The 288,358-nt window shown below is 46.2% G+C and overlaps 1 protein-coding gene across 4 annotated transcripts; it reads right to left on the bottom strand.

The window, feature by feature from the left end:
• Nucleotides 1-8,718: 8,718 nt before the first annotated feature.
• SNTG2 (syntrophin gamma 2) lies at nucleotides 8,719-218,717 on the bottom strand. 4 transcript variants are annotated; one of them, XM_036872349.1, is made up of 17 exons: nucleotides 218,546-218,717; nucleotides 147,289-147,426; nucleotides 133,900-133,956; nucleotides 133,755-133,812; nucleotides 124,031-124,074; nucleotides 123,877-123,918; nucleotides 113,352-113,439; nucleotides 107,836-107,927; nucleotides 75,274-75,401; nucleotides 59,848-59,977; nucleotides 58,169-58,207; nucleotides 50,470-50,586; nucleotides 38,845-38,916; nucleotides 33,061-33,267; nucleotides 23,457-23,549; nucleotides 15,904-16,014; nucleotides 8,719-8,902 (listed from the first exon to the last, which is right to left on the bottom strand). In XM_036872349.1, exons 1-17 carry the CDS (start codon nucleotides 218,615-218,617, stop codon nucleotides 8,771-8,773), a joined length of 1,620 nt encoding a protein of 539 aa, XP_036728244.1. In that variant the 5' UTR covers nucleotides 218,618-218,717; the 3' UTR covers nucleotides 8,719-8,770. The 4 variants fall into 4 exon arrangements, with proteins under 4 accessions (XP_036728244.1, XP_036728246.1, XP_036728245.1 ...); XM_036872351.1 differs by lacking the exon at nucleotides 50,470-50,586 and having other exon boundaries at nucleotides 147,349-147,426; XM_036872350.1 differs by lacking the exon at nucleotides 50,470-50,586.
• Nucleotides 218,718-288,358: the final 69,641 nt, after the last annotated feature.

Raw genomic sequence — 288,358 nt, forward strand, 5'->3', positions numbered from 1 at the left:
ATTTTCACTTAGACTGCTGGGCGAATTCGCACATTATAATGGAGCGGTTCTTCTTCTCAGACACTTGCAAAGTCAAGTCACAAATATTTCTGGTTTTCAGGTACATCTGCACGTGTTTTCTTTAACCCAGGAGTCCCCCTACCGATTTTTAATAACTTTGCGAAATGAGTTTTCTGAATGTAAGAAGCTTGCTAACAAGGACAGAAGGTCAAGTGCTGTATGAAGCATGGAAATTAAAGTCCACGGTGTCCAGGCTGAAAAGGGCTCTCCAGCCAGAAGCCCCGCGTTTCAGGTTGTGTTTTCTCGTGGCAAAAGGGGGTAACTTCCCTGGTAAGCAATAATAATCACCTAATTCAGAGAAGGTACAGAGACAACATGCTGTAGCAAACATGGAAGCACTGGTTTTCCAGGCAAGGCACTTGGATAAAGGACGTGACGCTGCACGTGTATGACCGTGTGCAGCCCCTGTAGCATCCTTACGAGGCACCTGCCATCGTTTCTATTTTCAGATGAGGAAACTGAGGCTCGGAGATGCGGAAGTTCCCGCCAACGGTCAGACACCCAGTCGCTGCTGGGTCTGAACGAAAGGAGCACGAGTAGGGCGGCTGTCTGCTGCCCTGGGCTCCGCCCCCTCCGGCTGCCTTCCGTCTCACCCAGAGCAACGCGGGTGTCCCGACCCCGACCGTGGCCTGCGGGCGGGGCCGCTCTCACAGCCGCGTCCTTTCTGAGCTCCCCTTCCCGGCTCCCGAGGCATCTTCACCCTGCCCCCGGGGGGTCTTCCCGGCCCCAGTGACACCACACCGCACGGCCTGGCCTGACCACGTGGCAGCTCCCACCTCTTCAGGACGCGTTTGTGTCAGCGTGATTCTCCGAGTGATCGTCATCACCTGACACGGTGAGCATCTGCCTCTTTTCCGTTTCTCGTGGTGGAATAACAAGGCCCCCGTTCCTTGCGTCAGCGGGCTGGAGGTGGGCTAAAGGGTGATTTTTATTTACCTCTGCCGATTTAACCCATGGATTATTTAATAATGAACAATAGAATAGTGAGTCAAAATATGCATTCCCTTTTATTCAATGTGATGGCAAATACCTGATATTTTGTGTGCTAGAAGTATCTGTATATAAAATAAACTCACAATTTTCAGTGTATAAGGGAAAAGTGAATTTTACTAGCACAGGTGGACAAAGCATTTGTCTTCTCACATTTGTGAATGTAGTTGAGACAGTACAGCTGGTAAAGATTACTGCAGTGAACTAAATAAACAGGGTTATTTTCTGAGGTCTTCTGAAGCTGGGCTCTTCCCTCCCAGGACGGGAGACAAGGCTTATTCCTTGACCTCACAGTTCAGAGATGTTTCCAGGCCCTTGAGAAAGATGTTCCTGGGCTGTAAAGCTGGCAAGAAGGCTTATTTAGCTTTAAAAGGAAATTATCTACATTTCAAAGAGAAGGAGAAAGAACTTACAGTTCCAAGTTTTCCAACGAAAAAGGAGGAGGGGGCAGTCTCTCCCCGCGTTACCGCAGGAGAATCAAGCCTCTTAGTTTGTATTTGCTCGCTCGAAACACGGGTGAGACACAGCCCACGAGATGAACTCACGGTCAGAGGGAAGAGGTTAACAGAGCCCTTGATCCGTCCGAGGGCGCGGCCCTAGGGCCCACCTCCATCCCCTGCGTCACGGGAAGCCCATCCTCTGGGACGGCGCAGAGCCTAGGAGCCCTCCCGCACCCGCCACGGGCTCCAGTGGGCACTTTCCAGGGTGCAGTCCCTTCCCCAAAGTCTGAGCGTCCCCAAGGGGCCCTCAGCCCCATGGCACGCTTTGGGACGTACGTGCCTGTCTGAGTCCATTGCTGGCCCCGTGTCCCCAGAGGTCCTCCCGTGTGACGTGGCGACCAAGGCTCCCCACGTGTGTGCTCAAGCCCCACAGGCTGACCCCCGGGTCCCGTCCTGCCTTCGGTGGAGCCGGCCGGGCGGGTCTAGGAGAGGCGGCTGAACTTGGCCTCGAGGAGGGCTGGGGACCCAAAGTCACAGCACGGGGGGAGGAACCTCCGGCCAGGGGTGGGCGGGAATGCTGTTCTCACGCTCCTGTATCAGAGAAGCTCTCATTTATTAATTTTAAGATTTATTTTGTCAAGCTCTCTTCTTACCATCGCAGAACCTAATTCCCCGAGGGAAGCCCCTCCCCGTCGTCCTGCTGGGGTCCCTGCCCCCGCCGCCCCTGAGGACAGGCCCTAGATCATTCCACCCTCATCCTCCAGGACGGGCCAGTGCACAGGGAGCGCCGGACACCTGCTGCTTCAGGGTCCTCCCAGAGCCTCCTCCGGGGCCGGAGCCCAGGGTGGTGGGCGTGGGAGCGCCAGGGCACCTGCTCTGCCTCGGGGAGCGGGGAGGGCTCGGCCTCCACCCAGGCCCAGCAAGGACGGCCGCGACGGGGAAGCGGGGTCACACGCCCGCCTCACCCCTGCAGGGCCAGCCCCGACCCTCGGCGCTGACAGGGCTCACCCTCCACGTGGCCACTGCTGGCCCTGGTCACTGTCACCGCTGACTTCCGTCCCTGTCAGCGCTGACCTTTGTCACTGTCACTGCTGGCCCTGGTCACTGTCACCGCTGACCTCTGTCCCTGTCAGCGCTGACCTTTGTCACTGTCACTGCTGACCCTGGTCACTGTCAGTGCTGACCTTGTCACTGTCACTGCTGACCCTGGTCACTGTCAGTGCTGACCTCCGTCCCTGTCAGTGCTGACCTTGTCTCTGTCACTGCTGACCCTGGTCACTGTCACCGCTGACCCTGGTCACTGTCACCGCTGACCTCCGTCCCTGTCAGTGCTGACCTTTGTCACTGTCAGTGCTGACCTTGCCACTGTCACTGCTGACCCTCGTCACTGTCACCGCTGACCTCCATCACTGTCAGTGCTGACCTTGTCTCTGTCACTGCTGACCCTGGTCACTGTCAGCAATGACCTAAGGCCGTTCCAGTGCTGACAGCGTCTGCTGACCCAGGAGAGGCCCGACCTCCCAGAATAAAAGCCCGAGGAAGCAGCAGCTGAGCCTCCGGCCTCAGGAGTGGGACGCCCACGCCCCGGGCCGCAGGGGTCAAAGGTTCGGGCCGAGCGAGCCTCGGGGCACCGGATCCCAGCCCTGCCGTGGGGGTCCCGGAAGCTCAGAGGAAGAAGCCAGGCTCCCCCGGGGTCAGCGTCCAGGCACTGAGGCAGGAGGGGCCCCGGAGCCCGACTCCCGCTCTCCCCAGCCTCTCCCGTCACCTGCTTGTCACCGTACCTGGAGGGTGCACCCGGCCCCACGGATCAGGGACGGCTCTGTGACTGTGAGCCCCTTGGTGTCCGAGCCGCTCCACGTCACCCGACCCGATGGCGACGTTTGTTTTCGGTTCTCAGTTAGAAGATCCTCCAATGGAGAGTCCGCCCCGGGGAAGGGGTGGGGCTGGTAGATGTTTGCTGTGTCCTCACTTCTCCAGGTTCCAGGTTCTGGAGACAGAATCCATGTTTATTTCTGAAATTGCCTTCCTCCTGTTCCATACACACACGTGCACACACTTACACACACACACACGTGTACACACACACTCACACATGTACACACGTACACACACTCACACACGTACACACACATACACACACACGTAGGCTCCCATGAAGGAACACACATATGCACACATACATGCACACGTACACATGCTCACACATTTACACACACACACATGTAGGCCCCCATGCGGGCACACACAGGCAGGAACACGCACACACAGGCAGGAACACGCACACACAGGCAGGAACACACACGTACACACACGTACACACACGTGTACACACACACACACGTAGGCCCCCATGCAGGCACACACAGGCAGGAACACACACATCTGTGCACACACATACCTATGGTACACACACGTGCAGGCACATATTATTCTTGTGGAGCTCATGAATCTCCCACCGAATCCGAGACAAAGACTGTGTTCAGGGCTAGCAGGCTTTTCTCTCTGTGTGTGAGTCAAGGTGAAAAATAACGTCTACCTGGAGGAAATCGGGAATATTGATTTCCCTGAAGGAAATATGCGGATATTCCTTTTGTTTTGCATTCACTTTGAATTCCAGTTTTAAAGGAACAGTTTATTCTAGGAGAAAATTTTTTCTCAGGAAAAATATATATTATTTAATATTCTTGTCTCTTACTGTGGTGTAAATTTACTGTTAGGTACCAATAAAGCATATATCTTTTTTCCAACCAAATTCTGTATTATCTATTTTGTCATTGCCAGAATATAAACCACTTTTCAGGAAAGCTGTGCTCGTGTTTTTGTACCGCTGTCTGTCATGCTGCCACGGCCCTCGGGAAGTTTTTTAGAAACGTGCATTTGGTTTTCTTTCATCGCCAGAAGCATTTACGTTTGCTCAGTTCTGAAATACCATTAAATTGATCTCGGAGTGTTACCTGTGGTTAAATGTCTTTATTCTCAATTCTGGGGAGAAAGGGGGAGTGGGGAGGAGGGCTCGGGCCTGGGTTTGGCTCGGAAGGCGCGGCCTCTGCTCATTTACGGCCTGGGCCTTGGCCGCGCCGTAGGGCTGTGCCCCTGGCCAACTCTGGGCCCCCCTGGCAGGAGCAGTGTCACCTGGCCGCGACCCCTGGCCCTTCTGGGCTGAGAGTGCCCGGTGCCCTGCGGGCGACAGGGAGACGGGGCTCTAATTTTACCTCACGCTGCGTTTTGGAACTGAGGCTATTTATCAAAACAAGGGAATATAGCAGAATCGTGGTTAGTATGCAGCTTCAACAAAAAACAGAAATAGAATTTAGAATCCGAAGCCTGAGGGATCTGTAGGGTTGGAAATACTGAGTAATTCCTGCCTCTGAATACATATGCCTGTGATGGTGTAGATGCTGTAAACCAAAAGAGAGCCTCTCTTCCATTATGAAGACGAGTTTTTAATTCACCACTTTACTCTGCTAACGTAGACCCAAGTTAAGAGTGTGATTTTTTTCTATCTTCTACATGTTCTATCAGCAATTTGTGATGGAAGTAATTTGATGCAATTTACTTCATGATAATTTTTTCTTTTTAAAATTTGAAAATGAGAAAAAAAAAGAATGAAAAAACTCACTAATCAATCTTTTTGTTTAGATGTTTAAAATTCACAGGCATCTATTTAAAAGATAAATCTACCAATTAAAGGGCTCACCTTTTCAGGTGTGCTGTTCTTTCCAAAGAATTCCTCTGTCAACAATGTTGCATAAATGTTTTCAGATATTCTCTGCTGAAAGTTAGACCCCTAAAGGGCCAACATTTGGTTCTACTAGATAGGAAAAGCCCAACACAGCAGGGATTGTTTCCCTGAGAGGTCGTGGGTTGGTAAGTCTGTAACACACTTGGAAAATTCTTTATCCACGACTAATAACAAAAGATGAACTCAGCCAAAAGTTCAGCCGGGTCAGTGAAAACAAAAAGGAACACACACTCAAAAGCCTGGGGCTGGCCGGGGTTGTCCCGGGGCCGGAGGGGCAGGAGGGTTTCTGGTGGAGGTGACCAGAGGTCCCCGCCATGGAGGAGCCGGTGACGCGGCTGCGGCACAGGAACTGGACTCGAGGGGGTTTCCGGTTCCTCGCATTCCAGCAGTTTGGGCGTAAAGAACGTCTCTGTCCAGACTGGATCCTCGTGACCTTGTGAAGCAGACAGCGTCCAAAGCCTTGACCCCCGAGAGCAGTTTGTCCGAGGAGGCCTGTTGCTGATTCCGCGTCCTGGACTCCTCGCTCCCTTGTTTCAGATCATCCAGAATACGTCTTCTGGATTCCCGGTCGGAACTGTGGCTCCAGTTTGGGGAACACGGCAAAGATTTTTGTCTGCTTGGCTCACCGCTGCTGTCCTGGTTCTCGAATACTCTTTGGTTAGGGGCAGAAATCCATTTGAGAGCGGTTCACCCCCGACCCTGTGAGCTGAAGCCCTGGACGGCTCCGAAATCCTGAGCAGGGCGAAGACTGCTGATTCAGCAGCTGATTTTCTCAGCGTTATTCTACCTGCGTCCCGAAAGCACGCAATGGGCAGGTAAAGGGAAAGCGTGAGGGAAGCAGAGAGGCCGGGTGGTGACGGTGGAGCTGCTTTGTCCGTTAGGCTGAAGAGTCTTCAAAGGTGGTTTTTCTTCCCAAGGGGAGAAAAGAGTTCTAAACCAACACAGGCATTTCTATACCTATCAGCATAAAAACGATGCTAATTTATCACACTCAGCCTATTACTTATGAATTTGAAATGGATGCTGTAGACATACTGTAGGTAGCAGCTTACTTTATCTTTTAGAACGCCGTTTATATTTTCCTTGCATGTTCTGAAGCTATATATGTTCCTCTCACCATTGTTTGGGGTTTTATTCATCACCAACGATTGTATGTCAGTGCACATGTTGGAATACATTCAGGCTTGGGAACTTCAACTATCCATTGACCTTTGAAATTAATGACACCAAAAAAACTGAGAAAAACAAAATTAAAAAAAAAAAAAGAAATTAATGACATGGGGAATGACAGTGAGACTGAAGTCTGGGCAGGGAGTTCCTACAACTGTGAACACATGACCCTGAACTCTCTGTGTCTGAATTACCTACAACAGTTAATGGTTAATGGCCCTGAGCATAGTAGGGATTTATCAGTGCTTTTTGAACAAATAAAAGAATGTCCTCTAGGACAGAACTGTGAGTCACCTGCATTTCAAAAAGTCAGGAAATTCTGTCCAGACTCTCAGCACTTTGAGAAAAAAAATACAAGAGCTGCATAAAGCCAGTTAAATTTGTGTTCTTCCTTATTGCTATGACTGTTTCTGCCCCCCCAAATTCATGCATGGAAGCCAAGCCCCCAGGGTGCTGGTGTCTGGAAGCAGCACCTCTGGGAGCTGACGAGGCCACACGGGTGGATCCTCATGATGGGTGACCTTATAGCACCCCTTCCTGCGGGTGAGGACACAGCGAGAAGACGCCATCTGAACCAGGAAGAGGGTTCGGAGTCTGCAGACGCCTTGATCTCAGACTTCGGCCTCCAGAACTGGGAGAAACGAATGTCTGTGGTTTATAAACCCCCAGTCTGTGGTTTCTGTTACAGCAGCCCGAACGGAATAAGACACTCACTCTTATCCAAATGTCCAAGTATGCACTGTTTTATCAAGAGTGTGGAAATTCTAAGTCATGTGGGTATTGCCTTTGAGTTTTAAAATTAAAACACACAAAAAAGAACACTATAAGCCAGATTATGGAAATCCTGCTAACGTGATACAATTACCATCACATTTATGAATGGTCCAGGGCTTTAAAGTAAACCAGCTTCCTAATTACTATACAAAAATCTAGAATTTTTAACCTGTGGTGGACAGTCATAGTTTATACAAAACGTGTTATATTACAAAATGATGTCTATTTGGAACCAATATGCCAACGTTCTTCTGGAAGCATGAAGGCCACATCCCACGTCTGAACTGACCCACGAGGGTGGATCTCGGCTGCTACCTCGGCTGCCGTCACCTGTCACGTTGGCCTCCTGAGGCCACCTGGCCTCATCCGAGCCCACAGGCTGCACCGGGTCCTAGCCTCCTCTTGCTGTGGCGGTAGGACCAGCCACAGTGCCTGCCCCGAAGAACCTTAAACAAGTGTTTGTTTAATAAATAAACCTACCATCAGCTGTTCACCTCAGACCTCCAGGTTTTTCTCACACTAGCTCGGTTGACTCTGTCTCCCTGGATTTAGAGTCTTTTAACTTCAGTGTAGTGCTATCTTCTAGAACATATGCTGTGCTAGTTTTATCCCAGGGTTAGCCAGTTGGGAGCTTTACAAAGTTTCTAGGGTGCGTTTTCACCAATTCCGTCTCTCTTTCTGACTTAGCTGTGCTTCTGATGGGTGGCCTGTGTCCCTTTCCCCCCAACTGCAAGTCTGTAGGGCTGCCAAGTGGCCCAGTGTTCACTTGTCCAAGGTGGCCATGGTGGGCAGAAAGGCCTCCTGAGATGGGAATCCTGTGTCCACAGCCCTGTGTCCAGCAGGGTCTTGGCCACTGAGAGGAAAAGGCTTTTCTGAGTGAAATCAAGTTGGCTGTCAATGACCACTGCATCTTTTTATCTTTCTCTTTATATATATATATATAGTAGTGTGTATCTGTTAATCCCGAACTCCCAATTTATCCCTCCCACCCACCTTTTCGCCTTTGGTAACCATAAGTTTGTTTTCTACGTCTGTGGGTCTATTTTTGTTTGTAAATAAGTTCGTTTGTATCATTTTTAAGATTCCACATATAAGTGACATCATATGATATTTGTCTTTCTCTGTCTGACTTACTTCACTTAGTATGATCATCCCTAGTTGCTGTATAGCACAGAGAACTATATCCCATGTCCTGGGATAAACCATGATGGAAATCCAAAGGAAAACTTTCCATTCTTGGGGAAAATAAAAGTGGTGAGCTCTTGGGATTTTCGATTGTAAGGAAATAGAAATGGAAGTGAAACGTGGGTCTTAGCAGCGTGTGCTGCTGGCACCTTCACGTGATCTGGAGGACTGTGGTGACGGCTTATTTCACAGGGAAGCCAAGTTTTCTCAGCCACAGCTTTGCCTGAGCGGAGGCTGTGTTCCTTGTCAGATGGAACAAGTCTGACCCATCTCTGGAAACTAGTGACATGTTTTATTGGTATCACAACCATAGGATCATTATAAAATCACACAAAGTCGCAATATTGTGCAGGAAATATTCGTTTCTTAAGAAAATAATTTGGATTTCAGCACTCAACAGAAGCACTGTTCAGCTGCTGTGCACGTATCTTCTGGCAATACTCTGACTGTCTATAAACACCGGATCCACCGAGGCCACCCTCGCTGCTATGAAGGAGTGCATGCAGTGCAGGACAGCCGTCAGATCCTGAAACTCCAGTTCCTGCAAGGAAAAACAGCGTGTACTTACACACTATAAATGTCAGAAAAACACACGACAGAAAATGTAACAGATTCTATGTTCTCAGAACCGCAAGGAAGTTGCTCAAGTACAAACACACACGAACTAAGAAAGGTGGCTGTAACATGAACACACTGGTCCTCTGGGATTTTTGCATCCATATCCTGACAATTGGGTTTAATTCTTGATTTTCTTGTAACTAACATAGGTTAGCACTCAGGTCCTCTGTTCGGCACCCTGACTGCATCTGTGCTGGGTTTTCAGTCACCTGACCAGCAGCATCAGGTCAGGACTTCGGCCTCCACTGAAGCCTGTCAGAGCGCTCACACGGCAGGGCTCACCGTGTTCCCAATTTAGCAGAACGAATCGTGCTAGACCCTGCGTGTGTGCACGTGCGCCTGTGCACATGTGTGAACGTATGTGCACACATGTGCCGCGTACTTATGTGCCCATGAGTGTACGCTCTGCATGCATGTGTGCCCGTGTGCATGCACGCACACGTGTGTTGTAAGTGTTCGTGCACATGGATGTGTGTGTCCGCGTGCTCGGCAGGTCAGAGAGCTGCTAGCGTGGAGCTAGAGGCTGGGGCACATGGTCAGCAAGTTCTGTCTCATGTTCTGTGAGTTTCGCCCACTGAACCCTGTCACCCGGTTACTTTCCTCTGCAATTTATTTGTCCCAATGACCTCGATTTTTATAAAGTCTTTTAAGATTTCATGGTGGCTGAAACACTGATTTTAAATATGATCTACGGCTTGGCATAATTATCAAATTTTAAGTGTTTTAATACCTTGATCTTTTCCGTAATTAGCTAAACCTCTCAGGAAGCCATGAGGGTCTATACTGGGCTCGTCAAACTATGAGGACTGAGGTCACCCAAACTTGAGAAAACATTTCTTCTTTTATGATCCTTACTCTCAGGAATGTTCCATCTATCACAAGGGTGACACTTGCAATGAACGTGTAAGTGTTAACATTCCCCGGATGTCCTCAATACCTCTCCTCACGCAGAAATCACGTTTCCTTATGGCACTACCCCTATTTCCATCTTGCTGCGCAAACCGCAGACATGTGTCAAAAACTGTCTGTGAGATGACAGACAGCCCTTCCGAGGAGTGGTAGCCCTCCTGGGCTTTTAGTTTTCCCTATTTGTCATCTAATGGCCCAGTGCACGAGGGGGAAATTTTAAAGTCTGTAACCGTTTAAGAGACCAGTTTCCACTCAGCTGTAGCAATTCAGACACAGACTGTATTTCAAAGGGAGCCTTAACCACTGTCCTTCCCAAAGAATTCAACATGGAAGCTGATCAAAGCTATACTTGCAAGAGAGGATTGTTAAATAAATGAACGAGTCTCTAGAATAAGTGAATACACGCTGTAATTTCCCTTAGAAAATGCCCCAAACGAGTATAACTGAATGTGACAATTAGCAGGGATAATCACGCACAGAACACAGTTTACCATGTGTTATTCTACAGGGAACTCAGATCGGGGCCCAGCCGCTGAGTGTGGACACAGGTCCACTGCGGGGATCGGATACGGGTCTCCCACTCGTGGACTCTGCGGTCCAGGCAGTGCTCTGCCGGGGCCTCTGAGCTGCAGCATTTGCTGATGGCTGTGGTATTTGTAGATACTCCCCACGGACCGATGACAGGCTGGCAAAGTTCCTGAAACTTCACCGAGTGGCTCCCCATGGGGTGTGACCCACACGGCCCAGGACGGAGCCGGGCCAGGCGGAGGGGACAGTGGTTCCCTGCACGGCCAGCGCAGGAGGCCGTGGAGGGAAAACATGGCTTCCGGTACAACGTCGGTACCCAGCCAACGCCGGTCCTCTTCAAGCTATCTGTTAATAGAGCATCAAAGGTCAGCCTCAAAGGTCAAAAGTGAAGCAGGACACCCCGAGTAAGGCGCCAAGTTCATTTTCCAGAGGTGGAAATGGAAGTTTTAGGGTTTTAGGTAACTTCTGCGAGGTGACAGGCTGACTAGTCACAGAACTGGCACCGAAATCCAGGACAAACTTTGGTCCAATGGGCCCTCGCCGTTTCCTGACAAAACATCCAGAAGAAATCTAGTGCACTAGCTCTTACACCGAGCGGTCCTGAGGCGTCAGCACATCCTGGGAGCGTCCTGGAAAAGCAGATTCTCAGGCCGCATCCCCCTTGGTGCCTGGTGGTCTGTGTGCCCCTCGGAGACGGAGGCTCTGCGGAGGGGATGTCGGCCTGCAGGAGCTCAGGGAGCAGGGTGGCACCTCACACACCTCACAGAGGCACCCGGGCCTCCTCCACCCTGGAGGAGAGCCGTCCAGTGGGCGCGGCTGGGGCCCGAGAGCGGGTGGAGGGGAGGGGATGGCTGGGGGCTGAGCTGCCCTGGAGGCGTCCAGCAGGCATGCAGCGGGTGGAGCTGGGCAGGGAGAAGGGTTCAAGTGCAAGGTGAAGCAGCAATCGCTGACGTAGAAGCTGCAGCAAGTTATCCAGGAGATCCAGAGAAGGTAATTCATAGTGCGGCTACAGTGAACCACTGATCTTCCATGTAGACAGAACCGCCTTGCATTGGAAGCACTGCCACCTAGGGCTCGCATAGCTGGAGAGGAGAAGGCAATTCCTGGCTTCGAAGCTTCAAAGGACAGGCTGACTCTCTTGGTGGAAGAAACATTCACAAGTTGAGGTCTGGGGAAGTCGTTCTGGCTTCTACGTGAGTTAACGTAAACTTTATGCCGACTTGAACAATCTGTTTTGTGCCATATTAAACATATATCGTGATGCCAGCGCTTCTCTCCTGGGCTGGTTGTGGGGATGAGGCAGTCGTGCTTACGAAGGACTGAGCACAGTGGCGGCTTGTAATGTAACGGGTGCGATAAAAGATCCACCCACCCACCGGGCCGCGGTAAAGGCCCGACAGCCCAGGAAGGCTTGGAGGGAGGGGTGGGTCCCCAGGCAGGTGTCGTAACCAAGACGAGCCTTGCACAGAGACCCTCGGACACAGCAAACCTTTGACCGATGTTTTCCAAGCAAATGTCTACGGGAAGCACAACGTCCAGGAAGAAAGCTGAGAAGCGGAGTCAAAGGCCAGCAGGTGAGAAATGGCGAGGTGGCCAGGTGATGCTGGGCTCTAACCTGGACGCAGGTGGGACGCGGCTGATGCACCTTCCCTGTCCCCACGCGGACGAGAGGCACCTTACAGACCGACCGTGCAGGGGACCTGGGAGGAAGGAAGGAAGGAGGGAAGAAAGGGAGGGAGGAAGGGAAAAGGAGAGCAAAGAAAGGAAAGCTCTGTTCCGTTCCAGCTTCCGGGAGAACAGATTAAGGACAATTTCAGACCCATATTTGGAAGGGGCTGCACTCGCGTGTCTCCTGTTCTGTCGAGGCCCCGCTTCACTCCATCTTCAGGAGGAACCTGGCCTTGTCTCCCTCCACCGTCTCTCCACAATCCGACGCCGCCACGGTTACTCGCTGAAGCCGGCAGCGGCGTGATGTACCCCTGCTCAGCCCCCGCCGTCCACGTCTGACCGTCTGCGCGACTCATGACGCCGAGGAATAGTTTCCAGTGGAGTTCATCCTCCCGGGTCATCACAGAGTGAAAAACACCCGCCTCTGTTCCTCCTGAAGACATAATTCTTCTTCATCACACAGTGTGCTGCCTTCAAGGACCAACGTCTGCCCCGTGGATTCTCAACTGGGCTCGCCAGAAACCTCCGTGTGCAGAGGTCTGTAGTCGTCAGGGATTTTCACGATAATTGGAACAATTTTTTCCTTGGAAACTGATAAAAATTTTTGTGAGTGTATCTGGTAGTTCTTTCAATACTAACTTGCTCTTTCTTTCTTCGTTAATTTATTCATTTAAAACACATCTACTGGGGCTTCCCTGGTGGCGCAGTGGTTGAGAATCTGCCTGCTAATGCAGGGGACACGGGTTCGAGCCCTGGTCTGGGAAGATCCCACATGCCACGGAGCAGCTGGACCCGTGAGCCACAATTACTGAGCCTGCGCGTCTGGAGCTTGTGCCCCGCAACGGGAGGGGCCGCGATAGTGAAAGGCCCGCGCACCGCGATGAAGAGCGGTCCCCGCACCGCGATGAAGAGTGGCCCCCACTTGCCGCAACTGGAGAAAGCCCTCACGCGAACCGAAGACCCAGCACAGCCAAAAAATAAATAAATAAATAAAAATAAAAGTAGCTATAAAAAAAAAAAAAACAAAAACACATCTACTAAGTGCTGAAGATAAAAAGCTAAAGAAAAGCTGCCCTTGACGGCTCAGTCTAGAGGCAGACATGAAATCATAGAGAAACGCGTAAAATACAAACAACGGGCATAGGAAAGGGGTCGGGGGGGAGAAGTGCACCGTCCTTCCCTGCAGTGGACCCCAAATTCAGTCCTTGTGACTTAACTATAATTCGCTTATAACCTATTAAGCAGATCAGTAGGCAAGTAAATCCTTCATTCCAGAAAGCTAGTTTATGCTACACTCTTTTTTTAGGAGAAAGATGTAGAAAACATGAAAACAAATACTTTCTTTAAAAAAGACTGCAACCCCAAAGCTCCAGCCATTGGCGTCACTATGGGGTCCGCCCAAGTCCCGGAACTGCATGATGTTTTTGTAAATAATGGATAGAAAAAATAACTTCCCCTCCGTGCTCCCAGAGCCCCAGAATCTTCCCTCGGATTCCAGCGCAACTCGGCATTTTCTCTTTACGCCATTCCTGAGGCAGCGATCGGTTAAACATCCCAGCAAGATTCTCAATAAACACTCAAAGGTTAACTGCTCCCCGACTACCACTCCCGTAACTAAAAGCTCAGTTAATAGGAACAGTTTTCTCCGAAACTCTTGGTTCACTGATGACATCACGCTGCTCTCCCTTCCACTGGCCATAGCCCTGGTTCCTATTCAGAATACAGGGCCCGGCTCTTGGTTTAAATCCAGCGGTAGCTACAGGTGCTCTCACGGGTTCTAGATTCCCGACTGGCGTTTCCAACCTTCCCTCTGTCTCACAAGCTGTAATAAAGGCAGAACATCAGCCTGAAGCAGTTTCTTCAAACCGCCACCCGTGTTTATTGGAGGCTCTCCACGTGCATGTTTCCTGCTCCGTGTGACAGCGTGGAAACTACTTTTGTCCCCAGTTTTATCCCCACTTGCAAGGCCCTGGGAGGGGCCTGAGCAAGGGGTCCCTGGTCCTTGTGTTACCTGCTGAGGCCCCGGCCCCCCTCTGCCCTACTCTCTCGCACCCCACGGCCCCAGAGGGGAGGCACAGGGGGGCTGCCGGAGGTCCTGGGATCTGGGGGGAGGGTTCACGTGAACATGGGTTCAGTTTGGGTATCCTGGGAGGTTTGATGTGTCTCACACTCATTTCTGTGTCTAGTTAGCTTATTGCATTTGCAATTTTGTATATTTTTTCATAAAGAGACACCTGCAGACTGTTTAAGCTTCAATTCTGCAAATCCTGTATCCGCCCCTGTGGCCTCCACAACTTTCTAGGACTTTCTCTTTGCTGAAAATGGAAACTGAAGTTGCCTAAACCGAGGGCCACAAAGAAGCCGAGTCTGCTTCAATACGCATGCCCCAAAGTTTATGTCATCTGTTTCAGACTGTCTGGTTTAGATCATCCAATGCCTCTACTCCCTTTATCAACACAGATAGCCAACCAAGAGTTGACTAAACATTAAAAAATAAAAATAAATACTTTTAAATCGAATGAAACAGGAGTCCCTGTGAAAAGGGAATCCAGGTGTCATGTGAGCGTGTCCTGGGACATCAGGTGCTCTGGCGAAGCCCCTGGAACCTGTGAGCACAGGATCCCAAGGCGCACTGGGGGGCTGGCTTCCTAAGCGTCCCCCCGGCTCACACGGACGACACAGGACCTGAGCCTGGAAGGGGTCCCGGGGCCCCTCCTGGCCGCAGTCCCTAGGGCGAAGGGCAAATCAATGCATCAGCAGAGGAGGAACTGCTGCGCTAGCCGCATCCATGCAGATCAAGTACCCAACACACGGTACAATCACTTCCGGCCTCCCTCCCTCTCCCCGCTCTCCTCTGACCCCCCTCTGCTGGTGGCAATGTCCACTGGACTCCGCTCAGGGCGGCGTGACTGAGCGTGGCTGCCTCTCCATCACAGCCCAGGGATCCGTGCCCCTGCCGGCATCACTGCCCCATTGGCTGCCCTGTGGTACCCCTCCAGACCCAAAAGCCTGGACAGCGGTTACGGTCTGATTTTGGTTGTATCCACTCCCTACGTACAAGAATGTCAAGCGTTTCTGCACAATCTCAGTTGTACTTAAACAGTAGATGTGGTGCATTACCTCATTAACCGCAGTGAAGAGATGTTAAAAATTGACACAATATTCGGATATAACAATGTCACATGAGATGTGTGTCCCTCTGATGAATTTCATCAAAAAGTGCATGCAAAGTGCTGACAATCAGTTTCCAAACAATATGTGTCTGTAGGTTTTGCATTTTTGTTTTCTCTTTCTTTTGGTTTTGTGTATGGAACTTATCCTTCAGTTTGTCTTTAGTTTATATTAAAACTGGGTTGTTGACAACACAGTTATACATGAAGTATGGAAAAAATCAACAGTTGCTGATAGTAAAATGACAGCTCAATGCAATGAATTTGTAAGCTATGTCAAGATCCTTTGAATTAACAGAGTGGTTTGTTCCTAATACCACAGACAATCCATCACTTAATGCAGTTTGTAAAACTCTTCCTTTGAATATTGACTTCCCCTGTATTTTTAAATGTTGTTTTCCTGCTAATACTGACTAAGCAAATTGTGATTTTCAGTGGAATCAAATAATGTTTCGATGATTACAATTTTAGGATATTAAAGCCTCTAACAGGAGACATACTATGGGCTCTTGTGACATCCTTGCTGATTTCTGAGGAGCGTTCACACTCCAATTCTGATTGTTTTCCCTAGGCCGGTGGAAAGGCACATCCACCCTCGGACACTCGGGCTTACTTGGGTGGGGCTGGGCTCAGGTGGATGAGTTCCTACCTTCATCTCAATCTGCTTGGTGTCCAGATTCTGAAACAGCAGCTTCACACGAGCTTTCCCATCATCTGAAGATCCTTTCAGCTGAGAGAATTTAAATCTCCAGAGCACATTCTGTAAAGGAAGGCAATTATCTAGTGGTTTAGACACAAGAGCTCACTTCTTTAATTAACATCTGCCAATATGTTAAATAATCTATTTAAATAAATGCAAACATTTTCTCGGTTATCTTATGTACACTGAGCACGTGGTGACTTAGAATCTCCACCTTCTCTTTCCGAGTCTAAGAGGCTGACCCCCTCAAGCCACCAGACTTCCTGGGGGTCCCTTCTGTCAAGGTCCAAGGAGTCTGTCCTGGTGCCCGAGCGCCCAGGCCCCCATGGTCTCCTCTTCAATCCCATGCTACCCGCACCGCCTTTCTCCTGGGTTTTCCTTATGTTTAAAAGCATCATAAGCGCTTTGCTCCCTTTTCTTCTTGTAAAACTTTAAAAAATCCACTCCAAGGCCCAGGTCTTGCTACATAGAGTATATGAGACACGGTCAGCAGTGCAGAGAAAATGAAAACCTTTCTCCCGCCCCCTCCCCAGGTTAAGTTCAAATCACTCAATGTTGGTTTCTCCTGAACCAAGCTGGAAAACGTAGGTGCTATTACCTCTTAATACTAGTGCAACAATTGCTTAATGTTTGCTAAGGTACTTTAGAGATGATGTGTACTCTATAAACGCTTACTCTTCAATTAAAAAAAAGGGCTGCAGCAAATAAAGACTTAATGGCTGCCTTTTATAAAAGATAGTCTTTAATTATAGACTCTTTATGATAATAAATCTTTATCTTCCCAGAAAAAATCCCAATAGAGAACAGCAATTATTTTATAGCAAGCTATAAGTTTGTATTAAAAGCATTTATTTTGAAATAATGAACATACGTTTCTCTAAGTATCACAAAAGGCCAAGAGGCTGGGACGTGGGGAGAATTTCAGAGGCGCTGTTATCCCATCGGCTCCTTGGCCCATCTGTTCACACCCGCACTGGCCTCGAGGCTCCTGGCACATCGTTCTCTTATATTGAATCTTGCAGCCGAACAGAGGCTCTGCAGCTCACGGTCAAGTGTCCCCACGCATGTTCCTTCTCGATGCTGAGAAGTTGGAACCCCGTGGGGTCTCGGGGAACAGTGACTCCAGTGCTTCCACTTTCACGGTCAGTCACTGGGGTCCATGCTGCCCGCTCCCCACTCGGGCACCAGGGCCCTTTCAGGTCGGAATCCCTGGACCCACCCAGAATGAGGGCGCTCAGGGCCGCTTGCATCACCCCTGCGGTAGCTCCAGGAGGGTTGCTGGTCCACTGAGATAAGCCAGAGGAGCGAACCACAGCCACAGCCCGGCCGGGAAGGCCCAGCACCAGCGATGAGACCGGCGGCGGCGGGGAGAGCTCTCGGGCCGCCTGCAACGCCTCCTCCCAGCAGCTCCCATCTCCCAGGGCGTCGCCCCGGCTCGCCCTTGGAGGGCAGGGAAAGATGGCTGTGATTTCAGCCGCTAAGATTCTGTGAAAACGGCCCAAATCTCAGCTGCCTTTAAAAGCACCCACCCTCCAGCTGTCCTGCCAGGAACTGTAATCATGAGGGCGCACGTCCAGAGGAGCCGGAGGCATCTGGTGTCATGGTTTCGTGAAATTCCTCCCCAAACAAGCAAGACCCGGCCTGCCCTGAGAACATCACCTGGCGTTTGCTCACATTTGCTTATGAGGAAGAAGAGCTCAGCAGTCGTAAGATTCTAGGAATAACCTACCTAATTATCATTTACATAGTATCACAAATGGCTGTTAAAAAAAAAAAAAAGAAAGGCAAGATCAGCATAGGACTTAGAAATATGGCAGCAAACGCCAGAAAGCAGCTAAAACTGTTGCAGGATGGTACTCTGGGGAGTGAGCGTGACAAGGGACAGTTCAGAGGACTGCTTTTCCGTTATACGTCTGTTAGTACTAATAAGCCTTTTTAAACTTTGCACACGTATAACTTCGATTAAGGTAAAAATTAATAATGTTCATTCTAATCATGAGAAAAGCATCAGGCGAATCCCAGTAGAGGGGCATTCTACAAAATATTGAATACCTAACCCGTGCTCTAGAGAATTGTCAAGATCATCAGATACAAGGAAGTGTGAGAAACTGTCACAGCCAAGAGGACCCAGAGACATGGCCACTAAATGTTATGTGGAATCCTGGATGGGATGCTGGAAGAGAAGTGGGACATGAGGTAAAAACTAAGGAAATCTGAATAAAGTATGGACTTTCATTCATGATAATTTATCAATATTGGTTCATTAATAGTTACAAATGTACCATACTCATATAATTTGTTAATAATAAAGGAAACTAGGGGCAGGATATATTGGAAAAAAAAATAGTATAGACAAAAAAGTGCAGAAATCCCTCTGTGAAAGCCCTGCTTATCGTTTAAAGAATCCACAGCGGTTCTTACAGTGAAGTCCTTTAGCTGCATCATCGTTATCTGTTTGGTACGTTATTTTTACACTGAAACTGTCCTGCAAGGTGATATGTGGGAAATGCAGCTTGTGAGACGTACACACACAGCTCCCTTGCTTAAAGTCATGCACTCATGTCACATGGTGGCCCATCTCGGGTGAGGTAAGATGTCCTAAACGTGGGAGCGGGAGGACAGCCTTCGGGGCCGGCCTTCTTCCCTTCCCACAATCAGGAATCTTCAAGTCACTAATGGTGGCCTCTTTGAACTCCTTCTGAACTTCTAAGTACCTATAAACGGTCATTTTTATTTAAAAAAAGAATTTTCCATTGCCACTATGGATGACATTTCTGCACATTTTATCTACAGGTGGTTCCAGGTAACAGTCTAACTTGAGGACTCTGAGCTTTTCTGCACGACTGGACTTGCCAGGCCAGAACCTGACACGCTGTCCCCTCACAGCTCAGAGATGCCGCCTTGACTGACCGCTGAGCCCAGCAATGCCCGGGCTGGCTCAGCAGCCTCGGGATGCGTTTGGAGGGGCCCTGGGTCTCCTCGCCAGCGCCTGAAGGCTGGAGGGAACCCTGATCTCTAGGACTCAATCTTGGAAGACAGAAAATGTCTTTCCAGCATTTCAGTAATTAAAGAACAGTTTTACAGTTAAGCAAGTGTTACAGGAAACATGCTAACGTTTATGTTTTATTTTTATGACTGAAGGAGGTTAATGATAACCTTCCTTTGTAGCAAATTTGAATTATTTTAATTATTATTACACAGTGATAGTGGACAATTGACATAAATTGATAATAAATTGATAATTATTAAAACATTCAACAAATAACCCAACTAGCAGTTCCAGAGACTTTACGAGAAAAGGATGAGGCACTAGAGCAGATTCACCAGTTGGCATTTTCCTGGGCGGTCCTGTGGAATCATTCTTCACTCCTCCAGTCAGGCCAAAGCCAACTCTTCATTTCCCCTCCTATGAGAAAGTCAATTCCCTGTTTTTTCCCCAAAACTATCCTTTCTGTTCCTCCACCTCGGTCCCAGCTCAGCCCTGCAGCACCATCAAGTTTCAGCCTAACAAACGGGTGACGCAGGGGATGAGGCCCATCGTGAGGACCACCCCCCATCACCCTGATACAGAGACGTCAGTTTTCTGCTAGGCATGGGGACCATCAGAAGGTAAAAAGAAAATGTGGATGCACGTTGACATTTAGAGACAAGGTGAATGCCCCAAGTAATAAGTAAACATGGAAAGAAGTTCCCTTTGTTTCCAGGTCCCAAACATTTGATGCCGTGCACATGGGCAGCGCCAGAGTCCGTGGCCCATGGAGGACACGCAGCCCGGAGGAGGGGCTGGTCCGTGGCCCCGTCCATGTGTGGTCTGATGTCCACACTCTGTTTTCTAAGCCTTGTTACATCCTCTCCCACTTCTGCTTAATTACAGCAGAGATGGGGCATTGGTTGGCCCTAAACCAGAGGGATCAATAAAAAATAGGTCAGTTTGGAAATGGGCAGAGATGTACTTCATTTCTATCATGGAAGTGCGGAGGGCACTGAGGATGGAGTTCTAGTTTGTTCTGGGTTAATATTTTAAAAATAGTTTGGAAATTTAAAAATATTAGATAATGATCTTCTTACTTACTTTGTAAGTGCAGAAAAAATTTCCAGGTCAAACATATTTCTTCTCCCCTGTGATTTCGGATCTTCTCAGCTTAATTCATCTTTATCAGTGTTGAAAAGGAGAACTGATGGTGAATGAATTCATGCTTGGAAATAACTGTTCAGCTCTTCTCTGCCAGGCACAGAGGTGGGGAATTAAGAAATGTGACCTCATGTGTGTTTCTGAGGTGGACGCCATGCAGATGCCCAGCATCAAAATTTGGGCTGTTACCAAATTCGAGGGGCTTTTTTAAAGCATTTGGTTAGTAAGTAGCACTGCCACGTTGTGTATTTAGTTTTACCCACACATCATACACAAATGGTCTGATCTAATGGTGTAATGTGGTATAGGAGTGCTAATTATCTTGTGAAAATAAGCGTGATAAATCGCAATCTAAATATTTTGGGGCCCCCAAATTTTTCCATAATGACTTACATAAAGGGCATATGGAGAATACCTCATTTTCATAATGTTCATAATTATTTCATATTCAGTAATTATTTAATTATTTTCATAATTATTTCATATCAAGCTAGAAATACTGAAATCCTATTAGTACTGGACTTGCAAATGTCATCCTACATTAAAAGACTGAAGATACATCAAATGAAGTAAAATTATAACTATTTTATATATTTACAACCCACTGGTATACTCTTCACTGTTAGGTTGAGAAAGCTTTTTTTTTCAAAATTAATTCAAATATTGTAAGTTCTGAAACTAAAATTTCAAAAGGAATCCATGAAACAAGCCCCTGGAATAACTTTCTTTTTTTCTTTGTCATTTTTTGCTTTCATTTTCCATTACTGTCTACTGTTTATTGTGTAAATAAACGTATAAGTATTAGGCCAGAACTTCTTGAAATAAAGAAGAAATCACAAGAAAAACGTGGAGTCAAGAGTTCACCTTCAAAGGGAAACAGGTCAGGAGAGGGTTCTGGCGTCTGAACCAGAGGGTCAGACGAGCAAAAAGAAGCCTTAATCGGACCTTTATAAAAACGTGACTGAACAAGAATGGACCGGACGTGAGTGGGTGAGGGCTCCGCCGTGGGCGTCAGGAACGCAGAGCCTGCGGCGCCTGAAACCTGCGGCCGCGAGCGCCAGGCGTGGCTCAGCCCCGACGTGCCCGCCGGAACAGCCGCAGCTGCCCACGCCTCCCGCAAGCCCAGCGGCTGGAGAGGCCGCTCCGTCTCCAGCAGGGGCGCCGCGGGGCAGCGGCGTGTTGAGCAGAGCGAGGCGGTCAGGACCATCGATAAACTATTTCAACTAGGAGAGCTCAGCTGAGTGACGCGGTTCGGTTACCAGGACATTTAACACGACGGCCCGGCTGGGCACAGCGGTAAGAAACACAGTGTACCTGCTTCAAGTCTTATTCGATGAGCGTGAGGGCGCAGTGGGGAAACGTGCGGGATTCAGGGCTGGGAAGAGTCTCCCAAGGGCCCCGGGCCTGGACCTGCCTGCCCGCTGCCGGGAAACAGCGGGACACGCAGAGGGCGAGGCCCTAAAGGGAGAAAGACCCGGGGCAGCCAGGGAGGCAGGGAAGCTCAGTGGGCAGGTAGGAGAGAGGGTGTGGGCGTCACGGGCCACCCGTGGGCTCCCCAGACACCCCAGCGGCTCCGGGGGAGCCACAGCGACCCGTGCAGACCTAACCCGGCCGCACAGGCTGCAGGCCTGTGGGACGTGGGCCTTTAGGGAAGCGGCTTCCCGTCCTCGGCGCCGTGCCAGCGGGGTCTTCTGCTGGCGCCTTGGGGACATCAGGGTTCTGGGCCTCGGGGTGCCCTGAAGGGAGAGTGCCAGGCGCTCACTTCCGACCTCTCACAGTCACTCACACCCCCTCCCCGGCCTGGCCTGGCCCCTGGGGGTGGGTGCCGTATGGCCCCGACAGAGTGAGACCGCACAGCGGGGACCCCGCGGGAGACACGGTGACCCCGGCCAGCTCGCTGGGCGCCGGGTGTTATGCAAACCGTGACCAAAGAACCAGACCTGCCGGCCGGGAACAACGTGCCCACGGAAAAGCTGGCAAGGAGCGGAGGCTTTGCTCCTGGTCTGAGCAGGCGAGGCCCTGGCTGCCGGCCTGCACAGAGCCAGTGAATGGGCACCGGCTTCAGAAACGCACGCTGAAGGCGAACTCTGGAAAGTCGCGGTTTACATGTCCTGACACACAGGATTCCTTGAACCACAAAGCAAGAAACAGACGTTATGAATCAGGGTTGCTGGTTAACAGCTGTGTTCAGGGCTTCTCCCTTCTCTGGGGGAGGTGCTCTGTCACTTCCCTGTCTCCGAGGACACGTGGAAGGAGGTCGTGCATGTCTGGCTAAAGGCCAAACAGCATGAACGGCGAGTCATGGAGCCCGAGCTGGTGGGAACCGTGGGCGGACCAGGCACGTGGGAGGATGCCCGCTCGGGGTCGGGAGCCTTGGTCCCCTCTGTGACCTGGATGTCGGACGGCAGACAGGAGAGCCTTCTCAACTCCAGTTTTATGCAAGCAGACCTCTCATCATTATAAACAGTCTGTGGACCCCTACTGGGGAAACATGGTAACCATCTTCTTGGGAGGAAGGAAAGTGACAAGGGCACAGTGGGTTTCCGGTCCAGAATTCTGGGAAGGGTGTGGACTCCTACCCAGAACGGGGTTCCCTGCTCGCTCTGCGGGGCCACCCCATGCACTGCGGATGTTTGACCTCTTCGCTTCACCCCTCCCCGCTAGATGCTGGTAGCAACTCCCTTCCAAGCCGTGACATTTCGGTGTCCCTGGCAGGTCTCACTCCTCTTCCCATCACAACGGTGCTCTCTCCTCACCTCCGTTCCTAATTAGCAGACAGTGGATTTTAAAAAATATTGAAGGACAAAATACTGGCTTCATGTTTGCAACAAAATTCTCAGCACTTGTGTGGGTGGGTGAACACCCAGACCCCTTCGAGAGGCTGACGGGAGTGGGTCTCGTTTCCCATCCCTCACGCTGGTTGTTTAATGTCCAGTGAAACTGAAATCCCGTCACATCTCACAGGTGTGGAATCAGCACCTGGTCAGCTCCACCAGGTGTGGGGCGTCGACCCCCCAACCAAACTGCCCAGATGTTAGGTCTGGCAGGGGTGAGGGGTCTCCCCAAAGCGCTCAGTCGGTGCGGAGGGTCCTCCCCCTGAGCGGGACAGCCCTGCCGACCTCCCCCTCCCCACCCCAGACCCCTGGGCACCTGCCCACGGGCACCACGTGGTGTGGTGTCAGCCCTGCCTGGCTCTGGGGCTTGTGAGATCTGAGCTTTCAGAGAGAAGGTCCACCACAAAGGACAACTTGCACAGGACACAAGACTGTCGGGGCTGGTGATGGCTGAGATGCACGCAGGCGTTAATGGCCCTGAAATGTAACAAAACGCACCGCTGATGGGCGCCTACCCCCAGATGCTTGGCCCTTACCTTTGTTTTGCTGTCAAAGCAGGTGAATCCCAGAGCGAAATCCACTGTGAAGCACAGAGTGTCTCCTTGCCAACTGCACACGTACGTTTTGGACTAGAAAAAAGCATTAATTGTGAGAAAACATTCTTTAATAATGAGGTTTAACATTAATCAGGTAGTTACAATACTTCCCCCCAGTCAAAACCTATTTTTTTTAATAGTGTTAACGTGTAAACCACCTGGAGGGAACCTGGAGGCCCGAGGTCACACGAGACCTGGGACACGGCTCACACGGGCAGCGTCCCTAGCTTTTGGTCTGTCAGCAAATTGTAGAAGTTGGACCATCTGCACGGGCGTCACTCTAACTAGAAATAAACCAGCAGAGCACACAGAGCTCCATTCGCCGAAGCCTCTTTGAAACACATCCCAGATCAGTAAATCCCTGTTGTGACTCATTCCAGAAGGACCATCCCTGTTACACAAATGGGGGGTATTGTTTTGCTCCTACAAATTGCCTTGGCACAGGCCAGGCTGGAAGTGTGTCCAGGAGAACCTAGACCCGGCTGTTCTTGGGAAACCGTCCAAGGAGGAGTTTGATGTAAAACGAGAACAAAGGACAGAAAAACGGCAGCAGCGACATCACCAAAACCCAAACCAAGGACCGAGGACCCCTCACAGGTGGCAGGTTGCTGTGAGGGGCCAGCATTCCCCGCTCTGGGGCTGGTTCAGGTAGGGCAGCCTCAGCTGTCACGTGAACTTCTGTGGGCCCAAACCAAACTCCACGGGCCACCTGGTTTCCAGGGACCAGCGCTGTGAGGACGCGGGCACATGCAGGCACATACACACATGTGCACACGCACGTGCACACAGGCCGCGGGCGCACGTCCACACTTCCAGCCACGTCGGGCAAAAGCACAGAAACGCAGAGGCCTGTCCTCTACTGTCTGGGCACCACTCTTAATATCAGGTGTGACTGCAGGAAGGTGAGCCCTGAGGTCCCGGGAGCACAGTAGTTACAACCCTGAGGTTAACCTGCAGGTAAAATGCTCCACTCAGCGGGAACCTCACCATCGGTCTGGACAGGAAAACGCGGCAGTGCCCCGTCACCTGAACCCGCAGGCTTGTGGCTTGCTGACTCTGGGAGTGTCAGTCACTGTGTCTTTTCAGCCCTGCCCTTGGTCTCCTCTGTGGGGACTCCGATGACACGGGGGCTTCATCCCCCGTCCCTCCCTTTACTCCCTGAGCCTCGCCTCCAGTGACCCAGCTTTTCGTCCTGAAGCTTCCCTGTGTCTGCTCTGTACCCCGCTGCCTTGATCTCTCTGCTGAGACCTTCCAGTCTCCATCTGTTTCACTGTGTTGGCTCTTGTTTTGGAAGCACGGTTATCAGGGCTGCTGGAAAGCACCTGTGGATGCTTCTAATCCCCCATGGTCTTCACGTTGGCTTCTGTGGTCGTCTTCGTTCATTCCGGATCCTCCAGGTTCTTGGCAGAAGCAGTGGCTGTCGATCGACACCTGGCTGTTTCTGAATTTCGAGACCCTTCATCTGTTCTAAACCCTCTGTTGCACCCGACTTGCTCTGACGCATCTTCCTCACGGGAGGGGCCGCCCTGTAGCCGGGTGCCCCGCTCGGCCTCTGGAGACGCAGGGCTCCCTCTCCTGCCGGGCAGCGATGGGCATCGGCCACGTGGTCCCCACGGACAGCCCGGGGGCGTTCCTGACTCGGCCCCCCAACAGCACTGGCAGGTCTGGGGGCCTCGTCCAGCCCGGCGCATGGGGGAGGATCAGGTCACACTGGAGGAGGGAGGCCCCGACCCAAGCTGGCCGGGGTCCTCGCAGGACGGCGGCGGCAGAGCGAGTGCCGGGGGGCCACCCGGCATCGCCGAGCCGTACGCGTTCCCGTGAAGATGCGCGCTCACGTGACCTCAGCGCCGCACGCCGTCCAGGACGCGGGGACTGATGTCCCGGCAGCCCGGCCCCTCCCCCAGGCACACGCGGCGGGAAGGCGGCAGGAGAAGGTCATGCCCTGCAACGGTGGGACCCGGGTTTCTGTTCATGAAGGTGGATCAGAACAAGCCACCCCCCTCAGGGGAGGCACGGAGGGAGAAGCTAGAGGCGGCTTTGATTCCCCGGAGCTGCCGCTTGAGGCTCCGCGCTGGGCAGGGACCCGGTGCTGGTGCCACGCGAGGGCTGCGTCTCGGGAGCCCCGGGAGGGCCGTGTCCTGCCCCGCGTCTGGGGCGAGTGTCCATCGCCTTGTGTGCCCTGCACCTGGGCTCGGAGCGGGAAGGCCGGGGCACGTCCCCTTCACTGCCGCCCCCGTGAGCTCAGCCCTCTCCGGACGTGGGGCTCTGTTACCAGCGACACTCTCCGAAGACCGTGCTTTTCTGAGAAACGTGATCTGTCTGCAGACCCCGGGCCGGGCAGGTGTGCGTCCTGCCGCGCCTCCCCTCCGAGCGGGGCTCCCACGCCGGCAGGGCGTCCAGGGAGGGCGCTTCGGGCGGGTCGGTGGGTGTCTGAACAGCGCAGGGGGTTCAGGAACCAGGGGCCGCCCTGGAAGACAGGCAGGTGGTCCGTGCGGGTGGGCTGCTTGCACTTCGTCCCCTAAACAAAGGGGTGACAGTGGCCCCAGCACGCTCGGGTTCTGTGAAGGTCAGGTGATCAGTACCTGCGTAGCTCACAGCAGTGCTTGGTAAGCGTGAGCACCAGACGGGTGAGCGAAGGCTTCTGTGGGCGCTAGTCTGCCAAATTCTAAGCTGGGTGAACAGACCCTAACGCAGGGGTGGGTGACGGCAGGCACCACCAGGTTCACTCGGGAGAAGCTGAAGGTGAGCTCTCCTCCCCCGGCAGGGGACCATGCCGTCTGCAAGTTCTACTTCCGGAGACGTTTCCTCCTTTCATGGCACTTCGGGGGCACGTTTTCCATGTCCTTATATAAGGCCTTTGGGGAAAGTTAAAACTAAGGAATACTTGAGGCAGGAAGATGGGTAAGTTATTGCAGAGGACATTTCCTTTTAAAAGAGTCTCTCTCCCCATATAAGTCTCTGCACCCTTTGGGGAAATGATGCTGGGAAGTTGATGTTATCCGGGTAAACGGGGAGCGGAATCTTCGGTGCCCAGGTGCTGTGCTGGCCCAGGACACACTGACCTGCTGTGTGTGGCGTCCGTCCCTCTGATGCCTGGGCCGTTAACCTGAGAGGAGCCTGGGCCAGACCCACCTGTTGATCTTGGCGAGTCTCCAGGGAGGCTGGAGCTCACCTGGGGACGGGGAAGGTGGCCGCAGCCTCTTTGGGAGTGCGTTCGACCACAAGAGCACTGGCGCTGGTGAGTGCCATTGTGGAGTCTTCCCTGTAGCCTATTGGTGCCAGGACCCAGCTCCACCCACCAGCCAGTCGGCACCAGTCCTGGGACCCTCCAGGCTGAGCAGCCAATCCTGTGGGGACCCAGGCCCACCCACCAGAAAGCCAGCACCAGCACTGGGTCCCGCCAAGGGACCTGGCACCACAAGCAGGCCTGGACCAGCCCTGGGCACCCCCAGGCCCTACACCTAGTTGCTTCGGGACACAGACCCACCATCGGCCTCCAGCAACCTCCACACGAGGCAGGGCGTGGTAGCCAACTGGGCCAGGGACCTGCCCAGCCTGTGACTATGCCCACAGCGGTCAGCCAACCACCCCACACACGGAGGCTCCACTAGAGCACACAGCTCTGATGACCAGAGCGGAGTGTGCTGCTAGGACCCTCAGGATGTCTCCTACATGAGGCCACGTCTCCAAGACTGGGAAAAGTCACTGACCTACCTAATACACACAAGTAAACACAGAGAAGCAGGCACAATGAGGCAACGAAGCAAGATGTTCCAAATGAAGGAATAAGATAAACCCAAGAATTAGAACTAAGCAAAGTGGAGATAAGCAATCTTCCTGATAAAGAGTTCAAGGTAATGATCATAAAGACGCTGAGATAACTCAGGAGGAGAACGGACACAGTGAGGAGTTTGACAAAGAGTTAGAAAATATGCACAGAAGAGCCAAACAGAGCTGAAGAACACAAAACAAATAAAAATAAACTAGAAGGAATCAACAGTAGACTAAATGATACAGAGGAACAGACCAGTGAACTGCAAGACAGAACAGTGGAAATCACCCAGGCTGAACAGAAAAAAGAACTTTAAAAAATGAGGACAGTTTAAGAGACCTCTGGGACAACACCAAGTGTATTAACATTCACATGGTAAGGGTCTCAGGGGGAGAAGAGAGAGAGAGAAAAGGGCTCAGAACGTAACTGGAGAAGTAGTAGCTGAAAACTTCCCTAACCTGGGAAAGGAAACAGACATCCCAAGTCCAGGAAGCACAGAGTCTCAAACAGGATCAACCCAAAGAGGACCACCACCAAACACACTGTAATTAAAATGGCGAAAATTAAAGTTAGGGACTATTAAAAGCAGTGAGAGAAAAGCAACAAATGACACAGAAGAGAATCCCCAGAAGACTATCAGCTGATTTCTCAGCAGAAACTCTGCAGGTCAGAAGGTAGTGGCATGATATATTTAAAGTGATGAAAGGGAAACACCTACGACCAAGAACATTCTACCCAGCAAGGCACTCGTTCAGCTTTGATGGAGAAATCAAAAGCTTTACAGACAAGCAAAAACTAAAAGGGTTCAGCACCACCAAACCACTTAATAAGAAATGTTAAAGGGATTTCACTAAGTGGAGAAGAAAAGACCACAACCAGAAACATGAAAATTATGAAAGGAAAAATCTCCCTGGTAAAGGCAAACATACAGGAAAGATAGTAGATCAACTATTATAAAGCTAGTAGGAAGATTTTTAAAAGGTAGTAAAATCATCTATATCAACAGTAAGTACTTAAGGGATACACAAAAGAATGTAAAATATGATGTCAAAAACATTAAACATAGCAGGATGGAGTAAAAATGCAGGGTTGATGGAATGCATTCAACTTAAGAGATCATCAATTTAAAATAACACACACACTCTCACACACATACACACACTCTCTCACACTGACACACTCACACACACACTCACACACACTCACAACACACACTACACAACACACACACACTCTCACACCACACAACACACACACACTACACAACACACGCTCACACACACATACACACACAGTCTCTCACACAACACACTCACACAACACACACACACTACACAACACACACACACTCACACAGTCACACACTCATACACACACACTACACAACACACACTCACATACACACATACTCTCACACACAGACTCACACACTCTCACACACACAAACTCTCACAGACACACACACACTCACACACACTCGCACACACACACATATATATGTTGATATATACATAAACTTCATGGTAACCAAAACCCAAAATCTTCAGAAACACACACAAAAAAGAGAAGGGAATCAAAACGTAACACTAAAGATAAGTCATCATACCACAAACGAAGAGAACAAAAGGAGAAAGGAACAAAAGAGAACTACAAAAACAACCAGGAAAATAATTAACAAAATGGCAGTAAGTACATACCCATCAATAATTACTTTAAATGTAAATGGAATAAATGTTCTAATCTAAAGACACAGAGCGGCTGAATGGATACAAAAACAAGACGCATGTACATGCTGCCTACAAGAGACTCACTTCTGATCTAAAGACACACACAGGTTGAAAGTGAGGGGATGGAAAAAGATATTCCATGCAAATGTAAATGAAAAGAAAGCTGTGGTAGCAATACTCATATCACACAAAATAGACTTTAAAATAAGACTGTTATAAGAGACAAAGATGGACACTACATAATGATCAAGGGATCAATCCAAGAAGATATAACAATTGTAAATATTTAGGCACCCAACATAGGAGCACCTCGATATATAAGGCAAATATTAACAGACATAAAGGGAGAAATTGACAGCAACACAATAATAGTGGGGGACTTTTAACACCCCACTTACATCAATGGACAGGTCATCCAGACAGAAAAACAAGAAGAAAATACTGGCCTTAAGTGACACATTACCAGATCTATCTATCTATCTATCTGTCTGTCTGTCTGTCTGTCTGTCTGTCTATCTGTCTATATGCCATCTATCTATGTATCGAGAGGGAGAGAGAGAGGGAGAGAGAATTGGGGATAACAAAGCAGCTTAGGCAATAGAAGCAGATGACGGATACTGCCTGAAGGACATGGGAACACAGGTTATTCACACAGCTGAGTTGAGGCCAAGAGATCAGTGACAGAGCAGTTCTGGGAGGGGAGGGACTCAGACACAAGTATAGGTGTGGATGCCAAAGGACCGGGTACATCCCGATGCTAGTGCATATATATATATATATATATATATATATATGAACATCTCACAGTGAATGTTTAGTAAGTGTTGAGTTGTGTGACTTACAAATAAAGCTGAATGTTTCCATCGAAAACAGAAATGTTTATTTTGTAAGACAATGTATGGATGCAGTATTTGGAATTGGTGATTTTGTTGACAGTGCCTTTAACGTTCTACTTGTTTTCTGAAAACTTACCTCTACGTGAAATCTTAAAAGGTAAACCCAAGTTAGTCTTGTCTTACTCAATATTACATGGAGTTCTTTTTTTAGGGATACAAACATAACCTTTAAAAGAAAGTGGTTTGGAGTCTTATGCCAGAAGGAAGTAGATGTCAAGAAACGTACCCTATTTTTAGATTGTTTTATACGTTTTTGGGAGGCAGCTGATCTGTGATATCATATGTTGGAGACTGTGGGTTTACAGTGAAAAACTAGGACAGGATCACCCCGTTACTGAGCTTGGATTCCAGATACATGCTTGGAATCGTGATTCTCCGCCACATTTTCAGGTCACGTCGGTGTTCCCTTCCTGTCCTCATCCATCAGAACCAAAATGGTTACAGCCTGGAAAGAGGAAGGTTTAAAATGTGAACAATTAATAAAAGCTAATTTGGCTGTGCTCTTCCATGATGGGAATGTTAATTGGAAGACTAGATTGACCCCGAAATAAATTCAGGAGCAGAAATAGAAACGTTACAAGCAGCGCTCTGAGTTCCCATTTAATTAAATTAAGCTGTGATGGTTTTTAGAGAAATGAGTTGCTGAGCTGTAACCTAATCCATACTCTAGCATCTTCCTGGGAAATACTCAGAAGAGCTCATTTGGACCAAGAACAGCACTAAATAGCACCTCTCACAATTACACAGATGTCGGCGATTCACTCTGGAGACTTTCAAATATTTACCACGGAGATTACTCAATTTAGAGTTTTCAAACAAAATTTCCAAGGAGAACACAGCTCCAGGAGTCTAGATATGTTTTCTCATCAGTGGCTCTGTCTGTATTCAAACAGCTGGAGAAGGAACACGGGCTCTTTAACTGTTTAATCCCCAAGCGGTATGGACGCAGCAGCCCACTCGCATCCCTAGACGTTGCTCGGCGGCTATCTGTTCCGCACGGGTGCAACCCAAGGGTGACCAGTGTCCCTGCGGCCTGGGGGTCACGCTACATCCAGAAGGAAAGCATGGAAAAATAGGGTGTGGGCGGAGGACGGGCCGCAGATGCAGAAGGAGCCGCGTGGGTGCTGCCGTGTGGGAGGGTCAGGGGTGCAACGTGGGGTGCTCAGTGAGCCCCGAGGATCAAGGCCAGCAGTCCGCCAGGGCCCAGACCGTTTCGTGGGCCCCAGCGGCAGGCCTGGACCTGACTGCAGCATTGTCGCCGGCTGCACAGACGCGCGGCTGCAGGAACACGAGGACGCACGGTCCCTGCCGCTGACAGGTTAGGTTAGGATCCGGGGGTGGAGAGGAGACACACAGGAGCCTGGGACGGTCTCCCTGCTGTGCGCTGGTGCGTACGGCCAAAGGACAGCGGGCAACACCCCCGGGCCCGAGTGGAGGCCCGGGGGGCTCAGGCAGACAGGAGGGCAGGGTGGTAGAGCCCGGACCCGCAGCCCGAGCTCGAATGCTCGGGAGGACCTGGATTCAGGGCGTCAGCGCGGGGAGGGCACAGGCCGTCTGCCGTCCTCCTGGCCGCGGCGGGGCTCAGGGGCGTCTGCAGGCCTGGAGGACGGGCTGCCTTCCCCGGGCTCAGAGGACCTGAAACCCCAGCCCCGGCGCTCCTTTCAGCTCAGCCGCAGACCTACGACGGCCACGTCTGCCTTAACGTCTGCATTTCGAGCATCTTGATTATATTTTAAACATAACTTGGAAAGTGGAGGTGCAAGTTCTCTGTGGTAAAGGGATGAGCAAAGGGGGCTCAACTCACTTTAATGAACAACAGTAGAGGCGACACCAGGAAACGCAGGGGTGCTCTGCTGACGGGGTTGGCTGTGAGGGCTAAAACCACTCCAGGAGCAGGAGCTAAAGACACCGGGCTGGAAAGACGTTCCAGAGAGGGCTGTGCGGTAAAGCCAGGGAGAGCCACAGTGACTTACGCGTGACGAGATTTTGCAGATACAGAAGCTGGATTCTCTTGTTTGGTAGAATTTGGGAGGATTGTAATTTTAAAGCCAACTACACAGATGCCACTTAGCCCAGCTTGAAGCCTGGCTTCCTCCACATCCTGGCCGTCGTTTTGACTTCAAAAGCACGCAGTTGCACTTTCTTATATCCACAGTGTTTCCAACTGAAAGAGTTGTCAGTTCATGAGCAAGAAATGAATAACAGATTCCCTGGGAAGATGTTCACATCATCAGAGAGAACTACAACTGAGCAAGGGTATCTCGGGGCCTCAGGAGGAACCAGGCTTGGTTTCCGTGAACGTCTGCGTGGGACCCACCGTGTGGACCACGGATTTCAGAGAACATCACACAGCTGAAGGGAGGCTCCCTTCTCCCCACCTAGCACTGAGCATCAGGGGACTCGGTACATTTTTACATCCTGAACAAGAGATAAATGATGACACAGAATCTTTTCACATTCAAAGCAGTGCTGATAAATGAAGGAGCTGCTCCCAAGCCCTCACCCAGAGCGACTGACGCCAGGCCAGGAAGGAGAAGGAACCCAGAACTTCCGGGTGGAGTTAAACCCACCCCACGACGCTGCATCTGTTTTCTCACTTCCAGCCGTGCGAACTCTCCCGTGAAGGGCAGCTGCTACTCCCAACAACGCGGATTATGACGCACACTACCTCAGCCGCTGAGTCCTTACACACCCCAACCTGGGAGAGATTTATTTGCTGTCCCGAAAAGGGAGAAGCGACCCAGACACATGAGCTGTTTTATGTTCCTGCTGGATCATTAAGTTTGAGAGTAAGGGCCATTAAGTGCCTTAAAATATGACAAAGGTCCAGGTGAATTCACAGCAAACACGGCTGGTGAGCAAACACCAGGGACCTGACTGCGCCGTTGGCTGAGGGCGCTGCCTTTACACGGCGTTGGAGGCCCTTCCCTCACATTGAATAGAAAGACTGACGTAAACGAGATGAAAGCTCTGCCTCACTTTTCCCTAAACTCACCCATTTCATCTACTGGGTACACTTGATGTAGGGACCCAGACAAGAAACGCTCAACTCCTGACGACTCCTGTTTTCTGGAATACTCGCTACAGCTGCTCTAACTTATGTCTCAGGTACCCGAGCAGGTTCTATCAGAGACGAGCGAGTCGCTCACCCCCGTCCTCTGCACGTCCAGGAAGGTGGCCCTCTGGAAGGACAGCTCCCACGCAGCCAGCTCGCTCCCCAGCTCCACACTGAACACGTGGCTCCTGCCGTGGCCGACGAGGACGCTGAAGCAGAAGGGCCTGTGGTCCCTGCGGTTGGGGTCCTGGAGACCCAGACAGAGGCTGGCTTGGGCCCAGCAGTCATCCGGAAGCCAGAACTGAAACAGAGAGGGGGGCACGCAGGTTAGAGGGGACGGCCCCTGGGTGACCGGTCCACGGAGGGCGCCCGGGACAGAGGGGCCTCTTCCAGGCTGGGGGCTGGGGCCACACTCCACCAGGCGACCTCCCGGCCACACGCCTGGATTCAGGAGCAGCGTCCCCCGACGTCGCTGCCATGGAAACGGGCCCATAAGTTAATATCTGGGAGTCAGTTACGTCCAACCGCCAATGCTCTGCAAGCATCTTGCACCTAAAATATCAGTGGCCACAACTTCTGTTTCTATGTTTAGCTTTAAAGATAAAGAAAAAAGTCACGAGATGTTTATGCTTAAGTTGAGCACAAAATCAGCAAACACTGAAGACAGCGAGACCACACAACTCTGCCCCCTCTGCCGGGGTCCCCGAAGGGTGACCCGCTCCTCGGCCATGTGCGGAGCGTCTGGGGTCCCCCAGGGACACTGGGCCACCGAGACCTCACTACGTGAACCCGGAGGTCCTGGCCACACAGAAGACGAGTTTTAGAAATAGTTTCGAAAGCAAAGGTTGAAACAAGAAAGAAGAGCCGTTGTTCAGTTCCTGGCTACACAGTTAAGCAGAAGACGTGAATCAGCCTCGGCGCGTCCGTGGACCACAGGCACACCGGGTGGACGTCCTGGCAGCTCTGAACCTCGGGGCGGGGGGCTCTGCCACCGCCTCGCCTGAGTCATGGACGCGCCCAGCTAAGGAGCAGCTGCGTCAGGCTTCACGCGGGGACCAGGAGAGGTGGAGCCCGGGGCCTCCAACGAGTCAGCGCCTCAGGCCGGAGCCTGCTCGTACCTCCCTCTGTGTCTCTCTGTCTCCCTGTGTGCGTGTGTCTCTGCCTCTGTGTCTCTGTCCCCTGGGGATTCACGTCCGTCTTCGTCTCCCGCTCACCCACCCGCTGCACAGACACCCTGAAGAGTCCGCGCCTGCCCTGCACTAGGGTGGCCTCTGCCCGCACGGCCTCCCCGGGGAAGGGGACGCAGGTGGGCATCCTGCCAGGGCTGCTGAGACGTGGCGTGAGCCACAGCCCGGTGGCAGCAGGAACAGAGGCTGCCCACGGGCCGGGCCTTCACGACCCGACTCTGAGCTATCCGGATCCACGCGGGTTGTCCCGCCAAGCCGCACCCACCACTCATACTCGTGGCCAGAGTTCATTTCCCGAATCCCCGTGACCCACCCTGTGGGCTAGTCTGGTTTTATGTGGAATGCGCTTCTGCCTTCTGGGCCCAGGCTTGTGAGTGCAGTGGCTGCTGACGGGGGTGGGGATGGGCGCATGGCTCCGGGTGCCCTCTGCCTTCTCAGGGCCTCGCGGCGGCTCTGCAGGCCCCGATCCGCGCTGTCCCCGCTTCCGCCGCCCAGGGACCTGTCCTCACGCGTCACTTAGACACTTGCTGCCTGTGGTATGCGACGTGAGGGTGCGTGTGCGTGCGTGTGCATGCGTGTGTGCGCACGGGTGTGGTGTGTGCCTGGTGCACCTGTCCTGATCCTAAATGAACGCGGTACAGAGGCTGCACCTGGATTTTGGAGCCCCCAGGTCCTTGGCCTCAGACTGGCGTGCACAGAAACTCCCCAGGAAAGAGGGCAACAGGTCTTAAGCCAAGAAGAGCAGGATGCGAGTCACTGGCTGGACTTCTCAGAAACTCCGTCCGTAACTACTGACCTTGAGTGTCAGGACTGACCACCAAAGAAGGACTCTGAGCAAGTGTTTGTGCAGGTGGCACCGTCGACGGCACGGCTATGTTCTTTCCTGTACTGGTGTACGTGGGGGGCTGTGCGCTGCTATAGGAGAAAAACAGGCTTTGGGGTCAGACAGACAACACTTGGGACCTTCTTGGCCAATTAATAGCTGTTGACCTTGAGCTTTTCACTTCTAAGCCTAAATATCCATAAAATGGGGTGTAAGAGAAAGGTTGTCATGGGTTTAAAGGACAGCACGGATGAAGCGTGTGGCATGGCACCTGCATCCTCGCCCATGTGGCTCGTTTTCTGTTTACATAGAGCCCACCGTCCACAGGCAGTGCTGAGTCGTGGCGTAGACTTAACTTTCACGTCTAACTTATAGCGAACTGTCTCCCGACAAAGTCAGCGACTACACAATCCAGCATCAAGTTTCCAGCTGCCCAGTCCTGATGTGGCCCCCCTGCCCCAGACTGTGAGAAGACAGAAACCATCCTGGGTTCACTTTTCAGAAAACAAAATGCAAAGACTATTTTAGAAAATTACCTGGATTTTTTCCTGCTTCTATTTATTTATTTGAGACGATTACAGCAACAATACAGGAAATTTAAAAGACCGATCATTCTATTATGATCTATCTTTTGTCATCTAATTTGTTTTTATATTTCCTCCATGCAATGTCTCTTTGTACACATAATTCTATAAATGTGTAATGTGATTTTAATGGAGCACTTGAAATATATGACCCTATTAGGTCTTTATTTCTCAGTGGTCGTCTGACAGCTCTTCCAATGTTCACTACTTAAGAATATCATTAAAAATTTCCATGCGCACAGCTATTTGACTCTTGCTAATTCCTTGTTTTGAGTCAGTTCTGAGGAGTGAGCGCGTTTGATGGAGCAGTGAAGTGTTTGTGAGTCTTCATTTGAATGGACAAACCTCAGCTCTATGCGCAAAAACAAATAGAAGAGTTAAAAAGAACCTTTGAACCACCTCAGAAATCCCAAGAAAGGACACTGAAGGACTTCATAGATGTGATTACTTTCCACACCTCAAACTCTTGAGCCTCACAAAAATAATGTGCTATAAATGCTGCGACGTGAGTGAAATCACTGAGCCCTACACAGCTCATTTCCCTAGATACTTTCTGTAGCTTCTTTTGGAAACAGTAACTCAGTTTTTATGCACTGCAATGTGTCGTTAAGACTAAAAAATCGGGAGCGATTACAAAATTAAAGGTCCCTGAGCTGCTGTGGAGACAGCAAGTGACTGAGGCACCCCCCAAATCGCTTCCCGCAGCCTGACCAGCTGCAAAGGCCCCTCCCTGACTCTGGGCCCCCGCCTGCCATCCTCGGAGCATTTATGGTAGAAAACTCATCCTTCTAAACCCTCTCTCTGCCCCTTGGAAGTGTAGATCTTTTTAAAGCCTCCGCGGGTTCTACAGGGCGAGCCTGGGTGCCATCCACACCCCTGGAGAGCGAATGCCCAGGAATGGGGCCCGTCCTCCTGTCTCTGCGGGCGGGAGCCTCCCTCCGCGGGACCCAGGCCAGGCTGCACAGCTACTTCCCTCCACGAAGATGGGAGAGAGGTTCCTCTTCCTTTGGGTGGGGCTCACCTGGGCCACACTCACCCCTCACCCAGATCGGGGACCCCTGCCCTTTGTTTCAGTGGAGTTGAGGTCAGTCTCTGCCCCCAGTGACGTCTTCCTTGTCTGTTTAACTTCGATGGGTACAGGTTTTCTCTGACCGGACTTGAGGAGAATTGTATTCTCCTTATTCACAAGGCTGCACTTGAGAGGCGGCTGGAGAACAGGTCACAGGAGGACACTCCAGAGAGCTGCCTACGAGGCCAGTGCTTCTGACAGGTGAGGCAGAACAGGATTTAGAGAGGTGGCATTTCAGGTCAAAGGACGTGCACTGTTTACATTTTGATAGATCTTTCCTCACATTGTCACCAACCTTTTCATCTTTGACAGTCTAATTGGCAAACATTATTTTATGGTTTCCACTTGCATTTCTTTTTTTTTTCATTTAAAAAAATTTTATTTTATATTGGAGTATAGCTGATTAACAATGTGTTAGTTTCAGGTGTACAGCACAGAGATTCAGTTATACATATACATGTATCTATTCTTTTTCAAATTATTTTCCCATTTAGGTTGTTACAGAGTCTTGAGCAGAGTTCCCTGTGCTGTACAGTAGGTCCTTGTTGGTTACCAAAAAGTAAACAGTCCACATCCTTTGACCTAGAAATTCCACCTCTCTAAATTTTTCCTGGTGATACACTTGCACACGTGTGAAATGATTTATTACATTGTTTGTAATTGCAAAAAAATGGGAACAAATTAAATATCCCTTGGTAAGGGCTTGGTAAAATAAAATATGATACATTCATGGAATTGAACACTAGGTAGTGGTTTTAAAGTGGGATCATCTCTGTGTATATTGAAGAAAGATCCAGAAGATAAACTGTAGAGCAAAAAGTGATGTGTGGAATAGTGTGTATGCTTACATTTGCAGAGGGAAAATAGAATAGTGTACATATAAAAAAAAAATAGAATCGGATTTAGCTGAGCTTCAGGCCAAGGGAACCTGGACCCCACCTGCCTCCAGTGAGGCTTCTGGAACTTACTCCCCCTCTGTGCTTCTGGGTCTCGGCTGTCAGATGGAAATGACAAGGATTAACTCCTCAGTTGGGGACAGGATTAACTCAGGATGTAAATGGAGCACTTAGCAGGGCTCCAGGAGGCTCACTCAGCAAAGGTAAGATATTATTATCAAGATCCTTTGCCAAACATATGAGTAAATTTGGTTCCACTGAAAAATGCAAACAGAATATTCTTACGTTGAGAGTGAATATTTATGCAGGAGGCGCCTCACTGCTGAGCAGTGTTTTTATTATTCACTACGTGGAGGCCGTTTATGATTTAAGTCACGATTGCAATCAAGTCTGATTGATTCAATTTTCTCATCTCTTTCATGGTGAGGGTGGAATACAGACACAATTTTAAGAACTGGAAAAAGGAATTTTTGGAGAGGAGAAAGTGTCATAGAAAAACACCACCACAACTACAAAATTTGATTTCTGGACTAAATATTAATGACTATACTTTGAAATGGTGATTATGAAAACAAATCACTAAAAAAATTCTATACTAAAGTGCTAGTTCTTACAATAATCATACATTTATTTCAATTTTTGATAACTGAAGTAAATATTACAGATAATTTAAAACTCATACGTGCAAAATGACCAACATCAACAATCAAAGGCACCTGAGAAAAGGGGAGATTTTGTAAGATCACTGTTTAAAGACTCCCAACAAGACACAGAATTCAATCTCCTTTTTAAAAATGTTGAATGCTATACATTTATTATGATTATTATTTACTCTGCATTGAGTTTAATACTTTTGCTGTAGCCATCCTCCTGGCTAATTTCATGATTTCAGTTACTTCATAGCATGTTTATTGATTAAAAATTTTTTTCAATTTTTCTGAAAAGATATGCTGGATAAAAACAGAAGAGGCTGGATAGTTTATTAATGAAGCACACATATAAAATATGATGGTCCTATGAAGACATCCCAATACCAAATGAACATCTCAGATGTCTGGAAAGCCATATAAACAAGTTGAAAATATAAAAAGGCCAGAATGAAATAATGAGGCGCCTACATAAAAAATAGAAAAAGGACTTAAAAGTTCCTCTATGATATTCTTTTGTGGAATTTTGATGAATGATTGTGGGATGAAGCTAGATGTTCATGTTATTTTACTATTTCAATAGACAGTGGGAAACAAATATTTCTCTCACTCTTTGAGCCCAAATGGTCATCTTCTTAATATGAAAGCATCTAATGTGCAAAGGAAACTTACCTTGTGAACTTTAAATAGTACCTCACAGAGGTTATAGGTTTTTTCCGCTCGGACCCAGTCTAATGTGCTCACCTGCAAGAAATATAAAACAGACACATAAATCCTACGTGTTCTCACCCAAAATAAGGGGAACCGTGTGAGGTGATGGAGGTGTTAACTAACTTGACTGTGGGAACCACTTAACAATGTACATGGATATCAAATCATCACACAGTACACTGTAAATATATTCCATTTTTGTCAATCGTACCTCGATAAAACTGGGAAAAAATTTAAAGTATACATGCAAAGACACATGCTATTTTTAGTACGAGAATTTAAACATTTACAACAATGGAGCTAGTCAATGTGTCTTTACCTTCATTAAATTCTAAACCAGGAGCAGGACAGTTGAAAAAGTATGCCATGGCAAGTTTTGCCGAGTAATTGCATGTCCCCGCTGTTGGCGTGAAGTATGAAGATGTTTAGATACATTATCGATACAAGAACCCAGTAACGGCGGAACTTATCTATTACACACAATTGGGCATAATTTTAGGAATTCATTTTGGGTGCCTTTTACATTAACTTAAGGACCGATTTTAGGTTAAATTTAGAGACTGCTCACCCATTCTGCTACGCTCCTAACTTCTGTTAAGCAGCTACTCTCTGTGTGTCTGCGTGGCCATCTGTGGTTTGAGCTGTCCCCTTCCATTTAGTTCTCCTTGCTGATGGTCACTTTCCTTTCCCCCCTGGAAGACCCCCTCTCCACGCCCGGCTCCCGTGCTCCCTGTGGGTGACTGCTCAGCCCAGGGTGGAGGTGCCCTCGGACGTGAGTCGGTCCGTGCGTCTCACCCTCTGGGCCACGGTGACTGTTTCAAGGAGAATGTGCCACAGTCAGAGACACAGCTGACACTGAGAAGATGCTTGGACTTCTGGGATGGACCGCTTCTTCCACGGACTTGAAGCGAAACGCTTCCACCCTGAGAGCCTTTGGAAGCTGTGTGGGGACCATGTGGCCATCAGTCACTACGATGTACCCGCACTGGTCATCAGCTGTGACACACACACACCCACTAAGGCAGGATGGTGAGAACAGGGAAGATGGGGGGCCTGAACTCTCTACCTGCCACTCACTTTCCTGTAAACCTAAAAAACAAAGTTTATTAATTAATTTTCAAAAGCAGGTCTTTCTCTTCATTGCCTTCTGCCTTGACAATTTTCTATTTTATCTGACCACATCTGATTTGAAATAGAGCAGAGAGTGTAGATTCTCAGATGTAGTATCTTGGCATATTTTAATATTATTGTGGAACACTTGTGTAGCCCCAGAACTGACACAGAGTAATATTCTATATTAGATACATAATTGTCTAATATGCCTTCAGTCTACAAATCTTCACTTAAATTACTTCTTTCCAGGTAAATATTTTTTTAAATGATAGAATATACTTCCCTAATTGACATCCTTAAAATCACTTCTAATATTTCTTGCATATTCATAGGTAACTGCTATATAATTTATATGTTAATGCTATAAGATGCTATAAAATTGGTTTTATAAGTGTTATTTAACACATGTTAATGGTGTCTGAAAACATGAGTAGCTGAAACATTATTTCTCAGATTCCAATTTGCAAATCAGAAATAACGATTCAGGCTAAGGAAGGAGAGCTGAGTGCATGAGAAAGGCCAGAGAATCCTGGTTTAATGCAGCTTTTCCAGCATGCATCAGCACACAGGAGAGACCTGGGGTCACCACCCCCCACCGCCGACTGTTTACTCTTCGTAGGTAACTCAGCCCCAGAAAACCCGCCACCTTCCCCCGCCCCACGCTGCTCCTTCCCTGTCTTCCAGACCTTCTCCCTTCTTTTTCCTCCTTCAACATCTCCCTTTCCCTCATCCTGAAGGAGCTCGAAACCATCCTTGAAGACAGGACTTTCTCTTTAATTTTTCCTAATTTATTTGCCACAGAATCTCTGGGCCTTTTAAAAGTTCATTTAGATATTCTGACACAATGTGTTGGCCACAAGGCTCCATGAGTGTGGTCGGGCTTTCTCGGCAAAGACTGCTGGCCCGGGACAGAGGAGGAGTGAGGGACCCAGGCTGGGGAGTCTGAGAGCAAATCAGCAGGGGCACTTGTAGATTCACTCCCGTGGAGGCACTTACTTGTTCTCATTCCAAAGAGAAATGGACCAGGGGCCCGCCTCCCACGCCCTCCCAAGAGAGCTGTTTGCTTCACCTGAGCTCAGAGAGGCTTAAGGACTCCGAGCCCCTCCCGTGTGGCCCAAACCTCTGTGTACACAGAGCCCATCAGCCTCACTCGCCTGCCCATGAGGCCCCGACGGAGGGAAAATGCTGTGACTAATTAACAGTCCGCCTCACAGCCACGACCTCACATTTCATGTCAGCTTAAAGGAGATCAGTAAACATATGGATTAAAAACTTAACATACGGTTGTTTCCGATTTGGGCAATTTGCCTCCAGCGTGAGGATACAAAAATCCAAGGGCAGACAAAAACATGTGCAAATATTTAGGTGTAAATTCACCCACCATATTTTGTGTATTGCCTTTACAATGAGAAGTTGCTGAACATTAAGAGTAAAATTTCTTCTGTTAAATTCAAATGCACTGGAGTTTCAGACACACTTATGAATACATAAATTAAGTCCCTCAGTGCTCCGTTTCATCCTGTGAGGTATTCAGCTAGCATTTACCACCCCCATCCTTAAACTGAGGAAACTGCTGAATAGAGGGTGAATTAGTGCCTGTGGTCCCACAGCCGGGAAACAGAAAGATTCTGTTTACAGCCCAAAGCTTCCAATCATTCACTTACAACTTTTTCTACTTAGGCTCTTTTTCCTAACATTTTGCAGAGTAAATATTTCCATTGTCTTATAAAATCTTTCAGCCCCCATTTTCAAGTATGCTTTTGTTATTTTGGATAGTATAGGAAAATGATTTAAATCAGCATAATGCCGTTATGTAGAGGTAATTTTGATTTTTTTTTTTTTTCTATTTAAAAAGTTACAGTATTTCTGGTTCTGCATGTGAGGAGCTTGAACATCACCACTCCTAAATAACAATCAGCCTGAAACGGAATGGATGGAAAAATCAACAACTCTTGTTGGATCCATAACAGAGGGGAGGACACAGGGCCAACCATGGTCCCCAAGCACATATACATTGACAGCAAGTGGATGGAGAAAGTATTCCATGTTAACACTAATCAGAGGAAAGTAGAGGAGCTATTACTTTCCTACAGAGCACACTTTACAATAAGGAATGTTATCAGGGATAAAAAGTGTATTACATAAAGATGAATGGTCAATTCTCAAAGGAGACATAACAATACTTAACATGTGTGCACCTAACAACAGAGCATCAGACCATGTGAGGCAAATACTCACAACCTCCAGCCATGAGAATGGAACTCGAAGCTTCCCCACTAAGACCAGGAACGAGGAAGGATGCCCCCTTTTCACCATCTAACTGGAAGTCCTTGCTGTGCTATATGGCAAGAACCACAAGTAAAAGGTGTACAGATTGGGAAGGAAGACATAAAACTGACTGCAGATCTTCTCTGTAGAAAACCTGAAGGAGTTGACCAAATGAAACAAACCAAAAACCTCCTGGAAATAATAAGCAATTATAGCAAGGTTGCAGAATATAAGGTTTACATACAAAAGTCAATCACATTCTTGTATGCAAACAATGAACAATCAGAATTTGAAATTAAAAACATATTATCAGGGCTTCCCTGGTGGCACAGTGGTTGAGAATCTGCCTGCCAATGCAGGGGACACGGGTTCGAGCCCTGGTCTGGGAAGATCCCACATGCCGCGGAGCAACTAGGCCCGTGAGCCACAGCTGCTGAGCCTGCGCGTCTGGAACCTGTGCTCCGCAACAAGAGAGGTCGCGATAGTGAGAGGCCCGCGCACCGCGATGAAGAGTGGCCCCCACTCGCCACAACTAGAGAGAGCCCTTGCACAGAAACGAAGACCCAACACAGCCAAAAATAAATAAATAAAAAACAAACAAACAAACATATTACCATTTATATTAACATCCCCAAAATGAAATACTTAGTTATAAGTCTAACAAAAACATACGAGATGTATATGAGGAAAACCACAAAACTTCTTTGATTAACAAAATCAAAGAAGTAAACAAATGGAGGGATATTCCACGTTCATGGACAGGAAAACTCAACATTGCCAAGATGTCAGTTCTTCCCAACTTGATTTACAGATGCAACACAATCCCAATCAAATTCCCAGGAAGTTATTTTGTGGATATTGACAAGCTGGTTCTAAAGGTTATACGGAGGCAGAAGACCCCAAATAGGCAACGCATTTGAAGGAGAAGAGCAAAGTCAGAGGCCAGAGACCACCTAACTATAAGATTTACTATAAAGACAGTGCAGTATTGGTGAAAGAAAAGACAAATAGATCCATGGAACAGAATGGAGAGCCCAGAAACAGATGAATAGACTCATCTGATCTTTGTTAAAGGAACAAAGGCAAAACAAGGGAGCAAAGACAGTCTTTCCAACATATGGTGCTGGGACAACTGGATATACAAATACAAAAAATGAATCTAGACATACATCATACATCCTTCACCAAAAGTAACTCAAAATTGATCATAGACTTAACTGTAAAATACAAAACTATGAAAAACTCCTAGAAGATAACACAGGAGAAAACCTAGATGACCTTGGGTGTGGTGATGCCTTTTTAGATACAACACCAAAGGCACCACTCATGAAATAATAGATAAGCTGGACGTCATTAAAATTAAAAACTTTTGCTCTGCCAAAGACAAAGTTAAGAGAATAAAACAAGGCATAGACTGGGAGAAAAAATTCACAAAAGACACATCTGATAAAGGACTGTTAACCAAAATATACAACGTACTCTTAAAACTCAGCACTAAGAAAACAACCTGAGTAAAAATGGACCAAAGACCTTCACAGATCCCTCACCAAAGGAGACAGACAGATGGTCAATAATCACGTGAAAATGTGCTCCATGTCATATGTTGTCAGGGAAATGAAAATTAAAACAACACTGGGAGACCACCACACACCTATTAAAATGACTAAAATCCAACACCAACAGCACCAAATGCTGGCGGGGATGTGGAGCAACAGGAACTCTCGGTCATGGCTGGGGGGGATGCAAACTGGTGCAGCCACTTCGGAAGACAGTTTCTCACAAAACTAAACATATTCTTCCCATATGATCCAGCAATCACACTCCTTGGTATTTACCCAAAGGTGATGAAAATTTATGTCCAAACAAAATCCTGAACATGGATGTTTATAGCAGCTTTATTCATACTTGCCCAAACCTGGAAGTAACCAAGATGTCCTTCAGTAGGTGAATGGATAAATAAACTATGGTTCATCAGAGAATGGAATATTTTTTCAGAGCTAAAAAGAAATGAGCTCTCAAGTCATGAAAAGACATGGTGGAAACTTAAATGCATATTATTAAGTGAAGGAAGTCAGTCTGAAAAAGCTACATTCTGTATGACTCCATCTGACATTCTGGAAAAGGCAAAACTCTGCAGACAGTAAAAAGATTAGTGGTTGTCAGTGTTGGTAGGTAGGGAGGTACAAATAGGTGGATCGAAGAGGATGTTTAGGGCAGTGAAACTAGTCTCTAAACCACAGTGGTGGGCACACGTCATTGCACATTTGTCCAAACCCATAGAATGTGCAACATCAAGAGTGAGCTGTAATGGGAACTGTGGACTTGGGTGATAAGAGGTGTCCATGTAGGTTCATCCTTGGTAAAACACGTACCATCTGGGGGGATGTTAATGATGGGGAGGGCTATGGATGTGTAGGGCCTGTGAGTAGAGGGAAATCTCCGTGCCTTCCCCTCTATTTTACTGTAATCCTACAACTGCTCTAAAAATAAAGTCTTTGAAAAAAAAGTTACCCACGCTGTTTCATGTCTTTATATGTTGTGTTTAATACACAGCCTTTTCATCTCAAAGCAAATTACAAGGTGAATTATTGTCATGTGGTTACCTTTGGAAATGGGTACGTGCTAAACTACATACTATGGCATCACACACACACACACACACACACCAAAAAGAGCCATGAGAATCCTGCCTTCATGCTCTGACTTTGGAAATTTTTGTGGTTTGTACCTTTCTGATCTCTACCCAACTCTTGTATGTACTAACACTGTGTACTCAAACGTTCTCAAAATATTTGACTTTAATAGGAAAATATTTACATACTTGTTTTCTTTATTTAATTAAAATAGAAATGGAACCGCTACCATTTTTACCTTAAATGATATGAATGAACTCTTGGAAATCTTTCCAAAAGTCTGGGAGATGGAGTGTCAACGTCACACTGTCTCCAGCAGGGAAACGTCCACAACTGAGAACTCGCCGCGCAGAACTAGGGGTAGCAAGTGCACGGCATGAAGGCTCTGCCTCTGTGGCCACCTGGATCGCGGCCTCATGCACGATCCCTCACCCCACCTCTTCCTTTAAGCTGCAAAGGCTGGAAAGATTCTAATGTAGTCGTCTTTGCTTCTTGTGGACTTTGCTCGTTGTTATTTGAGGGTTTCCATCACAAACTGTTTTGAGATTTGTTGGCTTACTGTCCACACCTGCCCCCCAAAATCTAAAGGGTTGATTTTTCCTCTATACAGTTGACCTTTGAACAGCAGGGGTTTGAATTGCGTGGGTCTACTTTTACATGGATTTTTTTCAACAGTAAATGCATGTAGCAAACACTATGTGATCTGAGGTTGGTTGAATCTGCGGAGGCAGAACCGTGGATACAGAGGAACTGCATATGAGGAGGGTGGATTATAAGTTATACTGAATTTTCCACTGTGTGGAGGGTCAGAGCCCCTAAATCCTGCATTGCTCAAGGGCCAACTGTATTCTCTTTAGAGGATTTGATGATATTTCCAAATCACATAGCTCGGCCACAGAGCTTTAATGCTTATTATTAAATATTTATATTAATAAATATATTAGATATTTAAATACTTAATATTCACTTTACAGACTATCCAGCCAGTAACCAAGGAGCATCTTCTTCATGTTCGGCGTGATGCTAGATTCAATGGGAGCCACGTTAAAAGCTCCCAGGACAGCGGAAAATAAACAAATTGGTTGGTAGCATTTACTAATAGAGAGAAATTCTCCATAAGCCATCTTTCAATCTCACAACACCTCTCAAGTAGCCATTTACTTTGTACTTGTTTATAGGTGATATTTAGTAAGGAAATTTAAAACTTATATGAAGACATCAGGAAGTATACAAATAAGTCAACTCAATCTAATTTTTGGAGTGAATATTTATAAGTACTACTGCCTTCATCCTTTCACTTCTTCCTGGGCATTACTAGTATTGATTACCCTGGAAAATAGAAATTATGCAGATTCAGGAGGAGCAGATGGCTTCTGAAACTTGTGCCCACGCAGAATCCAGTGAGATGAACATGGAGGCTCACCTGGTCTCGCAGCCTTAAGGACCATCTCGTACTGATGCCTCCAAACTCCATCCTGCCAGACAGATGTCGTCCCTGCACTAGAAACAAGGGTACCTAACTCTACTTGAAAATCTCCTTCGGGCATCCCTAGATGTCTCCGGCTCAGGAACCCCCAGCGCTCACTACTGTGCCCCCTGTGGGGCTCCGTCCGGGGCGGCAGTGGTATCCCCACCCGGCTGGAACCACAGCCACAGGCACCGAGTGGTCTGCACCTGTGTGCGCGTCTCAGTGGGCTTCTTAAATTCTGCTGCGTTCTAGGGCTTCAGAGGCTGCGTATGTGCTATACTGATGGGATGTACGATTTTATACTTACACCTAAAAATCACATTGTGAAACTACAGGCTTTCTTCAGGATAAGAAAGTTTTCATATTTCAGTGATCTGAGACTCTAATCTGTTAGCAGGCAATTTTGAATGGATGTGAAAAATTTACATTAGCATCTGGCTACCCTAACTCCAGTGTGATCCGTAAATGAACGCGGGGCTCATTCAGTCTCACAGGTCTGCATCCTGGACATCACTTCCAGACTCCCCTGGGGTCTTGCTTTTCCTTTACAAGTAACAGCATGAGCCAAATATATAAAAAAGCCCTCACTCTTTTTTTGATGTCGACAAAACTATAATTATCAAAAGATGTTGCTGCTGATGACTCTTGAGAAGAGATGGGGGGGGGCAGTGGAAAGTATCTCCTGCAGAAACTGTTAGGAATGCGAGTTAATGAAAGATGCACCTGCCAGGAAACATCTTTATTGGGAGAAGGAGATGTCAGTTATAGGAAAAGATGAGAGGGCAGGTGTTTCTTTTTTCTTTTCTTTTTTTTAAATTGTGCAATTCAATGTTTTTTAGTATGTTCACAGTTGTGCAACTATCACCACAGTCAATTTTAGAATATTTTCATCATCCCCAAAAGAAATCTTGTACCCTTTAGCTGTCACCCTCCGTCCTTCTCCACCCTCTCAGCCGTAGGCCGTCACTAATCTACTAACTATTTCTATAGATTTGCCTGTTCTAGATACTTCATATAAATGAAATCATACAATATGTGGTCTTTTGTGACTGGCTTCTTTCACAGGTGTTTCTTTACTACAGGGTAACGCGGCCCTTTCTCCATACCAGAGATGCAACTCTGTCTCAGAGGAATTAGAAATCAGGTAAGGGAGGAGACCCTGGGCAGAGAGAAGAGTGGGCAGAGAGACAGAGAGAGTGATAGACAGACAGACAAGCATTTCCTGCAAAGCACCTGCTTTCTGCAAACACCTTCTGAACGGGCCCCGCAGAAGAGACAATATGCTGCCGGATCCCACATAATCCAAAACCGGCCATCTCCAGGTTTCCAGAACGTTCGTGACACGGGGCTGATGGCCAGATGTAACTACGAGCTCACACGGGGGGCTCACGTCCGGCGGCAGGGGAGTGGAGTGGCTTTGCTAGGATCATGTGCGAAGTCAGCGAAACCTCCCAGGGCACAGACACTAACGGGCAATCCCAGGAGCAGCTGCCAGCCCAGCACTGGATTCACCCAAACCTTCATCCACTGGTAAGAACTGGGCCAGTTCACCTCGGTTCACGGAGGAAACCAGGGTTCCTCGCGCTGCCCTTTCCATCTCTGAGGGTCACCTGAGCACCTCCACCAGCTGCATCCAGAATCAGGAGGGGCAGGAGGGTCTGTGAAAAGACGCGGTGCATCCCGTGTGTGCCTAAAGTACCTGTAATGTAGAAGACGTTGTCGCCAAACCAAAGGAAAGGGAGAAGCAGATTGTGAAAGCTGCTCACTGGTGCCGGGGAAGCCGGGTGGGGAGGGACCCCGGCCCCGAGGGGGGCACATGGGGAGGACTGAGCCCTCGGCCAGGCCGGAGCAGAGAGCTGAGCAGATTTCAAACTTCTATGAACAGTATTTACGGCAGCAGAAGGTCTGCTCCAGGCAAACCCGAGCAGCTGAGGTCAGCAATTGATTCGCATGATGTGCTGCTGGTGACACGGAGCGATGCAAGAAGACTGTCCCTGGGATTTTAAAGTAAACAAGCCAAGCCTGGTGTTAATAAAGATGACATTATCCATGTGGTGACTGTGGAGATCCCCTGAGCCCCCCAGATTAGAATTTCTGTCCATGAAATTGAAACTGCCATGGGAAGTGGATGAAATCATCTTTCACTATAACAGGTATAGAAATCTGATTAAATATTTAAAGCATTTCTCGTAATTTAGAATGTTGTACTATGTAGGGAAAACTTATACCTTGAGAATCTTAATTAACAAGAAAAGAAAAATTAGGAGAACTCTCAGGCGTGTGACCTGGGACATCAGTCACGTCTCCCCCAGTTCTGTGGGGAGGAACCCTCCTTCCAGGTACATCGGGTGCAGGTGGGGTGACCCTTTCCTCCTCTCCCAACTGTCACAGGCCAGCGGGAGGCCCCTCTGCTTGGAGCCTCACGGTACTGATTCTCAATCCCCTCCCTGATCCACCACTCACGCCCCAGCCGCCTTCCACGTCACTCGCTGCTGTAGCCAGAACTGAGGCCATCGGGGTTATCTGTGGTTATTCTTATGTTTACTTTGTTAGACAAAACCATAGAAAGTTACATTTAGCAACAAATGCTAAATAACATTATTGCATTTGAGAAGAACTCAATTATTATGCAAATCTGTAGATAACCCTCCAGCATCAGTAAATTCACAGCCTTGGTTTATGAAAAGCTCGAGTCCCTGGTGGAATACTGGCCTGGGTGTTGGGGAGAGAAAAGAAGTCCGTGGCAAGACTGGTGAGGTCTGACGGCATCCGTGCTTTAGTTCCCAGTGTTGTGTCACTGATAATCCTTCAGTTTCAGCAAACAGACCACAGTTCTGTACGGGGTCAGCCCTCAGAAACCCTGAGGGAGGGTACGTAGGAATCCTCCTACCCTGTGGGCAAGTTCTCTGTCAATCTTTTCTTAAACCATTTATTGAGGTATGATTGACGTTCAGAAAGCTATACAAACTTAATGTATACAACTTGATGAATCTGAAGATGAGAAAACAGCCAAGAAACCATCACCCCCGTGTTTGCCATAAACGCATCCATCCCTCCAAAGTCAGAGAGGACAAGTGCTGTGGGGGTGTGAGCAAAGGGAACCCTCGTGCACTGCTGGTGAGAATGTAAAATGGTGCAGCCACTGTGGAGATGGTATGGAAGTTCCTCAAAGAGATTCAACACAGAACTACCATACGATCCAGCAATCCCACTTCTGGATATTTATCCAAAGGAAATGAAACCTGAGCCTCAAGATCCCTGCACCCGCATGTTCATCCCAGTACCATTCACAGCAGACAGGACACGACGCAATCACAGTGTCCACTGATGGATGGGTGGGTAAAGAAAATGTGCTGTGTGCAGACAATGGCATAGCATTCAGCCTTAAAAGGAGGGAAATCCTTTTATTTATTTTTAACGGCAGAAAAGTAACAACATTGTAGGTAAACGGCATCTAACTTTCTAGATGCCTGAAGCTATCAGGTTTTGCTGCTTGTCTGCAGCTCCGATGTTTGGACTCACAGAAAGTGGAATTGCTTTAATTGACAAAGTTGGAGGCAGGGCACACACATTATATTTGGTCATATTTGGGAAAATGGTGCTGGTAGGAATTAGAAACTAAATTGTAAACTGTAGCATTCACCGTTAAATTTCTATTATGGGCCCTACTAAATCAGGCTGTTTGTTTATTTTAATAAAACTTGGAAGATATGAGGGAAAAATAGCTTTTTAAGTTTCATTATCTGACCATTAAATTAGAAATGTCTTAATAGAAGGGTTTTCTTCTATTTTGTTTGTTTTTTGGATTCTTCAGCTATATACTTGATGCTCTAAGACATCTAAGCCTTTACATCCCCACGTCCCAGTCAGCTGATATTTTAAGCAGGAAAACACTCTAATGTCTTAACGGCTGTTCGATGGAAGGAAAACCACGGACTGGTTGATTTACGGATTTAGAGTAAGAAAAGCCAGCGGGTCCACACAGGAGCCCTATCCATCCGCGTACGTAGGGGCGGAGGAGGCCGGCCGGCTGGTCGTGCACCCTCTCTGGCCTCTTCCAAGCGCTAGATCAGATCCCTCCCAGACTCCCGGAGGCCTGCTTACCGGAGGAGAGGTGAAGATGTAGAAGGACGAGCCCTTCAGGGCCAGGAACTTGGATCTGAAGGTTTGAGAGGAGCCGGCCCCTCCCAGTCTCTCGCTGACCCACCCCATGTGGACGACCTGCAGAGCAAAACCTTCAGAATTAACAACCAGGCCTTAGGAGAAGCACAGGGCCACCGGGGTGGAGAGAACAAGCAACACATCACAGGCCGCAGACAGGGACCGGGGAGCCCTCAGCCATGTCCAACCTCCAATCAAGTGGACGCCACAAAAATGTGTAACATCTGGGGTCAAACGTCCAGACTTCTGCACTGGGCCGGGCTCGAAATATGAGCTTCTGAGTTCTCTTAGTTTGGGCCAATGCTGGACGTCTCAGCTACCTCACAGCTGTGCCTCCCATATGTAGATTTTTACAACCACAGTATTTAATTACATCCTATCAGGGGTTAGTATTTGTAATCTGTCTATGAGGTTGCAAAAGCAACTATTATATTTTCCTTTTCTGTAGTAAATATATCGTTAATACACGTGGGAGAAATGATTGTTTCTTTATAGTTCAACTTCCTAACAACAGTGAAAATAATACAACAATATTAGATTCCCACAACTGGCACTGACTATCTAGCGACACAAAATGCAAACTATAACAAATCAGAATATGGTTAAAAAGTTAATGGAAATAGTAGTACAATTTAAAAATTGAGTGCATGAATTTAAACTAGTTCTAAGATAAAATCCCTGTGTTGTCTCAGCTAAAATTGTAATGTGACACGTACTTTGCACATTTAAACAAAATTAGTAGTAAACTATCATAGACAGGCCGAGGGCTTTAGGGGATGAACAGTCCTCTGGGCTGTCTGAAGGGGGCTGCCCTCCAGGTCTGGGGACCGCAGCCCTTGGGAAGCGCCCTCACGGCAGCCACGTGAAGTGACTCGAGCCGCGGGGGCTCAAGGTAGGTCATTTCCTTTCCATTTTTACTGGCTAAATCACTGAGAGCTTTCACTCACGCCTGGTGAAAGACTTCCCAGGTCAAGATGCCAGGTGAAATTTTACAAAAATCCTATTTTCACAGTGTTCCTGGCGATGGAAAAGAGAAAATGAAAGTGTGTCACTCTCCGGAGGGTGGTAGCCACAGCTGACCAGTCACGGTGTTTCACAGAAGTTGTCGAGGGCACCAGTGCCCCAGGCACACAGAGCTTCGCAAAGTAACCCGAATATTCCACTGGCTCATGGACTTGTCTTTTCCCTCTCGGTTTAGCTATTGTCTCGTGAAGGCATCAATGTGATACGGTTTGAATGTTATAACAGAGAGTTTTATTATTAGTATACAAGACAACCTTATTTCATGTGTCCTTGGACTCATTTAATGTTTCCGGGTCCGTTTTCTCATCATAAAATGGGACTAGGATTCTCTCACATGGTAATTTTGGGAATTTAAGGCTGTACCACAGAAAACTCCCTCCCAAAGTACTAGCAGGCAGGAGGCAAGTAACACACGGCTCGGATGGAATTAGAACTCTGCGGAAACCACCCAGATAGGACTGAGTCCTTGAATGTCTTGTGGATGTGAAACTGATTACACACGTTGCTTAAAAATGTCTGATTGACTTTTCCCCTTTTTGTCTGGTAGGATCACACAGATACACTTTTGTTCATTATAACACTAGCATTAATACTGCTGTAAATCGTAAGACGTGCTCAATTTCCACGATTAAAACACGCTTCATTTTAATCGGGTTATTTGTTTTCTTACTGCTGAGTCTTAAGAGTTCTCTGCATATTTTGGGGAAGAAACATTTCATTTTCTCTAGCTAGTTCAGCAGCTCCTTGATGTTCTAAAATTAACACAAATTCAATGGGTAGTTGTGAATTCCACACTCACCACCGCACGAGCACAGTGATTTGTATAGTTTATATAAGACAGGATTCATTTTAAGCACAGTTACTAAAAACAATGAATTGCAACTGGATTGAGTTTTACACAGTGAAAAACAGGGATTTGTTCAGAGATCAGCCTCTGTTCCATGCAGACTGGACGCGTGGCATTAAGAGGCCGTCCTAGTTACTCTAAGTTGGTACAAGACCATGTTGCTGAGCATCAACCAGAGGCAGTGGGTGTTTGGTAACGTTTTATAAGCCAGTCATCACTGTAGGTCTCAAACGGCACGGTTAGCAGCATGGGTGTATTTTTTTCTTAGTATACATTTATCAGCGCTCATGAGACATCCTGTGGTTCTGGACAATATTCACCCCGCTATCCTATTTCTGAGAGGGTTGCCTTCTCAGTAGTGGGGTGGGGACCACAGGTGACACTCAGTGAAAGCAGCTCCAGGGGCAGGAGCTCTGGACGTCAGGGTACATCACGCCCAACAGGGGCTCTGTGTTCCACGTCCTTATCCTCAGAAGGGGACGGATGTCACTGCACACGCCTGTTTTGAGGGCAGGTGCAGCCGTTTGCTCAGCGATACTCAGCATCACGTGATGTCACTTCCTCTCGGCATCTCCAAGCAGGATCAGGGCTGTCTTTTCTGGGGCTCTCACACTGCTTCCCTCTGGGTCTGCGTTAGACCACGTGCTCTCTGAGGACGAGACCTGTGTCTTTACCTGTATCTACTCCACACCCGCAGGACTGGCAGGGAGGGCTCGTCCCCTAAAAATTTCTTGAAAGAAACCATGTGTGTCTCTTCATCTATCACTACCTGTGACTTTATGGGAAGTTAAATAATCACAGCAGGGAGGACCTGCTTATTGTATCCATCAGGTTGGCGGACTGGAAACCTTTTGTTTTACTGATTACCCTCCAAGTGTGGAACCAGCATTTCTAGAAAACATAGGAAATTGTTTAAATTCTAAATTATTGCACATTTTTTAAGTCAGCAGCAAGCTCAACAATCTGCTTTGATACTATATCTATTACCAGGAATCTTACCAAGATACTTTTCAAACTACTAAGCTAGTAAGGGCTGGTAGGAATAAAAAATAATTGCCATCTGGATGAAAAACTAAGTAATGGAAAGAAAACAGCCCTCGGCGGGTCTCTAGCAATATGGCGTGAGGGTCCCTAAAACCTGTAAACACATTATTTTCTCTGCCAAGAACTCCTAAGAGACCAAGCTTCAGCTTTGGGTCTCAAAGGGGGCTGTAGGGAGGGCAAACTCTGCTGGTTTTTCCTTTATTTTTTCATCATATATTCAAATGCTGACAAGTCTCCCATGGTCCTCTTTCTCTGCATGAAATACTTAGTCATAGACTGCAATGTAGATTCCACAAGGGATGAATGATATACTGGAACCTGATACGTAGGAGCTTAATTTACGACAGGGCTGTAATACGCACAGACATGGAAATATAGATAGATGATAGTTAAACGATAGGTAGCTAATGATAAGATAGATGATAAGATATATAGATGATAGATGATAGTTAGATGATAGATAGATATAGATAGATAGATGATAGGTAGCTAGCTAGATGATAGAGAGATGACAGATGATAGATAGTTAGATGATAGATAGATGATAGGTAGATAGATAGATATAGATAGATAGCTAGCTAGCTAGCAAGATGATAGATAGGTAGATAGATAGATAGATGATAGATAGGTAGAGAGGTAGATAGATATGATGGATGGATGGGTAGATTAGATTCACATTATAGACTGGTCAAGGGTGAGTAGAAAGCTGAAAGTGTAACTTCTAGGCTGAAATGGAGAAGCTGGGATTCTTTTTCTAGCACAGCAGCAGCAAGCGTTCTTTTGCGAGGACAGTTTGTCAAGGGATAGGTTTTCCATCTGATTCTCACTCAGCCTGAGCGTTGCCCTGTTGCTCTGGAGACACAGACACTGGTTGTGGAGCCCAGCCCTCCTCGGTCCTGCCACCTTCCTCCTCCTCCAGGGCTGGGCCAGGGTCTTATTTTGCTGCTTCTCCTTCCCACATCTGGTTAATACAGTGCTGGGCACAGCATCCAACAGGAGTTACATATTGAGAAGCGAACTAGGAACTCCTTTTCTGGCCAAGATGGAAACATACAGATTGTTAATAACCTGAAACGTCTATAAATCGGATGTGAAGTTAATGAAATTCCATATGTAATTTAATTCTGCCTACATTAATTAGCAAAGAAATAAGTTGTCGCTTAGCTATTACTGGAAACACTGGCTGCTTTATGAATCTTTTTTAGGTATATGCAGTTCATAAATAATTTTAAGCGAAGCTAATTTTAAATTTTACATTATGAATTTTCTATGGTTTATTACATAATCCAAGAAATGTATATTATAATTTTATGAACACGTACCTGTCCGTCAGATAATAATTGTACAACTGCTCTGTTCCTTTTCACAGAAAAAGCTAGAATAACTTGAATTATTTAAGCCTCTTTTGGATTTGGTGATTAAGGTACCAATATTTCCTTTAATTCAGGTTTTCGGGAAGAAATTTATTTTGGAAAATAGATTCTTGCTGTTTTCGCAGGGTGAACACATGTCCTGGTTTTCCTGGGATGATCCTAAAGTTACTCCTGTTGTCTTAGTATTACTTTTAGGTCAGTCTCCATCCCAGAAAGAAGTGTCCCAGTTTGAATGACAAATAATACAGTCATTTTACTTACCAGATTAGAGTCTAAAAATCTATACTTATGCCTTTTGTATTATCCTTCTAATTCTGTTTTCTTTGGTTTTTGTCAATTTCAGTGGTTGTCAATATCTTTACTTTTTTCTTATTTATTCAATATTATGTTTTGCTACATACCAAAATAAACAATTGTTCAAAATGAGAAAAAAATCCTTCCTGTTTTTAAATAGGGCCCAACACCATAAATCTAAACTCCTATAATGCATACAAAATGTTTAGTTTTTGGAGAAAATGTGAAAGCATCCTCTACTGAAGACTCGGCAAATTGGGGCAGGGGTTAGTTCTTTTACAACCTCACATCATAGTGAGGCCTGTCTCTGATGTTTCTTTCCAGATAAACAAATTCAAGCCCTTAAGTAAATTCAAAGTTATATAGAAATTTTAAGGTTAAAAAAAGACTTTCGATTACCCTTTGCAACTTTCTTGTCTTATAGATTAAGAAACTAGGGCTCAGGTGTTAATGTGTTCCAACTGCACCACCAGACAAGGGATCAGGTGGGATTAGTATCCAGGTTTGATTCACCTAAGGCCACCGAGACTGACATCACACAAACGTGGCTTCATATGTGACAAAATTTCACTAAGATAAAACCAAAGCGAAATCACTCCACTGCCTCGGAGGCCTTTGAACCATAATTCATTTCATGTCCTTTGTGTTGGGTGTTTTGCTCCTCAGATAGTTTTAACTTTCCCTGAACCTTACCTCTTGATTCTCTCTTGTGATTCAGTGATAGAGGAGTTAAATTTCAAAACAAAACAAAACACGCTTTGGTTTCCAGACTAGTGTTCTTTCCAGCCGGCCAGGCAGTCACGTACAGCCGCAAAAACGCAGAGTGTGCTCCAAATGCGTCAAGTTCAAGTGCTGTGAAAGCTGCTCAAGTCTCAGTGTAATGGGCATTCTCGTGTGCCTGCGCGTGACTGTTCCCAAACCACTGACCGTGCATGATCTGTTTGGGAAGTCGGGGACAGGGCGACTCCCCTCTGTGACAGGACATGGAGAAGCTGAAGAAGGGCTCCACCTGCAGGGTGGTCCTGAAACGGAGCAGGGCCCGTGGGGCTCCTGGGCATGGAAACTTGTCTGTGCTCCCTGTTTCCTGTTTGTAGGAAATAGGCTGCATTCAGCCCCCACGACCTTCCCTGCGTTCCAAAGGGCAGGTTCAAACAGCTGCTAATCAGGGAAGGGAGGGGATGCAGAGACAAGGGAGGAGCAGTCAGGAAGCAATAGTGCAGCCTGGGGGCAGGGCCCTGGTTCTCCCTCAAGGGATACACGGAACAATGTCTTTGAGCTCCTCTGCAGAACTAAAACCTCCACCAAATAGAAGATGTTAGTATTCTTCATTCCAGAGAGAAGGTCATAGTTCGGAAACCTTGAGAACCACAGGAGCCCATCACAGATCACCTGACGCCAGATGATCTCTGGATTGAAGGAATGCAAGCCCTGCAGGCACCCTCATCCTTACCAGCAGCCCTGCCTCTTGACTGTAAGACTCCTCACTGCCCCCTCCAGGTCAGGACACACAGTGTTGAGGGCATTAGCCCACTACGGCACGCTTTGCCAGGCAAAGCAATAAAGCTCTTCTTTCCTACTTTACCCAAACTCTGTCTCTGAGATTCAATTCGGTGCCCGTGTACAGAGGCCGATTTTTGGTATCAGTCTTGGAAGAGTCTCTGATTCACGACAAAAAGGATCCCCCGGGACACTTTGCTAGTTTTGCTTGTGCCAACAGAAGTCCAATTTCAAATGGCAAATTATTCTTGGAGACAAAAACACCAATTTGGTCTATTGTCCCACCAGCTTTGGTAAATAAATCCAGAGAAGACAGGCTTTAAGTGTGAACTACGGGGAGGTGTGTCCTCAGGGGAAAAGTCCAAGAGAAACTTCTGTCTTAGAAACACTAAGCACAGCAGAAAAGCTGTATTCTATGTGTAAGAATATGAAATGAGTCCTACATTAATTTGAAGACATTTATGGGACTATTACTCATTAAATAGTTAAACACCCTCATTTAGCCATGTAAACAAAAATAGCTGTTCATAAATTTAGAAAAACATTACAACAAATAAAAGTTAGAAGAACCTTTCTTAGTGTTTCTTATCTAATTTAAAAATGTTGACTAGAGGGGTTTAACTTAAAACATGGTCCTAATTTCCTATCTTTTTCAGGAAACATTTGATTGGCAGGTACTTACTCTCCTGAATGCCTTCCATTTTAACGCAAATTTTCTCTCTCAGCACTATGTAAAGAGCGTCTCTAAGTGCTATTTAAAGCAAACTGAACACATTCCTTTAGTTTGCTTAACTTGAGCCTACAACGTATACTGCCTCAGACCTATGAAAGACACTACCAGAAAGCTAAGAAGCTCTACATTTTAAAAAGTTCACACTTACAGCTTGAACTATGACTTTATCAAAAAGGAAATAGAAAAATAATGTAGTGACTTCAAAGTGTAGTTACCTGATACACAGCTAAGTGCTTACAGACCTAGTAAATGAGCAGTTCTTGAATTAGAAAACCAGGCATATTACAGGTTGGCCTTTGCTCTCGGAAGGAATGAGCCAAGGGCTCCTGAAGACGCAGGGCTACCACCATCAGAACACGTGGCCTCACAGTGAGTTAAGGCCAGCACCGGGCGCAGGGGTGGGGTGCTTCCTTCCCACCTGCAATAGCAGCTGCCCAAAGCCTCCCAGAGTGAAACTTCCTGAACGAGGACGTGGTCTAAGAAAATCACACGACGCTGAAGGCTCCAAATTACACAGGTGTGTCTCAGCCGTCAAACCCCTCTCAGCTTAAACAATCATATCTAGGTTATCATTTAATCACGATTCCTTAGAAAATGTAACTGCCGATAGATCACTGATACCACGGGTGCACTCAGGTCAGAACGATTCCTCCTACACTATTTCCAGGACAAACGAGTAGCTTTCTGGAGTTAACCCTGAGGGTGAGTGTCCTGACCTCAGTCCGATGTCCTAATGCTTTCCTGTCAAAATTTCCAAACCAAATTTCAAAAAACAGAAAGAGGCTCCCTTCGGGGACATTGTATAATCAACACAAAACCCACAAATCCTACCTGGTCACAAGGAGAACAGCATTTATTTGCCATTTTCATCTGTAGAGAGAGGGAAGCAAGGAGTCAGTATGACAAGTGTATTGATGTCATAATTTTTCAACCTAACTGGCAACTGAATTTAATTAGCTGCATGAAGTGTCCCTGCATGAAACGTTTCCTTTATGAGGTATTTCTTACCTGAAAACCAAACCAGAGCACGTACAGATGTCTGGCAACGACTCGCATAACAGAAAACCCAGGACTAGCAATACCGACGCTATGTTTCAAGCATCAGCTCTTTACTAAGCGAAGCTCTGGGGCAGCGGCTGCTTAAATTTCCACGTCTGAAAACATTGGGGAAAATGATTTCTGTACTACATGCTCTTAGGTGATTATAGTTTTCACAGTTCACATTTGCTCCTCCTCCCTTGATTCGCCCAGCAATCCTGCAAAACTTAACCAGTGAGGAATGAAGGTCCAGAATAATAACAAGGTCAAGACTACCCAGTTGGAAAGTGGCTGTGAATCCACAATTCCGGCCCTAAGGCGTTTGCGTTTCCTTCCCTCTGCTCTGCCCAGTAGCTACAATGTGTGAGATTCATCTAGAACCATGCATTTCTGCTAATATCAAGCTACCACCACCTGGTTTTTTCTCTTCCTTTTATCCATCCAGATACCTTTGGAATTCAAAATGTCAAGTTGGAAAACTGAGGTCTTAGAGAGGGTCTGGTACCTCCTATGTAGCTGAGAGCCTCTGAGGTCTCTGGAATAGAAATCTCACATTGCTGCTTCCCTGATATTTCAAAGTGCTCAGGCGACCTCTGTATAGTAGTTTCCAGGAAGGAGGCAGGTGTGAGAGGAAGAACAGAGCTGCCGCGGGGCCTGAGGCTGGCTGGCTACGCCGTGTGCATCCAGACCCCCGGGCGCCTCCTGCCACCAGCTGCCCTGGGCCAGAGCAGGCCCTGGGGTGCAAATGTGGACAACGGGGCAAGTCACCCGCAGGCACTGAGAACAAGGAAACGGTCCACGGCCTCCTCGGGCCAAGGGCTGGTCCCTGCACGAGCCTCCGTGGCTGTGGCCATCAACTTACTGCCCGGATACAGCGGTTGCTTTAGGGACCTGAGTGCTTCATGCATGTTTTACTCTCACCCCATCTGGTTTTATTGTTTCATTTTGAAGTTTCACATTGACCTTGATCATCAAACAGATCAGAGACAGAGACAGAGCGCTTTCTCTTTCCTGGGCGCCTGCGGTGAGCCACTGAGAAGGGATATTTGTGGTGGAGGTGCCTCTTTATACGTTTCCTTAATGTTTTGGAGAATTACATCTTTAACCCAATTGGGTTCCCCAAATAAAAGCGTCACATTACATCAATGCATTTGGATAGAGTATATGTAAAATTACATGCACACAAATACTTCTGTGTAGGTGCGTGGAAAGGAAGAGAGGGAGAGAGAGAACCAGCGGTGAAGTGTCCAGAGGTTTGATTCAGTCTACACTCTTCTACCAGGAAACTTTTAGATGACTTAATCTTTAACTTTTTTAGTCAAAGCTTTGTTATGTTGAAAAAAAAGTACATGTTCTTCTGTTTAATGTTATTACCAACTGTTTTAGGGTTCATCATAAGTAACAGAAAAATCATAATTATTTTCGTGGATTAAAAAGCAAAAACAGGGACAGTGGAAAGTCTCCGTGCTCACATTTTGCAGCGTCAGGTCGCTGATGTTGGCAGACACGGCCCTCAGCCAGTCGGCGCTCTCCTGGGCGGTGTAAAACCAAAGGATTCCCGAGCTCGCCCCATCCAGGGCCTGCACCTCAAATGCACTGGACCTGCAGGAGGAAGACGGGAGATGCTGGAAGGAGGGCCCTGGGATCCGATGCCCCAGGACCGGGAGAAGGCGGCGCCCACTCAGCCCTGCTCAGCACCGACCTGCAGTCACCGCGGGAAACACAGCTCACGGCCGTGGGCACAGCCTAACCCGTCTCCGTATCTTAGGTAGGTTTACTGAAATTAAGTTCAAAACGCTGAAATCCCTATTTCTAATTTAATAAAAACATGAAAGGCAGCTCCTGTAGGAAATACACTTGCTCTTACAGCAGTGCTGGAGTTACTGTTTTGTGGGGTCCTTAGCAGTGATTCTTTCGCAGACCACTTATCATGGTACTGAAGGCTCTTGACCCAGTGATGATGGAGCAGGTCAAACACCACCACTCCTCAGCGTCGATGGTATTTTAGGACCACACGTATACTTCTGATTTACAACAGAGCTTTGGAAGAAGTTGGTTCTCCTTTATTTTTAACCATGAGAATCAATCTGCCACAAACCCACCCGTGGCAAATTATTCATAACGGCGACATCACTGTCTCTAATTCAGTACTTCTCCCCTATCATGCAAGCCTTTTTTCCCAGAGATAATTTCCATATAACTATTGCTATACACTGATGTGTGTATTCCCCAAAACCTACAAGTTAAAGCCCTAGTCCCCAGCGTGGGTGTATTTGGAGATGGGACCTCTAAGGAAAGAAGCTTAAGCGAGGTCAGAAGGGTAGGCCTGATCCAACAGGACTGGGGTCCCTATAAGAAGAGGCCCCAGAACTCTGTTCCATGTGAGGACACAGTGAGAAGACAGCCGTCAGCGAGCCAGGAAAAGAGCGCTCACCAGACACAACCCTCTGGAACTTTGATCTTGGACTTCCAGCCTCCAGAACTGTGAGAAAATAAATTGCTGTTGTTTAAGCACCATCCCGCCCCCCGCCCCCCGTCTGGTATTCTGCTAAGGCAGCCTGAACTGACTAACACAACCATTACAACAAAAGAATGTCACTTACACGTCTGGTCTGTTCGTTTTCTCTTAAGAAAAATGCACACTAACCCATGCAGCTTATATCTCCATGTCCTTAAGAAGACAACTGAAAGGCTAAAATTAACAAACTTTTTTTAAACAAGGTTCGCGCTAAACTATGTTTTAATAGTCTTTCAGATGTGGGTTCAATCATGGTTTCATATGGGAAAGGATACAAGAGCGGGAGAAGGAAGTAAAGACATTATAAAACAGCCCTGCATGTTCTTGGGCCAAATCTACCACCCAGAGTTTCTCTGATAAAACAATCCTTCTGTCTTTTTTATAAGTAGATATCCCTGACTAGGTGTCATTCCCACCCTAATCAGCACTGCTTGAATCAGAACATAAGGTTCATTTACAGACAAGCGTGTCATTGTCCCCGCACCCTGCGCCAGAGCCCTGGCTCAGAAATTTTACCTGGGGAGGGGGTGAGGGACAGGCCACAAAACCTACAGCTCCTGGTCAATTTCCACAGGAAGTGACTTCATTTGCAGTAGAACGTGGAGAAGTTCAAGGTCATGGACACTTCAAAAACAGTGGAAGTTTTGGTGAAAGGCAATTAGAAAGACTCATAAATTAAACGAACACAGGTTGAACTGTTGGCCGGCTAGTTTTCAGGAGAAAACCTGGGAATAAAACAGCTGGAAGGGGTCAGCTCCTGGGGTCAGAACAAATCTCAGACACGGACCCCAGGAACTAGTTCTTCAAAGGAACCCAGATTTGACTGGAATATTCTGCCGATCCATTTACACCACAAAGCTTTGCTGAAAATAACAGACCAATCAGCTGGAAATGAGTGAAGTTTAACAGCCGGGTGTGGTCACAGAAAGAAACCAACCTCAGGCTTAACAGGACTGGGGGGAGAGCGGTGCCCAGACTTCACTAAAATGATCCAGCCGGTCACTAAACAATAAACAGATAAGAAACCGCAGGTAGGGGTGCGGGGGGAGGACCTGCACCCGGAGCTGCTGGAGACAGGACAGTGCGACGCGCGGCCTGGGGAAAAGCAGGCACGGAAGGTGTCTTCGAGGTGACCAGACGTCACATCAAGCAGAAAGACTTCAAAACAGTCATTATAAACATGTCCAAGAAACTAGAGGAAATCTTGCTTAAAGAAGTAAAGGTACAATGACAACGTCACTTCACATACAGAATGTCAGTAAAGAGACAGTAGCTACAAAAGGAAGCAAATGAGTGTATTAGGGGGAAAAAGTATAAAAATGGAAACAAATTTTACTAGAGAGGCTCGATAGTCGGTTTCAACTGACAAAGAATTGGCAAACTTGAAGACAGATCAATAGAGTTTATGCAATCCAAGTAAGAGACAGAAGAAGGAGTGAAGAGAAACTGTCAGAACCTCTGACACTCAAACTAGAAAATGAAGAAAAAGTCTCCTGTTACTGCATGGAGGTTCTCCAAATGTTGCCATATCTATTTGGTTTACAGTGTTGTTCAAGTCTTCTATTTTCTTCCTGATGTTCTGCCTGGTTTTTCCATACACTATTAAAACTGGTGTATTGAAGCCTCTGACTACTACTGTTGAATTGTTTATTTCGCCTTTCAATACTGTTAGTTTTAGTTTCACGTATTTTGGTGTTCTGTTTTTAGGTGCATATATATTTATAATTGTTATATCTTCCTGATAGATTAAACATTCATCTTTTTTAAATGTCCCTCTTTATTTCTAATAACATTTTCAGTTTTAAATTCTATTTTCTATGATATTAGTATAGCTACTCCATTCTTGTGTTTGCTGTTTGTATATTTTTTCCCATCTTTTATTTTCAATCTATTCATATCTCTGAATCTAAAGTGTGTCTCTTGAAGACAGAATACAGTTGGATCTCGTTTTTTCTACTCAGTCTGAAAATCTTCACCTTTTAACTGGATTATTCAATCATTCAAATATAATTTTATTATTGGTATAGTTAGATTTATGTTTGCCATTTTACTTTTCATTTTCTATGTGTCTCAAATCTTTTTTGTTCCTCTTTCCCTGCTTTCTTTTATAGAATATAAGATATGTGAATATCTTCTAATTAAGCATTTACCTTTCTTTAATGATTTTAAATATATATGTGTATATACATATATATATATATATATGTAGTATATACATACAAATAAAGATCAAAACATAAAGAAAGCAGAAGGAAGAAAATAATGAGATTAGAGCTGGAATTAATGAAGCAGAGAAGAGAAAAACAACAGAGAAAATCAATGTAACCAAAATCTGATTCTTTAAAAAGAACAGCAAAATGGACAAACTTTTAGCTATATTGACCAAGAAAAAAGAAAGAAGACTCAAAATACTAGAATAAGAGGTGAAAGTGGAGATATTACCATCAATATTACAGAAACAAAAAGGATTATAAAGGAATCCTTGAACAATTGTATACCAATAAATGAGATAAATTAGATGAAATCCTAGAAAATACAAACTACCAAAGTTGATTCAGGAAGAAATCTGAATAGACAATATTACAAGTTTAGAAATTGAATTTTTAGCCAAAACACTAACCACATAGAAAAGCTGAGGCCCAGATGGCTTTACCACTGAGTTCTACTAAATATTCAGAGAAGAATTAATAATGATTATTCACAAACTTTCCCCAAAATAGAATAGAACATTTCCCAAATTAGTTTATGAAGCCAATACAACCTTAATACCAAAACCACAAGTCATCACAAGAAAACTACAGACCAATATCTGTTTTGAATATGGATGCAAATATCCTCCATGAAATACTAGTAAACTCAATCCAGGAACATCTATTAAGAATTATATATCACCATCAGTGGGATTTACCCCAGGAATTCAAGGTCAGTTTGACATCTGGAAATGTTATACATCATAGCAACAGAATAAAAAAAAAAAAATCACACAATCATCTCAACAGATGCAGAAAAAGCACTTGACAAAATCCAAAATGCTTTCATGCTAGAAAACACTCAACAAACTAAGACTAAAGGGGAGTGTTCTCAGTCTGATAAAGAGCTTCTACAAAAGCCCATGTAGGGGGGGTAGACAGTCAGCTCTCTGAGGAAAAGGGATGAGTTTTGAATCCCAGCATGTTCATGCTTCAGCTCTGTGAGACAAGCTAGACGCCTAACCTTTAAAAGATCCTTGTCTACACAACGGGCCTTGAAATGCCAATTATACCACAAATGGAAATATTGGGAGAAACAAGTGGGGTAACGTAAATATGGTTATACCAAACCCACAGATCCTATACAAACATTGCTACCAGTGAGGTTATCTGTCAAGGAAAGCAATACAAATTAAACATTATATGAGCAGAAACGGTGAAAGTGTTGGCATGAATGTTGATGATAGACGCCAACATACCAACAAAGTATGAAAACAAATTCGCACTTTCGCTTATTGTACAAAAGTCATATTAATTAGAGTCAATGATACAAACTCTGTGAGTGTATGCCTAAACGATGGATGAACATTCATGTCTCCTGATTGACTCTGAGGTTTTATTTTCTCAGCTTTTCACGTGTGCGGTGTTCAGGCTCCCCTACAACGTCCCTCCCCCGTCCACAGGCGGATCCTGCCTCATGGTTCTACGGTCATGGCATTTGCTCAGGATTCTCAGGATTTTAATCCTATGGTCAAGGTCACAGTCAGAACTAGAAATCCCAGGGTACTCGCTGCTCGGGACTCAGCGTGCTCTGTGAGGTCACATGTCAGCTTTTAAAAATCAGCAGTAAAACCTACACCCCGAGAAGCCAGAGTATTTGGTGCATGAGTTTTCCGGGTAGAAACCAAGCCAAGTCCCAGACACCATTATCAAGGGCCAGGGAAGAACTGACCCTGCCCGTGCTTTTGGAAAGCCTACCTGCTTCCAGGATTCCCTTGAGTCCTGAGAGGATTTTTGATTTTCAAAGAGAAAACTGGTAAGACAGTTTCATACTGTAGGGAATGAATCAATTCACAGTTTCTGGCTAAGAAAAAGAAATCTATTCCAATAAGGTTCAAAGTACGTGTATCTTAACTTATTAGAAGATTGAGGAACTGAAAGTTCAATGTTGAGTCTGCACTGCCTTTGGAGGAGGAGGGGTCTGCATCTTCTCTTCCTTCCCCTTCACTCCCCCTCCCCACTTCTCCTCAGACGACAGCACCAGGGCTGGCTCCCCTCCCGCCCCTGCAGACCCCAGCCCCCCAGCCCTGCCCAGACTCTCCCACAGGCCCTCCTGAGACGCTCTGCATCAGTACCTTTACCAGGCCAGCTGCTGGAGGCTGCCGGTAACCTCACAGCACATCTCAGTTATTTTACAGCCCTAACGCTGGACACCTGTCTGCATCCCACGTCCGCATCCTATGGCGACAGACAACCTTCCAACACCTACCTCAGCCGTGCCGTGGAATTCCAGCATGACCCAAATCGGGCTCCAAGTACTGAGCATTCTTAATTGCCCCTCAAAGCTTCAACATTGGAGAAAAAGAACTCAAAGTTTATAAATCATCTTTTTAACACGTTGTGTGTTTTTTAAGGAACGAAAACACTCGAGCTTCCAAAATGACCCTCAGAACCTCTTACCCACGAGTCACGGCTCACGGCCATCCGGGCCCCCAGGTTCCAGCCAATCCTGACCCTTTACACCTGGACAGCATCCAGGGAGGACTGACTGCACACAGCACTGTTGCTCTGATGAACTTGAAGCCCTCCTGCTCTGGAAGCTGGAGGGTCGGTGTCTGTTTATTTTACTCATGTTGAGAATTATGAACATTCACTAGACAAAATGAGAGAAAAACGTGTATATTCCTCAGAATTTGAAAAAAATCTCCCAACTGTCATTCACATGTCACATTTCAAGCCTGCCTCTGTGGCATGTGTGTTATTTTTTCATGGAAGCCAGAGAAATATTTTCTTTCTGCTTCCCCACCATGCAGCGGCATCTCTAAGGACTCCATATTAAATAGTAACAAAGAGACCCAATTTAAATGCAGGCACCCTTCTCCCTGTATCAGTTTGTTTATTAAAAAGTCACTATTGCTGGAAGATTCCAGGCACAACAAAAGTCCAGCAAGTCCAGGAAAGAAAGATAACTTCTCCTTCGTGCTGCCCCAAAGGCCAACTTGTCCTCCTCTGTCACCCCGATCACCACCCTGAGACCAGGTCCGAGTCCTCTGAGCCCCTCGCCCATCATGGAGCAGGGGCTTGAGAGATGTGAGGGCAGAGGGTCCCACGTGGGCCGCGCCATAGCCAGATGGCGGAGCCCCTCCCGGGGATCCCACTGAAAGAAAGCAGAGATAAAACCATCTCATCCAGGTCTCCCTGCTGGTCTGATCTCATGCCTGTTTCCTGCCTGTGTTTCCTGCCGGACGGGAAGCTTCCAGAGAGCACGGACTCCTGGGTTTGCTCATTTCACACCCTCACTCTGCAGCATCTACGGCAGTGCTGCATGGAGTGGGCATGCTAGAATACTTGTCACGTGAATAAATGCTGGAGAACACGCAGCACGATGGAAAAGGCTCCCACCTCCAATGCCCACTGCCCGCTGATACAGAAACCGCTGTCCTCCCAGCCCGGCCAGGGGCGTGCGCACATGTGCACGTGCGTGTGTGAGGAAAGCCCCCCCACTGCCAGCGACACCTGCTCGTCACATCCGCGGGGGCTCCGTGCCCTTCAGAGCTGCATCTCTTCTTCCCAAAGGCCTTCTAACAAGCTGCGTCCTCCATGTCCGATGGTCCTTCTCGCCCTTGAACTGTAACATCTTACAGCTTTTGGACATCTAAATTTTTCTTCCAATTTAACTGTTTGCTAGAATATAAACACTTAGATGATAGAAAGGAGGTTTCTTCCCCTTTGTAGCACGTGGCACTAAATGGTGGTTAAGGAACGTTTCCTGCACGAGTTCCATGGTGGAGATTCCATCTTTGCAAGTTCCTAGGGGACATTTAGACGGGGCTCAGGTGGCCGACACCAGGAAGGGTGAGTGCTTCCTCCAGGCAGCGGTGCGGGAGCCCATCTTGGAACCCCGGAACTGCCCGGGTCTCCCCAGGGACACCTCCTGGTGCTGGTGTGCAGTGTGGACACACTGCAGACGGCGGGCGGTACGTGGGACTGGGAACAGGAAACGTAGGGAAGTTATCTGGTTCCCAGTTAGAGGGAAACGGGGAGCCTGAGCACCATTCCCACGACTGCAGAAGGACACCACGCTGACTGCACAGCTGAGAACAAGCCCCTGAGACCGTGGACGGGCCGGCGCACGCGAGCCCGGACTGACCCCTGGGCTGTACACGCAAAGACAGCCAACACCTTCTTACTTCCCAAGAGCAGAAAAATGCCGCCTCTGGTCCTCATACTTCCCACTTCCTGCGGACGTCTGGCAGTGATCTTGGTAATAATTTGTAATAATTCCCTGGCCCACAAGATGCTTAAACTCTACCTCCCGGGGAGCCTCCTGTCAGTGTTTTCTAGCTAATATTATGCTATTGATCTAATGGAAGCACAAAAATGAGTAAATGATAAACTCAAGAAAGTATGAAACATAAGAAAACAAAACTCTGTACCTGTCTTATTTCCATGTTTTGACTACTCCTTTTAAAGAGGCCAATGATGTGCAATGAATTCTTATGTCCTTTTAACAAAATATACTGCCTTTTTTAGACTCCTATGTAAAGATTTAAAGTCAAAAAATTAATAAATTTTGGAGAGGCAAAAAAGGATAACACATATATTACTAACAATGACATTTATAATAAATGATAAAAATAGCTAGTTGGCCTTTACTGATCCTGGCTTTGTGATGAGCGCTGTGCAAAATACTTTCTAAACTATGCTGGTTTCAACCTTCACAATAACCGCGTGCAGAGCGTCTTATTCTTGTTACCATTTTATAGATGAGGAAACTAGGGCTCATGCAGATCAGTCGATTTACCCAAGGTCACAGGGCCTGGAAAGGCACACGAACACCCACACCCACACACAGGCACACACGTACACGCACGTGCACGCACACACACACACACGTGCATGCACACATACACACACATGCACGCACACCCACACACAAGCACACACAGGCACACACAAACACACATGTGCACGCATACCCACACAGGCACGCACACCCACACACAGGCACACACGTGCACACACACCCACACACAGACACACACGTGTACGCACACCCCAAACAGAAAGAGCTCAGAGTCTGGTTCCACAACCGCAGTCTGAACTGTGACATCAGGCCACCTCGTGAAAACTGCCGGCGCCTCTTCTGTGCAGTAAAACCACACAGACCCTGCCTTTAGGACTATGCAGAGTTCATTCCTTCCATACCTGATGCTTTGTTTTAAACACATGTTTGTTTTGATATTTAATACAATTAAGTCTGCTGGAACGGTTCCACGACTCTAGTAACATGACCATTTTTTGCACTTCGAGTTTTCATCACTTAGATCTTTCTTCTGAGACAGAAACACTGCATCTCAAGGAGACACCGGAAACACAAACTAACCCGAACACCCAACACCAGTCTGGCGGCCGGGCTGAGTGCAGTGAAGGAACAAATCTCCGTGCCAGGACATCACTCAGCCAGAACGGTATTTCACCCCCTTAGACATGACTGGGTATAAGATGAGGAGGAAGCTGAAAGCATCCTGCATCCTTGACAATCCCACTGGTACCTGCTCCACCAGGAAGCCCTGGGGAGCGCCGGTCCTGAGTCTGGGGAAGGAGCCGTGGTCTTGGGGTAAGAACAGAGCGGTGGCCACGAGGAGAAGGGGGCTGCTGGCTGTCAGAAGAGGAGGGAAGCAGACTGACAGACAGGGCAAGGCATGGGGTTAAGGGTCAAGGGTCAAGAGTCACATGGCATGCCCAGGACCACCTGCCAGGCAGAGGCAGGAATGGAAATGCAAACGGAACTCGGTCAGTTTTTGAGAGTTTGACCTCAAAAGTAATTAGAAAGTTGGTCGAATTCATAAAAAGCAGGGTTCCCTGCACACCCCCAAGCCTGGGGTCAGTATCTAAGGAGCAACGGGACATGTTCCTAGAGACAGCAGCCCGCCCGCTCCCTGTGCCCGGGGTAGTTTGATCCGGTAGAACGATGTCACTGAGGCCCTCTCCTCTCAGCAGCAGGAAACTCTGTCACTTCAGCTCATTTGTTTTGCTGTGATGATAGGGCTGCTGGTGAAGTGAGGACAGAGACGTGCGATCCCTCAGCAGCTGGTGGAGATGGAGGGTCTGAGAGAGGCAACAGCCAACCCTGGAGATGCTCTCAGGAATGCAGGGCGCCCACAGGAGGCCCCTCGTCTATAGCGACGCCATTCTCCCACCTTAAAACGCCCTCCTACTTACTGTCATTTCAAACTTTGAGAGCCTATTAAATTTCTATACACAAAGGAAAGGAAAATCAATTTAACGTTCCAAAGGGAAGACTTGTGATGACACCGACCCTACCCGGATAAGAAGAAAAGACCCGAACATCTGAGAGCTGAGACTCTGCGGCATCTCTCAGTTGCTGGGGCTCTAATCCCCTCACGGTCACGACGAATAATCCTCGGAGGTAAGATAACAGGTGCTACATTGAGAAACTGCCATTTGATGCACCGGGAAAGAGAGAGAGAGAAGCAACGTTTTCTGAGGCAGCGAATCCGGCGGAGACAAGGAGCATCTCCCAGGATAGGTCTCGAGACCGCACGTGTGGAACGGCGGGGGCGGGGGGGCTGGGGAACAAGCGTGAGACCCAGCGAAGAGGAGCAGGAGTCCTGCCATCTGCACCAGAGACGGCGACTCAGAGCCGCTCTGCGCCGGCGGCACCAGGAGGGGACCCGGCCGTGCCGGTCACCCAGCTCGAGTCCCGAGCAGCACAGGCCTGGGAAGGTCACAGAACGGTCCTCGGGGGCCAAGTGGGCAGCGCTTCCCACGAGCCACGGAGGGAGGGGCCCTGAGGCTTCCACGTGTCAGCAGCGGCTCCCCCCGCAGCCCCCGGCCCCAGAGGGCCGGCCAGCGACCTAGACGGTCACCGCTCCCGCCGGGGACCATCCAGACCCGCCGTGCCTCCCGGCCGTGGTGAGAAGCCACTGTCCCAGGGCAGCACGTCTGCACGGGGTCGACTCACGCGGCCCGTGGTTTGGAGACGATCACAGAGAAGGCAGGCTGGCCTCCAGGGTTAAAGCCGGTGATCAAGGACCAAGAACGCACGGTGAAGTGAAAGGCTCACTTCTCTCCGTCGGCGTCCTCTGTCCACACCCGCAGCGGGACGGCCGCCCCGGCAGGCTCTCCTCCCCAGGCTGCCCTCCGCAGCGGCCGCGGCCCGGGGACACCCCAGCCACGGTCCCGTCACGACCCTGTCGCAAGGCCGGGCCTCCCCGCGACTCTGCAGACACGGCCGACCAGGCGGCTCCTGCCCCGGAGAAGCTGGCCCACCTCGTGCCCCCGGGCCGTCCACACCCCGTGTGCAGGGCGCGGCCAGAGCCGGACGCTGGGGGACGTTCCTAGAGGGACATCATTCCCTCTCAGTAAGCACACACGCCCTAACCTTCTCTCCCCACGACGGAAATTTCAGAAAAAACGGAAGACGCAGTGAGTTGAGAAGGACAGCAGCCTTGTTACTGAAAGTGGGGTCCGGCCGCTGGCCGCTCAAAAGCCAGTAAGGAGGCCAGGGAAGTGGAAAGGAAAGTTTGCTTTAGTTTGGATGCTGGCGACCTGGGGGCAGGGTGGACTCCTGTCCAAGGGCCGACTTCCCCCCATTCCCCACTGACAGTCAGCGGGCAAGAGCTTTTATAGACGGAGGGAGGGGGCTTCATGCAGGAACAGCACGGTCCGCTCTGACCGTCATCTTCAAACTGGTGCTGCCGTGCCCTGACCAGCATCATCTTGATTGTCTTAAGTACAGTTAGTCTTCGGTTCCAGGGTCGGTTTGTTCCCATTTCCTTGAGGCCAAGTCTGCGAATTGTGGCAGCTTATGTCACGGCTACAGCTTGGTCATCGTGTAGTTCACTTCTTCCACCAGACACTGGCGGGGTTTCAGTGTCTACAAGACGGCTCCCAGGATACGGCTCAGAATATGATCTATAGCCCCTGAGGAGGAACTAAAGATCCTTGACTCTGCTTACTGACTAGACTATTACTATTTTGTCCTGTCTGTTTTCCTTTGCTTCTGCATTTTCTCACTTATCTGATTAAACTTATTCTTTGACTAAAGTTTTTCTACAGACAAAAGGCAGGTGGAGGACATGGGGGTGAGGAAGGACCACAGGGTCCTGCTGCGTTCCAGCCTGACACCAATAGCTCGCAGACCGGCTGTGGGATTCTTCTGCTGAACATAAACAGTTCCGAGCCCCCCCACAGCAGGCGAGGGCTCTCCCTGAACTCCAGGAACAAGACAGAAAAGGGCTCGAAATCCTGCCCGAGCAGACGGAAACACAAAGGATGTCCGGCCACCAAGACCCTCCCACTTCCCACCCTGACGACGGTGCTTCCCCAGGACAGGCCTGGCCCTGCTCCCAGACACCCCAACATGCATCCTCCTGGATAAAGTCAAACTCAATGATGACCCCAGGGGCCCACTCTCCGAGCCCCCAGTGCAGAGCAGACCCGGAGCTCCTGACCCTGCTATGACCCCCCCCCAGCACGAACCCCACCCTACAGAAGCCCCTCCTCCTGTGGAGACGCCCACGGCCCTGGGATTCTGTCTCCCCTGCTCTGCTCGACCCCCGGCATCAAGAGAGCTGCACTTTGAGGACTTCCCAACTACAGGAGAGGGGGTTTTGGCACAAGTACCTAAACATGAAACCATCCTTTGCAAAACAGATCAGAGTATTTAGCAGGATAATTTTGACTTGTAGCATCACTTCTGAAAATGTGCTTATCTGCAATATGTCTCCAGCATGGCTGCTGTAAAGCCCATCTGGTCCCTTCCATGCTCTTTACTCTGAAATAAGGGGACCTCCTACAAAGCAAAACGGGGTATTACTGTCAGTGAAAAGACGTCATCTCACTGTTATTTTCACAAATACGAAAGATGTGGGACAAATAGAACTAAAGTTTTAGTTTCCTTCTGTCCCTTTGGAAAAAGGAACGAGATAAGTGACTCCTTACACTTTTTCAGGCCAACATAAAGCAAGAGCCCTGGGAAGGGCTCATCTGAGCAGAACCACAAAAAGCAGCGCCTCGTGTGAAGAACTCACCAGCGCGGGGAGTGTGCCGACTCGGCAGTGATCCCTCAGATCGGAGTTTCCTTCCTCCTGTTCAGGCATGTTCCTCAGCCCACAAACAGTTAACAAGGACTGTAGCCCCACACCTGTCAGCACACTTCTAAAGGGGTTTAAAAGCTCCCTTAAACCTAGTGGTATTTTACGCTTTCTCCATAAACCATCTGAGGAAGCAGTGGAGAATTCACATCATCTCCTGCCCGCTTGGCTATCAGGAAGGGGCTCCCCGAGTGCAGGTCACGCGGCCCCAAGAGGCCCAGAGGCAATGCGGGATTAGAGATGGTTCCCTCCAAACCCTGTTCTTTCCTCCACACCATCTGTCCCCCCCTCCTCTCGCCCAAGTCCAGAGCCCCAGGCTTTAGATCATCTGGTCTGAGGCTGCCTCGTAAAAGCTCCCTCGTGGCTGGACTGACCGTCTGGCAAGCACACATTTCTCTTGTTCTTAAGGAGGGTCCCTCCCCCCCAGCTTCCTAAAATACACACACTAAGGCGGGCACCTTGCTCAGCCCGGGTCTGGAACCCTAACCGGACTCATCATGGGGACGTGAAAGCACAGCCAACCGCAGACCAAGGCTCAGTGCGTCTTCGAAGGGCAGATTCCTAAGATGGGTCTGAGCACGCCCTGCACTTAGGCTCAGATCACAGCCTCCGGGGCACAGGCAGCTGCACCCAGTTACTCTGTCAGACACAAAGCTAGGTGTTGCCAGGCGGGATTCTGCAAAAGTAATTAAGATCTGAAATCGCCTGGCTTTAAATCAGGAAGACTATCCAGGTGGCCCGACGCGGTCTCACGCCCTTCACATCTGGGTCTGAAGGTCAGAGACAGGAAGTCAGATTCCAGGCACAAGAGGTCATCTGTTGCTGCCTTATAGGTGAGGGGACATGCGGCCTGGAACTTGGGTGACAGCCAGCACGGAGATGGGGAACCCAGCCTTACAGACCCAAGGGCCTGAATTCTCCCAACATCCAGCGAGAACCCTGGGGAGGGGCCCGGCTTCAGGCGAGAGCGCAGCCCGGCCACACCCCAGCATCGGCTTGGAGACCCCGGCACGCGCACACCAGCTGACCCGCGGAGACGGTGAGGTGATACACTCGCGCTTTTGAGGCTAAATTTGCACTAACCGGTTACGTAGCAACAGAAAACGGATAGGGTCCTGCTCGGAAAACTCCCGCCCTCTTCCCAACCAGCAGTCACCCCAGGAAGCATGCTTCCCTGCTCACAGTGTCAGAGAAAGGTGCTAATAACTACCTAATAGCCAAAAGCACGAGATTCTGCTGAGGAATCTGTGATGTCTCGTGCTACTTCCCAGTGTCTGCCGACGTGGTCTATCTTCCTACGTGAGGGCTCGAGGAGCAGCCCTGCTTTGTAAGGAGTCAGCTGTTACCCCCACGGGGCATCGTGCTGTTTCTACGCCTGTTTTCGTTTCATGTCAAGATGCTCTCCCCCAAATTCTTATGGAACCATCTTTTCCTGTCCTGGGCAGTCAATGATTCGACCTTCATTGCTAGTGATGCATAATTGATGTAAAAGCTTAGTTCCCACTGTGCCCAGGAACCGCTGACACTAACGTCCACCTGACAGTGAACAGGTGCGAGAGGCCCCCGGCAGAGGATGAGCCTGCAGCCCCGGAGGCGACGGGACGTGGGAACCGTCGTCCTCACTACAGCTGAGTTTTATCATTTCAATACGTATCTCAAGTGTTAGGTTTAAATACGCGTCTACTCTTTAGAGGATCTTTTGAAACATTTTCGGAAAACTAAGGAACCTCAACCATCATTGGCCGAATGACTGTACTTTCAAAAACAGGAAAACGCAGAGCAGCTGGTGACAAATGTTGGTCCCGCAGCTGGACGGCGACAGGAAGCCAGGACACCGGCCGCTGACGTGCTCGTCCCGCTTGCCCTTTATCCGCTCAGAGGGTCGCCGAAGAGTCCTCCCCAGGCGACAGTTCAGGGCTCTGGCGTTTAGATTCTGAGAAGCGTGTGACTTCGAGTTGGCGATGTCTGAACCTGCTCCTCTCACGTCCCAGAGCGAGGGTCCCTCGGGAGAGAGCAGAGCTGCAGGGCTAACTCGGGCTGTCTGAGGCCGAGCGCTCAGGCCTCCTCTCCCTTTCCTCCTCTTCACCGTGGGACCAGAGGGCTACAGGGCAGGCGAGGGAACCGCATCCCCGCTGAACGTGCACTTTAACACTGACGTGAGTCAGACACACTCGATGAAATGCAAAATTGTAGTCATTCATTTTACTTTTTGCACCTTCCTGCCCATATTAAAATCCTGAAAGAGTCAGCAAAGCTAATAAGGTATGTTTGTTTCCATAAAACGACATAGAAACCTTTGGTTTGCTGTTAGGATTTGACAGCGCTTCCCAGGGCAAAGGGGGGGGTGTGTGACCACCCAGGGGTGCCTTCTTCAGACGCTTTGTGTTCACACGAACACGGCCTCCACGGGCACACGTATCTCATCGAGAAAGTACTCAATTTCAACACAAAGAGCACTCTTCCTTTGTTCACACAGTTCTCTCCCCACCTTCTTAAGAGTGAAAGGAAACTCACCACCTACTTACTTCTCAGCCTTTCCACAGTGACCTGACAGCACAGCTGGCCACAGATGACACGCTGTATTAACTTAGAGGGAAAAATGCGACCTTATTCCACAAAACAGTGATGGACACACAACCTTTACAGATGAAACTCTGAAATTACTTCATTAACCAGGCTCGAAAACTAGCGAGCATTTATTGAACACTGGTCTAACCTTCTCATTTTATTAATGAAGAAAATGAGGCCCATGGGGTTTAAATGAATTTTCTGTAATTGCATGCAACGTGGATAAGAGTACAGTCTTATTTCCAATCTAATTCTGTTAACAGTTAAAACTGAAAATACGATTTCTTCTTCTAATGACTATGTCTCAGAAGAATGAACAGTCACCACTAGACAGAACCACTCCTGATGACAAATCAGCTCCTGCCCTGATTAGTGTTTTCTTATGATGCTTGACTTCTATTATGATTATGATTACTTTTGCAAATGCTAAATCCACCTGGAGACAAGGACCTGCACTTCGGGGTTTATCGGCGTTTCCCACTCCAGACGACGGTCACACACCTTACTTTTTCTGCTCCAGCTCTGCACCGTGAGACCCGAGCCATGGACAGAGGGAGTGACACGGCGTCCAGCCAGCGCTTCTCATATTTTGGTTCATGAGCGACGGGCGAAGAAGGCGAAGACGGAGCCTGTGCAAAACAGACGAGAATCAACGGTCACAGAATCAGGTGAAGGCACCAAATACAGGGGGAGGCCTCGATGGGCCCAAACATCACGTCCCCCAAACCCAAATGAAACACGTTTCAACTGCTGCAAAAGCACATGTGATCATTTTCTCAAAGCTCTGGAAAGAAATAAGTGCTCTTCTATTTCGACGTAAACGATTTTCTTCCTCTGTTTTTTAAACAACATACTGCACCAAAGACAGAAAAGTCCCAGGGAAGGGGACGGGGAGAGAGCCTAAAACTGGAAGGAACCTGAGGGACACGACCAAGGCTCTGAGTCCAGGAAGGCTGTGAACGACCACCTCCACCTGGAAGGTCAAATCAGAGCGAGTTTAATACATAACAATATTGACGACATGCTAACGGGTGCCTAGGTCACAAGACCCTGCCTGTTCACCAATGGCCGAGTCCCCACCGTCTGTCCAAGGTGAGCAGAGCGGGAGCCAGTGGGGAGGGGGGGGCTCTGTCCCTCCTCGGCGGGGCCTGCAGGGAAGAGGAAGACGCTCCAACGCCTGAATGAAGCCACGCAAACAGCCACGTGGCCAGACAGGACACCGCACGTGCCGTTAGTCACAGGGTCGGACGCGGCCCGTCTCGCCCCCCGTGGAGAAGACAGCGCCGGGCCGCGCGGCCGCACCTCACGGGATGCTGGGCTCCCGCACCTGGAAGCATCCTCGCGGCAGCCGTGGCTTCCAGCCACAGGGGCAGGTTCTCCCGGAACCTTCTAGCTCAGGACGGGCGGCCAGAGCAAGGTGCGAATCCCCGGGGCGCAGGCAAACAGACGCGCTAACTAGGACGGCAAAGCTGGATGTGCCTGGGGGCGCTGCAAAGGCCCCCAGCTCAGGGAGGCCACCTCTGTGCTGTCCTGACGGGGTGGTCGGGAATGGGGGAGGGTCTCGCTGAGCAAGGCAGGGCCTGCAGGGCGGCGATGGTGAGCGCTGGAAACGGGCTCTTACTGGGACGGCTAAGGCTGCGTGGGACGCACGGTGCTGGAACGCTGCAGACCCACCTCCACTCTCAGACTCCAACAAGACCCGAAACCGCTCTTCTGGTGAGGATTCCTTCCAGGCCAAACTCCCAGCAAGGCTAGTGTCTGACCGTCTCAGGCCGAACAGCGGCCACCCCCAGATAAAGCATATCGGGGCCTAATCCCGGGACCTGGCACCTTATTTGGACAAAGGGTCCCCACGTGTGTGATTAAATTAAGGGTATGTACCTGGACTATTTGGGCGCCCTAAATGCTGTGGCATCTATCCCTACCAGAGGGATACAGGGGAACCCAGACAGGAGGGAGAAGGGCCTTGTAAAGACAGAGGTGGAGACGGAAGCCACATGACCGAACGACAAGGACGCCGGTGGGTGGGTACCAAGAGCGGGAGGGGGCAGGAAGGACCCTCCTCCGGAGCCGTTGGAAGGAGCAGCCCTGCCAATGCCTGGATTCCAAGCAACCAGAGGCTGGGTTTGGGGTGTCCTCATAACATTCTTTATTTAAATTTATTAACTCCACAGCCAATAGCTCAAAAGCAAAGGTACTGTAACATCAGAAGATTAAACTAGATTTTACTAATGTTCATTTATTGTCGTCTTTTTGCATTATGTTCTAGTGTTCGGTAGAATATCTGCTTTTGGTGTACACATGACACAGCACCGGAAGGCCTACAGATTTATTACTTTACTATGGATTTCATACTGGCTTTATTGAGATACCCGTTTGCCTACATGCACTGCTGCTGCCTGTGTAAGAATTCGCTATAACTTATTATACATTGTGGCATGTCTTCAGTTACCAGTTTTCACTGAGTTTTATCACTGTTATTTGCATTCACAACACTCCACTTAAGGTGTCAGAGTTCATCAGGAGTAATGTTTTTGTGCATTTTCTCTGAATGAGGTTTGCTGCTCTCACTGATTCAAACTTGTAAGTGACAACAGGCATCGATAGTCAGAGTTATGACAATAATCCTGCAAAATCACCACTTAAAATGTCATAATGGATTCCATATATAATGAGCAATATTTAAATGAGCACAAGAATATGGTTATTAAATAAAATCATTTTAAATTTACTTTTCAAAATGTAGGATAAAAAGCGATTCCCCCCAAGAAAAACAATTTTTTCCTTTATAAAATCAGGTTGCATTTCATAACCTATTGGGCACATTTTAGCAACAGACTATAACTTTTCAAAGGAAGCTTTTTGTTCCCTCTGCTTTGGAAAGCTTCTACCTCAGGGGCCACTGACAAGCCCAGAGTTTCATGTCAGATTTGACCAGTGTTTCCTCTGGAAAAATACTTTGTATAATCCTGAGAACCATGAGGCTGAAGGAGGACACCAGGTCTCCGTAGATCAGTGGGGTTTTCTGTGATGCTCACATGGCCTCCTTCATGGTGGGTTCAGGGGATGCCTGGGAAAGGAGGAGGAGCCTGGCTGGGGTCCCCTCCAAGCTTGCTCCATCCCTGGACTCCTGCCATGGACTGCAGGACACAAGCTGCCTGCCCTCTGTAGCTGCGAGCCCTGGGGTCTGGGGGAAAACAGACTGGGGGCCCCAGCACTGCGGGAGCCCGGAGCTCCCGCTCCTGATGGGACACCAGTAAAGTTGTGCCCGGACAGACCTTCCAGAACCTGTGGTCAAGTCTGGGGCCGCTCAAGGGCTGGGCAGGCTTCCCCTCTGTGTGCAAGTCCCCGTCTGAGGGGAACTCATCACCCGCAGGAAGCAGAACATCATGATTCTAATTTCAGCCCGAAATGGTACATCAGCTTTAGAGCTTGCAGAAATCACGAGGCGTGTTCCCCCCAGCTGAACCGAAACGCCGTGGGTTGTACCCGTCAGCTCTCCTGATCGTGCGGCACAGCCCAGGGAACTCAGGTCTTACGACACCATCTACTGCTACCCACCACCCAAGACATCGATTTTAGAGGAGGAGGGACAAGACGTGTTTCCTTCCATTTGATGTATGATGCAGTCAAAGGTGTCAGAGGAGTGAGGAAAAGAAGGCCGTCCTGGTTCTAAAACATTTATATGTGACCCATCAACTCACAGAGCCATTTACTCTAGGCCACCTTAGTTTCTTTGAGCTGGAGATTCTGAGTTGAGATGGCTCAGTGGAGGTTCTACCTCGTGGGGCAGCATCTCACCTGTTTTTTGGGATCCCTAGCGTGACGGGACGCTCCCCGTGGAACTCACTGCCTGCAGAGGGCTATGCGCCACAGAGGATCCTGAAGGAGTGCGTGTCCGCCAAGGGCACTGCATTGCAGCCACGATCGTGCTTTCCCTGAGGTCACGGATACGAGCGGCAAACTAGTGAGGGCGGACCTCCTTGTTCTCGAATGCCCTACCTGTGCACCCTCCACTCCTCACCTGTCTCATTTCTTGGGTGCTGGGATACGTCTTTAAGTCATCTTTGTCATGAAAAATGTTCAATGTTCAATACTTGATGTTTAACTAGGAGATTTGAAGCCAACTTTTTAGGTACTGCCACCTTATTTCTACTTTGAATGGTTGAGGACTTTCCACTTTATTCTTCTATTTTTAACTGAACTATACTGAGGCGTCAATTACATATAATGACACGTACTGATTTAGGTGCACAGTTTGATGAGTTTTGACAAATGTATCCACCTCACGCAACCAAGCCCTAAATTATAATACAGAATAATTCCACCCCAGCCGCCAAGAAAAGTTCCCTGCGCCTGTGTATAGGCATCTCCCCTCCTGCACAAGGCAGCCACTGATCTTACTTCTGTCACTGTAGATTACTTTGAGTCTTCTAGGACTTCTATGCCTAGAATCATACAGGACATACTTATGTGTGGGGCTTCCTTCTCTCGGCAGGAGGTCTGTGAGAGGATCCTCGTTACTGCGTATTTCAGCAGATTATTCATTTGCATCACTGAGTAGTAGTCTACTGTCTGCATGTGCCAGCATGTCTTTATCCATTCGCCTGTTGAAGGAGATCTGAAACATTTCCAGTTTAAGAACAATATAAATAAAAGTGCTGTGTTGTCAGTTAAATTTGGGTGCCAAGCTTGCATTCCTCGGATAAACCTCATTTGCACATGACACATTATTCTTCCTTTGATTTGTTCATATATTTGAAGATTTTTGCATCTACATTTATGAGGGTCATTGGTCTGTAATATTCTTTACATGTAACACCTTTGAAAGATTCTCGTAAAATTATTCTGGCCTCATAGAGTTAGCTGGGATGCATCAAATCTTCTATTTTCTGAACGTGTCTGTGAAATTGACATATTATTTCTTTGATAGGATTCACCAATTACAGAATACTTGAGTTTTCTATAAGTCTTTGTTGCCCTGAACAGTCTTTCATAGCCTTGCATGTGATCCATCTTGATGAATGTTCCATGTTCACTTGAAAGGAACGTTGATTCTACAGACTTTGGACACAGTATGCTGTGAGTCAGTTAGTTGACTCATAAGGTTGGTTACATCCTCTATCTCCTTACTGATGTTTTGTCTACTTGTCCTATCAACTTCTGAGCAAAGAGTATTAAAATCTCCAACTATGACTGTGAGTTTGTCTGCTTCTGTCATTTCTGCCAGGTTTGGTTCTTATATTTGGAAGTTCTGTTACTAAGTGCAAACTACATCCAGGATTATTACATTGTCCTGATGAATTGGTCTTTTAATCATAATGCAACATTCCTCTTTGTTTCTTGTACACTCATTGCCTTAAAGACTACTTTGTCAGATATTAATACAGCCACAATTATTTGGTTTCTGTTTATAAAATATATGTTCTCCCCTCTTTTAATCACCACCTATTTGCATCTTTACGTTTAAATTATAATTTCAGTAGAAAGCATAGAGTTGGGCCTTTCTTTTTATCAAATCCAGTCTGACAACTTGTACCTTTTAATTGGAACATTTAGTCCACTTACATTTATTGTAATTCTTATGTCACTAGGTTTAATTATTATCTAATTCCTATTTGTTATTTGTTCCTCTTGATTTTTCTGCTCTGTTGAACATACTCTTTTTAAGGGGTTGATCAATTTTTTTTCATTATTCTCTTTTATCTTCTCATTAGTTGTAGGAATCATAACACATATTCTTAATTTATCAATGCTTATTTATTATATTGTATCACTGCAAACTTCCCATCTGACATATCACTGTTCCTACACCTCATGTCACAAATATAAGAACTTTACAGCAGAATAATTCAATTTACCTGACCCCATCCTTTGTGCTATTCTTGCTACATCTTTTACTTCAACATACATTATCAACTCCATTTTACCATCTTATCATTTTGTCCTCTGAAGTATTTATATTTAAAGGAAATTATGATAAGGAAAATAGATATTTTATACACACACCCACTTATTTACCGTTTATGCTGCTCTTTACTTCTTCCTGTATGTGTAAGTCTCCACCTGGTGTCTTGTCCTTTCAGCCTGAAGAGCATCTTTTAGTATCTCGGGTAGTGCAGGTCTGCTGGTGATATTTTCTCTCAGCTTAAATTTCTTTTAAAATGTTTGTATCCCCTCACTTTTGAAGAATATTTTTCCCTGGATATAGAATTCTAAATAGATATTCATTCATTTCTCTGTTCCTATGTAAATAATATGTCTTTTTAAAAAATCTGGCTTCTACCTAGATTTTCTCTTCTTTGACTTTCAACAGTTTGACTGGGATCTGCTGACGTATAGTTTTCTTTGTATTCATCCAGCTTTGTCTTTGTTCCCATTTTCCTTCCGGACTCCAAGTACACATAGCCTTGGTCCACTTGAGTTATGCCACAGGTCCCTGGTGCTCCCTTGTTTTTCAGTCTTTTTCCTGTTCTTCAGATGGGCAGATTTCTGTTGGTGTGTCTCCAAATTTACCGCCAGGCCTTCTGCCATCTTTAATTCATATGAAGCCTATCCAGTAGATTTTTTTCTTTTCTTAAAATTCTAGTTATTGCACTTTCAGTTCTATAATTATCATTTGTTTCATTTTTGAAATCTCAATTTCTTTACTGAGAGTGCCTATCTGTTCAACCATTAAAACCACATTTTCCTCAAGGCCTTGAAGATATCAATAACTATTGTGTTAAGGTCTTTGTCAGCTAAACACAACATCATGTGGGGTCTATTTCTTCTGAGTTTTTCTCAGCGTTATATCACTTTGCCTTGTTTCTTTGCATCACTAGTAATTTTTGATTGCATACTGGACATTGTAACCTAAGGTAGGGACTATGAATTATATTATCTTCCTCTAAAGAGCTGTTTTTTGTTCAACAGGCAGTTCAGTTATTTAAGCACCTTAAAATTAGGAAGTTTTAAGCTTTGTTGAGGTGGGTTTTTGGAAAAGCTAAGCTGTTTACTAAACTCTGTAACTTAGAGGAATCAGCCCCAAACTCTGTTGTCTCTGCAGATGTTTTCAAAGCTTGGTTTTGGACTCTGTTAAGACAGTTTTTTTTTTTTTTAGGTTAAGACAGGTTTAATGTGGTCTCAGCGACAAAGGTGTAGCCTTTCTGGGGTTTCAGCCACCATGTCCGGGGGGGTTAAATCTTCCCCATTCCAGGCAAAGGGGAAATGCAATTTCATCACCACTGCTTGACCTCTAGCATCTTCGTTTGCTCCTACCCCTCAGCAGCCTTTCCTGGGTGGGCACTCATAGTATTTCCCTGTGCATGGGTATCCTACATTCAGCCAGGGAGGGGCCCAACACCCCAAATCTTCTGACTCCCCCTCTGCCACCTCCTTTGGGTTATGACTCTTTGGTGCCTTGTTGCCCAGATTCTAGCTGATTCAGAAGCCCTACATCCTTATTTTTGCTTCTCAGTGCAGTAGGACCATGCACTATGTTTGAGTTCCACTGTCCCCAGGTGGTACTTAACTTGTGATGTTCTCTCTTTTCAAGGGTCACTGTGTGGAACTGCCAGCTGCCCAGCACCTGAGAACAAATGCCTTATTTTTTCAGTGTAACAGGATATTTATTTTTGCAGGAGATATACTGGGTTGGTTTTTCTTGGTGCATCTCCGTCTTATCCTTTGGGTGCTCACTGATTCTCCCCAAAACAGGAGAATTTTATAAACAGTTTTGGAAGAAACTTCTTCCAAATTCCTGTTAATGTTGATATTTTGACCTCTTCCCAGGAATCACAGATGTTCTTAATGGCATCTAGAATGGTGAATCTTCCCAGATCGTTTTCAATTGACGTTACCCATCAGAGGAATCACTGTCTATGGAAGCTATAGCTTTATGAAATGTACTTCTTAAATAATAAAATAATAATAATACTTCTTTCAACTTCTTGAAAGTTGAAATTACTCCTTGACCCACGGGCAGAATGGATGGGTGTTAGCAGGCCTGAAAACAACATGAATCCTGCTGTTCATCTCCATCAGAGCTCTTGGGTGACCAGGTACATTGTCAGTGAGCAGTAATATGTTGAAAGGAATCTTTTTTTCTGAGCAGTAAGTCTCACCAGTGGACTTAAAACATTCAGTAAACCATGTTGTAAACAAATGTGCTATCATTCAGGCTTTGTTCCATTTATAGAGCACAGGCAGAGTAGATGTAGCATAATTCTCAAGGGCCCTAGGATTTTCAGAATGGTAAATGAGCACTGGCTTCAACTGAAAGTCACCAGCTGTTTTAGCCCCTGACAAGAGAGTCAGCCTGTCCTTTGAAGCTTTGAAGCCAGGCATTGACTTCTCCTCTCCAGCTATGAAAGTCCTGGATGGCATCTTCTTCCAGTAGAAGGCTGTTTCTCTACATTGAATACCTGTTGTTTAGTGTAGCCACCTTCATTAATTATCTTAGCTAGATTTTCTGGTTAACTTATTGCGGCTTCTACATCAGCACTTGCTGCTTCGCCTTGCACTTTGATGTTATGGAGACATGGCATCTTTCCTTAAGCCTCATGAAGCAACCTCTGCTAGCTTCAAACTTTTCTTCGGCAGTTTCCTCACCTGCCTCAGCCTTCACAGAATTGAAGAGAGTTAGGGCCTTACTCTGGATTGAGTTTTGGCTTAAGGGAATGTTGTGGCTGGTTTGATCTTCTATCCAGACCACTCACATCTTCTCCGTATCAGCAATCAGGCTGTTTCACTTCCTTATCATTTGTGTGTCCACTAGAGTAGCACTTGTAATTTCCTTCAAGAACTTTCCTTTGCATTCACAGCTTGCCTAACTCTTTGGCGCAAGAAGCCAAGCTTTCAGCCTATCTCGGCTTCTTTTGACATGCCTTCCACACTAAGCTCAGCCATTTAAAGTGAGAGACATGCGACTCTTCCTTCCACTTGAACACTTAGGGGCCATTGTAGGGTTATTAATTGGCCTAATTTCAATATTGGGTCTCAGAGAATAGGGAGGCCCGAGGAGAGGGAGCGATGGGGAGATGGCCGGTTGATAGGAGCAGTCAGCACACACACAACATCTATTGATTAAGTCCACTGTCATATGGGTGAGGTTTGTGACCCTGCCCCCCACAATTACAGCAGTAACCTCAAGGATCACTGATCACAGATGACCATAACAAACATAATAAAAATGAAAAAGTCTACAATATTGAGAGAATTACCAAAATGTGACACAAAGACATGAAGTGAGAAAATGCTGCTGCAAAAATGGCACCGATAGGCTTGCTTGGGTGGGGTTGCCACAAACCTTCAACTTGTAAACAACGCAGGATCTGCAAAGCAAAATAAAGTGCGGTGCGCCTGTATCAACTGCAAGTTTTAAAAATAATTAGAATAAAATATGATGGCTAAAATGATTATCAAGAATGGTTTCGAAAATCATAAGGACAGAACCAAGATGGCGGAGTAGAAGGACGTGCTCTCACTCCCTCTTGCGAGAGCACCAGAATCACAACTGGCTGCTGGACGATCATTGACAGGAAGACCCTGGACTTCACCAAGGAGGATACCCCACGTCCAAGGACAGAGGAGAAGCCACAGTGAGACGGTAGGAGGGGCGCAATCAGAGTAAAATCAAATCCCATAACTGCTGGGTGGGTGGCTCACAGACTGGCGAACACTTATACCACAGAAGTCCACCCACTGGAGTGAAGGTTCTGAGCCCCACGTCAGGCTTCCCAACCTGGGGGTCCGGCTACGGGAGGAGGAATTCCTAGAGAATCAGACTTTGAAGCCTAGTGGGAATTGATTGCAGGACTTTGACAGGACTGGGGGAAACAGAGACCCCACTCTTGGAGGGCACACACAAAGTAATGTGTGCATCGGGACCCAGGGGAAGGAGCAGTGACCCTGGGGGAGACTGAACCAGACCTACCTGCTGGTGTTGGGGGGTCCCCTGCAGAGGCGAGTGGTGGCTCTGTTTCACCGTGGGGATAAGGACACTGGCAGCAGAGGTTCTGGGAAGTTCTCCTTGGCGTGAGCCCTCCCAGAGTCTGCCATTAACCCCACCAAAGAGCACGGGTAGGCTCCAGTGTTGGGTTGCCTCAGGCAAAACAACCAACAGGGAGGGAACCCAGCCCCACCCATCAACAGTCAAGTGGATTAAGGTTTTACTGAGCTCTGCCTGCCACAGCAACAGTCAGCTCTACCCACCATCAGAGCCTCCCATCAAGCCTCTTAGATAGCCTCAACCACCAGAGGGCAGAAAGCAGAAGCAAGAAGAACTACAATCCTGCAGCGTGTAGAACAAAAACCACATTCACAGAAAGAGAGACAAGATGAAAAGGCAGAGGGCTATGTACCAGATGAAGGAACAAGATAAAACCCCAGAAAAACAACTAAATGAAGTGGAGATAGGTAACCTTCCAGAAAAAGAATTCAGAATAATTAATGATAGTGAAGATGATCCAGGACCTCGGAAAAAGAATGGAGGCAAAGATCGAGAAGATGCAAGAAACGTTTAACAAAGACCTAGAAGAATTAAAGAACAAACGAACAGAGATGAACAACACAATAAATGAAATTAAAAGTTCTCTAGTAGGGATCAACAGCAGAATAACTGAGGCAGAAGAACGGATAAGTGACCGGGAAGACAGAATGGGGGAATTCACAGCTGCAGAACAGAATAAAGAAAAAAGAATGAAAAGAAATGAAGACAGCCTAAGAGACCTCTGGGACAACATTAAACACAACAACATTAGCATTATAGGGGTCCCAGAAGGCGGAAGTAGAGAGAAAGGAGCCGAGAAAATCTTTGAAGAGATTATAGTCAAAAACTTCCCTAACATGGGAAAAGAAATAGCCACCCAAGCCCAGGAAGCGCAGAGTCCCATACAGGATAAACCCAAGGAGAAACACGCCGAGACACATAGCAATCAAATTGGCAAAAATTAAAGACAAAGAAAAATTATTGAAAGCAGCAAGGGAAAAATGACAAATAACATACAAGGGAACTCCCAATAAGGGTAACAGCTGATTTCTCAAAAGAAACTCTACAAGCCAAAAGGGAGTGGCATGATATACTTAAAGTGATGAAAGGGAAGAACCTGCAACCAAGATTACTCTACCCAGCAAGAATCTCATTCAGATTCGATGGAGAAATCAAAAGCTTTACAGACAAGCAAAAGCTAAGAGAATTCAGCACCACCAAACCAGCTCTACAACAAATGCTAAGGGAATTTCTCTAAGTGGGAAACACAAGAGAAGAAAATGACCTACAAAAACAAACCTAAAACAATTAAGAAAATGGTCATAGGAACATACATATCGATAATTACCTTAAACATCAATGGATTAAATGCTCCAACCAAAAGACACAGGCTTGCTGAATGGATACAAAAACAAAACCCATATATATGCTGTCTATAAGAGACCCACTTCAGACCTAGGGACACATACAGACTGAAAATGAGGGGATGGAAAAAGATATTCCATGCAAATGGAAATCAAAAGAAAGCTGGAGTAGCTATACTCATATCAGATAAAATAGACTTTAAAATAAAGAATTTTACAAGAGACAAGGAAGGACAACACATAATAATAAAGGGATCAATCCAAGAAGAAGATATAACAATTATAAATATATATACACCCAACATAGGAGCACCTCAATACATAAGGCAACTGCTAACAGCTATAAAAAAGGAAATCGACAGTAACACAGTAATAGTGGGGGACTTTAACACCTCACTTGCACCAATGGACAGATCATCCAAAATGAAAATAAATAGGGAAACAGAAGCTTTAAATGACACAATAGACCAGATAGATTTAATTGATATTTATAGGACATTCCATTCAAAAACAGCAGATTACACTTTCTTCTCAAGTGCGCATGGAACATTCTCCAGAATAGATCACATCTTGGGTCACAAATCAAGCCTCAGTAAATTTAAGAAAATTGAAATCATATCAAGCCTATTTTCTGACCACAATGCTATGAGATTAGAAATGAATTACAGGGAAAAAAAGCATAAAAAACACAAACACATGGAGGCTAAACAATACATTACTAAATAACAAAGAGATCACTGAAGAAATTAAAGAGGAAATCAAAAAATACCTAGAAACAAATGACAATGAAAACACGACGATCCAAAACCTACGGGATGCAGCAAAACCAGTTCTAAGAGGGAAGTTTATAGCTATACAAGCCTACCTCAAGAAACAAGAAAAATCTCAAACAATCTAACGTTACACCTCAAGGAACTAGAGAAAGTAGAACAAAAAAACCCAAAGTTAGCAGAAGGAAAGAAATCATAAAGATCAGAGCAGAAATAAATGAAATAGAAACAAAGAAAAGAATAGCAAAGATCAATAAAACTAAAAGCTGGTTCTCTGACAAGATAAACAAAATTGATAAACCATTAGCCAGACTCATCAAGAAAAACAGGGAGAGGACTCAAATCAATAAAATTAGAAATGAAAAAGGAGAAGTTACAAGAGACACCACAGAAATACAAAGCATCCTAAGACACTACTACAAGCAACTCTATGCCAATAAAATGGACAACCTGGAAGAAATGAACAAATTCTTAGAAAGGTATAACCTTCCAAGACTGAAGAAAGAAAGGAAGAAGTAGAAAATATGAACAGACCAATAACAAGTAATGAAATTGAAACTGTGATTAAAAATCTTCCAACAAACAAAAGTCCAGGACCAGATGGCTTCACAGGTGAATTCTATCAAACATTTAGAGAAGAGTTAACACCCATCCTTCTCAAACTCTTCCAAAAAACTGCTGAGGAAGGAACACTCCCAAACTCATTCTATGAGGCCACCATCACCCTGATACCAAAACCAGACAAAGATACCACAAAAAAAGAAAATTATAGACGAATATCAGTGATGAATATAGATGAAAAAATCCTCAACAAAATACTAGCAAACAGAATCCAACAACACATTAAAACGATCATACACCATGATCAAGTGGGATTTATCCCAGTGATGCAAGGATTCTTCAGTATATGCAAATCAATCAATGTGATACACCATATTAACAAATTGAAGAATAAAAACCATATGATCATCTCAATAGATGCAGAAAAAGCTTTTGACAAAATCCAACAACCATTTATGATAAAAACTCTCCAGAACAAGACAAGGATGTCCACTCTCACCACTATTATTCAACATAGTTTTGGAAGTCCTAGCCAAGGCAATCAGAGAAGAAAAAGAAATAAAAGGAATCCAAATCGGAAAAGAAGAGGTAAAACTGTCACTGTTTGCAGATGACATGATACTATACATATAGAATCCTAAAGATGCCACCAGAAAACTACTAGAGCTAATCAATGGATTTGGCAAAGCTGCAGGATACAAAATTAATGCACAGAAATGTCTTACATTCCTATACACTAATGATGAAAAATCTTAAAGAGAAATTAAGGAAACACTCCCATTTACCATTGCAACAAACAGAATAAAATACCTAGGAATAAACCTACCTAGGGAGACAAAAGACCTGTATGCAGAAAACCATAAGACACTGATGAAAGAAATCAAAGATGATACCAACAGATGGAGAGATATACCATGTTCTTGGATTGGAAGAATCAACATTGTGAAAATGAGTATACTACCCAAAGCAATCTACAGATTCAATGCAATCCCTATCAAATTACCAATGGCATTTTTTATGGAACTAGAACAAAAAAATCTTAAAATTTGTATGGAGACACAAAAGACCCCGAATAGTCAAAGCCGTCTTGAGGGAAAAAAACGGAGCTGGAGGAATCAGACTCCCTGACTTCAGACTATACTACAAAGCTACAATAATCAAGACAATATGGTACTGGCACAAAAACAGAAACATAGATCAATGGAACAAGATAGAAAGCCCAGAGATAAACCCATCCACCTATGGTCAACTAATCTATGACAAAGGAGACAAGGATATACAATGGAGAAAAGACAGTCTCTTCAATAAGTGGTGCTGGGAAAACTAGACAGCTACATGTAAAAGAATGAAATTAGAAACACTCCCTAACACCATACACAAAAATAAACTCAAAATGGATTAGAGATCTAAATGTAAGATCGGACACTATAAAACTCTTAGAGGAAAACATAGGAAGAGCACTCTTTGACATAAATCACAGCAAGGTCTTTTTTGATCCACCTCCTAGAGTAATGGAAATAAAAACCAAAATAAACAAATGGGACCTCATGAAACTTCAAAGCTTTTGCACAGCCAAGGACACCATAAAGAAGATGAAAAGACAACCTTCAGAATGGGAGAAAATATGTGCAAACGAACCAATGGACAAAGGATTAATCTCCAAAATATATAAACAGCTCATGCAGCTCAATATTAAAAAAAACAAACACCCCAGTCCAAAAATGGGCAGAAGACCTAAATAGACATTTCTCCAAAGAAGATATACAGATGGCCAAGCAGCACATGAAAAGCTGCTCAACATCACTAATTATTAGAGAAATGCAAATCAAAACTACAATGAGGTATCACCTCACACCAGTTAGAATGGGCATCATCAGAAAATGTACAAACAATAAATGCTGGAGAGGGTGTGGAGAAAAGGGAACCCTCTTGCACTGTTGGTGGGAATGTAAATTGATACAGCCACTATGGAGAACAGCATGGAGGTTCCCTAAAAAACTAAAAATTGAATTACCATATGATCCAGCAATCCCACTACTGGGCATATACCCAGAGAAAACCACAATTCAAAAAGACACATGCACCCCAATGTTCATTGCAGCACTACTTACAATAGACAGGTCATGGAAGCAACCTAAAGGCCCATCGACAGATGAATGGATAAAGATGTGGGACATATATTCAATGGAATATTACTCAGCCATAAAAAGGAACGAAATTGGGTCATTTGTTGAGACGTGGATGGATCTAGAGACTGTCATACAGAGTGAAGTAAGTCAGAAAGAGAAAAACAAATATCGTATATTACATGCATGTATGCGGAACCTAGAAAAATGGTACAGATGAGCCAGTTTGCAGGGCAGAAGTGAGACACAGATGTAGAGAATGGACATTATGGACACCAAGGGGGTAAAGCTGCAGGTGAGGTTGGGATGGTGGTGTGATGAACTGAGCGACTGGGATTGACATGTATACACTGATGTGTATAAAATTGATGCCTAATAAGAACCTGCAGTATAAAAAAACAAACAAAACAACTAATACTAAACTTTCATTGGGTTATTTATATGGAAATATGTTAATATAAATGTTTCAGACATTACATGAAATTTCTAAAAATCTTATATTTGTATTTGTATGGAAATATGTATGGAAATATGTTAATATAAATGTTTCAGACATTACATGAAATTTCTAAAAATCTTGTATTTGTATTTGTATGGAAATATGTATGGAAATATGTTAATATAAATGTTTCAGACATTACATGAAATTTCTAAAAATCTTATATGTTCTGGTATAATGTTGTAAGTAATAATCCTAGTTATTACTTTAAAATGTATATCTCAGAAATAACTAATTTTCTTGTCAACTGCATTATTATGAACTCTCATCAAATCTTTAACCGTGGTCATTTTTAAGTCTTTTGTCATTTACAGACAGTTCTGGGTGTACTCTGATGATTTTGCAAATATGTTCCTATAAAAGGGTTTCATCTTCAAGAAATTCATGGAAAAGACTCTGACAAGTACAGGTTTCTGGTAACTGACTGTACTGCTGAACTGAATGAATAAGCATTTTCAGAACTCTAATGAAAAACTGATGAACTCATAAAAGTGCTAACAAAAGATCAAGATGAAAAAAAAAATTAATTACATGGGACTGAGTGAACTGATGAGGATGAGTATAATTTTTGTGACTTTCTGTCTGAATTAAAAAAAAAAAAAATCCCACAAGGACTCAGAGGCAAAGAATATACAAATCAATTTTCACTGCAAAGTAAAGGAGCTGTTACAGTGGAGGATTACTGGACTGAATGTCAATATTATGACATAGTATGAGTGTGTTTCATGTTTGGTAATTGCAATCATTGTTGCTTTTGTTGTGGTCATCCATGTACAATGCTTGGTGTCAGTCTATTTATCTCTTATAAAAATAAAATACAGTGTGTGTGTGTGAAAAAAAAAAAAAAAAGAATGGTTTCACATGAGAAGGGAGTATTATATAATTTGTGTTTGTTCGTGTGCTCTCTGTATCCAGTTTGATAATTTGCAGGTTGGGCTCATAGGTTACGTGCCACAGCCATGTAATAATAATAATAATAATAATAATAATAATAATAATAATAATAATAATAATAATAATAATGCTTATTTCCATGAAATTAACTAGTAAGTCACTAGAATGGACAGCAGGTATTTGGTGGTATTACTGAAGGTCTGGATTTTGGATATTCTGACCTAGCAGAGTGCAAACATTATGAATTGACTGCTCACAGGAGATGCTGAGAATGTGACATGAAGCCTTCAGTGACACAGGCAGCAGACAGGAAACTCCAAACCCGGGTTTTATTCTGCATGGCTCTCAGAAGGTCCTTCTTCATGGCATGCTGTAATGCCCAGATGTTGTTTTTAGATAAGCCCAGTAATGTGACTTCTATTCCTTTCTAAAAGTTTTGATCAATAAAGACAATTATTAAACCTAAGGGAAAGACTCAAAAACTAGCAAGCAGCTAAATATTTACCACTTCATGTTCAATTAAAACAAGGTGTCTACCCAGCAGACACACATGCCTGTGGGTTGCAGTTTGTACTTTCTACCTTTATAGATTTTGCTGGAGGACGGGCCTATTTCATATATAATTTCGTACTATACTATGGCACAATAACAATGGCAAAGAACAGTATTTCAGTATTGTAAACAGAGATACAGAGCCCTGTGAGGGTGCCTCAGTTGGAAGTGACCAGAACTGTAAAACACTGTCCAAGATGACAGCTACCCCTGCAAGGACTTCAGGACTTCGAGGGAATCTGAAATCTCTAAGCATCTAGTAAGTCCTAAGAAGGAAGGATTTCTGTGAAAAGTCCCAATTACCCCAATACTTTAACTTCGTGAGAGTTATGTGAACTTCATGGCCTTACGTGGTCACAGGGTGAGACCCCTGAGGGTGCTGCCGGGGTCTGAGCAGCGGGCAGGACACCCAGGGAGGGGACAGCCCTGCACGGCATCCCCGGGCCCTGCCGCCCCCAGTCAGGCCAGCTCCCGGGCCCAGTAACAGCCCCACCTGCCCTCTCCCCGCTTTGATTTTCTGGGCATTTTGGCTTCTAAAGAGGAGAGGGTGACAGGTGACATGGAGGGACGGGCAAACCGCCGTCTGCTGCCTCGTGACACAGTCACCGGCCCCGTGGAGAGGCTGCTGCCCTTCTGGCCCCAGCACGCCGGCCGCCCGCGGGTGTGGACGGCAGCGCGAGCCCCGCGCCTGCACCAGCTCCCTGAACACGGCAGGTCCGGCTTCGTGAGCCGCGAGTCCGTTTCCCCTGCGGCCGTTCCGTTTCCACGTCTCGAGTCATCTTAGCGGAGTCGGGAGAAGTTCGGTCGGCGACCCCGCACACCGTGCTTCCCGGGAATCGTGCGGGGGGCTGTAGGCCCTGACTGTCTTCATGGAATGAACTGCAACTCCCGGTGCCTCCAAGTGGGGTCCAGCCCCTCGGAGAAGTGCGGGGACCCCACGGACACACCTGCTTTTCACCTTCCCCCGGGAGAGTCAATTCTGCGCTTCTGAAGAAATCCAGCGCAGCTCAGAGTTTTCGACCATTGACTGTCCTTCCCGAGGCCTGACGTCCAAAGGGCCGAACCTCTGCGTCCTCATGTCGGTCAGTCTCAGGACGAAGAGCAGACGAGCCGGCGGGGCCTGGGGTGTGGCGGGGACGCCTCCTGGAGCCCTGGGTCTTCCCATCGGGCTGCGACAGCTGCTGACGATGCCTGCTCGGGGCCGCCCCCGAGCTCCCGGTGCCCTGCGGACACCGAGAGGACGTGGCAGGCCTGCTCTGAGTCGCCAGGCCTGATTCAGGGACCGACGGGGACGCGGGGTCCCAAGTTCACAGGAAACAGGGGCTAAGGAGTCCGGGGCTGCCCCAGACGCCTGCTTAGGGACAAGCGGGCAGAGCCCCCCACTGCCCTCCAGTTCCCCCTCTGTCCTTGGTCCTGTGCCCCACGCCTGCCCCTTCAGCGTGAACCCTGCCTCCCCCATGGGTCTCACGTCGCCCAGACGCTGCGACGCCCATGCCCGAGGCCCCTTCCCCTGCTCGGACTTTGCTCGAAAGCAGTGAGTCCGGCAGGACAGTCTGGCTCCCGCCCCTCGACATCAGGCTGCCCCACGTGGGCGTCTCCCCACCAGCCTTGTTCACGGGCGGGCACCCTTCCAGGCCGTCTTCGCCTTGGAGCAGTGCTGCCCTACTCCTGTGGCCCCGGATCGCCTGCACTAAAGAAGCTGGCGTTACCGTTTAGACCAGGCAATTGTATCAGGGCTCCCCACCCCCAGAAGATCCTTTAGTATCTTTTAGAGGAAAAAGAGCCAGGGGAACAGAAGTCACCTACCGATGTGGTAACATCGATAAAGGGGATCACAGCAGCAGAGAGAACCAGGAACTGCTCCGAAAATAATCTCGTCCACGTATTCATATCAGAACTGAGAAACCAGAAACTCTGGGGGAAAGCGTGTCCGCACCGAGTAAATGCCTCGGAACTTGGCTCTTCATCATGTGAGCCGGGAATTGGAGCTCCACTACGGAAACTGCGGTGAGTGACCTAAAATCGATACACAGCCCCACCTTGTCTTTGGTAGATGTATCCAAATTTACTCTCCGTCACCATCCCCCAAACAGACACATTCTGAAAACACTCCCTGCCTTACTACATTATTGACCATATATCATAAAGTTAGTGCTTTTAAAAGTGAAATTGATGAGAACAAAATTATTTATATAAAACTTCTATAAACACTTCTTTTTTGGGGGGAAACAAGATGCACCAAATCTATCCTTTTTAAAAAATTGAAAAAAGAAAGAATCCAACATCATCTGGGAAAACAGATTATTTTTTCCCCCAACTAGAAAGACCTAAAATTGGATATGAAACAGTCACATTGCATTTTGGGTGTTGGCCCAGATACTAGATTGGAATTTTAAACCTGAACTGTCAAAAACAAAAAACATGAAATACTATGTTTTCAGGATTCAGAGATTTAGGACAGAAAGGCAGACACAACAGACTGAGCAGTTAGCTCAGTTTCCCAGCATATTCTTAAGAGAACAGTTTTTCTTTACGGGGAGAATTTTTTATAATTATATAATTAATTTTACTGTCAGTATCTCATTTGAGATGAGAGCATAATGTTTCTGTGACGGATTATTTTGACTGCAATAGGATGGTCCCTTTGGAACAGTATTCACAGGTGATGCTTCTGTATTTCTTATTTTTAAAAACTGTAATCACGCTGGCATACGGCGGGCCTCGCGCTCATTCCGGGGAAAGAGTTGGTGGTCACGCTGTGTCTCTGCTGTAATTTCTCCTTCAGCGCTCTGTCATGACTTCCCCGTGGTAGTTTTTACTCCAGAAATGACCCTCCTCGTGCTTTCATCTCTGCTGTGTGTGACGGTCCAGGCCCCGCTCCTCACCTTCTAAACCACCTGCTGCCGCCCCATAGCCTGTCCATCCCCGAGCAGCACTCCCGCCAAAGCCCTGCTCGGCCTGAGGACCACAGCCCCCCGGCCGCCCCCGCCCCAGGAAGAAGGGTACTTGGGGCTCGGCGGGGCTTGGTCCCAGGTGCAGCCTGGGGTCTTAGCCTTTGAACACAAAACAAACAAATATTTAATACAACAGCACTGTAACGCGGCAGTAAAAGTGTTTCTAGCCCCTTTTTATGTGAAAATCAACGAGGGTTAAAACAGGCTCAGTGAAGGGATGCAGGATTCCTACAGAATTTGACTTTTAGTCCAGAATTCTTACAATTTTCTAAATTAAATAAATTATTGGGCAATATTTTTCAGGCGTTTTAAAATACATACATTCCCCGAAACCACAGATTTAACAGTTTTAAATCCGCATGCCAGTCTCCTGGGAACGGCCTGGGTTTGTGTCCGTGTTTGCTGTGGAGTGGAGGTGCCGCAGGTCCGTGAGATGAAGCCGGTGAGCTTCGTACAGAGAAGACCTCCTTCCACCACAAACTCATGCCTGGTTTGCACGGAGACGGTCACCGTATCTGAGCCAGGTCCTCACGGGTGTGACGGTCCCACGGCCAGAAGCGCTGTCGCGGAACCCAAATCACAGGGGACCAAAGTGTCTGTCAGGACGTGACCATCTCTGCCGAAAAGACCCTGGTGTGGCTCGAGCCCTAGGGGCCCGGGCGGGCCGGCCTCCGGCAGGTGCAGCCTGGCGTCCATCGGCACACGCGCCCGGAGCCCGGCTTGGAGGAAGGACTCATTTAGAGAGCATTCACTACTCTGTGCTTTGAGTTCTCTGAATTTAAATCTGTAAGTTTACCAATAAAACTGTCCTATTTGCACACTCAAGAAATGTCTCTTGGATGAGACATACTTGGAATATTTTGCCCAAGAAGAAAACTCTGGATCCTCAAGGCGCAGTTAGTTCTGAGTTACTCACCGCCCATGGCTGTTGAACTTGGTCTAACCTGAGCTCTTCTCTCTAATGTCACAGACGCCAGAGTTGCAGGGCGTCCACGCAAGTGTTCCCTTTACATTTTTGTTAAATATCTAGAAGCTTGAGAAGACGATAAGACGTCTATTCTTACGCAGCGTGGGGTAAGTGATCCATGTTAACAGTCACTTCCTCCGACATCCTGAACGATGCTCACCTCGTATGTTCAAGTTTCTCCCGATGACCCTCAGAGGGGCAACATATTCACAGCTCCCAGTGCCAGAGGTGACTTTGTTACGAAGACATTTTTTCAGGAGAGATAAGCAACGCTGCAGGAAGAGACACCTAGTGCATCACCCTGACAGGCCTCCTACATGTTTCTGTCTTTCCATCACTGAAACAATGCAACATCCATCTCTGAGGCAGGTGGGGAGTGGAGGGACGATACTGGTGACATCAGAGGGACGAGACCCACCTTCCAGCCCTGGGGCCCCGCCTGCTCCCAGGGGCTGCAGGGTCACGCGTGAGGCGGGACAGGGAAGGAACCCCCGGCCTGGGGAAGCAGCTCCCTGCCCGCCCCCGCCCCTCGTTTCTCTTCCCGTCACTTCCCAAGAGGCTCTGGAGTCAGTGAGGAAGGGACGGCCCTCCACTGCGCCTGGGCACCCACCCTATGCCGCTGCTCTCAGGGTCAGCACCAGGGACAAACCCTGGCCCTTCCTGGGGAGCCGCCCAGCCGCGCAGAACCCAGGGTCCACGCAGGCCAAGCAGCCAGCACAGGGTGTCCTTCCCAAGCGTCCCAGGGGCTACGAATCCATCTCCCCGGCCAGTCACTCGCTCTGCTGGGGAAACAGTCTTTCACACATTAGGACACAGGGATTCTTACTGAAAATCTCCAGGGAGGAACCCTCGTAGGCAGACTGTCCCACAGGGACTCGGGCCGGGAGCCTGGGCTGCCTGCAGTGTCGCTAACTGGATGTGCAGGTGTCACTGGCTGATGCTGGGGACGCCCGGAGAGGGCTGGGTGACCCGGGCCGCGGCCGGACCCAAGCTGGCCGTCCACACTGGCGGCCAGAGGCGTCACCTGAGGACCACCGGTGGGGCGTTGGGGAGGGGGGGTCCCGGGGAGCACTGGTCCTGCTCCCTCCTCCCGTGAGCTGGGCCCTGGGGCGCTGGGACAGGCCAGCCGTGTCCCCGGCGTCAGGAACAGCCTGGCGGATGATCCACTGAGACCAGAGGCCTAAGGGCGACAGCTGCGGGGGCAGCAGAGCGAGGGTGCCTCGGGCCCAGCAAGTGGGGGGGCTTCGTATCAGGAAGAGCTTCGGGGGGGACCACCAAGGAGACCACAAAGCTCCTTAAGGAGAAAGTGCCACAATCTCACTCTGTCCCACGGAAGCCGTGAGGCTGGTGGCAGCCGGGCCGTGGCCCCAATAAAGCAGCCTTAATACGCTTTGTTGGGCGTCAGCCCTGAACTCTTTCTGTGTTCGCTTCTCACCGGTCACCTCCCGATGGTGGTAATTTCCCTCGGGGACGGGAAACAAGTGCCTTGGGCCCTGTGGAGGCTTGGGAGGCATCCTCTTCTTCCCAATTCTTTTATTTTATTTTATTTTTTTGGGAATAACTGTTTTTTAAAAAAATATTTATTTATTTATTTGGCTGCGCCGGGTCTTAGTTGCAGCACGTGGGATCTCGTTCCCTGACCAGGGATCGAACCCGGGCCCCCTGCATTGGGAGCCCAGAGTCTTAGCCACTGGACCACCAGGGAAGTCCCCCCAATTCTTTTTAAAATAGACCCAGAACTAAAATATTTTTGTAACAGAGCTTCAGCTTTTACAGCATTTCCAGTTCCAATTTTCTTTAAAAATGCCTCCTGTCAAGCTGCACCTGAATCTGTCAGGGGCCCGGCCCTTCCTGGACAGTCGGACCGTCCTGCATGAAGCCCTGGACAGAGCAGGTGTGCACGGACAAGACACCACGGGAAACCCAGCGCAGCAGGTGTGCTGTGGGTCTTTTGTGAGGCGACCTATGAACAGGTCACCAAGGTTACAGGGACCAATGACAAGTGCATCTCAGGAAAGTAATTAAAGAAAACACAGGCAGCTTTGCAAAAACTATGTTCACATATTCTACCGAAGTGTCATATCTGTCAACTTTTAATCAAGTGTGTTTCTTGCTAAAATAATTTTTGTTTTCTCTCCAAAGGGCAGCTCTTAAAGGCTCAATTAACCATCAAATATTAATTATTATTGAGAGAGAAGGTTCATTCTAAAATATTTTTCTGCAGCAAATTTAAGATATATATCTCAGGAATGAAACAGCGGTGCTGTACTATATGGTCTCAGCATGCCATAAAAATATGTAAATAATTTTTCTATTTGAATTTGACATATTTTGAGTGGAAATGCTTGGCTTGTTATTTTAATGAAATTAATTCATTAATTTTGTGAAGACAAGTATCTAAAGTATTTAAGTCGTATAAATTTTTAAATATTACAGCAATACAAAAATTTAAAAGTAAATGAATGTATCTGACAACAGGTTATTGTTATATTCTTCAAATTGAAATCATTATTATGATGATAAGATTAAAAATATCTTATGAAACACGAATGATGGAGTAAAAACAGGGCCTGATTCTTAAACTCTTCACTGAGTGGTGGTAAATCAGGCCAATTTGGAAGCCAAGTGAAGAGTTACAGCTACCAGAATCTATTTACGATACAGGTCAATAAAATGCTGATGCACATGATGCAAGTAAGAGGACTGTGCAAATACTATTTTTAGAAAAACATGATATTATTAAACAGGACTGGGGGGCTTCAGAGGTGGAACGATGCCCTAATGTAATCCTACGACCCGCAGAGCTGAGGCACCAATGCAAGCAAAGGTGCATCATTTCCTGTATCAAGATTATTAGGAACAGACTTGGTTCGTGTGAAAAACATGGCACAGAAATTATATGAGAGAAAAATTACTTCTGAGTTACAAGAGAGAAAAATCAACATTTTGTGAATTGATAATGGAAGAAAAACAGATCCATTTCAAAAATAGTTACTTGAGCTGTTCCATCAGGTTTGAGCAGGGCTCCAGGACCACATCATGGAGTTCAAATTCTGGCTTGAGTATGTACCAGCTGTTTCCTTGGTATGCACTAGCATGTACTAGCTGTGTTCTGTTGGTGTGCACTAGCATGCACTAGCTGTGTTCCCTTGGTGTGCACTAGCATGCACTAGCTGTGTTCCCTTGGTATGCACTAGCATCACTAGATGTGTTCTGTTGGTGTGCTCCCTTGGTGTGCACGAGCATGTACTAGCTGTGTTTCCCTCCCATGTGCTAGCATGCACCAGCTGTGTTCCCTTGGTAAATGAGTTAAATTCTTGTGCCTCAGAGTTTTACCTTCTCCCATACAAAGAAGGTAATCATGACAGATACATAATATTTAGAAAGATTCCTGCTATATAATAACTACTATGTAAATTGTTGTTGTTAATACTATTATTAGTAAATAGATCTATACATATAAGGAAGAAAATTCAGGTGACCCACATTCTTTCCTTCTATGGATAATCCACTTTAGCATTTGGCATATATCATTTATTTTCCAATGCCTTTGTAAATTATTGTGTTCCTCACTATATACACTTTTGAAAGTTAACATGATGTGTTTTCCAGTCAGTAAACAATCTTGGTAAAATTCATTGTAAAACACTGAAAAATCTCATCACATGAATCTATCCCCAAATAACTAATTATTTCCCCATTATTGAGAAGCCAGATTGAAATCACTTTTTCTTAAGCACATATTGAATGTGCTCTAAAACACGGCTTGTCATACATTCCTGGGTGTGGAACTGCTACGTCTGAGGCGTGAGGAACCACAGCGGTGTTATCACCTGCTGCCAGACGCCTTCCAGAAACGCTGCTGCGCTGCGCTCCGTCAGGCCTGGTCAGTCATCCCCACAGAAAACACAACCACAAGGCCAGCTTTGTGGGGACCACTTTGCAACGCCCTCTGCAGAGCCCCCAGGTCAGGACCAGTGGAGTCATCTTCGCCTGAACTTTGCTGAACCTCTACACACCGGCCACCAGTTCTGACTCAGAACCTTCTGGGGGACCAGCCCTTCTGCCTCGCCGGCCCATTTGTGGTCTGTAACAGACCTACTGTTTGTATATAACTATTCTGTTTTTGCCTAAATTCCTTGGAGGTAAGGTAGCTATTCACTGCCTTCCTCCAAATAACCCTTCTCAAGTTTTAAGATGATTCCACATTATGTATTTAAATGTCTTTCTAGCAGCTTTTCTCCTTCAATCTGCTACACTGAAATTTTTGTTGTATTTGATATATACAGAGTGTAATACATATATTCTTATGTACACAAATCATAGAGGAAGTTATGAAACATAAAACTAAAACGAAGCCCCCGGAAGCTCCCAGGGGACTCACAAATTAGAGCATCACTGCTGCAACCCTCTGCGTCCTCCTGACTCCCCCGTGGGCACGGCCGGCCCCAGCCCCCCCGTGACCGGTACCCTGAACTCGAGCCGATGCAGTTTTCATAAAGCCCAAAGACGACAGAATGTGAAGGGGGGATTCTTTAAGAAAAAGAATACAAAAGTAAGGCATACACAAGAGGAAAGCCAAATGCACTAAGAACTGCTAGCAAATCTTTCCGCAGCAAAACTGCCCTCAGCTGGAACACAAACAGTTGCCCAAACACCACCCCATGGGATTAGATGTGTGATGCAGGGGAAATCACAAATGTTACAGAAACCTGAGACCCCGCGGAGACACTGCCATCTGCTCCCAGCCCCCCAGATGACACTTGTTACTTCTTGTCATTTTGATAATAGCCATTCCGACAGGTGTGAGGTGGTATCTCATTGTGCCTTTGATTTACATTTCCCTGATGATTAGTGATATTGAGCATCTTTTCATGTACCTATTGGTCATCTGTATGCCTTCTCTGGAGAAATATCTATTCAGTCCCTCTGCCCAATTTTGATTTAAATCGTTTGCTTTTTGCTACTGAGTAGTATGTATTCTTTCTAAATATTTTGGATATTAACTTCTGATAAAGTACATGATTTGCACATATTTTCTCCATTTTCATCATGTTGATGATTTCCTTTATTGTGCAGCGGCTCTTTAGTCTGACGTAGCCCCACTTGTTTATTTCTGCTTTTGTTGCCTTTGTTTTTGGGGTTAAATTTTTAAAAAATCATCGCCAAGACCAATGTCAAGGAGCTTACCATTTATGTTTTCTTCCAGGAGTTTTATGGTTTCAGGTCTTATGTTCAAGTCTTTCGTTCATTTTGAGTTAATTTCTGTCAGTGGTGTAAGACAGGGGCCTAGTTTCATTCTTTTGCATGTGGCCATCAAGTTTTCCCGACACCTTTCATTTATGAGACTATCCTTTTCCCCATCGTAGATTCCTGACTCCTTTGTCATAAATTAATTGCCCATATAAGTGTCAGTTTAGTTCTTGGTTCTCTATTCTGTTCCATTGATCTATGTGCCTTTTTTATGCCAATACCATACTGTTTTGATTATTATATCTTTGAAATTTAGTATGAAATCAGGAAATGTGATGCCTCCAGCTTTGTTTCTCTTTCTCAAGATTGTTCGAGGTATTTTTGATCATTTGTAGTTGCGTATACATTTTAGGATTGTTTGTTCTGTTTTTTTTGTGTGAAAAAATGCCATTGGAATTTTGATAGGTATCCCACAAATCTGTAGATTGTTTTGGTTAGTATGGACATTTTAACAATAGGTTTATTCTTCCAATCCATGAGCATGGAATATCTTTCCATTTATTTGTGTCTTCTTCAATTTCCTTCATTAATGTCTAAAAGTTTTCAGGGTACAGATCATTCATGTCCTTGGTTAAATTTATTCCAGGGTATTTTTTTCTTTTTTATGCAATTATAAATTGGATTATTTTCATAGTTTCTCTGATAGTTCATTATTGTGTATAGGAATACAACTGATTTTTGTAATAGATTTTACATCCTGCAAATTTACTGAATTTGTTTAGTACTCAAGAGTTTTTTAGTGGAGTTGTTAAGGTTTTCTCAATATAGTACCAGGTCATCTGCAAATAAAGACAATTTTACTTCTTTCTTTCCACTTTGGATGTCTTTCATTTCCTTTTCTTGCCTAATTGTTCTGGCTAGGACTTCTAGTACTATGTTGAATAGGAGAGGTGAGAGTGGGCAGCCTTTTCTTGTTCCTGACCTTAGAGGAAAAGCCTTAAGCTTTTCACCATTGAGTACAATGTTAGCTGTGCAGTTGTCATTTATGGCCTTTACTATAGTGAGGTATGTTCCCTCTATATACAATTTGCTGAGTTTTTTAATTAATTAATTAATTAATTATTTTGGGGGGCTGCGTTGGGTCTTCGTTACTACGTGCAGGCTTTCTCTGGTTGCAGTGAGCGGGGGCTACTCTTCATTGTGGTGCGCAGATTTCTCATTGCTGTGGCTTCTCTTGTTGTGGAGCACAGGCTCTAGAAGCACAGGCTTCAGTAGTTGTGGCACATGGGCTCAGTAGTTGTGGCACACGGGCTCTAGAGCGCAGGCTCAGTAGTTGTGGTGCACAGGCTTGGCTGCTCCGCAGCATGTGGGTTCTTCCCGGACCAGGGCTCGAACCCACGTCCACTGCATTGGCAGGTGGATTCTTAACCACTGTGCCACCAGGGAAGTCCCACTGAGTGTTTTTTTTGATCATGAAAAGATTTAGAATTTTGTCTCATGATTTTTCTGCATCTATTGTATTAAGATACTCATATGATTTAATCCTTTATTTTGTTAATGTGGTACATCATGTTGATTGATTTGGAGATACTGAACCATCCTTGCATTCTCAGAGTAAGTCTCACTTGATTATAGCATAAGATCCTTTTAATATATTGTTGAATTGGGTTTCCTAATATTTTGTTGAGAATCTTTGTATCTATGTTTATCAGGGATATTGGCCTGTAACTTTCTCTTTGTGGCATATTTGTCTGGTTTTGGTATCAGGGTAATGCTGGCCTTGTAAAATATGTTTGGAATTCTTCCCTCCTCTTCAATTTTTTGGAAGAGTTTCAGAAGGACTGGTATTAATTCTTCTTTAAATGTTTGGTAGAATTCACCAGTGAAGCAATCTGGTCCTGGACTTTTGTTTGCTGAGAGATTTTTGATTACTGATTCAATCACCTTACTAGTAATAGGTCTGTTCAGACTTTGTATTTCTTCATGATTCAGTCTTTTTAGATTTTATGTTGTAGGAATTTATCCATTTCTTCTAAGTTGTCTAATTTGTTAGCATAGTATTGTTCAGAGAAGTCTCTTATGATTTTTTGTATTTGTGTATCAGTTGCAATGTCTCTTCTTTCATTTCTACTTTTATTTATTTGAGTGCTGTCTTTTTTTCTTGGTAAGTCTAGCTAAAGCTTTGTCTATTTTGTTTATCTTTTCAAAAAAAAACCCAGCTCTTAGTTTCACTGATGTTTTCCATTGTCTGTTTAGTCTCTATTGCACTTATTTCCATTCTGACCTTTGTTACTTACTTCCTTCTACTAACTTTGGGATTAGTTTGTTCTTCTTTTTCTAATTACTTGATTTATAATTTTAGGTTATTTATAAGAGTTCTTTCTTATTTCTTAACATATGCATTTATCACTATGAACATCCCTCTTAGAATTGCTTTGGCTGCTTCCCATAAATTTTGGTATGCTGTATTTCCATCTTCATTTGTCTCAAGATACTGAGACTTCTACTTTGACCCACTGGTTGTTCAGCAGCATGCTGTTTAATCTTCACATATTTGTGGATTTTTCAGTTTTCTTCTTGTAACTGATTTCTAGTTTCATACCATTGTGGTCAGAAAAGATGCTTGACAGGACTTGAATCATTTTAAAGATTGAAGTAAATCTGTGGTTCTTAACTATAACTAGTAAATTCAGTCTATGTATATTGATTTTATTACTGCTATGTCTGTACTCATATCTACCTCCTTATGTTTGGCTCTTTCATTGTCTTATTTTTCTATTCTTTTTTTCTTAATGCATTTTAGTTAAGGATTTTTTTGTTATTGATTTGCTTTTTTTCATTTGATGTTTTACTTTTACTGGTGTTTTATTAATTTGTGACGTGTCTTAACAACCGTAGCACTTAGAATGCTTTACATCCAGTCCACTCACTCTGAACCACATATGTTGTTTTCAGTATTCTGTATTTGCTCTCTTATCTTAACCTAAGATATTAGACATTAACTTAAGTGATGTTATTACTTTCTGCAGAGAACATTTATTTAGATTCACATACATAGTCCCCTCCTTTAATCTCCAACTGCCCTTCTGGGATCATTATTTTTTTCCTGACATGTGGTCTTTAGAAATTCTGTTAGTGATATACTCTTTCAGATTCTCTTCCTATGAACAAGTCTTTATTTTTACCTTGTTTTGGAAGGATGGTTTTGTGAGGAACACAAAGATAGACCAATAGTTATTTTTCTTGTCTCCATGATTTTGAAAATATTATTGGGCTGTTATCTAGCTTCCATTGTCACTATTGAGAAATGTGCTGTTAATAAAATTGTCATTGTTCAAAGTCATCTATGCTTTCACTAGTTGATTCTAAGATTGACTCTTGGCAACAAGGTCAGACAGAAGAGTATGACCCCATCTACATGAAAGTCAAACACAGGTAAAATTAATCTATAGTAATTGAGGTAAAAATAATAGTAATTTTTTGAGGGAGAGGGTAGTTTGAAATTATGGTGATGTGCTATATTTTGACCAGGGTGCTATAACATTTATTGAGCTGTTTCTTCAAAGTTGTATACTTCCCTGCATGTGCCTTATACTTTAATTAAACAGTTAAATATCATTCACTCATTCGATATCTCTGCCTGGGAGACCATCCCTCCTTCCATTTAGAAGACTCAATTCAATGTTTAACTTATGTGTTTATTTGTTTAATATTTTAAAATATATTTTGTTTGTTTAATTATTTTTCTTATTATATCTGCTTTTCTTTTGCAACTGGTATTTATAAGTTTCATATCTGTTTCCTTATAATTTCTGTAAAATCTTGTTTCTGTTTTGATATATTGTTCCTGTACACTTTTGAGTCATTCAATTCTCTGTAATGACCCTAATCTTTTGAGTTAATCTTTTGAAATTCTTAACTCAGAAAATCATGCATTTACTGTCATAAATTCTTTGTTATTTAATTGCAGCTCCTTATTTATTTTTGGTAAAGTTTTCCGACAAAGGGAAACTAGTCAGACACAATTTAGCCTTGCATCTGCCACAAGTAAAGCAGAGACATTGGCATCTGAAGTCCCTCAAAGGACCGGGTGAGCACCCAAATTCTAAGCACACCAGGTGAAAGCACCAGCTGTCTCTCAGGAAAAAGGAAAACATTTTTGGACAACCAGGTAATCAAGGAATAACCCCTCTATGTTCCCTCTGTGAAGGAAAACATGAACACTAACCAACTAACCAGGGAGCCAGAACAGGACGTGCAGGAGTGTGGAAACAGGGGCGGAGGGAGAGAAGGACCTGACAATACACACGCTCAATTGAGATGAGTGACACTGATGTGAATGAGACTTTTTGTTGTTATAAATATTCAGTAAGTTTTCTGACACGAAAACAGTGCAGTATGAGTGATGAACTTAGAATCTTAAGCTGTGTGAGCCGTTCCTGCATCTGGAGAAGAACGTGGGGCCTGGGGGTGAAGCCGTGAGCAGACTCCTTCTCATGGGGGGTAGGGAAGACTGAGCAGATGTAGCATCTGGGGAGGGAGCAGTTAATAATTTAGTTTCAAATGAGAACCCAGGGAAGTTGTCAAATACACAAGGTAGCAGTGGAATGGCTCTGGGAATCACAGACAGAGTGAAAACGCATTCTATCGGCTCCACCCCCTCCACAAGCAGGGGTTACAAATGTGTTGGGGGTCAGGGGCACACAGTCATGAAGGGGAAACCCAGCCTCCAGCGCTCCTGTGATTTTAAAGCTGCTCTGAACTTGGCAAACTCTGCCTCTTGCTCCATCACGTCTGGTCCTGGGAGAAGGAAAGTGATGTAAGCATGTTTGAAAGTGCAGCCAACGAAAACTGCCTAAACCCTCTGTGTCTGAGGAAGGTTCCAACTCATTTCCTTTGATAAAACAAACTGCAGAGTGGAGCCCATTTTCTTCTCCAATCCAGAGATACTGTAGATCCTAGTCTTCCAAAGACTAAAGCTTTGTGGTCACTCCTTGTACTCAACATGGCTTATATATAGTCCACAAGAAAAAGGTAAGTGAGAGAGAATGGAAAAAATACAAAGACTTAGGATGTTGTGAGAGAGCGTAGCCTACACTGACAAAATTTATTATAAATACAGAGTAACTAAGCAGTGTGGTTCTGGTATTGATACTGACAATCAGAAAACAACCAAGGTCTCAGCAATAAACCCAAGACCAGGAAACATGCGCTGTGATCACAGTGACCGAGGACACGGGTTAGCACAACCGGTTACCCAGGAAAATGAATCTGGGTCCCAGCCTTTCACGTGTTCTACAAAAATAAGTATCATATGCTTTGGAGACCTAAAGTGAAAAACAAAGCTTAAAAATATTTAGGAAAAGAAACACAAGGAAACATCTTTATGAGCTTAGGATAAGAAAGGATTTCTTGAACCAGATCCTAAAACCACAGCCTCTACCAGAAAGAAATGGACACATTTGGCTACACCGAGATTAACTTCCACTTATCAAAAGGTAGCGTAACTATAACGAAAACGCACGCTGTAAACTGTGAGCAGAGATTTGAGACCCAAATTCAACAAAATATTAAACCCAAGTGTGTATGGAGCTTCCCAAGGGATCAGGAAGGAAAAGACAAACAGCTTTACAGGCAAAGGGGTGAAAGTGATGGATGCACGTCACGGAAGGGGAGAAAGCAAAGTAACCGCAAGCAGGAGAGGCAAACAGACCTCCTCAGGCAACCCGGGAGCAACCAGCAAATACCCCTGTGCTTGGAAAAATGAGCCCAGAGCATGGAGCCCTGAGAAGCCACGGCCACCTGGAATGCCCCTGCCGCTGAGACGGTGACCTGGGATAGCCGCCTGGGAAAGTAAGTTGTCGTTGCTTTGAAAATCAGACACTGGCATCATTTGTGCCCAGAAATTCTAGCTCTGGGTCTGTAGCCAAGAGATATTTATAAGCATGTTCATGGCAGCCCTGGTTTCAGTGACAGCAGACTAGAGTAAACCCAGAAACAAAAGCCAAGTGTCTAGCGATGATTGATAATCAGTAAATAAACTGCAGTATATTCACACAATTAAATATAATACAGAAAAAAACAAACAAGCAAAAAAGAACCAGGGACATACATAACATTTGTGGATCTCAAAAACATAATAGCAGGTAAAAATGTAAATCCCAGGAGGCTATGACAGAATAACATTTTATAAGGCTCAAAATGAAATGGTGTATTTTAGGGATCTATACATATGGATAAACTTTTTTTTTTTTTTTATCAAGCCAGTGACAAACTCAAGGTTCAGGATGCTGTTTATTTTGGGCAGGCCAGAAGATGGGATATGGGAGTGACACACAGGCGGCCGTATAAGCTGGGGACAATGTTCCTAGTACCGATTTGAGTCTTGAGTTCAGGGACATTTGTTTTATTATCCTGCTTCATAACTCACGTAGACCCTAAACGCAATTTTTAAATATCAAGAACTATATTAAAGGGTTAAAAATGGAAAAGAATGGTATTTTAAGAATGGACTGTGCAAACGTGAATCACTTCCTCTGGCTCCGCCTGCCGGTCAGGTAGGTGGTGGCCGGAAGGTGCGAGTGGATACGATTTCCAAGAAAACATTTTTTCAAGCTGCTTACAGGATTCTAATCCGTATCCACTAACGGCTCAGTAGTTGATGAGCCCGCACCCTGGACGCTGGCTCTTCTCAGGGCCCAGCCAGCCGGGCTCGGGGTCAGGCCAGGCCTCCCTGGGGGAGGGGGCGGCCGTCCAAGCCCAGGTCGCCTGCAGCCCTCCCTTTCTGCTCAGCTCTGGTTTTCTCGGGAAGGTGAAGATTTGGAGGATGATGGAAACTCACTGCAAATACACAGCATCACGCGTCCTAGGTGACTCCATTCGCTTGGGAATGAACCCCTTTCCCGTGAGTCTGGAGGAAGCTTCCTGAGGACAAACCCTGGCAGTTCCCACCGTCAGATTCCAAGGAAAATTGGAGCCACGACTCCGCATTCTACCTCAAACTTACGTACTCAGGCCTGTTCACGAGATATTGTGAGTTAGGAGCTGAAAGGACCCTACGGTGAAAGCCCAGGCGTCCACGTGGGAATAACGCGCACGCAAGCACATCCTACACCCATGTTTGCATCTCCCTCTGAAACGGGCAGTGAGGGCTTTTTCTAAATCTGCCAGGGGAGCTTCCAGTTAAATCCAAGATGAGGAGGAGCGAGCTTACCGTGTTGCTGGAGTTTCCGTTCAGATGCAAACCGCTGTCAAAGAGGGGTGACGAGGTCCCGCTGCCGGGCTCGCTGGACGGTCCTGGGGACCCTGCAAATGAAAACAGAGACTCACTGCAGATGGAGCCACCGGAAGAGTCGCAGCGCATTCCCTGCAGGTCCACCTACGGGGGTCACCTAAGGAGGTCCCCAGACAAGCCCCCGGGGGAAGCAGCTGCTGGTACGGGCTGTGCAGCCAGTGCTGGCCCCTCGCCGCCCGCCCACCATGTGGACGCCCCCGTCGGCACCCCGCAAAACGCCTGGCAGAAGGAGGGCAGGACCGGCTTCTCGCCGGGGCTGCACCAGGTCCGGGTGCAGAGAGACAGCGGCCGGTGCAAGCCGGTCCCCCGGCCCCCGGGGCTCCATGAACCTGCACTCCCCACCACTAAGATAACGAGGCTAATTTCCCAACACTTATTCTTGACTTTCCGATGTTAATTTTTATATTATTTATTTGTTTGACATTTTCTGATTATCTTTGCACTGCAAGTTGCTTTAGTGAAAAATAGAAAGACCAATCAGGTAAGTTTAAGGAAAGTGATATTTATAAAAAGAGGAAGCAGCTCTGGACTGGGGAGGGAGCAGGGAGCCGCCGCTGGGCCTGGAACACGGGTCCTGGATGAACAGAGGGTCCAAGTCGAGCGTCTGTCTCGGGCAAGTCAGGGCCCTTCCCAAGCACAGTCCTCTTTTCAGGATGCACAGGGATGGAAAGGGATCTCAGTCCCGTCGCTCCAGCACCAGGCGGGTCCTGTCCCCACCCTTCCGCCACCGCTCAGCCCCCTCTCTGCCCTCCACTGCGGCCCCGGACGCGCCAGGTGAGGTGGGGCAGCACCAGCTGCCCCCAAGCCTCGCCCGAAAGACCAGCGCCCCAGGTGGACAGCAGGCGTGGCAGCGGGCCCTCAGCGCACATCGGCCCTGACCACGTGCCCAGGACCCCTCGCGGGACCCCAGACGGGCGCCAGCGCCGCAGCCAGAAGGAGCTCCGCACCCCCTCCCCGAGTAGAGAGCCCTCCTCCCGACCACGACGCACCAGCAAGACCGACTCGGTGGCCCTGGGCCCCAGGTGCCGCCATGGGCAGGTTCACCCACTGCCCTCCTGACTCAGTCGGCAATTTCAGGGAGAAGCCAGTGACCCCGCATCTCCCGTTAACAAAATGGGCGACGGGAAGGACCCCGACGGGCTGTGTAGGGTCAGGGGTGCCCCGGCCGAAGCGGGTGCCAGCCTGATACACGGGTCCTTCATTTTCTTTTAGCTTGAAAATTTTCAAAGCCAGCGTTAGCCTTCAAAAGCCAACTACTCAGGGGATAAATCACATTAGGCAGAGGTTCCAAACTGGCAGGTGAAGCTGCGTCAGACCTGCAAATCGGTTTTGTCTGATCAAAGCCAAGGCATTGCATTAAAAATCCAGATTTCTTACTTTCTTGGAAAATGACAAAAAACTTTACCGGCGTAAAGTTCCCAGATGACGGTAACTGGCTGGGGCCGAGGGGGGTTCACAGCAGGGACCCCGGGCCCTCCTTGTCCTGTCCTGCCCAACCTCCACGTCAGGTCTGAGGGTCTGCAGGCACCAGCATCTCCCCGCACGCGGAGCAGGACGAGCACGGGTCACACACGTGTCACCAGCACCCGTGTCACTGAGGACAGAGTTGAAAGCCTCGCGATGTTGTTGTAGTTACTACTTCGACACACAAGCTTCAGGTGTAATTGTTATTCATTATTATCACCAGTTCACAGATGAGGAAAAGTAGTGGGATATCGTGCAAGTTACTTCTGTGATCTCACTTTTCTCCTTGAAAAGTCGTGAATGCGTTTGTGGGCGCACCTTCAAAGCAGCTGGCACAGTTCAGGTAAAGCAGGTGCTCCATCAACCTAATTTTCCTTTAAACTCTAGACAGGACAGCCAGAGCTTTAAACCGCTCGACAAAAATCAGACAGATTCATAGGTCTTCACACTGACGCTTCCAGGCCACCTCCAATGTCAGCGAACAGCTTCAGGAGGGAGGCTGTGTTCTTCTACGTCCTTACAACCCCACCCGAATGCCTTCTGGCCAGAATATGAGCGTGGGCAGCTTTTCCGTCCACTTGCTCCGGGGTGCTGCGACACACGTGGCACCCTGACTGTGCAGGTTCCCTGCTGTGAGAGTCAGAAGCATCTGGGAAATACAGGAAAGGAGACCCTTACAGACCCCTGAGCAAAATCCAGGGCCTGTTACAGGCCACCTGGGTGCTTGGGGAGGGGAGAGAAACACTGAGGCCGGCCCGGCAGCAGGACCAGTCGTAACAAGTAGGCAATGCTTCCCGCTTCCTCACTCCTGAGGAAAGAAGCACGTGAAGCTGATGTGGAATCCGAGGGATGCACTTCTGTGCACCCACTCCCACCCCCGTGTCCAGAGCGCCTGTGAGGCCCGACACGTCTGTAAAACACTCCACACCGCGTCCCTGCAGGCGGAGGAATGGACTGAACAGCTCCAAGAGGGCCTGAGAACATGACAACAACTTAACTCTGCTTGAACAGAGTTCTCACTGCATCTGAGCACCCAGCTGCCTTCCCGTTCTCCTAACCCTCCAAGCATCCTGCGACCAGCTCCCCACACACAGAACTGCTTCTGGGCCCAGAGTCCGTTCTGCCAGCACCTCTACCGACTTCTTACTGCATCTTCTATCTGCAGCTCCTTCCTGGTGGCATGTGTGTTACTTCCATAACTAGCTCATCAGTGACTTGGGAGCGAAATCAAAATATTCCTAATTTCCTTCATTCTCCAGATGCTCTCACTGGAGGGACCAACTCTGCCAAATCAACCCCGAGGGGAGGCTGAGTGAGTGAGTGAGTGGATTGTAACCTGACAGTCATTCACGCGCTCTAGGTTTCTATCAACTCACTGCTGGTGAATGAGCATCTTTTCATCTACATCCCCAAAGAGAAATCTGAACATTGTAATATTTTTTTCTGCTTATCACTACTTAAACCCGTTATTTTAAAAAAATCAGTGTCAATAATTATTAATAATAAAAATAGTGTCAAAAAACAACTCCTGGAAAAGAATACAACACAAATAGTTTCAATGAGTATTTACAAAAACACCTAACCTAAAAAAATGAGCTGTGATCTACAGGAGCTACGCTGACCTCGTGCAGGGCTGGTGGGGCGTGAGATGGTGCAGCTGCCGTGGAGGCAGCGTGGCAGGTCCTCAACAATCCGACCCAGACTTGCCATATGACACAGCACCTCCACTCGCAGGTGTGTGGCCGGGAGAACTGAAAACACGTCCACGTAGACCTGTACATGAACGCTCACACCGGCATTGCCACAACGGTCCCCAGGTGGAAACAAGCCACCTGCCCGTCGGCTGATGAAGACAGAAACAAAACACGGTCTCTCCAAATAATGGAAATTATTCAGTTAAAACAAGGAATGAAACACCTGCACAAGGGGTACCACGTGGATGAATCTGGGAAACATACCGAGTGAAGAAAGCCGACACGAAAGGCCCCACACTGCACGGCCCCAGTTACGCGAAGCGTCCAGAACAGGCAAATCCACGGGGACAGAAAGTGGATTCATGGTTTCCAGGGGCTGGGGGAGGGGATGATTGGTACAAAGTTCCTTTTTGGGGTGATGGAAATATTCTGGAATGGGGTAGTGGTGATGGCTGCACAGCACAGTGAAAAATTAAAACTGCCGAAGCACGCGCCTTAAAATGGTGAATTTTATGTTATGTGAATTCTATCTCATAAAAAGTCTAAGAGTCTGAATCTATGCAAAATAATCAAAGTTGGCAGTGACTGTCTCCAGAGGAGACCCCTCCCGCCTCCTGTGCCCTCCCGGACACACCGTCAGGTGAGCGCAGCTTTCTACACACAGAGGTGCCCGCCGGAGGGATGTCCAGGCAGGGCCGTGCACACGCCCCCCTAGGCTACACGGTGCTGTAAACGCACACGCGCCAAACACCTGGGCTCCAGGCGGACGCTTGGGATTGGCTGTCCGTGGGCCTTTTACCCTCTTCTGGAAGAATGACTGTGAAACCCCAGTAAACTCTTGTGCTGTGTACAGCATTTATTTCTCTTTGAACCTGTGGCCTGATTTCTCACGTTGGTCTTTTCAGAAGTCAGGACGTGTGATGAATCCTACTGATGTAGTTTCACACCCGTGGGGGGATTGCCAGTTTTCCTTAGATCGGTGAGCAGCGTGGTTTCCAGGTTGAGGTCTGATGGGGACAAAAATCGCGCTGCTGAAACCGATGTGCTCGGTTACTCAGGAAGATGGATGCGGAGCAGGGCCAGAAGTTCAATGGCCCTTTTTGTGACCGTGGATTCGAAGGTGAGATCGGGTCTCGGCAGCTGTCGTGGCCCCAGAGAGCTGGGCCAGGCCCGGGGGTGGCAGCAGAGGCTCCGAGAACAGGGGAACGATGGAAAAGAGAGAGAAGATACCAGCCATAAGGTCAGCCCAGGAGAGAGAAGCTGTTCCTTCATGTGAGAGAAAAAGCCGGAGAAAGAAGGGAAAAGAGAGGAGAGGGGCCCCGCGTGCCCGTGAGCCTGGACGGCGCTGAGCCGCCAGCAGAGCTGCAGCCCCTGGGCCCGACCTCAGCCCACAGCCCCTCTGGTTCCAAGGGCAGCACCCAACAGAGGCCCTGCCGCTACATCAAGGAAGGACGGTAACTTCATAAATTCTGTAAAGCCATGCGCCTGAGTAGAATCAGTCATAATACCTGTTTTGATTCACTTCCCTGCTGGATCACATCAGGTATAGTAGAGAATTACAAGCTCTGCAGGAAAACATGGGTGACGGTGACACATCACGGTGCAGATTTACTGTTCTTTCCTCTTTTACATTAAATATTTCTCATGTCAACATAGATATCTTAAATACAAACTTTGTTCCTAGATGTGTGCAATGTGCGTGTGTAGGTAAATACAGTCACGGTGAGGCGATCTGAGGAAGGCAACTTAGTTAATTCATTGACAAAGGGCCGTCTGGGGACGCCCTCTTCTAAAAAGTCTGTGGACAGGGCTTCCCTGGTGGCGCAGTGGTTGAGAATCTGCCTGCCAATGCAGGGGACACGGGTTCGAGCCCTGGTCTGGGAAGATCCCACATGCCGCGGAGCAACTGGGCCCATGAGCCACAATTACTGAGCCTGCGCGTCTGGAGCCTGTGCTCCGCAACAAGAGAGGCCGCGATAGTGAGAGGCCCGCGCACCACGATGAAGAGTGGCCCCCTCTTGCCACAACTAGAGAAAGCCCTTGCACAGAAACGAAGACCCAACACAGCCATAAATAAAAATAAATTAAAAAGAAAAAAAGTCTATGGACGGATTGAAGGGTAGGACGTCTTCGGAACATGCAATGCTGAGGCACTCTCCGCGTCTTTCCTCTCTCGGAATATGAGCCCAGGAAACGATCTACACTCCTGCCAGTGACATATCGTTTGGATAAACAATGTGCTGCCTGGCACCCTTGAACTTCTCCCCTCCCCCTTACCTAATGGGAGCTTCAGAAATGATGGTGCTTCCCTGAGATACTCGACAGTGACGGTCACTTCATCGCCAGCATTTCTCAAAAGATGCACCTGTCAATGTGACAAAAGACAGCTACTTTACCATCACAAAGCGACCAGCACAGAAATAGAAATAAATCCCTACACGTCTCGCCTGTCTCCCGAGAATTCAGTGTTTGTGATTACCTTTGAAACTCTGAAAGCCCTGCAAGCCTTACCTGCCATAACAAAAGGATGGCTGTATGTCCCCAGGTACAGGACTCCGGCACCTCAGCTACACACATGTTCACACGTCAGCAGAGGTTTGAGGCCAGGCTCCCTGCACACTCTACCCACGCCATCCCGGAAACTCAAGTCATGTGAGAAACCCGCGTGGAGCGCAAACGGACAAATTTCAGACACTGGCGACACACGCCAGCTGGTTAAGTGTGACACTGCAAACCGAAAATATGAGCTTCGAAGTTTAAACGACATTTTAGTTTTGGAGAAATCAACGGGCATCACTTCGCCCTTCTCGGCGGCAGTGCCACCATCGCCACGGTTCAGGCCCTTCCCCTGTAACCCAAAGAGCTCATTCCTTTAGCTCTAGGGTCAGCTTTTAACGCTCAACATTTGCCTCGTTTAAGCAAACGTGATTCACACACATTAGCCAAAGCCCGGAGTAAGAAGCTGTACGTGTGCGCGCCCCCAGCGTCCCATCGGGAACGCGTGCGATGCGTCCACGCGGCCCCGGCCCTCCCCTGAACACGCCCCTGCTGACGAGCTGCTTCTGCCTGGAGAGCCACAGAAACGCCTTTCCCGTCACCCCGGGGACGTTCTCCGTGTCCCCCGAGCCGGAGCTCCTCCCCTTTGCCTCGGCCCGTGAAACCCGCCAAACGCCCCAGCCCGGGTCAGCCGACGCGAAGGGGCGCCCCTGGCTCATCGAGCATCCGTCTGTCCTCCCGGGTCAGCCGACGCGAAGGGGCGCCCCTGGCTCATCGAGCATCCGTCTGTCCTCCCGGGTCAGCCGACGCGAAGGGGCGCCCCTGGCTCATCGAGCATCCGTCTGTCCTCCTCTCCCCGAGGCCCTGCGTCCACAGCCTCCTGTGCCATGGGCGCCGTAGTGTCTTTTCCATGTATCAAATCTCGTGACCCTGAGGCCTTTTCTCCATTTCACGCCTCACCAGGCGGGTGCCCTGGGAACCCTGAGGTGGGCCTACCCCGGCGCCCCTTCCCGAAGCCCCCTCGTCTCCTGCTGGGTGGGTGCAGGTGCAGACACGGGATGAAACGCCCCAGGGTCTGTCTTCCCGAAGTCAGGGCTGCCGCCCAGGCAGGGAGAAGGGGAGGGCTCAAAGCCTCCCACCAAACCCAGCAACGCGGCCACGGGACGGACATTCTGCTCGGACGACTCAACAGCTGGGCCCAGCTGGGACCACCCTCCGGCCGGCCCGAGGCCCCAGAGACAACAGCCATCGCCTCAGCTCCTCCAGGCCGTCAAGGGCAACGGCGCCCACGCGCCTCCTCCTCCGAGGGCGACCCAGGCCGGGTCTGACAAAACCGTGGTGTCACTGCGCCCTCTCCTCCTGCATCGAAGGGACCCCGAGCTGCAGCGCCGTCCTCTCCGGATGTGCCTGCCGCGAGGGTGTGGGTCACACCTGAGTAGGCGACGGCCGCCAAAGAAGCTGCCTCGTCCTGGGGGCTCATGGAGCTTTAAATTCAAGACCAGGGTGTCACCTGGACAGCACGAGCCTGAGATGTGTGCCCCTCTCTGCGGTCAAGTTCTCCCGCTGCTTCTGTTATGTGGGTCTGCCCACGTGTGCACACGCACACGCACACACACGCACCCCTACCTCAATAAGTGAGCATATATTTAACAACTTTACAAGTTTTCCTGGAGATAAAATGGAGTTTAAGGCATTAAAATCTATCTAATAAAGGCTAATTAGCCCCCAAAAGACTCGCTCACATATTTACACGGCTCAGTCCTTCAGCATTGTTCCCCAGGCCCTTGAAGAAACATCACTTTGGACAAGTTAATTTTATCCGAGAACAACAGTAAAGCATGAGGCAGGTGCACCTTTGATTAAAGAGTGGGCTTAACTTCAACGTATTATTATTTTTCAAATCCCAAGTGTCTACCTTGCCTTGATGCTTCCAGACTCTGAAATGCTTGGACAAGGCAAAGGTTTTACTTCATCACCAGTTTCTTTTTTTTCAATTTAGTTCAAAGTATGTATGTGTTGTCTGCAAAAAAATATTTTGACTACTGACCATTAATGCCTCCAAATTCAACGAATGACCTCAAAGCTATGTCTGCCCTTCAGACCACGACCTTCGGACTGACGGATGTCGGAAGGGAGCCTGACTCCACGCTCGGCTCTGGATGGTGGGGCCCCTGCTCCGCCTCAGAGAGACACAGACTTGCTTTTGCATCTATTTAAGACCAGCAATTCCGGCACCTTCCCGCCTGCGTCCCCGTCACCGGGCACGTCTGCTCTGCTCTGACAAAGTAGGTGCAGGTTCCGATTTCCCACCTCTGACTCACCTGCTGGGCCGCCGAGTTTTAACGGTGAGTCAGACATATTTCTTTTTTAGGAAGGATTCAACTCTCGTATGAATCTTCCCCAAGCTTTTAAAATGCCGCTCGAGCCATTTAAACTGCTGGGTGTCTCAGGTAAACTACGTGAGCTGCCACAACAAAAAGCCACAGGCTGGGGCTTGGACGACAGACACTCTCTGCCACAGTTCTGAGGCAGAGCCCACGGTCAGGGTGCCGGCCGGGTCAGGGCTCTGGTGAGGGCCCTCATCCTAGCTGCAGATGGCCACCTTCTCGCTGTGTCCTCACAGGGCACAGAGCGAGCTCTGGCGTCCCCCCCTTACACGGACGCTAATCCTACTGGACGGGGCCCCACCCTCATGACCGCATCTCCCTGGATTCTCCTCCGAAAGGCTCCTCCTCCTGACGTCATCACCCGGGTGTTACTGCTCCAACCTGTGAATCTGGGGCACAGACACTTGGTCCAGGACAGGGGCTGGCAGCCTTGCGGCCTCAGAGGAGTTTCTCCAGGGAGTCTCCAAAGTTGCCTCACCTGGGACGCCTTCCAGGGAGTGAAGAAATCATCCCATATGGTTATGACTGAGGAGCCAGCGCAGCTTTAAAATGTTGTAACTGAAATATGATGACTGGATATTTTAGAATAGGAAGTAACAAACAGATACACGATGAAAGGATGGGTGTCTTTCACATGCCAGAGCCCTGGATGGACACCTCAGACACACGGCTACTGGTGTATCTTGTGTGTCCTTCCAGAGATCGTCTACGCATTTGCGAGAACGCCTTCTCTCTTGAGGGCATTTTGGTGACATCTAGCAGAATTCACAATTTGTGTGCCTTTTGGCCCCGTGCCCACACGTGTAGGTACATGACCACGTGGGAACAAAGAGGCACATGCAGGAAAGCACACTACACCACGTGTACTGTCTGTCCACTTCTTTGGCCCTGTTTTCACGTCAATGGAACCATGTCCATTAGACGAATCACTCTCTTTGCCTAAAATCGAATCTGCAGTTCACCCCACGTCAGCACATAGACCCGTCCTGCTCCTTCACACGGGTGGTGGGCTGCACTTCACGAATGTCCAGGGATGAATCCCCCTCTGTCCTCCACCCGCATGTCTCTGCTGACAGGGTCACAACCCCCTGCATCACTAGCCCAACCTGCACCTTCACTAATATTTCTAGAATTCTTTTCAGAGCCTCTCTGTCCTGTATTATTACACGAGCAAACTTGGGATAAACTTTCGGTATTTTGAATGTCTCTTTTGCTTGTCCTCTACATTTTGTGATTCTTTAAAATGTGCACTTTCATCTTTATTATTTCCTTCTTTACCCTTGTGGGTCACTCTGTTGCTCTTTCTTCAAACTTTTGAGGTAAAAAATGGCGCTTTTTTGTTTACCTCCTTGCTTTCTAATGAACATACTTAAAAACTGTTAATCTTCCCCTAAGCATTACTTAGTTGTTTCCCATAATTTCTATATGAAGTGTTTCAACATTGTTCATGTCTGTATTTTTTCCTTTAGCTTTTCTTTTTATACAAGTGTAACTATTTTTATAGTTTCCAGATATGTGGAAAATTTTTAAAAGCAGTTTTCATTTTGCTTAGAGGACATAACCTATATTATGCTTATTCTTGGCTTCCTTTGTGGCCTGAACAATTGCTGTGAATGTTCCACGTGCTCTCAAGAGAATGTGGGTTTTATGTGGGACAAATATGCACAGGCTCACACCCCCTCACACACACTCACATACAAATACACAGGATCACACACACACATACAAATACATAGGCTCACACACACACACACACTCACATACAAACACATAGGCTCACACACACACAAATACAGAGGCTCACACACACACACAAATACAGAGGCTCACACACACACTCACAAATACATAGGCTCACACACACATACATACACACAGGCTCACACACACACTCACATACAAATACATAGGCTCACATACATACACATAGGATCACACACACACACACACACAGGCTCACACACACACAGAGGCTCACACCCCATCTCACACACACACACACACACACACACACACACACACACACTCGCACCCGCCGGCCCGCTGGCCCCTTGGCCGTCACCTGTGGGGTTGGTTCCCCCCCCGACCCCCCTCATTAACACCACCACTGTCGACGTCTGGACCGCTGCCTCCATGCTCTGCGCCAAGCCCCGACACCCACGCCTGTCCTTCTCACCTCCAGCTCCACGGACGTATTCCCTGGTCCCACCGAGACCTACCGCCTGCCGGTAACTTCCGCCCTCCCGGCCCTCGTGGTGCCGATGCCTTCACTACCTCTTTATTGCACTAAATCCCCAGATCCGCCCCCAGAGCCCTGGCTGCACACGTGCCTTCACCCCCGTCTGAGTGTGCTTCTACCTGACGGTGACCAGCGACCCCTGGGCTGGTCCACTCTGCACTCACGGACAGGTTCCCGGGAACAGGCCCTTCGACGTGGGCCCCGAGGCTCATCAGGCCTCCCCCGCCTGCCCATCTGCGTCCGGGCCCTTCTCTGCAGACACACAGGGGCCCGGCCATCACCCTGAACACACCCTCTGCCCCCAGCGGCAGGTGGCAGTGCCTGTGGTAAGAACCCAGGGATCCTCCCAGCTGCTTGGCATGGCGAACCGCATGCAGCTCAGTGTCTTCTCAACAGTGTTTTGCCTCTTTGCTATATGAATTTTCAAATGCTTCATTTGTAGAATCAGGACACTGTGAACATAGAGGCTATTTTGCTGTAAATGATTTCAGCGTCCGTACTGACAGCCACAGTGAGCAGGAAGGTTTCCTGAGACAAAGCACAGCAGTTCATGGAGCTGAGGCCCCCGCAGCCAGCGTCGACCCCACTCACAGCCCGAGCGCCACGGGGAGGTGAGCTGCCTGGTGTCTGACGGCCGAGGTGCCCGTCCTGCTGGCTGGCAAGGGAGCTCAAGGCACTCACTCCTGTGCGGTTCTGGAGAGAACTGCTTCAGGCGAGTGAGCGACTTCACCCCCTCATCGAACGACCCGTGAGCCCTCTCGCCTGGACTGCACCCTCCGCATTCTTCCGGGCCCGGAGGACTGCCGCCCTGGTCTGAGGGCAGGAGCGAGTCCTCCCAGGAGTCGGGAAACACCTTTTACCTGAACAGAGACAGAGCCACACTGTTCTCTCCTTTGGAAAATGAATTCACTCACTTCTGCCTAAACACACTACATTATTAGACAAACTAAACTTAACATATGCATTTATTCATTCTTAATATATATTTTTTACATTTTATATATTATATATAATTTTAGCGTGTATTCTTCGCTTTGCCAGGATTCTTTCAATATTTGAACCCCATGTTTGTATTCACATGAAGCCTATTTACAGGAGCCAGAGGACTGCTTCAGACCTGGAAGTGGTAACCGGCTATGCTTCCACTGACACTGGTTTCCTGAATCTGAAAGAGACAACAGGACCCTGGACGGCAGAGCCACAGAGGCAGCGGCAGGTAACCACCAGCACAGGTGGTCTGGTTCCCGTGATGGGCAGGAGGGCTGAGGGTGTGTTGTTGACTGATTGATCGTGGAGCCCTGAGGACTGAAATATCAATAGATGAGGAATATATTCCAGCTCTAATTGATCTGCGCAAGTGATAACTGTCTCCACCAGGCTGGCAGAGACCTGACCTGTTATCACTACACAGAGCCGTAGATTCTCCATCAGTGCTGAGAACCGAGCTGATTCATAGTTTCACCATCCCTTGAATAAAGGAGAGTCTAAGTCCATTTGCAGAAAGACTGCCAAACATTTTCTCTGCAAATATCCCCCCATCCTCTATACAAGGACATGCGGAACCAGTGACAGCTCTGTGAGAGCAACGCTTCCAGACGCCGGGTCTGCGCTGACGCCTGGACACCCAACACCTGCCCTGGTCCACGAGTCAGAACAGGATGCTGAGGTCGACCAGGTGACCGGTGTCCTTCGCCTTGGACCCACCTGACATCTGTCCCTAACACGTCCTGTGGTTCTCTTTCCCTTCCCTGAAGAGAGTATTGAACAGACATATTCCCTAACTGGTAGAATCTCCAGGCTAGTTTCCTGACTCAGGCCTATCAGGCGAGAAGGGTCAAGTGGGAACCCCCAGAACTGCTTCTCTGGGGTCAAACAGGAAACCACAGCCGTGCTGCATGGAAGACCTGGAAGACGCGGCCTCCTCCACCCCGCCAGCCAACTTAGGTACTTGGCCCCGGCAGAAAGCACGTGAGTTGCCAGTAACACCCGTACTTTATTGTAAGTATAAACACACAGAACTACAACGACAACCATGGCTCCAGATGCGTTCTCCTTCCCAGAACAAATGGAACACGTTCCTGGTACCTGGGTTACAACCACAGACACGGCCAACGCTTCCCTTTCCTGGAGGTTCTGGCTGTCAGCAAACGCCAGCAGAAGCGGCGGCAGTAGTGGACCCTGACCTGCATCCGGGCCAGGCCGGGCGTCCGTCTTTCTGTCACCCCGCCCCCAGCATCTCACCAGCCCTCGTGGCCCCCGGCTGGTCAGCTGCATCGTGACATTGTGTGTATTCAACTTGCGGGGACACGAGGCCACCCCCTAGAGAGTCTGTGAAGACGCGAAGTGCCAGAGCGGGAAGTGGCCCCAGAGACAGACGGGGGCTGGGCCTGGCACCTGTGACATGAGAACGAGTTGCCGCAGGAGAGCCCCTGCTGCCAAGACGGCAAGGCCCGCGGGCGGTTGGCTTGGATCCCGATGGGGGCGCGGCCCACGGCTGGACACGCTGCTCTTCCCACGCACCTCACGGTCCGTCGTGCCACAGACACGGAGACGGCTCTGCACTATATCCACGCTGCCCCGGGCAGGCGCCTTGCCGCCCGGGCCCGCCGCCCGAAGACCCCAGGCGCCGGAAGTGTCCGTGGCAGATGGGATTCTAGGTGGCGTCTGGAGGAGGCTAGCGGGATAATCACACACATCCCTTTGTGTTTGCTCTCCTCGTGGAAAAGCTCCTACCTGGTTACTGGGCTCAGGTAGGGTCTGGATGCTCGACCGTGGTCAACGCTACAACAGAGTCCCGTCTGTCAGAGTCTGAGTGTCCTCTGTCTCCCAAGGCCATAGGGGCTGGACACATGCATCTCTGCTACCAAGGGCAGCAGTTTATACAAGGCCGGCCTGGACCGGGCCCCCGGGGAGGAAGTGAGCACGTGAACAAGAGCCAGACTCCCCTGTCCCTGGTGCTACTGCACCAACGAAGCCCCACAAAGCACACCGGTGACTTTCCTGGGAGTGTAGCTGCCCATTCCAATGACTTTGAACCCTGCTAGTTTCGAGGCCCGGGAATTAGGGAAGAGTGATGCTGAACCAAAGCCACCTGCTGAAACCTCTGCGGGTGTCAGGTGATTCTTGTGCACAGCGGGGTTGAGAATCACGTCTCTGAACAGTTTTCCAACTCATGCACGAGAAAATACTGTTGGTCGGTTATCTCTATGTCTATTTTTCTATCCATTCACCCATCCACCCCTGTTCTATCAGCTATCTGTCTATCTATCTATCTGTCTACCTGTCTATCTACCTATCTACCTACCTTCTATCCATCGATCTTCCCTCTACCTAACCTACTTATTTCAGCCTGTTTCTTTCCATAGCACTTAGGCTCCTTCCAACAAGATGGAAGGGCTGCCTTAACCTCCTGTGTTCGGGACAGTTTCTCATGTGAGCAGAGACTGAGAGAAGGTGACCATTGCCCAAGGAGGGAAGATGTGAGGAGGTGGGGGGCCGGGAGTCAGTCGGCTGCTGTGGGGAGGAGGAAGCCTGGACGGCCCAGGGCCCGAGAGCAGGCTCATCCTTGAGGGCAGAGGCCTTGCTGACGCCTGCCGGGTGCTGCGGTACTCAGGGGAAGGAGGGGCCACACGTACTTGCCAAGCGACCTGGAGAAACCGGCGACCGGCCTCAGCTCCCTCAGGACGCCTTCCACCAAACGCAGCTGCAGCTGCCGAGTGACGGCCCACGAGATGCCGTGAGCGGGGGTTCTGGGGGGTGACGGCCTGGCTGCCGCTTGGAACAGTGGCCTGGAAGGTTCCATTTCTACCATTTTTTAAACACAAGTGAAGACTTTATTTCTAAGGGTTCTCGAGTTCAGAATCACCAGAACTCAGACTCTGTCCTGAGACCTTAGTGACAGCCAAGCTGCTGTGCATGAATAAAACGTGTATAAAAAGGACTCATTTCGACCCGAAAAGGAGGCCTCAGAACACAAGTCTGTGACGTTCTATCAGTTAGGGCAGTTTGTAATCAATGGTTTTCATGGGACTTAAAACCCTGGCCTGCCATTCTGGACTCGAAGTTAATTTAACATTTGAGATTTTTAAAAAAAATTCTGAGCATGTTGCATAAAAATGAAGTTCCGTAATGTTTCTCGTTCTGAGACCCTTCAGGACGGAGCACTGACCCTGCGCTGACTCTCACTGGACATCGGTCTGGGTTCTGCTGTGGGGACTCTGCTGCCAGGTCTCCTGCCATACGTGAGGGCCTGGGGGTCCCACAGGGGGACCAGCTGCCCCCGCGCCACCTTCCCCCCAGGCATCACTAACCTCTGCACACAGGTGAGACTGAGTGATTTCCAAACATCATTTTTCCTTCCTCTCTGAATAGTGAGATGTCTCAGAATTTGCCCAATAAAATTATGGAAAGTTTACTCTCTGCCACGTCAGCTACGATATTACATGTTGATGTGGATGAGGACACACGGTGTATTAAAAAGAGGGAAATAAACACATTTTTGTCGCCCGAAAGCAGTACAACTTTTCCAAAGCAGGAGACAATATACAGTATGAGGCTCATTTTGTGGATCTTTTGTGTGGAGCAGAACTGACTTTTTTTCTTTTAGGATTAAGTGAATCTAGAATTTACTCTGAAAAATGAGTTTCACAGTGTGAAACTGTGATTTATGAGGTCTTTTACAAATTTAATATTTTTATGAACTTCATAAGTCTGAAAAGCTGAGATTGTATGTCATTAGCAGTGCTCCAATCATGGCTTTTGTGTCACATAAGACTGTAGACTTGTAATTTGATAATTTGGTCCAAAAAGTATATTTGTATCAGTCAAATATTGGAACAGCTCCATTTATAAGCTTTACACATCATTTACTTAAATTAAAAGTCTTTCTTTTCAGATGAATGCTTTTTACTTTCCCTGGGCTGGGATAAAGTTACCTAGGTGTACACTGTCTCTTTTTGAATTACTATGTATTTTCTCACCTTAAGAAAGCAAACTTTTGCAGAGATTGAAAACTAACCCAAATGTTAAGTTTAGGAAGTAAATAGATGAGAGCACATCATCCATTTGAACCTAAACCTAAAACTACAAGTCCCTTGAGACCAAGAAACACATCATCCCACCTGCAAATCTTTCCTCTGTTCCTGGAGCAAGTTAAAGTGATTCTTCACCTAGTTAACGACCTACTAATATGCTGTGTTGGAGCCTGACCTGACCTTGGGCAAGGTTCATGTCCGGAAAGGGGCGCTGGGGCAGAGCCTGTGATCCCCATGTCCACGGGCCAGCATCCCAGACACACACCAGAGGTGAGCGTCCCGAGACGTCCTCCAAGGCGATGAGCACACAAAGCCAGAGGGGGCCGGTGTGCGGACCCTCACAGGCTCCACTCGGGTCACCGGGCGGGGTCCCCACTCCCCGAATTTCAACCCTCCCATCTTTAAAATAGCAGCCACCAAATCTACCTTTTACAGCATCGGAGAGGACCCATGACGTGTGGATTGTGAAGGGACGTGGCACAGAGGCCCCTTCGAAACACGACTTCCTAAACTTTCTAAGCTTTTCTAAAGCTCTGTGTCTATGAATACACTCGTGAAATAAACTTTCAGAGAAAAAAATAATGAGAATTAAGAGTAATAAATAATAAATAATAAAGAACAAAAACCGTAAAATATCAAACACTTACCACTTCTTCGTGGGTTGCATTTTCTACATTAATGCCATTAACCTGAAAAGATGACAAATTAAGAATTTTGAGGATAATAATTGATGAGTCTCAATTCAAAACTAACATGAACTAACATGCAACAGAGCTAAGGACTGAAGTTTAAGATACTGACCTGGAGGAGGGCGTCCCCTACGAATAACATCCCTGTCTGGTGGGCTGCAGGGTCGCAAAAGGGGCAACAGTGTTAAGAGAGGTTCAGAGACATCGTGCCCCTCCTGGCAGTGCTTTAGGGTTAGAGTCTGCAGCACCTGGCATTGTGTGTGTGCAGGTGTGAGTGTGTGCACACGTGTGCATTGTGAGTGTGGGTATGTGTGTGCACACGTGTGCATGTGTGTGGTATGCGTGCGCACACGTGTGCATGTGTGAGTGTGGGTACGTGTGCACGCACGTGTGCACGTGAGTGTGGGTATGTGTGTGCACACATGTGCATGTGTGAGTGTGGGTGTGCAGATGTGAGTGTGAGTGTGTGTGCACACGTGTGCATTGTGAGTGTGGGTATGTGTGTGCACACGTGTGCATGTGTGTGGTATGTGTGTGCACACGTGTGCATGTGTGTGGTGTGTGTGCACGTGTGTGCATGTGTGGTATGTGTGCACACACATGTGCATGTGAGTGTGGGTATGTGAGCACACACGTGTGCACGTGTGTGGTATGCGTGCACACACGTGTGCATGTGTGAGTGTGGGTACGTGTGTGCACACATGTGCATGTGTGTGGGTATGTGTGTGCACGTGTGCATTGTGTGGTATGTGTGCACATGTGTGCGTGTGTGTGGATGTGTGTGCATGCAGGAGTCTCTGTGGGTGAACGTGTGCATATGTGTGTGCACATGCTCGCATGTGTGACGTGTGAGAACGTGAGCACGTGTGTGTCTGTGTGTGCACGCGTGCACGTGTGTACACGGTGTGGGGAAACGCCAACAGCACAGCCCCAGCGCCCCCCTCGCCCGGCCCCTGAAGCTAAACATTCAGCTAATTTTAAGCACATTAAGAGAGTTACTTTGTAAACGCAGAGCCTTGTTCAATGAGAAGCACAAATGTCACTTCCTCCTAATGAAGGATTTCATTACATGTGTGGAAAGTCTGATCCCCATTTTTCATTAAGTCGACACAGACAATAAAATAGGAATCCCAGAAGCCACTCAGCATTTTCCCCTTTCTTGGGAACACATTTACATAGACTGCTTTAATTAAAGAAAATGTGCCCAGAATATTAAAAGGAAAAGGAAAGAAAACCTTTGTATTGTAAAGTTTGAGTATAATCTCTACAGCATTATTCCACTTCACTTTCCTATTTTCACAGAGGCAGAGAGATGACTCCTTTCAATAATAAGACTGAAAGAATTCGCACCAAACGTAAAGCATTTTGCAGTGTAAACCCTGACAGCTGTTTTTTCTCCTTTGTAACACAAGTGCCCGACTTCAGCTCTGCTCCCCTCGACGAGTCTGCAGGCCACACAGCAGACAGAGCCAGGGCCCCCGCCCCTGCGCCGCAACGAGGACCCCGCACTTCAGAGACCTTGGTTGATTTCAGTAACTGACCATTTGGCCCCTTGTGTTTTCTCTTCCTGTGCTGTAAGTTCCCACCTTTATGTTTAAATTCCCCAATAAAGGGCGATCCCGGGAAACCCTAGGCCCCGGCCTCCACCCCAGTGAAAGCAGGACCCCGGGCCTCGTGTGCTCTGCTGGCAGCCTGCATCTCGCTGTGTGACCCAGGGGTGCTGTGTGATTTCCAGGTCCTGTCGGCAACGGACTTTTATTTTTTCAGTCCCCTCATGGCTACTGCTGAAGGCATCGTACGACCATAATGAGAGCCACAAGGGCTGGTCCAGCCGCAGCACAGGTTAGAGACAGGCTGAGACCTGCAGAAAACACATTTTCACAGGTTTTTTTGCCTTCCTCAAGATTTGTTTTAATTTATAAGTCATTGGTTAAATATTGGAAACCAAATAATGAGTTATTAACACTGGAATTCTTTAAATTCCAGGTAAATATTTAATGTCAATTGTTAATATTAGTTCTAGTCATTAACTAGTATTAAATTTCATTGAAAATAAAGTACAGTCTTTATATTAATGAATTTAATGGTATGGTTTTAGGTAACTAATAAAGTTCTCATTTACACTGAGCCTTTGCCCAGAAAACCTCCATCACCCACTAGGTGAGATCTACACTCCCCCACAGGGGGGCCCTTTCAGAATCCCCATCTCTGCCTCTGTCTCTGTGTCTTTCTGTCTCTCTCTGCCTCTGTCTCTGTGTCTTTCTGTCTCTCTCTGCCTCTGTCTCTGTGTCTTTCTGTCTCTCTCTGCCTCTGTCTCTGTGTCTTTCTGTCTCTCTCTCTGCCTCTGTCTCTGTGTCTTTCTGTCTCTCTCTGCCTCTGTCTCTGTGTCTTTCTGTCTCTCTCTGCCTCTGTCTGTGTCTTTCTGTCTCTCTCTGCCTCTGTCACTCTGTCTCTGTCTCTGCCTCTGTCTCTCTCTGTCTCTTGTCTGTCTCTCTGTCTCTGTCTCTCTGTCTCCCTCTGCCTGTCTCTGTCTCTCTCTGTCTCTTGTCTGTCTCTGTCTCTGTCGTTAAAGCAAAGCTAATTAAAAAGACTTCCCAGTTAAATCTTTGAAATGTTTTCTCTTTGTTGGACACTTTTAGTCCTAAAGAAACAAATTAAAAAGTGGTAAAATGGATGATAAAATAAAACCATGGAAGTTTGATTTTAATTTAAAATTTTAATTAATGTTCCTAAATAAACTCTTTGGTGAGATTAAGCTAGGTTTGGGGATTTCAGCTGAAAAGTGGCTCTAGTTTATTTCTGTGGTAATCTTGCCATTACATCAGGATGTAAAATGGAAATACAGTGCAATGTATTTTAACCCACATAAATATTCAAACATGCAAACTAGCTACAATTAGATATTTTCTATTTCTGTTATACTTGCCTTTTCAAGTCAAATTAATCGCTATCACTATAGTGTTATGTGAGACTGTGTAAATTTAGTCATTGTTTGCAATACAATTGTGTTATAACGGAAACTATTCTTTTTGCAAATTAATTAGTCTTTGTAAAATTCAGACGCCTGTTAAATATTCATTCACATAAACTTCTGGGTAGTATTAGAAAATGATAACACTTCTTAAAAAGTCTTATGTGCACTGAACATCTGGATTAATAATGACTAAAACCCTCTTCATCATCCTTTACAAGCACTGAGTCCTTGAAGCTCCAGAACCCAACACGTGTGGACGTCGTCACCACAGAGCGGTCAGTGGGAAGAGGCACGGGGCTGACCCCACCCTGGGGAGACCCTGAGGGGCCAGCCGCTTACTCTGCCTCAGAACCAGACTCAGGGGCACAGGATTCACTTCCAAATTCTGCCCTGGTTCCACCCCTAGACCTCTCCAACCTTCCGTTGCCCCCCTGCACAGGGAGATTATCCTATTACCTCACAGGACAGTGTGGATTAAATGTTGGTCCATGGAAGTGCTAACAAGGTTTCTCTTCCCATCTTCCAAGGGGGCCTGGGAGGTTATGTGTTATTGATAATGGGGGTAGTTAAATTCTTTAAGTAATTCAAGATATTTCAGCCATTTCTAAGTATCTTGTAAATTAAAATTAAAAAGTACTTCCATCTTCCAGGATGGCCCTCAACTGTGGAAGCTGACACAGTGGATGGTATTAGGAGGATTCAAGGAGCAACGACAAAGTGGGTCCAGGACAGAAAGGACTTGTACGGAGAGCCTCTCAGACACCTTCTGTAGCCATAGCAACTGGATTCTTTGCTGCCAACCTGCCTCCCTCTGATCTTAACATCAAGTGATCCTTCAGCAGTAAGAACACGCTGGCAGCCTGGCAGCCAAATTCTCTGCTGCATTTCATGCTTAGCAATCAGCTACCAAAGATGAAGGCTCTTCCCACGTGGAATTTAAATTAAACCTGCAACATTTAACATGCATCCTTCCAAGATTCTGACATATCTAGTATGTCTTGTCCAGGTTCCAACATTCCTCATTCAGCTACAAAGTCAATATTTACTGTCTGTTCCAAGTTCTACTTATTCTGATAGCTTTAAAAGCACATTTTTCATTGATTCATTAACAATGAAGGAGAAAGAATGCTGAAATATTCTTCACTCAAGGAGCTGCACTTCCATCTGGATCCAGGGTGTGGGAAGGGCCTCCCTTCACCCTATATATCCAGCTCCTGAGGCAAAAGGAACAGATTCTGGTTTGTTCTAGGAAGCAGGGTCAGGAAAGCCTGACCTAAAAATTCCAAATCCGGCTCCACAATCTCTTCCTGAGGTGAGAGGACTTTCTCTCTACTTCTACACAAATTCAGTCGGATCCAGGCTACACCGTCTAAACTAGGACTCTGTTAAATATTAACAGACTCTAGAAAGAAGTTAGCAACTATTGGTGAGACACACCGGCCCGAATATTTGTGTCAGATCTTACGTTTCCAAAGCCGTGTCCTTTGCAGCACAAAAATGAGATGGGGCAACAGCAGGCCCTGCTGCTGGGGTCGGGGGCCGCACAGTTAACACGGACAGAGGCAAAGGCCCGCTGTCTGAGCCCCAGACACCAGTGGGACAGTCAGTGAGACAGTCGCATTCTCTGAAAAGGTCGCCCGGGCTCTGCAACCTCTGCTTCCCTAAGCCTGGACCACGTATTCGGACTATGCAGTGGGGAGGGGTGCCACGTGGCCTCAGAATTGACACAGATGAGGGGCTGACGTGTAGACAGAGGGGAGGGGTGCCACATGTCCTGAGAATTAACGCAGATGAGGGGCTGACGTGTAGACGGAGGGGAGGGGTGCCACGTGACCTCAGAATTGACACAGATGAGGGGCTGACGTGTAGACAGAGGAGAGGGGTGCCACGTGGCCTCAGAATTAACGCAGATGAGGGGCTGACGTGTAGATTGAGGAGAGGGAACCAGAGGGATGCAAGGATAAAGGGGAAGATAAAGCTTTCCACTGAATTCAGCAAAATCAAATTAATGAAATGTCATAGATGTGAAAAGAAGTTAATCACAAATCTTGTATAACGGCGGCATTTCACGGCTGTAAGACAGCAAATACAGGTGAATATTCTAGAGAAAAATAAAAAGTGGGGGGGTCTCAGGGGACCTCACACCCCAGGAAGCTCCGACGTCCCCCTGAAGTTGGCTCAGCAAGTGTGAGGAGTCCCGTTTCGACGGATCTCGAGGCCGTGGCTTCAAAAGGCGGAGGTCCCCTGCACTCAGTTTCCCCCCGCCGGCCCTGTGCCTGTCGGGGTGAGCGTGCAGCTCCTGGGCACGGGCTTGGTCCCCTCGCCCTGGGGTGATACCTGTGTTTGGACGATAGTAGCGGTCATGCTGTGCAAACGTGCAGCATCTTCACAAGGGACACAGCCGCCCCATTTCCATCCACACTCAGCTGTCACAGAGACGTCCCTATGACCCCACCATCCAGCTGCAGGTAACGATGACTGTTCCCCTTAAAAAAGGCTAAAGGATCCTAATTCATTTTACCCTCCTAATGGGACAAACTTCCCCCCTCCCTACTTTTTATTTCAATTTTCTGGATATATTCTAATTGTCTCATCTGTCTCCTGAATACAAGCACCAAACCTGTCACAGGGTGCAGGCCTGCCTGTCCAAATCCTTACTGAAACATTATGACGATAACTGAATTAAACCTCGGCTGTGAACGGATTTTACTAGTACATAATGTGATGACACGGTATGGAGGAAGAACAGGATTCAGAGACAGAAAAATCTGGTTTATAACCAAGCCTCCCTTTCCTGGCAGAGTGAGACTGGGCGAACCACCGTTTCTCTGTTCCCTGACCTATGAGTGTGAAAAGCCAGCCACACCTGCCTTGTCCAGTCATGAAGACCTAATGAAAACGAAAAGAATTTGAAAAAGAAGAGATGCGTGTATATGTATAACTGAATCACTTTGTTGTACACCTGAAACTAACACAACATTGTTAATCAACTAGACTCCAATATAAAATAAAAGTTAAAAAAAAAAAAGAAAACGGAAGTCCTTTCCACGTCACACAGCATTATTCCAATGTAAGAAATTGCTGTTAAGATGACAATTTCTAACTCTAAGCCTCTTTGTCATCCATGTTTCTCTTCAGCGTTTATTTGCTATATACAGTTTGTTTTGGGTTTCTAAGTTTTTGCAGTATTAGAAATAATATATTTAAATTTCATTCAATTGTAGAAAAACTCCTCACTCTTGCTTATTTTTATAAAGTACAAAGCGGTAATTACTAACAGCAAGCCACTGTGACCAACGATTCAAAGGAGGATTGGAGAACGGCCGAACACTGCTTTTGCTTTCCAGAAACATAAAATGTTATTAAGAAGATGTGCGTCTGACTCTAGATACCTCACACCTATGTGAGTGCGCGTGTACGTGTGCACGTGTGTGTGTGCCTGTCGTGCATTCATCACAGAGCACGCGTGCAGCCTCACGGGCGAGGTCGGGTGTGCTGGAAGCAGAGCTCCCTGTGGGCATGAAGGCGGGGGCTGGGAGGGGCACCGGGGTGCCGGGCCTCACACGGGGGCAGGGCTCACGTCTGGGTTTGCAGAATCACCAGTAACACGGAGAAGGGCTCAGACGTCCAGCCTGAGCACTTAACGTGTAAGTAGCAGAGGGTCAGGGGAGATTTCTGGGCAAGGGGACGGAAGAGCCACACAGAAGAATTAAGCTCAAAGCGTGTGGACAGAGGCCATGAGCCTGCGTCCTCACTATGGGCGCCACACTCACACAAAACCTAGGCAGCGACCTTTCTAGACTGGCATTAAATCCTATGGCCCCTGGTGGTTCTGGGGTTTTAATAGCATTCCTGGTGACGGGCCCTGCTGGGTACATGGTGGGACACCCTGGTGGACGAGGACGTCTGTCCCTGGAGCAGCTGGGCCTGGGCAGGTGCGCTCAGTACCTCGCAGGAGCGGGAGTGCAGGTGTGCAGGGCGCACCCCTGAGAACGGACAGGCCCAGCAGCTGAGCCGGACCTCACACAGAACCCAGCAACAAGTTCTGTGCCCCTTGGAATCCTTCGGAAACAACAGGACCCCGGACCACCAGCAGGGCCTGGACGGGCGGAGCCTTTGGCCAGAGCCCAGCCGGGGCGCCGAGCTCTCACAGGGATAAGATGAGACCATCACCTGCTTCTCCAGCAGAGTCTCCGGGTGGACGGTCACAAGGCCGTCTGAGAGCCTCTGTGACGCCTGAGGACCCAGGAACGACGCGCGGCTCCCCGGCCAAGATGGGGGTCCTCCCTGCCCTCAGCGAGGGGGACCCCACGACCTGACCCAGACGCGACCCTGCAACGAGGAGCGTGAAGCCACAGCTGGGCAAGGACCTCACGGGGCTTTTCCTTCAAGACTCCAAGACTCCAAGGCCAGTTCTCTGCTGGTGCCCTAACTCGCCCCGGACTCTGCAACGTACTCTCCTAACAGCAGCCCGAGTGATTCTTTAACGTAAGACCTATCTTATGACGCTGCTTTGGGAAGTCCTCAAACGACCCCTCTCCCTCCTAAAGAAAATCCAAGTCCTGCCCCAGGCCCGCGAGGCCCGAGGACCCGCTGCAGCTCCGCCCGCATCTCGCGCCCCCCTCGCCTCCGCCTCAGCCGCCCCGCCCCGCTGGCTTTCCTGCCTCTGAGCGAGCCCGCCCGTCCCTGCACCGAGCTGTCCCCCTTCCTCCCCTGCGGGGCCAGGATGCCGCGTCGGGCCTGCTCAACCCTCACTCTGGGCGACTCAAATATTTGCTTAACTGTCGCCCACAGGGGGATTCCCACCGAGCGCCCTATAAAAGTAGCGATGCTCTATGCATCCCTCTGCACACCCCAACACTGGTTAATCTTCCTCACAGCAGCTGGCACTGTCTGAACGTGTACTGTGATCTGTTCCTTTACCGCCTGTTTTCTCCCACGGGGCACGTGGGAGAAAACGGGCAGCGTTCGCCCCGAATGCCCAGACCAGAGTCTAATCTCGGCACGGTGGCTGCTGAAGGCGGCCCGGTCCGTCAGTGGATGAATGACTGAATAAACGGGTTACGCTCCGCTCTGCTCTAACGGTCCACGGCCGCCTGACTCCTAGACGCAGCGCCAGGTCCACGGCCGCCTGACTCCTAGACGCAACGCCAGGTCCACGGCCGCCTGACTCCTAGACGCAACGCCAGGTGGACGTCAGACCGCCGACCTCGCTGGTCCCCACGGTGAGCGCTGGAGGGAGACTCTCCACCTCTGGGCTGTCCTCCTGGGACGGCTGGGCACCTGCCCTCCTCAGGGAGGGGATCGAAGCAGGGTGCGGCCCCCGGAGGAGCAGTAGGGACCCCAGTTCCCGTCACCTCCCCTGAGCGCTTCGCCTCCCAGGAGAAACCCTGACTCGCTGGGTTGCTGGTTGGAGTGACGGTTATCAGGTTACCAGTGCCGTGTGCGCCCGCCTCCCGTGTGTGGCCCAGCTTCCCGGAGCCCAGGCGCCCGCACACTACGGTCCCTCCTGACGCCAACGTGTGCAGCAGCTCAGTCAAGGGGCTCCCTGCCTGTAAGACACACGTCCTGAGCCAGACCCTGAACATACGAACTAAGTTACACCAAGCCCGGGTCCCTGAAAGCTCACAGCTCACTGAGCATTGAATGCAAGAGTTTCGGGTGTAGAAGCAGCCCATGGTGAAGAAAGGAAGACATCGGTGGGAAACACCTTAACTCTGGCCGCAGCGGATGGAGAGGACCCCAGAGGGAGGGGGAGGGCCTGCTGGTGAGGGAGGCAAGGGGCCAGGAGACGCAGGGGGCGATGAAGACCTGGTCTGGGGACTCGCTGGGTCTGAGCTGCTCGAGATGCGTCCCAGACGCTGCAGAGCAGAGTCTCCGTTTCAGAAGAGACAGTCGTATCCGCACGACTGGACTCTGCTGAGGGGGCCGGGAGCCCAGTGTGCCCCGCAGCCCCCGGGGAAGGTGCAGCCTGTCACCCGTCGCCGTGCGCGTCCTCCTCGGCAGAGAAGGCAGATGCTCTTCCTGAACTGGGCATGAAATCCTTTTCTGATTTTAATCTTATTCCCTTTCTTCTCTGAAACTTATATTCACATCCACAAATTTAAAACTTTACTTATGAAAAAGAACTGAGAATGTTCACAAGGATTATAGGAGCAGAAGCGGATTTGAGCAATCCTTCCTTCAGGTATTAATCAGCCAGCCAGACGGCTACGGCCTCGCAGAAATGACTAAACACTCCGAGTTCAGTGACGAATTGACTCATTCTCCCCGTAGACCCTCACTCTAAACGCAGGGACCTCTGAGCTCCTGCAAGCTTTTCGATTCCACAACTGCAGTGCTTGATTGTACAACTGTTGCACTTGGTTTGTACAACATTCCACTTGCCCATTACAAGAAGGAATCCCGTCCCCACCCTCACTTCTGCACACACTGATCTGCTCCCAAAGCCATCGCTTCACTGTGTCAGCGATTCACGAGCTACCGCCAGCGCCGTGGAGGCCTCCCGCTCGCGGCTGTGATGCCACGTGACACGAGACACCTCGTCACCACCGGCGCTGGGCACACTGCATCCCCCCGTGCTTCGTCTTTCCTGAGAAACCAGAGCTCAAACCGCTGCCGTGTCCGTGTCTCCTGGGGATGACTTGACACCACGCTGCGAGTCAGTATCTCTCTTAAGGGCTCACGGGATCAGGGGAAACGAAAAAGGGCCGCATGGCACCAGGGATGGGAGAGCGGACAGCTACAAAATAAGACGGCAGGCAGATAACCAAGCAACACACACAGCTGCCATCTTCTCCTTTAAGATAATGCACTGTCTTCCAAACTGCTGCCATGCTCACAGTCACTCAGCGGCTTTTACCTGCGTGGTCTTTGAATATCTTTGATATGACGACCGGGACTCCGTGTTCCACGCCGCCCTGGAAGACAGGAAGCAGGGGCGCAGTTGAGATCAGCGCGGGACCTTCGTGGAAAAGCGTGTTGAGGAAAAGCCAGTGCGCTCATACCTTTACGCTCAGGCCCAAGCCTCCCACGCGCTGTCTGCGAAGCGTAACAGTTCTGTGCTTTAAAAAATTTAGAGAACAAACCCAGTTTAGGTTAAAATGCACAATCAGAAAGTGAATGCAAAATGTATACATAGCTTCTTAATTAAAACTTTAGTGACTGTTTATACTTCCAAAGGGACGTTGCTTAATTACTACAGTGATGGCACCACTTCAAATCTCCAATCTGCAGTATTACACGGAAACAAAGATACTGATAAAAACAGACCCTATTAGGTACATTCTTTACACAAAATTCCTGCAAAGCTGGGGTCATCTTACCCCCATTTTGTCTGAGGAATTGAGGCCCCTGAGGGAAAAACCGGCCCTGGTTCCCCAGGTAACAGACGGTGAGGCCGCAGAGCACACACTCAGCTCTGTTTCTAAAATCTGTCTTTCCACTAATCCCCAAACGGGCTCCCTTTGCACCACACTTCTCTGTATAGTTCAATCGTTTTTAGTCCACCTGTTAAGTAATCAACGTTAACTCATGAACGATCGATTATCTCACGTCCTGACCTTGTTTAAAGGTGTCGCTGCTGATGAGAAGCCAAGATCCATGCTGCCCCTGTGGGCTGACGGGCTGGTCAGGGTCTCCATCTCTTCCATGCTCAATCATGTAACGTATTTTATTTTGGTCTCAACTGCCTATTTGTTAGTTGTGAGGCTGAGAGGGCGTGAATAGGGCGGCCTGGGGTTAGATGAAGGGGTGTAGGAAGTGTGTTTACCTCCAAAAGGTACTATCGGAATAAAGCAGGGACATGCGTTGCTGTGATTATTAAGGGAAAACATAAGCGCTTTTAGACTCAATGACTCTAAAGCCTGTGTGTTTGCAAAGCAACAGCAGAGAGCGAGTCAGGGGTCCGGGAAGAGCCGGGGGTCCTGCCCAAGCCTGGGGGGTTCCTGCCCGAGCCTGGGGCCCGCTCACCACCAGTGAGAAGAGACGCGGAAACTGTAGAGCCACTTGTAATCTTATTACAAGTTTTTATTTGTGTTGTTTTATTTATATTTATCATATTACTTTTATTTATTATTTTAGTATTTAAAATCCACTTGTAATTTTATTCTCAGGAGTGAATACATTATAAGCTTAAAGTAAAGAAACCAAAAATTAGAGCAAATAAAACTATTTTAAAGTGTATACGTGGAACACATTTTATAATTCTGAGCTCTTTCGCACATGTAACATTTTGAACTGATGAAATACTTATATAATCATACATGGAAAAAGAGCTATAATTCAGGACTTTTGCACCAGAAGAATCGTTTTGCCTTTTCCCTGGTCCTGGGCTGGACTCCCAGTGAGACACTGGAGACCAGCAGGTGACACTCATGTGACAGGGACACCAGGTGACATTGAGACCACGTTCCAGGGATACTCCTGTCATCTACACAGAGGCAAAGCACAGCCGACACGGTGGGCAGAGGGGGGACCTCTGGGTTCAGCTGTGCTCAAAGTGGGGACAGGGGAAGTTCCCACGTGTGACACAGTCACACTGATGCTTCCAGGGGAAACTTCCTGAGTATCAGGAGATGAGAAAGTTGGATTACCTAATACATTAACCAGGAATCTCTATGATATTTCTCAAAACATTCGATAATGTTTTTCATTTTAGCCATTAATATAAGCATTTGAACCTCACTGAGAGCAAATATTGGTGAAAATATATTTTGAGAAGGAGTAAGTTGGTTTCTGCCTCAACTGACCTCACCAAAAAAATGACATTTTGAATCCATCATTTTATTCATGTATCGATCTTGGGAAGACAATCTAAAGGAAATGTCAAGAAATGGTCAACTGTGGCAAAGTGTGTTAATGCACACAAAAAATCTGTTCTACTATGCCTAACTGGTGAGGAAAGGAAATTATGCCATAAAGCTCTTTAGTGTTTGTTTAAGAGAACTCAAAGAGCCTACCGCTGCTTATTCTGGCCAAGCCAGAACACTGCTTATTCAAATATTTGCTCTATGCAACCTGCTAAGATGTCCCTTCCGAGCACATGTGGTCCCAGCATCTAAAGCTCGGCAAAGCTGAGTTTCTGCATGCTTCTGAGTTTCCTACACAGGAAGTTGCTGTGAACCGAACTGTGTCCCCCAGATCCCTATACTGAATCCCTACCCGCCTGCTGACTGTATTTGGAGATCGGGCCTTTCAGAGGCTTAACCTAAGGTTAAATGAGGCCACAGAGGGGCTGGTCCTACAGGACTGGGGCCGGTACAGGAAGAGCAAGAGCCCCCGAGCCCTCTCTACACACACGAAGGACATGGCAAGAGGACAGACGTCTGGAAGAGGGCGTCCAGAAACCTGGCCAGAGCCTGGCCGCCACCTTGACCTTGGGCTTCTGGCCTCCAGACGGTGAGAAAAAGAAACGTCTGTTGTTCAAGCTCCACCCACCCACCCCCGTCTACCCCCTCGTCTGCGGTATGTTGTCAGGGCGGCCTGAATTGACAAGACAGAGGCCAAGCAAGAGAATTATGGGAAGGAATGTTGCAAACCATCGTGTTTCATAAAAACACCAGGATGTTTCATCTCTTCTATGAAAAGTTGTTCTTCCTTATCTTTTAAACCCCCCTCATTCAAGCATCACAAATTCTAATATTTTAAAGTTGGAAGAAAAGGCTCAGCTAATCCATGCTCTCGTCAATGAAGATTACGTAACTATCAATATTAAGGTTCTAAAAGAGGTGAACATTACCACATACAAGCACTTTATTTTTCAAAACACAAATAGGAAACAAAAGTTCTGCAGCTTTTAATTGAAACCTTTTACACCATAGCCCAGATAAAGCCACTCTTCCTTCTGTGTCCTGACATTCACGACCTCACAGCCAAGCCAGAGCTGATCCTTGTGATCTAAGGCCCTGCGTAGAAAGCTCCATCGTGGTTCTGTCAGCTCTCCAGACAGAACTAATGTTACCAAAGGCATCTTCTAACTAAACCAAACAGTCATTCTTCAGTTAGTTTACTCAGTACACACTCTGCAGGGTCAACTGCCCAAAGATCAGGAGCCAGATATGACCCAACGAGAGGCTCAGTTATAAGAGGAAACGGTGCGGGAGGGGCCTCCTCTCCCTTCAGACGCGTCTTCCCTGTAATCCGGGCTCTTCCGCCCGTCCAAGGGTCCAGAGCACAACCAGACTGACTGATGAGACTTCCGGAGGATGAACTGTGGAACCTAAGGTAACTATCCAACCAATTCTCTTCAATTCAGTCCCGCTCTTCTTTCTTCACAAACATAAGTAAGGTCCTTCAGCAAATATTCTTCTGCACTTTATCATTTAATCCCCAGCTATGTCTGATGGTCATTCACTTCTGCATCCTGGAGCTGCCATCACCGTAGCAAGACTCCGCGACGCCCACGTTATCTTCTGACTGTAAACATTTTGAGACAATTCTTACCTATTATAAGAGAAGGTGACTTGGGGATACTGAAAGTTGGATTTCCTACTCTGTCTTGCTCTAAAATACTGATCTTCAGGTACTGCCGCAGCATACGTAAGATCTGGCCACACGTTTTTACTCAGGCATTTAAAGTGCGGACTTAACACTAACTTCAAATTTGTTACAGCTGTTAACAGATGTTCAGATTTGACTGTTGCCGTCTCCAGAAAGATGGGTTTCAGGCCGTTGTTAAAATAAAAGTTGCCTTTGTGGGGCTGTGCCAGCAGGCCCGATACCCTCTCCCCGGCCCGGGCTTTCTTCACTCAAGAACCTCCCATCAGTGGAGGACTCCAAGTGGGGCCCCTGCGCCCCTCCCCGGGGGCTCCCACCTGCACCCCCTCGGGACCACCTGAGCCACACCTGCTGCTCAAGGAGGAAAGGAGAGAGCAGGTGGGAAAACAGTGACAGAGGCATGAGCCTGAGTTTCCATGACATAAGTGAAGGGCCTGAAAGAGAAACTTAAAATTAGCAACTTAGGGAAAGAATTTTCTGAAGTATTTGATTTCTCACATACACACACAAATACTTTAAAAATTATTTTTTTTTCCAGAAAATAAAGTGTTACTGGACTTTCATGTTGAGGAGGGTTTTGGAGGAGGGGTGTCAGACCCCAGGGGCCTCCGTCCACAGGGCTGGGATCCTCCAGGGAGCAAACACCTGGAAGGCGTCTTTCAGGACAGGGTCGTGGCCTCTCTCCACTCTTTTTAAACCGTCCACTCAAGCAAAATTCCCTCAATCTGTGAAGAGTCTGGATCTGTCACTTGAAATAAGTAAATTATTCCTCCATGAATTGTGGTTAGTGTTTCAAAACAATAGTAGTTATTTGAAAACTCTCGCATATTTGTTCAATTTGGTAACGGAATCAAATCTGCCTTAGGAGGACTTAAAAATCAATATACCAGACTCGGAGTTTCCAAAAATGTACTGCAATTCCTAGAATTTAAAAATACCGAATACCCCTACAGTATTCCAGCTTCGGGAGGAGTTGCCAGAACGCTACGTGAGATCTTTCAGGCCTGACCACGGCAATGACGGGGGAGCGGCCCTCCACACCCCAGACCCGCGCACAGACGGCGCCCTGAGGCCGGGCTCCTACACGTCTGCACCTCTGCATGCCCTGCCCCGCACGTCCGCTGGGGCCCTTCGTCTGAGGCCTCGGCCAGGCCTTGCTGCGGTGCAGGGAGCCCTGGAGATGCTCCACCCGGGCTGGCCCAGCACCCAGGACCCTCCCACCCCAAACACCCCTGGAGACCCATGAAACACAGGAGCTTTTTGCTCAGGGCTCCGGTGGGCAGGGACCCTCCACCTCGGGCTCATCCACCTGACCCTCCCAGAGCCACCCGGCCTCAGAAGCTATGGGGCCCCTCCTCCCCGTCAGCTCTGCCTGTGCAATCAGAGTACGTGATAAAGGCTCAGCCTTCACTGTCCACTTGTTGCCTTCACTGGCTGTCCTGACCCCTGGCATCCGATTGGCCAGCTCCTCTGAGCTTGGCTGGTTGCTATGCACATGAAGCTGAGGAGCAGCTGAGCAGATGCTGCACGACCACCCTCCTCTTCATCCCTCAAAACCCCAACAAAGAGGGTTCACCACACTGGGGTCAAAATGGATTTGAGAGAACGTGTGCATTATTGGGAAGTAAGGTTACCTGAGATCAATATATTGGCTGAATTTAAAACACAAACTCTTCTTGGGGGGGGGGGCTTGAATCCAAACAAGAATGTGCAGGAAAGGCATCAATCACCTCTGGGTTATTCACAGGGGAGTCTGCCGTCATTACAGGGATGAAGTAACCATCCACAAGTATCACGTCTCCATAGTATCATGGATAAGTTTAAAAAGCACAATATTTGCAAATGAAGGAACAATGTTATTCCACTCATATAAATCTGAAAAGCACCATTTGGCTGTGGAAAATCCATGTAAAGTAAGAATGAAAATTTAAATGGAACAGCATATACAAGTATCAGTATAGTGGGGCTTCAGAGGTATCTGCACATTTCATTTCTTTAAGAAAAGTGGAGAGATTTAAAGCAAATATGTTGGCATATGGTAAATATGGATGATAATTACATGGGGTTCTGCTTATTACTTTTCAACTTTTTCTATGTTGAAAAATTACATAATTAAAGGAAAGAATAATAAAAATGTTTAGCAGATTATGCAAAATACATTGCTATTATGATTTCAGTTATTCAAAGTTTCATTGAATGACATATTTTTGCATTTCATTTCCTTACACAGTGGCTTGTGTGCACACAAACACACACAAACATGTATAAATTATTTTACCCTTCAACTAAATCGCGGTATAAACCTTTATAACGAATTCGCCCCATCTATTCCCTAACTCAAGGTTTTCATATTTTTAAAGCCAGAACTATCCTACTGAAGTGAAGCGGACTACGGGTCGAGTCCGCAAGCATTTTAATGAGCGAACGCACAGCACTGAGGGCCAGGCCCCGGGAGAATTCCACAGGAGTCAAGAGCCAGCCACCGTCCCGGCGGCACGAGGGAATTCCTGGCGACTTCCTGACCACTGCACTTCGGTGCTTGTCTGGAAGCCTCTTGGAAGAGCCCGCCCACCCTCCTCCTGAGGGTACGACTTTGGAAGCACTGGTTAAACTCCGCGGCTCCCACCTCCTCACCTGTGACGGCTCACAGGTCACTTCTCAGGACCGAACTGCACTCTCCAGGGCTCCTTCTGTGCCTTGGATCCGTTTCCACACAAGGGCACCCTCTCTCACCACCCAGCCCTCAGCTATGGAAAGGATTCTTCTGGAAATGACCCGCCCAAGAAAAAAGGCAGCGGCCTTTCCACTACGCACAGATTTCAAACAGGAACGAATCGTTAACGCCAACACGTGTAGAGGGCTAGTGAGTGATTTCCAAAAGCAGGATTTCTTCCAACTAAAAGTAAGCCAGTCAATCACAAAAATATATATATAGATTTCCTCTGGGACAAAACAGTACTAATAATGAGTGAATAATTCATATTAATTTTTTTATACAGGCCCACCCCAAAGATCGTATATAATTCTTCAACTGCTGGGTTAATCATTGAAAAATGAAAGCTCAGAAGGTGGTTTTGTCTTTGGTTTCCTAGTTTATAGGAACGATCGCCAATCCTTCTTATGTGGTGTTTCACTTTGCAAGTAGGAGTATCTGCCCTGCATCGATGAAGTGGCTGGAGCAATGGCCTGGGGTCCAGTGACCTGCATCTCACAGACCTAACTGGGGCTCTCTCCTCACCAGCAGGATAATGCAGGAAACTTCTGGACCAGTAACTCACTAAGACCCAGGAGGCAGCACTTAGAGACCCAGAGCCAATTTACAGTGTGAATATACACGTAGAAACCAATTTTCAGAAACTAAAAGGAAATGGATTTTCAGCTGAGGTTCTGGAAAAATGGAAAAAATTAAGAAACTAATGAATGTTTGTCAGTAAACAGATATCAAGAACAGGGAAATATATAAAGCTGAGGAAATGTATCCAATGAGTTCAGAAGAGTGTTTTGTTACTAGGTCACTGGTACTTTGGCTGAATGACAAAACGCCTGATGGGAAATCAATAATTACTAGTGTAAGAAAATACAACACTGTAATAAAGATTAAATTCAAAGAAAGAAATTAAATTCAATTAATTCAATTCATTAAATTCAAATTAAAGAATTCAAAAAATTTTTAAATTAAATACTAAAATAGATAGAGGTGGTACCTACTCCTGATTTATGGACCCAAAGAATAGGAAGCAAAAGGGGACTACAGAAAGGGTATCAATTTAGGTGGATAAAAGTGTTATTGTACAACAAAAAAGCAATTATAGAACTGTGTGTATTGTGTACTATGTACAGAATTTATTAGAAACTGCCATTACTTTGGCAGTGTCATGATAACAAATTCATCTGTCTCAGAAAGTTTAATCCAAGTTTAGTTCTTTAATCAATACACTAAATACACTAAAATAGCAATTTGCTGATACTCTTCACAGGACTTGTCACGTAAGCCATAAACCTAATTTTTAAAAATGCTTTTAACAGGCTCCGTGGACCATCGGGATGTACCGGGAACAATCTGCAGATGCCTCTCGTGGGCTCAGGACCACGTGGCCACCAATCAGGGCATCACCTGTGCTCAGCGATCCTCACGAACGTGATCGGAAATGCGTCTACTTCTGCTCAAACGCCGCTTGCGCACACAGGTGCAAAGACGCAAGTGGGAAACCAAGGAGGGAGCAAGCCAGTTCCTGGATGGGAGGGTGCACACAGGCGTCTGCAAACGCCCACATGCCAACAGCACGGGGGCCACGACCCAGCGTGTGTTCACAGGGGACAAGCAAGTGGAAAGCCGCGAGGTCAGGTCAGGGCCAGCGTACGCGGTGCCTGGAACGCAGAGCAAAAAGTTTCCGGACCCGATTCTAATTTCTACGATCAGTTCGCAGGTTCGTGATATTAGCCAGACAGACCTTCCGTGAAGAAGACCGAACACCGACAGCACACACACGCTTCCAGAAAGAGAGACCAGAGCGGACACCTCCAGCTCCGGGCGAGACCCCTGATCACAAACCAGAGGAGCAGGGGACAGAAAAGGAGAGCAGGTCCCCCCTCGTGGAATCTGTTGGGGTCCCCGATCCCAGATCCAGGTCCTTCACCAACTAGGGACTCGCGGGGCGTCTGGTCCCGGCTCCCCTTCCCCCATCTTCTTCCTGCGTCTCCACGCGTCCACCCACCAGCCCCCTTGCTGCCCACGGGGCCTCCACACCACTCGCCTATGTGTTCCAGCTCTTGATGTTTCATTCCTGAGATTTCTTCAGATCTACTTCACAGCTCGGACACTTCGTTTCTAAAACGTTATTTAACTGGTACGTTGAAATTCCGATTTCACTGACCATTTGTGGCTGGTCTCGCATTGGCTGGCTCACTTTTTATAACCCTCCTTCCTTTGTCCGACTGTTAGAACCTCCCGTTTAGTCTTCAGATGTAATGCACATGCACCTTGCATGCAGCGCACCGGACCCTCTCAGAACCCCAAGTCTCCGCAGGCCCAGCTCTGCGTCTCTGGCTCACCGGCTTTTCCTCCCTGTGGCTTCATCCCCGCAGGTCCCCGTGAACCCGCAGCTGGGAGTCGTCTCAGACCTAAAGTGTGTTCCTCCAGAAGGGCCCTGCATCTTCCTTCCACGTGGACCTGGGGGGACCCTCACACCTGACACCACCTCGCACTTCGTTTTCAGCTTGAGGTTCTTTTTTTTGTTTGTTTGTTTTAATTAATTTGTTTTTATTTTTGGCTGTATTGGGTCTTTGTTGCTGCACAGGCATTCTCTAGTTGTGGCGAGTGGGGGGCCACTCTTCGTTGTGGTCGCCGACTTCTCATTGTGGTGGCTTCTCTTGTTGCGGAGCATGGGCTCTAGGCATGTGGGCTTCAGTAGTTGTGGCACACAGGCTCAGCAGTTGTGGCTCGCGGGCTCTAGAGCGCAGGCTCAGTAGTTGTGACGCATGGGCTTAGTTGCTCCGCGGCATGTGGGATCCTCCCACAGCAGGGCTCGAACCCATATCCCCTGCATTGGCAGGAGGACTCTCAACCACTGCACCACCAGGGAAGCCCCAGCTTGAGGTTCTTCATGCCGCACAGGACGTGTAAACTCCAGCACCAGACCCGAGTGAGCGGAGGTCGGGGAGGGGGTCCTCAGGGGACATTTGTCTGGTTTCGTCCCTCTTCCTCCTGAAGCCAATGCCAGCCAGGCAAGAACTCTTACCGCCCCTTCTGTGGGAAGGACTTGGTTTTCAAGTTCCCACTCTAAACCTGTGACCTGGGGCTTTCTTCCTCCAGGTGGGGCTTAGCAGAGTCCGGTCTGTCCCCTCCTCTGGCTCGGCCCCAGGCTGCCTCCTGATGTCCACTCTGACGGCCATGCCCAGCTCGCGTGGGTGGCAAACCCCGGTGCAGCTCACACTGTGTCAAGGGTGGCCCAGCATTTTCAGGGTTCAGCGCTGCCTGTGATTCCCCGGACAGCCTGCACTGCTCCGCGCTTTCCTGACAATTTACCAGGCAGCGTCCCTCGACTACAAGTTAGCAGAGGAGCAGCTAAGATGCTGCCTAATTCTGTAATTAACTTTGTGAACGCAGACCAACAACCTCCTCTTCCTGAATCTTAATTTCCCAAACAGTAAAATGAGGGTATGGAATTCTCCAGAATACCTTCCAACCATAAATGTGCCATGACTTAAAGGGCCAAATACAACACAGAGATCTTCTAATTTTGTTTTCTTTATATGTAACTCCTTCACTACACTCAAACCACAAATGTAAACTTACAGTTTAGAAAAATAAAATATGTCAAAAATATAAAGCAATCTAAACAGAAACTCGGAAACGTGAGAACAAGCCAGCTCTTTCATACTGCAAAGCACACACTCTCTTTAGGAGATAATTAGAAAACCCAGAGATTTTAAGCATTCAAAGTACCATGTTGATCTGAACGGATAGGAATATAAATGAAATATGAAGTCGCCGATTCTAAACTCTGATAATGAATCAGCAGATTTGAGAATCTATTGGTTTTTATTAAAGAATAAATTGAGTTTCCTCTCCCTCTTTCCTGATGAGAATAACATCCATCCTTAACTGATATAATGCTTATTTTTTCAGCAGTTTCAAGAAAACAAAATACAAGTCTACTCCTTAATCCTGACTTCTCAAACAATCAAGAATGTAAGTGCAACCCAAGGTGTGAAGTTCAGTGTAAACCGTCTTAGGTTTTGAGAGAACAAAATTCCCTCCAGGCTCACATTCTGAGTAAGTGTTGGATCACAAAATGTGTTGATTTTGAAGCGAGCATATACCTCCCACTGAGAATAGAGCTTGAAATGTAAGAATCGATCATCAGTATTATTTTCTATTAAGAAAACTGATCTTGAAAATCGAAGCACCAGTGTGAGCCGTCCACACGGCCGGGAAGTGCCTGTTCTAAGGCACTAACTGGGCCCTGGGGTCCCAGTGACAAGCCAGGTACTGCTTGACTTCACCATCTGTAAACATGTGTTGAACTGAATCTGATGATACATTTTTCATCTCCTGGGATCCCAGGGACTCGAGGTTTGGCGAGATGTAAAATTCATACTCATCTCTTCTGCTGATTGGCTGAGGAATCATCATTATTACATCTTCCTAAGGTTTGGCGAGATGTAAAATTCACACTCATCTCTTCTGCTGATCGGCTGAGGAATCATCATTATTACATCTTCCTTTCCTGCTCCTCAGGATATTTTAAATGGAAAATAACCACTCTCCACCAGCTTCTCTGGTGGAGGTTAACATGGAAACATTCAACGATACGAATATAAGAGAATCGCTATGGTCCGACCCCCTTAGAGGTGTCCCGATTCTGTACCAACAGCCGTGGCCTTTGTTAAGAGTCGTCTTTCTCATTCTCCAAACACATGATAAACTCTCACGTCCAGGTTAGCTTTATTTTTATAATCATCTGAAGGACACAGGGTTTCAACTGTTCCTCAAAGTAATGGCATTGAACCCAATGCGATTCTGTATCTGGGGCAGAGTAGAAACTCTGATCTCAGTAGCTGAGTGTGCTCTTCTAGGTACAAAAATGTCCTCGGGGGCTTCCTTGGTGGCGCAGTGGTTGAGAATCTGCCTGCCAATGCAGGGGACACAGGTTCGAGCCCTGGTCTTGGAGGATCCCACATGCCGCAGAGCAACTAGGCCCGTGAGCCACAACTACTGAGCCTGCGCGTCTGGAGCCTGTGCTCCGCAACAAGAGAGGCCGCGATAGTGAGAGGCCCGCGCACCGCGATGAAGAGTGGCCCCCGCTCGCCACAACTAGAGAAAGCCCTCGCACAGAAACGAAGACCCAACACAGCCATAAATAAATAAATAAATAAATAAATAATAAAAATAAAGGAATTCCTCTAAAAAACAAAAAAAATGTCCTCGGAATCCCCCTCCCAATTATCCAGCCCAGACAGGCATGTTTGTTCAAGGAGATATTCACTCCTTTCCTACAAAGGAGGGCTTCCTAAGGAAGCAGCAGAGATCAGTAAGGATGGAGCCGGCAGAGAACGGGAACAAATCCACGTGACCCACCCTCTAACTTAGAGCAGGGAGTTCTAATATCAAGCTTTAGGCACCAATAAATCACTTGAAATTGTAAACATAAATTTATACGTCTGAACACTCACCCATTTTTCTTATGAAGGAGCCGATAATTTTCATCAAGAACATAACCTTGGGCAGAGAATCCAACGCTGAATTCTAAAAAGTGTAATTTATTTTTCCTGGACAATACAGCACAGAAACATTACCTGCTTTTACTGTAACTTGTCTGCGATTTTCTGTAGAGTACAAATTTACTATTAAGAAGGGGGACACTTAAGTGTTTACAAAACGCCCCTGCTTCACCCTCTCCCCGCCACCCCCCATCCCGTGTGGTATTTAGAACACGTGGAGGGAAATTAGCAAAGGGAAGGTCAGTGATGGGGCCCGAGAAGGTGAGCACAAAACTGCTCTATCTGTTCTAGAGAGGTCAGACTTGGGGCCAGCGGGAGTCTTAGTAAGAGCTGGTGCCGGGGTGGGGTTCTGCAGGGTGCACCGGGGGTTCTGGAGGTCGGGATGCAGGATCCGGGCCTGAGGTTCCAGGGAGGAGCCCTGGGAAGGACGGCGTCTTGTCTCTCGCCCTCCTCGTGTGGCTCCACCGTCCTGGACCCAGAGGGTTGCCCTCAATCAAGGCCGGCGGCCAGAATGGGCGCAGCAGGCGGGTGACAGGTGGTGGAGGGTGGCCTTGGGCTCCAGGACAGAAGGAGGAGGACGCCATCCAGGTGGAGACGTGAGCGCTGAGGGTCATGAAGTGCCGTGTGTGTGTGGACACAGAGGCAAGGTCACCTGACGCCAGGGAACCTGATGAGGACACGCTGACTGCAGGACTGCGGATGGACCTGTTTACGTCATCTCCAACATAAAGGTCACGAGGACCCAGAAATCCACATAAATAAGGGTCTCCAGAGCCTCCAGAAGAGCCAGCCGTGACCTGGGGACGGAAGAGCTTCAGGGATCCTTCCAAAAACACACAGAAGGAAACTCCTTTCCTCTACATGGTTTCTTGCTCATCATTTTTGTAGCTAATGGGAAGGTCTATTCAAAGGAAAGAGTAATGACTGATGTTGATAATTTCTGTATATAATCATATATGTAGATATGTAACACAAAATGCACATGATATATCCACAGCCATTTAAGTCCACTGGAAGGAAAATAGGAGATTTCAAGTATAATATATTGTATACATATATACATCATTTGCAATAGTCCCAAGTTAAACTTGGAGATAAAACTTGCCAAAGCATTTTTCCCTCATCTTTATTCAATATTCTAACACATCTAGTACGTAAGTTTCTTACCCTTAAGAAAATTTCACCTGTAACCGACTGAAGCTGAGAAGGACCAAGCGTTACGTGAAAATCCCTATTTGTATCCACAGAGGCAGGGATCAGGCTCATACTGAAAACCACCTGCTGTATCTTCCATTGCCTGTCGCTCTAGATGGAAACCCTCAAGTTATTATTCTTTCAGGAACTGGATTATCTGTCAAGTTACGTCTTTCTAGTTTCCAATGAGAATATGTCCAATCTCATGCTGTGGTGTCTGGGGATATTTTTAATATAAAGCTGCTCAAGGAAAATACATTAATGAAGAAATTAAGAAAGTCAGGGAGAGTGTAAACAATACAAACTTGAAAAGATGCTTTGCTTTGCAATAATGGGGACATTTAGATACGGCCGAGGACCTTGTCAGGCCACGTCCTGCAGGACCACTCTTAGGGGGCTTTCATCCGGGGAGACCTCTGGGCTGATCTACGAGACACAGTCTGAGACAAACCCCTGGGGCCTGCAGACGCAGAAGGACTTACATTTGCACTGTGATTGCTGCCACTAACACAGATGACATCTTGTTTTTGAATTGTCAGTACCTCTTTCGTTAGCTTCAGGCGGATGTCATAGGCGTGTCCAGACCCTTCGTCGTGCAACAGGGCAGTCCCGGTTTTAGTCTGAAACAAAACAGAGACGAAGGGGGTGTGAGGACGGGAGAGCACGGACCCTGACAAAACACGCCTGCCCCTGTTCACAACCTCCTGAAACACGCCTGTGTATTTATCACATACCCATGCATCTGACTAGGATTTGATTAATTTAACACAAAATAATGGAATTTTTAGTATTTCTTCCTGAGTAGTTTTTATAGGATTTGTATAAAACATGTTTTTGGCAGGTGAAGAACGGATGAGCCAGAAAGGCACCTTTGGATAAATTAGAAGTCACCTCGTCCGTGTGAAGTCATGGACCTGCCCCCGGCTGAGCGGCGCCCGGTCACACGGGTGGGCACGGGTCCCGGGCGAGCACTCGGATGGCCCTCCTGTCTCTCTTGTGCCTGCACAGGGCTCTGGCCAACACGGCCTCGGACACAGCCCTGCAGCCAGGAGGCGGGGAGGAGGGGCGGGATGCCGGGAAAGGCCGCAGGGGTCTGGTCCTCAGGCCAGGACCAGACGGCCGCAGGGCTCACTGGAGTGAGGGTGCGACCAGGTGCGGCCTCTCCCCCTGCCGTCCAAGCAGGCACACAGGCACACACACGCACACATGACGTGCAAAGGCACGCAGCATACGTGTCAGTGTGCAGCGATCAGGGCAGGAAGGTGAGGTTTGGCTCACACAGACAAGCCTTCAGTTGTGAACGAGGAACCCTGAACTCAAAGTAAAACCAAAGGCTGATAAAAAAAAAAAAAAGACTAAGAGGCAGTGTCTGCAAGGAGGCGTTTTTTTCCTACTGCAGGGTCAGAGGTCATCATGCATCCTTTTATAAAACAAGCTTTAATCCAGCAGGACGTGGGGTCTCTGTGGGAACAGGAGGTCCGGCCGGCTTCCCGTTCTCCTGCTCCCGAGTCACGGATACACCCGCGAACACGCTTGTGGGGTTGACCGTACGGAGCAATCGTTCCCTGGGGGCCTTGGCCACGTGGAGTCGGTGGGGACACTCAGGAAAGGACCCGGGGTGGCTGCTGGAGGGACCCAGCACCCAAGGGAACCCGAGACCAGGGCAGCCCCGCAGGGAGAGGGCTGATCCTTGCGTGTCGTTTAGAGGGAGAACCGTTTCCGGTTCACGTCAAAGAGGCGCAACTTCGACCCATTTCTATCGATGTGTAAAGCACACGCTCACGTACAGTGTTCATTTCCAGCTAATGCATCACGACCAACCCACGTTTCTCCCAGTCAGTTGTCTTGGGGACGAAACCCCCTCCACCCGGCCCACGAGGAGAACGCAGGTCAGAGGCCAAAGGAAGGGTGGCAGAGCTTTAACAAGTTTAAGCACAGTATTTCAACTGTGTTAGACATTTAAAGAGTCAGCTACTGAAAGCCAAGGGATTCAGTGGAGAACTAAATCGAGTCATCTGTTGCCTTAAGGTGCCATCTGACCCCGTGACGCTGCCCGAAGTAAAGCCAACTGCTGCTCAGAATGTTGAAGAATAAAGTCAGGAACATGAACAAACTGGAGAGCATTCAGCATTCCACTCAAAATCACAATCTTATTCTCATCACTTTCTTCTAGAAAATCACTCCCCTTCTGTCAAATGACATGAGTGCACCAGAGATGCATATCCCCGTAATATAAACATAACAGCCCCCTTCCGGGGATCCCAGCACCACCGTCCTCAGGGGACCCGCCCGGAGGCGCAGAGGCAGGACGGAAGGCGGACCGCCAAGCTGGGCTCTTCCCTCGCACCAGCCGCGGCCAGCAGGTCCCCCTTTACATAACTGAACACACTTTCTTGACATTTCTCGGAAATAAAACAACTTCTTTAAATTACATGTTGGTCTTTGCCATTCAAAAGCCAAAAAATTAAGAACAAAACTATACCCCAAAGCAAAAACATTAAGAACAAGCCTAAACTCCCCCCAAACGAGAACAAAAGGAACGCCTGCCCGTGCGGGGCCCCCCTCTCAGTGCGTGGTGAGGCCTCGCTGAGTCCTTGTCCCGTCGGCGGCCCCTGTGCCCTGCCTTCCTCACCCGCACGGTGAGTCCAGAGGCCCATCCCACAGCCTCTGCCTACGAAACGTCCAGAGCCCACGCTGCTCTCAGTACCTGGGCTGCCGCCCTCCCCCCTGCAGCCTGGCCCGACCCAGGCTGACCCTGTCAGCCCACCGTCCACACAGGCCACCCATCCTCTGGACAGGGCCTCCCAGGACCGCAGGGCCGCTCGCTGCCTGAAGAGCCTCTCCTTCTGGCCCCGGTCCTCGTCCCAGCCCGGCGGTGGCCCCCCAGCCTGGCCCAGGATCTGGTCCTCGGCTCCTGCGCCCCTGGTCCCTCCGAGCCCCACGCGGCCCCTCTCGTCACCTGTAGGTCTTGGCTGAGACTGGCCTTGTGGACAGACCTCCCCACCAGCCACAGGGCCCTAACCCCTGTCCCCTGCTTCGTCTTCTCCCTTCAGCCCACGGGACTGTGGGCCTCGTGCCAGAGCCAGGCATCCCAGGCGGGGGGCCCTGGCCTCACTGCCGGGTTCCCAGCTCTCACAGCAGAAGCCATCAGCCAGGGGCACAGGGGATGCTCTGTAAACAAGTGAAATAGGAAGGCCACCCTCTTCCCACAAATGCATCTTCACGTCCACACAATTCCAATAACAATCCATGAAGACGACCGTGAAATTTACCATGATACTAAAGTTACATTTTGTGAAATAAGACTGGTGCTGCAGGAAGATAATTGATCCATAAAACATTAAGCCCACCACATATTGTGGTGCTAAACAGTCGGATGGAAGAGGCAAAGGAAGGCTCCAGAAAGTTTAATTACATCATTGGAAATAGTTCATAATATCTTTTGCTTTTGTAGCCTCACCACATGGCTTGCGGGATCTTAGTTCCCTTACCAGGGATTGAACCCAGGCCCTCGGCAGTGGAAGTGCTGCGTCCGAACCACTGGACCGCCAGGGAATTCCCCAAAATATCCTAAGACTATTGCTTAGTGATTTCGATCATTATAAACATGGTTCTCATACCTTATTTCAAAAATACTCCCAGAGAGATCAACCCTCGTAAAAACATAGAAAAACAAAAGTTCTTGAAGAAAATATTAGTGTGTGTGAGGAAAAACTACCAGGTTAGCTTAACTCAAAAGCCAGAAATTCTTGAGAAAAAGATTCATGGAATTCACTACATGGAAATATAAAATTTCGTATGACAAGAACTCCATATACAAAAATATATGCATATAGTAGACACAAGGTTAATAGGAAGAGTCTTACAACCGAAGAGGGACAAGTGAACATCCTATAAAAACTGAGTCAAAGACATGAAAAGGAATTCCCAAAAGAAGGAATAAAATGAACAATACACTTGAAAAGAGATGCAAGCTCACCAGTAATCCAAAGACTCACAGTTACTCAACAATGATTTATGCTTTTTAAACTATTTGATAGGCAAACATTTAAAAAGAACAGCAGTACCTAGTGTGGACGGGACCTGGAGGAGCAGGTGGCCCACGTGTGGCTGGTGCGGGCGCCACCTGCCTCCTGGAAAGGGTCCGGGGATAACGAGGGCGTCTGTCATGCCTGATCTGGAATCGGGTGTCTCTGCCTCCAGGAATCCACCCACAGGCGCAGCCAGGCAGCCGCCCTGGGGGTGACGCGAACCACCGTTCCCCACTCTCTTCACGGTTAGAGTGTGTTACCCTTTGATGTGACACTACGTGTGAGCCTAACACACTTAACACACCTGATGTACTTAGAATATCAGTTCTGTATCTCTTGGCAAGAAAAGTGTCCACAGATATCAATTCCTGAAGAGCAAAAGAGCACGCAGCACCTAAGATACAAAAAATTAAGTTTGTACATAAATATAAATGTAAAGAAATGCATGGAGAAAATTTAGAATGATAGGATTTCAGAAAACAAATACTAGCAAACAGAATCCAACAGCACATTAAGAGGATCATACACCATGATCAAGTGGGGTTTATCCCAGGAATGCAAGGATTCATCAATATATGTAAATCAATCAACGTGATACACCATATTAACAAATTGAAGGAGAAAAACCATATGATCATCTCAACAGATGCAGAGAAAGCTTGTGACAAAGTCAACACCCATTTATGATAAAAACCCTCCAGAAAGTAGGCATAGAGGGAACTTTCCTCAACATAATAAAGGCCATATATGACAAACCCACAGCCAACATTGTTCTCAATGGTGAAAAATTGAAACCATTTCCTCTAAGATCAGGAAGAAGACAAGGTTGCCCACTCTCACCACTATTATTCAACATAGTTTTGTAAGTTTTACCCACAGCAATCAGAGAAGAAGCAGAAATAAAAGGAATCCAAATCGGAAAAGAAGTAAAACCATCACTGTTTGCAGATGACATGATACTATACAGAGACTCCTAAAGATGCTACCAGAAAACTACTAGAGCTAATCAATGAATTTGGTAAAGTTGCAGGATACAAAATTAATGCACAGAAATCTCTTGCACTCCTATACACTAATGATGAAAAACCTGAAAGAAAAATTAAGGAAACACTCCCATTTACCATTGCAACAAAAAGAATAAAATACCTAGGAATAAACCTACCTAGGGAGACAAAAGACCTGTATGCAGAAAACTATAAGATACTGATGAAAGAAATTAAAGATGATACCAACAGATGGAGAGATACACCATGTTCTTGGATTGGAAGAATCAATATTGTGAAAATGACTATACTACCCAAAGCAATCTACAGATTCAATGCAATCCCTATCAAACTACCAGTGGCATTTTTCACAGAACTAGAACAAAAAATTTCACAGGTTATATGGAAACACAGAAGACCCCGAATAGCCAAAGCAATCTTGAGAAAGAAAAATGGAGCTGGAGGAATCAGACTCCCTGACTTCAGACTATACTACAAAGCTACAGTAATCAACACAGTATGGTACTGGCACAAAAATAGAAATATAGATCAATGGAACATGATAAAAAGCCCAGAGATAAACCCATGCACATATGGTCACTTTATCTTTGATAAAGGGGGCAACAATAGACAATGGAGAAAAGAGAGCCTCTTCAATAAGTGGTGCTGGGAAAACTGGACAGCTACATGTAAAAGAATGCAATTAGAACACTCCCTAACACCATACACAAAAATAAACTCAAAATGGATTAAAGACCTAAATGTAAGGCCAGACACTATAAAACTCTTAGAGGGAAACATAGGCAGAACACTCTATGACATAAATCACAGCAAGATCCTTTTTGACCCACCTCCTCGAGAAATGGAAATAAAAATAAACAAATGGGACCTAATGAAACTTAAAAGCTTTTGCACAGCAAAGGAAACCATAAACAAGACAAAAAGACAACCCTCAGAATGGGAGAAAATATTTGCAAATGAAGCAACTGACAAAGGATTAATCTCCAAAATGTATAAGCAGCTCATGCAGCTCAATATCAAAAAAACAAACCACCCAATCCAAAAATGGGCAGAAGACCTAAATAGACATTTCTCCAAAGAAGATATACAGATTGCCAACAAACACATGAAAGGATGCTCAACATCACTAATCATTAGAGAAATGCAAATCAAAACCACAATGAGGTATCACCTCACACCAGTCAGAATGGCCATTATCAAAAAATCTAGAAAGGATAAATGCTGGAGAGGGTGTGGAGAAAAGAGAACCTCTTGCACTGTTGGTGGGAATGTAAATTGATACAGCCACTATGCAGAACAGTATGGAGGTTCCTTAAAAAACTAAAAATAGAACTACCATATGACCCAGCAATCCCACTACTGGGCATATACCCTGAGAAAACCATAATTCAAAAAGAGTCATGTACCACAATATTCACTGCAGCTCTATTTACAATAGCCAGGACACGGAAGCAACCTAAGTGTCCACTGACAGATGAATGGATAAAGAAGATGTGGCACATATATACAATGGAATATTATTCAACCATAAAAAGAAATGAAATTGAGTTATTTGTAGTGAGGTGGATGGACCTAGAGTCTGTCATACAGAGTGAAGTAAGTCAGAAAGAGAAAAACAAATACCGTATGCTAACACATGTATATGGAATGTAAAAAAAAAAAAAAAAAAAAAAAAGGTTCTGATGAACCTAGGGGCAGGACAGGAATAAAGATGCAGACGTAGAGAATGGACCTGAGGACACGGGGAGGGGGAAGCATAAGCTGGGACGAAGTGAGAGAGTGGCATGGGTGTATAAACACTACCAAATGTAAAATAGATAGCTAGTGGGAAGCAGCCGCATAGCACAGGGAGATCAGTTCAGTGCTTTGTGACCACCTAGAGGGGTGGGATAGGGAGGGTGGGAGGGAGACGCAAGAGGGAGGGGATATGGGGATATACGTATATGTACAGCTGATTCACTTTGTTATACAGCAGGAACTAATACACCATTGTAAAGCAATTATACTCCAATAAAGATGTTTTAAAAAAAAGGGGGAAAAAAACAAACAAACAAAAAAACAACACTTTACGTAAACGTCCACAATTCTCATATACGTGTATGCACCACCTATCATGGATGGTTGAATCCGGCCACTCTTACACTCGCTGCTAACATGGCTTGTCCTTCACATGAGTGGAGGTGGCATGAAGCAGTCCACTCGCTAATTTTAAAAAATCATAAAAACTAAAGTTAACTATTTTATAGCTTTTTAATTTACTTATACAACCAAGAACACCCCTCTCAAATCACTCCGTGATGTATGTGTTTGGAGTGTGGCAGAGCTGAAGGTTTCCAGGAGAACCACACAAAACAGAAGCCTGTTCTGTAACAGAGCACGGTGGACAACCTCTCACTCACCAGCTGTTCATGGCTATTCTACCGAAGAGCACTGTACACAAGTTACAGTACAGAGATGTACACAAGCAGTCTTAATGCATTTTCCTTGTTTATTCAGAAATAAGCATATTTTCTTCACTGAATCATTGACAAATGAATTAAAGAATGAATATCAAGTGCAAAAATAAAATAAAAACAAAGAACTATGAAAACACACAGAGGAGGGAGACAGTCTATCTGTATTCCTTAGCAGTTTATTCACGGGGAGAAAGACAGGGATGGATTTTTAATTTAGTCCAGTTTTTAGCAATACATACCTAAGGGCATTATAAGTAGTACTTTGTTATAAAGAATTCTAAACTTCTAATATCATCTCTTTGATCTTGGTTTACTGGGTCTAACAAATATGAAAGGTCATACAAAATATACCCTGAAAGGCTGTAGACATTCTATACACGGTACAACTGAAACTGTGAGGTTTATGTACTTTTGAGCAATTACTTTTGCAATATGTAAAAAATGAAAAGATCCTGTAGAGAAGTCCAGTGATGTCATAGAAAAAGCATCAGAGGACATAAAAATTAATTCCAGTTCTGTCACGTGCTGGCCATACACATTTGGACCATCCATCCTCCTCCTCTGAGCCTCCGTTTCCTGATGGGTAAAATTAGATCATTCCAACTTCCCTGGGTGATAGAATGAGTCAATGAAACATTACCTGTGAAAGTTTCTAAAAGCCTGTCTCAAACCAGCAGAAGGTGAATGCAATCCAGGGGTTTTTCTGGTAGGTTATCTTTTCACACTATTTACATATCAGTAAAAATAAAGCCATTTTCAGTACCAGAAAGAAAAAAATCAACTTTGTTAGTCCTGCAGCACTTCACACAAAATGAAAGGATCAAGGCATCAATGGGCAGACAACCAGGAAGAGCCATCCGCGCCAGGAAAATCCACAACCCTGATTTCAGAAAGAAAAGGGGGGAAAGGGAGGCGGGATGAATTGGGAGATTGGGATTGACATGTATACACTAATATGTATACAATAGATAACTAATGAGAACCTGCTGTATGGCACAGGGAACTCCACTGTACAGAAGAAACTAACAGAACATTGTAAAACAGCTATACCCCAATTAAATAAAAAAGAAATGTCCCCAAAGAGTTCAGATACGGAGGGAAAAAATGATCATCAGGCAATATTCCACTAAAAGTACATCAAAACAACTACTGCTTGCCTCTTAGGGGTAAAGAAAAGCAGGACCTTAATGCATTCATTTTATACCAACCAACAGAAAAGAAAGCTTTACACTGGAAAAAAAGATAATGTTCTGCCCACAAAAGCAAGAGTTTGAAGTTTAAAGACATAAACGACATCCCCAGGAAAGCTGAGACGTGCGGTGCAGGACGCCGCAGGCAGCTCATCTCCACGAGGTCACGTCCTCATCACCCGAGCGGTGCCTCGGACAGGCGGGCTTTAACTTACAAATGCACACACACAGGCTACATCTGTTTAATCGGAAATGCTCACCTGACCTATTTTTCTTGGTTACACGACCTTCTGTAAGTTATCAGTCCTCTCTGGCCATCAGTTCTGGCATCTATATTGGGAGATAAGTGGGCCCTTATGGTCCATTCTGCATGTTAACACGTGATTCCATGATTATTTTATTCATTTTGATTTAAAAGGACATTATCTTTGACCCACGTGGCAATGCAATAATGAATTAAATAAGATCACATACATAAAAGTGATTCAAACACTTCAAAGTACAATAAAAATTAAAGGGATACACTGTCAACATTGCTTCTGTTAGGACATTCTTGCTGAAGCCAGACTTTTAATTTAAGCAGTACCTGTTATAATTATTTAAGTTCTGCTAAATCAGGATTTGAGCTGCTTTAAATTTACACTTCACTTACTCTTGAAAAATGTTTCCTAAGAAAGTTATAATGTAAAATTGTAGGGGTGTGTTTGGCATTTTATATATACAGTAACCTTTAAATTCTTTAGGGGTGTTTATAGGTTAAAGGCAGTTAATTACAAAATAGAGACACTCCTAAAATCTCTTCATTTAACCACTCCTTCCAAGTTCCCAGGGGGAACAGACCTAACTTAGTATATTTTGGCCAAAAAGAATGTCAGGAGAAAAACCCCCATCAAAGCTGGTGAGGTCACAGTGCTTTAGAGCTTACAATGTGCTGTTTTCACAGGTGTCACCTCCTGTGGCGGCCCCAGGCTGAACGGCAGGTGTGCAGGGCCCCTTTTGCAGATGAGACCCCTATAAACGACCCTTCCCACAGGAAAGGCACATGGAAGCATCGCTCATCTGAGATGGACCCAGCTCTGCCTGCCTCACACCTGCCACCAGGCAGCTGGACATCTCCCTAGCCAGCGACCTCCTCCTCCTTCATCCAGAAAAGTGGGGCAGAGAGACGAGAGCTTGCTTGGGTACCACACATCCCCAGAGCCAGCACCCGCCACACCCATCCGCCCTCCCATGGGGGCCACAGCGGTATCAGTCTCCTCCAGGGGCCTGGATCGTGGTGCTCTCCCAGACTCAGCGTGCCCGCCAGGACGAGCCCACACTCACCATTCCCACTTTCATAATCGGTGGCCAGGACTTTGATGGGAATATAGTTCATTTTCACAGACAGATCAGACAATTTTAGGATGTAAACTAGAAGACAAAGATTTTTCCACTTACATAAACTTACATAAAAAACTCTAAACATATAAAAAGACACTCAGGCTATGTGAATGTCCATCGCATACATTTGGGTACATCTGTCCGTGTTCAGCTTGTGATAAAGTAACAGTCTTGTCACAGGATGGGCCTTTATGTCATGACTTATTTGTTAAGGTATTTAGCATTTTATGAAATACTGAATATAAGTTCAAACACAGATATGTTTTTTATGATCAACTACAATCAGCACTTTCCACCTTAACGCTTCTACAGAACACTCCTCATCAAAATTATAAAACAGACGCAATGGCACTGATAAAGGTGTTACGGATATTACAATGTCTGTCTTTTAAAATGCACATTTTGGTTCAGAAGCTTCGTTCTAAACAGCCCCAAGGAAAACCCCTGCCGTTTCCCATGAAGGCAGTGGCCTTGCAATGATTCAGCGGTAAACAGCTGGTTCTCAAGCTACATGATCTTAATGCCTGGAAAGCGAATGTCTTGTTTGATTACTATGAACACTGTAGTAGGTCACAAGCTAATTCCACATGATCCGCTACCGTCATCCACGTGCAGCTCCGAATGTCTAAATAAAATCATTAAGTCTCCACGTCATGCCTTCCACCAGTACTGCCAGCAGAAGAATTTAAAGCAAGTGGTGCGTATTTTTAAGCAAATGCCAAAACGGTTTTTGTTATGAACACTGGAGCTGAAACCTGGACCATAGTAGGTCAATGTATAGAAAACAACAAAACAGAAAATGGCTGTGAAAATTAGAACATCTAATTGCCATTGTCTTTAGTGTGTTTCTGATTTTTACAGCATTTTATCACTGACAGTATAGACGAAGCACATAAGGAACAATCACGCCGTGATGGATCCAGGACTAGCAATTACAATAAGAACCTTCATCACTCACCTGACTGTAACATCTTGGATGTGGAAAGCATGTTAATTTGCGTCGTGTTCCTAGGGCCTGTTGAGTGTGGGGAATAGGAAGGGCACTCAAGAGAGTAGAGGAATATTTTATTCTTTGTCTACTTACATGTAAACTCAACTTGCAGGAAAACTATTGTTAAAAACAAGGCCAATCGAGTGAGTTCCAGGCTCCCTGCGGTGTGCGCACACCTGGTGCCCGACAGCTCCTGAAAACGTGACCCTGGGAATGGCCCTCGGCTGGAACCAAGGTGACTTCTCAGCAGAAGCAGGAGGAGCTGGGTTTGTCAAGCCCCCTCCCCACCCCCCGCGAGGACAGACTGACTCAGAGGTCATCAGGCCCCGTGTGCGTGCCCTCCCCCTGCTGAAGCTTCACCCCCAGCCCCGTCCTACTCAGAGGAGCTGGACCTAAGTCTTAGTAGACCCTTTTCTCTCATTCTGTGTCTCTCTCAATGCGATCCCTGTAAACAGCACAAAGTGGGGTCTTGTCAAGTTTCCAGCTTTTTAACTGAACCCTCAGACCTCGCCCTGGAGGTGACTGTCCACATGGTCTGACTTATTTCCACCATGTTTGGTCTTGTTTTCTGTTTGGGCATCTGTTCTCCATCCTTCTGGTTCCTTCTTTCCTGCCATCTTTGGATGAATTTTAAGTATGTGCTAGTTTTCCATTTCATCAATTTAAAAAAAACTGTTTTAACCATATAGCTTTGTTCTATTTTCAAGTGTTTTCCCTGGAAATGGAAACACGCGTCTCCCTGTATCACCATCTACCACCAAGCAGCATTGCTTCGTGAACAGTGTAAGAATGTCATCCCTCCGACTCCCTCCTGTCCTTCGTGGTCTCCCATGGGTCACTTCCACATGTCACAGACCCCAAAATACATCACTTTATCTATGTATTATTTTAATTTATATTTATGTTTCATTATGGTTACACAAAGACATTATGAAATAATACATAAATGTGTAATTATATATCTAAATACTACAATGAACATTTTTTTATATCACTCCATTCTAATGATCAAATTCAGAAAATTTATCACTGACACTGACGGAGGTCCTGAGGTTTGACCCAGATTGCAAGAGAGCAAAGTAACCTGCTGGGATTTCACGGATGCTGGTGGAAGACGGGAGACACACTTCTCTCTCTGGTTAGCAGTGTAAGTCAGCACTTGCACGGTCTGTGTGAGGTCCTGGGTTATGTCTTATAACGTGAGAACCCTGTGACAGCACTTACAGTCTGGTGTACTTGGCACCTACACAGGCTAGACAGGCAGGAAGCGAAACAAACATTTCTTTAATGAAATAAAAATGCACAGGATCAAGAAGAAGAAAAAAACAGCTCATTTTGGCAGTATTATTTTTTTAACTTTGAAAATGCCTAATTTTTATCACATATATTTCAGGTGAACTTTTATTGAATTGAAATGACTCATATGATTCAGTTTTACCCTGTTTGTCTTCCTAATTTAGTTTCTTCAACTGAAAATGTACCTTCTAAGAAAATCCATAAAATACATCAATTCAACCTCAGATAACATAAGAAATGTAATATCATTGCCTACTGGTTTGTATAAAAGATTTATTCATTGCTACGGGGGTCATGAATGCTGCTTTGCACTTGAGGATTTACGGAAACACATCACCTCTACAAAACCCCTCATGGAGTCCACAGCCAGGACCCAGCAGGGCCCAGCAGGGCTCACACAGGCTCACAGGCTCACACAGGCTCACAGGCCCACACAGGCCCACACAGGCCCACACAGGCTCACACAGGCCCACACAGGCCCACACAGGCCCACACAGGCTCACACAGGCCCACACAGGCCCACACAGGCTCACACAGGCCCACACAGGCCCACACAGGCCCACACAGGCCCACACAGGCCCACACAGGCTCACAGGCTCACACAGGCCCACACAGGCCCACACAGGGCCACACAGGCTCACACAGGCCCACACAGGCCCACACAGGCCCACACAGGCCCACACAGGCTCACACAGGCCCACACAGGGCCACACAGGCTCACACAGGCCCACACAGGGCCACACAGGCCCACACAGGCCCACACAGGTTCACACAGGGCCACACAGGCTCACACAGGCTCACACAGGGCCACACAGGCTCACACAGGCCCACACAGGCTCACACAGGCCCACACAGGCCCACACAGGTTCACACAGGGCCACACAGGCTCACACAGGCCCACACAGGCCCACACAGGCTCACACAGGCCCACACAGGCTCACACAGGCTCACACAGGCCCACACAGGCCCACACGGGCTCACAGGCTCACACAGGCTCCCATCCGGACAGGCTACAGTCAGCTTCACCACCCGCGCCGGGCCGCACCTCAGGTCCTGCTGGAAGGACCAGTGGAAACGGCAGCGGGGGCTGAGGTCTGCTCCCAGGACCCTTCAGCTCATCAAAGCGATGTCTGTACGCAAAACCCCAGCCCTCTACTAATAACAGAGAGTCAGAGCATTAAAAACTCGGATCCCAGAAGAATTAAACATTTCCACGGCATCAGGAGGGCTGCCCTCCAAACACCTTCGAGGAGGTCACTCACAGTAAAGAAGCTGCAGCGGGCACAGACCCGGGTCAGCCTCCAGGAGACGGTGGTTCCCAGGGGGCCAGCAGCAAGGCTGGGGCCGGAGGTGCTGCCCCCTCAGGACCACAGGCTCCGGGGAGCATCTCCTCATCCTGCGTGGCCCCCGCATCTGACCACAAGGTCAGCACCAGCGTGTCAGGCACCACATCTCTCCACATCACTGGCCTCACAGTAGGGGGCCCAGAGTGTCAGGGAGGTGGGCGTGCACTGCCCACTGCCTCCTATGAGTGAGGGCGCAGCACTTATACACCCGGCAGGCATCACTAAAGAAGACGTAGGGACCACCTGGCTCCACTCCCCCCTCAGAACCACCACCAGCAACACACGCAGACGAGCCCTCTCCCTCCTCGATGAAATAAAGAAATGACACCGCTAAAGATCACAGCACAGGACGCACTTTCTCAAAATATTGTGAAACTGAGGGAAAAATGAGGAAAGATTCTGACAACTGACATAGAATTCCTCAGACTTGGAACTCTGTGTTTCTCTGAATATAAGCACACATTCCTGAAGGGTAATCTGATGACCTGGGGCTTGTAGGCCAACAAAGTGTGGGTTAAACCCCTGTAAGGATGAGCTTCAGTGCAGTGCCTGAGAGCAAGAGGGGGCATGGGGATGTGGACAACTGGAGGGGGGATGGGGAAGGGAAGGAGGGGAGGGACAGATGAGGGAGGGGGAGGGGGAGGGGTAGTGGGGGAAGGGTGGAGAGAGGAGGGAAGGGAGAGCTGAGGGAGGGGGAGGGGAGGGAGGAGGGAGGAAGGGGAGAGGAGGGAGGGGGAGGGGAAGTAGGGGGGAGGGAGGAGGGGGAGTGGGGGAGGGGGAAGGGACAGAGGAGGGGAGGAGGTCAAAGGGTCAAAATCACTCAGATTGTGTCCTTTTCACATACCCTACAGTGGAAAATGAGCCAAAAAAGATACATAAAATCTCCTCTCCTTCAAAGTTAAGCAATCTGCTTCCGAATTACCACAGATCAATGTTGTAAAAATCACAGTGGAAATGTACTTTGAATGGATAATGAAGTTACAACTCTTTGAAATGTGTTTCAAAGAAAATTTACATCTTTTAATGCATTATTTATTCTTAAAAAGCTGTTGAAAATCAATGATCTAATCTCAGGGCAGCCAAAGGGCTGTTTGTGTAAATAAAGTTTCATTGGAATAGCCACGCCCACCCGGTTACTCCTGCTCATCACTGTTTTCATGCAAATATTACTGCATGTTTTAAAAGCTGAATTCACTATTAAAAATCTTTCACAAAGTAAACTCTAGTCCTATATAGCTTCAGCAGTTAATTCCACATATTTCAGGAAAAAATAATGCTATTATACAAACTCTTCCAGAAAAACAAAAAAGGAACACCATTTAACTCATTTATAACCCCAAGCTAAGCTAGTTCTAAAACACGGTAAGGAGGTTATAGTAAAGTAAATTTACTTACCAAACACCCTCTTGAACATAAATGTAAACATCCTAAAGAAAATATTACCAAATTGAATCCAGAAAAATATAAAAACAGGAAACTACTTTTTGAACAAGTGACTCAAGGAAGGGAATGTAGTTTCTCATCTGAAAGTAACTGTACCTCCATGTACAGTCACCCACCTCTGCGTAGTAAGACATCCAACACCTCACAGCTCCTGGGATCTGGATGCGGGTCCCCTGCGGCCGCGGTCAGCCATGGGGGCAGCACTCAGGTGGGAGTGGGCTCCGGGTGACAGGTCGGCTGCCACCCGCTCCTGTGCTGCCGGCCGGGGGCTCCCCGTCTGGGCCCCGGGGCCTCTCCAGCTGGCCATTCACAACACAGCATCCCCCAGAAAGCGTGATCCGAGACAGAAAGGACTTGCCTCCAAGAAGGAGCGGGGTTTCTGTAACTGAGTATCGTCACATCAGCCCAACGCTATGGACACGCAGACTAGCCCTGGATAGAAATGGGACAGGGCTCCTGGGAGGCACCCCGTCACAGGCTCAGAACACGGAGACACTCCTGTGACCGTGAGCAAGTCTCAAAAAGCCATTTGATAAAAGTCATTCTCAACGAAGCCTTTTAATAAAAGGTACCTTCCCTGGCCTTGCGGAAAACCTCTAAGAAAGACTCAGAGCATCTGTGGCCCTCAGTGTTGAATCTGGAGAACTTCCTCCTGGGGACTGAGAAACAGATGCTCACCCCGCCACCTCCCCGCAGCCACGCCCTGCAGCTCCCAGCCAGCAGCTGCCTCTGTATACTTACAAGGCCTGAAGGTTGGAAAGGAAAAAACAAAGCATTTTTCCACAGATGCCATTACTGAGCACAGAGATAATCTTAGAGTATGAAAATAGATAAATGATTAGTCATGGCATTAATAAAGGTATCAGTTAATGGTATACTATGTCACCATTTTGAAAGTACATGTCAACACATCAGCAACAAGTATAACAACTGAAAGATATAAGAAGATACAACTTACAGCAGCATTAAAAGTCACCAATACCCACAGGGAGATCAGCTTGGTGCTTTGTGACCACCTAGGGGGTGGGATAGGGAGGGTGGGAGGGAGATGCAAGAGGGAGGAGATATGGGGATATATGTATACGTATAGCTGATTCACTCTGTTATACAGCAGAAACTAACACACCAATGTAAAGCAATTATACTCCAATTAAGATGTTAACAAAAAAAGTCACCAATATCTAGAAATCCATTTAATAAAAGATGTACAAGGTTTTGGGGCTTCCCTGGTGGCGCAGTGGTTAGGAATCCGCCTGCCAGTGCAGGGACATGGGTTTGAGCCCTGGTCTGGGAAGATCCCACATGCCGTGGAGCAATTAAGTCCGTGCGCCACAGCTACTGAGCCTGCGCTGTAGAGTCCGCGAGCCACAACTACTGAGCCCGTGTGCCACAACTACTGAAGCCTGTGCGCCTAGAGCCCGTGCTCCACAACAAGAGAAGCCACCACAATGAGAAGCCCGTTCACCGCAACGAAGAGCAGCCCCCGCTCGTCGCAACTAGAGAAAGCCCGCGCGCAGCAACGAAGACCCAATGCAGCCAAAAAAAAAAAGATGGCCAAGGTCTCTAAAAATTTTAAAAACGTTATTAACAGGATATAAGGAGACCTAAATGTCATAGAATAGATCGTACTCGTGAAGTGGATGAATTAATATTGTCAAGTTGTCACTTCTCCCCAGATTAATCTAAGATTCAAAACAATAGAAAATCATAACCTCAGCAAGCTTCTAGAAATTGATAAAGTGATTCTGAATTTAAAATGGAAATACAAGACTCAAGTGCAGTCAAGGCAATCTTGGAAAAGAGAAACAAAGCTTAAGACGTACACAGTTGGATATCAAGAACTATTACAAGAGCAAACGGGGCATTTGCTCAAGGAAAATAGCTCAATGGGAAAGAGAGAGTCCAGGATCCAGAAAGAGATACACGCACACATGATCACGTCATGGGCCATGAACGTGGCCCTGCAGTGAGGTCTGGAAAGAATCATCTTTGCTACACACAGAAAAGTGAACCTGGAACCCTGCTTCACAGCATACAAAAAAAAAAAAAAAATTCTGATTGGACTTAAGATCTAAACGAAAGGCAAATAATAAAATGTTTAAAAGAAAACAAATGAAAATATCTTCATGAACGTGGAGTAAAGTTTATTTCAACATCATGCAAAAAGTTATACCCATAAATTAGAAATTGATAAAGTATTCTGCATTAAAATTGAGAAATTCTGTTCAATAAAAGATATTATTAAGAGAGCAAAAAGGAACCCACAGAGTGAGAGATTTTGGCATCACATATGTTTGATAAAGACTCAGATGCAGAACATATAAAGAACTCCAAAATCAGGAAGAATAATACTAATTCTGTGAATGTGTAATAGAGCAGCTGGTTACAACTCCTCCAGTAAACATCATTTTGTTTACCTTCACTTACCATGAGACAGGAGAAAAAAGGCATAAAAATTCAATGGCGTTAACAATATTCACAGATGGTATTCATATCCACAAATAAAACCAAAGACTCTATAGACATATTAGAAATCATGAACATCTAGCAATACGGTTGGATAAAGTTGCAATCTATCAATATGATTCATGTATTTATACAACAGAACCAGGAGAAAAAAATTAAGAATATAATCTTTCTTCCCTGAATCCATTAGATACCCATGAATATATAAAACATCTTGAAGACTTCAAAGGAGAAAATTTAATCCTTTATTGAAAGACATTAAAGAAATACTGATTAAATAGAGAAATGCCTGTAGATGGGAAAACTGTCCCCAAATCGGTCTATGCAGTCACTGTATTCCATCCAGAATCTGAATCAGTTTGGACCTTGACAAAAAGACGTTGATTAAAAGGAAAACAAGGCCAAGAAGAGTTAGAGCATCACTAGAAAAAGAAGTGGTGGGACCCTCCCCCTGCTAAATACCAGTAACTGAAGTTTGCCACTGGGTCTAACAGGGATTTCTGTTCATAATTTAGCATCTGTGAAATCAAGGTGTATATTACAATGGATGTTCTTTGTGGTACAAAAAATAACGGGGTATGTTGATGTTAATTGCATCTTATAATTGAAGGATACGGCATTACCAAGTTATAACAATTAAAACTGTGGAAAAAATGATACAGGGTTTGAAGAAAACGACCAGAAGAACAGAGGAGAGCCCAGAGTCCCTCTGAACATGGAGACTGGATGTCGGCAGGCACTGCTGATGGTGAGGAACCAAAATACAGGATGCTGGGACAACGGATTAACTCCACGAGGAAACTGTACGTTCGACCTTTATTTATGCCGCGTGCGTTAAAGATGAAATTGAAAACTTGAAATAAATATCTTCAGGACGGTTGGGACTCAGGAAGTTTTTCCTAACAAGGCACAAAACCCAAAACTAAGTGGGGAAAAACTGTTGCATACACTACGGTTAAATGTCCTTTCATCCAAGGACCCCACTGATGGTGACACAAACCAACCCTGGGCAGAGGGACCGTGACCCAGGAGAGAACTCAGCCTGGAACACAGGGCACAGGTGGGCAGGTTTGCGGGACCAACGCAGGAAGCTCACCCCGGCTGCCTCCCAGGATTCACCTGACAACAGATGCTCACTTTTGTTTCTGAAAGCCTCTGAGTTTAAATTAACATCAGTTTCTGCTGAAAATCCACCCACTCGCTTGACTGAAAGTCGACAGAAAAAGCGAAGTGAACACGAAGCAAACGCAGAAACCAAACGCTCGTTTGCGGGCACACCCGTGCTCAGTCCCACAGGCCTACTTCTGAAGCACAAATGTCAAAGTCAAGGGCGGCAGGATGAGGAGAGCGCAGTTATTCCACTGCCTACACTATCACTCTTTCCAGCCTCCTCGGAAACGATGGTTTCCATCACTTCTTGTGAACTGAGACATGCCATCAGGTACGATATTAATTTCAAAGAAAATCTCTAAATTATTTTAATCTGGAACACAAAAAGGGAAATTCATGTTCTAGGAAACAACGGTTCCCTATCACCGATAGAGTCGTGTGATCCGTGGACCCACCCCGACTTCGGCAACGGCCGATAGAAACCCCATACGGAGCCCCTGCACTTCTCTGAGCTGTAGGACCAAAGAGCCCTCGGGGCCGCCCCAGGAGCCCCAGGGAAAAGGCTGGGGTGACGGGGTTGGCAGGGCTGGGGGCCAAGTTTTTGAAGAAGGAGAGCGGAGAGGAAAGCTGAGGCCAGAAGCCCAGGAGAGGGCGCTGGGGGGGTCCCGGCTGAGCTTCGGAAACCACTGCCCCCGGGCCCCCCCGCCAGAGAGCCTGGCCTCACAGGCAGGGGTGAGGGGTCTGCAGACTCCCTGGGTGACTCTACTGGGCAGGAAGGTCTGAGAACGACCCCGCTGGACACTGAGGATGAGGAGGCGGCCAGAGGTCCCCCGAGGGGGCTGGAGATGAAAAGCAGGAGGCGGGTGGCCACCGCGGGCATGGGGTCTGCACGAGGGCCCCCGGGGCAGGTCTGGGCTGACTGAAACGCCCTCACTTCCTCCGTGTCACGCCCTCCATCCAGCTGGTGGCTCAGATCCAGACAGCCCCCCACGCGGCCGGACGGGCCGCAGGGCTGAGCGGCAGGTGCCCCCCCGCGGTCTGCACGAGGTCGCGGGAGACCTGAACACGAGCCCGGTCCTTCCGCAGGAAGAGTGATGCCCAGAGACACGGCTGCACAGTGGTGGGGAGAAGCAGGGCTTATATTTTCCCATAATCCAGGAAAAAGGTCATGTGGTCATATTAAGTATTTTAATCTTCTGTTTGAAAATTTGTTTAGGGCCAAACTTTGATCAGTGACACTGACCTTGTAACTGCCACTCAGATGTCTGCTTGATTCCATCATCCCAGTGAATTTATAGCCATCAAAGAAAACAAGCAAGATCTGTCAATAATGACCTACTTAGGATGCACTTTTTGAGGGGGAAAAAAGGTAGGACTCCATGCTGTTGAATGATTTCTAATTCTGCAAAAATAGACTGCTATAATGAGCCCCAAAGATCAAAAGACTCTTAACAAAATGGCATAACATTTGAATAACTTGGATTTGACACACAAAAAGCATTTCAACGTTATTTAAAATAGATATCTACTTCCTTAAACTGTATTTTAAAATGAAGTCTAATTGTGAGAAAAATCTTAGGAAAAAGAGACGTGTATACACATATAATAGTCATAAAAGACATTAGAACAGTCACAACAAAATAAATGAATCGCCGTTTCTCACTCAGATTCAGCGGTCAGTCCCTCAGACACTGTTCCCGAAGTTGTCCAAACAAGTCTTTGTGTATTTTAAGAGGGGATTTATCTCCGCGTCCAAAAGTGGCAGTGAAGACTCTCGTTACCGCGTTAGAGACTGGCGCTTTCAGCAAGGGGTCTGCACCAGCTTCTGCACGCTTTACAGGAACTTACGGATTTGCAAAGAGGAGCCGACTGTCAAGGTGAATAGTCTGAGTAAAGACTTCATTCTGCAAAAAGGTACGAACATACAAATACGGGCTCATGTGGGAAGAGCAAACAGCCGGTGGAAATGGAGAAAAAGCTCAACGTGTCTAAATGTTTCACGTGTGCCCTGCATTTCAGTGGAGATGTCCTTCACATTTGACTCTGAAAATAAATCAGGTACACGCTTCTCACTTTAAATAACAAAAACCTTAGTTACTGAATTTACCAGGGTCCTCGCGGCATCAGCTCAAACATTCGGTAAACTTGTTACAAAGCAAACTTGAGTTGCACGTGTCAAAACCATCATACAGCTGAGACATTTAATAACCGAGTTCTTCAGAAGACAGATCCTCCTGTATAATAACTAAAACCCATCTTTACTACACTGAATTTCTTTACATTTTAACTCACAATATCACAAAAGAAAATGGCACAAATGCCTAGCCTGGATGCTACTAAACGTGAGCACAAGAATGGCTGATGGGAAGGACCGGCTCCACCGAGCACTGCGGTCAAGGGCAGGGCAGCACGCGACTTCCTCCAAGGGAAGGGTTTCCAGGAAGATACTTGAGAAGTCGCCATCTATTTCAGATGCAGAATCAGCCGTGCCCCAACTGCTTTGTGTGCCACAATAATGTGTCTGTTGTATTTTTTCCAATCTGGTAATAGAAACTTACAGATTCACTCTGTGAGAATGTAGTTACAAAAGAAACAATCTTGCCTAAATTTTCTAAGGGAAATAAATAATGCACAAATATCCTTACAGTAAGATGATAACAGCTCCCTTTGTAAAGGTTTTGACGACTGGATCGATCCTGATTTATATATATATATATATATATATATATGTATAAATAATACATATATTTGTATATATATATATACACACAAATCAATCCTGAGGCCCTGGATATTTTTGTAAAGATGAAAAAATGTCTCCAAGGATAAGGTAGAAACTCTGACGCAAACACAAGGAAAGACTGTGTGACCCCTGATGCCTTAACTCCTCAGACACGAGGAAGGACACACCTGAGGCAGCAGATCCAGCCTTCAGATACAGCATCTGAACACCAGCAGCGATTTTAACAAACTCTTAAATGACTGACGTAACTGAAATTTTAAAACTGTCAAAGGAGGGAGAGATGCAGGACAGAAGCGCCTCGCGGAGGAGTGGACGGCGTCTGCCCAGCAGGGGCCCGAGGTGTCTGCGCAGAACACGGGGATGAACCCCGCACAGCAGTCCCCCGACTCTCCACCAACACATCCCTGCTCACCTCCGGGAAGAGACCGACCACCTGCGACCTTTCCAACGTTACAACTGTCTTCATCCTCCTGTTGAAAATCTTCTGCTTTGAACCTTTGTGAGGATTCACCTGTTCTATTTTTATTCAATTTATTTAAATTAAAAACACCAAGTTCACCCACTTCTCCCCCCACCCCCGCCCCGCCTCTCGCGGACACCACTCTGTTCTCAGTATCTATGAGTGTGTATTTGGTTTCAGTTTTTTTAGATCCCATGTATAAGAGAGATCTCACGGAAAACACTTTCTCTGGCTGACTCATTTCGCTGCACACAACGCTAAGCTAAGCAAAGGCGCGCTTCACGGGTGAGGAGTTTTATTGGCACATAGGAAGGCCGTTCATTCACTCTCCATCCAAAGCCGCTGCTGTGCCCTTGCAGGAGCCGGATGGAATCCCTGCCTCAGAGGCCACACAGCGGGAAAGATTTACTATCCGGCCCTGTGCTGGAAAGGTTTGCCAACCCCTGCCCTAAACAGCTGCCACTAGCGCAAACCACATGCTACCTTTCCCACATCACCGGCTACCCGTTTGCACACCGACTGCCGAGAGCACCTTCTGGGTCTGGTCGGGAAGCAGAGGTCGTGGAGCTGAGATGCAGCTACACCTGGGACGCTGTGCGGGCACAGTGACGGGGGCTCCCCAGGGAACCACTGACACTGAGCCCGCTGGCCCCACAGCGTCGTCACCAGAGCTGCCTGGGTGACGTGGGTCACCCGAGTGGCGCTGTCCACAGGTGGGAGGGTTACTGGGGTCGGGGCCGTCGGTCTGACGGCTTGTCCCGTGAGGCCGACCCTTCGAGTGGCCGTCGGATTGGGGGCACGACCCACCGTTCAAACTTTCAGATTTATGATGCCACGAACGTTCTAACAGTAACTTACTACCTACCTGAGGGATAAATTTATATTTTATACTTTAACAAACGTTGTGTTTAACAAAAAAATTAAAGCTGTTTAATCTCGGTGTTCCACAACAAAGACTCAACACCATCTATGTGCACTTTCTGACTGCAGAGAACTGCTTTAAGAAACACATCTCCCACCGTCCAGATGCATGCCCAGCACGCCCGGGCAAGTCACCCAATTTAAAGTACCTCTTGCTGTTTAAATGGAGGAGAACATTCCAGGAGTGAGACTGGTCCCCCTCCTCATCCCCAGGGGGGGCTCCTGAGGGGAGGACGCCCCCCGGGCCAAGCGACCATCCAGGCTCCGAACTTCAAGCCGCCTTCCTCAGTCCAAGCGGACAAGCAAGGTGAACCCCGCCCAACGCCCACCTGTGCAACAGGGCAGGCAAGCGAATCGCGTCGTCACTGGTAGTGGCTTAGACATAAAGTGACACAGTAAACCCGCCACCACAGTCCGAGCTCAGGCGGTGGCGGCAGCAGACAGACAGGGCCACCCGTTGCCCCGCCGACCCAGCTGGCCCCCAGCCTCCCCCCAGCCCGGGCTCCTCCTCTAGTTTCCTCTCTTCCTAAAGGAAACCTTGACTGTGCAGGTGCCCCGGCGGCTCGCTCTGCAGGCCTATTTCCACCTCCATGGCGATGAGATGCGCTTCGTCAAGCCCAGACTCTGGCGGGCAGGTGGGACCCGAGGGTGGGAAGCGCAGGCCAGAAGGGAGGAGGGTGTGTGGTCCTCGCACGGCGGGGAAACGGCTCCCCACGCACGCACCCTGCGCTGATCTAAACACGCCGGAGCTGCCCCACGTTCCAGACACACGGTGCGACACACGTGCGTGAACGCGGCCCTGTCCCCCAGGCCCGAGCCAGGGCCACCGCCCCCCCCTTCCCGCTCAGGGGGCCTGGTGTGACCCTGGGTCCTAGAAGGGTGAGCTGCCTGATTGAACTGGGTCATTGTGCAGGTAAGTCCCTCCCAGACACTCAGGGGTCTTTCTCCTGGGCCAGTGGGGACCTGGGCCACATCGCGGAAACCGGGGTTACAGCCTGAAGGACGCTGTCGGCCAGGACCCACCTGCTCTGGCTCAGCAGCCTTTAGCTGACGCTTCTCCACTGAACTGGCCGTTTGCTCTGCAAAAACTCGGTCTGTTCATTTGTAAAATCAGAACTGAACCTAGGAAGGAAATCTAATGTGCGTTTTTCTTACTTGAAGGAAAGGAATAACATTTTCCAGATTAACATCATTACAATTCCTGACTTGAAGTGCTGATAATGTGAGCTAATATAATGTCATGAAAAATGGCTTTCTTTCTTTTGGAGACACTGTCTTAGTTACGAACCTTTGCTATATTTAGAAGCAAGCACTTGTCACTAAATTTCTATACAGTTTCTTTAATTTCTTTGGGAAAATTTACATGAGAAAATCCAGCTAATTTTCAAGACTGATATTATCATACCTCTCAGGACACTGAATTAGAGAACTTCATGTTAGACATTTTTCCCCCTTAACTTTCAATAAACCGTTTAAATAGTTCACTGTGCCCACATGGTAGTAACCACACATACTTCATTTCACTAGTTTACTTTAAAAATAAAATTCAATATCCCAGGGCACTGACTGTAACACTTGTAGTCTTGGGCTTTTCCTTCACGTAATATCATGCTTCTTACTAGAGAACTCACTCTTTCTTAACAAAAATTATGGACATAAATCGGATGTAAGATATGAAATGAACATACTAGCTTTTCTTCTCCAAATACATGTAATTCAAGTACAAAGGACAAATATAGAATCAATGCCAAAATTATTTCATTGTGCCAGCTAATTATATAAACATGGGGGCGGGGTTGGATACCCCCAAACTCCCCATGTTCTAGAAATGATTGCCCAAACCATTCCCAACATCCTGAAAGCTTGTTCTGTGTGATGTAAATAAAACTCCTATGAGACAGTATACAACAAAAAATCATATGGTCTGTGGGAGGGAGGGAGACGCAAGAGGGAAGAGATATGGGAACATATGTATATGTATAACTGATTCACTTTGTTATAAAGCAGAAACTCACACACCATTGTAAAGCAATTATACTCCAATAAAGATGTTAAAAAAAAGAAAAAAAAAAAGAAAAAAAAATCATATGGTCTAAATTCAAAGGAATTTATTAATTATGTATGACTATGTGTCAGCAAATCACCAAAATTTTGAATTCCAAAAATGGGTTTTCCCTGATTCATTATCATTTAGTATTAAAAACTGTGGTTCAGTAGAATTCAAGAGATAGCAAATTTTGAACATTTTTTTAAGTAGAGACCAATTACTACCTAATGCAAATTGAAGTTTTAATGGCAAGTTTTGGAACCACTTCACTGTACTTTATCGCTTATAATGTTATGATATAAATTAAATCATTGCTCAATTAATCGTCCAGAGATAATACTGTAATGAAATTTCTTAATTCCTTAATGGTACACTAAACATAATCACCAACTCTAAAATGTGTGCTTCGACTTGGTAGCACAGAGCAGACTTTTCATACCGGAAAATATATTTGGCAGAGAACACAGGCTGACAGCAAAAGCCACCTTGGGGAAGTTCTTATCGAGATTCCCTGGAAGATGACGGATTTCCATCACCTCTGTGGTCCGTGCTCCACAGCGGCCTTACAAGAAGCAGGAATTCCCTGCTGTCTGATGCAATGGATGTGAATTAGCCATCAGAATCCTCAGATGATACTTTCTATAATAACATTTATCATCAGAGCCATGTTTGGTCAACATTTAATTCAATGATAGTATCATAACAATGCTACCATAGATATGGGAAAACCCCTTTCCACAATGAAGTTAGAGAATTAATCTCAGATTCCCACTGGAAAACCGTAGCTTTTAAAATTTAAATTGATAGACATCTTTCAAAAACTTTAGAGGTTAACAAGGAGAGCGGGTAAAATTACTCACAGCCCACATCTGAAGTGTAACTAGGAGACAGATAATACTGTAAACTTACATTTGCATGGGAAGGTGAAAATACACACATTCAGCCAGAAGCACAAACCCTGTGCCCACACCTGAAAAGCTGTGTATCAAAGCTCTGACTCATAAACACATAAACATGTGACGACAGTCCCATTGGTGAACCCCTGAAGGCAATAAATCGTTCGGCTAAGTGCAAACCCTACTACCCCAGGGAAAGAAACTCGAATCCCCTAACAAACTATGCATTTATTATTTGACCCTGGCACACCTCCTTTAGGATTCTAACTTCAAGATGCCCGTCACCTACAGAAAACAACATATGCACAGAGATACTGACTGCAACACTGTCTGCATTTGCAAAAGCCTGGGAAGAATACAAGTGTCTATTAATAGGGGGCTGGACGAATACATATACTGTACCGTCACGCAATGACTACTGTGCAGCCCAGCATAAATGAGGGGACACCAGCATGTCAGCATGGAGTCAAGTTCAAGACATGGTAAGGCACAGGGCAATGTCGACAGAGTAGATAACCTTGCATCTGAAGGAGAGGAACATATAAGAAAAGGAAGAAAATACATATTTACTTTTTTCAAAAGTAAATATCATAAACATAAATTTACCCAGAAAATAACCAAAATGATTACCAACAGGTGCAGGAAGTGTCAGGATTGAGAGAGTAGGGACTGAAGTGAGAATTCTCTGAGTTTTCTTTTTTTACAGTTTTAATTTTTCACAATGTAAATTTTTACAAATTCAAAAACTAAATTAAGTGAAAAGAAAAATATTAAAACCCAAATATTAGAAATAATTTAAATATTAAAGCCAATTGCATAATAAACTACAGAGAGATAATAAGTATCTCAAAAAAATTTGAACACTATACTGACCTGTATGTTCATAATTGATTACATTCCAAAGATCAAAGATGAGCAATAAATAAATATTTGATCAATAATTTTAGAGCTCATATTTTGATATAATTTTGAAAATATTTAAGGTACTTATGGGGTTAATAAGTAAGTAAGGATGAAAGGTTATTAGGATTCAAGATCTTCATTGAAGAAACAAAAAATAGAAAAGAAAAAAACCTAGTCTAGGCAAGAAACCTGTCATGTGAAGTTTGAGTAAACACTATTAATATCATGTCATGAAAATTTAAAAATATTTTCTCTTACTCTGTCCAGGGAATGGTCTTGGAAGCTTTTGGTTTCTAAAAACTCAACTGAAAATGAAAAAAAGAGCAACTCCAAGTCCTTAGGAAACAGGAGATCCATGAAGAGGTTACAAGGGTGAGCCTGAGATATCTTTTATCATCAGAAAGACAAGCATTACCTGCCCGAAGGTTAAAGGAAACCAGCCTGCGGACCTTCCACTGACCATCTCATAGGGACGTACCTGACTGTGATTCACGGAACAAATGTGCGACCTGGACCCACGATGGCTCTCAGGCTAAAGAGAAGGAGGTGGAGAGGCAGACACGGGAGGTGGTGAGCGCCACCATGGGAGGGATCAGGTCACATCTCCACTCCTGCCCGTGAAAACTGTGACTCAGGAGACAGAAACAAGCACCGACCCTGACATTTCACGAGGGACAGTGGTGCTTCTCCAGTCGACGACAGAAAGCTCTTCTTTAGAGGAGACAGGCCGTTGATAAATGGAACAGAAAACCACCATTTGGCCATATTCAATAAATTAGCTCATCAGAAGGATTGTCAATAAATGCTAAATCCATTAGTCGAAAAATTGCTGGTGAACAGTATGCTTTCATGCTGCCACCACTTAGTATTTGCAAAAAAAAAAAGAAAAAAGTTGTACTGTTAAAACCAGAGTAATCAGAGTCCCTCCCTGAACCAAGTCAGGAATTCAGATCAGGGATAACAGAGCTGCCAGGTGGGCAGGCTGACACGACTGTGGCTGAAATTCACAACACACGTGAATGACTTTTCAACAGTTCAGCAAAAACAAAGCAAAACACACACGCACGCGGATGAAGAAAGTATATACGAACATGGATGTGGAATCTGGGCGATGGGTTTACGGGCATTTACTGGGATTATTTTTTCAACTTTTCTGTTTTAGCAAATATTCATCGACACAAATTTGGAGAAGAATCGCAGGAATCAGACCCGTCTGGACGGTGTTGGTGAGGAACGGTTTGTGAGCAGTTCCCGTGTAAGAGCGAGTCACGCCGGGGCCCTGCGGAGGCGCCCTCCAGAGCCGTGCTTATGTCTGACCCGTCCGGCGTGTCCTCGGTGGCCGTCTGGCCCGTCCAGGTGCCAGATGTGGGGTCGGAAGAGCCAGGCCCGCCGCCGGGTCCGCAGTTGCAGCCTGTGCTGTGGACACTGGCCCAGGACCCCAACCTGGCTCAGGTCGAAAGCCTGGGCGTCCCCCCCCACCCCCTCCTCCTCCTCCAACCAGCAGGTCCTAAGAGGCATCTGACTCCCCTCACTCCCACTTCCACTCCTCGCACGTCCACGGCCACTTCCCTAAACCCCAGGAGATCCTTCAGGAGCAGCGACGCTTGCGATGGGGCCGGGAGGCAGTCTCCGCGGGACCACCAGGAACGCCGCTCCTGCTTCCTTCGCTCTGGTGCTCTCGGCAGAACTGAAGAGCCTCTTCAGAACTCAGCCAGCTCTAACGGGGTTCTAAAGGCGTCTGTGAATTAGTCGTCTTCAAGTCCTGATCGCCCAGCGGTCCCACACGGGAGTCAACCGAGACCCCTCCCTGCACTCGGCTTCACATCTTCTCCAAACAATCCACTGACCCACAGGCATCTACTTATTTCTTACGTGTGGATGCCGTATACAGGCCAGGAAACACATCAGGGTACTGCGAGGAGGGTGAGGGTGCAGAGGGCTCGGGGGTGGGGCTGGGGCATCTCCCACCTGGACACAGACGTGCCTCTTCATCGCAGCACTTAACTCACAACCGGCCGTTCCCAGAATGCCTGCCACGTGTTCTAAACTGGAAGGTTACACGTGTATCTTATCGCTGATGCTCGTAACAATCCTACTAGACAATATTCAGTTGCCAGGGATCAGAGCTTCCCTGTGATGGGGAACAAAACCTAGGAGGACAAAGCCACTGACTTCTTTTAATTATTTCAGGTATGTGTGAGCTCAGAGGCAACCTTTAAAACTATGATGTGTGTCTATTTATCCAACACTAGATTTGTGACATCTTCACTGATACCATAAACACGGATGTACACACACGTGTGTGTTTTTCTGTTAAAAGGCATGTGTGATGGCGTCTGCTGTCTCCCCGGAGCTGGTCTCTACGACAACCAGGTCCAGGGCTGAGGGGCCGGCCCGCGTCTCCTGGGACACAGCCTGCTTCCAGCCCGCGTGTCCTGTGCGCCGCAGGCCGGCCGCCCCCTCGTCTGTGTTCTAAGAGCGCGTCACCTTTTACAGACACAACGATGCCAGCAAAAGCCCTGGCCTTTCAGCCAGGAAAGTCCGCTTCACCACCAGTCACGACGGCGGCGAACAGGGACCATCCAGGCGGGGCTTCTTCCCCGCTAGTCAGAACATCCGATCTAAAACTGAAAGAATGAAGAGAGGGTGGGAGGAGAGACCCTCACTTCCTACCATGAACCTGAGATTAGGCAAACTTAAATGAAGATAAACTCGTGTGTGTGTGTGTGTGTGTGTGTGTGTGTGTGCACGCGTGTGTGTAGCTGAAGACAACATCAGGGCAGCCGCGTCTTCTGCGGGGACAGGTGTGGCTCAGGCACGCACACTCCCAGGGCCAGGTGTGACGGCCACAGAGCTGGCTGCCCGACAACAGCAGTCTCTCTGTAAAAACAGACGTTCCTGGGTGCTTTTTTTTTTTCTAAACAGTGTGTCTTTTCCTTCTTAAGGATGGTAATTTGAAAGACAATTATGTGTGTACAATTTTGTGTTGTCATAAATGCTGTTCTTTCCTGCCACACTGACATTTAATAACTTGAAACAGCGCTTTCTGTCACATGCACTATTATATCACCTAGAGTCTGTCAAAAAAGATTGAACTGAAAATTATGTTGAGTGGGAAACTTTAAAAAGTCAAGTTTAAGAACAATTTTAAATATATGTAATTCATAAGCTTGTATGTATTTTTATGTAAAAGAAAAAATAATTACTATCCAAATCTTCTCCAAATCAGACGTCCTTTCTTATCATTGTATTTTTTTTTCCACAATCAAAACTGTAACTAAAACATTAAATGAGGATTTACGTCATCTCTGGTCAGCTCCGTGAAGCTGACAAATAACAAATAAAATCTGTTCAATCATGTAGACACCCAGGCATTTAGTCTGTAATTCCGGTACTTGATTCAGTATAGCTTGTGTTTTTAAACTGAAAATATTCACAGTACTAGAGCTACATATTGGTATGTGATGATTTTTATAAGGGGGCTGTCTGAACATCCTTCTTTGTGCATCTCAAAACAAGTGATAAAACTATTACAGAAATGACTATAGTTCTTGTGAAGCACTGAAAATAATCAAGAATGGCTATAAATACTCTATACTAATCTACCAATGTGAAATAAAATAAAGAGATAAGATTATTAGAATCCACTTAGAGATTGTGAAGGTTATAAACATACTAAATTCCAAATAAGTAAAGTAACTTTACTTACAGAAACACAGATCAATATGTTCTTTTGACCTAGATTTGACTCAGGGCACAATGCAAATGGATTTTAAAGAAAAAAAATGCTGCAAGGAAGCTTCTCCAGTAAAATTAAGAATCCTCCTTGGAAATCACTGTAAGATAAACTTAACATCCATTTTTATTAGCTGTCATTTGTCCTGAATGTAATAAACAGTCCTGAGGGCCACTCTGCAGTGGACGGGCCACACACCAGGCTCACAATAAACAGTGCAGACCCGGTTACGCTCAAATAAAACACAAAGTACCCACAACCTAAAAACAAAGTCCAATAACACTCACAACCAAATTTCATACCTACCACCAACTAGTTATCAGGAAAAGTTAGTAACTGTCATGTCTATTTTTAAAAACTCACATTGTCGGCTATAACTAGTAAAACTTAAAAAAAAAAATAACTCTTGTATTATAGGATCAATGTCATTCTAACTAGGTTTCAATCCTTAGACTGCAAATCTCATGTAATTATTTTAGAAAAGGAGTTTTTTTGTTTTTTTTTTTTTACATACAGCAGGTTCTTATTAGTTATCCATTTTATACGTATTAGTGTATATACGTCAACCCCAATCTCCCAGTTCATCCCACCACCACCCCATCCCTACTTTCCCCCCTTGGTGCCCATAAGTTTGTTCTCTACATCTGTGTCTCTAAGAAAAGATGTTATTTTTAAGCAGCGATTTCAAGCATATTAGGAAATAATTCACCTTTATTTTTAAAGGGCAACTGAAGACGGGAGTTTGGTGTTTATAAGACACACCCCCCCAGGAGATTTCAGAGCCACAATAATCACAGCACATCAGCCTTTACGTGTTTAACCAGAGAGACCAAGTGACAGATACAATAAAACTGTATCAACAGACCTGAAACACCACATGGCTGGTCCATGCGGAGAGAAACTGGTCAGAAATCCATTCACGAGTGTGATGCAAGCTTTTTATCTCGCAAACTTGGTTTGCTGAGAAAATTTCCTCTGTTACATGGCAAGAGCATGGATCATTTTGAGTTTGTTACAAAAGCCTAAAGACTTCAGTAGCGAAAACTAAAATTTACGTCCTATGAACAACCATCTCCCTGCTACAGAGACTAAGGATGTAATTTCCGTCACATGACAGTAATGTCAAGCACTATTATTAAAAATAAAGCAAGGTATCATTTTCTAAGAATTAAAATTAATATATGTTGTATCTTTCAGGGGGTTTTGCATGAGTATTACTATGCAGCAGAGTTTCATTTCTAACAACATCTGCTTTGCAATAACTCACTTCCTAGGCAAAGCCATTTAGGTCACGGCAGGTATTAAAATGAAGTGTTGAGTTTGCACTGGGAATTCAGAAGCATGCAGTACAGTATACATTGAGGGGTAAATAAAAGCAAGAAGCATAACAATTCACAATTGCTTATTTGAGAAATAAAAAGGCTACGTACAAAGAAAAATGGTGTTTCAACAAAGTTACATTAAGTGTGCATCTTGAGCAATAACGTTTTCAAACTGAACTAGGAGGCACCATTACAGAGATGTGTACAAGCCCATCACAAGGCGGGGGGGCAACCACTGACGGATCAGGGCACGGCCCCCTCACAAGCAGGAAACCCCTGGGGGTGTCATCTCCCTCACTCTCACCTGTCAAAACACCCAAACTAAGGCACAAGAAAGGAAGGCTGTCCAAACATGGACAGAAATGCTGAATCTCTTTATACTTCATTAAAACAGAAATAGAGGTGGCAGTACCATCCCAGGAAAATCTAGAGCTTCTGGGCTCTTGGCTAATGTGCTGGCCTCACGTCAGCTGTGCAGCCTTAGGGGACCACATGGGTCTCATGCCCTCACGGCTGAGGACGCCCGAGCCCTCATCCCAGCATCTCGCACCTCAGCGGCTGCCCGGGACCACCTGCTCTGTAAACCTCTTTCTCCAGCCTCACCTCCTCTGATGCCATCTGCATTCTTAAGTGTCGACCTCCTGAAAGTGATCTGTTACCAGGACAGGACCTACTATTTCTATGCAGCCAGCATGTGCCGAGCGTTCACGGCATGACAGGCACCAAGGTGAGTGAGAAAGGGCACAGCTTCCCCATGGGCTCGACTCCAGCGACTAGAATGACCTCACAGACACATGCCTTTGACTCCTGGCCTCTGCTGTGGGATCTGGGAGGGAAAGACCGGGTCAGAGAGTCCTGGACGGGGTTATCTGAGGAAGAAGCAGGGGCGGGAACCTGAGAGCAGAGGAGGAGAGGAAGGAGAATTTGGGGCAGAGCAGGGGCAAGAGCAGAGGCCCTGGGACAGCAGAGAGCTGCTGAGATTGAAGGTGAAAGGTCCGTGCTTCACAGGCGAATTCCGAGGGAAGGTGAATTTTGTTCAGTTGATGATAATCTATTTCCTTTTTTATTTTATTGATCTATTTATTTTGCCCTGCAGGAGTTCCCCAAGTGTTCTATTTATTTTTGAGATTCCTAATGTCAACAGTGTACCTCTGAAGATGCCAGAAGTAAACTCTGAACCAAGAACGTTTTTGTAATTATAATTAGATTCTTGCTTCTGTTCCATTACTAGAACTTCTCAACAGGAATATCTATCATTTGTTCTGCCTTCCATATCTTTTACTTTTCTCATATTTGTGTATATCTTTTTCCTCCATATTGGCAGAAATCAGTAACTTTCTCAGTATCTCTAACTCAGTTTCTACGGCTGCCTCTTTTCTGCTTATTTATTTTTGCTACTGCATTTTAACTTTTTTGTTTTTTTTGTTTTTAATGCTATTCTTGTCTGCTTACATTCTTTTTATGTATGTATGTATGTATGTATGTATGTATGGCTGTGTTGGGTCTTCGGTTCATGCGAGGGCTTTCTCTAGTTGTGGCAAGCGGGGGCCACTCTTCATCGCGGTGCGGGGGCCACTCTTCATCGCGGTGCGCAGGCCTCTCACTATCGCGGCCTCTCGTTGTCGAGCACAGGCTCCAGACACGCAGGCTCAGTAATTGTGGCTCACGGGCCGAGTTGCTCCGCGGCATGTGGGATCTTCCCAGACCAGGTCTCGAACCCGTGTCCCCTGCATTGGCAGGCAGATTCTCAACCACTGCGCCACCAGGGAAGCCCAAGTTTTTTGTTTTATAAAGTAGTCAAATGTCTGCTTTTCAGTTTGGTACTTGGTGTTGATAATTTATATAAACGTATGTCGTGTTCTGTGGGAAATCCTGCTGGATGTTCCTTGGCGTTTGCATGGCCTGCCTTGACCGTGGACACACGTGCCCACTGAGTCAAAGTCACTCCTGCTTCTGGTTCCTTCCCTGAACAGCAGGTGAGCTGAAGCCAGGGGCTCCGTCCTCTCCCCGCTAGTCCGTCTCAGTACAAAGTGAATCCCCTCCCAAATTTAAGCTTATGGGTAATGTGACGTGTACGATCTCTCAGGAAATTTCTCATCATTTATCAGTGGTTATAATCAACTGAGGGGGATAGTTTCTCACAACTGCTGCCTGGTCTCGTGATGACAGCAAGGAAATTCACTCCTGGGAAAACAAAAGAAGTCTGTGTTTTTCCTTTTCTAGAGGGAATACACATTATACGAGCAGCCAAGGGGACCCACTCTTATGGGTTTTACTGTTTTTGACGTTACATACGGTAGGCGCATTTTCAAAGCCTCACAGCACTGGTTCACGCTACTGTGCATTATTTGGGGGAAAACTGTCTCACAACCCAACACATGATTATTAAGTCAAAAGCCATAAGAGGGTTATGGAAAATAAGCCAGAAGGACTCTAGTGAGTTGCTGATTATACGTATTCCAGTACAAGAAGGCAGGCTGTGGGAGCGAACTATTATATTGTCCCGTCAGTTTGGAATTAAAGTCACAGCTTTGTGTTTTCAGATGTTACAGAAATGATACCTTCCCTCCTCCGACCCCACTTCCCCGAGAACTTCAATTAACATGCTGCCTGGATTGAACAGTTATGCCTGACTTAGGAAACTGAATCGCTTCTCGGAGGTACTCGCCTTCATCCTTGAAATTCATTAGATATTAATAGTTAGAACACACTTCCAGGGAGATCTCGCTCTAATCCCTAAAGCTAAGGAACAATAAAATCATCATCTGGTTTTCTCTGTCTTTAGTATTAAGTTATCTGATTACTAGCAGAAACATGCAAATTCAGAGCAAGTTTTCTCAACAGCACGCCAAGAGGCATGTACCATCAGCATATCTGAAGGTTGTTACTAGTCTTTGGATGGTAACTATTCAATGAGTAAATAGGAGAGAGAAAAAAAGGACAGTGAACTGTGGTAAAATGAAAAACCATACAAATCTCACTTATGAAATCATCTACACCTTCCTTCTGGTCTGCAGAAATAAAAAGTAAGTCGATGACTGTAAAAGCAGATTTCCTCATTAGTCAGTCAAATGCCAGAAAATAAATTCAATCTACACGGAGTCTCTAAAGCAGTGGTCCCCAACCTTTCGGCACCAGGGACCGGTTTCGTGGAAGACAATTTTTCCATGGACCAGAGGAGGGGGAATGGTTTCGGGATGATTCAAGTGCATTACATTTACTGTGCACTTTATTTATATTATTATTACATTGTAATAGTTAATGAAATAATTACACAAAGCAATTGGCTCATGATGGTCTCTGTGCAGTCAAACCTCTCTGCTGATGATGATCTGCATTTGCAGCCGCGCCCCAGCGCTAGCACCGCCGCCTCAGCCCCTCCTCAGATCATCAGGCATTAGATTCTCGTAAGGAGCGCGCAGCCTAGATCCCTCACGTGCGCAGTTCACAGTAGGGTTCGCGCTCCTATGAGAATCTAATGCCTGATGATCTGACAGGAGGCGGAGCTCAGGCGGTAATGCGAGCGATGGGGAGCGGCTGTAAATACAGACGGAGCTTCGCTCACTCGCCCGCCGCTCACCTCCTGCTATGGCCCGGTTCCTAACAGGACACGGACTGCTAGCGTTCTGTGGCCTAGGGGCTGGGGAGCCCCTGCTCTAAAGGATATACAAAATTCATTAAGTACCTTTTTAGGAAAAGGGCACCAAGTTTTTCCTCCAGCTTAGGATGACATTTCCAAAATAATATTATAAAACGAGTTACTATACAGCAGTTTTACTGGATGTATTTTAGCAATGTGCTCTGTCTTCAGTTTCAATAAAAAGATGCACGTCAGCAATGCATGGAACTGACCAAGGAAAAAGATGCCCACAATGTATAACTAAGCTTATTAGGACGGAATCCCCTCTGGTCAGGACGTAGAACATGCGAGCCCACGGCTCTGACCCCAGCACAGAAGCTGAGGCTCCCAGGCGGCCGGGACCGAGCTGCAGGATGACAGGCCCCCCCTGGGTGCAGATGGAATTCATCAACTTTTTGCCTTTGGCAAAAACCAGGAGGAAAGATGTTGGAAATAACACCAGGAAAAACAAAACCCAGAAATGCCAACGAGGGCATAAAGCTGAGCGGGGCACAGGGGAGGGGGTGCCCTCCAGGGCTTTCCTGAACCCCAGCTGTGCTCAGCGGATGAGGAGCCCCCGGCATCTGTTTTCTCCCCTGAAGCAGAACCATCTGTCCCTGGGTGAAGGTACAGGAAGACCTCCCAGGCGCCCCCATCCCGGGGAAGCCTCCGCCTCTGGGGGAAGGACACCCCCGATTCTGCTGCCAGAGGGGCAGGGCCGCAACACCAAGAGGGGGTCTAAGCACAGCGCTTCAGAGACTGGGGCTGCGGGCGGGTGCAGTGAAGGAGAAGGGAGAGAAAAGACCCCTCGAGAGACTTCTGGAAGGAGCACGGCAAGGAGGCAGACCACGGAGAAAGGTGGGGGGGGGCCATGCAAGGTGAGTGGGGTCCTGGTGGGAGCTGGGAGGGGCACTTGGGGCATCACACCCGGCGCGAAGTGAAGCCACCGCTGCCGCAGGCTGGCTGGGCCCTCAGAGCGGAGTGACCATGGCAAGAGGGAAACCCAGAGCCGAACGCCGGCTGGGTCAGCTCCCCTGTCCTCGCCAAGCCTCCCAGGGCAAGGGAAACAGTCATCTCGGTCTCTTCTGCTCAGTGCCCAGCAGTCCATGAAAAAGGCTGCCCTCCTCCCAACAGAAGCAAGAGATTTAAACAAGCCACTGTCACCACATAAAGTCACCAGTAGAACATACAGGCACCTGCCTATGAGAATGTGGATGAGGTCTTAAAGGAGCTAGGAGGAACAAGTTAGGAACACCCACTGGTAAAGCTGGACGCATGCATGAACAGGAGGAGAATCTCAGCAGAAAAAAACTGAAATTACAAAAAAAACAAGTCCACTGGAAATTCTAGGAAAAATCTGTAATACAGATTTTAAAAAATTCTTCTATAGAGTTGTCAACACACTAAACACTTCAGGTTGAAAAATCTGTGACCTTAAAGAGAGATCACCAAGGTGGAAAAACAGAACAGAACACACCCAGACACACCATAGCCAGACTGCTGACACCCAAAGAGCCAGAGAAACAAGGAGTGCCGCTCTGAGAGACAAAGATGAGACTCACAGCACGGTCCCCGGACAGCGAGGCTGGAGGATGGCCCAGCGATGCCATCAGAGCACAGAAAGGAAACGAGGAGGCATCAGACCAGATTCCACACAAGGAAGGTGTGTTTCCAACGTGAAGGCAACGCAGAGCTGTGTTAGTCGAACAGAAGTGCAGAATTCACAGCCAGAAGACCTGCAGGTGAACCTGTGGACCCACACAGGGAAAGGCGGAGCACCAGAAAGACGAAAACAAGGGTATACGTGAGCTACGGCTTTCTTATTTACAATCTCCTTAACAGATAACTGTCTAAAGCAAAAGCAGTCGATCTTGCCTTTTTATCCAATCTGTCGTTCTCCGTCTTTTAATTTACGGGTTGAAGCCATTAAAATTGAATGTAACGTAGTTATCCTTATGGTTTAGTAATTGCTTTTTAGTTCCATCTGTCTTTTTCCCTGTTTTCCAGCCTTTTAGATTCAGTAATTTTATTATTTAATTTTATTTCTGTTTTTGGCTTTTTAAGTTTATAACTCTTTCTTTAAATGTGTATGAGGCTGATCTGGGATTTACACTACACATCTTTAACTTACCACCATCTCACAGTCTGCCTTCAGGTAATATATGACCTCACATACAATGTAAGAGCCTTAAAATAGTATCCTTCCCTCCCCCCACCCTCCCTACTATTGTTTTCAAACCTTCAGTAAGTCCTCCCATAACACATTGTTAAAGACCGGAAAGTGTACACCGTTAAACACCCATCAAAAGCTGGAACGGCTATAATAACATCAAACATTCCTTTGAGTACACGTGAAATATTAACCAAAAAGGACCATGTTCAACCTATATCTCAAAGAAGGAATCATAAGGGGGATTAGAAAACATTTTGAATGGAATAAAAATTTTTAAATGACGTATCAAAATTTGTGAAATGCAACTAAAGCACTGCTTAGAGGAAATTAATAGAATTAGATATTTAAATTAGAAACAAAGAAAAGTCTCAAATCAGTGATCTAATTTTCCCCTTAAGAAACTAAAAGAATCATCCTAAAGCATGCAACAAGAAGTAAATAAGTTAAAATAAAACAGAGATCAGCATTTTTTAGAAAATAGAGAAAAACAGTAAAGAGAGTTCTTTGAAGAGATCAACAAAATTGATAGCCCTTTAGCTAAATGATCCAGAAAAAGAGGGAGAGGAAGAGGGGCAGAGAGGGGACATGACCAAAGTCAGGGTTCACAGATGGACATAACTAAAGTTCCAAAGATCTGAGAGGATAAGAGAATACTGTGAGCAACTTTATGTTATTAAATTGAATAACATGGATGAAATGGACAAATTTGTTAAAAGAGTCAAATTACCAAAATTCACTCAATAACAGATAGCCCAAATGGCCCTATGTCTATTAAAGGAATTGTTACTTCTGCAAAGAAAGTTCTAAGCCCCAGTTGTTTTACTGGTAAATTCTTTTAAAAGCTCCCAGAAGATAACAGAATAGAATGTCCCCACTTATCTTACGATGCCAGAATTACTCAGATATCAAAACCAAACGAATATATTAAAAGAGAAAAAATTAGATTTATATCCCTCATAAGCACAGCTGCAAATATCCACAACAAAATAATGTCAAATCAATTTTGGCAGTTATTAAAAGAATAATACCTAATGTCCACTGGGATTTATACCAGTATTGCAAGTTTCCATAAACATTTGAAAATCAATGCAATGGACCATCAGACTATAAAATTAAAACCATCCGAACAGCTCAACAGATGTAAAACCAGTTTTTCACTAAATTCAACACATGCAAGACGAAAATGGTCAGTAAACTAGGAATGGAAGGAGAACCTCCCCCAAATTGATAAAGAAAATTTGTATAGTTGATGTGATAATTAATGATAAAAACAATCAGTATTTATCCCCAAGATCAGAAATAAAGCTTTGATACCCCCTTTCACTTCTTTTTAACATTTTACTAGAGATTCCAGCCATTGCAACATGGAAGGAAAAAAAAATCACCCACTGGTAAAGAAAGAAGAACTAAAACTGTCTTTGTCACAGATAATATAACTGCTTACATAGAAAATCCCCACAAATCTAAAAGTAAAGCTACTAAAACTAATCAATTGGTTTAACAGGGTCAAAGGATTGAAGGGAAATATACAAAAATCAGTTATATTTCTATATGCCAAAAACAAGAAAAATTTGTAAACTGTAACTAAAAAAAATTTACAATAGGATGAAGTATATTGAATAGGCATAAAATTACAAAACATTGCTGGCAGAATTTGAAAAACCTGAATAAGAACTATTTCATGTTCATATGTCATGAACCTACTTAGTTGGAAAACTAAGTATTTTTAAGATATCAGTTTTCCCCAGATTGAGCTATACTTTCAACAAAAATCTCAATTAAAATTACAGCGGGCTTCTTTTTTTTTTTTGTAGAAATGGAGAAAGTGACTCTACATTTATATGGAAATGCAAAAAATCTAAAATACCCAAAACAATATTGAAAATAAAGGATAAACTTGAATAATTCACATTAAGTGATTTCTAGGCTTACTGTAAAGCTACTGTAATGGGCAGTGTGTGTTACTGGCATCAGGAAATACACACAGACAAGTGAGACAGAGCCAGAAACACACCCACACAGATGTGCCTAATACATTGTTAATAAAAGTGGCAAAGAAATTTAACGAGGAAAGGGTAGTCTTTTCAAAAACTGCAGCTTCAACAATTAGAGAACTATATGTGAAAAAAGAATCCCAATCCATACTTCATTAATTACACATAAAGTGCACACAACGGATCCCAGACTTAAGCGTAAGAATTCAATCTATAGGGCTTCCCTGGTGGCGCAGTGGTTGAGAATCTGCCTGCCAATGCAGGGGACACGGGTTCGAGCCCTGGTCTGGGAAGATCCCACATGCCGTGGAGCAACTGGGCCCATGAGCCACAACTACTGAGCCTGCGTGTCTGGAGCCTGTGCTTCGCAACAAGAGAGGCCGCGATAGTGAGAGGCCCGCGCACCGCGATGAAGAGTGGCCCCCGCCTGCCACAACTAGAGAAAGCCCTCACACATAAACGAAGACCCAACACAGCCATAGAAAATAAATAAATAAAAAAAAATAAAATAAAAAAAAATTAAAAAAAAAAAAAAAAAAAAAGAATTCAATCTATAAAATTTCAAGAACAAAACTAAAAATTTTATGACATTAGGTGAGGCAAGTATTTCTTAGACATGACAAAAAAAAGAGAAGCCAGAGCACAAGGATGGAAGGAAGGAAGGAAGAGAGAGAGAGAGAGAAGAAAAGAAACGAAACGAAAAGAAAAGAAAAGAAAAAAGAGAAGAAAGAAATTTGATAAATTGGATTTCACCAAAATTCAAAGTGTGTGCTCTGTGAAAGGCACAGTTAAGGAAATGAAAGGACCAGACAGAGACTGGAATAAAATTTTGCAAAATAAAGGTCTGAGAAAGGAGCTGCATCAGAACATACAGACAACTTTTACAACTCAATATAAGGAAAAAAAACCAATAAAAAATGAGTAAAAGATAATCAAATACAGGGTTTTCATCAGAATATGAAAAGAGATTTTGCAACTTAATTACAAAAAGACAACACAAAATGGGCAAATACGTGAACATGCTTCATGAAAAAAGCTACCCATGTAGACAACTTACACTGAAAAGATGTTCAAAGTCATAGCATTAGGGAAACATGATTAAAACCGCAGGGATGTAGCACCACACACCACATGGAAGAGCTGAAACCAAGAAGCTGGAAGGGTCAGGTTCTGGCAGAAAACATCGCTGGGGACCAGAGTCGTCCAGCCCTGTGGAGAGTGGCCTGGAGTCTGCCTGTAAAGTTATAAATGCATCGAAAGAAAGACCCAGCCATCATGCTCCTAAGAATTTACCCAAGAACCACGAAAATGTGTGTCTGCAGAAAGTCTGCTCGTGAAAAATTGCAGCCACTTTATCTGTAACTGCTCCAAACTGGAAGCAACTAAAAGTCCATCACCTGGTGAAAAGATAAAGTGAGGTATTTCCTTTCAGTGGTACACACCCAGCAATGAAGGAATGAACTTCTGATACTTGCAAACTCCTGGGTGAATTTCAAAAGCATTGTGTTATGTGAAAGAACCCTGACCAAAACAACCATGAAAGCTGCACACCATCAGACTCTGACGTATATGACCTTAGGAAACAGGCACAACTGCAGGGACAGAAACCAGGTCACCAGGGGCCAGGAAGTGGAGAAAGGGCATCAACTGCAAAGGAGAAGAGAATTCGGGATTTTCTTGGTCATGGTGTGGTTCCCCAATTCTATTTGTCAGAATTTATAAAACTATACAATTTTTTCTGTGTGCACAGAAGCCCCAGAAGCAAGTACGGGGGGGCTTGTTCTTTCTAAAGTCTCTAGGGGAAGGTCCTTCCTGGCCTCCAGTGCCTGCAGGCTGACGCATCCCTCGGCTCACGGCTGCTTCACTCCGAGCCCTGGTCCACCCTCTCCTCTCCTTCTCGGACTCTGACCTTCCTGCCTCCCCTGGGACAGGACTCTGTGACCTCAGGCCCCTGGATGGTCCAGGATGGCCTCCCCAACTCAAGATCCTTCATCACAGCTGCAAACACTCTTCTGCTATGTAAAAAAACATATTCGCAGGTTCCGGGATTAGGACGTGGACGTCCCACCTCAAACCTACCATCTGGCCCTACAGTCCCTTCTCAGACCATCCTTACACGACCATTCCTGGCTTCAAAAATCCATCTCCTCTTGGCTCACACAGGACATCCAGGCCCTGTCAACTGAGCCTGTGTCACCGGCTGTCACTCAGACATGCCTCCCTGGCTAGGCAGTGTCATCTCCCAGGGGATGCAGACCATATTTTCCATAACTTGTGCATTTTCCAAACCTTGTGGCACAGTGTTAAGTAAATAATCAACATTCCAAAAATTTGTGTCCGAAAATTATTTGTCAAAAATATATATATGTAAACATATATATATATAATATAGTATAGTATATGTCACTCATTTACTAACTACAAAAAAAATTTCAATTTTAATATAAAGCTATTAATGAGGGAAGAGTCACTGTATTTTAGGAATATTCTGTAAAATTTAGCCCTTAGCTATTCACTCTGAAAATGCTAAGCATTTATTGGCTTTTCTAACATGTTTTATCTTTCAGGAATGCCAAGGACATTTTCTTTAAACAACACAATCTGTGCTTTAATTTGAACAGTGCTACATTTTGTCTTTACTGAAGGAACGAATCCTTTATTTAAGGAAGAAAAAAATGTCCCACTCAGTAAGGAAGCAGTTTTCCCTGTATCTCTCACAGAATTACTGAGAGTCTTTAAGGATCTGGGGCTATTTAAAAAGATGTCCGCCTCAGGTACCACCCCGGCCAACAGATTTCTTCCTGCCTCGTCCTGAGCTGCCCAAACACTGCTCTATGTGTTTCATCTCGTCTCCTTCCTTGTAACTAAGCACGGTGGCCTCACTCAGAGCATTTGATAAACACCAGCCTCTCCATGGAAAGCACTGTTTAATTATTTTAATTTACATTATCTGCTATTGAGTCCAGGCCAACTCACGTACAGGGCGTCTTCACAAACATGAAAATGAAAACAGAAACCTGATCCCATGTGAGATTTTCTCTTGTTCTGAGGGTAAATTTCCTCTCTCCAAAACAACCCTGTTAGAGCCTGTGAGAAGAGTCGCTGGGATATCCCAGGAGATACCCTGATAGGAGATCCCAGGAGATCCCCGATAGAAGATCGCAAGAGATCCCTGCTATGAGATCCCAGGAGATCCCTGCTATGAGATCCCAGGAGATCCCATGGTAGAAGATCCCAGGAGATTCCTGCTATGAGATCCCAGGAGATCCCCAGAGATCCCTGCTATGAGATCCCAGGAGATCCCCTAATAGAAGATCCCAGGAGATCCCTGCTATGAGATCCCAGGAGATCCCCTAATAGAAGATCCCAGGAGATCCCCTGGCTGGGCTCAGGTCCGAGGGGGCAGCGAGCGGACATCATCCGGCCTGCAGCCACACGTCCTTGCGCTTTGCCCCAGTGCTCCAGCCCGGGGTGTGAGAGGAAAGTGGACATTTAGCAAATACGAAATTCTCTCAGCACCATTTCTCTCTCAAAAAAAAATTACATGATTTTATTGTTATTTGCAGGAAAATACACACACGTACTTTATATCTATAATTTATAATACACAATACAATCACTGACACACACAGACTGGAAATGATGCAAACAAACAGATAAGAGGCACTTTCCCTTCTCTCCTCTTTCCTCAGCTTTGCTTCTCAGGAAAAAAATAGTTTGGGTCTTTGAACACTACCTTTTTCTCAGTTCTGTCTTTCCCATGCATGAAGCTCTGGTAACACCTGCCTGCATCAGTATTAATAATTCTTATGAGAAAATCCAGGTAAGCAGTTACGAGGGTTCATGATAAAGCAGCAACACTTATGTCAGTTCCAGGAAGGGCTCCCTGGGGGAAGGTCCTGGGCCCTGCACAGACGACAGGCCATCGCAGGCTCCTGGGGACGGACAAGCCTTCCTGTGACATCACCACAGACAGCCGGGCTCTGACTGGAGTCCCGAGAGGCCAATTTACCAGGAGTCAGTCTCTGTCTTAAAAGAAAATTATTCTGTAGACATGCTCTGAAGTTAAATCACACAGTGGCCTCGGGTGCTAGATTTCAGTCCTTCTGGGGACATCTCTGCCTGGCCCAGCACTGTGGGAGCTGAAGGGGTGATGGCTGTCACCAGCACTGGCCCCAACATTCAAGTCGAGAATCTGGTTTGGCCACATCCTAGAGAAGAAAAGGCCTACTGAGAGAGACAGAAAGACACATCTGTCAGTGAGCACAAGCCATGCTATTTTGGAGGAAGAAAATTTCTTAATTACAGAAGCTGCTGCAGCATGAAATGCTTTCCTGCCAGTTTCTACATGTGCCAAAAAGAAAAAGAAAAAGAAAAGAAAAGAAAAGCAACTAGTCTTTATGTTTAATGGAAACAGGCACACATGTTTTGGTAGATTTTCTTCTTTGGAATCTGATATATATTCACTGAGGAAAAGGCAATTACTCTATAGGAGCTGGAGTTTTCTTCAGGAGACATTTTTTTTCTTTAGAAACCAGATTGTGTCCAAGAATGAATGTGATTTATATACACTTGGTTCTCTGGCAACACTTGATGATTGGATTTTGTATCTTCACAAATTGAGGTGACTGCTTTCGGGAAAAAATGAACAAAAGTTTCCTGGGAACACAAACAACATATAATGTACTTGTGCCCAGAAAATCTCTCCCAGAAAATTGTGTAGCTTATAACATCTCTTTTCTACTGTTACTGAAGAAAACCTTGTACAAGGAACAAAAAGGTCGTCAATCCTTGTTAAATTCTGATACTAAAATTCCCTCTCTCCTATCATAAAATCGGCACTGGACCTGCAGACTTCAGGTCTGGGCTCAGGAACTGAAAACGAGGTGTATGTTTCCTGTATCTGCGGATGTTCTGTTACTATATCCTCAGCTTTAACAATGTGACCCCTGTCCTCTGCTTCCTTGCTCAGAACTGCTGACATACCCAGTGCTGTCCTTCATCCTCGGAACGAGGCTCTGCCCACCTAACACTGCCTGTTACAGAAGATGCCCACAGCAGAGGCGGGTCTGCAGGAGGCCATGCGGGGTGAGAGCACAGAGCCGAGGGGCACGGAACAGCCAGTGATGCAGGGGGCAAGGCGCTGAGAACGGAGGGGGTGGGTCATGCCCGGCAGAGAGGAAGGAGGCCCCAATTGTGGTCCGAACAGACAGAAACACAGAGGTCCTGCCTGAGCGGCGGGAAATGAGCTGGAAATGGGGGGCCTCCCCCGGCCCGCTCAGGGGACTACGTCCCATTCCGGTTGCTTTCTCTAGACTGTGGGCTGAACGGGCAGAGGCACCAGGACCCCGGCCTTCTTCTTCGTCCTCTGACCCTGGGGGCTCCCGCAGCACGCCCGCTCGGGGTTCGCAGGCGTTTTAGCAAGTTAACTCCCTAGACTGAGCAGACTGAACCAGCAGCTGTGCACGACCGCCTCCTCTCTCCTCACTATGCTCCCAACAGGGCGTCCAGGCCACCCGAGGAACGGGTCGACGAGTCTCGGGGACCAGAGCCTCGGATTTGAAAACAGTTCCTGCGCCGGGGGCTTCCATCTCGGGTGGGAGCCGGCTACCGAGTGACCAAATCCACCCAGACTAACTAGATTACAGCCACGCCGGGCTAAGCAGGAGCCGCACAGCAAGCTCGACAAGAACAGCAAGGCTGCCATCAAGTCAGAGCAATCTGGGCGCCTGCATGGAGGAAGCACCCCTCCCAGGCGGAAATGTAAGAATGAAACCGAAATGTATGAACTGTTGACTTTGTCATACGCTGCATTTAAGGCATAAGCTTCACGACTTTAAGAAGTTTTCGGCTGGAACGGCATTTCCTATTTTACATGAGTGTGTTACTTCCTCCTCACTTTTACTCCCAACCCCGGGGGAACAGGACCAAAGATGATCTAGAAGAGCAGCGTAGACCCACAGGGTTTTCCTGCACGTCGCAGGCTCACTGGCACCAGCGAGCTGAGCGCTGGGCTCAGCTCTGATCATCCCCACACCCAGGTGTACATGACGCAGCCAAGGAAGCGCAGCGCACCTCTGAACCGTCCATTATTCCCAAAGAAAAGTGGGGGAAACTACAGCTGATCCTTCAACAACTTGGAGGTTAGGGAGACCCACCATCTGCACATCAAACTCCGAGTGTAACTCACAGGTGCCCCCTGTACTCGGGGCTCCGCATCCTCCATCCAACCAGCCCTGGGCTGCGCAGGCCTGCACTGTTTACCGCTGAAGAGCCTCCCACGAAGGGGGGGGGGTGGTCCATGCAGTTCAAACCCTTGTTGTTCAAGGGTCAGCTCTAATTCCCTTAACTTTTAAGTAACTCTAAGCCTTGTTTTATATTAAAACAATCTTATATAGTATGAAGGAGACTGTGACTTTTATGTGAATTTTAAAAATAAAACTCATGGGAATGAGGAGACTGGAGTTCTAGTCAGGGTGACGCCAACACAGGCAAGTAACCCTGCTCGATTCTGCAAAGACTGGAGTTCATGTCCGAAGACAGCTGTTCAGTGAGGAGATGAGGCGCCCAAGGACAAGTCCGGGGATGCGTGTGTGCACGTGTACATGTATACATGCACGTGTGTCTCTGTGCACGTGTGTGCGTGTACATGTATACATGCACGTGTGTCTCTGTGCACGTGTGCATGTATACATGCACGTGTGTCTCTGTGCACGTGTGTGTGTGTACATGTATACATGCACGTGTCTCTGTGCACGTGTGTGCGTGTGTACATGTATACATGCACGTGTGCGCGTGTACATGTATACATGCACGTGTCTCTGTGCACGTGTGTGTGTGTATACATGCCCGTGTGTCTCTGTGCACGTGTGTGCGTGTGTACATGTATACATGCCCGTGTGTCTCTGTGCACGTGTGTACATGTATACATGCACGTGTGTCTCTGTGCACGTGTGTGCGTGTATACATGTATACATGCACGTGTGTCTCTGTGCACGTGTGTGCGTGTGTACATGTATACATGCCCGTGTGTCTCTGTGCACGTGTGTGCGTGTATACATGCCCTGTGTCTCTGTGCACGTGTGCGTGTGTACATGTATACATGCACGTGTGTCTCTGTGCACGTGTGCGCGTGTACATGTATACATGCACATGTGTCTCTGTGCGTGTGTGTGCATGCCTGCATGTGCGTGTATGTATGCCTGTGTGCACTCGTGTGTGCATGCCTGTGTATACACATGTGTGTGCATGCCTGTGGCCCTAACAGGTAGAAGAAGCAGGCGGGGGGAGGAGAGAACTGGACACACGAATCAGACCAGCAGGGGAAGTATCGGTCCTGTGAGCAGCCTGTCCAGGCCACGTCACTCCCTTCCACGATGCCGCAGGTTCTCAAGGAGAACGGGAATTTGTCCCCATAACTTGCTCACGCCCGCTGCCCAGGGTCACACTCCACAGGTGGGTGCAGATGCCATGGGGGTAAAGCTGAGCTGAGGACGGGGCAGAGGTGGCTGGAATCCCAGCCCTGAAAGCCACAGCTCTAACCTTGGGAAACCACATGTAAAACAAGGAGAGAGCGGAGCCGCTGACCGGCTGTCAGGATAATGAAACAGTCGTTAGTCCAGGGCCCGGAGGGAGGGATGGATTTGGTAAACAATTTGCTATCCTCCAGCACCTCGTCTGTCAATGCCTTCCAAGAGAAACTAAAAGTATTTTCCCTTTGTGATGTCAAATATTAAGTCAAGGTTTCATTACATACCTTTATTTTTACTTATTAAAAAGTAAATAATACCAGATCAATCCATTTATTACACTTTTATCAGACAGCTCATGAGGCTAAAATTCCAGATAAACGTCTGGTAGAAAATATGAGCTTTGCAGAAACCACTGTATTCTTGGTAAAACAGGATAAACCAAAATTTCACTTTATCTTAAATTTAAATATAAAACAGTGGATGAAAATGCAGATAGTATCATCCAAAATGTATTGTTTTCTCTGTGTTGGAGTCCAAGTGACTCAAAAACACTACAGTTCCTTCAGGTAATGCCTTTCCCCCAGATCTGTAGGAAACAGAAAACTTTCCATGAATTATTCATCTTCAGATGTTTTTTAGTTTACTCCTAGACACTTTCTCTGTTTTAGGTGTTTACTATGAAAATCATCCTCTCTCATCTGTTCACCTATAAATAGGGACCCTAAGCCTGAGCTGTGACTGAAAACTTGGTCCAGAGCATTTAACACAGTAACACTTGGTTAGACTGGTAGGTGTGTATGTGTGAGATTAAGAATTAACTATAAATAAAAAGGAGGCTAATCTGATTACTCTGGATTTGAGACAGGCTGTAACTCAAACCTGCAAGTCCCATGGAGGTGAGGGGCACTGCATACAAAGCATCAAATCATAAATGATCTGACTTCCGAAAGATTTCTTCCACTAGAAATTCTGAATGATGACATATAATTAAGGATAATAATTAAGGATTAGTAAGGACTTAATCCTTAACAAAAAAGTAGTACAATACTTTCATAAAGTTATTTAATCGAATGTAATTTAAATCGAATGAGAGTCTTTCTGTAAATTTCAGCAAAAATTTGGTTAAAAGGCTTCAGCACTCTGCGGGCATTCAATGGGTTAGAAAGTTGCAAATATGACATTAAGAGTTAAAAGATCTTTAAGTGGAAAATTGCTCTAGCAGCTGTTTGAAAGGAACCCACATATCTGCATAATAAGTGGGACTGATTTGTTCCTATTCTTGCAGTTTTGAGAAAGGGAAATATCTTTAAAAAGGAGAACAGAAAAAAAAATCACAGGCAATGGTGCACTTTTCCTAAAACCACTTTTTGAAGAAGATACTCCTCAGCACAAAACCCCGGGGCATGTTTCAGACACCATGCAGCTCCCCAAAGGTGACTTGGCAAGTGAGAGAGATACCCCGTTTAGCCCACAATCCAGAAGACAAGGAGTCGCGGGCAGGACGATGGGGTCAAGGGGTCAGTGAGACAGAGCAGGTGAGGAAGCTCCCACCTGCCCCCAGACCCAGGGAGCCCACTTGGCCCTCCCCCTGCCCCCTTCTTTGGCCGGTGATCCTGTTGAATTCGTCACCGGGCCGGCAGAGGAGAGCAGGCAGGTCGCCGACGGGCAATTCAACCCTGGCAGCCTGAAGCCGGCCACGCGCAGCACTGACCCCACAGGGTCAGCTCACGCAGCGAACCAGCTGTTCCCTCCCTCCGATCTGCCCTGGGAGCCAGGGGGCCAGCCCGTCACAGGTTTCTGGTGATATTCTGAGTTACGCTTCAGGCCTTTCCCCTGAGATGGAGGTAACGAGAGGGCCCTTGATAGATCCTCAGCGCCTGGCACTGAGCAGTGACACACAGGTGCCCCGTGAACACGCAGCCTTGAACAGTCCAGCTTAACACCACCAACCAGGTGTATCCTTATAAACAACTTTACAGGCGAGTGAACTAGCACAGCTAAGGTAAGGGATCTACCCCAGCTTGCGTGATTGTCTACAAGAGTGGAGAGCGTAAGTGTAAGATCCGGGTTCGCGCCCCGCCCAGTGCCCCATCCATCCTTCTGCTTAGATGTGTGCGAATCTCAGGACAACGGTACTGGTGCACGCCACACGCATCACACACACGAACGTCCACATGGGTCAAAATATCTATAATTTAAAAGTCTTTTCCCAATGACCTTTAGCTCATGTGAGTGCCACGGACCACAGGGAAGCTTTGCTTAGCCAAAAGCAGGGTAGAAATGTCAGGCAAAAGATTTGCATCTTAATAGCTTTTGGGTGGAAAACTAAAGAAAGGGCAAAGTAAACTCAGCCTCTGTTAAGTTTATGACATCCACAAAAATTCCCCCTTTTATTTAACTTTGGAGACAAGTTCCCTATTGGACAAGAGTTAACCTTTTGGATATGGCCCCTGAAAAACCTCAGATGACTTTTACCCACTAAATTCGAAAGAAAAAGTGATAATTTCACAATTCTGTAGAAAGGAACTTTTCATAAAGTTCCCGAGCCATTTTATTAATGGTTTAAATCTTGATACCACAAAATACTACTCAAAAAATGTTTATTTTGTAATTAACATTTCTAGAGTTTATAGAGATTTCCCTTTCAGAAGACTCACTGTTTCTTTCTTATATTTACCCTAAATATATTCTGCCTCTAATGATTTCAATGATAGTAAAAACCACAAACGCCAGGTCCACTATCTGTGCCCCCAAAGCCACTGCACCCAACTCTTCCAATTTATTCTTAGTTCAAGCCAAAGGCTCCTCCTTCGGGAAAACAAACGCCAGTAGTAGGAGAACCTGTTCACACTGCGGGTGTGCGGTATGACTGTATGCAACCCAGACAACGTCTGTCTAGATTTCATTGTATGTGCAAGATTACATGAGACCCCATTGTACTTTCTTTGTCGTGACTTCTTTGTCACATACTAGGGCATCTTTATAGCGCATTAATAAAGGTTGCCGCCAGTGACATAAAATTTTCAAGAATATCTTCAGAGAGTAAACGAGTAATAATGAGGCCTGTGCCCATAGAGAGTAATAACCTTTCTTATCAACTTACTGGTTTGAAAAACAAATTTGACATATTTAAGGCCAAAATGTACTAAATACATTCGAGGTGAACACATAGTTCTAGTCTTTGAACATGTTTATTTCATTATTTTTTAAAAATTGTGTATTTTTGTCAACAATAAAACTGTGAGAGTGTGTGCATGTGTAGAAGAGGTTGTTTGGGGTTTGTTTTGGGTTTTATTTGCTTACTGATTAATTTATCAATTTTTAGAGCCTATTATACATGAGATCTTAGATGTATTTGACATCATCCGTGGAGAATTTTCAGAGCCTACGATTTAGAGAGTAGATTTTCTGCATGTGCACGTGTGCACCAGGACCCAAGTGACTGTCCTACGTGTGCTCCACACACCCTCTGTGCAGAGTAACTAAAATGTAAGAGTCAAGAAGTTGGAAGAGATTAGTTTTGGATTTGGGCTCAGTTTCGTTTTTGTTTCTGTCTTTTGTGTAAAATAAAGACATGAGACAATGGCCCCACCAAACGAGAGCCCATAGTACCTTCTTTGTTATGATTTCTTTGTCAAATAGATGGAGAGTTTCAGCAAAAAGTGGGAAATGTAAAATAAAAGACAAAAGGGAATGCAAGGAGAAACACATAACATCACAGATGAAGAATCCCTTCAAAGGGCTTATCTGTCAAATGAACACAGACAATTAAGGACAGAGTCGGTGACCTTGAGGACAGGTCAGAATTACACACACTGAAAGACAAAAAAAAAAAGAATGAAGGAAACAGAATAGGGCATGCACAAGCTATGGGAAAATATCCAACTGTGTAACATCATGTAATTATAGTTCCAGAAAGAGTAGAGTTCAAAAAGTAAGAGGGAGAGGAATATCTAAGAAATTAATGATTGAAATCTTACAGAATTAATAAAAGATAAGCCACATACCCGAAAGCCTAGAAAGTCCCAATAAGGATCATCTCCCACTCCACCCCCAAAAATACCAAGCCTATATGCAAGAGAGTCCTGAAAACCAAAGGTAAAGAGAAATCCCTGAACGTATGTAAAGAAGAAAAAGATTAGATACAGATGAACAAAGTTAAGAGCATTTTAAGCAAATCAGAAGACACTTTTAAATTAATGAAAAACCGAAATGAAAACTTTCAACCCAGAATTCTATACTCAGCAAAAATACCTTTCAAATACATAGGCAAAATAATATAAAGACATTTTCAGAAAAACAAAAGCTGAGAGAATTTAATGGCAACCAACCAGCACTGCAAGAACTGTTAAAGGATGAGAAATAATATACTGTGTGGTTCCTAAAAATATAGAAGCAAAAGGAAAGAGGGGTGAGAAATGTAAGTAGACTTGTAAGATTCTTACGCCATACCCCAAATGGCACAACATCACATAAAGGTACATACTGAGAAGTTAAAGATGTGCACTGAACAAACAATACAAAAAAAAGGTATACTTAATAATCCAATAATGGAGCAAAGTAAAACCATGAAACACTCATTTAATCAAAAAGAAGGCAAGAAAATTTGGGGAAAGGAGAACAATGTACGGATGGGACAAATGGAAAATTGGCAAGATGATAAATTTAAACTAAACCATATAAAAAATTATATCATATGCAAAATGTCTAAACACTCCAATTAAAAAGCAGAGATTATCAGACTGAATAAAAATGATACCAGATTCAACTCTATCATATCTACAGGAGGCCACTTTAACTATAATGAATGGATTTCATTTTATAATTTTCATTTAATAAAGTGAAAAATTTGGAATTATATATAATACAAATACTAATAGAAATTGGAGTACATACATTAATATCAAAAAAGTAGACTTCAGAATAAGAATTATTTCCAGAGATGAATAAGTACTAGAACAAACAGAAAAAGAAACAGAACCTATGAACTGCGCTATCAAATAACTTCATCTATTTGACATTTACAGAACCATCAACAAACAGCAGCAGAATATATATTTTTTCAAGTGCACATGGAGTGCTCACTAAGATAAACCATATTCTGGACCCTAAGACAAATCTCTACAAATATAAAGGGACTGACAAAGGGTGGACAAAAGTATGTCTCCACTCACAACAGAATTAAGCTAAAAATAAGTATCTAGAAATCCTCAAATATTTGGAAAGTAAACTACGTATTTCCTTGTAAACCAGTAAGTCACTGAAATAATCAAGAAGCAAATTAGAAAATATTCTGGCTGAATGCACACGTGTTGCATCCCCAAGGACCGCCCTTGTTGGGAGGTTCACCGTTAAGATTGATGTAGTCATGCTCACGGCTAAGAAGCGTCACGACGGGGCTGGGAGGAGGCACAGCTGGGTCCCAGGGACACACAGGTACAGTGCAGAGGACCCCCGCATGCTCTCACCCTCCCGAGGGGCTCACGGCATGCTCTCTTCCCCAGCAAAGGAGATGCAGCCCTCATATGACCCTTCTGCATCCGGAGCACATTAGAGAATGGAGCCCAAGGTTCCTATGGGGGCAGGTCACGTAGGCAGCCTCTGCCTGCCACACACCAAAATTCCAGATTTCCAGAAGGAGAGCAAGTGCTCAACAGAAGTCGTGCTGTTTGGACAAGGAGCCCAGGAACAGTGAGTTACCCTTATTAGCAAGAAAAGGGTAGGGACACCCTGAAATGCAAATCCCCAGGGGCCAGCAGGGGTCTGATTCTCTTGCAAGAAGACCTTTCTAGGGACCAGAAGTCTCAGACCTGCTCTCTTGACTCTTGTAAAACATAAAAACACAAAATGTAAAAACCTGTGGGAAGCAATTAAAATAGCGGTTACTTGCAAATGTGTAGGATTAAAAGCTTATAATACAAGCCAAGAAATGTCTCAAATCAACAGTCTAAGATTCCACCTTAAGAACCAATAAAAAATAAGCAAAGGAAGCCCAAAATCATGCTCTAGGAAGAAAATAAGAAGAACCAAGTCAGTGAAGTTAAAAACAAAATGGAATTAAAACTGTGTCCTTGTCAAGAACATTAAAATTGACAGCACACTGGAGAGACTTATCAATTAAAAACAGAGAAGTCACAAATCACCAGTATTATAAGTGAGAGAGGGAACAGCACTACAGAACCTACAGACTTCAAAAACATTAATAAAGGCTTCCCTGGTGGCGCAGTGGTTGAGAGTCTGCCTGCCAATGCAGGGCACACGGGTTCGAGCCCCGGTCTGGGAAGATCCCACATGCCGCGGAGCGACTAGGCCCGTGAGCCACAACTACTGAGCCTGCGCGTCTGGAGCCTGTGCTCCGCGACAAGAGGGGCCGCGATAGTGAGAGGCCCGCGCACCGCAATGAAGAGTGGCCCCCGCTTGCCGCAACTAGAGAAAGCCCTCGCACGGAAATGAAGACCCAACACAGCCAAAAAAATAAATAAATAAATAAATAAATAAATAAAGCCAGAAAACATTAAAAAAAAAAAACATTAATAAAGAAATACTGCAAACAACTTTATTGCAAAGAACTTTATAACTTAGATAAAAGGATAAATTTCTTAAAAGACACAAACTACCAAAATTTATCCAAGAAGAAACAGATAACCTGAATAGTGCTTTATCTTTTACGGAAGTTTAATTTGCAGTCAGAAAGCATCCCACAAGTAAAACCCCAGGCCCATATGGATTCAGTATGAATTCTACTCAACAGAAAAATAATACAAAACCACAGAAAGTTTATGAAATTGTAGAAGAAGAACACTTCCTAACTCATTTTTGAGGCCAGGATTACACTGATACCCGGATACCAAAACCCAAAAAAAAAAACCAAAATGGTGTTATACGAACAGAAAAATACAAACCAATACCCATCGTGAACACAGACACAAACATACACTGACAAAATCTTAGCAAATTGAATGTAGTGATATATGAAAGGATAAGATAGTGACCAAGTAGAATTCATTCCTAGAATGTAAGGTTGGTTCAACTTTCAAAATCATTCATGTAATTCACTAGATCAACAGCCTAAAAAGCATAGTGTCATCTCAACAGATGAAAAAGACTTTCCATAAAATTCAACATCCACTTCTGATAAAAATCTCAATAAACCAAGAGATGATAGGATTTTCCTCAACCTGAAAAAAGCATCTACAAAAAACCTATAGTAACATAGTTAATGATGAGTAACCGAAGCCTTTTTCCTAAAGATCAGAAACAAGGCAACTTCTGTTCATTACTGTACCTGTGTCCCACCCACTGTACTAGGACAAAACAAATACTGGAGTACAGATTCTGAAGGAAGAAATAATAGTATCCTTATTTGCAGACAACACGATCATCAATATAAAAAAAAGTCCCACAGAATCTATGATCCTCCCACTGTTTTGGTTGGGACAGCATGTATCTTTTCATATATTTATGACTAGTTATAATTCTTTTTGTTTAAAGGCAAGTTTAAATCCTTTGTACATTTTTTTCTCTTAGGTTTTTTTTTTTTGCAATTTCACAAGGTCTTTTTAAATTAAAAATATAGCTCTTCAACTATCATTTGTATCAGAAATAATTTTCTCTTTCATTGTTTTGAATTTGTTTATTTTCTAATTTATCTATTTTTTCCTACAAGATTAAAAAACATTTCTTCGTAGTCTGATTTGTCTGCATTTTCCTTATGGCTTCTACATTATAAAAGCCTTTCCAAATCTTAGAACCCTCAGAGACAAAGTTTAAAGGAATATATTCCTCAAAGAATGCTCACCATCAGATTTCCAAGAAACACAAAGAGAAATTATTAAAAACACAAGAAAATAAGTAATATCCCAGGAGTTAAGCAAAATTAGCAAACTGCAGAATCAGGCAATCAAAGGTTACAGATGTTAAAATTATTAATTGCAGAATATAAAACGAGTACATTTATAGATTTAAACATATAAAAGAAGTTACTGTAAGTGAAACGACAGAATAAAAAATTATCAAAACCAACCAGTTTTGACAACCAGGAAAGTAAAACTAAAGACATTACATGGAATGCAGCACAGAGAGACAGAGAAGTGGGAAAAAAAGACAGTGTGCTGGTTCAGTCCCTTCTAGAAGCAGACACCCACCCAGGGGTCCAGGTACACCTGTGAGGGGTGGGAGGAGTGAGAGCAGGCAGACAGGGCTTGGTGTGAGGTAGGGGTCTGAGGGCTGTGAGGCGAGGGGTGAAGGAAGGAGGGTGGGTACCATGAGCCTGGGACCCCAGCACAGCTCTCTGAACATCCCAGACAACAGGGCACCTGAGAAAGGTGCCTGTGAGGGGATCCTGCCCCAGGACTCCTGCTGGCGGGGAGGCAGCAAGCCAGGTGCTCTGGAGGGAAGACCTGAGTGCCCACCTCCACGGCCAAGCAGAGAGGCCGCAGACAGGGAGGATGCTTCAGATCCCATCACCTGCAGGTGGAATTCCCCACAAAGAGAACAGGCACTGCGGGGAGGGGCAGAATTCTCAGAGAAAGTGCTTGAGGACTGCTCGTAACTAACGCAGACAACACCACGACACTGAAGACTATGAAGAAGAAAAGGTCTTTCAGACACAGAGTGTAAACAGTCACCCGACCAGAATGACAAGTCCACTGATGGCCGAGTTCTGAACAGCAACAGTGAGAGTCAGAGGAAACAATACCTTCAAAATACCAATGAAAAATAAACTAGAATTCTGTAACTTTTTCAGGAAGAGAGTGTGGTAAAATGAGCGATTTTAGTCCTAAATAGACCCTCGCCACTGAAACCTCTAGGGATGTTCTTCAGGAAGAACAGGGATCCCGGAAGGAATGGCTGCGATAACAAAGGAACAGCACAGAGAAAACCGCAAGATGTGGGAAGAGCTTGTAGAAAAAGCAGTCCTAAGTCTGACTTTTGAAGTTAGAAAACAAGAGAGTACACATCATGTCAACAGCAGGGCACGAGTGGGTTGGAGCCGATGGGTTTCCGTCTCCCGTGGCCTCAAGGGTCTCCTTCCAGGAACCTATTCTCTCCCCTCTCGTCCACCTGGACCTGCTTCTATCGCACCTTCAGCTTTGATGAGCAGTTGCACTGGGTATAAAAGGCGGGACTAACAATGTTTCTTCTTCCATCAGCACCTTGGAAAGCACCATCCCACTGTCTTCTTCCCTCCACAGTCAGTGGTGAGATGTCAGAATCAGAAAGTGAACCACACAAGTCCAACCTGAAAACATAATTTATTGATGCATTTCTGACAAATGAGAACAAACAGCTTGAGAACTGGCGAGCCTTGTGGGATTTAGAAATCTGGAATTTTCTCCTCATGGGATTATAAACTGTGAGTAAACTTAAGTGCTAACAAGGATTCCTAAGGAACACAGTCAGCGTAGCCAAAGATAAGTGAGCCAGCAAGAAGGATCTGGAAGGGCTGGTGCTGATTTCCACACACAAAAGCAGACATTCATCATTAAATCCCTTCTTATGGGCATAGCTGCAAAGCCTCTCTGCTGATACAACAGAATATTGAGCAGAGATTCAACAATACTGACGAACGTGTCTAAAAAGTGTGAAAATTATCATTTTTATAGTGAGAAAATTTTAAATGCAGGACAAAAAGTGCATCTAAAGGATGGTTTTAGCTAATAGGATACATAGTGAAAAAAGGCCAGAAGAGGTGTATGAAATGCTAGGCATACACATATGTCCAGGTCACACTCTTTCTTAGGCTGTTCAATGTTTTACACACTTTCCACACTGAGGCAGGAATATTATGCTACCATTCACACAAATGCCAAAATGTGAAACAAATGTATTTAAACCAAAGGAGGTAATAGAAAGAGCCAGAATCCCACAAGGAAGGACGGGAGAGGGGGCTCAATGCAGCCTCGTCCACATGCTTGCCACGCGGGGCCTCGTGACCCTGCTTCTGATGTCCAGCTTCATCCCCCATCACCTCAGTCCTCCCCTCCTCCCTCCAACCCAAGCACAGCCTGAGGCTTTCACAACCAACGTGGTGACACCGCCGCGTGCCCGCCCCGTGGGGGTTCTCCCGGCTGAGCCACTGTTTCTCATTTTCCCCAGGACTGGGTTCCTTATTCCAGAACCCGCTGAGCAGACCCCTCTCAAACCTGCCCCTCCTCCTTCCCACCTGTGAAAATGGAAATTACAAATCTAAAAGCATTTTGATTCCACCTGATAAAAGTGAAAAGAACCTATAGGTCACAATGGAATTTGATAAAGCGTAGGAAGAAAATAATTTTAATGCACAAAGCACTTAAAATTTCAAAGATCTGGGCTGGTCCCCACCTACATCAGGAAGAGAACGTACAAGGCACATCACTCTTAGATGCAGCCAAGGTTTTGTATCTTGTCCTGACAGGAAAGCTTTTCAATTTTACTTCCACTCTTTCTTAGCTACCAGCTTTTCCCTCTTCATTCTATTAAGTATTCTGCTACTTAATATAACATACCACGCTATATATGCTCATATCAAATTAATAGTTAAACTACTTTATCCAATTTAGAAATTAATTTTTTAAATGTGATTAAATCTTATCTAAGCATTGTACTTCCCATTTATATCATTAGTTACTTCTTCCTATTTCATTTTGGTAGTTAGAACAAATCTATTTTATATACAGAGGAAGAGTATGTGAGTGATCATGTCATTATTCATCTTTTATTATCTTTTGTTATTAGCAATTTCAGATTTAGATTTTAATTTCTTAAACCTTAGAGAAATACAATGGTTTTAGGTGAATACTCTTCCAGAATCCTGAATGTCAATTTAGAATGTTTGACCTTATTAACTATATTAACATCAAAATATAAAATACATACATTTTACTTATATTGCATCTTAAAGTTAAAATTAAAACATTTTGCAAGCTCAAATTAATTTTTTAAATCTCTCTGGATTTTAAATGGACCAATTTCTTTTTAAAATGCCACTGATTTCAATCACAAGAAATTTTAGCTGTAAATCCTGGTTCCCACTGTATTTCAAATCCTAAACACCAACTCAGATAAGTGGCTTTAGAGTTTTTCTCTCAAGTGATTACAGGAAATTCACAAAGCTTCAGTCAGCCCAGCTTCACTAACATGTCACTTCTTTGCAGAATTTAAAAATATGCCACATTTTACATCCAAATCTTGCATTATGTATTCACCAGTTATCACTGCAATGAGATGGAGAGTAAAAGTTAAACAACAAAAATACTTTATTTACAAATAGATATTTAATATATAATAATAAAGGAAACTCTCCAAAAAAATCCATTCCAAATTTATTAAACTGATCTTATAATTTCAAACTGAAATTTGAAAATGTTCGTTTGAATTTGAATTTTTCAGTAAGCTGAAACAAATATACTTAGAAATACAGTTCTGAGGGAAAAGGAAAAATATTTAAAAACTTTAGTCTTCAAGAATTAATTGAGGAGAGCACCAGAATAGCAACTAACTGCTGAACAATCATCGACAAGAAGACAATGGAACTCACCAAAAAAGATATCCACATCCAAGGACAAAGGAGAAGCCGCAATGAGATGGTAGGAGGGGCGCAATCACGATAAAATCAAGTCCCATGACCCCTAGGTAGGTGACTCACAAACTGAAGAACACTTATACAACAGAGGTCGACCCACTGGAGTGAAGGTTCTGAGCCCCACGTCAGGCTTCCCAACCTGGGGGTCTGGCAACAGGAGGAGGAATTCCTAGAGAATCAGACTTTGAAGGCTAGCAGGATTTGATTGCAGGGCTTCGACAGGACTGGGGGAAACAGAGACTCCACTCTTGGAGGGCACACACAAAGTAGTGTGCGCATCAGGACCCAGGGGAAGGAGCAGTGACCCCATAGGACACTGAACCAGACCTACCTGCTAGTGTTGGAGGTTCTCCTGCAGAGGCAGGGGGGTGGCTCTGTCTCACTGTGAGGACAAGGACACTGGCAGCAGAAGTTCTGGGAAGTACTCCTTGGCGTGAGCCCTCCCAGACTCCACCATTAGCCCCACTAAAGAGCCAGGTAGGCTCCAGTGCTGGGTCGCCTCAGGCCAAACAACCAACAGGGAGGGAACTGAGCCCCACCCATCAGCAGACAAGTGGATTAAAGTTTTACTGAGCTCTGCCCACCAGAGCAACACCCAGCTCTACCCACCACCAGTCCCTCCCATCAGGAAGCTTGCACAAGCCTCTTAGACAGCCTCATCCACCAGAGGGCAGACAGCAGAAGCAAGAAGAACTACAATCCTGCAGCTTGTGGAACAAAAACCACATTCACAGAAAGATAGACAAAATGAAAAGGCAGAGAGCTATGTACCAGAGAAAGGAACAAGATAAAACCCCAGAAAAACAACTAAATGAAGTGGAGATAGGAAACCTTCCAGAAAAAGAATTCAGAATAATGATAGTGAAGATGATCCAGGACCTCGGAAAAAGAATGGAGGCAAAGATGGAGAAGGTGCAAGAAATGTTTAACAAAGACCTAGAAGAATTAAAGAACAAACACCTAGAAGAATTGAAGAACAAACAAACAGAGATGAACAATACAATAACGGAAATGAAAAATACACTAGGTGGAATCAATAGCAGAATAACTGAGGCAGAAGAACAGATAAGTGACCTGGAAGACAGAATGGTGGAATTCACTGCAGTGGAACAGAATAAAGGAAAGAGAAAGAAAAGAAATGAAGACAGCCTAAGAGACCTCTGGGACAACATTAAACGCAACAACATTCGCATTATAGGGGTCCCAGAAGGAGAAGAGAGAGAGAAAGGACCAGAGAAAATATTTGAGGAGATTATAGTCAAAAATTTCCCTAACATGGGAAAGGAAACAGCCACCCAAGTCCAGGAAGCACAGAGAGTCTCAGGCAGGATAAACCCAAGGAGAAACACGCCAAGACACATAGTAATCAAACGACAAAAATTAAAGACAAAGAAAAATTATTAAAAGCAACAAGGGACAAATGACAAATAACATACAAGGGAACTCCCATAATGTTAACAGCTGATTTCTCAGCAGAAACTCTACAAGCCAGAAGGAGTGGGACGATATATTTAAAGTGATGAAGGAGAAGAACTTGTAACTAAGATTACTCTACCTAGCAAGGACCTCATTCAGATTTGATGGAGAAAGCAAAAGCTTTACAGACAAGCAAAAGCTAAGAGAATTCAGCACCACCAAACCAGCTCTATAACAAATGCTAAAGGAACTTTTCTAAGTAGGAAACACAAGAGAAGAAAAGGACCTACAAAAACAAACCCCAAACAATTAAGAAAATGGTAATAGGAACAAACATATCGAAAACTACCTTAAATGTGAACGGATTAAATGCTCCAACCAAAAGACACAGTCTCGCTAAATGGATACAAAAACAAGACCCATGTATATGCTGTCTGCAAGAGACCCACTTCAGACCTAGGGACACATACAGACTGAAAGTGAGGGGATGGAAAAAGATATTCCATGAAAATGGAAATCAAAAGAAAGCTGGAGTAGCAATACTCATATCACATAAAATAGACTTTAAAATAAAGAATGTTACAAGATACAAAGAAGGACACTACATAATGATCAAGGGATCAATCCAAGAAGAGGATATAACAATTATAAATATATATGCACGCAACATAGGAGCACCTCAATACATAAGGTAAATGCTAACAGCTATAAAAGAGGAAATCGACAGTAACACAATAATAGTGGGGGACTTTAACACCTCAATTACACCAATGGACAGATCATCCAACCAGAAAATTAATAAGGAAACACAAGCTTTAAATGACACAATAGACCAGATATATTTAATTGATATTTACAGGATATTTCATCTGAAAAGAGCAGATTACACTTTCTTCTCAAGTGCACATGGAACATTCTCCAGGATAGATCATATCTTGGGTCACAAATCTAGCCTTGGTAAATTTAAGAAAACTGAAATCATATCAAGTGGCTTTTCCAAACACAACATTATGAGATTAGAAATCAATTACAGGAAAAAAACATAAAAAACACAAACACATGGAGGCTAAACAGTACATTACTAAATAACCAAGAGATCACTGAAGAAATCAAAGAGGAAATCAAAAAATACCTAGAGACAAATGACAATGAAAACATGATGATCCAAAACCTATGGGATGCAGCAAAAGCAGTTCTAAGAGGGAAGTTTATAGTAATGCAATCCTACCTCAAGAAACAAGAAAAATCTCAAATAAACAATCTAACCTTACACCTAAAGGAACTAGAGAAAGAAGAACAAACAAAACCCAAAGTTAGTATAAGGAAAGAAAACATAAAGATCAGAGCAGAAATAAATGAAATAGAAACAAAACAAGAGCAAATATTAGTGAAACTAAAAGCTGGTTCTTTGAGAAGATAAACAAAATGGATAAACCTTTAGCCAGACTCACCAAGAAAAAGACGGAGAGGACTCAAATTAATAGAATTAGGAATAAAAAAGGAGAAGTTACAACAGACACTGCAGAAATACAAAGGATCATAAGAGACTACTACAAGCAACTCTATGCCAGTAAAATGGACAACCTGGAAGAAATGGACAAATTCTTAGAAAGGTGTAACTTTCCAAGACTGAACCAGGAAGAAATAGAAAATATGAACAGACCAATCACAAGTAATGAAACTGAAACTGTGATTAAAAACAAAAGTCCAGGACCAGATGTCTTCACAGGTGAATTCTATCAAACATTTAGAGAACAGCTAACACCCATCCTTCTCAAACTCTTCCAAAAAATTGCAGAGGAAGGAACACTCCCAAACTCATTCTATGAGACCACCATCACCCTGATACCAAAACCAGACAAAGATACTACAAAAAAAGAAAATTACAGACCAATATCACTGATGAATATAGATGCAAAAATCCTCAACAAAATACTAGCAAACAGAATCCAACAACACATTAAAAGGATCATACACCATGATAAAGTGGGATTTATCCCAGGAATGCAAGAATTCTTCAATATATGCATATCATTCAGTGTGATAAACCATACTAACAAATTGAAGAATAAAAACCATATGATCGTCTCAATAGATGCAGAAAAAGCTTTTGACAGAATTCAAAACCCATTTATGATAAAAATCCTCCAGAAAGTGGGCATAGAGGGAACCTACCTCAACATAATAAAGGCCATACACGACAAACCCACAGCAAACATCATTCTCAGTGGTGAAAAACTGAAACCATTTCCTCTAAGATCAGGAACAAGACAAGGATGTCCACTCTTGCCACTCCTATTCAACATAGTTTTGCAAAAAACTATGTAAATAGTGCTGTCAGGTAGTGCTTCTTCTTTGGAAGAAGAAAAAGAAATAAAAGGAATATAAACTGAAAAGAAGAAGTAAAACTGTCACTGTTTGCAGATAACATGATACTATACATAGAGAATCCTAAAGATGCCACCAGAAAACTACTAGAGCTAATCAATGAATTTGGTAAAGTTGCAGGATACAAAATTAATGCACAGAAATCTCTTGCATTCCTATGCAGTAACAATGAAAGATCAGAAAGAGAAATTAAGGAAATGATCCCATTCACCACTGCAACAAAAAGAATAAAATACCTAAGAATAAACCTACCTAAGGAGATAAAAGACCTCTACTCAGAAAACTTTAAGACACTGATGAAAGAAATCAAGGATGACACAAACAGATGGAGAGATATACCATGTTCTTGGATTGGAAGAATCAATATTGTGAAAATGACTATACTACCCAAAGCAATCTGCAGATTCAATGCAATCCCTATCAAATTACCAATGGCATTTTTTACAGAACTAGAACAAAAAAATCTTAAAATGTGTATGGAGACACAAAAGACCCCAGATAGCCAAAGCAATCTTGAGGGAAAAAAACGGAGCTGGAGGAATCAGACTCCCTGACTTCAGACTATACTACAAAGCTACAGTAATCAACACAGTATGGTACTGGCCCAAAAAAGAAATATAGATCAGTGGAACAGGATAGAAAGCCCAGAGGTAAACCCACACACCTATGGTCAACTAATCTATGACAAAGGAGGCAAGGATATACAATGGAGAAAAGACAGTCTCTTCAATAAGTGTGCTGGAAAAACTGGACAGCTACATGTAAAAGAATGAAATTAGAACACTCCCTAACACCATACACAAAAATAAACTCAAAATGGATTAAAGACCTAAAAGTAAGACCAGACACTATAAAACTCTTAGAGGAAAACATAGGACGAACACTCTTTGACATAAATCACAGCAAGATCTTTTTGACCCACCTCCTAGAGAAATGAAATAGAAACAAAAATAAACAAATGGGACCTAATGAAACTTAAAAGCTTTTGCACAGCAAAGGAAACTATATACAAGATGAAAAGACAACTCTCAGAATGGGAGAAAATATTTGCAAATGAATCAATGGACAAAGGATTAATCTCTAAAATATATAAACAGCTAATGCAGCTCAATATTAAAAAAAAAAAACAACCCAATCAAAAAATGGGCAGAAGACCTAAATAGACATCTCTCCAAAGAAGACATACAGATGGCCAAGAGGCACATGAAAAGCTGCTCAACATCATTAATTATTAAAGAAATGCAAATCAAAACTACAATGAGGTATCACCTCACACTGTTCAGAATGACCATCATCAAAATATCTACAAACAGTAAATGCTGGAGAGGGTGTGGAGAAAAGGGAACCCTCTTGCAGTGTTGGTGGGAATGTAAATTGATACAGCCACTATGGAGAACAGTATGAAGTTTCCTTAAAAAACTAAAAATAGAATTACCATATGACCCAGCAATCCCACTACTGGGCATATACCCAGAGAAAACCATAATTCAAAAAGACACATGCACTCCAATGTTCATTGCAGCACTATTTATAATAGCCAGGTCATGGAAGCAACCTAAGTGTCCATCGACAGACAAATGGATAAAGAAGATGTGGTACATATACGCAATGAAATATTACTCAGCCATAAAAAGAAACGAAATTGAGTTATTTGTAGAGATATGGATGGACCTAGAGACTGTCATACTGAGTGAAGTAAGTCAGAAAGAGAAAAACAAATATTGTATATTAACGCATATTTGTGTAATCTAGAAACATGGTACAGATGAACCGGTTTGCAAGGCAGAAATAGAGACACAAATATAGAGAACAAACATACGGACACCAAGGAGGGAAAGCGGGGGCAGGGTGGTGGTGGTGTTGGGATGAATTGGGAGATTGGGATTGACTTATATACACTAATATGTATAATATAGATAACTAATAAGAGCAAATGATTTTTCCAAATGTGCTATAACATACACACACACACACATGCACGCACACACTGTCTCCTGTTTGTAATCAATTATATCCCACCTGGATCTTTTGTTATTAATCCCCCTCAAAAAAAAGAATTAAATGATAGTCATTATTCTACAGATATGAGTATCCTCCCTATTTTTCTCCCGACCTTACAGGTGAGTCACAGAGAAGTTGGTACCTGCTGACCGTCACACAGAGTCACCTGAGAGCATCCAGGCCCCAGACTCTGGGGTCACAGAGCCAGGGTACAACCGGGCAGCTGATGGTCCAGGCAGCCTCCCGAGACGCCAAGCTGAGCACTTATGATTAACACACACAATATTCTCTGAAGGTCGTGTCTCTCTTCCTCACAACAGCCATAAACATCTGCGATCATGTTTTCCGCGTGTCACTCTTTTCCTGTGCACACAGCCACAGTCGTACCCCCAGCAACAAGCAGCAGTCACCACTCGGGGCAGGAAGGAAGCACCTGTCGCCCGCCACCCGTGCCCCCCTGCCCCGCCCCAAAGCCTGCGCTTCCAGAATCTACCTCCTCTAGTGGTCATGGGAGGGGGAGCTGGGGGGTGCTCGCCACCACGCACCTTGTGTCTGGACCCCTTCTGTCCTGCTTTGTCCTCTCAGCTCCCAACACAGCTCCTAACAGGTGCTCAGACTTTGCTCTGTTAATGATGTACACGCATAAATGGTGTGCACGCAGGTGCAGGTATGTACACATCTGTAACCACAAAGTACTTTTCCAAATGACATTTAATTTTACCTTCATAAAGTCCTAACCCCTTCAGGAAAAGCCTCAAGGCTGTGAAAAAGGCCAGCTTGGTGCCACTTCTCCTGGCTGCCCTCCCCGGCAGGAAGGCAGTGAAACCTCTGGCGTTTCTAATGCCACAAATGCAGAAGCTGCTATTTGTCTACCTTGTCACACAAGCCATGACAGCCTGGATCTATCACCAAGACGACAGGACTAGCATTGCCTACGCCGAGCCCACACACCTTCCCCAAAGCACTGCTGCCGCCTCATGGGGTCCGAGCGTCCCCAGGTTTACAGATGAGGAGTAATTTCATGCTCCTCAGCACGTAACAAAAACTTAAGATAATTATAATGTGAAGAGTCAACTAATGGAGCCATTTGGTAAAGTATAATTATCTGAAGAGAAATCATTAAGGATAATATTCAGCAGGATAGAGATGAGAAGAGAATACGGTATATTTTGCCATTAACAGTTATGCTGATTTGTAAAATTGATATCAAAATGCAGCTATTATAAAAATATAAAGGCACAATTTTATTCAAACCCGAAATAGTTAATCAGGGATTCCCTGATGGCATAGTGGTTAAGAATCCACCTGCCAATGCAGGGGACACGGGTTCGAGCCCTGGTCCAGGAAGACGCCACATGCCGCGGGGCAACTAAGCCCGTGCACCACAACTACTGAGCCTGCGCTCTAGTGCCCACGAGCCACAACTACTGAGCCCCCGTGCCACAACTACTGAAGCCTGCGCGCCTAGAACCTGTGCTCTGCAACAAGAGAAGCCACCGCAATGAGAAGCCCACGCGCAGCAACGAAGACCCGATGCAGCCTAAAATAAATAAATAAATAAATAAATAAATAAATAAATAAATAAATAAATAAATTTACAAAATAGCTAATCATAAATATAAATTCTCAGTACAAGAGCCAGAAACAGAACTTCCTCCCTCTTACAGCATGACATACCATTAATTCAGATAAATACTTATGATTCAACAGTGCGTATCAGCTGTTACGTACCAGGCATGTAATTTGTTCACCCAGTCCTGCGTCTCTTTCTGAAAGAAAGGGGAACTTCCCCCCTCACTCACAAGCAGCCTCACTGGCAAAGCTGCAATCATGCCCTTGCCAAAGGCAATCATTGACTTAGACTGGTCCATATTTACACCTGAGGGTGGGATGAGGCCCATAAAACATACGGGCACCAGATACCCAGACAAACGTGGGTTCTGAAAGCAGGCGAGAAGGGGCGAGGCTGTGACTGGGAATGAGCAGGGCTGATGGAGGCTGGGACAGAGGCCAGGGACGGGGTCAACGTCCAGGGAGAGACGAGAGCGTGAGCAAAGGCCCTGAGGCGGCCTCAAGGGCACGAGCACATCAGACAGAGACATGAGCTGGCTGGGTGGTGCTGCCGTTGTCTGACATATAAACACAGAGAGAGAGCGGGGTTTCGGGATTAAGATTAGGCGGAGGATCTTGGAAGTGTTAACTGAACAGCCAAGCGGGGCTCACCGAGGCACCGTGTTGGGCATCAGTGGGTTAACCAGAGGCGGGCGAGGCCACCTGGAAACATACAGCGAGAAAAGAACCTACAGCAGAAGGTCTGTACACCGCACTCTGAAAGGCAGAGCAGAGGACCAGGTCCCCAAAGAGCCGGAGACGGAAGGAGGAAAAGCAGAGGGTCGGGGAGGGAGGCGTGCCAGGTGAGCCGTCAGCAGCTCAAACCCCTTGGAGGTGAAGCCAGAGGGGGCAGCAGGTCTGGGGTCTGGGGACACGGCGGCCTGAGTGTCGCAGGGACAGAGGTGAAGATGGTCAGCTGGGGGCAGGGACCACGAAGGGACAGCTCCAGGGGCAACACACTCGGAGGGAAAGAGTCAGGGAGGTGGGTTCAGCTCCCCTTCCACCTCTTGGATTCTGACTTAGCAAGGGAAGCTGGTCTCCCTTTAAAGAAGACCCGACGGCCACCGCACTCAGTTTCTGAAAGTCGTGTCATGCAAAATGTGTGCGAACGTTGTCAAATGTGACATTTATTGTCAATAGAAAGTGTTGTAATTCCTGATAGGAATAACTGGCAGTTATGTCACACTTTATAAATACAGATTATTCTCCTAAACACTAGCTCAATGAACAAAAATGTCCTAATGTAGAATCTGGGTGCATTCATGTGGTTATATTCTTACTGATATTAATTCATAAAACAGACAATAAAATATACACCTGCTGAGAGCATTCACATTCATTCTAGAAATGGAATTGGATTCTTACAATGATTTGTCATTCAAACTACTTCGATTAAAATATAAATAATTACAGTTACTTCTCTTTTAGTCAACACTTAAATGCAATTACCACTCACTGGAAGGGGAGGGGAGTCAGCCTTCAACTAAAATCAGCACAAGAAATAAAATAGTATGAATGCTAATAACACCATGAGATTTACAATACTGAACCTTACCATTTATATGATCGTATTTATAATAGTACAATTCAGCGCCATAGTACAATGGTATTCATCCAAATTTCAAATGAATTTTGATGCCTATCAAAACTAGAATTGCTGTCAAATGTCAACAGTTTAGAGTCAGATTTATTCACTCAGAATAATAAGTGTGGCTGTAAATAACCTGCAGACAGTGTTGAGTGCAAAGCGCCGAGACTCAGCCGCTCTGGAAACTCTCACAAGGTCATCGCCGGTGCCAGGGCTCCACGGCAGGGCAGCTCTGCGCCCACACGTAACTGGCCTCTTCTAACTGTTTCCAACAGGGCCTGCTGAGCGGTCCGCTAAGCAAGCTAAGGGGCACATTCACTTTTTAAAAGTCCTACTTCCTTGCTTAATTAAAACATAGCTAGTTAACAATATTTATGGATGTAAAACTACAGCCTCCGTAGAAAACAGAAACTGTCTCACCAATAATTTCAATTGAGAAATCACAACAGCATAACATTCGCCACACTTTTTCAACAGCCTTGAAGATGAAACGCAAGAGAGGAAGGAGGTGAGGCTGCGGGGAGGCCGGAGGGCGGGCGTCCAGGGCGCCGAGCCTCCGCTGCTCAGCGCAGGATGAGTGGGGACCTCGGTGGCCTGGGGGAAACTGACATCCAGTGTTCCCTGACAACAAGCCCAAAGCTCTCCAAAGGTACAATCTGAATGACAACATGCAGTGACTAGCTGATACTAAGGAAAAGCACTCGCCAGTCTAAACACAAATACTGTTTTCCATGAAATTCGCGTGCACTTTTCCACCAAAAGCATTTCTTGAACCTGCCTTGGTACATTGCAAAAAATACAGGTAGATTCTAATTAGCGACTTTCTGAGGATGTCGGAATCAGGTCTGAAGTGACTCAGAACCCAGACCACAGGTTCTTCGGGCGAGGGGGAGGCAGGGGACACACGGTTCCCCGTCCCCGTCCCGCCTGGAGCGGCCACCCATCACCCGTGTCCACGTGCCTCAGAGCGAGTGTCTGCTCCGAGAAGGACAGCGCGGGGGCCTGGGGTACAGAGACGGACCTCACGTGCCCGACGCCACCTGCTTCCTGTGGTGGCAGGCGAGCTGCTCTCATAATTCTGCAGCTGGGGTACCCGTGTGACAGAGAGGGAACCGGGCTATAAACTCACTGACACGAGCTCCCTCCCTCCACCCAGCGATAAAGCAGCTCAACGTCTCCATCTGCCACTCGCTCCCTTGACTGAACTCACATCAGTGCTGCCCTCTTGTCACCCTTCGTAAGTGTGTCTCCTGGGACATCTAGGGACATGGAACTAAATTAACGTTGAAATTTAAAAAGCCACATTTATGTTTATGTAGCTATACAGACATGTAGATATAAAAGGTCGCTGTTCTACACATGTTTGGTGAAATACGGCAATTTTTACATCTGGTATTTTCAATAAATAAGCACACTTTTTAAACTTGGATCTTGGAAACCTATCCAAGATAGGAAACCTATCTCCTGGTAAAATCAGGTAATTCCCCATCTTAAAATATGTGAATCTTGCTTATGACATCATAGAGATCATCAGAAATTCTACACTTGAAATCAAAGATGAGTCAGCAAGGATGAGAAACACGTGACAAAAGCCTAGAACAAACGGACATCCTTCCCCAGAGGTTACCTGTTTCCTTTAGCTCCCGCGATAACTCACATCTCTAACTAGATGACGAAGCGGTGACATTCCTAGATGCACACTTTAAATGACCTGACATGCTCTCACCTTCCAGTCGCCAAGCTCACCGTAAGAACTCACATATGACTGGCTCTCCCAGGCTTCCAGCCCCTCGACTGAAGCAGTGATGTTAATTAAAAACAGAAAATTGCGTTCAGCACAAACCAACAGCAGTGTTTGAACAGGAAAGCAGGACACCTTTACACACTGCACTGGTGGTTCTCCACCCAGCGGTTTAACCACAGGGACACAGGAGACTCAGGGACACAGGTATATGAACTGGCTCAACTTAGGGAATACATGTAACAGGGTACGGCTACCTAAAACGAAAGAGAAAAAGAAGTTCCAATCCTGAGCAAGAGACATTCAAATGTGGCCAAATTCTCATGATTCAAACCAGCAGTCATAAAGAACATGTTGTTTTTCTGACTTCAAAAAAAAATGTTTACAACTAGAAATATAATGGGTTTGAAACGACTTTCTTGTATGTCATCATTTTTCTAATTAGAAGCACTAAGTTCTCCTTCTTAACTGAAATGATTAAATAACTATGTAAACTCAATGATGTTATGGACAGTTACTGATAAGAAAAGCAGCAAATCTGCATGCTTGTCTAGACTCCAAGGATTCAAGTGAAAAATTTATGGCCATCAGAGGTCCACAGTGCAAAGATGTTTAGGGCCATTTTCCAGCCAAGGTTCCAGCCATGATTGTGAGCTATGAATGTCCCTGTTTTAAAAGACACATGTGTAGACAGAACAGTTAACAGATTTGTTATAAATGAGCAAGAGTCTGAGCTCTGCTGTAGGCTGGAGCACGCAGCATCTGAGCACACCTGATTACTTAGGACACCGGAGGGACCATTCCTGCTATTACGGGATCCGTGTTACTATTCCAACACTTGTCCTTTGGTGCTGACAGAACTTCCTGGCTGGAACACAAACCCAGTATGAGGCACATAGAATGCATCTTATAATCAAGGTTCTTATTACAAATAAGCACTAATTACAGCCTCAGCAAATGGGGTATGGAGCCCCTTTCTGAGCCCCCAATTTAGTGTCTTAATGGAGTCAACATTTAGCACCCTGGAGAGTACTTATTTGAGAACCTGCAGTTGACATATTTTTTAAAAACTTAAGTTATTGCCAATAACTCGTCCACGGGGTCAATTATGCAGTATGATCAATCCACTTGGTTCTTCCACTATAATTACGGTGGTTACACACAGGACGGCTGCAAGAACACCTCAAGCAGATGCGCAGCTCCTAACCAGCGAGCGCATGGCCGCAAGACTCCAGGCAGTGACAGAACTCCCAGCCTCTTTCTTAAGCAGTTGACTTCCGACTACCCCAAGCACGTCTTCCCGGTTTAAGGAAAACTACTCCGTGACAAAGTACTTTACACAATCAGCACGGAACTTCACATGAAATTTAATTTCAAGATTTTGTGGAAACACCCCAGAATTGTATAACTTGATGGAAGAAGCAACTGTCTCTACATAAGCTTTTTTTTTTTTTATGAAAATCATACAGTCATTAGTACTGCCCTGGTTTAGAAGCATCCTGACACACAGGAATTTACAAAAGCCTTCAACCCATAGTCTCCGAAACATTTCTCGGTTATCCTGAAAAGGACTGCTAGACACACGCCGGTTTTTATTGTCGCTCCCGGGCTTAGGGAGTCTGTGGGGACAAACCCGAAGGGAGGCGGTTCCAGCCGGATTAGTCAATCAGTCGGGGAGCCTCGGCTGCAGTTCCTAAACTGTTTCCAGAACACTCGGTTATGCTGGGGGTGGCGACGCGAAGGCTTCCAAGAACTTTTCGTTTTTGACTGAGCCACATTTCTGTTTTCCCCCAACAGTTAAGTTATTTAGAAGTAAGAGGGTGGAGGGGAGTCGTCTGCGGCAGGGATAAGAAGCGATGTCACACAGACACGCACGCACGAATCGGTATCACGAACTGGGCGTCCAGAGCTGAGCTGTCCCCTAAGTAGCGAGGCGCTCGGCCGGGGGGGACCCCAGCACCGGGCAGAGGCCCCCCCAAGACGGAGCTGAGCTCAGGAGGACGCCCGCCGCGGCCCCCGAGGCCAGGAGCCGCTCGCAGGGAGACAGGAGGGGCGAACCCCGAACCCCCAACCCTGGAGAACCTGGTTCCCACGGGCCACGGAGCCGCTGCACCTTCACGACGGGGAAAGGCAGACCCTACAAGTTTCCGTCTGGGATGCTGGGCCGGGAGGACGGAGGGTCAGGGGGTCTGCGCCCGCCCGCACGAGCCGCCCCGGGAGATGGAGATGGGGACGCAAGAGGGAAGGGGGCGCCGGGTGAGGAGGGGGCGGAGGATGAGGAGGGGGCGCGGGGAGGGAAGACGGGGCGCGGAGGAGAGACAGGGGCGCTGAGAAGGGGAGGGCCTGGAGGGAGAAAGGGGTGCAGAGGGGAAGGGGGCGCAGGGAGAGGAGGGGCGCGCGCAGAAAAGACGGCCGGGAGGTCCGGCACTCACCCTCGCGGGCACTAGCAGGCGGTCGGGGCGCCCGCGGGGGGCAGCCGGGGGGAAGGGTCCCTCGGCGCTCATCGCCGCCCACTCGGCGGGACCAGTGCTCCGGGCCGCGCGAGCTCAGCGCCGAGGCCCCGCGCGAGCCTCCTAGGGCCCCGCGGGCGCCACGTCCGCGCCCCTCTGCGCTCCGGCGCCGCTCGGGCTCGGCTCGGGCTCGGCTCGGGCTCCACGGGCAGCGGCGGGAGGAGCCTAGCACCGCCCACCGCCCGTGAGCACCGCCCACCGCCCTGAGCACCGCCCACCGCCCGTGACCACCGCCCCCCGCCCTGAGCACCGCCCACCGCCCGTGACCACCGCCCACCGTCCTGAGCACCGCCCACCGCCCGTGACCACCGCCCCCCGCCCTGAGCACCGCCCACCGCCCGTGACCACCGCCCACCGTCCTGAGCACCGCCCACCGCCCGTGACCACCGCCCCCCGCCCTGAGCACCGCCCACCGCCCGTGACCGCCTCCCACCGCCCTGAGCACCGCCCACCGTCCTGAGCACCGCCCACCGCCCGTGACCGCCTCCCACCGCCCTGAGCACCGCCCACCGTCCTGAGCACCGCCCACCGCCCGTGACCGCCTCCCACCGCCCTGAGCACCGCCCACCGTCCTGAGCACCGCCCACCGCCCGTGACCGCCGCCCCCCGCCCTGAGCACCGCCCACCGCCCTGAGCACCGCCCACCGGCCGTGACCGCCGCCCACGCGACGCGCCGGGAGAGGAGGGGCGCGCGGCTGCCGAGGGGCGGGACGCGTCCCGGGCTGCGGCGCTCCGGGGGAGAGCGGGAGAGGTGATAGCCTCTGGGGGCTGCCGCTCCCCCGGGCCGGGGTCGAGCGCTCCTCCCGCTCGGCGGCCCCTCCCCGCCCCTGCTCCCCGGTGGATCTGACCTGGGGCGTCCCCCCGTCCGCAGTCGGGTGCCTCCGGGCCTTCCCCGCCCTCGGAGGGTCGCAGGGCAGCTGCCTGCTGGGTCCCTGGGGAGGGGACCCCTCCGCCGGGGTCTCCCCGTCACGTGGAGCTGGTGCTGGACCCTGGGGACTGTCCAGAAGAGGAAAGGACGCCTCTCGCGCCCGCGCGCCCCACCCGCGCCCCGGGCTGGCGGCTCGGCGGCGCCCGTGTCCTCGCTGCGGACCCGGGGACGCCCCGAGGCGCGGGGCTGGGCGCACCTCCGGGCAGTGGGGCAGCAGCCGGTCGGCGAGTCCCTTGCTCTCTCAGGACAGTATCGGGCTGCGTAGACTCAAGTCATCCTCGTTCAAGCGTAAATGAAAGTTTGGCATAAATCTCAGGAAAACACACACACACACCCCCCAAGCTACCAACCTTTACGAAGGGCGTGGGTTTTCCTCCCTTTCCGCATCCCGCGTCTCCCGGTCCCGCAAACTCTAAGGGGCGCAGACGCGCGCGGCCTTTCATCTGCGGAAGCCCGTTCGCTGTCCTTCCGAGGCGGGAAAGCGCGAAGGCCGAGGTGGCAGCACCGGCGTGACCCGTCTCTGCGAGTGGGACGCCTGACGCATGGCGGGCAAGTGGCGGTGGAACAGACACGAGAGACGCTGCTCTTTCTGACGGCAACCTGGTTTTTTCGAGCTTTATCGGGAAATGATGGATGGATAACAGTGTGTAAATTTAAGGTGTACAGAGTGTTGACTTGATACACTTACACCGCCCTGTGATTACCACCCTCGGTTAGCTGACCTTCACCAGGTCACATGATTACCATTTCTTTTCAGAAGTGGGAAAATATAGCAACTTTCAAGTTTATAATACAGTCTTGATAACTATAATCACCATGCCGTACATTAGACCCCCAGAATGTATTCATCTTATAACTGGACAGTTTGTACCCTCTGATCAACATCTTTGCAGACCCCAACTCCCCAGCCCCTGGTACCCACCCATCTACTCTGTTTCTCTGCGTTGGGCTTTCTTAGATTCCATATTTAAGTGAGATCATACAGCATGTGTCTTCCTCTGGCTTAACGGAATGCCCTCAAAGTCCATCCATGTGGTTGCAAAATGGCAAGATTTCCTCTTTCTGGTGGCTGAATAATATTCATTATATGTACATATAATATACATACATATACACATAGGCACATATATATCACATATATACATATATATCTGATATATATCACAATACATATACATACACACAGGCACACACCCCCCACGTCTTCCTTATCCATTCATCCATTGCTGGACACTTGGGTTGTTTCCATGTCTTGGCTATTGTGAATAATGTTGCAATAAACATGGGAGTTCGTATATCTTTTCGATATCCTGTTTTCCTTTGGTTATACACCCAGAAGTGGGATTGCTGGGTATAATAATAATTTTATTTATTTTTCGAGGTACTTCCATACTGCTTTCTCCATCTTCCTATGAGCAGAAAACTAGTGTGTGTTTTTATTTTTTTTATTTATTTTTTTTAAACTGAGGGGTTTTTTTAAATTTATTTTATTTACTTATCTTTGGCTGTGTCGGGTCTTCGTTGCTGTGTGTGGGCTTTCTCTAGCTGTGGCGAGCAGGGCTACTCTTCATTGTGGTGTGCAGGCTTCTCATTGCGGTGGCCTCTCTTGTTGTGGAGCACGGGCTCTAGGTGTGCGGGCTTCAGTAGTTGCAGGACCTGGGCTCAGTAGTTGTGGCTCGTGGGCTCTAGAGCACAGGCTCAGTAGTTGTGGTGCATGGGCTTAGTTGCTCCATGGCATGTGGGATCTTCCCGGACCAGGGCTCGAACCCGTGTCCCCTGCATTGGCAGGTGGATTCTTAACCACTGTGCCACCAGGGAAGCTCCTTGTGTGTGTTTTTAAAACCATATTTGCTACAAAAGAAGTGTGTTTGCATACGCCATAATTTCTCGATGTTGTCTAAACTAGAAATTCACTAAAGAGTAAAAAAGCTAATAATTATTTAAGAAAAAGAACATCACATGATCATTACCATATTTTTATTTTTAAACCTGATATTAATATGAATTATGACTAAAACTCACAAGAACTACATTGTAGAGCAGATATCACTTTTTCCCAGTCTTCAGATAATAAATTTTACTGCTAAATTAATATTGTTTTGGAAATTTGTTAATATTTGTGTGCTAAGGAGTTGAAGTGAGTACTATTTTTGAGACTTGTTTGGAAAAAGTGACATTTCACATTAAAAAGGATGGTGTGATATAATCGACACTAATATGCTACTCAAAGAACGGGAAGGGAAGGAGGGAGGGAGGGAGGAAGGGAAGAGAAGAAGGAGAAAGGAGAGAAAGATTCCACAGCAGTGGAGGGGGATTCCTGTAGGAAACCTCGCCCAGGGGAGCCATGGCTCTTGGGGGCCCTTGAGAATCGGCCCATCCTCGGAGGACTGAGAAACTGACCAGGGCTATAGCACCAGGGTCCTGGGGCCTGTGCAACTGCAGGATAACGCAAGCGCTCTTAAGTCACGGTCCAAGAGTGGGTTTTAGGCAGGTGATCAGTGAATGCCTATAACTGTATGTAAATATTTATATCTTTTACCGCTTTTAATAGTCAATATTTTTTTCAATCATTCACACATTCAACAACAATTGATTGCTGACCGATGTCTAGATGCCTTAGTAGATATTGGGGATGTGATGAATGTAAGACCACCAGGTCCTCACGGAGCTCAGAGTCTAGTGGGTCGCGGACATAAAATTACTGCCTCCCTTATTTGATGAATTACAGACATTTTATTACCCATGTAATAAAAATGTCCTTCCCAAATCAGGTTCTTAGCAAACGTGTTAAATATCTTTGAGAATGTATGAGTGAACTCAAAACTGATTATGTCACCGTATCCTTACCTGAGTAAGAATATTTGGAGAAGATATTAAATATATCCAGTAGGCATTGTAATATTCAAATATGTACCTGAATTTTTAGAATGGTCTCCAAATAGAAATAAACCATGAATATATTTAGTTTTGACTCATAACCAAGTCCCAAATCTTATTTTCAGTTATATAAGTGTACAGAGGCTCTGAGGAGAGAATTCGTTTCTGAACACAAAGATACTTTGATTCTCATAGGCTTAAGAAAAATGAATAGAAATTTGAGCAACATGATACGATTCTCCTCAACTTTTGCTGTGACAAAAACAATTATGAGGCTAATTTCTCATTTAATACTTTCTTTTTCTTAATAAGTACATTAGAAATGTACAAAGTGTATGAATTTTGAAAAGTTTGAACTTCTGATTTATTTACTTTTTCTTGCAGAAAATTGCTTGCAATCTACAGGTTTTTTTTTTTTATAAGAAAGTGCTTTAGTAAAACACCCACCTACAACCAAGAATATGGGATTCTACTGTTTCATAATTTAATAAGATAATCATTCATTTACCTCCTTCCTTATTTATTAAAAAATATGCGCTGGACTTGTGTTATGTATCAGGCTTGTGCTACACGGGACCAACACGATGGTGACACAGACCACATGCTCCGGTCCAGTGTGCAGAATACAACACAGGAAGCGTAAGCAGAAACAGCGGGAGCCAAGGGGTTTGGCATTAGTTGGCAAGTGAGTACGGGATGCCCGAGATTCTGTCCAGTCTCCTCAGTCTCCCCTCCCTCAACGCCATGGTCCTCACCGCCCACATCTGCCCCACCAGCCCCAGGAACCAACCACCTGCAGTCCCACTGTCAGTACCCCTCCCGCCAGCTCATTTCCTCTGCATGTCCCCTGTGTCTCACTCTACACTTAACAGCCAAATAATCTGCTGGAAACCACTGACCCCTCCCTCAAAAATGACTTCAATTTCTTCCTTATTCCATTTAAATTATAAAATCCACCACTGTCATCAGTCTCTTACAAACATTCCTAACTTCCCCCAGTGTTTCTCGCTGTCATACTTGCCTCGTGAAACCACAGACCTGGTTAAGCCCAACCATCCACCTGTCCCTTACGTTTCCCCAAACACCTGAACCCCGTGAGGGAAGGCCACAGAGCCCTGCCGACTGGTCTGTTTCCATCCAGGACCACATCTCAAGCAGGTGCCCAGTCACTCCTTGGTTCGGCCACCCCTCCTGGTGGGTTTGACTTCCAGGCTCTAAAACAACTTCCCTCCTCCCTCCTTCCCATATTCTCTCTCTCTCTCTCTCTCTCTCTCTCTCTCCCCCTTTCCCCCCACCTCCATTCACTCTGCTGCAGATATTCTCTCTAATTCAAAGAGAAACTAGAAACAATTAGATAGGAGCTACCTTATGTGTCTCCCACCCTATAATCAAATCCGCGCACCTTCTGTTCCCTCCACAGACACTTCCTGCTGCCCTTCTCAGGGGACATGCCCTGCCTTATGGAATAGTCCGCCCCACCCCAATTGCTAAGGAACCTGCCACTTTCCCCTTTTCCTGCAGTATCCCTTCCTCCCCCCCATACCCCCTCCCTCATCCTCCGGAGGAATTGCCTGTTTTCAGCTCCCTCCCAAACCAGATTCTCAAAGAGCTTTAACTCCCCACCTCAGGCTCTCCTCCATCCTCTCCAGCTGGCTTTATCCACCTGCCACCAGGAGTCAGCCTCCTTCAGGGCTCCCTGACAGCCCCCCTCCACCCAGACATTCAGGGTCCCGCACGGATCTGATCAAACTTGAGTGAATATCAACCTGAATAATCAATTAATGAAAAATGACAAAGTCTTTGTAGTTATTTGAAGGCCCAGTTACAAGTTGATCCTCAGAAAATGAAAACCAGAGTTCTTTTTCCTGGAAATTTTAAGAAAGGGGCCAAGAGTCAGGATTAACCTGGACAAAGGGAAACATACACTTTCAGTTCCATTGCTCCTAAGCCAGGTCAGTGGTGTTTCCCTGCTCCTCTTTGGAGAAGAAGGCCTGGTCTCTGCGTCTTCAGAAGGCACAGCAGCGGAAGAGGCACCGGCCCTATCTGCTCACAGGACAGCTCTGTGGGCAGCCGTGCACTTACCCGGTCATTCCAATAACTTTCAGTGCTGGTATCATAGTCCCAATCTGAGGAAGGAAACCAGGGCTTGAGAGGTTGATATGTAAGCCTTTGACTCAGCAATACCACATGTAAGAACTTATCATAGTACGTGATAAAAATAATTGTGCACACACACCCGTAGATACAGCACTGCTCATTACAGCCTTACTAAGACAGAAGAATATCAGAACACCATCTTGATACATAAAAAGGGATTAATTAAATAAAATGTCATCCGTACACATTTTTTATGAAGCTGTTACCAAGAATGAGGTATATTTACATTTATGTCTAGTAGACAGAGTCTACAATATGTTAAGAGAAAACAAAGTTATAAAATGTACATATTGAATAATACACTTTATGAAAAAGCGTAGTAGCATTTACGTAATAGAGCACGCATGTAAGTAAGGCGTGCTCTGGGGCAGGCTCAGGAGAACCCCAAGTCCTCCGGGCGAGGAGAGGCGTGTTGGCAGACCTGGCTGCAGTCAGGGTACCAGCGCCTGAGAAGGAGGTGTGTGCACGCGCGTCGGCATCTGTACTTCCATAGACGTGAGGATGGTGGCTGCCTTGGAAATGTATGTGATTATGAAGAATACTTTTATTTCATCCTTCATAAAATTTGTAGTTTTCACTTTTCAAAGAGAAAAACTAGTACCTGTGTATCAATACAGTTCTATATGCTATCAGTACCATATAGCTTTATATGTAGTATACATATGGTAGATACTATATGATAATCACTATACAGAAATAAGTTTTTTCCTTTGGAAAAATACATGTTAATTTATATTCAACTGAACTCTACAGCAAGTTTCCAAACATGATTTAGTACGCATACTGTTTCATTGGGGACTATTACTTACAACTCCTTATGAAATTTTATGTAAAATATAGATTTTTATTTCAAGTCATTTATTTTCTTTGACTTTCATTAAAATATCAGTATTTTGTAAGTCTCTCTCTATACACACACACACACACATATATATAATATGGGAAAAGTGGCAAGTATTTAACACATCATGAATGTTTTTGCACAGAGAGTGAATATCAATTGGGATTTTCTCCAACAACAAAGATTTTGGAGCATCTCGGGAAACTCTGAACTCTCTGATCCATGGTGAGTGGCTACAAGATATTGACAAGCTTTGATTCCCCTGTGAACCTCCGAAGGTTAATTTACCCATAGATCCACCCAACTGAATAAATACTCTTGAGATTGTTTATACAAATCACCACCACAGAAGTAACTCCCACCTCAGACGTGGCCCAGCCGTGAAGCTTACTCCCCACCTGGTCCCGGAGCTGGTCCCTCACTTTCCACTTCCCTGGTGAGGTGACCTGGGAAGAAGGATGCAGGTAATTTGCAGAGGTCACCTGGTCTGAGGGCAGGGAGGGGGTCACACCCAGTAGTCACGTTCGGAGCCCCGGCTCTGAAACCCCTCCATATTGACCCTGGAGGACACGCATTTTTAAACACGAGATTGTGACGTTTAAAAGGCACAATTCCCTTTCTCTTTTAAAAATGACAGTGAGAGTAGATTTATTTTTATTTTAAAAGTCCTTTTGATAAAAATAAAATAATATTTTTTAAAAATGTCATAAAATATATGTCAAATATACCAAATGCAAATACTCAGTTGTTTTGCTCTCCCATTAAATTTTTTTAACATCCTTTTTTTCATTTTTTTTGAAGTATAGTTGACATACGATATTATAGTAGTTTCAGATGCACAACAAAGAGATTTGACATTTATTTACATTACGAATTGATCACCACAATGTTTAGTAACCATACGTCACCTTGTAAAGTTATTATAATATAACTGACTATATTCCCTGTTCTGTGTATTACATCCCCATGACGTATTCATTTTATAACTGGAAGTTTGTCCTTCTTAATCCCTTTCACCTACTTCACTCATTCCCCCACCCCCATCCCCTCTGGCAACCATCTGTTTATTCTCTGTGTCTATGAGTCTTTTTTCATTTTGTATTGTTTGTTCATTTGTTTTGCTTTGGGCTTTTCTTTCAGATTCCGCATATAAGTGAGAACACAACATATTTGTCTTTCTCTGTCTGACTTATTTCCCTAAGCATAATACTCTTTATATCCATCCATCCTGTCACAGATGGTGAGATTTCATTCTTCATTCTTTTTTATGGCTGAGTAATATTCCATTATTAATATTCTGGCATATATAAATATATATATATATTTCACATCTTCTTTATCCATTCTTCTGTTGATGGGCACTTAGGTTGCTTCCATATCTTGCCTATTGTAAATAATGCTGTAATGAACACTGGGGTGTGCATATCTATTAGAATTAGAGTTTTCATTTTCTTCAGATAAATACCCAGAAGTGGAATTGCTGGATCCTATAGTAGTTCTATTTTTAATTTTTTGAGGAAACTCCATACTGTTTTCCACAGTGGCTGTACCATTTACATACCCACCGACAACGCACAAAAGTTTCCTTTTCTCCACATTCAATCCTGAGAGATTTACCAGCCTTTATTTACTGACATGTACAGCACTATTTGTTTATTATTTTATTTCTACAATTATAATTTTTCTCTAATCTACGTATAGTTCTGTTTCAGTGGGATTTCTAAAAGGATAGAAAATGTGTGAATGATCACCCTGTCATATTCTAGGATTGTTTTTATTGCTTCGGATTTAGGTTGACAGGCTTGAGCTGGTAATACACACTCCTCTTAAATAATCGACATTGGTTTGTTGAGGGACTTTCTTTATATCACAATAATTCCTCTTCTTTTATCTCCATGCCCATCCCCTATCTTACATGCATATTTATTTATACATGTATTTCTTTAGATTATGTAGTGGGGTGTGTGTGTGTGGTATTTTGCTATAGAAGTCATTCTATTTCTAACATTCTCCACCTTACTATGTTTTTAGAACGATTTTTCTAAACCTAGTAAAATTTTATTTTATTTTTTATTGGAGTATAGTTGCTTTACAATGTTGTGTTAGTTTCTGCTGTACAGCACAGTGAATCAGCTATATGTATATCCCCTCCTTTTTGGATTTCTTTCCCATTTAGTTCACTGCAGAGCATTGAGTAGAGTTCCCTGTGCTATACAGTAGGTTCTCATTAGTTATCTATTTTATACATAGTATCAATAGTGTATATATGTCAATCCCAGTCTCCCAGTTCATCCCACCCCCCTTCCCCCGTTGGTATCCATGCGTTTGTTCTCTACATCTGTGTCTCTATTTCTGCTCTGCAAATAAGTTCATCTATACCATTTTCTAGATTCCACATATTTGCAATAATGTACAATATTTGTTTTTCTCTTTCTGATTTACTTCACTCTGTATGGCAGTCTCTAGGTCTATCCACGTCTCTGCAATGGCACAATTTCATTCCTTTTTATGGCTGAGTAATATTCTGTTGTATATATGTACCACATCTTCTTTATCCATTCCTCTGTTGATGGACATTTAGGTTGTTTCCATGACCTGGCTATTGTAAATAGTGCTGCAATGAACATTAGGGTGCATGTGTCTTTTTGAATTATGGTTTTCTCCAGGTATATGCCCAGTAGTGGGATTGCTGGGTCGTATGCTAGTTCTATTTTTAGTTTTTTAAGGAACCTCCATACTGTTCTGCATAGTGGCTGTATCAGTTTACATTCCCACCAACAGTGTAAGAGGGTTCCCTTTTCTCCACACCCTCTCCAGCATTTACTGTTTGTAGATTTTTTGATGATGGTCATTCTGACCAGTGTGAAGTGATACCTCATTGTAGTTTTGATTTGCATTTCTCTAATAATTAGTGATGTTGAGCAACTTTTCATGTGCCTCTTGGCCATCTGTATGCCTTCTTTGGAGAAATGTCTGTTTAGGTCTTCTGCCCATTTTTTTGATTGGGTTGGGTTTTTTTTTGATATTGAGCTGCTTTAATATGACATATAAACAATGCATTATCTCAATTACTTCATAAAATTCCACTATTTTACTTATCTATTTGCCAGATAAATAAATGACAAATCTTTAGTTTATCTATGAATTTTGCTGCTGTAGCAACCTTGTGACTAAAATCCCTTTCACTTTTTCTCCTTGTGGATGCCTGAGGAGCGTCTTTGAAACAGGTATATCACTTAGTATTAACAAATTACACAGAAAATCCTGTACAAAATTTATCATTGTTGTTCATCCTTCCCACACATTAAAAAAAATCCAAACCCAGCCTTCAAATCTGTCTCATAGACAATCGCTCTGCTTGCCCAGCGATCTTTTTGCCTGTTGCTGCCATTCTTCCAAATTACTACGCTTCAGAATTTCAGATAATGGGAACTTTGATTGTAAAATGAGTCAGTGCAACAAATAAAGAACAATGGAAAACTCGTTGCAAATTTACTTCTAAAGAAGGAGGACATGAATTTTGAATGTTGAAAGGTATTTACAGTTTTTGTGAAAAGGCTTCAGAACATGGAAGCTTAACTCCTTTTCTTAAGTGGTCAATGATTTGAATTAAAAAAGTGGAGCCCGAAATGTTGCACTGCTCTCTCAAAACTTTGCAGAGTGTTTGGTGTGATGCATGATAGTGGTGTGCTGGGGAGGACAGAAATTGTTGCTGCGTGGACCTAATGTCACCACCCCATAGAATACCTTCAATGGTGACAATAGTTGATTTTAGGGGCAACTAAGGTTCTCCTGAGCTTTCTATACAATGGGCCAGAAGCTAAGTGTCGTCTGTGGATGAGCTCATGGTATTTTCTCTGGAGCCCTGTGAGCTCAATGCCAGTCTCATCCCATTTTACAGATGAGGGGTGGAGGCCTGTTCTGGCCCAGGGCTGGTGAGCAGGGACCTGCGGTTGGAGCACAGTGTGTGGCCTTAGCACGGAGCCCTACGTGCCGTCTGTGCGCCTGACTAATGAATCGACGTACTTTATTCCTTGAACTTCGATTTCAAAGCCAAAATCCTAACGCCTACTTTGGAGAGTTGTTATAATGACTAATTTGTAAAATGTCTGGTGTCATCTGGAATATAAAAGGAGCTCAATAAATTTACTCACTATAATTATTACAAATTTCATCAATTGCTATGACAATTAGTCGTATTGTAGACATAATAGCTGCCATTACAGATAGACTGGGAGTCCTGACCTGACTCAGAGAAGTGTCACATCCTCTCCCCTTAAACACAAATGACTTCTCCCTCAGAAAGTGTGCTGTAATGTTAAAAAGAAATCAATCTACAGTGTTGCCCACAATTCTTTGCTTTTAATGGGCTCTTCATTTCGTTATGTATTATGATAATTCTGCTAATTCGCCCTTCAGTAAACTACAACGTGAAAACTCAATAGAAGAAAGTATTGTTTGCCTTAGCAAAAATTAGCCTCTGGCATACAACCAGACACAAAAAACTATCTATTTGGCATGGGATTTGCAAACAAGTTTTCCTAGTAGTAATTCTCAGACTCTGTATTAGAGCCCCTTCTAGTTTATTGAAAGTAATTCTGATCTGCTGTGAGTATAACTCCTACTTAGTTGTGGCTGGAGCTCACAAAGGCAGCCTGTTCTGTAAGAGTTGATAAGCTTATAAGCAGAACACCAACCCCCAAAGGATTTTGTTAATTTGGAGATCTTTAATGTTTTTTAATTGCCTGATAATATTTTTGGAACTGATTTTAAGAATTACCTTTTAAAAATCATTTTTTCCCCATTTCCTTAGTTAAGATGGTGGAAAAAATAGAAAGGACTGAGCTATACTTTTCTTGAGCTAGAAATTGCCATCAGCTTGAGTTTTCAGATGTTGCATTACTACGAAGCACGGTTATTTCTCAACATGTTTTTTACATGCCGAGTAGGAATGTGTTAAGGTGAGTGTGGAGGAGTGCTATTTTGCTGCCCTAGAGGGTTTTTGTTGTTGTGGGTTTGTTTCATTTTGTATATTTTTATAATTGCCTAAGTCCAGCTGAAAAAGCATAAGATATATGGTTGTAGATTATAACACACAGCTCTGTCCTGCAGGCAAATATTGCCCAAAGTACAAATAAATGAGAGGTCTTTTATTAGAAAAAATACATAACTATAAAATGGCTAATACATTTGCTCTGTAAATTGAGAATAGAAATTCAGGATAAATTCAGGCTGGTTTCAAGAAATCCTCCTCCCAGATACTTCTGTGCTAGCTCTTTCCCTGATTCTGTAGCCATTTGTAAACACCTTTAGGCTGGTACTTATTAAAAATGATCTTGTGTTAGTGTAAATTATGCACACACACTCACATGCACACACATGAACACGCACAGATGCACATACATACACATTCACGTGCCCTGGAAGTGAAGACAGGCCTGGAGGTGAGGACAGACTGGGTCTGGCAGTGTCAACAAAGGCTCGTCCTAAAGGAACCCCGGCCACTTCTGCCAACACTCAGCGTCCACGGTTAGTCCTTTGACCCCTCCCTGCCCAGGTGGGCACCGGCCCTGTGCCCTGGCCGGCAGGAGCAGTGACCAATTCCAAAGTCACCCAGGTGAGCGGCACAGCTTCACACGCTTTCAAAGGCCGAACGGGCTCCTGCACGTCCCAGGACAGCAGGACGGCCCCTCAGACCCTGGGGATGGAAGCCCGACTTGGCATCAGGAGGTTTCACGCTGCTGCCTCTTGTTCAGGTCCTGCTGCGGCAGCTCTCGGCCTGCAGACCTGGATCTGCTTCTTAAGGAGAAGGTTCCCTTCCCTCCTCTCCTCTCCGTGCAGCCGGACAGGAGCAAACTCACTGCCTTGAGCACCCTCAGAGGGAGAAGCACCCAGGTCAGGGCCCTCCGCCTGGGAGGACGGGTCCTCTATGAGTCCCCATTTTGTTCCCTGACAGACACTCCCTTTTGCATGTGACCTGCGGCTGCACTTCGGGGACGCCTTTGGTTTTGCATCTTCACCTCCGGCGTGGCCTGTGACCCCCAACCTACCTCCCCCCAGCCTGCCCCGCTGTGGGAGAGCGATCGAGCGTCATTTAAATTCTCTGGCACTCGCAGACCTTCGTCAGGCTCAGGGTTTCTTCTACAATCAACTATTTCAAACTCTTGGCGAGCTTCTTATTTGGGGCTCCTTGCGACAATAGCTGCACTCTGGTATTAGGACCACCCAGCAGGTGTGTGGGAAGCACATCCTTAGCCCATTTCCTGGAGACAGACGTGTAATTGAGGAGATGCCGACGGTACCATCCCAACCCATTGAAATTAACCACCTCCCTGCCAGGCTGTGCATCACAGGTTGGCCGCTAAAATTATCTACATCCCAACTTCAGTAAGTGATGGTCTTACTAAGTATTCATCACTGCAGAACAATTTCCCGTGGTCGCTGTCACAGACCGCCACAACCTTGGTGGCTTTCATTGGTTCATAAACTGGGCCCACAGAGGGCAGGGAGAGACCGAAGAAACTGGCGGACCTCCAGACTGGGGGGTGGCAGATGTAACCAGCAGGGGGCTTACTCATGAGGCTTGCCTTGGACCGCAAGACAAGTGGCTATCTGCGCCCACCCGCCAGAGTTTAGAAGTTTATAGAGGGCTTACCTGGGTTCCATCAGGTTCACTGTCCAGACGGCCTCGACCTCGAGGCTGTGTCTAGGGTGGGGATGGTGCAAACATCCCAAGGTCAGGGGTGAGGAGCCCCAGTTGCCCGGGACCAACTCGTGGGTCCTCTCAATTACCTTCTCCATCAGCTTTGAAACAGTACAGATCTAATTCTTACAGTTCTGCAGGCCAGGGTCCAAGGGGGTTTACAGTCTAACAGCCAGGTGTTGGTGGGCTGCCCTCCTTCCACAGGTGCCAGGGGAGGGTCCAGCTCCCAGGGGCTGCCGTGCTGTCTGCGTCCTGGCCCTCCTCCCACCTGGGCCAGGAGCACTGCCTCACCTGCATCACCCGGACTTTGACATGTTGCCCTCTCATCACATACGTGGACTTGTGATCACACTGCCCACACCCCCTCCCTGACAGTCCGGGATGACCTCCCTTCTCAAGGTCAGCTGACCACTGGCCACAGTTCCGTCTGCAACCTTCACTTGCTTTGCCACGTTACGCACGTAACCGCGGGCCTTGAGCAAGATGTGGATGTGTTTGGGGACCAATTATTCCACTTGCGGCTTGCTTTCTTCCCTCCATGCTTTTAAAATAAATTTTTTTGATCACCCTCAATGGACTTCCCACTTGTGGTCCCATTTTTTATTTCAGTCAGGGTAGGTCTACAGTATTAACCACCACCCCCAAATCTGCATCCCTCACACAATGAAGATTTAATTCCTGATCCGGCTGCATGTACACGCGTGTGGGCCTCACCAGAGGAAAAGAGCCCTGACACCACTCACACTGGCCCTGAACGGGCATCCTTGCCCAGATCTGGTCATGGGCCCCTCTGCCACCGTCTGACATTGACACTAATGACACCACATCTGGCACCTTGTTTTTGCTAAGACAATATTTTAGTTCTTTAAGCAACCTTTAAAGCTATCATTCTGCTCTTGTTATAGACTGTATTGTCAGCTTATGCTATGTTATCTTTCTTTTTCATAATATGATTTCAATTAATATACTGATCTCTCTAATCTTCAAATTTCTTATTCTATTTTTTTCAGATATGTTTTCCTTAATCCTTCTTAATTGTAAGGTTCTTAACTCCTGTTTTTAATCTTTAATTCTACTCACTGCTCTCATTTTAATTTTTCTCTCATTAATATTCTAACTATTTAATTATAATATTGTATCATTTATTTACTGAGTTCCTAGGTTTTTATCTTGAAGTTCATTTACTTTAGATCTCGTTATTATTTTTCTTTTACCCAACCGTTAGTCTATTACGCCCTTACTTCTCTTATTTTCAAATTGTACTAATTACCTTTACTTTGAATTTTATTTTAAATAACTCTTTTTTTATGTGTGAATATGGAAAACGTAGTTAACGGATATTACTTCTCTTCATCACAGCTTGTTCTTTCTTTAGGGAAGGAGCTAACCTTTTCCATAACGTAATTCATGGTCCCTCATACGGTGGTCATGTTGAAACAGTCATTTCTACTGCACGATCCACGGCCTGGTGGGTGGAAGTTTACCCCTCCAGCTTTACAAATTTACATCACAGATGTAAGAAATGAGGAGGAGGAGACCCGTAGAGAGAGAGCAGACATTAAAAATAAAGAATCGAGGTTGTTTACCCAAAATTTTCTTTGGGAACAAGCCCTGGACTGAATCTCTTTCAAGGGTTTTGTGCAATACCTTTTAAAGAAAGCAGAAAACTTCCGCACCCCAGGCTCTGGGAGGGGAAGTTTCGTTAAAAGGCACCTGGTCTAAATGGTTGTCTTCCGCCTTCTGTGTCCTCATGCTGTTTTAACAAAGCACAACACACTGGGCGGCTTAGAACAACAGACCTTAAGGTCTTATAAGTCTGGGGGCTACAAGCCCAAAGTCAAGGTGTAGGCAGGGCCACGCCCCCCTGAGACCCGCCCCTTCCGACCTTCTGGGGACACCTCCTGGGAAGCATAGCTCCAGCTTCACGCGGCTTCTTGTAAGGACACCAGACCTACTGGATTAGGGCCCACGCCACTCCAGGGTGACTCATCTTAGCTAACAGTACTTCCATTGACCCTGTTTCCAAATAAGGTTGCATCCACGGATATTAGGGGCGAGGACTTCAACATCTCTTATGGAGACACAGATCAGTCCACAACATACATCAAGGTGGTGATTTCCAGATACCAGACTAACACCGACATCAAGTCATTTGTGGTGAGGAACACGCTGGCGAGAACTTCATCCTGAAACACAGAAGCTGGCGACTCATCCGTGGCTGAGGCTGGACCCTGCACAGCTGGTCCGAGTTTTTTTTTTTTTTTTTTTTGAAGCTTTGGAAGCCATTTTATTTTTCTTTAACCATTCATTTACCTCAGTTAATTTTAAAATCTTATTTTGCAGAGAGGCAATTTTAGGCTCCTGATAATATTTGGAAGCCTCAAAACACCAGTTGAAACGAGCATTCAATTCAGTTTTGGAAATTTTAGAGCTATGGTTGTCCAATTCAGTTTTTTGGTTTTTTTTAACATCTTTATTGGAGTATAATTGCTTTACAATGGTGTGTTGGTTTCTGCTGTATAACAAAGGGAATCAACTATATATATACATATATTCCCATTTCTCCTCCCTCTCGCGTCTCCCTCCCACTCTCCCTACCTGAGTTTTAACTGGTGCCCCTGAGGCTGCTGGTGGGGAAGCAAGCGGAGCGCTGGCCGCGAGCCGTGTGGCTGTGAGGACTCTGAAAACCACAGAGCGCTTCAGATGCACAAATGGGAAGGTCAGCAAAAAGGCCCTGGAATGTGGACAACCCTTCACTTAATCTCATTCTTTACAGCCAAACCCATTTTTTTAATACCTACTTGAAACAGAAAAGTGAATGCATTCATTAGCATGACCCAGAGGTAGAGCCCCTTTACAGCATAAAAAAACAAGCGCAAACTGAATTCTATTGTTCCAAGATCTTTGCTTAACTGATGATCTTGACAACTATTTTGAAGGTCACGCACCACAATACATGATTACTCTTGCCATAAAAGTGCATGTCGGAATCATAACTGTATTTAATTGAAAGTGTACATCTTTTTTAATCTTAAAGATGATATAGGTGTATTCTTAGTTTATCCAGAGTAAATCAGTGTAAGAAATTTTGAAAATTTAAATTATCTAGATTTGTCATGAGAAAACTCAGACTTCATAACAGCTTAAATGAAAAATTATAATATATTGCACAGACTTTTTAAATCAAAATTATCAAACCAAATTGATCTGTCCAAGGCTTATCTTCATTTGAATCGATTTCTTATAGGAAAAAATACTTCCATGCTAGCGGTTTCTCAAAAGTTAGTTCTTTTTATTTTTTTTCATTGAAGTCTAGTACACTTCAAGTGTTAGCAGTTCGGTTTTTTTTTTTTTTTGTAAATGTTCTTGGAATTCAAGGAATATTAGATTTATGCAAACACTTATTAGCCTAAAACCAGCCGGAGAAGGGCTCCTTTATTTCAAGGGGCTCCATAGTCTAATTTATTGATTACACTGGAGGCAGGACTATCTCACAGTGGCAGGTGAGGCCTTTTTCTGACTACAGGTGTGCAGACTCGCAGGGCACCTGCAGCGGCTTCGGCTTCTCAAGTTCAGCCTGGGGTGGAGAAACACAGACACACCGCAAGGCACGTCCGTATCCCTCTCTGCCGTGTCCAGACAGTCCTTGTCCAGACACAGACCAGACGGCAGACTCGCAAATCCTCCGCTGTTGCTGCCGACGGACCTCGTCACAAGCCGGCTCCTTGCCCTCCGCCGCCCCCAGCTGAGAACAAGTCATCAAGCACGCCCGACCAGGACCAGCGAGGGACCCTGGGGAGGGCAGGCCTAGCGTCGCTCAGGCTGTGGCTCTGAAGGCCCTTTGTCCACAACCAGCGGACTTTGAGTGAAGGAGACTTTCCTCCGTAATGTGGGTGGGAGGGCTTGAGAGCAAAAGCTGCGGTCTCCCAAAGAAGAAGAAATTCTCCCTGAAACACCCAATCCCGGCTGCTGGCCTGCCCTCCAGACTCCAGACTGCCTCAGCCATCTCCCTCTTTGTCCCTCTCTCTCAGCACATGTCGGGACCCAAGGTTTCAGCAGGGGAGACAAATCGAATTGACTATCTGACCTTCGCCGCACTTCACACTGCCGACTTTATTCTCACCACGGACTCTACAGTTTATACCTGGTAAGTTGTACGGAGTCGGGCCTGAGTTTGCTTCCTAGGGCTACTGCTTATCAGCTCTGTGCTCTTAATGTATTTCACACCTTCTCCTTTAGTTTTATCACCTGTAAAGTGGAGGAGAATCCACTTCATAGAGATTTTCAAATATTGACATGAAGCAGTGCAGGCAAAGCACTTAGCCATGAAATAAGCATGTCACGGAGCAAGTGCTCAGGAGATGTCTGCAGCACTCACACCTCCTGCTGCTGTTGGTCTGATTACACGTGCAATATATACGTATTATTACCGCTTGCATCTCTTCAAAAAAGTTTGGATAAATTAAATGTCCAATATTATGTTTTAAAGCCTCACTAGAAAGAATCTGATGATTTGCTATTCTCTATTCCCCCAATTTTTGTGGCTTTTCTCTCCCTATGTTTTATGATAAAATCACTGATTTGTTTGGTCAGTAATTCTTTGCAAATAAGACTAACAGAAATAGATGTTCTTTCACTGGGCAAAGAGGATCATAGGAAGGAAGTTTATTGGTTTTGGCTATTTTGTCTTTGGGGAGGAAAAACGTAATTGTTTCTTGGCAGAGTTTAGTCTGCTTCCGTCCAGGGTCGCTGAGCCTCACTCACCCGAACTCTGAAGCCGGGAAGAGAGGAGAGTTAACCCTTCAGAGGTCTTACTGATACTGAAAAGTGCCGTGATGCTTTGGACAGAGGAAGGCCAGATGTAAGGGCCAGAAGAGAGAGAGAGCCCCTTTGACTCTGCTTTGAGGGTTATCCTGACTTCACTGCATCCTCTGAACTGCTAGGGATTTGCCCTGGAGCGTGGAGCAACTCGCTGGACCATCGTCGTGATCTAGCTGAGATGGGGAATCAGTGTCTCTTCCCATCATGGGGAACAGTGAATAGCGAAGCCTCCTGGAGAAGGGACGGCTGTCTCGGGGGCGTCCTCCGAGGTCCAGGGCGGCAGTGCTGCTGTTGGGTTCTCTTCCTGATTAGTTCTCACTTGGCAGTTCCACTGAAATGTCAGAGTAGAAGCTCATTTCTGAAATACGGAAACGGCGTGAGCGTGGGTAGACCTTGGTCCCCCCACAGCAGCGTGGACAGTTTTCGGCATCAGAGCTTACAGTGAGCACAAGTCTCCCAATCGCTGGGATGGATTTCCCAGTTCAGTGGTTACAATTTTCCAAATGACTGAATTTGGCGTACAGTTTACCCAGAACCGACAATAACTTTCAGGCTTTTTGATAACAAACCTTCTCAGTTTGGGAATATAGTTTACTTTTTCGACACGGATTGTTGACGGCTGATTTAATTTGTCTTATTTAGTAGCCACAGGAAAAGCCCAAGTCCTGTGCTTGGTTAATTATTACTGCTCAGGCCAGCATTTTAGGGGAGAAGCAGGCTTTTTGCTGATGTTTGAAGGAAGATTCTGTTATGCCGCTTCTGTTAACCATGGGACAAGTTAAGGAAATGTCTCTCTTTCATGCTGAGTACCCTTAAGTTTACTTCACTGAAGCTAAATATCCTTCAGAGCAAGGAAGGTCCCTAACCCTTGATTTACTTGCCTGATGTTCTAATATGTGTTTTTTGTTTACATCCTCACAAGCATTTTGACCTTTTCCATTTAACAAACAAGGGCTTTATGTTTTCACTTTAGTTTTCCAACACCAGGTATTTTATGTCAAATTCCTGGGCCTTTGACAGCAGCTGTTACAACCAGTAACTGTTGTAACACTGTTCCCTTTCCAGGAGAGCAAGGAAACTGTTCCAAAAAGATTGATTTGCTGATATTTTGCTGTTATAAGACATAGAGTTAAACTGTTAGGAGAAATTCCCAAAGCCAAAAGGAGTTCTGCAAATATTAGCCAACTGCCCTGAAACGTATCTGGCTTTATTAAAATGCCTACAACTCTCCACCCGCCTAATCTCATGGAAACAGAAGTTTGATCTCCTTACTATGTATGACTTCACTACAAATGCTTTGCATGACTTTATTTAGAAAGTATCAACATTTAAATAGAAGAATCAGTGTGAGTTTTTCATTCTGATTTAATGGAAATGTCAAAGAAAAAATAAAACTATCAAATCTGTACTATTGGAAAATGTCAAACTTATGGACACACACACATACAAAACCATTTCATATATCTTATCTCATTATATATTTCCAACAGCTTTCGGATGTAAGTAGAAAGGCAGACAGAAGATATATAGCATGGTAAGAACATGAGCCCTCGGGGATGGAAGACCAGGGCATCTTACCAGCAAACACTGAGTTATAAATTTAACGCGCTTATCACCTCCTGAAGCTCCACCTGAAATAGCGCCACTAACTTCCTTCTTTCTTGTCGGATGCTTTACCAGGTCCGGGTGACTGGAGGTGGTGGTGGATGGGATGCGTCTATCCTCACAGGCACTGGGGCAGGGCTGCCACACGGACACACCTTCTTTAGGAGGCGAGACCAGACCTTCCGTTAGGATGAACTGCAATCTTATCACTCATCTCAGTACTGTTCGCCAATTCCTGGACACAAGCAGAAAACCAACGTGTACAGTTTCTTGAGCAGCCTGAGAACTGAGTAAGAGATTTTGGTTGTGCTGTAGTTGTTCATTTATGTGTTGATTTCCTCAGGACACTAAGCCTTTGAAGTATTTTAGCCCTTGAATTCATCTTTATAGACTCATTAATTAGCAGACACCTAGCACAGAAATAAAATCACAGAGAATATTTGTTAAATAAGTAAACACATAGGATTTGTTTCTTTTTCATACATTAATAAGGCAAGTTGTTAGATCTGGACTGTGAGAATTGAAATAAAAGTAAATAAAATGTTTAGAAAATCTAGAACTTAAACAGTAATACTAACAATATATTGTATTAATTGATCACATATTTTTAAAGTAATTACTTTGTGCTGAGAGTGGTTTTCGGTGGTACAGATCCAATGGAAGCAAGATTGATTTGATTTGTGTCCTTACCCTTAGAGAGCTTACGATGTAGCCACAGGGCTGTTTTATTAGGATGAGTTATCTTTACCAGATGGAGGTGAGATCAGCACCATAGGAATGAGCAATATATTATTTGCAATGTTTTGGTGCCTTGAGAAGATTCTGTGCCCTTGCGAACTCACACTAGGATATCTTTTCAGCACATTTGGACGCTCACTAGGAGTTTGGAATATATTTCTTCAGAAATAAACCCTTGACACTGGACTAGTTACAGAGCAGGGTTGTGTACAGAGCAAAGCATAGGAAATTGGTAAAAGGTTCTTCCAGGACACGGTTAATCCTACCGTTGTCTGGACCAGGATCTGGGCTCGGCATCTCTTCCAGCTCCCATTAGGGTCATTAGCAGCTCTCTGTTCCAACCCCTCCTTGGAACATCGTCTGTCCTCTGCTTTCATCAAATCTTGATGCCCAGGGAATGATTCTGAAACCTCCATGTCTCTCAGTGTCCATGGAGGATGTTGGGTTATCTTTACCTAATTAGCCCCCTTTTTTTTCTTGTAAGTCATCCAAGGTATTTGAAGAAAAATGAGCCAGTCCAGATATTTTGAAATGCAGAGAAATGTTACTCAAAATTCTGCTACACAACTATGACCACTGGTGTAAATGTTCTCAAATATTATTCCTCCTGTGTGAGTATACTTTACGTTAAATATAATACATATTATTATACTACAGGTGTGTTGTTATACATTGAAGCCCACTCTCTATTATGCTTTCTCAACTAAAATATATTTAAACATTTGTCTATGTGATTCTAAGTTTATGTCATTTTCACTGCTACATAAAATTCCCTTTTTAGGATGTAGCATGAGATATTTAACTCATTTTATATTGTTGAATACTGTGATGGTTTATTTTACACGTCAGCATGATGGGGTCCTGGAGTACTCAGATGTTTGGGCCAGTGTAATTCTGGGGGTTTCTGGCAGGGTGTTTTTGGATGATATTAAGTACAGTTAACTGAGTAAAGCAGATGGCCCTCCCCAGTGTGGGTGGGCCTCGTCTAATCAGTTGAAGGCCTGGGCAGAACAGAAAGGCTGATGTTCTCCCAAGTAAGAGGGAGTTCCTCCTGCCTGGCGACCCTCACTCTGAGACATAGGCTTTTTCCTCCTGAAACATCCGTTCATCCTCAGTCGCAAGCTTGCTGACTCACCCTGACCATCCAGAGACTCGTCAGCCTCCAAAATCACACAAGCCAGTCCCTTATCTTACAGCTCTTTGTATGTCACGTGTATCCTGCGTGTGTCCCAGATAGCGACTGGTTCTGTTTCTCTCGAGGATTCTGCTTAATACAGAGGCTTTAGGTGTACCCAGCCCTTTGCAATTTTGAGGAGTGTTAGAGAGAATCCCTAGGCGTGTTTCTTTGAACATTCCAAGTAAGTAGTCTTAGGTGAAATTTTCCCAGTACCTCTGTGTGTCCAGGAGCTGCTCATGCTTTAAATTCCTTGCTCAGGGCATTTCATCCAGAAAGAGATTTTCTTTCAAGCAGGCATCATGTTCTCTAAATTTATTTATCCCTTTGTCTCTAGTTTGATATTACTTGTATACATACATCTATTCTATACAAAACCGGAAGGAAAAGCACCTGTGGTTCTATCGTTGGTTGCACTAAATAAACATTCTGCACATAGTAGGTGCTCAGAAACTGTCTGCTGAATTGTTGAGTGAATAGTGCAAACTCCAGAATTCAAGTGAGGTGACTTTACTTATGCAACTGCAGATAAATTAAAAAGTTACTGGTTTTTGGAAGCTACCTCTGGAGGTATGACTACACTTTAAAATGGATTTGTAAGTCACATTGTATAAATTCATCCTTGACAGAACTGAGGCTTATTTGCTGCCACATCTTAAGTAACTCAGGAACCAAAAATACAGCTCTCAAGGGGCTTATGTACAAAATATCAAATGTAGGCACAGGGGGATCTTTGCAATGGCTTCTGCAATGCGGGTGGTAGAGCTAAAATAGCAACGTTTTCTTTATCATGAAAGGATTCTTTTTTCCATTTGTTTCTTGTCATGGCATTTTTTCTTGAGGAAACAGCAGCTATGGCCCTGGGAACACATTTGCAAGGCTCTACATCGCATTTCTCAGGTGATACTGCCTTGTCTCCTGGGTCTGCTCAGTCTGAGACCCCTGAGCATTCCACCACCAGATGAATTTTCAAAATCACCAGCATGACAGCTGGAATTGTGTGAATACCACCAGATCCCAGCACTAGTCTTTTATATGAGAATTTCATGACGAAGTCCTTTTCAGATGGCTCTAGGGAGATCTACCCGGAGGATCATGGGTTCCAAGACATTGTACTAAGCACTTTTCATGGCGTTTTACCTGCGTTACTGTTTAATTATTTTGCCGAGGGCTTTACTCACTGATCCATGCTGAGTGCCACGCTCTCCTTGACTTTTCTCTATCTGTATTTCTGTTACGTGAGTCTGAGATGGGCAGGGCTGGCACTGTCCTTTTCTAGTCACAATATTCTTTATTTCTATTGATCCCACTTTTAAAAAAAGCATAAATTCTTTTAGTTGAGATGTGAGTTAACCCAGCTTCTTCCATTTTGTAGTTGTGTGTTTTTGTGTGTGTGTGTGTGTTTTAATGTCAACGTAGGAGTTCACATTTGCCCTGTTATTTTATCTTTTCATTTTCTCACATCCTTCTAATCTGCCACAAAATTCATGAGTGATGACTGTCACTTGACATATAGACTAGGTTTCCCAGCTTTGTGTTTACTGAAAATTGGATAAACGTGCAGACCATGTCTTAAAATGAAATTGTTCACAAAAGTGAGTGAACAAAGTGAGTGAACAGCTCAGAAGGAGTCCGAGGGAACTGCAGCAATGACCCTAATTCTGCATAACAATCTCCTGGCAGTTGTTCAAACACGTGTAAATCAGCCAAACTGCCATCATTGAGCCCAAACGGGAAAATGTGGACCCTTCCGTAGGGAGATGTGTCAATTCTTAGACTGCTGTGCAAGATGCAAGTCAATTCTTAGACTGCTGTGCAAGATGCAAGTCAATTCTTAGACTGCTGTGACTTGAAGTGATTTAGCAATAACTTACTCTATGGACGTGGAAAAATAGGAAGATTAAATAGTAAATACACAGGGAGCAAATAAAGTGGGGACGTATTGAAACACTAAACACGATGAAATTTAGCCTAACCTGGTCCAAGAGTCTTGTGGTAACATTCAAATATCCTGTTAGGACAGGAATTGAGGGCTGCGTGTTGGAAACGTCTGGGAGGAAAGCGTCTGATTCCGGCCGAGGGCCCTGGGCTGACTGGACGGGTGGGACGCTGGGGGCCGGGGGTCTCCACGGGGGGAGCTGAGAACAGGTGACACACATGGAGAACACCCTGCTTTTAATGCCTTACATGCCGACATTTGTAGAGTCGTTTGCAGCGCCTGGCGCGCTAGGGAAGGACAGGCAGGCTGAGAGGCCCCCCGGGTCCGCGAGCGGATTTCCAGCTGCAGGCGCGGCTGCGGACGCTCCCCGAGGGCCGCGGAGGCTCCCCGAGGACTGCGGACGCTCCCCGAGGACTGCGGATGCTCCCCGAGGGCTGAGGATGCTCCCCGAGGACTGCGGATGCTCCCCGAGGGCTGCGGATGCTCCCCGAGGGCTCCTCTGTGAGCGTCGCTGCGGGAACGCGTCTGAGTGGGAGGACAGTGCCCGCGATCCCCGCACGGAGTCCCTCCGGTCCCTCGCTGTCCTCGGGGTCCATGCGGGGCTCTCTCCCTCGAGGCCCGCGCCCCGCATTGCAGTCCTCGCAGGGGGTGGGACGGCCCAGCGCCCTGAGTTCTGGCCCAGACACGTCGAGCCCATCCGTGGCCTGTTCCGTGTTCCTGGCGTGGCGCAGGCCGGGCGCAATCCTGGTCAGCACAGCCTGGAGGGCCTGCTGGAGCCGCCGCAGGAGGAAACGCCGCAGGAGAGGGGGCGATCCAGACGGACGTCACAGTATGCGCAGAGATGCGGTCACCCCGCGGCTGCGCTGCAGGGGGCTCTCCTGGACGGCCTCTTACCTGACAGCCTCCTGGCCTGTTGTGCCGAAAAGGGTGCAGAGCTCGGAAAGAGGAGACTGCACACGGAGGGGGAGGGGAGGAGAGGAGGAAGCTGGGCAGGCGATGGGGTCTGGAGGCCTGAGTGAATGGTGGGGCGGCGGGAGGGGAGGGACCGGATGGGCAGGTTCCCTCACCTCCCCCAAGCCCAGAACTCTGCGCGGAATTAGGAGGCCTGGGATTAAACCCCGTGAACATGCTGCCCAGCGCTGTGGCTGCAGAAGACCCAGACCAGCTCCACTTCCGACTCGGCATCCCTGGGGCTCGGTACATCAGTGCCTGTGGCGGCCTGTCCACCCATGTAGCTGTCGTCTGTTGATCATCTACCTACTATCTATTTATCTATCGACCTATTGATCTATCGATCGTCTATCTGTCTATCAGAGACTTTGGATCATTTCTAGAGGATTCATGATGTCCATACGGCCCGTAGAGCTTTCAGTGAAAAGTACTGGTGGTTCTCACGCGTCCGGCTGAGCAGACCCTTCCTTCTTTACTGCACCTTGACCTGTGACTCTCTGTGTGTGAACGTTCTGTTTCCCCACAAGGATTGTGACACTTTAGGGTCAAGAATCAGGCTTTTTCCTCCTGACACCTCTGGCAGGTGCACTGAGAGGGTGTAGCTCTTCCTGGTTGAGGAGTCACTTAAAATACATTCAAAATCCATTTGCAGGAAAAGTGTCTACAGCCACAAAGCCCCAAGCAATCCCAGCCCTACAAAGACTAGTTTTGAACATCAGAAGGTATTTTACTTCACAGGTGGAAAAGTATTACCATTTTATGTTCATTTTGTATAAGTAGCCTAAACAAGTCTCACCTCAAGGCCGTGGAGGACTCTTACTGGTTATTGTTTTGATGGGGGAAGTGGGGTGAGTCAGTGTAGAAGTGGGGTCTTCCTGATGCTCTGGCCGGGGGGGGGGCGGGTGTCACTGGCTCCGATGGCCCAGTCCTGTTGCTCAAACTTAGCAAATGACATTCTGCTAAAACAGCTGCAGGCTTGCCTGAGAAATGTGTTGCCAGCTGTTTCCCATTTTTAATTTGCAAAGATAGATGTCATGCCACTCTAATGGAAAAAGATTATTCATATTTATGAGATTTTTTTTCCAGAGAGAAAGAACTTTTAAAAATGCTTTCAAGAGCCATATTGAATGTACTATATTTTTCTGAGGGTAGAAATCATGGCCCAAAATAGACATTCACAGGTTATATTACACATATTTTTTGAAATACTGCTGGCTTCATAGGACAAAATAAGTTCAAGCACCTGTTTTGAAATATGCATCATGCACAGCTAGAAATAAATGGAAAAGTTAATCATATTGATTTTTATGAAGAATTGATAGAGTAAAGTAATCTTCTGGGCGGTTTCAGGGAAAATTAATTTCACAATTGTCAAAATCTATGCACTTCAGCCTTGTGTGGGTATTAGTTAGGGTAACGAGAAGCAAACACTGAGCCTGGACTCCAGGAGGCTCAGGATTTTAATCCCCAAACTCCTGCAATCCTGCTTGTATTTTATAATCAGGTGACACCATCCGGTGACTGAGGGAATTCTAATCTTTGTATGAGTACTAATAAAATAGTCATTAAAATAGTCACTTGAATTTTCATTGTCAAGTAGTAAAAGACATATTTATACCAAATCATTGTATTTCTTCCAAACTTAAATAAACTCGCTGCAAGTTAGATGGAAAAGGAAAGCCACTTGGCAGTGCCCACTTATGAGAATAATCGCTTACTTCTTTGTACATTTCCCCTCGCACAAAGATGCCATAGAATCCTGTTATCGGACAATTTCGAACAATATTTTAAGTCGACAAAATGTTTAGTGGTTTTTGGGGGAAGGGAAACAATGTTATTCCCTCATTTGAATAACACTTTGAAAAGGCTGTGTAAGGCAAACAGGAAAATACGCCCCTGGGGACTTCATGGGCGGAGATTGGGTCACTGAAAAGGACAAAAGGGTTAGTGGAAGAGGAATCTAAACAGACTGGATGTTTCTAGTAACTATGGTCTGGTCCCAACCCTCATGGTTAGTAAATGTCTGCCCATCCCTGCAGGTGACCTCACGCCATCCTGCGAAGGAGGGTCCGGCACATGCTGCACCCGTCGGGTAACAAAGGTCAAGGGCCGGAGGTTCAAAGTTGACTAACTGGTTAGCGGTAAAACATTATCTACTGTAATAGACAAATCCACTAATTTCAGTGGCCTAAGGTGGTGAAACTGTATTTCGTGCCTGTGTCTGTGCAGCCCGGCTGCTCAGTGAGGCCGCTGCTGGGAAATAGCACTGAAGGCTGTGAACCGGGCGAGGACGAGATGCGTTTGGTGATTAACTAGTCTCACCCAGTCCCCCAGGTCAACAGTGCCCTCTTCTCCTTCTCCCCACAAAGGAAACCCCTTCCCATCTCCTCTAAGGGAGACAAGCAACCTCCCATCCGGCCGCTGCTTCTAGCTCCAGGACCAGAACCTCCGCACAAGGACGAGGCCCCCTGCTCACCATCTGTGAGGTCACAAGAGGAAGTTTCCAAATTTGGTTGAAGGTCTCTTTGGTGTTCACTTTGTCCTTGGACAGATGCTCACTTAGTTTGCTTACTTGGACAATTAGACTTTCTTGGTCCCATGATTTACAACCCAGAAAGGGCTTGGGGTTCTGCAGAAGTGGGTCCAGATGTGCAGCAAATCCAATCATGTTTTTCCTGGCATTAGATGTCTCTCTACTTTAGACGCAACTTAAGAAAAGAGTAATTTGGGAAATACACACTGGTGTATTGGTGACTTATTATGTGAACTTGGAAATTATTTCACCTGCTTAGATATTCCTTAGAGATTCCTCAACACTAGAATGAAATGTTAATTTTTAATATGCTGATAAAAGTAAATATTTTCTGAACAAAACAGAAGCAGATATAATTACCAGTAAGCATTGTCATAAAGGTGCCTGAGTGTGCTGGAGAATGCAGTCAGCATGTGAACACCACTCAGGCTCGTGAAGAGGGGACTCGGATGGCTGGGGAAGAAGCACTCAGCCGCCCGGTGGTGTGCGAACTTGGCTATAAAGTCTGCCCAGGATTCGACCAAGACTGAATAAGGAACCATAGTGACTGTCTCGGCCCCAGTTTCACGCGCTCCTGAATGCTCCCATTTTCTGTCTAAGTGTACGTACTTTGCGTGTATCTCCTTTGTCCCCAATTGTCTTTCTTCCTTCAGCAACTTACACTTCACCTTGCATGTAGGAAACTCTAGTCTCTAAGGGCTCCAAACTGTCCACATTGATTTAAAATGTTGTTTACATGTTATCAGAATAGGGTCGGCTAATTTTGATGCTGAAGGGAACAAATATTGTTTATTCGCAGTCACATTTCTTTACTCTGCTTTGCCAACATGACCTGTTCCTAGTTAAGCAGAATTATAAAAATGTGTATAAAGCTTATCATCTGAGTAGTACTTATTGGGGGTCGGCTATAAATGTAAGATTCCTGTCACATTATAAACTTCCTCCGTATTAAGACAAAAACAAGTAAACCAGTTAAAATAAGCAAATACCTACTGTGCGTCCACCATGGGCAACTCTTTGTCTGGGAGCCTGGGAGTGAGGCCATGAAGACCTTGTCCTGACCAGCGCAGAGCCGGACGCTGCAGGAGCGATGGGCCTGCAATGAAGCTACGTCACTCCTGGGGTGATGCAGCTGGAAGGGGTCCTGCTGGGTTCCGGCCATGGTTTGGGGAAGCACTTGAATACATGGGGACCCCAGGCAGTCTGGGGAAGGCCGTGCTTCTAGGGAAGGAGAGGCGCCTTTGGAGGCAGGTGGTGAGTGAGTAGAGAGAAGAAAAGAGGGAGAATCAGGGTCTCACACGACCAAAGAAGAGACTACAGCCAGAGGCACAAAACTGTCCCTCCCATGACAAGAACAACGGTCAGCCGCCACCACCAGCCACCTGTACTGAGGAAACACGCGAACAAAGGGAACTGAGAGCTGGGGAGAGCTCTTATTAGAGGAAGATACAAAACAAGAATCAGAAGATTACAGTTGATGAAAATGCACTGCTAAAAAATCACCACGAAGTAGAAGAAAACAGAGCACAGTGCTATACATTCAATTAAATATCCTCACCAAGCATTTGGTTGTAAGAAAAAACAACTTTTATTGAAATATATAAAAATGAACAAAGACAGAAACAATTAAGTGAAAAATTGCAGCATTAAAGAAAGATAAGAAAACAATGAAAAAATTAAATTAAAAAGTAGATAAAGAAGCAAAATGAAAATGGTGAAATGAAGAGAGACAGAGGAGAACTAACACACATATAACTAGAGTCCCAAACAAACCAGTGGACCAGACCTAATTAAACTGTAATTTAGGAACTTTTCCATAAATAAAATAATTGAAGTTATATATTAGAAGGGCCTACTGGGTGCTTGTGGAAATTGGCCTGGGATATTTAACTCTGGGACATAGCCTAGTAAAACTACTAAAATTGAAACACAAAGAAACAAAATCCTAAGGACTTAAAGGCAAAGATATCAAACAACTTCCGTGGGCAGAAGAATGAAGATGACATCACTCTTCTCAAGAGAAACACATGGAGCGAGGCCACAGGAAACAGCTGTCTCAGAAACCAGGATTCTAGGGCCAGCCAAGCTGTTTTTCACATATCATGGCTACAAGAAAACGGTCTTAAGAATGTAAAACACTCAGGGAATATTGCACCTGTAAGCCTTTCTGGGGGATTTTGTCCCTACACACACCCTGGGCAAGTGTAGGAAACATTGTATTTGTTTCTCTTTTTATCAGAGATCACAGCCCCTGTGCTGCCTATTTTCCAACATCTGAAAAAAGTTGTTTCATATCTTCTGCCCAGTTTTCCAGTTGTTTCTGTCCAAAAGTTGAGCATGGCCCAGTTACTTCATCATATCTGGTAACTGAAGTCAACATCTGTTATTTTTCAGATTAGAAAAAAGAAACAATGTTTAGTTTCTTCTTTAAAAAGATATTTTCAGAAAAGTCTTACTTAACTGAACCAATAAAAGGATGAACAATCTGGCCTTTCCATTTATACAAATAGATACAACTGGGGGACGTTGAGTCTCACTTGTCACTCATGCTGCTCTAAGCACAGCTGGACGCTCGGAGTCAGAGCAGCAACCCTGGCCCAACGCGATGCCCCACGCAGCACAATACACTGTGGTGTGTCCCTCAGGGATGAGGGGTCATGCATCTCTCTCTCTCTTTGAGGGCAGTGGAGAGGGAAAGGAGTGATGCGGGTCATTTCTTAGCTAAAACATACAGCCCCCCTCCCCTAAATGTGTGTGTGCTTTCCTTTGTTTGTTTTTGCTTTTTCTTCACTATCAAAGTCCATCGCAGAAATATGTTACGTTCCGAATGTTTGTGTCTCTCCAAATTCACGTGTTGAAATCCTAACCCCCCCAATGTGATGGTATTGGGAGGTGATGTTGTCATGGGGGGGGGCTTCCTAACGAGATGAGGGCCCTGGTAAAACAGACCCCAGAGAGGTCCCTGCCCACCTGCCAGGTGAGGACACAGAGAGAAGACCGTGACACGGATGGGGCCCTCGCGCGCCACCCTGTCTCCTGACCTCAGACTCAGCCTGCAGAACTGAGAAACGTCAGTGTCTGTGGTTTACAAGCCCCTGAGTCAGTGGTACTTTGTTGTGTCTGCCTCAGCTAAGACAAAACACATTATTTGGTTCCGCCTTAAAACTCTAGGTAATTCTATTTGTAGAAATGAAACTTCTTAGAACGGCACATAATTTATCACCGGGTGGCACTTTCATGTCCTTAATCCTCATCGGACGTAAGTTTCTCACACTGCCACACAGAAGTTCTGTGGCCAATGAGTAACTCAAATTACGCCAAGTTGGATTAACAAAGGATGTTCCTCTGTTTTCATCATTGGATTAAGAGCAGTATGAAAAGCAAAACCAAAGTACTAGATGCCCCATCTTCTCTCTGGGGCCGTTAATAAGATTTCTTTTATTAAATCATGAAATGTGCTTTAAGTCTCAAGAAGAAAACATCACAATTATTAACCTGCATACAATATGTATTTTAAATTCTAAGTGAAATGTCTAGGTTGTCTGTGTAAATAGAGATATATGAAGATAAATGTTCTTGCATTTAGACTTTGAGTTTTCTCAAAAAAGAAAATTCTGAATTGCAAAATTATTTCTCCTATGAATCATAGACATACTTATTGCATGATATATAACAGATCCGTATCTAAATATAGTTTCACCAGAAAAATAATGTAAAAATATTTTGGGCTTGAATTTTCCCTTCAGATTTTAATAAGAAAATGTATCATTATCACTTTAAAATTTTTATATGAAGTTGACAGTTGAGTTTCAAAGAAAGGTATTTTTAGACAAATGAAAAACGTTCAACAGAAAATTTAGTATAAAAACAGAATTATTATAGTTACTGTGTAAAGTGCATTTTAAAAGCATTTTATTATATCAAACAAAGTAGTTAAGGTTCTGTTTGAATCTCTTAGAAACGCTTCTTTAAAATGTTCTGACTACCAGTATCACGGGATGCTTTTGAATGATCCATCTGTGCGCTAGAATTATTTCCATTGTTCTGCTGCGGTGCGGCAACACCAGCGCATTGGCTCTAAGAGACAGACCTGTCCTCTCCCTGTTTCCTCTCTTCCTGAAATCCCTGCCCCTGGCGTTAGCTGACAATGAGGGACTTTCCTCCTCTTTCTACTCAGTACATAAAACACGGAGAGTGGGCTGACCTGGTCCCTAATCTAGTGATGAGCACAGAGGCTCTTGGATTGACTAAGACATCAGAGTCTGCGACTTCAAGGTGCTTCTTAAAGTCCAGGGTCGGGACGGGCGTGTGAAGAGCCAGACGCAGTGAGCTCGGTGTGTGGTGGGGTGGACCCCCTTGGCATGTGGTGGGGTGGACCCCCTCGGCGTGTGGTGGGGTGGACCCCCTTGGCGTGTGGTGGGGTGGACCTCTCGGACTGCCCTCTCTCCTTCCGGGCGTCTGAAAGGATAACACCCCCTCCTCTTGCCATCAAAGCAGAGACATACTTCAGTTTTCAGCAGTTGGAGGGTGACATCTAGGAGGGGGAGGGCCTGATGTGCACCTAGCATGGGACCCACACACAGGGGGATCCAGGGCGGTGCTGTCGTCTGAGGGGCCTTAGTCACTGTTTACTGATCAGCATTTACATGGAGGCTCATGTTTCTCTGTCACAAATAGTGTTGCAATGAGCATCTGTGCTCTGTCTCAGTGGTGCATGAGGGTGACGGACTCTCAGTGGGGTTTACGCTGCGTGAGAGACCGCGGGTTCCCAGACCCCAAGCGCCCGCAAGTTTATTCTCCTGCCAAGTTAACCAAATTGCTTTGATCAATTTATGCATCTGCCTCAGTGTCCAGTAGTTTACATTTCTGCACAACCTTACACAGATTAATTTTTGCAGATACTATGGCCATGAAATCACATCACACATTTCCATTTAACCGAATGCTGGCAAAGTTGATTACATTTCAGAAGATTAACATTTCATTTCCATATTTGTAAATTTCCTTTTCATATATATTCCTGTGTTTCAGTTGGTTGACTTTTTCTCACTGCGATTGTTATGGGCTGAATTGCATCCCCCTGAAAATCATATGTTGAAGTCCTAATCCTTGGGCCCTCAGAATGTCGCCATATTTGGAGGCAGGGTCTGTAAAGAGTTAATTATGTTAAATGATGCTGTTAAGGGGGCCCCTGATCAATACTCCTTGTGTCCTATGAGAAGAAGAGCTCAGAACACACAGAAGGACCCCAGTCTCCACGTGAGGACACGGGGAGGAGACGACGGCAGTCTACAGGCCCAGGAGAGAGGCCCCAGGAGGAACCAGCCCTGCCCACACCCTGATCTCTGATTCCAGCCTCCAGGAACCAGAAAGATGACATTTCTGTTGTTGAAGATGCCCCGTCGGTGGGGTTTGTATGGCCCCCGAGCTGACTAAGGCAGCTCTCCAGTGGTTCTTTAGCACAAGCTGGTAATACTTTGATATGTGTTGTTTTCTCTCTGCCATTTCTGTTTGCTTTGGTGGTTGGTATCTTCTCTTTTATAAGATTAATTTTAAACTAGTCCCCACTGCTCTGAAGTGACAACTCTGTTATACTAGATGCTCTTTTTATTCTCATCTCTAGCTAGATTGTCTGTTTGGTTTTGCTGATCAATTGCCTTCTTTTGTATCCATGATATATTGTATAAGTTGATGTACTGTTTATAATTCTGGCTGTTTTGTTGGAATCTCCACCTTATTCTTGATCTTCAGAATGTCTTGGCCATCACTGACCCACTCGCCTTCCATATAAATATTAAATACAGCTTAGAATATTCTTCCATGTCTTTTGCAGCCCATCATTAAATTAAGTTAGGGAGCATTGGCATATATACTGTATTATGCCTTGTCATCTAGACCGATGGTATATTTCCCTATTTATTTATTTTTTTATCTTTAAACTTTTTTCTCTGTAAAGATTTTGTACATGTTATATTAGTAGTCCTATTTGATAACTCAGTTTTTTATTCCAGTACAAGTGGGATCATTTTTTCCCATAGGTATTCTAATTATTATTGTTGAAAATGAATACAATGGCTTAAAAATATTGGTCTTATATGTAATTAGTAAAATCAACTAGAATCAGGAAACCATATTATATTTTCCTTTTAATTAAAAAAACTAATTGTTAGCTATTCAAACATACAAACATTACAGAAAATAATGTAAAAGACCCTCCTGATAACATTTTTATTGCGATGAGAAGACTTAACATGAGATTATCCTCCTAACAAAATTTAAACTGTGCAATACGGCATTGCCAACTGTACACCCTGCTGTACAGAAGATTCTAGGACTGTTCATCCTGCGGAACAGAAACATCACGCCCGCTGAACAGCCACCCACTGTCATCCCGTCCCTGGGCCCTGGGGCCTCCGTTCTACTCTCTGCTTCTGTGAGTGTGACCCTCAAGGCGACTCATGTAAGTGGAATAGTGCAGGATTTGCCCTTTTGTGATGGCCTATTTCACCTGGCATAGTGTCCCCAGGTTCATCCAAAGTGTCCTGTACAGCAGGATTTCCTTCCTTTTTAAGGCTAGGTTATGTTCCTTTGTACATATATACACCACGTCTTTATCCATCCATCCATCCATCCATCAGTGGACACTTGGGTTGTTTCCACTTCTTGGCTACTGTGAATAATGCTGCAGTGAACATGGGGGTGTAGTAGCTCTTCCGGATGCTGACCTCAATTCTCTTGGATACATTATACAGGTATGGACTCTGTAAGTTAGACTAGCCATGTATTATTTAATGAATAGATGCTCATATGGTGTTTGTCACAAACTTCTTTTTAGTTTAAATTTTTTCCTTAAAAATGGTTTTAATGATAATAATCAAAATCAGTACAATTTGTAGTACTCCAATCTAACAATATTTGCCTCTTCAATATTGATTTTATTTTCTCCCATATCACTTGTGCTTTTTTTTTTAACCTATGATTTCTGTGATTCCATTACTGTCTTTTTTAAGCCAGCTTTCTGTTGCCACTAATTTGGTTGTATCATTATTTTGTATTTTATCTCTTTTCTGAAACATCACTTGTTATTCAATATTATGAGAGTAGAGAAAGTTGGCTAAAATTAATTACTATCTCTACAGTAAAAATCTCTAGCAAAATAGTATGTCACTGCTTGAAAATTGATCACGTGAATTTTTCCAAATTTCAATCCTGGTAATGCCTTATCATGCTGTGTGGTCAAGTGTTGGACAAATACTATTTGAATTTATTCACAGCAGCAAAGAAAGATATTTCAGCCTTATGCATTTCTCCTTGCATCCTTCCTTCTTTATACAACACTCTTTGTGCTAATATCCTATGACTAAGCATACATTGTTTTAGGCTTTAGTTTATTCCTTGTGATTGTAGCTCACAATTTTGAGTGATTCCTTTGTGTGAGGCATAATTCTAACTGTTTTCAAGTCAATTAATTTAATCATAATATCACCAGCCCGTCATTTGGATGAAAAGGCAGACATAGAGTGGCCGGGTACTTTGTCCAAAGTAACTCAGCTAACATCAGGAGAGGGGATTTGAGAGCAAAAAGTCCACAATTTAACCAGTATATTTTAATATGCCTTTATTTGTGAAATATGAGTAGAAAATGAAAGATAAAGAAAACACTAGGGTAAGTATGGCAGAAAAAGGGAAATGAAAATGGTGGTAAAGACATCATTATTTAAAAGTATTTTTGGAAACGCTGCTTTGATTTGCCTGAGAAATGGAATTTCAACCCTCCATGCCTAGTGGTGGTGAGTCTATGTTTTTATACTCACTATTCGGTCCACGGAGATGCACGATTTTCTCATCATTCTGCATGCTTGTGCAGTGTTAGAATCCTTTCAAATGAAAATGAAGTATTAACTAAAAATGAAAAGAACTCAGCATCTTTCTTTATAAGTAGGAATAGTTCAAGCCTTTAAAAAATACTATTTTATATGTTTTCTGATACTAGCTGCCATTTTCAGGAACTCAGTGCTGACGTGACGTTTGATCAAAGGATCTCAGGAATGACCATCTAGTGTTTAACACGCACCCCTATTGAAAAAGAAATTCAAAGCTCAGATATTTCAAGTCCAAGTGCCAAGGTCACACAGCCAGTAATTGATGGAATGTTCTCAGACCTGCCGATTCAAGGCTCACTTCCTTGGTGTGGCCCTGCTTCTTCAGGATTGTGAGTTCCAGGATATGCGGCTAAGGCAGCTCTGTAGCCGCCTGTGAAGTGCCAGCCTTGATGAGAAGACCTATTCTTTTTTTTTTTATTTTTGTTTATTTTTGGCTGCATTGGGTCTTCGTTGCTGTGTGTGGGCTTTCTCTAGGTGTGGCAAGTGGGAGCTACTCTTCATCGCCGTGCGTGGGCTTCTCATTGCGGTGGCTTCTCTTGTTGCGGAGCACGGGCCCTAGGCGCGCGGGCTCAGTAGTTGTGGCACACGGGCTCAGTAGTTGTGGCTCGCGGGCTCTAGAGCGCAGGCTCAGTAGTTGCGGTGCACGGACTTAGTTGCTCCGCGGCATGTGGGATCTTCCTGGACCAGGGCTAGAACCCTTGTCCCCTGCATTGGCAGGCGGATTCTTAACCACTGCGCCACCAGGGAAGTCCCGAGAAGACCTATTCTTAAAATAGGTCCCCAAGTCCGACCGCAGACACACAGAATCAGTGTGGTGGGGACAGACCCAATCGTCTCTCACAGGAAGAGGGGATTTTCGTGATTTACCAGGATTAAGATGACAGAGGTGGTCTCTCCAAGGATGCTGATTAACACACGTGATTCCAGAGAATCAGGACGGGAAGGAGAAAAGGCACAGTCATCTCTGATCGCAGGGGAAAGAACACTGGCCAGAGCATCAGAAAAGGGCCAGATCCAAGGGCTCCCATGAAGCAGTTTACAGGGAGAGCTGCGTACGGGCAGTCATGTCCCGAGGAGGGAGCAGGGTCGGTGGGCCAGACGGGGCTGGGCCTCTGTCGTGGGATCGGGAAGGTTCCACGCGGAGGAACGTGTGCTGCGTGGTGCTGAGAGCGGAGATGTAAATGTGCTTATGTTACAACGCGTTGTTTTCAGTAAGAGTTTGTTCAGCTATCCAGAATCTAAGAATCACCTCGTGAAAAAAGAAAACCAGTTGTTCTAAAAATAAATACAGGGTGAAGATGGCTGTTGAAATCAGAGCAAGCTCTAACTCTGGGTTTCCTGCGGGACAGGCACGGGTTCACATATGCTTTCTTTCCGAAGAGCTGTAGGACGTCCAAGTTCATCCACAGAAACATTCTCTTTTTTTTTTTTTAAAATTTATTTATTTATTTTTGGCTGTGTTGGGTCTTCGTTTCTGTGCGAGGGCTTTCTCTAGCTGTGGCAAGTGGGGGCCACTCTTCATCGCGGTGCGCGGGCCTCTCACTATCGCGGCCTCTCTTGTTGCGGAGCACAGGCTCCAGACGCGCAGGCTCAGTAGTTGTGGCTCACGGGCCCAGCCGCTCTGCGGCATGTGGGATCTTCCCAGACCAGGGCTCGAACCCGTGTCCCCTGCATTAGCAGGCAGATTCTCAACCACTGCGCCACCAGGGAAGCCCAGAAACATTCTCTTAAAGTGGAGATATCTTTGTAATAAGTTGAAACACAAAACATTAATATAACCTTACCATTCATAATTAATAAAGATATTGTGAGCTGACTTTCTCTAAAGAACTCACTTCACTTGTACCTCTAGAATAGAGGCCAAAGCTCCTCCAAGGAAGGAGGGTGACACTGTGGGTAGGTACTTCAGAATTGTTTATATCGCCTGAATGTTTACCATTTCCATTTGCTACTGAAAAATTATTGTGTCAGATACGATTACTGAGGAAACATAAACCAATTTCATTTTATTCCCTGGAATGCTCGTTCCAGCCGGCAGGAGCCGAGACAGGCTTGCGAAGGCAGTGCTTCTGAGTCCCCTGCAAGCCAGGGGTTTCGTTTCAAGCCGTGAAGTGTCTAATATATCTTCTCAAATATTTCTTATCCTTTAGAAAGTGGAGTTGTTCTTTGAACTGAGCTAATTATCATATAAAGGGCAAGTTTTCCATTTAAAGGACTTGATGCATTTCAGACTTTAAGACCCCTGGAAATGGCCTTGGCTTCATGATGTCTTCATCTCAGGATGTGTGAGCAGTGATATCCTTTGCTCTCAAGATGAAGGGAGAGGTTGGTTGTTGGGATGTAAAGATGCCCTCATGCCACCCGGCCTTAAAAGCGCGTGAGGGATTTCATCGTGGTCACGAGGACACCGTGTGGGAAGTGGACCCTACCTGTTTTACTGCATTGATCTGCCAAACTCCTCCTAATTACCTGAAAAAACTTCTTCTCAGTTTTCAATTTCATTTTAGAGTTTCAAAACGCTCACCTTTACCTCTCCTCACCAGGTGAGAGCCTCGGCCTTGGTGGCTTTCATGGTGCCCACATCGGAGAGCCCTGGGGCTCAGGGCCACCCCGCCTGCCAGCCCTGACCTTGGGCACTTAGTTCCCCTCTCTGGGCCTCGGCCTAAAGTGGGCGATAAAGTTACGTCCACAAAAATTATGTTGTTGTGAGGCTCAAACAAGTGAATGATTGTTGCAAGTGAGCAAAAGAATACGATTGACAACAGGCACGTTCTGACCTTTCCTGTGTTGCTGTCCGCAGGTCACACAGCCTAGAATATCGAGCAGGCTGAGTTCATCCTCCCGGGAAAGCACAGAACGGGCACCTCGGCACATCTTGGCTTTCCCGGTGCCGGGGACGGACGCAGAGCCCCGAGGAGCTCTGAGCTTCTGCCCGGGAGCAGGGCCGGCGCTTGCGGGGCGCTTGGGCACCGGGCTTTATCTGGGCCCCGTGTCCCTGGTGTGCTGCCCGTCATGTTGGAATGTTCTTGACCACTGGCCGTTCTGGCTGCGGGTGGGTGTCTGATGACCCGACAAGGATTCAGCTCCAGCTCCCGGTTTGCCCTGCAGCCTCTCCTGTGCTTCGGGCGCCCACCCTGGCTGCTTGGGAGAATGAAGGGGTGGGGAGCCGTGAAGAGGGGGGATCTTTGAGGTTGAGGTGTGTGACAGGACTGATTAATGAAGTGTCACCTTCCTTATTAATGACAGACACATTTTATAGCTGTCTTAGAAAAGTCGGAAATATTAACCTTGAGGATCCTTTAGAAGTAAAGGTATTTATTGTCAGGAAAAGGCAACGTGGCTTTCCAACAGAAACACTGAAGACGTCTGGGTATCTGACGGGACTGCACAGGCCAGGAGAACACCACCAACTCCCACTGCCTTGCAGCTGCACCGAGGGGAACTGCGGCCCAGACACGGTATCTGTGATGTTCACTTAACTACATGAGTTTGCACTGGAAAGACTGCAGGCCAACACATATCACCAAACAATTCCTTAATAGGTGGCCATGTGTCCCTCACCCTAAGTGAAGAGCGAACCGGTCTCAGGAGAATCCAGAATTCCACAGAGATGTGACCCTCTTCCAGAGAAAATAGGGGTTAAAGGTTTCCTCGTGGGGGACCCTGGGGCCCCTCTCTTTGGTTTATAGAGGGAAATCCAGGAAGTTGCTTCTTTTGGGGGCAGACACCCTCGGCCTGTTTTCCTGCAGGCGTCTCTTGTTGATACTGATGGGTCCTCTGTTCCTACGGAAATCAGGGTTTTTGTCAACTCGAAAAAGAGTAACAACCAACATAGAGCGCAGCTCTGTGAAAGCCAGAGATATTCCCTGGGGAGGTTTCAAAAACACGAAGCTCGTGAATTGTCTTGGATGTCCTCATCTTCCTTATTTCAGGGGCTTTTTCCCAAGTCCGGGGGGAACGGGGCCTCCAGCCGCTGCTCACGTGCATCTCGGTCCCTGGGGAGGGCAGAGGCTCCCCGGGGTCTGGGCGGCCGTCTGTGTGTTTCCTGCAGGATGATTGTTGCAATCAAACCCCACGCCATCGAGACACCAACACCACACGTGTCGCCAGCACTTTCGTGTTTTTTAATCAGACTCACAATTCAAGACTCTCCATCGGTCCTCCCGGGGACCTGTAGCTCTCTTCCACCCCCTTCTCCTTGAAATGCTGCACATCTGTTCATGAGTGTCATCTACATTGGGAAGAAAGTTATGTTGTTTGCTATCCAGCTATGCCTGTCTTGTCTCCGAACCTGAACAGACACGATTAAACAGAGAGAATATTATTGCTACGGAGCTGATCTGGGTGTTCTCCCCTTTCACACGCGAGGAACCTGAGGCCAGGGGAGGTGGGTGACATGGCCCAGGTCACAAGGACTGGAAGTCGAATCCTGGCCAAGGCATCTCCTGGCCTGGTCGCCAACCACCAGGGCTGAGCCCGGGGCACGGACCTTCACCGTGTATGGGGCACCGTTTCCTTGTATCGGCTTGAAATCTCCCCAGACAGCAGGGCTCCCGAGGTGTGGATGGCGATGTCTCATCCCTGTGGTCGGCCTGGGTCTCCTGCCCTGCATGACCAGCGTGGGCCGGCGTCCCGGCAGGAGGAGGAGGACCCTAGTCCGCAGCTGAGAGCTCGTGTCTGTGCGGGAACCCAGCCCCACAAGTCAATTTCCAAAATGGAATCCGATCCCATAAAAACAAAGAGCACATGTAAATCAGTCACGTGGCCTGCACCCCACTTACCTGAGCTCCTGCAAGGGCTGCACCACCAGAGGCTGTTTCAGAGACCTCAGAGGACACTCCTCCTTGATCAGAAGTGCAGTCAGCCTTGACGGGGCGGGGAGGGGGCGGCTGGAGTGAAACTTATCTAATGATCCGTGATGGATGGGTGGTGAGAAGCGGAGCTTGCTTGATTACAGAGTTCCAGAGCCTTCCCTTAAAGTGCATGAGAGCTGCTAGATTTTCAGTGGAAGGTAAACAAGCCTTCCTGTGAGACGTTAATTTGCTGGATTATTTGCATTATGGACATGGAGAAGAACATGGCATAACTTATGGACAGAGATGGAAACTTCACTGTACCGTTGCTCCCAGCTTCTCTCAGCTTCTCTCATCATAAAAGTAGAATTTTGAAGTTTCCCAAGTTTTTATTTATTTATTTTCTATTGCCTTTCTCCTTCACATAAAAAGGCTTCTAAATTCCTTGGGGCTCTCTTGACAGAGCATGAATGTATTTCATCTCTTGAAATAAAATGAAAACAATAAAGAATAAGAAAGTACAGAGAAATGAAAGAAATGTGGCTACTTGCACAAAACAGGAATTATGCAAAAACACTTCTTGCATCTTTAAACTGGCAGTTCCATCAAGGCTGGGAAGTCGCTGCAGTGACCAAGTCGGATGGAGCCCAAGATCATCAATATTCCCTGCCCGGGCCAAGGGAAGGTTCAGGTCAATCCTTCACTGACTTTTCCTTAGAAACGCATCTGCTGAGAAATCCTGGGCCCAAGTCCCAGGGTCGTGTCCTCCGCTGAGCCTGGGACCTTCCACTGGGGCCCCCTGGGGGGCTGGATAATGTGAAGACTGGAATTCTGTTCACAGAGAACCTCTAAATTGACCTCAAATGGTAAAATCTATTGAGCACATAGTATGGGGCAGGCACTTTATCTATATTATCTCGTTTTATCCCCACCTTTCTTCAGAAAAAAATGTGACTATTTCTTACTCTCAGACTTTGGTCTGAAATCTGGGCATGAGATGAGAGTCCAGGGGGACGGGGTATTGGTTTGGGGACCCCAAGGAGCTGAACGTGGGATGCTGTCGCTGCGTCACTATGGCCCCAGGGGTCCCTGTAGTGGACCACATCCCGCAGATGCCCAGGGGAGGCTGACCCCCCAAACAGCCTCGGGAGCCCCCGCTGTCACAGGGCTGACCCCAGCGCGGCTGTATGTCCTGTGTGGCCCGTTTCTATCTCCCTGGGAAGTGGGCCCCTGGACCCGGAGGCCTCGCCTGGCCAGGACGTGGTGTGCAGGAGGATGAACGGGATGGCGTGGAGGCTGTGCTCTCAGCAGAGCCAGGGCACGGCGGTCGGCAGCGGGGATGCCGGCCCCGGGGAAGCGGGCACCTGGACCGCACGGCCTGTCCCACAGCGTTGCCCCTTTGTCACTTTGTCAGCACGGGCTGTGGGAGACCAGTCAGAGGTGCAGGCAGTGACCCAGAGCAGCTCCCCACACGCAGGGCAGGCTGGCCTTGCAAACACAGAGGTGGTGTCAGAATGTGGGCCCCGGGCGGCAGTGACCCCAGTGCTGGCGCAGTGGGCAGACACCCACGTTCGTTCTGACCTGCATCCAGTTCTGTGGAAGTTCATGGGCGCCTCTGCCGTCACGTGGGAGAAACACCACCGAGGCTCAAACAAGTAAACGTTATCCACCCCGGGAATTCTCACGAGGCGGAAACATTAATGGAAAACCAGCACTAAAATTAAGCCACTCAAAGCCCAATGCACGGGGTATCTAATTATACTTACGCCTGTGTCCGATGAACACAGACTCAGGGCTCAGGAGCAGCGAGTAGATGAGAAATAGAAATCATAATTTCCTAAAAAACTGCCACCACTCCAAAAATCAACATGACAAAGAAAAAGTTTTTATCTAAGAAATGTTCATACATTTAAGCTGTTTGCGGTTTTTGTATAAAGAATTACTTTGATGAACTCCCAGCGCTCACACATTGTCAGTAATGTGCTCACATATTTTCCAGCCGTTTTTGCTAATGAGACTCAAGCTGCATTTATGAATATAAATTATTAACATCGGCCTATTGATACATAGCAGCTAACTTTCAAGATACTGTCGGTAAACACCATAAAATTGCATTAAATATTCATATAATCATTGTGATAATTAATCCATAAAGCAATTATAATTAAAATGAAAGTATCTTGTCTTATAAGTAACCCAATAAAATAGAACTTTAAAAGATAGGACAGCAGCCCTTCAAGGCTTAGAGCTCCTGTCGCCACTTAGTTTTGGAGGCTTTTGTCTTATTTGTTACCATCCAGGTGAGAAAGCCAGGTGGTCACAGGGTCAGGCCTCAGGCAACATCCCCGGGGCTCAGGGCTACGGCAGGACGCTCTGGCTCTGAGGGTGCCCTCCCACTGCCCTGCATCTGCCAGGAGCCGGGATTGCTGTTTGGTCTTGGCCTGGGCCGTCGTCCTCAGGAAAGTAAGATGAGGATGAGGTGGAGGGCGAATCTGAGAGCCTGTCGACCCTGAGATGTTCTGGGGCAGTGGTCCAGGCTGGGTCTTCCAAAGGTGGAGCTCCAGGGCTGCAGAAGGTCCAGGGTCTGGGGGCTGGTATCCCTGCCCCTCTCCTCACCATCCTGACTTGCCAAGGTCAAGAGAGGAGAACTGGTTGCTGAGAGCATGGCGCCCCCTTGCTTGTCCAAAATTATGGAGCCGAGAAGTAGGGACCCAGGATGTGAATTGTGGTCCTTGACCCTAATTCCTGCTTCCACCAACTGCCCCTGGACCTTTGCTTAGTCACGATCATTCCAGCAAGCTGTTCGTGATTCTACCCTTGGGAGCACACATGGTCCACAGGTGTCCCTAGGAATTTGCCCTTTTTGGGTGATTCTGTCCCTAAGAATTTGGCCCCCTTGGACGTCTGCACTGCACAGGTGGCCCAACACCGAGGCCAAGTGTGCTGGCCAAGGTCACTGCTGTGCTGTCTCAGGACCCGAGAGGGATCCTAGTGCAAGGGAAGGATAAGAGCAATTGCCTAAGTAGACGTTTCTCCAGAGAAGACACTCAGATGGCCAAGAGGCACATGAAAAGATGCTCATCAACCCTAATTACTAGAGAAATACAAATCAAAACTACAGTGAGGTACCACCTCACACCAGTCAGAATGGCCGTCATCAAAAAGTCTACAAATAATAAATGCTGGCGAGGATGTGGAGAAAAGGGAACCCTCTTGCACTGTTGGTGGGAATGTAAATTGGTGCAGCCACTATGGAGAACAGTATGGAGGTCCTTTTAAAAACTAAAAATAGAACTACCATACAACCCAGCAATCCCACTACTGGGCATATATCCAGACAAAACTCTAATTTGAAAAGATAAATTCACCCCAATGTTCACAGCAATAGCCAAGACATGGAAGCAACATAAATGTCCATTGACAGAGGAATGGATAAAGAACATGTGGTGTATATATATGATGGAATATTACTCAGCCTTAAAAAAGAATGAAATAATGCCATTTGCAGCAACATGGATGGACCTAGAGATTATTATACTAAGTGAAGTAAGCCAGAGAAAGACAAATATCATATGATATCACTTATATCTGGAATCTAAAAAATGAATCAAATGAACTTATACACAAACAGAAATAGACTCACATACATTGAAAACAAACTTATGGTTACCAAAGGGGGAAAGTGGGGGGAGGGATAAACTAGGAGTTTGGGATTAACAGATACACACCACAATGTATAAAATAGATAAACAACAAGGACCTGCTGTATAGCACAGGGAACTGTATTCCATATCTTGTAATTACCTATAATGGAAAAGAATATGAAAAATAATATATAACTGTATCTATATATATATATATATAATGGAATCACTTTGCTGTACCCCTGAAACTAACACAACATTGTAAATCAATAATACTTCAATTAAAAAAAAAACTTAAAAAAGTAAACCCATCCTATTCTAAAAAAAATTACTATTTGGGATGATCTCCTTTGAGAATTGTAATGTACCAGAACACACAAATACTACAATGCTTGTTGGTATAATCTGCCTTCTGATAATGAAAGAAAATAAAGATATTTAAAATATGTTAAAAAAAAAAAAAAAAAAGAGTAATTGCAGCTCCCAGACAAGGATGGAATCAGACCAGCTGGAGAAGTGTCTCCATGGCAGACATGACTTGTGGCACCAAGAGGCCCGCCTTCCTACAGGACCCTTGCGTGGCCTTCAGGGCCTGTGTCACCACGTGACCCTCGACCTGTGGAGGGTGTGGGGCTGCTCTACCCTGGCCCCTTCCTGCCGAGAGCCTCTTCTGGGTAAACAGGGCTCGTGTTCACCTGGGGCTATGCGTCAGGGGACCGGGTGGAAACAAACAAACGGAAGAACAGAAGAAACACACCTCATGTCGTGTAGCTCGTCTGCAAAATGATACCAAGGATGGATGTTCATTTGCCCTTTTTGTTTTTTTTTCTCTCATTCTCTTTTCCTTTATAGAATCTCTCAAGGCCAGAAGTACTCAAAAATTTGAGATTTTAACACTGGGATAGGAATTCTTATAAAGTAAGAAAATACTTATGTTATCTGGCATCCTCTTAGAAACATGTTTGTTTGTAATCTACGTCTACACATTTTCCTACTTAACCCACTTCTGGGGATGAGGGACTTCCGTGTCCTAGAGATTAGATCTCTGCATGTCTAGTGCTGCTGCCTTACTGCTTCCTGCTATCAGGAAACGGGGCCACGGAAAGGTATCCATGACAGACAGAAGGTGGAAACAGAACTCTGTTTAATTCCAGGCAACAGAAACTACTCTGATTAGTTTCAACAAAAAGTTTCCAAGGATTAGATGGTTTACCCAACTGCTGTGTCTGGTGGACCAAGCTGGAGGCAAAGGACCCCAGGTGACCCCGTTCCCAGCCTCAGGACTCTGGGTGTCAGGAAGCCCCCCAGGGGGCAGGTCAGTGCACAGCGGATGGCGAATCCTGCACAATGGGGTCGAGGGCAACGGTGCTCCCTCCACAACAAGACCATCTCTGGTTTTCAGAGAGGCCTGCAAGGCAGCTGGGGGTAAATCAAAACCTGCGGACGGTAAGTATTTGAATAAGATGCACTGTTGCAATCACTGCAGACTCTTTCAAAACTTCTAACGTGATTCTCCATGGCCTCTGGCTGGTCACTTACTAATTTATTGGGGGCATTTCCAGAACTCACTAATTTCTAGACCTTGTCACCATTTAAACTTGACTTTTTCATGTGTCTTTTCCCCCATTTCCCCCCAGCTAGTGAATTCTTACTGTGACGATGAATACGTGCGTATTTAGACCCACCCCAGGCTGTGTGAGATGCTGCATAAGGTTGTGGAGAATCTGCAAGTGAAGGGCTGACAGCTCTGCTGGGGAAGCAGGATCTGCACCTGGCGAGGAAGCCGACTGAAGCATTATCTGAGGACCAGCCTCGGATGCTGCCTCTAACCAGTGTTAGTTAGTGCGAAGCTCCGCTCTGGGGCCGAAGCACAGGCTGTCACAGTTAAGTAGTTCAAGTGGTCACTGTCCAGAAGGCTGGAAACTTCATTTTTATTGGAAAATTGCATGTACACGATTGCAAGTCCAAAATAAATCAGAGGATGCAAAAAAAAGAAATACTTTAAAACGTTTAATCTGGTTTATAGGTTACTAGAAAACAAGTGCTCAAATCAAATTAAAATGTGTTTTTCTCTTCCATTTTAAAGTTGCACACAACCAATTATGTAGTGTTAGCAACTGGGACCACTGCCCACAAAAGTACTTTGTGCTTGAAAAAGAAGGACTACATTTTAGAATGCAATTGGAAAAGGTAATTTTCTGTTTGTATATAAAGAAATAGGTTTGTGAGCCATTTAACTGGTTATGAAGCGGTTTCCTTAAAAGCCTGTCTAGAGCCATATTTATGACCATTTTTTCTTTGATTAAACATTTTCTTCAATGCCTTTTGAGAATGTCAGTGAACGGCTGGCTGCAAATGAAGGACTCCCCAGGTAAAAAGGAAATCAATTTGTATCTCTCTATGTGGTTACAACTTTGGCTTAGATTGAAATAAAATGCCCTTTCTTCCTTTACTTCCTGAAATAGAACTTTAGTCTAGAACAGAAGTTGCTTAATGAGAAACTTGAAACTGTAACACGTTTAATTGATGTGGCCCCTACATAATCCACCTTCCATTTCGGAGCTTCTAAACTGCTTCTCTCAGGGTTCAGATGAAGTTGTGCAAAAGCAGAGCCCGTCCCCGGGAGAGACAGAGAGAGACAGAGACAGAGACACAGATTGGGAGAGAGATAGAGACAGAGACAGAGACAGAGACACATTGGGAGAGAGATAAAGAGAGACAGAGACAGAGAGAGACAGAGGGAGCCCTATGGCTGCCCCTGTGGAAATTAGGGTTGTCATGACGACTGCTAACAGGTCCTGAGCCCCTGCTTTGTGCTAAGCCCTGTGTCAGACACATGCTCCCCTCCATCACTACCTAATTCTCTCAATCTTCCACTGGGACAAATGTTGCTACTTCATCTTCTCCACCAGGAACCTAGAGGCTAAAGGGGTCACACGACTTCCCAGGGTCACACATCTTGGAGGTGCTGCGTTGGGGGTGGATGGAGAGCGCTGACCCCTAAGTCTACCTTCTCTCTGCTGTGTGTGGTCCAGATGATGGGATCACAGATCACTATGGAGACGCCACCATTTTGACCAAGTACAATTGATCAGCTCCTAACCTAAAAGGACATATACTGCCAACTTGTTGCCACACCTTGAAATTCCTTCCTTTTTACTGAGAAATAGAGTTCACCTCAAAATAGTTTATGGAATGTGATTAACGTTTGACTTGAAGTGTCTGTAGGATCGAGTGCTTATCATTCTCACACCTTGGGGAAAGCTTGTGTCCCTCAGCCACTCAGGAGGGGATAATGGGGGTACCTTGATCCCACAATTCCATTTCCTACATGAAAATAAAAGGGGTGAGCGCTCTTCAAATTAAAATCAGCACCTAAGGAAACTGCTTTTATATACTGATAGTTTTAAGTTGTAGACATTCTACACCATATGTCGTGAGTTTAATGAAAACCTTAGCAAAGACGCTGTTGACTTTCATTTTCACGGCAGCTAATCTCTTGTTCATTGAAGCAGGAAGAGGGGCAATAAAGGAAATAAATCAAAGTCAGTGCAGTTGTGGTGCTGAGCTGGAAACGATCCCCATAAATGTGTGTAAATCTGGTTACTAGTTAGGTAACAGGGAAGAACCAAATCTGACTACATGTTGGATCTGTTTCTTTTACTTTATCCTTTGCTTTCCGCGGCTTTTGTTCACCGAAGGGATACTGTCTATACATAATGACCTGCCTCGTGGAACCCTGCCCCTCCGCCCGAATGTTAAACCAAAGTGTCTTTGTTCAGGGAAACATCCGGACCCTGCCCCCTCTGTGGATGGCTTCAAGAAAGAAGAAATGGACCCCTCCCCTCCCCGAGGCTGGCCATTCCCGGGGACATTTGCAAAACTTACGGCCTTTTTACTTTACTTCCCCATCTCCTCCCCCTCTCTGATTCTGTAAAGGAAACTGGCCTCCAGACCCCGCTCAGACGGTTATTTAGAGACACTGGTCTGCCATCCCCTCGGTCCGCCGGCTTCCCGAGTGAAGTCGTGCTGCCTGCGCGACACCTCGCCTCCGGTTCGCTGGCCTGGCGAGCGGCGAGCAGGCGTGAGGCCGGCTCCCACCCCGGCCGTGCCGTCGCCTCCACCCTGCAGGACGCCACGCTTTGTGTGTCCGCGGCGTTGCTCCCGGAACGTCCTCAGGACACCGGCTGGGAGGCCGGGAACGGTGCCGACAGCAGCAGGAGCCCCCGACAGTGTGTGTCGGAATTTCACGTCCCGTTTCACTATTCCTTGAACACACGTGGCCAGGAAAAGGGCAGAGCAATTCCGGGGAAAGAATCTGAGAAGCGCCGCACAGGATGAAGGGCCCTCGGTCCCGGCGCCGTGGAGCGCAGGCCCGCGTCTGCACCGGCCTCCTGCTGCGGCCGGCGCACCCCTCCGTGCGTCCGCGTCCTCGCGTTTACAGTGCCGGTTACTCAGCGCCCGCCTCGCTGCCGCCTCAGCTCGGAGGAGGCCGCGTGTCCGGGTCCGCACGCGAGGCCGGGGAGTCACAGGGCGGCCGCGTGCACGGGCCTCGAGGCGGCCGCGCGCTCCGCGGACGGGGACCCCGGGGCGGGAAGCGCGAGGCCTCCTCTCCGGAGGCGCAGGGCGGGGAGCGGGCGCCCTGCTCGCCCGGTTCGGGCCGGGACCTTCCAGGCGGGCGGACGGCAGAGGGCGGTGCGAGCGCAGCGGAGGGCCGGCCTTACCCCGGGGCGGCGGCCCGACGGGGGGACCCACCGGGGGACCCACCCCCTCCCCTGACCCTCCCCCCACCCCCTCCCCTGACCCTCCCCCCACCCCCTCCCCTAACCCCCCCCACCCCCAACCCCTGACCCTCCCCCCCCCCCCCCCAACCCCTGACCCTCCCCCCCCCCCACCCCCAACCCCTGACCCTCCCCCCACCCCCAACCCCTGACCCTCCCCCCCACCCCCAACCCCTGACCCTCCCCCCACCCCCTCCCCTGACCCTCCCCCCACCCCTCCCCTGACCCTCCCCCCCACCCCTCCCCTGACCCTCCCCCCCACCCCCTCCCCTGACCCTCCTCCCCCCCACCCCCTCCCCTGACCCTCCCCCCCACCCCCTCCCCTTACCCTCCCCCCCACCCTCCCCTGACCCTCCCCCCCACCCCCTCCCCTTACCCTCCCCAGCTCCCCCCCACCCCCTCCCCTGACCCTCCCCCCACCCCGTCCCCTGACCCTCCCCCCACCCCCTCCCCTGACCCTCCCCCCACCCCCTCCCCTGACCCTCCCCCCACCCCCTCCCCTGACCTCCCCCCCACCCCCCTCCCCTGACCCTCCCCCCACCCCCTCCCTGACCCTCCCCCCACCCCCTCCCCTGACCCTCCCCCCCACCCCCTCCCCTGACCCTCCCCCCCTCCCCTGACCCTCCCCCCACCCCTCCCCTGACCCTCCCCCCCACCCCCTCCCTGACCCTCCCCCCCACCCCCTCCCCCTGACCCTCCCCCCCACCCCCTCCCCTGACCCTCCCCCCCCACCCCCTCCCCTGACCCTCCCCCCCACCCCTCCCCTAACCCTCCCCCCCCACCCCCTCCCCTAACCCTCCCCCCCACCCCCTCCCCTAACCCTCCCCCCACCCCCTCCCCTAACCCTCCCCCCACGCCGTCTCGGCTTCAGCCGGAGAGTCTCTCCTTCTAGTGGTTTTATCCCTTAGGCTACTGAGCTGGTGAGAATTCATTCAAAAATAATCAAAACCTTGGAAATCACTGATGAAGGCAGGAGAGCTCCCTGGAGGACGTGGCTGCGGAGCCGCGTGAGCGGAGAGGCCGCCTGGGAGGAAGGAGGGGACCCGAGGGGGAGAGGGGAAAGGTGTGACGCATGAACTGACGCTGGGGGGCACAGAGGGAGGGAGCCGATGCCTCTGCGGGGTCCAGCCGCTGTCACAGGGAACACCCTGTGCCCTTGACCGAGAAATGAAAGGGCAGGGAGGAGTGAGGGACCAGAAGAAGCAAAGGGTGGTCTTCAGAGGGGAATTCTACTAGAAATCAACGACATGTCACATCCCAAGTGATGGGGAATTGCTATGATGTTTGTGATTTAGAGCCAAAGCCTTGATTTACAGTAAATACTAGTTCCTTCCGAGGGTTTAATTTAGGCCCCTCGTGGCCACTCTAGAGAGAACTAATTAACTGTTGATAATGCAAAGTCAAGATAATGTTGGAAGGAAGAGGTCATGTGCGTCCGTGTGTGTTTAGTGACCAAGCAGTTTAACACGTCTCAGGTAGAACACCACATTCTTCGCTTCAAGAAAAACCAAAAGAATGAGAGATAGAGTTCCTACTCTTAGTGAGATTATGATAAGAGAATACATATGCACTGAAGCAATATTCACATAATTTGCAGAAGGTATAAGCAGTCTATCATTAACTAGATATGACAATTTCTCAAAATATTACACTTTTAAAAATAAATTTTGATGAACATGTTTACTAAAATTCATTAGCTAAGCACCTTCTAATAGACGTGTTCCTTAAAATCCAGCAAATGAGTTTCTCCCCTGGGTCAGGCACATCTGGGTCCCTGGAGTCCCCAGTTTATAAGAATCCCTGGGGCTCTGTCATCCTTCTGTAAGCTGCATACACCATCTTATACTCCTGTGATTAAAGACAGCTCCTAAAGATTCTTGCAGGTTTGACCAAATGTTTTAATTTCAAAGGCATTAGAACTTTTTCCAGCAGAGAGTTTCATTTACTACAACAATTGTGCCAAGTTACAAAGAGTCCTTCACAGATTTTCTGCATGCACTGAGATAAAAATATTCTCCTTTTAAGAGAAGAAAGTCAAGGAGTGACACAAAGTAGGGACTGTACTAAGAAAACCGTGAAGCAGAAATTTCCTGGTTTTGATAACCAACCCTGTGCAAATGTGTTTTGTTTGATTCTCGTCATGGTTGATCCTTCCCGAAGCGTTCCTCCAATATTTAATAATTGAGGTAGTTCATATAAAATTCATATTTATGACCTCTCGAAAAATCTAGATTCATGATGAAATTTAGCCTCTGTTTTTGCATTAGCAAAAATCAGACAAAGTACCTGCTTCTTTTATATCGTATGTAGTTTTGGGTCTTTTTTGCATCGTGTGTGTTTGTTTTTTTGCTACCTTAACAGATAACCACAGACTCAGTGGCTTAACACGAATTTGTCATCTTACGGTCATGGAGGTCGGAAGTTGGACTCGGTCTCACTGGGTTAAAGCCAAGGTGCGTGCAGGGCTGGCCCCTGGAGGCTCTGGGGGTCTCTTCCTGCCTTTCCTGGGCTCCAGCAGTGCCCGCAGCCTTGGCTCAAGTCCCTGGCTCTGTTCTGAGTCAGCAACGCCCCTCACCTCTGACCTTTCTTCTGCGGTCACTTCTCTCTGACCGCAGCTGACCTCTGCTTTTAAAACTCACCCACCAGAATAATCTCCCCGTATCCATGTCCATAACCTTAATGACATCTGAAAATTCCCTTTTGCTACCTAAGGTGACATATTCAGAGGTTTCGGGAATTAGAACTTGGTCATACTTGGGAGCCATTACTCTCCCACCACACACAGGCTGTCAGACGCGTTTTGTTCCATCCTGTTACCTGCTTGGCCCCTTGCGCTAGCCCGTGCTGGCAGGGCCGCCTTCCTACACCCTTAGGCTGGGGGCGCCTCGTTCCTACACCTGCAGACACACCTGACGTTCAGCACAGCCACGGCTGTTGGGCTGAGGGTCCTGGTCAGAACGGGCAAGCCCCTCACTTCTGTGCACAAAGCAGCCTCCTATCCGGTGTGTCCTCTTCTCTCTGCACTGGACCCTCAGAGGTTCCCTCTGGTCTAGGCTTTCAGGGATAAAGGAGATGCAGACAGATGGAGAGTAAGTCATTCCAGAAGGCCATTAGTGATTTTGTGACAAATTCTACAGCAGAAGAAATACTGAGTGTACATTTGAGGAGACAGAATCATTTCATCAATATATTTCTCTTCTGTATTGAAATTTCCAGCAGTGTTCTTCCTGGTTAGACTGAAATTTGGCAGCCTTTAAAATGCTACCAATTTCTGATTCATACATATATCGTTTTTATATATAAAACCCCATTCAACAGAGCACCATGGAACACAGCAGCCGCGCCTGTACAGAAAGCCACACTGAAAACTGCATTAGGAGGAAAGAAAAGAGGAAATGCTTTGGTAATGGCAGTGTTACCCGGAGGCTGCAGGAAAGAACCTGGGATGCGGTGGCGACCAGATGCCCGTCTCACCTGCAGCAACGTCGTCGATTTGCTTACCTTCCACTCACACATCCCTGACTTAGTAGCGTCGGGGGTTGGCTCAGAAGCACCAAGGCGGTTACCCCGCGTTTTCTCATCACGTTCCTGTGACTGTGGTGTTATCTTGGGAGAGTTACTTGAGTTCATGGCTCTCGTGAACCATGTGTGTGAGACAGACAGCCGCCAGCACGGTGGCTTTGAGACTGCTTTAGAACTTGGAGCTCGCATTGCATGCCCAGATCCTGGGAGGAGGGGACCTTTGGGAAACCAGGGAGCCACTGAGTGATGGAGAAGAGGAGCATCTTGGGCAGAGGGGGCAGCAAACACCAGCCTCCGGCTGGGAGCAGGTCGGTGGTTCACACACATCAGCAAGAAGTTGGGGGGAAGCAGAAAATGGGGGGCGTTGGGCTCAGCAGGTGGGGTGGTGAGCTTAGCCTGTGTCTGACAGCTCAGGAGAGGATGCCTGGATCTGGCACGTGGGAGAGGCGTGGTTTGATGGCTCTGTTCATTCTCCTTGGTTGGTGGACCATCTGCAGGCAGGGGCACGGTGAGGAGACCCCATCCAGGGCGGGGTGAGGGAGGCCGTGGATTCGTGTCAGGGAGGTGGGCTGGACTGCGGGTCCCTGAGGACCGAGTGTCAGCAGGGCCGGCCTGGGGGCGTGCGGAGAAGAGGGAGGGCAAGTCCTCTGCAGGACCTTCAGACTTCTCCGACATTCAGATTCCTGGACTTCTTTCCTGTTTGTGGCAGATTCTTATCCAAGTGGTTTTTCCAGTTGACTTTGGAAGCCCTCAGGTGTTCAGTGATTCCTGTTGGAATTCAATCCAGGACTTGGGCTCCTCAGTTTCTTCCTGATATCCTCTGAAGAGAACCTCCAGGACACAAGCCCTGGTGTGTCCGTTCGTGGTCTCTGTTTGGGGAGGGTCTCCTCTGTGAATGTTCCTAGTTCTCTGGAAGGATCCCTGGGACCCAGCGCTTCGGGGGGTGCTTCCTTATGGCAGATGTGCTTCTAATTGAGATCTTGAGGCTCCGTGTAGATTCTCCACCCCTGGAGATTGTACAAACAGCCTGTACTCGGGCTGAAGCCAAGGGCTCAGTGAAATCACCGCAGCAGAGATGGCTGTGCTTTAAAGATGTGATGAGGCTTCAGAAGTTGTCCTGCCTGCACTTAGGCTCTGAGCACTGGAGTTTGAAACCCTGATGAAACTGAGATTTGTTTTCTCCCAAATGCATCAGAATTCAACTTAAAGTGGAAGCAGAAGGATATCTTCTCAAACACTCATATCTGTTTCACAGAAATACATTGAAATGGCAGGCGACAGGCTGTGGGCGTCTTAAGACCGGCACGTGGTCCCCTAGTTAGCGTCAGGATGGTCTCGGAAAGGCGGAGACGCCTTCCCAGGTCGCTGGCAGACCTCCGTGGGGAGCCTGAAACCTGTGCATATATTCATTTATTTTTTTAAAGGGAAACACGCATTTTGTTAGAAGAGGGTAAAGTGCGTCAGCATTTGGGGAATTAACGCTTTGAGTCCATTTGTCTTTATGCTAAAATCTTGTTTACTATAAATTCATGTGATTATGTCAAAAAAGTAAAAAGATGACCTTTAGCTTCTGAGGAATGTATGCAGCATTCGTGTTTGTTATGTATCTGATTTAGGGGCAGAACACCTGTCATCCTGCTGTTTTTCTCTCTTCAACCCCTTCTGTCATTTGGCTCTAAATAAGCCCCATTCACAGAAGGAATGAGCCCGTTGTACAAACAAATCTGATCTCCACAGGAACCAGAAATGATATTTTGCTTGTAAAGTAAGTTTCCTTGTATTTTGCTTGTATTCAGAAGCATATAACATTTTGGTTTTCAGTTCTAAATCTTTAGTGGGAACTGTTACTTAGTGGCAACATCTGTCTGTTTGAAGCAATAAACACGACTGTGCAGGGATTGTTTTAAAAAATGGATTCTTGGCCTTAATTTGAGAGCCAGAGAGTTATGGACGGAATCGTGTCCCCTCCAAATGTGTGTGTTGAAGTCCTAACTCCAGGATGTGACTGTATTTGGAGGTGGGGCCTTAGAGGAGGTGACCAAGGTAAAGTGAGGCCGTGGTGGGGGGGGCTCTCTGTCCACCTACAAGAACACGGCCACACACAGGGGAGCCAGGAAGCAGTTTGCTCTCGGTTGACTTCAGCTGCAGAGGGAGGTTTGTTTTGTTTTTCTTCGTCAGAGTTGTTGACTCACATCGCGCACAGCCGGCCTCCTGATGCTCTTTGTAAATCCGGAGGGGCTGAAGGCGCGTCCGTAAAGGAAGAAACACGGTGAGCAGTAGCATTTGTGGGTGTCCACGTGCATGCACACAAATACACTCCACTTGGACTTTCTGGAAGATTTCCTCTCTTTGTGGACCTATTAGCTTGCATAGGAGAGAGAAATTATTTTAATTCAAGAAATCTAATAAATTTAAACCCAGCTGTTTGCTCTTAAATTATAAGAGCAAAGATCATAGAAATCCAGAGCCCAGGCCATTTGACAAGTCCAAGGCAGGGCGGAGAAGGGGAGGGAGTGAAATGTTATCCAATCTGGGTGCAGTTCCACAGTGATTTTAACAGCTGTCTACTATGAATTCTAAATGCTACAGTTCTATTATAAAATGTATACATTTGACTTAGAAAAAGGGAACAGCTTTATGCAGTAACACTTATGCTATTATTTAAATTGCTTAAATGCGTTTCTCATGCATTAGTAATAAAGCTAGACTAAATTACTATCTTTAATTTTTTTGCTGATGTTCTTATTACTTGGTGATTTATGGAAAATTGCAGATCTACAAAAATTTTGCTTCCTCTTTTTCCCTTGTCAGCCTCTGGAAGAGTAACAGTAAAATGAAATTCAATCAGTACATTAAAAAGATAAACTTTAAGAACGCTTACACTAATCCATTTGTGATTTTACAGCAAAAACAAACAGTAAAGGATTATAAACTCCATATCAATTTATAATGGGCTATGGAGTACTTTATATTTGTAAAGTATTTTATAGATCATAAACCACTTTTGAAAATAAACTTTTTAAAATTTTGGAATAATCTTAGATTTACAGAAAGGTAGCAAAGATCGTTGGGTGAGTTTCTATACACCTCACAGCCAGGTTCTCCTATTGTTGACATCTTGCAGGGGGGTCGTGTATGTTATGACTGATGGACAGCATTGGTAATTATGATGAACTAAAGTCCATACTTTTTCAAATTTCTTTAGCTTTTGCCCACAGTTTTCTCTCGGTTCCAGGATCCCATCCAGGACCCAGGTTGAAGTTAGTTGTCATGCCTCTTTGGGATCCTCTTGGGGGTGATAGTTCTCAGTCTTTCCCAGTTTTTGGTGACCTTGACAGTTTTGAGAAGTAATTCCTGGGAATTTTTTTTTTTTTTTTTTTTTTGGCTGCGTTGGGTCTTTGTTGCTGCATGCGGCCTTTCTCTAGTTGTGGCGAGCGGGGGCTACTCTTTGTTGCGGTGCGTGGGCTTCTCATTGCGGTGGCTTCTCTTGTTGCGGAGCACGGGCTCTAGGTGCACGGGCTCGGTAGTTGTGGCTTGCGGGCTCTAGGCGCACAGGCTCAGTAGTCGTGGTGCACAGGCTCAGTTGCTCCGTGCCATGTGGGATCTTCCCGGACCAGGGCTCGAACCCGTCTCCCCTGCATTGGCAGGCGGATTCCTAACCACTGTGCCACCAGGGGAGCCCTGGGAATTTTACATAATGTCCTTGGGTAGACTCTGTCTGATATTTTCTCACGATGAAACTGGAGTTACGGGCTGTTGGGAGGAAGACCCCAGAGGTAAAGCACCATCCTCCTCACATCTCATCCAGGGACTGTGCAGTCAACCTGACTCGTGGCTGTGGATGTTGACCCCGGCCACCAGGCTCAGGGTGTTTGTCAGGTTTCTTCACTGTGGTTACACCACCAACACCCCGTTTCCCCCACTGTGGTGTGTGTCGTCTTGCTATGCACGGCCCACACTTAGGGGTTGGGGGCTGTGCTCACTTTCCTGAGGGCAGGTATCTACATAGAGGGTTTGGGGTCCTTCTTTAAGACGAGTTGACCTTGTCTTATATACTCTACATATCTATGGGCAGTTATTTTAATTATCTTGTGTTCCAAAGATCACTTCTAAAGCAGTTATCCAGATCTTAGAATACATTTTCTCAGGAAAACAGTGTTTAGATTCTCTACGACATCTCCAGAAACAAAAGAAGACAAGTGACCTGAGGCGGCTCGGATTGCCGTGGCTCTTATTTCTATGAAGTCGCAGTGTTTACCCTCATAATTCCATCCTCTGAGAATGCGGGAGACTCACGGGCCCCCTTGTCTACACGGAGGCCACTGGACACCCCCTGGTGGGGCTCTTAGTCCCCGAGGCCAGTCCAGTTCACTCCTTCCTTTAAAGGTGATGCCCTCTCCAGGTGTGCTCTTTCTACCTCAACTTAGGCCAGGTCTTCCTCTTCCTGGACATGTATCCTCCAAGCCCTTTGTGGTTCCAGGCCTCAAATTAAGGCCTGATGTTGTTACAAGAGCTTCAGCATCTGGGAAACCAGGAGGTGTCCCATGGTCTAAGCCCCCTCCCCGCTCTGCGCCTGGGATCTAATGCCCCCTCTTCCCGGGGCCAGGCGCAAGGCCTGCACGCCCCCGGCAGCAGCTCCGGCTCCCCGCTGGCCCCGAATCCCTCAAACAAGCCCCGCACATCCTCCTGCGGGGCCGGGACTGCCAGCCCCTCGTTCCTGCGAAGCTCCCCCCCAGCCTGTCCCGGAGTGCACCCCACGTGGCCCTGCACGGCTGCGGGTCCCCGCCCTGGGCTGGGAGGGGCTCCGGAAAGACCACTGTCCACACCGTGGGAAAGCGTCAAACACGGGAGCCAACTCAGGAGGTTTTATAGTCAGTCCGGTGGAGGAGATGCTCTACCAGTAGGTGTATTTTTAAAAAAGTAACAATCTCAGATTTTTGTGAATTTGCTACAGTGAACACCGATTAAACCTCATAATCTGTTACAGCCTCTAGATGGTCACTTTTCCCTGTCTAACTCAATAATATAACATAAAATAACATAGCTAAGACAGGATAAGATTAAATAAAACAAAGCAAAATGAAATGAAATGAAATAAAATTTATTGTTGCTTTACCCTGAGGGAAAATGAGGGTTGTATTTCCAAACATTTCCAAGGAGTGAACCAATGTTCCACAGACAGTCCAAGACATTTCCTTCTCAAAAGAAGGCATTTTGCCTCAATTAGCTCATTAATAGGCAATGAATTTCCAACTGTGAGCTTCACTGAGCCTGGGAACACCCAGCACCTGTGGAACTAGTGAAACCCTTCTTCTTGTTGTTCCTGAAAATCATGACAGCAAGTGCACGTGACTTAGGAATCGGATGGATCTGAAATGGGTATTTAGCACGGATAAAACCAAGATTTTTTTTTTCTTTTGTGCTCTGATTCCAGAATGTCTGATTATTCACTAGTTTTTAAAACCCTTTCATTATTCAGAAGCAATGTCGTGGATTAAAAAAAAACAAACTCAGAGAGAGACTATTACTGTAACACCCGTGAGTTTTCATGACAGTCTCTAAATCAGCACCTTGATGGTAATGGTGGGGAGAACACAGGGCAGCACGATCTCCCCAATAACCAGGGCAAAACCACATTTCAGTTGCAGCTAACTCTTCTACTTATTATCAGATGTAAGTCATTTTTAGGATGACAAGTGTTCGCATAGTTTTAGTTCCCAAAACATTAAGGAATTAAACTTTATTCTTATTCAAATAGCTCACTCTGTCCAACATAGTGAATGAAGTGAAGAAATTCATGAATTTATTTCATTTTACCTTTTACTGTTGATCTTCTCACCCTCAAACTTAGAATTGTGTCCAGGTTTTACATTGTTTTATTATTTTGGTTTTTTAATTCTAAACTAAAGTGGTCTCTCTAAAATAAACACCAAATATGTCTCTAAGCAATTACGTCATGATATGTAGCTGCGTGTTCTATACACTTACAAGTAACAGCAAAGACTTCCCGGGGTATTACAGTCAACAAAAGGTCGCTATCCAAAGCCGCTTTGAACACAGGAAAAGCTAAGAAGATATCTCTGCCCTGATGGGTAGGTGTTCCCTCTGGATTGCTGGCTTCAGTAACAGACAGGGCGGGGATTTCAGTGGTTGCTCCTCTGAGAAGCCAGGGGCTTGCACCCCGGGGGGGCAGTGGAAAGGGCAGCAGAGACACAGGCAGAGCCTTGAGGGTCTCAGTGACAGTGGGCTGAAAACACAGCCTGCCTGGCGGAGAGGAAGATGCAGAGTCGAGAGTCGGCCGTGCTTAGTGGGAAACATGCTTTGTGTTGTGCATTCATGAGCACAGGTCGGCCCCAGGTGGGGCTGGAGTCAACGTGGCTTTGTGTCAAACGCGACCCCCCAGGTGCGGTCCACCTTGGGCCAGTGGTGGCCACTGGGTACCAGGCCAGAGTAAATGCAAACCAACCGCAGACCTTTCACATTTGGAGGCTCTCCTGAGTGGCACATTGTTTATTTCAATTTCCAGTTGTTCGCTGCTATCGTATAGAAACTCAGCTGACTTCTAGGTACCGACTGCCTGTTCTGCAAATCTGCTGAAACTACGTATCTCTCTTCGGAGTTTTTTTCCTACTTCTCTGGGATTTTCCATGAAGACAGTCCCGTCCTCTGACCTGGGGGCAGTTGCCAGCCTTTCTCTTGCCTTGTCTCCACCCTTCCTGCAGGGAGGAGGCTGGCACCGCACCGCTGGCTCCTGGTGGTGGGCGGGGGGGTGTCTTCATCCTTCACTCCCCACGTGAGAGCAGCCTGGACTTCCCAAGGCCCCTCCGGAGACTGAGAAGTCCGTGAGTCCTTGTTTGCTGAGAGGTCTTTCTTTCTTTTTCTCAACGAATGTTTAGTTTGTCAAATGTCTTTTCTGCATCTATGGTCCTTTACATGGTACATCTTTATCAGCCTGTTACTATGGTGAATGCTGTTCATGGAATTGCAGTGTTAAATCAAGGTAGTTCAACATTCCCTCATTGCCGGGTTCAGTTGGCTCACGTTTTGTGAGTTTGCTCCTGTGTTCCTGAGGGCCCCGCCCTGCCCTCCTGCCTGCAGTGTCCCCTGGCTTGGGGTCAGGGACGATCTGCAGAGCCCAGCTAGCTGGCCCTCCGCTCTGACTTGGTGGAGGCGTCTGTGCAGACCTGAATCCTCTTGTCCTCGGTCGGGGGGCCCCTCCCCGGGCCAGGGGCTTCCTCAGGCCCAGCAGAGGCCCCCTCCCTCCACCTGGTGACCCCTCTGCTGGGCGGTGCTCAAGGACAGGACAGAGTTGGGGCCGGTCAGTGCTGATGAGCCCGCAGGGTGACCCTGAGCAGACGAGGGTCTGTCTGCAGCTTTTCCCGAATGCCCTTCATCCCCGGCACGGTTCCCCAGGCCCTGCCGGGCAGCAGCTGTGCGTCCCGGACAGAAGAGAGGCTGGAAGGCAGCTCACGACAACGCCGCCCTGACAGGAGTTGGATCTCTGTTCTTTTAAAAGGTGAAACTCTCTTTTTACGGCTTTGGTTATAATCTGCTTGTCACAAGCTGAGGAAAAGACTAAAACCTCCTGACATTATTTTACTGTCAGATGAATTTCGAAAGGAGAATAAGAACAATATACCTATTGCATTAAAATTGTTCTCATTATAGCTACAGGGTAATACATATTTAAAAATAAGGTCCTCTTCTACATGACAGTTTTAAATGGTGCCTTTTCCTTATCCCAGAAAACATGACAAAAATTTCAGGGGATGCTAGCTATAATTTGTGCAAAGCTGCTTATATCTGCCTAGACAATGGATCAGAACGTAAGCGATTAGAGACTCCCCTGGCGGCCCAGTGGTTAAGACTCTGAGCGTCCACTGCAGGGGCGAGGGTTCGATCCCTGGTTGGTGGGGAACTAAGATCCCACGTGCCGCATGGCGCAGACAAAAACAAAAAAAACATAAAAGATTAGGCGAGGGGTATTGTGCTGCCCAAGTTCACAGCCAGGTACCAAGACTAGTCTCACCACTTAGCTGTCACATTACGTAAATCATGAGTTAATTCTGTATCAGAAATATCAGTGGATAACACTGAATATTAAAGTCAGCTGCCACAACCCATCAGTGTCCGAAGGAACAGGAGTTTAATGTAAAGCGTACCCGGTATCGACATAAATGCAGCAATTCCTACAGAAATAATTGATGACTTATCCTACAGTAATATCTGACTTTCTTTTTTAATTTTTATTCATTTATTTATTTTTATGGCTGTGTTGGGTCTTCGTTTCTGTACGAGGGCTTTCTCTAGCTGCGGCAAGCGGGGGCCACTCTTCATCGCGGTGCGCGGGCCTCTCACTATCGCGGCCTCTCTTGTTGCGGAGCACAGGCTCCAGACGCGCAGGCTCAGTAGTTGTGGCTCACGGGCCCAGTTGCTCCGCGGCATGTGGGATCTTCCCAGACCAGGGCTCGAACCCGTGTCCCCTGCATTGGCAGGCAGACTCTCAACCACTGCGCCACCAGGGAAGCCCCAGTGTCTGACTTTTTATTGCTTAAACATTTCTGTAACGAAGACAATGAAAAAAGAATTCAGTAGAAATTTTCAATATGTTTTCAGTAGACAAAAACCAATATTTTCTAAGTATTTGGATTATCTATCAACTTATTTTATCATTTAGCCTCTATTAAAATATCTGTCAAGTGGACTTCCTAGGGCCAGAACTTAGCATCAGTGATGCAAGTGTGTGTGTATTTACTTTTACTGCTTAGTCTCATGTGCACCCCTGCCTGTCAGATACAGTACTAAAGTTGTACACACAGTTTTCTACAGCACTAGGTCAGTTAGTTGTCACTGCAATCCCGTAGCATGGATTTAATTGAACTTATTTTCAGGGAAACATGTAAAGACACAGTTTAAGTAGCTGGAGAGAATCACACGGTGACATGGGGTCAGTCAGCATCTACATCCAGGCTGGGTGTCATCCTTATCTTTTGTAGGATTTCCTGTCTCCCTTGGAGAGAGCCTTTTCTCACCACACCCCAGATTCCAGAACCTGCACACTCTCTTCCCTATGTCCTATATCCTGTATCCTGTATCTATATCCTATATATATACATCCTATATCCTATATATACGTCCTATATCCTATATCCTATATACACATCCTATATCCTACATATACATCATTCCCTATATCACATATATATGTGTGTGTGTATATACTATATACATACATCCTATATCCTATATATACATCCTTCCCTATATCATATATATATGTGTGTGTGTATATATCCTATATACCCCACATCCACCAACGTCTTTGAGAGAAGGAGCTGACACATCCCATTCAGCCAAACAGCAGTTAACGGGCTGCATCTTATTCGCCCTCGCAGCTTGGAGGGCTGTTCCCTGAGGGAAAACTTCAGAGCAAAGGAGCCCGTGCACGTTGCACCCTGAGCAAATAGAAAAGCCATGGAGTTACAAATGTTACTACTATTATTATAAAATTATAAACAGTGCACATTTCTAAAATTTAAAAAAATGATGGTCCCATACTCATATTTAAATCAAGCTTAGCAATTCAAGCAGTGAAACTTCTCACTTCTTAATCTTTTTCTCTATTCCCTATTTTTATTACTATATTTTCCCTAAAAGGATTTTTTGTCACCTCAGTAATACCCTTTAACACCATTAACAAATTTCAAAATTTAGAATGTCTTTTGAGAATCTGATACAAGAAAAAAGATGTTGGATATTAAATTTGACAGCCATCATATATATGGTCAAATTTAAAAGTGAATAATAGCCATGTTTTCAATTGGGTGTAATTATAAAATTTGATACTTCATAACTAAACAGTAGGCAATTTGATGTCCTTTGTGCTTCTGTCCATACATCTACCAAAAAATATTAGCATGATTTATATATTTTAATTAGTCAATGATAAATATTTACAATATTTATAGGACACTGCATATCCAGAGAAATTCAGTTTTATTGGCTCTTCTACTTTAAGTACCTTGACAAAGAGCACTTATGACATTTTGAGTAACACAAATTTATTTTTAATGGAATTAACTGTTTTAACGACCTTCTTTCAAGACTGTCCACTTTTGAGAATCATTATTCCTTTACTAATACAAGGATTTGAACTTTAGAAGAGGAAACACCCGAGTGATTTTGAGTGACGTAGCATTTTTGCAAAGCCTTATGAGAGACAGACATTCTTGGAGGTAGAATCTCTGGTTGGTTATTCTGCTCAAGGTTTGAATTTCATGAGGACAAGTGAGCAAAGGTGAGGCAGATCCGGGCCCCTTCCCGCAGCAAGTGGAGACGAGTGGCCTCTGGGAGGGGCAGGGGGTGGACAGAGGCCTGTATGGACCGGGGATCGGGCTGCCCCAGGTCCAGGAGATGCTGGCCCTTAGCTCCTGGCACACAGGAGCCTCAGCCTGGGTCCCACGGAAGGGCAGGGAACGAACACGGTCAAGGAAGGAAAGTGCCCAGCTGTCCCCAGCTCTGGGGCTGACACGTGGAGTTGCCAAATCTCCCACAGGTGATTGTGTCCTTGTGGGCATAGGAGCTGGGAAACCTTGTTCTTAGCTTGTTGCTCAGAAAAGTCAGTCCTTTAGACAAAGAGAATGAGCTCCCAAGACAATGGACAACCGGCTGCCAGGCAGGATTTATAGAAACCTCACCGTGAGCAAGGCCTGGGAATGGGGAGCCGGGAGCCCACAACTTTCAACGGCAGGAAGTGTCCTACTTTGGGTAATTCTGCAACTCACAAGACTGTTATTAAAGCATTCCAGGTTAAGTTGCTTTATTTTCTATATATTCTGACACCAGCTTTTAGTGGGAAGAAGATACAAGGCAAACAGCACATCCTTTCTGGGTTACTGAAAAGAAACAGAAGCAGTGGTTAGGAGAGGATTTCTCCCCAAAGAGCCCCTGCCATTTCTGCAGCACGGGTGACCACAGGGAACGCCTTTCCACGCGGATTATTTTAGTTTCATCACTAGGGATTCTTCATAGTTTTGCAGCAACTCTGATAAATTCTTCAGACAGACAGGCTCCTAGCTGCATGTCAGAGTGGGAGGACAGGCGTGGCGACAAACACTCCCCTTCACCCTTGAAGCAGCGGAGGGGACGCAGGGCTGGCGCTGGAGCCCATCCTGCGATGAAGCAACTCCACGCCTGGCCAAGCGGGCAACGGGTATGTCCACGGCAGCCCCTTAGGAAAGGGACAACCAGGCACCGTGAGGGTGAAATCAGGCCTGACTTTACAAAGAGTAACGACGTGGCCCTCCATGTGACGGGTGGGACTCGCGCCCCCCGCCTGTTCCAGGAGCCCCCAGCAGGACCTGGCTTCCCCAGCAGAGGGACCTGCCCCATGATGGGCAAGCTCGCCACCTGGGACTCCATTCTGGGCCCGACGCAGCTCTGCAGGCCCCTGGGAACACGGCCACCTGCTTGCCCCTCGGCCGGGCTGGCTCTTCTCCGTGCCCGGGTTGGTACTCCTGAATCTTCAGGTCGAATAAGCATGAGCCCTTTGTATTTGGTATAGAATTCTCAACTGCTTTTCATGAAAGCTTACAATTCCACCAAGAATGTGTAATGCATATTTTCCCAAATTCTATTTAATCCAATAATTCGCAAACTAAGAGGAACAAATCACAATTCATGATTTCAGTCTCTGTTTTACAATGAAGTTAAGCATCCTTAGGGCACTTCCATTTCGTTTATTAGTGAGTGAATTGATTCTCTATATTTTGGGCCATTTTTCAGTTTTTATTATTATTATTATTATTATTTGTAACTTTTAATTTTATATCGGAGTATAGTTGATCAACAACATTGTGTTAGTTTCAGGTGCACAGGAAACCAAATTATACATGTACATGTATCTATCCTTTTTCAAATTCTTTTCCCATTTAGGTTGTTACATGATATTGAACAGAGCTCCCTGTGCTATCCCACAGTTTTTGTTATTGAATTGTATATTTCCTGGTTTGTTCATTTTCTTGGACACAATGCAGCATTAAGACGTTGATCAAATTGTGAATTCTAAACCTTCTCCCACTTTCCAGTCACGCTTCGAAACATTCCCATCCTGATGTCATAAGAAAATATCTCCAAGTTTTCTTCCGGCACTTATATGATTTTAGTTTTCACATTTAAATCTTTGACCTAAAAAGAATTTATTATGGTTGAGTTGTGAGATAAGGATTCAACTTAATTTTTATTAGGAGAACAACCTGTGTTCTACTATAAAGTATAGGGTTTTCATAATACTGTACCTGTCCTTGAAGTTAGAAATTCCAACCAGGACCTGCCCAGGACCGTGGTTTACTTTGCTTTCCCTCCGGTTGCTAATAATTTTGTTATTCGCATGTCCAAAGAACCGAGAAGTAAAGAGAAGCGTGGAAAAAGTAAAGCAATTTATTTTGCTATTTACTAATTCTTATGAATTATTTAGTTGGTTGGAATTACTTTTTGAATTTTAGCCAAAGAAATAATAACAAGTATTATGGTCTCTAGATACCATTTCCCGCTGAAAGAGTCGCCGCTGATTTGCTTTCCAGGGAAAGAACTGGACCAGATGAAGCTGGGACTCCTTGAGACACCAGAAGGAAGGCAGCTGACCAGACGACATCTCTTGTTTGGAAGCACGGAGGGCGTGTCCTGGAACATTCACGGCAGCAGCACTCTTGTTGTGACCAAAAATGGGATAAGACACGAGGGCCCATGGAGAGCCACGTGGATGAACTGTTGCTTCTCACAGCAGATTAACGCAGACAAGACTGAACCACTTGTAGCCACAGCAGTGGGGAGATGGAGGGTACACACGTGACGCTGAGCAATGATCGGACACGAAAGGCTGCTGTGTCCACGGTCCCGCCTGTACAGACGGCAGGAACGGGCAGGCCTGGCCGCGCTGCTCTCAAGGTGCAGCAGCTGTTTGGGGCTCCAGCTGTTACGGGGTGGGGGTGGGTGAGGGGAGGGATTCCGGAACGCTGGCGGTGCTCTCCTTGGCTGGTCCACGCACCTGTGCAGTTTGTAAAAATTCACTGAGCTGGAAACAGACTCTGTGCCCCTTTCCGCATAATGTTTCCACTTACTAAAACTTCCTTGAAAAGTGCTCAGGATACAACATAACAGCTTCCCCTGAGAAAGGACGGGACAATTTTAGCATCAGGAATGATAATTTCTGTAAGGGACTGAAGCACCTCTATTATATAAAATTCCATGAATTATTAATGACTCTCAACAAGTAAAATCAAAGGAATCCGTGATCTCTTTTGGGAAATACTGGAGAAACAACTCGTAATTTTGAAAATGGAAAGAAAGGGAAAGAATAAAGCATTTATCCTGCCTTTCATATAAAAACCGTACCTCAGAGTAACCAAATAGTTGATAAAGGGAGGTTTCTCTTTGTAGAAATATTTCAGCTAATAAATAAGAAAAGAATAGTAATGTTAAAATATCACGACTTTGCTACCCATAATACATTAATGAGCCTTGGTGGTAGTGATTATTAATGCCAGAGAGAGAGAGGGAGGGAGGTGAGTAGACACTAGACACTTCTTGGTGGTAGAACACGGTGTCACCAGTGGAATAGTCTCACCAAAACATGTACCATGAATTTGGTGAAGTATCTTGATCTAACTATCAGTTTACAGGAAATACTGGGAACTGATGAAAATACTTAAAAAAGTTAAACATCAGGAAAGCAATCATCAGCGCCAGCTGGTAGGACTTCTGTAAGACAAAAGTCTCAGCTTCTTCAACTCATAAATTGTAAGGGGATAAAGAAATGAAGAAGGAATAGCCCGACTATAGAGTTTTAAGAGATATAATAGCCAATAACAAATCATAGAATATGTCTGGGTTCTATTTCAAGCATTTAAAAATGTATCTTAAATACTTTAAAACAATTATAGAAATGTGAAGAATGACTGGATATTTGATGATGTGAAGAGATTATTGTTGATTAGTTTCAAGTTTGAAAATGTATTTTTAGTTTCTTCAGAAACTGTTTATATGGTTCAGCCACAGGTGTGGAGTTAACTGGGAGTTGATTGCTTATCCAGAAAGTGAAAAAAAAAAAATTCTGTGTCTTTTAGAGATACATGTGGAAATATTTAGAGATATGCACAGAAATGTACCTTGGGCATATCAGCACGACTGCATAAAGAAACACGTACAAAGATTTCACTGCAGCATTCATTATTGGTTACAGAAAAGCTGGAAACAACCTAAGTCTCCAAAGAGTGAGAAACGACCGATAACTTGGTGTGGTGATAGAAACAAGCCTGGCTTTAGGGAAGGGGTGGGGAGGGGAGAAGCAGAGGACAGGAGACTGGCCAGGAGTTGATAAAAGCTGAAGACAAACCATCTATAATTAGAGTTAATTATACTACATTCTCCTTTACATATGTATTTGCAATTTTCCATGATAAGAAGTTATATAAAAAGTAAGAATAAAACAAAACCTTTTTTTTTTCCAGGCAATAAAGGATTATCAGCATCAAACCCTCATCTAAGAAAAAAAAAAAAAGAAAATCAAAAAGACCATTTCAACCAGAAAGGAATCTGACCATCCCAGGAAAGGAGCTGCGTCCCACAGCTATGTGAGTACAGAGGCCAGCAAAAAAATAAGATGTTGCTGAATTTAATTCTATCTTTTATTGAAAATCAGAACAATTTTGTTTTTAAAAGGCAGAATAAAAAATAATTATTGCTCAGCCTCATTTATGAGCATAGATACAAACATCCTAAATAAAATATTAGTACATCTAAGCTAGCTGTGTCCTAGGAAACATAAATCCATCTTGAATAAATAGCATTTACCTCAGGAATACAAAGATTATTCAAGAGATGAACACATTAACTTAGTAATACAAAGGTAATTCAAGAGATGAACACATTAACTTAACAAATTGAAGGAGTTAAAAAAAAGTAAAATAAACAAAAGAGCACACATTTGATAAAATTTCAATCAACTAATCAAAAAAACACTAAAAGAACAGTAATAGAAGTTGTCAAATTTGATTTTTTAAAAATAAATACCCACCAAAACCCTATATCAGTGCTTTCATAGTGAAATATTGCTGCATTCCCATTTTAGTCAAGAGTAATTATAGGTAAGTCCATCATAATTTTCAACATTGTCCTGGAGTACGGGCCGATGAAGTGAACGGAAACTGTGAGTAAGAGGAAAAGAGAAAATACTAATTGTGAGCACGATGGCTTTAGAAACAGAAAATCCAAGTAAAAAAGACGCCATAGAGATTGTATAGCTAAGTTTCAGTCTGAGAAGTTTTTGTAGCATTTGTAATAGTGAGTTAGTATCAAGATTAGAAAAAGACCATTCACAATCCAATAAAAAATCTATTGAAAGATAAAGAGATTTGTCACAGAAAAAGTGGGGACAGACTGAGAACAGATAATTCATACAGGAGAAAAAGAGTGAGTTTATGGGGACAGACTGAGAACAGATAATTCATACAGGAGAAAAAGAGTGAGTTTATGAAAAACATCAGCATTATTATTAATTAGGAAAATATGCATGAAAGACAATTTCATAGCCCATCATTTTATAAAAATGAACAAATCTGAACGTAGAATTGTCAAGGATGTGGCTCTTACGAACAGGCTACTGGAGTATAAATTTACACAGCCCATCTGAAGAGCCGTTTTATTGTGTCCATTACAACTGTTACGCGCACCTGCTTTCAAACAGCAACTCCAGTTGCAGGAATCACCTCAGAGTAACGCCAGCACAGTCACAGGCAGCTACGTAGAGGACGTTCACGGCAGCTTAACTGCCCAGAGTGGAAAACTGGAAACAACTCAGGTATCTAAATAGTAAGACATGGGCAAATAAACTGACGGAAATAAGGTGAGCAGTTGTGGGAAGCGATGTGACCTGAGAGGATGGCGTGGGGACCCCGGGAGGGAGCTGCTCCGTGTCCGGGTCAGGACATGCACGGGTCGTGTTGGTTTGTCATCAAACGTACTTAAGTCTTCTGTGTTTCCTGGTGAAGCTGTAAGTGCACGTGGGTAAACGGTACAGGAGATCGCGCGTGAGCTGGAAATGTGTTCAGCGTTCACATCACAGGCCGTCGTGCTGGTGTGAATCTGACACAGGTGGGTGTGTGTTCTGGGGCAGAGGAATTGAGTAACTGTGCTGGTTTCATTTAGAATGGGCGTTTTTGGCTCAAAAATACACTCCTAAGACTCTTCAGATGTGGCTTATTGGATGCACGTGGCGAGCTGGGAGACCCCAGCACCCTCCCGCCCCGGGGCTCAGTCACATGCTTCCCAGGCTCTCAGCACAGGCTCGGCCGGCGGGGGTTTGTCAACAGCCAAGTCTGCAGCCCCGGCGCCTTGTCAGGGGCTCACAGCCCAGGAGCTGCCCTCTCAGTACAGCGGGATTTCCCCCCCCCGTCCAGCGCTTGTGTCCTTTCCCGGTCCTGCTCCCGTGTCCCCTTATTATCCTTTCTGTCCCGCTTTGGACTCTGGGGCTGTATTAGTTCCCTTTCAGAGGTGTCCCTCAAAACCACGACATTCATCTTGGTGTTTTTACGGTTTTCTCTGAGGCAGCCTCGCACGTCTGTCACGTAAGACCCTCACGACACTGTACATCCCTTACCACAGGCTCTCCTTCCCTACCTGCTGGTCTCCGCCACCTGCATTTTCGGTGATAAAACTCACCATATTTTGTGGCTATTGTTGTTTTAAATAGTCAATTAACTTTTGAAGAACGTAACAGAAGAAAGGGAAGTAATTGCTTTTCCGTATCGTCATATTTACTATTTCCAGTGTTCGTTATTACTTCTGGGCACCGTGATTCTTCCCAGTATAATCTCTCTTCAGCCTGAAGAACCTCCTTTAACATTTCTTGAGGTGCGGATCTGCTGGGGACAGATTTATTCAGCTTTAATTCATCTGAAAATGTCTTTATTTATTCTTCATCTTTGAAAGATGGTTTTGCTAGATATATTTTTAATTTGACAGACTTTTTATTCAGTGACATTTTCTTCTGACGCTATTGTTATTTTTGTGACAAAATATCCTCTGACAGTTTTATCATTGTTCCCGTTGTGGAATAAATCCCTTTTTGTATCTGGCTGTTTTTTTATCTTCGTTTTTCAACAACTTGCTCCCAGGGACCTTGGGTGGCTTTCTTTGTCGTTATCCTGTTCAGGTTTTGCTAGGTTTTCTGGATCTGCAGATTGCTGTTTCAGATAATTTGGGTTATTTTCCGCCAATATTGCTTCAAATATATTTTCTGTCCATTCTTTGTCATTGACATTTTTTTCCTGGGGCGTAAAGTACCAACACGTTTGAGTTGTTTATACTGTTCCTTCCACAGGGGATTGAGGCTCAGTTCTTTCCCCTCATTTTTTTCTCTCTGTGTTTCAGTTTGGGTAACAGAGTACAGACAGGCCTCGATTTTTACCAGTTCTTTCTTCTCTTGCTCAATCTGCTTTTAATTCCATCTAAGGAATTTTTAATATCTGGTACTTGATTTTTCACTTCTAGAAATCCAATCTGGTTCCTTTTAAGTTTCCAGGTCTCACCTGAAATTCCCCATCTTTCACCCAGTGCACCCAGCTCTTCCTGTTGCTATGGTGACGGGGAGACTTCAGCACATCCTGAGACGTGGCTCCCGCGGCCAGGACACGCGGAGGCTGTGGTCAGCTCTGGGGGCTCTGGCTGCCTCGGCCCCCTTCCGAGGTCCACGAGGAGGCACGTTCGGCCTACCACCCGCAGGTGAGAGCTGCAGTCTCCGTCCACTCCCAGACCTGGAGTCCGCAGGCCGCCTGCCCCCGCGCTCACC

The sequence above is a fragment of the Balaenoptera musculus genome, chromosome 13 (genome assembly GCF_009873245.2).
Source record: "Balaenoptera musculus isolate JJ_BM4_2016_0621 chromosome 13, mBalMus1.pri.v3, whole genome shotgun sequence".
Classification (NCBI taxonomy): Eukaryota; Metazoa; Chordata; class Mammalia; order Artiodactyla; family Balaenopteridae; genus Balaenoptera; species Balaenoptera musculus.

What these genes read in the sequence shown, in the direction of transcription:
- SNTG2 (XM_036872349.1), bottom strand. Translation starts at nt 218,617, where the DNA reads ATGAGCGCCGAGGGACCCTTCCCCCCGGCTGCCCCCCGCGGGCGCCCC. An exon ending in GCGACCTGACGCTGCAAAAT is followed by an intron (nt 58,208 to 59,847) that starts GTGAGCACGGAG and finishes CTCTCTCTACAG; the next exon opens with ATGAAAATGGCAAATAAATG. An exon ending in GCTGTTCTCCTTGTGACCAG is followed by an intron (nt 50,587 to 58,168) that starts GTAGGATTTGTG and finishes TTTGCTCTGCAG; the next exon opens with GTCGTCCACATGGGGTGGGT.